The sequence below is a fragment of the Nomascus leucogenys genome, chromosome 5 (assembly GCF_006542625.1).
Source record: "Nomascus leucogenys isolate Asia chromosome 5, Asia_NLE_v1, whole genome shotgun sequence".
Classification (NCBI taxonomy): Eukaryota; Metazoa; Chordata; class Mammalia; order Primates; family Hylobatidae; genus Nomascus; species Nomascus leucogenys.
The window spans coordinates 40,102,639-40,390,996 of record NC_044385.1 but is presented as its reverse complement, the minus strand read 5'-3'; the positions used below and the strand labels follow the sequence as shown (position 1 = coordinate 40,390,996).

The following is a 288,358-nucleotide window of genomic DNA, read 5'->3' as shown; positions in this document are numbered from 1 at the left end:
CTCCAGATTCTTCTATCTTTGCACTTGATAAACTGCCCTGTAAGGTTTTACTAGTTTGTCTCTCACCCTTTACTGTAGGTTCCTTAGAAGGTAGGGACTGTGGTGTTTATTTCTGAACTATGGCACTCCCCCACAATGCCTGGTCTAATCCATGCTTGTGAAACAGATGAATGCATGCACGCATGAGTGAAACTAATGGAGCACAATTGAGGGCTATTCCCCCACTTGCATGTAAGCTCCAAGAAGGATGAGGTTTTTGACTGTTTCATTCTTTGCTTAGCCTCTGCACCAAGAATAGTGTATGTCACATAACTGGTACTCCATAAGCAGTTCATGAGAGAGTGAACTATGACTTTTTCTGTGTGGCTGCAAAACTGTGACTTTTTCTTGGTTATTCCAGGGAGACTGTCTGAGGCACCCATTCCTGCCCTCTGACTCACTACCAGGAAGCTCAGCCCTGTGCATGCCTCAAGCTCACCGATCAGGTCTGACAGCATGATTGACACTTTCTCTCTCCACTGGACAAGTAGTTTTCAAAATAGTGGTGTGTGAACCACCTGGGAAACAATTGCACCAGTCACCCAAGATGCATGTTAATATGACAGGTTCCCGGGTGCTACAGCACACTAGCTAAATCAGAATTTCTGGAGTGGCTCCAGGAATCTGCATTTTCGCCAACTTTCTACTTGTTTCCTATGGACACTAGGAAGATTCAACAGTGGCATGGCCTGCTCTAGAAGGGTAGTGAATACCCATCACTATAGAAGGTCTAGAAGAGGTTGGGCGGCCTAGGACTGATAACACTGGGCATGTGTTTCACTCTCCCGCTGCACCTCCTAAATAGTAAAAGAGTAGCATGGTCCCTGGCCCAACAGGCACTCAGTAAAACTTGCTGAAAAGAATGGATAGATTCCGAGATTTGTTCATACAAAATTATGTAAACACATGTAAGTGTTTATTCATTATCTACATGCTCAGTGATTTATATGAACCAATAATTAGTCTTTTCTTTTTGGACTTGAAATTCTTTTAATGTTCTCAAATAACACAGCTGATTTTAAGCCATTAAATTTCTTCTCTAACACTTTCATAAAAGTCACAATTTTCTGAGTATTACAAAATTCCCATAAAGAGGAATCTCTTAAAGTTAGCTGGTGTGAAGTTGACCTGGAAAAGGGAACATGGGTCTTGAAATTGAGGAACCACAGTTATAACTACCTTAACTAATTTACAAAACACTCTCCATGAAAGAGGATGTAAAAAAATGTAAATGTGGTGCACACAACATAAACGATTTCTTTCATTTGACAAAAGATACCTCTTGTTCCTCTCTATAGTCAGCATGTTTCATCTTTAGCATTTACAAAGCATTGGCATTTTCAAGAATATTATTCAGATCACCTTGATGCTTTCCCTCCTGGGATCTTCCTTCCCAATCAATAGAAGTGCCAGCAGCAGAAAGAATCAAGAAATCCTTGTCGAGCTGGGAATGCCTGTTCAGAACAAACTGGGAGGATTTCCTGACTCGTTTATCTTTGGGATTTTCAGCAGGTGACCACGAATTCCTCCAAAGATGTGTACTTTTTGATCTTTTGATATAGTACACAGGCAATCATTTTTACACCTCGGGATTTCACGAATTTCAACATCTGCATTTTCTATTGATTTAGATGTTTAAAGGAGATGATAAAAATGCTGTAACCCAGATAATGATCACCTTACTCTTCAAAAATATTGCCCAAGGTACTGCTGATTATCATTACCTCTCTGTATCTGGTCTCTTTCACTACATGGTAGGAAACTATGTATGGTGGGTTGAATGGCTGCCCCTCTCCTGACCCCCTGCACTCCCTCCATCCCCCGCCCTCCTACCCCCAACAAAATACGTGTCCATTTGGACCCTGAGAATGTGTTCGCCTTGAATCTGTGAATGTGAGGCAGGAGAATAGGGTCTGGAGGCTGGGAATATAAGGCCAATTCATGCTGACTTCCTAGAACTAAATCAAATGGAAACACTTCAGCTATGACAAGAAATATCCTCTCTATTTACATAGGGCGTACACTGAGTAAATGACTTTGTAACTTTACTTCATCCTCTTCATTTACACAGGGCGTACACCAAGTAACCGTGGAAACCTCTAGAGGGTATTTAAACTCCAGAAAATTCTGTAAGCGGGGGTTTGAGCCTCTATGCTTGGGCCTGCTCCCACCCTGTGGACCGTATTTTCATTTTCAATAAATCTCTGCTTTTGTTGCATCATTCTTTCCTTGCTTTGTGCGTTTTGTCCAATTCTTTGTTCAAGATGCTAAGAACCTGGATACCCTCCACTGGTAACAAATAGGACTTTATTTTTAGCAAGCAACTTTGCAGTGTAATTAAGTTAAGGATCTTGAGATGAGATCATCCTGGAATATCTGGGTGGGCCCTAAATCCAATGACAAGGGTCCTCATGGGAAGAGAAGATACACACAGAGGAGAAGGTGGTGTGAAGATGGAAGCCAAGACTGTTGATACCAGTTGGAGAGCACCAAGGACTACCCGCAGCCAGCGAAAGCTAGGAGAGAGGCATAGGACTGTTTCTCCTTCACACCCTCCAGAAAGACCAGACCTGCCCACGCCTTGATTTCAGACTTTTGGCCTCCCGCATTGTGAGAGAATAAAATTTTGTTTTTGAAGCCATCTGGTTTGTGGTAATTTGTTACGGCATTCCTGGGAAATGAATACACTGTACTTTGGACCCAGTATCTCCCAGTCACTACCATATCAGTCTCATCAGGCTAGAATTATCCTGAAGTTTATGCCTCCTGCTATAGTAAGAGGGGTTTTACTCCAGAGTCTATGCTGGGCGTCAGGGCCTTTGGGGACAACCGTGGTCATCTTCTGGTGGAGAAAACAAAAACTAGCTAATATTTGTTGGTCATTCGTTATTCGTCAGGTGTGCTAAGAGATTTACATGCATTACCTTAATCTTCACAGTAGATCTATGTTTGAAGTCAGGTCTGTTATTTTCTTCCATGTTCTAAATGAGGAAACAGAGCCTCAGGGGATTTCTCATGTATGAATTTAGGGAATCACACTGTCAAGTGTAGGGCTCACCTCCTAACCTGGATCAGCCTCATACCAGTCTTTTCTCTGTATCACAGGAATTATGGGGAAAACAAAGAGAGCCCCTTGAGGGCCAGGGCCATACTAAGCAGATCTTTCACATTCATGAATGCATTCTTAGAGATCTGTGTGACTTCCTAGGTTCTAGAAATCTTTCTACTTGAGAAGGGGACAGTAGGCTAACTCATGAAAAAACTCTCAGGATGAGTGACTTAAATCTGATTCTTATTTAATCCCCCAAACAGGATTATGTGGTCATCATTATTAACACTGCGACGAGGTATACAAGTCATGAGATGCGGAGGTTGCTCATGAATAGAAGAAACCACCAACATCACATTTCAGAATCTATTTGTTTTGCGAATCACTTTACATTTTAAAATGTATCTTTATCCCAGAAAAAAAATGTTGATGAATATCTCTCTAATCTCTGTGTAGAAAGGAATTTTTTAAATCCTTAAAATTAATGGAAGGAATCGCAAAATAAAATTTAGATAGGTTCGACTTCATAAAAATTAACTGCATGTCAGAAAGTATGTTAAGCAAAATTAAAGGGCAGACAAACATCTGGGGAAACACTTGCAGCAAATGTAAACAAAGATTTAGTAATAATATAGGCTGACTTTATACATATTGATAGGACAAACAACACTATTCTCCAATAGATAAATGAAGCAAGACGTTAACTATCTCAATGATTTTTACAAAGTGTATTCAGCAGCAGAAAGAAGCATCATAAAATGCTAAATCCACAAGGTAAGCTATAAAATCATGTTCAATATACTAATGAAAGGTAACATTTATTCGGGGCTCATCACATGCCAAGCACTGTATTGAGTGCTTCCCATGCCTTATCTCCTTGAGTCCCCAAGATAACCTAATGGGGTATGCACTGTTAGCATTTTCATTTTATATATGAGGAAACTGAGGCTCAGAGTGGTGGAGTGACTTACTTAATGTCATGCAACAAATCCCTAGCACAGCTGGGACTCAAACTCAGGTCTTTCTCTGAAGTCGTAATTCCTTGTTTCCAATGGCTTACTATATGTTAAGTGACCTGGTGCTCGGCCCCTGCCTTTTGCTCTTTTTTTTTTTTTTTTTTTTTGAGACGGAGTCTTGCTCTTTCGCCCAGGCTGGAGTGCAGTGGCGCAATCTCGGCTCACTGCAAGCTCCGCCTCCCGGGTTCACGCCATTCTCCTGCCTCAGCCTCTCCGAGTAGCTGGGACTACAGGCGCCCGCCACCACGCCCGGCTAATTTTTTGTATTTTTTAGTAGAGACGGGGTTTCACCGTGGACTCGATCTCCTGACCTTGTGATCCGCCCGCCTCGGCCTCCCAAAGTGCTGGGATTACAAGCGTGAGCCACCGCGCCCGGCCGCCTTTTGCTCTTTATACCTCTCATAGTACCTTGCAAATAATTCAGCCTTCTGAATTGTGGGAGGCAGAGTAATTTATTGCTTAAGATAATAGTTTTAGGATCAGAATGCTCTGGGTGGCCCTGGACAATGTAACTGCTCCCATCTTCAGTCTTTTTACCACAGTAAACTGTGGCAAGGATTAAGTGAATTTGCATGCTTGGAGGGCTTGGGACATTCCCTAGGACATAGAAGATGATCAGAAAATGGCAGGGAATACTGAATAGAATGGCATCATACTTCTTTGTGTGTAATAAGGCAAAATTATTTGTTACTTTAACAGTTGGCACTAACAATATCTGTGTGTGTGTGTGTGTGTGTGTGTGTGTGTGTAAGGGGAGGAAATTGTCTTTGTTTGAGGGAAAAAACCCTTGATGACTCACTAAAGGTATTTGAGATCTGAGGGTATGAGTGCTTTAAACCCAGCCTTCAGAAGTCATTATCACTCCTCTCCCTCCTCCCTTCCAAAAAAGAGAATTGTTTAAACAGTTGCATCTGAGAATATGAGTTATTTTTTTCTCATGAGAGGGAAGAGAAGAGTACAAAGGGGTAGAGAATTATGTGGGGTGAGGCTGAGCTGGTGGGAAGGAAAGATGTGAGTTAGGGAGGTCTGAGTGAAGTGTCACTTGCAATCTTCTGCTTTTAAGATGGTGCCTCCTTTTACATTTAGTGCTTAACATGATGTTGTGTTGCTGCATCATTACTCCCTCCTCGTCTCTCCATATCGCAGTGACATCTGCCAAAAACCTACTGAACTCACAAATGCTTTGCAAGAGCTTTTATATAAATAGAAATGACCTCTCTCATGGACAGGTGGACATGGGCCAAGGCAGAGATGGCACTTAGAAAGGACCTTGTAGAACTGGATGACCGTAAGAACACAAGCCTCTCCAAGAATCCTCAGAAATCTTAAAATGTCAGTGGAATAAGTGGGGATTCACACTGATTAGGAAGAGCTGGAGGACCTCTACTGATATTTGGTTCACCTTTGTTGCCTTCCTGTTCTTTGCATGTAATAATTGCTCAGCAAGAATTTCTTGAATAACTGAGGAGAACAATGAAAAGCATATCTATGTGGCTCAGACTCTAATTACATTGGAGTTCGCAGACAGGAGAGACCCATGTGCTAGCGGAAGCAGGGAAGCCTTTGTTCAGGTGTCACTCCTGACACCATGCAGAGCTGACCCAACAGCAAGTTTTTCTGTTGTCTCTGTGTTGATAGGAGCAGATGAATGGAGAGTATTGGTGAAGCCAGCCAGCTCTGTCCCTGGTTAGAATCTGGTATTGGCTATTTTGGACATCTCTGGAGGATACTTGGATATAGTGAGTGTGGTCAGAAGTGGGCGGTGCTGTTGTAATCACAAAGGAAAGAGGACCAATGAATTCATTTTGGATGGGGGCAGACAACTCCAGGATCCAGTGTAGGTGGTGTGGGCACAATGGAAGAGGAGGAGGATTGCCCTTGCACATAGACAGGACAGGATTTAGCCACAGAATGGTCACTTTGCCTGTTGCCTAGGAAAGGGCACTTAGGATGCCTCTGAGTTGGAAGATATTATCTCCAGATGGAGTCCTCTGCCTGTTGGCAAAGTCAACAGCATTATTTGGTAATATTTTGATGTGCTATTTATGTGGAAAGGGGGCTTATTGACATATCGTTCACATCATGCACAAACAGCTCTAACTTTTCTTTCTGAAAGGGGCTGTTGCAATGAAGATGACAAATCTCAGAAGGGCACTGGGGGCGGGGGGCAAAAATGGGCAGGGCATGGGCTTGTGCTTAACACCATGCGTCCTGGCTAGAGTGCCCAGGCCTGGGTTTGATTTGCATTCAGGCTGCATCTTTGGTTGGTGAAGCTGGACTCGCCTGTCATTCTGATGAATCTGGCAAAAGCTCCAGACAAGGGGTTTCAATGAAGGCAAAACACTTTGGAGGGCTGGAATGGGAGGGGAGGGCTTGGGAGAATTACCCGGGTGGTGGGGGTTTCATGTCATGTATTTGCATGTTCATTGTCTCCAATTGGGAAACAACAACTTCAGAAAAGCAAGCAAAGAGGTTCACATTATTTTAGTGACCCTGAAAAACTTGCACATTTCTGCTAGGAAATGTGTGCCTTCCCTCCGTGCAGCATTTGTTTTAAGTATTTAGCTTCCCTACACAGTCGTAAGTTCACTTGCCCGTTCTCTCTCCCTCCCTCCCTCTCTCTCTCTCTCTCCCTCTCTGTCTTTCTCTCAATTACTTTAGTCAGCACAAATTTGGAGGCAGAACCAAACCTAGTAATAGCATATCTCATGTTGCTATCAATTTTCCGCCAGAAGAACATTTCAGGACACAAAGTCCTTTGTCTATTTCCAGAAGCTCGATTCAATGACATTACATAAATGACTACAATACTATAGCATGTTCTGCACCGTTTCAAATTGTAACCTAAAAAAGGGAAGAACCTGGATCGCAGCCAGGGTGTAATGATTTCAGTTCTTAAGAAAATCCAGCAACCATTACACTACATTCAATATTTTCTTGCTGTGGAAATTTAAGATTCAACTCTAATCAAATAGCAACCCCCACCACCTCATCCTCCATTTTGCTATGGTTCCTGTTACTAACTGGCCTCCCACGTCTGTTTTGGCTTAAAAAAATAAATAAGTTTACAATATGTTTTTAAAAATTGGGCTGAATCAGACAATTGTATATTTTAGAAAATGAAGGCAAAATGTAAAACAGGCTAATCATGATTCCAAATTCAATCTTCAGGGCCTTAATTGATCCCATCCCAAAGGTAACATTCTATCTTAATTGACATGCTGAGATGGTTACAATTATGTAAAATAAAACTGGGCTGGTTGGAAACCCCATGTCTTCTTGTAGAACAGGAGATGGCCAGCTTTTATAATAGTTGATTGCAAAAGGATGCAACCACTTTGCTCATATTTCCTATTTTGGTTTGGCCCTTGTACATGTGCATTGAGGTTCCCCCATCCACCCTTTAAATAAAGTATGGACTGCAAGGGGAATTTGATGCCATTATATTTTCCTTGGGTTGGGGGAGGGCATCTTAGAAAGGGTCAACATTTTCAATACCTATTTTTTAAGTCAGGGGTGTGTGTGTGTGTGTGTGGTGTGTGTGACAGAGAGAGAGAGAGAGAGAGAGACAGAGAGAGAGAAAGAGAGAGAGAATGAAGCTGACATTTCCATATTTGTTGGCCGAGTGATTTTTCTGTGCAATTGTGACCACACGCACGAGCTTGTGTTCAGCCTTGATAGGAAACAGATGGCAGTGAGTGTGGAGATCACACGATGCTGGACCCACAGAATGGACTCACAGCCCTTCCAGGATGCCCATGAGGGGGCTTCACCCTTTTTCAGATCCCGCCAGACCTAGTGCCTCCCTGCTGAGAGCACCCTGAATGGGAGGCCAGGGCTCCCTGGGGTGATGCTGGATGCTGAGGAGGCAGGAAGGCGGGAGGCCTGTTTATGCAATCAAGAGAGGCAGAGGCCTCCTTCGATGGCAGGGAACACCTGTGCCTCTTGGCATCTTGCCTCCCTGGATGGGCAAACGAAGCAAGCCATGTGCATGGTGATTAGTATTATACACCCCCTCCTGCCGGCAACGCCAGCCATAGGAGTGTCGTGAACATCACATATCCATCTAGCTCATTTCTCTGTCTCTCAGGAATGTGGTCTGTGAGCATCCCCACTGACCCTGGCTTAATTCAGAGCCTCAACACGTCTCTCCCAGATTGTTGCAATGGATTTTCACGCGGCCTCCTATCTCAGCATCTCTAATTCATGTAGGAGCCAGAGTTGTACAAATCTGACAATGTGACTTCCCTGCCTAAGCCTTTCCACAGCTCCCCAAGTGACCACAAATAAAACACAACCGTTGTTACTTATTTGTGTAATTATTTGTTTAATGCCTATGTTGGCTGCTGATTTACTCCTATATTGATGGCATGGAACATTGTGTTGGGGGGCCTCAGTAAATGTTTGTTGACTGAATAAAAAATTCTTCCTTGAGAACCAAGGAAGACTGCACCTCTAGGGCATTATACAAGTGTGCTAATACATTTTTCCCTTAGCACCATATCAATACCTTAATCAACATTTATCACCTCCTCCAGGCCCAGATAGACAAACAACACAGTGACAGAAGCACCCTTTGGGCAACAGATCCAGTCTGGACATGCTTAGTTCTTCAGGAAGGAACTTGGACAGTAATTAGTAAGTGGAAAATATTCTATTTTGTGCTTACTTTTTCTAGACTTTAAGGACCTCATGACTGCGTGGGTCTTAGATCACCTTGTTCAAAAAACTAATTTTCTAGGAGAGGAATTTTCTGAGCCCTGGAAAGGTCATGACTTCCTAGGTGACCTGTACTCAGTTATCGGCAGGGCTGCACTGAGCACCAGGGATTTCTTGTACCATATTGGGCAGGGGCCCAGGTTAACTTGGGAATAAGCAAAATCTCTTCATGGTACCTCCGTTGATTCCATTTCACTTTTACACTCCTCCTCCATTCATTTCCTATTTTTATGTTACTTATGCTCAAGGCCCCCATGGGGCCTGTTCAGAAGTAGGCTGGGACAAAGGAAGGAGAGTGGACCCCTGCAGTCAGAAAGACCTGGGTTCAAATCCAAGCTCTACTACTTCCTCGCTTTATGAACTTACACAATTTACTGAGTTCTCTGAGCCTCAGTTTTCTCATGATAATAATCTCATGGAGTTGTATGAGGATTGAATGAGGAAACATATGAAAAGCCTCTGACATACCATAGAAGCTTAATGAATATTCAATGCCTTTTCCTTCCCACAATTCTTTACCCCATCAACACTCAGCCATCTTGAGTTTCTGTGCCATACTCTCTGCCAAGTTACTTATACTATTGCATTTCTTCCCTTCTTTGCTTCCTCTTTGCACGTATCCCAAGATAATATGCACATTTCAACAGGATCTTTCTGGAATAATTTATAATAATTTCAATTTTATAACAGATATAATTATATAATATGTTATATATTATATAGCAAATTTGTATATATTTACATATTTTTATTCTATAATAATAATTTTTTTTGTCAAAAAGATAAATAGAATCCTATGGTCAATAGGTGTTTAGAAAGGATGTGGCCTTTGGAATCAGACATGACTTTGAATCTCACGTCTCAAACTAATAGTGACATATCCTTGGGAGGGCTACTCTAACTTCTGAAAATTAGAACTTTCTCTCCTGTAAAATGGGGTTGATAGTTTCTACCTTCCAAGCCTGAAGTGAGGATTGAATGGAATGGTGTCCCCATGCCTGGTACCAAGGAAGTCCACAGGAAATATAGGGTCCTTTCTACCACCTGGCGCAGTCTGGGGCCCATAGGAATAAACCCAACAACTGATTGTTGAATTACATTGAATTTCTAAACCCTAAAGGATTGATTTTTTTTTTTTTTGAGACGGAGTCTCGCTCTGTCGCCCAGGCTGGAGTGCAGTGGTGCAATCTCGGCTCACTGCAAGCTCTGCCTCCCGGGTTCACGCCATTCTCCTGCCTCAGCCTCTCCGAGTAGCTGGGACTACAGGCGCCCGCCACCACGCCCGGCTAATTTTTTGTATTTTTAGTAGAGACAGGGTTTCACTGTGGTCTCGATCTCCTGACCTCGTGATCCGCCCGCCTCGGCCTCCCAAAGTGCTGGGATTACAAGTGTGAGCCACCGTGCCCGGCAAGGATGGATTTTAATGTAGGGGGTGGTGGAGGAAAAGAGGAGAGTTTCCCAACAAACATGTGCTAAGTTACATTATATGCTAGGAAGTGGAGATAATGAATGCACACAGTGGGTCACTCTGGTCCCTAGAGGAGTCACAACCACCCACTGAATACATCCAGCATCCCTTATGGGATTTTCAGCCTAGGTGTCAACAGAACATATATATTTTATAGTAAACAACATGACAAGGTGGCCTAGGCAAACAGCCACAAGAGTGCTCACAATTGACACATTCTCAAGGTGGAGTAGAAGGAGTTTTTCTTTCCTTTTTTTTTTTTTTTTGAGATGAGGTCTTGCTCTGTCACCCAGGCTGGAGGGCTGGAGTGCAGTGGTGCGATCTCGGCTCACTGCAAGCTCCACCTCCTGGGTTCACGCCATTCTCCTGCCTCAGCCTCCCGAGTAGCTGGGACTACAGGCGCCCACCACCACACCTGGTTAATTTTTTTTTTTTTTTTGTATTTTTACTAGAGACGGGGTTTCACCATGTTAGCCAGGATGGTCTCGATCTCCTGACCTTGTGATCTGCCCACCTCAGCCTCCCAAAGTGCTAGGATTACAGGCTTGAGCCACCGTGCCCGGCCAAGGAGTTTTTCTTTTAGTCAGGGCTCGTAGGACATTCTTTCCAGGTGACACTAGCGTGTGAGGTGGGCCTTGAAGAGAAGGCAACTGATCAGAGTTTGCAGAAGACTCTATTGGTGGGAATGCCGAAAGGATGAGCTCTCTTAGGGCCTCCTGAAACATGTCTTACAGTTTATCTGGAAGCAGAATTGTTAGTGGGGTCAGAAACTGGTGGAGTACAGCTAACTGGAAATCGTCCATAATTGACATGCACTGATGCTGTTATTCCTGATCCCTAATGTCTTGGATGTCACTTTTCTAATTCCACCATGTTGGTTATAATACTACAGGAGGAGGGGGTTGCTGCATAGCATCAAACTAGAAAAGCTGTTTGTGAGTGGACACACCAGCTCTGACACTTGCTTCATTCATTCAGTCATTCTTTCATTCACATTTTATGCTGATTATATGCCAGATATCTTCTTTGGCCAGTAGCATAGCAAGGGTAAATGGTATCCATTGCTAAGGTATTGTACCTGTTCTGTCTCCCTCTCCACCCACTTGGCCCATGTTGCCCAAGAATTTTTCTATTTTTGTTTTGAAATGGGGTCTTGCTTTGTTGCCCAGGCTGGTCTTGAACTCCTAGGCTCAAGCAATCCTCCTGCCCTAGCCTGCCAAATAGCTGGGACTACAGGCACATGCCATAGTGCCTGGCTTAAGTTCTGAAATTGTCAAGAGTAGCATCTTTGTGGTGGCTTTATATGCTGGTCCAGAGATGTGTGTCCCCCTACTACTCTCACCCCATGTGCCTCTATTTGGTACTGTGAATACCACAATGATGTACAAGACATAGTCATGCTCTCATGTTTTCTGACTAAGGAATCAGATGATTTGAGAGAAAATAGAGTCTTATCAATGCTATGATAGTTGTATGCATGATATGATCTGAGGGACCAGAAAAAGAGAATTGAAACCTGATTGTGATGTCAGGAGGACTTCTGGGAGGAAGTGATATCTGAGATGGGGCCTGGAGGAAAAGTCTGCGAGAGTAATTTAGGTAACATGAGGAACTACTGTGTGCTGGGCACTATTCTAGCTGTGAAGTTTACAGCGGTGATGAGCAAAATAAAGTCTCTACACTTAAGGAGCTTTCTTTCTAGTGGAGAGAGAATGAGAGACAGAGAGCACACCATGTGCAGAGAACTGGAGGCGTGATGAGGGAACAATGTACAATTCAGCAAGGCTAGAACCTGGAGTCCACAGAGGAGGAAGCAAGGAGTGGGTGATTCAAAGAAAGATAGGACTAAGAGGTAAACGTGTGTGCGTGTGTGTATGTGTGTGTGTAAGTGATCGTGAATGACCTTGTGTGTGTAAATGATCATGAATGGCCTTGCATACCAGGCTAAGGAGTATAAACTTTGCCCTGAGGACAGCAGGGAGCCATTGAAGAGTTTAAGCAATGAAGTGGCATGATCACAAGTCTCTCTTAGAAAAAGAAGTGGCCACAGAAAAAAAAAATCACTCTAGTTACAAGAATGAAAATAAATTGGAGGGAGAAAATTGTGCAACCTTGAAATAATTATTTAACCTCTCTGAGCCTCAGTTTCTTCATCGGTAAAAGGGAGGTACTGTCCACCTAACAGGGTTGCTGTGACATTAACTAAAGTCATAGCTCTGGCATCACTTGGTCCTGTGTACTCTTCATGTTTCAAGATGATTCCTTTTTTAAAAAGAATTAAAAATTTTAAATTTTTGTGGGTACACAGTATATTTATGGGGTACATGAGATATTTTGATACAGGCATACAATACATAACAATCACATTGGAGTAAATAGATGCATCCATCACCTCAAACATTTATCCTTTGTGTTGCAAACAATCCAATTATATACTTTTAGTGATTTTAAAATGTAGAGTTAAGTTATTTATTGACTATAGGTGCCCTTTTGTGCTATCAAATACTAGGCCTTATTCATTATATCTATTTTTTTTTTGTATCCATTAACCATCCCCACTTCCCCTGTGCATCCCCCGTTACCCTTTCCAGCCTCTGGTAACAATCATTTTACTCCAAGATGATTCCTTTTTAAGAAGCCCCAAATGCTGAATGGATTTTAGCCCACAACTTTGAGAAAGAAGCCAGGATGAGGCTGGACTGGGTTAGGGTTTCAGATTGACATCAGGAGCACAGACATTCAGCCCTGAATTCAGAAGAGAGTTAACGAAGGCTGCAGTGTGTCTAAGGATTAGTGATGGAATAGGAGGTGGAGTGGTGGGGGGAGGGAGAGAAATATTGCTACTCTGAGGCAAATGGCAGAATCCCTGTCAAAGAGAAAAACCTTTGTCTCCAAACACACCTGCAAGGGTGTGTCTGATCATAAAGAGGCTCTGTAGCTGCTGGGCACGGTGGCTCAAGCCTATAATCCCAGCACTTTGGGAAGCCGAGGCCGGCGGATCACCTGAGGTCAGGAGTTCAAGACCAGCCTGGCCAACATGGCAAAACCCCATCTCTACTAAAAGTACAAAGATTAACTGCGGGCCTGTAATCTTAGCTACTCAGGAGGCTGAAGCAGGAGAATCACTTGAACTTGGGAGGTGGAGGTTGCAGTGAGCCAAGATCTTGCCACTGCACTGCAGCCTGGGCGACAAGAGCAAGACTCTGTCTTAAAAAAAAAAAAAAAAAAAGAGGCTCTGTGGCACAGCCAGGAATAGCTGCCGGGAAGGGATGAAGAGAGATCCAAACAGATACAAAGTAGCTGGGAATTTGGGGAGTTGAGAGCAAGTCAGAAAAATCTAGAGGTAGGAGGAGGAGGGAGAGGGGGAGAGAGAGAGAGAGAGGGGGAGAGAGAGAGAGAGAGAGAGAGAGAGAGAGATAAAGAGCAGCAGAACACCAGGGATTCTGAGGAGAAGGTAAGCAAGTGAGAAATTCCAAGTGGCAGGTATGGTGCAGAGATTTTAAGAAGAGGAATGTCTAATTGCTTAACAGTGACTCAGGGTGTATGCTGTGCTATTCCATTTTGTAGTCCCCCTTCCCTATTCTCCTATAGTCTCAGTAAACTGTTCAGTAGTGATGTTTGGGGTAAATCCAAGGGAAAAGTGGAATTTTGTATTGGAATCTGCATGGAATAGAAAGAAGAGGACAGTGCCGGGAGCGGTGGCTCACGCCTGTAATCCCAGCACTTTGGGAGGCCGAGGAGGGTGGATCATGAGGTCAGGAGATCGAGACTATCCTGGCTAACACAGTGAAACCCCGTCTCTACTAAAAATACAAAAAAATTAGCTGGAAGTGGTGGCGGGCGCCTGTAGTCCCAGCTACATGGGAGACCGAGGCAGGAGAATGGCGTGAACCCGGGAAGCAGAGCTTGCAGTGAGCTGAAATCACACCACTGCACTCCAGCCTGGGTGAGACTCTGACTCAAAAAAAAAAAAAAAAAAAAAAAGAAAAGAAAGAAAGAAGAAGAGAGATACAAGAAGGAAAAGCAATAATGTTAACTAGATTTAGTAGGAACAAAAAATCTGAGTATCAAGAGATTGAGAATGTATAAACCCTGTAATCCACAGAAATCTTGGGGAAAAATATTAGATTTAACGTGGAGTGGGAGTGGGGGTAGTGTCTCAGCAATTTTGTCGGAACCTTAAAGAACAGAAGCGATGCCAGCTGACATTTGAGTTGCATACGGAATTTGCCGTGACCATTTGCAGAAGCACCAGGAAAAGTAGATGTGGCCTTCTGGGGAAAGCACCAAGCAAGCACCTGAGTTAGAGCCTTATCCACTTTATCTACATTTAAAAAATGTTATCCATCCACCCATTCAACCGTCTCTCTGTTCACCCATCCATTCATCCACCTACCCACTCACCCTTTCATCACTTCTATCTCTTTCTCTCATTGTTCTTTACAGCCCAAACTGATAAAGTGAAAAAGTACAGGAAATCCTCTCCTATTCCTTAGACTTTCCACTGAAAAATGTGAAACTTTAGACCTTTCTGGACTCTTCTTGTTTTATTGGAGTTTCTTGCTAGTTACCTGCACTGCCAACAGGATCATCCTAAACAAATGTGTATAGCTTTTTACTTCACAGTTTGTGACCTAGATATGGGTTGAGGACTTCAGGACTTAATTAGAATCCATTTCTCCCCGTTTTGGTGGTGATTGAATAATATAACCTATATTTCAAATCCTCTTAACTTGACCTGAATCTGTTATTTCTGTTATATTTTCCCCTTAACTATTCAAATTAGTTTATTTATTTATTTATTTATTTATTTATTTATTTTTAATAGAGATGGAGTCTGGCTATGTTGCCCGTGCTGGTCTCAAACCCCTGGCCTCAAGTAATCTTCCTGCCTCAGCCTCCCAAAGGGCTGGGATTACAGGCATGAGATACCTTGCCCAGGCCAGATTGGCTTAGAATAGATGTTTGGGAGATTGTGTCTTCAGGCATTAAAAGAAAATGAACATTTTTTTCTTGAAAGACTTCCATTCATATTTATTATCCACCTTCATTTTATCCAAAACCATTTGGATGGATAGCCTGTATTTTATGAGCAAGTTATTGAGGCTCCCAACATGGGTTTAAACATGTTGTGGTGAACAGGTCTTTGCATTACAACTCCATGAATCTACTCCTGAATTTTAAACTCTCTAGGGCACAAATGATTTTCAAAATAGGTTGAAGCCAAGTTTCCAGACTGGGGTCCTGAATGTAGAAATGCATAGCGTGGGGGAGTCTGAGGTTATGTAATAAAGGCAGAGGCAAACTTTAGCAAGGCCATGTGGAGAGAAGCACCTGGAAGCTGTAATGATTGCTTGGCTTCCTGTCCTGTAGTCCTATAATCCTCCAGGTGCAGCCACTTACTCCGCACCTGTGGGCTCAGCCTTGCCCTAGAATATGGAGTCAGTCCTGCCTCTATTTAATGATTAGTACCCAATGACTCAGATTTGCATCCTGGTTTGCTTAGTTTGCCTAGAGTTTATTCTATTCTGACCTCCTGTTGTATCTGAAGTCCAGTTTCCTGGGAACTGGTTCTCTGCACCCCCTTCCCCCATCCCAGACCACCTGCATGTCTGGATATTGCCAATGCTGTTGAAATCAGGATGTCATTTACAACTAATGCTTCGAAATGCCAGCTGCTTCTCTGCCTACATTTTCCCTATTTCAAGCATTTTCTTCATGTGTTCCCTTTAATTGGGGTTTGTTTAATCTCTGGATCCTGCTTCATTTTCATCTCTTTCTTTGAAAACTTCTGTGCATCACTCACTGTATTACCCAATACAAAATGCCAGGGAAGAGCAAGGAGGGGTATCCTACTCCTGGGGGTGATTTGGGGGTGGCTCCACAGAGGAGAAAACTTGAGCCTTAGAAGATGAATAGGAATTGGCTGCGTAGATAAGTTGGATGAACATTTCAGTGAAACAGCAAGACAAAGCACACATTGAGTTTGGGGGCATTTCAAGCAGTTTGGGAAGGTTGAGGTATTGAATGGGTAGGAGGTGAGGCTAATGAACTCGGCAGGGGCCAGACCAGTGATGACCTTGTGTGAAATAATTATGACTTTGGCAGTGGTAAGAGTACAGAAGGATGTTGTCAATAACACCGAAGCCAATGTTTCTCTTTATAATATTAACATGAGTATGAATAACTTATACAATAAGAATAACTAATTTTTTTCCCAAATGACTTTCCTAGGATGTTCCTGAGCGTTTCTAACATCCATGGTCAGACATTTGGGAATTGCTGTGTTAAACTGTGCTAACCAGGTTTCTTGGATCCTTTGATGTGTTGATGTGCTTTGTGACTGGATGCGTCTAGAGGCGCTTTCCAAACATATTTGACTACTGCCTTCCCTCTCTTGCAGTATTGCAAGGGACTAGAGTTTTGAGCAGCGCACCTTGGGCATAGAACTAGGATGTTCTGCATAGTGTTGTCCAGTTGAGAGCACTTATGAACAGTGAATCCTGGCCTACAAGGAAGCACCAGCTGCAGCGGCCTTGCAAAAGTGTGATGCAGCTCATCTTCTACCCGCTTTGTTCTATCATCCGTATCTGCTAAGATGTTACTGCTAATCACTTAGGCATTGCACAAGGCTGCTCAGTGTTCACCATTTCTGAAAGTAAAGCACTGGAGAAAGAATCAAGTGGAAAGGGGGTGAACTGTAGTAAGAGAGAAATTCTAATAGTGGGAAGAAAAAAATGAGGGAGAAACTTTAGAATGGATAAAACATTCTCACTGAAATTGGACACGGAGCCCATTCTCAAGTTATATTTCTGGTTTAGAGACATTAGGCCAGTGTTCAAGACATCTGGGTAAAAATGACCAGTAAGTCAGTGTTTCCCAAGCCCTGGAAAGGCAAGATCTTACTACCTTTTGTAACTCCAAGGGAGTCCCTCATGTGAGGTAGGTACTCAATAATTGTGTTAAATAATTAAATTTCTTTTCTCTTGGGGGCTTAGCCTTCTGTTAGTAGGCTTGTTGGTTTCCATTGTTGTAAAAAGTTTTCAGTTTTCTTTGAAAACAGTGGTTATCTTTGGGAGGTGGGATTGTGACTGATTTATATTTTGTGCTTTCTTTTGATGTGCTTTAAACATTTATTACAATAAATGAATGACTTTTATAATCAGGAAACAACAATAATTCTTTAAAAGGTGCATCACTAGTTCTCCCTCAAGCAATTTTCATAGGTAGAAAAAATAGAAGGCTGAGGGAGTTTGCTTTCATGGTAACAAAAATGAATTCCACCCTCCTTCCGGCAGGGAAGGGTGGAGGGAAAGACTGGGGTTTCTAGACCCAACATTTCCAAGAATTGAGGCCAGCATAGTACCTGGTATGCAGTGAGTGTTCTACACATATCTGTTGAATGAATGAATATCAGGATGGTTGGTGAATTTATTATGCCGTTCATTCATTTCCCCTCCTAAAGATCTTTGCCGTTACAGAATTCCTCCTACAGCCTGTAGGAGAGGAATGGGCGAGACAGAAACGGCCCAGACAGCTCGAGTGACCTGCCCAGGTCACTCTGTAGGTTGGGAGGTCAGTTTAGCCCCAGGGCTAAATCCAGAGACCTGGGCTCCCCCTCCCAGCCAGGCGCAGCGGGTCTGGCAGGGTCTTCAGCCATCAGGGTGCCGCACAGCAGCGGATTGCATGCACAGTGCTGCATTCATTCCACCAACGGTGGTGGTGTTTTCAGCATGCAGCTGCCTCCTAACAGCCCTCCACTCCATGGAACATGGAACGAAAGTAACTTTGAAAAAAAAAAAAAAGATCCTCACACACTAGCACCCTTCCTGCCGGCCCTGTTGTGATTCTGCACCGAGGGTGCATTTTAATTGATGAAATGTGCTACACAGCCCAACCAAATTGAAAAGTAACAACCTTCACTTACCATTTGGAGATGTGACGGAAGTGCCAGGAGTTAAACTCCGAGGACTAAATGAAATAACAGAAGCTCCCTATCCTCTCTTGAAGAAGCTCATTAGTTTTTGCTTTCTCACATTCTGTTTGCTGTGGCCCGCAGCCAAAAAAATGGCGATGGCAGAGATAATAAGTGAGAGTTAAAAATACGAGGAGAGCGGTTGGGAGGTGCAGGACCTCAGGCAGCTGAGTGAGGGGGCGGGCGGGGCGGTGGCTCAGGTAGGGCGAGTCTGGGAGGGGGCAGGAGGGAAGGATGCAGAGACCAACTGAGGGAGGCCGAGGAACAAAGAGAGACAGCTGCGTGCAGGGACACAGGGAGATGGAGAGAGGGGCAAGGGAACAGAGAGAGAGGGAAGGGCAGAGAGACAGGACGGGACACAGAGGGTGAGAAGCAGCGCACACACAGAGACAGACATCCTTAGGAGGCGCAGAAAGGGTGGAGAGTGGAAGAGGCTGAGAGAAAGATGTGGGAGATTGAGTGTGCTCTTGGCAAAGGTCTACAATAATTGGGGCGGGTTCAACGGTCAAGGCCATGCTGTGGGGAAGGACAGGAACAGGGTCAATTACATCCTGCGGATCCCTCAACACACCACCCCATGGCAGCATTTAGACACGAGGGAAACTGGATTTAATGTGAATTTTGAAGGCAGCCATGGGAATGGCAAGTAGGACACATTGTCTTCAATGTGGCCAGTGGCCCACCGGGTAACCCAACCTGGCGCCTTCGTCTATGATGAAGGCTACAAAGCGTGATTCCTTGGTCCCAGCCCCTACTTTCCAGGTAAGCTGAGAGGCCCCTGAGGCTCACCTCCTCTTGTCACTAACTTCCTAGACTTCCAGGCCTAACACAACACAGACAAGCCAGGAGCTTGCTGGGTGCTGGTTGGCAGAGCACACAGGTGTGCCGCCTCTTCCCTTCCTGCTACTTCTTGATGATGTCATACAGATCACTCCAGTATTTAGGAAATGCCTAAGCATCTACTGTGTGTGCCAGGCACTGGTGAACTGGCTCAGCCTCTTTCCCCCAAGACCATCCATTTCACTGGGAAAGACAGACTAAAACATCAGCGCTTCTCCCTAAGGCAGAGCACAGGGGTCCCAGTGAACTGCGACTTGGGCCAAACTTTGCAGGAGTGTTGCATGTACACGTCTTCCACAAATGCCACAGTGTTCAGGCAGACTTGGGTCTGAAAGGAAATGTCAGGGAACAAAAAAGGAAAAGGAAAAGAAAGGAAAATGCTAGCATTTACTCTTGTGCCAGGCACTGCCACATATGTTATTTCATTGAATCCACACAGTAACCCTGGCACGTGGCTATTTTTATCCTCCTGTTTTTTTTTTTTTTTTTTTAAAGTAGATAAGCAAATAGAAGTTCCGGGAGGTGAAGAAACCAGTGCAAGTTCCCTCAGCTAGTCAGTGGCAGAGTTGCTAGCCTGGGTCTGTCTTTCTATTGTCCCCGATTCCTACCAAGGCCTCATGAAATTCATCATCCACAGGGCAGGCCCAGAACACAGCCAGGCTCTGGCTGCCATCCCCCCACACCCCCATAAATGTATTTTTCAACAATGAGGTTTTCTCTGCAAGTTAGTGATTTTATGGCTCTCAGCAAAAATCTGTGACACCAGATGTTAAATGCAGCAGGAGAAAGTTATTTTCATCATTGGTGAAATCTTGCACAGTGCACCGAGTCTGGTCATATCTGACTTCAGGCAACATGTGATCTGATTTCTGTTCACAGAAAGAGGCCCTGCACGGGATGATAGAGAGACATGCATGTCTATTTGGGCTTCTGGGTGTTGGGAAAAGGGACAGCTCAGCATGAGACTGCCTGAGACTTGTGGCCTTACTGGGAAGCAACACCTGGCTTTGTCTGTGGGCTCAGACCTCCAAGCCAGAAACCCCACAGTTCCTTGCAGGGGCTTGACAATAGTGCTCTTGGGACCTGCCCACCCTGCGGCCATCACTCCTGCAAGTCCTAGCTGGTGTGACAGATTGACCCCTCCTCTATTTCACTTCTGTCTTCTCTGTTCCCTCCCACCAGCATATTTAATTCTATCTGGGTTCCTGGCCAACTGTCATGGAGACAGGAACTATGGGGTTGAACCACATGAAATTGTCATTTTTTTGTGTGTAGGTAAACAACACCCACATGTTGGTGACTGCATTTCATTCATGCTAATATATTGACAATTTCAGTATCGTATCCAGGGTGGTTTCCTTATTGTAAATTGGAAGGCTGTGGTAGTTGGATCATAGGGTTGTTGAAAGGTTAAATTAGATAATGTTTATAAAGACACTAAGGTCATTGCTTAGAACAGAGTCAGTGCTCTGTAAATGGAAGACAATATTAGGATATCATAACTATTGTCCCAAGTTCCTTACCCTATCTAGAGTTTCTTGCCCCCAAGAGGAGCCTTGCCTCAGACTCCTGCTGAAGGCTTACTTGTCCCCCTCTACAACTTGAGCCTTCTGGTACTCTGGCTTAGATGCCAGGTTCCTACCACCAAAGACAGTGGCTCCAGGCCCTGTTGAACAGCCCTGAGTTTCTGCCTCCGTGGCCATTGACTGAGTCAACGTCGTTCTCTCATTGTCTGATTGCCCCAGCATTGCCAACATCTGAGCCAGTGGGTTTTCTCAGCCCCTGTGTTCACTGAGTTATGCAAGTCTTTGGTTTGCTTCCCATTGTATCTAGAAGAAATGAGTATCTTCCGGGGGGTGGGGGACAGTGATCGCTCAAGCTGGGCCTTACGAGGCAATGTACTTTGCTGAGTCCAAAGGCCTGGTTCTCAGTTCTGTAAATTTAGAAACATGATATTTGTTCTTAAAGTCAGAATAGAGCAGGGTTTCAGGACAGATTCCTACTAGCCTGGTGCGTGAGCTGGGCCAATTTATTCACTTTCAATGAGAAACAGAGCTGCCGAAGGGTTAGGAATGCTTGGGTCAGCACATGGTCTCCCTGTAGGAAAATCTGCAGGGGAAGTTTATGGGATGCTTGGTGAGCAGTGAATCTGAGAAAAGGAGGCCAGCATTTTGAAGGAGGCGTGAGGCCTGATGAATGTCCCCTGCCTGCAGCAGGGCACCTGTTTCCAGTGGCCAGCTAGTGTCACTGACAGACTCACTGGCTTTCCCTTCTGCAGGGCCAGGCAAAAACAGCCATTTCTTCCCTTTAGAATTTTTTTTTTTTTTGGCCTGTTCTATGAAGACCCATTTTCTCTGGTGAACACCATCTTTTATACTATTTACCAGTGATTAGTTTCCTTAAATACAATTAAACCTCAGGTTTGCATTCTTGAGATTATCCAAGTTATAATTCAATTCAATTCCAAATGACAAATATTTCTTGTGCACCTACTATATGCCAGGCTTGCCTAAGATTTTCTACATCATATTAAATTCACTCTCTTCAATTAGGTTTAAATTGAAAAATATTTATTGAGCTAGGCCCTGCCTGAGACCCTGGGGAAACAATGGTGGACAGTTTATATGTGGTCCTCATCCGGTGGTCTGGTTAGGGGAATGAGGCAGGCAAATAAGCAATTACAAAGCACTGTAGAAGGGTTAAGAGGAGCTGTACGAAGTGCTATGGGAGCTCACCAGAAAGGCATCTAATCTAAGTTTAAGGTTTCTGGGAGGGCTTCCTGGAAGAAGTGACATCTGATCTGTGGCCTGAAGGATCAGTAGGGGTAGGGGAAAAGTGTGTTCGTGTGTTTGCGTGTGTACATGTGCTTGCATGTGTGTGTGTATATGTGTGTGAGTTTGTATATGTGTGTGCGAGTGAGTGGGTGTACATGGCACGGTGAATTGGAATCGGAGAATTAGCTGAGGTGAGGCTAGGAAAGCAGGCAGGCGCCAGAGACGGCGAGGTCTTGCTGCCTCTGTTACGGAGTTAGGACTTTGTCCTGACAACAGTGGGAAGGTATTCAGAAGCCGGAAGCGGGTCAGGAAGTAATCCTATTAGTGGTTTAAGATGATCACTCTGGCTATGGTGGGCTTTGGGGGGGATTTCTAGTATCCTCTACTGATACTTTTACAGCTATGCCTTGAATTCTGCTATATGTGATTAAAATTTCCCCATGATTGATGGATTGTTTATTTTATGCATTATTTTCAAGTTTTTGATGAGGAGGGGCTGGGGGGATGGGAAACACTCTTTGTTCACCTCGTGAATGGAGGATGTCCTTACCCCCTCTCCCTTCCTGCCTGGACTTGCTAGAAATGCATCACACCTGAGACTAGTAATAAATGATAGCAACGATGCTCACACAGAAAAACAGTTCTTCCCGTTAGCATTCAAACACTTTTTTTTTTTTGGTAGGAGCAAAATGGCCATAAAAATGACTTTAAAAATAAGAATTACTAACTCTGCGTTCGGTTGTTTAGGTTACTACATGATTTCTGAGTTAAGGAGGAATCCAGCGTGTCAGTGACAGAGACATCTCCAAATGATAGGTCATTGATTACTTCCTTAATGGAACAGGCTCTGGGGAAGGGCAAAGATAATCCTGTTAGAGAAATCAGCATGTTCTAATTGACTTACGTGTAGTGAAAGCAGAGGGCTCCATTCCTTCTCCTTCATTTGCCACCAGCAGGTTGAGAGGGAGCAAAGCTTGGCAGCTCCTGCCTGGAACTAGGTTTTCCTTCCCCAGGCAGAGGAAGAGGGACCTGACCCTGCCCTGTCATGCACCATTACCTGCCTATTTAGGGCTTCCACAGTGGGGCAGGGTAAGGGAACAAAAGGAAACTTCCTGACATGTACAGAGTTACTCCTCACTGTGGTCCTGGCTTTAACACTCGGGGGAGTGATTTGCTAAACTGCCCTTCTTTTACCACTGTTAGCTGTTAAAAAGCATATGTGTGTTGGCTGGGTGTAGTGGCTCACGCCTGTAATCCCAGCACTTCGGGATGCTGAGGCGGGCGGATCACCTGAGGTCAGGAGTTCGAGACCACTCTGGCCAAGATGGTGAAACCCCAACTCTACTAAAAATACAAACATTAGCTGGGCATGGTGGTGAGTGTCTGTAATCCCAGCTACTCGGGAGGCTGAGGCAGAGAATTGCTTGAACCCAGGAGGCGGAGGTTGCAGTGAGCTGAGATGGTGCCACTGCACTCCAGCCTGGGTGACAGAGCAAGACTCCATCTCAAAAAAAAAAAAAAGAAAGAAAGTATATGTGTGTTGGTGCGCTTGATGTATGCAGCAGATAACAAGGGAATACAGCTCTTGACGGGACCAGTTCTGGACAATTCTGGAAAACAGGAACTTGTGCTTGTGATTTCTCAACCCCCTTGGCTGTGTGGGTCTCCAGCTGCTGGCTTCTCTTCCTCCCACCCATTGCATTCATAGGGTTTCCTTTCTTTTTTCCTTCTTCCTTTCTTTTCTTTCTCTCTTCCTCCCTCCCTCCCTCCTTCCCTCCCTTCCTTCCTTCCTTCCTTCCTTCCTTCCTTCCTTCCTTCCTTCTTTCCCTCCTTCCTTCCACCTCCTTTCATGAAGGATTAACTTGCACTTTACACTATTCCGTAAGCATTTATAGAGAGCCAACTATGAGTTATTCCTATGCGGGCAACAAAAATGAGTAGGACATAGGCCATACCTTCAAAGTCAAGACACAAGTAATTATTCTATAAGGCAGAATGCTTTGAGGGTCATAAAAGGATAGGAGAAGGCACCAACATTTATTAATAATAAGCACTTACTATTGGTCAGCTATTTTCCACACATTATTTCTTTTAATCCATATAAAAACCACATGAGGTAGGCATTTCAATACCTATTGAGAAGATGAGATTCAGGGAAGGTAAATAGCTTGTCTGAAGTCACAAAGCTGGCATACGAGCACAGATCCATTTGACTCCACAACACACGTCTATTTTTCTCGAGTTTTAATGTCTAAAGAGAATAAATACAACTTCTGTGAGAGAAAGGGGCTATCAGTGAAGGCTTCATAAAAGAATAATACTGGAGATGGACATTGAGTAGGATACTGTGTTAATATTTAAACATTGGGGCTATAGTGGGATAATATTTTTAATCAGAGAGTGAGGAAACATATAAGAAAACTTTCAGATGGGTAGTAAATGACAGAAGGTACCAAACAGAATTTTGACATGTAAATTGAGTTTCTGAGCTGCAGCAACGTGTAGGGGGAGGGGGGCTTTGGGTTTAAGCCCCACCTCCACCATTCATTAGCTTGCTTATGTGATCTTTGGCAAAAGTAACCACTCTGAGGCTCAGTTTCTGCATATGTAAAACGGGAACAGTACTATCTACAGTAATATCTGTGAAGATTAAATGAGCACGTGTTTACAGCATGCTTGGCACATGAGAGGCCCTCAGTCAGTGTTAGCCATCCTTAAGATACAAAGCTACGCACTGGGGTCCAAGCCCCCATACTAGCTCAGGAGAAAGAAGTGAGCAAATTCTCATTGTCACAGTGGGCGTGGGTGATGGCTGTCACAGGCAAACATCGTTTCCTCTAATGACACATCACTGGGTCACGTCTGGGAATGTAACTGTTTCCACCCTTTTACTGTACAGTTGTAAATGCCTTTACAGGTTTCTGTTTCCTAAGAAGGCAATTTTAGAAGCATTTATTATCTTTGGTGCTTGCTAGAGGCTTTCTTCCCTCCTTTTTTGCATTAGTGGTAGGATACGCAAATGAGTGGCCAAGAAGAGCCTGGTGTTGGGGAGCGTTAAAATGCTTTCGTCCATTGTGGCCAGTTTGGTCTGTGCCGCAGAAGCCCTGTGATGTTCACGGCCCAAGAAGTCTGACGAAATAGGTCTGCAGAACACAGAAAGATGCAGCCTCATAAAAATCCTGCTTAGAGCACCAGGATACAGGGCCTTGGGCCAGAGTCAATGCAGTGAAAGATGGTCAGGCACTGTGCGTGCTGCAGAAAGGGAATGTAATACCTCAAAGGCCCATCTATTTACCCCAAGGCCAAAATTTACAAGAGAAAAATTTTTTACACTTCAGTAACCAGATCATGTCCCTCTCAAAACCCTCCAGCCACTTTGGTTCATACTGTGGCTGAAGTACAGGACTTGCCTCCTCTCTGCTCATCTGTCTGACCTCAGCTCCTACTACTCTCCCCTTTGCCCATCCTACTACAGCCACTTTAGTCTCCCAGCTTTCCTAGAATGTTCCAGGCCTGCTTCCAACTTAGGGCTTTTCCTTCCATCTGGATGCTCTTTCCTGACCACACTGTTTAGTAGCACGCCCTCATGTCCTGGTACTCCTGTCTCTCTTACTGCATCATTTTTTCCGTAGCACTCTTACCTTCTAACATTGTGATGGGTTGAACTGTGTCCCTCCCCAAATTCCTGTGTTGAATTCCTAACTCCCAGGTCCTCAGAATGTGACCTAATTTGGAAATAGGGTCTTTACAGAGGTAATCAAGTTAAAATGAGGTCATTAGGGTGGGCCCCAATCCAATCTGACTGGTGTCCTTATAAAAAGGGGAAATGTGGACACAAATCCACATAGAGGGAAGGCAGTGTGAAGAGACACAGGGAAAAGACAGCCATCTGCAAGCCAAGGAGAGCACCCTGGGGCAGATCCTTCCCTCACAGCCCTCAGAAGGAACCAACCCTGCTGACACCTTGATTTCAGACTTTTAGCTTTCAGGTGAAACAAAATATTTCTGTTGTCTAAGCCACCCAATTTATGGTACAATTTAATGGCAGCCCCAGCCAACGGATACGCAGTCCCTGTAACTGACTTTCTCAAAATTAAATTTATTCTCTGCCTCCCTCAGGAGAGCATGAGCTGCTCTAGACAGAGATTGTTTTTCTGTGCTGTTCACTACTGTAACCCCAGTACAACAACGATGCCGGGCATATCATTTCTGTTCAATAGATATTTTTAAAGTGAATTTATCAGAAGACAGAGAATTCATAAGTCTATTAGCAAAGTGCCCATCTTAAGAACAAGAGCAGGAGGAATAGGTCTCTGCCACTGTTTGCTATGTTTGTCTACATAAGAGTGAGGAGCCTCAGATGGTGGATGCTGTCTTCGCTTTGAGCAGGTTTGGGAAACTTGAGCCATTCTTTAGAAGACTTTTAAGGATAAGGAGGGTGCAGCCCTCCTCCAGGTTCCGAGAGCGTAGCTCCAGATGGAGCATTTAGCACAGGGCTCCAGATCCAGTTACACTCGACCGCGCTGCCACAAGCACTAATAAGGCCCGACGGCCTAATAGGCTGTCCTGTGGTGAGGTTGTGTTGGGAAGAGGTTACCAATAATAAGATTATTCTTTTGACGGTTAGCTTGGCAGGGGTGGGTAGTGTTAGAAGTAGACTTGGGTCAAGGTGTGCTAGGCACGTGGAAATTCTGGCCTCCCAAGCCTGTTTCAAAAGCAGCACCACCTTCCCTTTTTGCTGGCTGTAGCATCAGACAGTTTCTCAGAGACACATAGAACCTTCTTTCTTTTCTTTGGCTCTTCTCTCATACTAGCCCAAATGAAGAGCCGAAGGTTATTATTGTCATGGTATAACATGACATACAATTATCATGGTATAACAGCTTTTATTGAGCACCTACCTTGTGCCAGGAGGCTATTCTAGATCCATAAAGTGTGGGGAGAGACAGGGGTTAGGCATATACATTAGAGAGGTGTCATGGGGATGGAGTGAAATGTAGTGAAATGAAATGATGAGGAATGAAACTGCCCAGTATCGCCTATGAGTGTTGAGGAATACGTTGCCTTTCTTTTTTCTCTTTCTTTGGCTTTCAATGTGGGTAACAGCTTGGGGCAGAAGGCGGGGCATGTTGAAAAAAAAAGGCAAGCAGTGTTCCTTCCTTATCTTTTCACTCCTAGTGCCAAACTGTGGTGTTTTGCCAAGAGATTATGGTCTGAGTGTTTACGTCCCTCCCAAAATTCATATGTGGAAACCTGATCACCAGTGTGATGGTGTTAGGGGGTGGGGTCATTGGGAGGTGATTGGGTCCTGAGGGCAGAGTATGAATGGGATTAGTGTCCTTATAAAAGAGATCCCAGAGAGCTGCTTCACCCCTCCTGCCATGTGAAGACACAGCACGGAGGTGCCATTTGTGAAGCAGAAAGTGGGCTCAAATCTGCTGGTGCCTTGACCTTGGACTTTGCAGCTTCCAGAACTATGAAAAATAAATTCCTGTTGTTTATAAGCCAAAAAAAAAGAAAGAAAAGAAAAAAAAGGCAAGCTGGTCTTATGGTGGGAAAGGCAATTTTGTGTTATAGGGTTTCAGAGCAGGGACACCATGAGGGCTGGAATGGTCAAGGGGACAGGAGTAGGTGCTGGAGGGTGAGAGGAATTCTGGTAAGGGGAGGTGGATGAAGGCATTTCTGCTGAGACTGAAGCTTGCATATGTTGTAGAGAGCTGTGGGTTTGGGAGGAGGCCCCAGACGCAAAGCTTGGGTCCCGGTAGGTCGGGGGCCAGGCTCTGTGCTATGTATGGGCTTTGTGTTTCATAGTTCTTTTAAAAGTTACTTGCTTCTGTAAGGTAAGTTCAGTTACTATCTCCACTTTATAGCTGAAAATATGACGGCCCAGAGAGGGAAATAACTCAACCCAGTTCACACAGGTGGTAGGAGGCAGAGCAGGGTTTAATTTTGGCCTGTTTGATTCTATAGCTTATACCTTCACCCATGAACCTGGTAAGTGGCAATCAGGAGCTAGTGAGCTGTAAAACAGTTCCTTGTAAAACAGTTTCCTTAGCTCGAAGCCGCCTTACTCCAGTCTCTGCCTCCGTCTTCACAAGGTGGTCTCTCTGCATGTCTGCCTTCACGTGGTGTTTTCTTCTTATAAGGACACCAGTCATATTGGATTAAGGCCCACTCTAAGAACATCATCTTCTAACTCGATTACATGAAACTGTTTCCTCCGTTCTTTCTCACTGTCAGTTGCTACCTCCTTTATTCCCACTGTTCTCCCAGGGTGTGGAAATACAATTCCTTTATCTGGCAATGTAATTCCTTCTGGGGAGCATAAAGCACTTTTCTAGGTGTTATTTCACTCCCCCTCACCGTCTCTGTGATGGATAATTGCACCTCCACTGAGGCTAAATGAACGCCTGTGAGTATGTATGGGGTTCCTAGGGCTGCTGTAACAAGTACTGCAAACTGGGTGGCTTAAAGCAAACAGAAATTTATCGTCTCACAGTTCTGGAGGCTAGAAGTCCAAAATCAAGGTATTGGCAAGGTCATGCTCCCTCTGAAACCTGTAGGGGAGAATCCTTCCTTGACTCTTGCCAGCTCTGGTGCATTCCTCGCAATGCTTGGCTTTCCTTGGCTCGCAGCTGCATTACTCCAGTCTCTGCCTCTGTCTTCCCAAGGTGGTCTCTCTGCGTGTCTTTGTCTTCATGTGGTGTTTTCTTCTTCTTACAAGGACATCAGTCATGTTGGATTAGTTCCCACTACTGCTCTCTGGGACCCCCAAATCAGATAAAAATTTGAGTTTGTAAACTTCCAGCACTTTTTAGTAGTGGCTCCTTGCATTCCTCTAAATTCTCTACACTCTGTCTTACCTCCTCACTTTCACTAACTAAAAATTGGGATTATCCTCTTTCTTCCTTGGTGCTGGAGTGACTCTTTCTTTAAGGCCTTTTACCTCTGCAAATTGTCCTCTTCAACCCCAGCCTGCACTGGCTACTTGTTTCTCCAAACTCTGTAACAATTAGGGTCATCTTGTAGGTGGGTTGACTGTTTTACAGTTCACCAGTTCCTGATTGCCACTTTAAAAAATTTGCCTTATTTTTGACAAAGGTGCCAAGAACATACACTGGGGAAAAGACAGTCTCTTCAATAAACGGTGCTGGGAAAACTCGATATCCATATTCAGGAGAATGAAACTAGACCCCACTTTCTTCTCATATACAAAAATCAAATCAAAATGGATTAAAGATTTAGGCTGGGTGCAGTGGCTTATTCCTGTAATCCGAACACTTTGGGAGGATGAAGAGGGAGAATCACTTGAGTCCCCGAGTTCAAGACCAGCCTGGGCAACATAGTGAGAACTTGCCTCTACAAAAAGTAAACAAAATTAGCTGGGCATGATGGTCACATGCCTGTAGTCCCAGCTACTCAGGAGGCTGAGATGGGAGGATTGCTTGAGGCCAGGAGATCAAGGCTGCAGTGAGCTGAGATCAAGCCACTGCACTCCAACCTGGACAACAGAGTGAGACCTTAACCCCCCTCTACCCCGCCCCACAAAAAAAAGGATTACAGAATTAAATCTAAGACCTCAGACTATGAAACTACTACAAGAAAACATTGGGGAAAATTTCCAGGATGTTAGTCTGGGCAAAAATTTTTTGAGTAATACCCCCCAGCACAGGCAACCAAAGGAAAAATGAACAAATGGGATGACATCATGTTAAAAAACTTCTGCACAGCAAAGGAAACAATCAACAATGTGAAGAGACAACCCACAGAATGGGAGAAAATATTTGCAAACTACTCATCTGACAAGGGATTAGTAACCAGAATATATAAGGAGTTCAAACAACTCTATAGGAAAAAAATCTAATAATCTGATCAAAAAACAGGCAAAATATTCAAATAGACATTTCTCAAAAGAAGACATACAAATAGTAAATAGGCATATGCAAAAGTGCCCAACATTACTGATCATCAGAGAAATGCAAATCAAAACTACAGTGAGATATCTTACCCCAGTTAAAATGGCTTATACCCAAAAGACAGGCAATAACAAATTCTGGCAAGGATGTGGAGAAAAAGGAACCCTCATACACTGTTGATGGGAATGTAAATTAGTACAAATACTATGGAAAACAGTTTGAAGGTTCCTCAAAAAACTAAAAATAGAGCCTACTTTACCATCTGGCAATCCCGCTGCTGGGTGTACACCCGAAAGAAAGGAAATCAGTATATTTTTTTTTTTGAGACGGAGTCTCGCTCTGTCGCCCAGGCTGGAGTGCAGTGGCGCGATCTCGGCTCACTGCAAGCTCTGCCTCCTGGGTTCACGCCATTCTCCTGCCTCAGCCTCTCCAAGTAGCTGGGACTACAGGCGCCCGCCACCACGCCCGGCTAATTTTTTGTATTTTTAGTAGAGACAGGGTTTCACCGTGGTCTCGATCTCCTGACCTCGTGATCCACCCGCCTCGGCCTCCCAAAGTGCTGGGATTACAAGCGTGAGCCACCGCGCCCGGCCGGAAATCAGTATATTAAGGAGATAGCTACACTCCTATATTTGTTGTAGCACTGTTTACAATAGCCAAGACTTGGAAGCAACCTAAGTGTCCATCAACAGATAAACGGTTAAAGAATGTGTTACATATGAACAATGGAGTACTATTCAGCCATGAAAAAGAATGAGATCCTGTCATTTGCCACCACCTGGATGGAACTGGAGATGATTATGCTACATGAAATATGCCAGGCACAGAAAGACAAACATTGCCTGTTCTCACTTCTTTGCGGGATTGAAAAATCAAAACAATTGAACTCATGGACATAGAGAGTAGAAGGATGGTTATCAGAGGCTGGGAAGAATAGTGGGAGTGAGTGGGGAAAAGGTGGGGATGGTTAATGGGTACAAAAAAATAGTTAGAAATGCTGAATAAGACCTACTATTTGATAGCACACCAGGGTGACTACAGTCAATAATAACTTAATTGTACATTTAAAAATAATGGCAAGAGTATAATTGGATCGTTTGTAACACAAAGGATAAATACTTGAGGAGATGGATAGCCCATTCTCCACAATGTGATTATTATATATTGCATGCCTGTATCAAAACATCTCATGTATCCCATAAATATATACATCTATTATGTACCCACAAAAATTAAAAATTAAAAAGAAAGAAAATTTGCCTAACCAGGTATAAGCTCCTGATTCTCAGAGATAGAGACTAATCATGTCTTTGTTTGCTGCTTTAGGGTTTAGCGTAGGCTTAGCACGTTGTAACTCTCATTAAAGCCTTGCTGGATGAATGATATTTGTTTGTTTCTGATTGTAACTGCATGGCAGAGTCCTCTGGAATAATGTGACCACCCAGCCTACGACGTGGAGAGCTAAGCAGTGAGCTCGTAAGGCTAATGCTTGCAAGAAGCCAAACTGTGCATTCAAGCCCTGCACTCAGTATACTTAATTTTTTTTTGTCAATTTGATTCATCTGGTTAATTACCTTAACTTTCCACCAGACTTAGCCTGTACCGACACAGCCAAAACTGCAAGAGGTTTGGCCAATCTAAGGACTAGTAGGTCGGAAGCTAAACTGATCAGAGAACAGAGCAGGCCCAAGAGGATAATCTAAGTGTCGCTTGGTTCCAGGTGTCCTCAGAGAGGCTCTGCCCCAGGGGATCACATTGCACCTCCACTCCTGGGGAGCAGAATGCTTCTCTTCCCTCCCCAAAAGCTGGCAGGGGCCCTGAATACTGTCATTCTGTCCTCGCCAGCTGTTTCCCTTGCTGACAGCACATCCTTTGTGAGGCCCTGGCGTTTCCTCCTCCTTCCTAAGCACTTCCCCTGAGACTTTCCAGGGATGGCAGTGGGGCAGGAATGAGCAGAGCAGATGCTCAGCCCTTCTCTTTGTTAGTGGAGGTGACTGTCCCAGTGTTTATGACACCATGGAAGTTGGCAAGAATGTGAAATTTGGAATGTGAGAATTTTAGGCTGGATGATATCTTTGGGATAGTTTTGCCCAAATGAACCTTGTTTTGTCAGAGGGAAACTTAGAAGTCAAACAATGAAGCTACAAGCTAAAGAGGCACTTTATGAGGATAAGATGGTAAATCTGAGATTAGGACACAGATCTTCCACCATTTAGACCAGCATTGTCTGCTCTCCTAGGTCATTTTGGGAGTCAGCAAGACAGGAGCAGGCAGGGATTCTGCCCCATAAAGGAAGTATGGGGAAAGGCTTCCCCCTGCATGTAGGATTAAATCCACGTGAGCTGGTCTCTGCTCACCTGTCCAGTCTCATTTTGCACCTCTCTTCCCCTTGTTAACAAAACTCTAGCCATCTTGACGTTCATTTCCAAGCTCCTTCAAACTTCTGAGCCTTCACACATCCTGTTCCCACAATCTGGAGTACTCTTTTGCCCACATTTCACCTGGATAATGCCAACTCATCCTCTAAGCCTCAGCTTAAATATCACTTCCTTAGAGCAGCCTTCCTTGAGCTCTGTCATCTAAATAACACACACCATTCATCGTGTTCACAGGACTATGCATTTTTCTTCACAGCATTGTCTATTTATTTGAAGTCTGCTGCTATGCTAGCTCACCTTGACTGCAAGGCTCCTGACAGCAGGGATTACTGTGTCATCTGGGCCAGGCACATGGTAGGCACTCAATACATATTTGCTAAAAAAATGAATGAATGAATGAAATAAGAGACTGACTTTTTGGATAAGGTAGGGCCGATCTATTCATCTATTGTAGTTTTGTTATTGCTGCCATATTATAGAGAACTCATTATTCAAGCAGGTCTGGGATATGGGTATTATAATACTCGAATTTTCATACACATCAGCTGAGGGTCGGTGAGGAGGAGTACTTGCCCAAAGTCACCCAGATTATAAGTGATTCTATTAGTCTGTTCTCATGCTGCTAATAAAGACATACCCCAGACTGGGTAATTTATAAAGGAAAGAGGTTTAATTGACTCACAGTTCCACATGGCTGGGGAGGCCTCACAATCATGGTAGAAGGCAAGGAGCAGCAAAGTCACGTCTTACATGGCAGAAGGCAAGGGGGCAGGTACAGGGCAACTCTGCCTTATAAGACCATCAAATCTCACAAGAAGAGCATGGGAAAGACCTGCCCTTATGATTCAGTTATATCCTACTGGGTCCCTCTGATGACACGTGGGAATTATGGGAGCTATAATTCAAGATGAGATTTGGGTGGTGATACAGCCAAACCATATTAGTGAAAGCCTGGGCTGGAATGCAGGTTTGCCTGGCTCCAAAGCTGAATTTTTAAAACTATTTTATGATGCCTCCACTGTATGTCAGGTATCTTTTCGGTGTGCCCTTTGTGCATCAGATATTTCAGGGTCTGGTTTCCCTAAGATTGCACACCTAATTAGGGAAAGAGCCAAGTTTCAACAAAACTTTGCTGACTCTCAAATTAGAGTTTTGTATGCTGGCTCCATCCTCAGGGCACACCTTGAGTATACACTCTTTGGGGTCTAAGTTTCTCCAGGGCACACACTAGCAGAGCCCTAGGTAGCATGGGTTAAAAAAGAAGCCATTACCACATCCATTGACCATGAATCCTTTTTTTTTTTTTTTTTTTTTTTAATTTTACTCTGAGTAACTGAGAACAAAGCTCACTTCACCAAAATATTCTGCTGCTAGGGGTCCCAGTGAAACTCCCATTTTCAACCACTTGCACGTAGTTAAGTGGAGACAGTTAAAACCCTCATTACTAAGCTGGCGGGGCCCACTGACACCTGTAAGACATTTGGTACAGTGCAGGAAGTAATGCTTCCTTTCCAGTTTACATCACTATTTAATCTAATTATTCCTTCCAGTTTGGCTTTCACATATTCCATCAAAGAAGAGATTGCTCATTTCCTTGGGAAACTGTATACGTCCACCGTAATGCTATTTTTCACCTCTCGTAAGTAATCTGAGATTTCCTAACCTTCTGCCCCTACTGTATTCTCTGGCTAATGTACAAACTTGGAAGAAGTTTCTTGACAGAGAAGTCAAGAGGGTCTCACCTGCGGGACAAGCATTTCCATTTCAGAGAATTGGAGAGCTCAAAGGGGCCTTTTACTTCATCTGCATCAAAAGTCCATCCTTTTCTAATTGAGGACACTGAGGCCTAGACAGCAAACTCTTCCTGAGCTCCTGCCATGTGCAGGCTCTAGGAAAAAGGAGCGGATGAGGCCAAACAAAGCCCCTGCCCTCAAGGAGCTTGTGTCCAGAGAAGCAGAGAGAAATGAATGTAATTGAAAATAATCAATGAATTCCAAATGCTCAAATCAACGTGTAAAAGAAGTACAGGTTTTTAATGAGAGGTTCCCTGAGTAAGTCATGCTTAAAATACATCATAAAAATGAAAAAAGATTGCACCAGGTGAAGAGTGAAGAAAGAACACTGCAGGTTAAGGGAACAGGCATGCAACTGGGGTGATGGAGAGATGTCCGGAACAGTGGGAGTGGCCAGAGTAAGAGAGAACACAGTCGAAGAAGCAGCTGAAGCAGTGGGCAGGGACCAGTCCGTGAAGCTTTGGAATACCTGTTAAGCTCTCTCCTTGAGGTCAGGAATGGATACTCCGTTTTCCCCGGTAAATCTCTCTCCACCCTTTTGCACTCTGTGCCCTAGGAGACTGACCTCTGGGGGTCACCTTGAGACAACTCGGTTGCCCTCTGCTTTCTGTTTGGGTTTGGCCACTAAGAGGCACCAGGGGAGACTGGAGAGCCGGAAGAGCCACCTCAGGGTATTCATTCTCTGGGCTTTTCCCCTGCTGGGTTGCGGGTTGGCGAGACACTGCACTAGGGAAGGCCCCCGCTCCTTTTAGAAGATCATCTCCTATGGGCTTCCCTTTGCTTGTTCCCTTAGGCTTAAGGGTGGTGATAGCTCTCTGCCTGGCCAGTGTCTGGTCACGTCACCTCTCTTGTTGGTGTCACCGTACCCTGCCCACTCCACCTGTAACCAGTCCTTCGTGAAACTCCCTTCAGTTGCTCTGAGTCTTCCGTCTTTCTCCTGCAGGGTCCTTTACAAAAGGACTCTGGCATCAAAGGGCAGCCGGCGGTGGAGACGGCCCTCAAAGCAAGGACGTCAGTGATGTGGATCAGCGGTTGCAGCTGAGGAGAGCGGACTCAGTGTCAGTCCGCTGAAGGAGGGACATGAAGTCAAGGGAGACACAGCTGGCAGACCTAGCAGGGGACCCTCCAAAGTCCCATGAAAGTACACATGACCAAAAAAGGGCAGCTGTCAACTCCTGCCAGGCCCAGAGATCTCAAAGCCATCTAATGAAAATGCCTATTAAGTAAGAACTTTCCTACAGCCCTTTCTAGCCCCTATCCGTGACCCTGTGCCCCAACCATGAAGGGGCCAGACATCAGGATAAGCAAGCTGGAGGTAGAGATGGAGAGGGACATTGTGAGAAGCAGAGCAAGCAAGCTCCACGCACTCCCAATGTGTGAAGGCATGCCTCCTGCCCACAGCAACCAGCTCAGGAGACAGGAAACATCCATGGATAGATTCTAATCTCTATGTTGAGTCATTGTCCAAGAGATGTCAGAAAAGTCACAAGATTGCCAGAATTTTCATCCAGGTGCAAGGGAATGACTACTACTCCCACCAAACAGATTTATAGAAATCAGGAGAAACAAAACGCCCACACTTGCCTTCAGGATTACCCTTCATGAGACCCTTCCTTCTTGTTCAATTGACCAGTGATTTTAGGGAATGCTGCAAACTAAAACTATTGTGTTTACAAGTTGCCTATTTCACTGTTGAGCTTATTTGACCATGCAACACTTTTTGGGACTAAAACCCCAATGGAATTCTTTTCTTGCCATGTACTTTGGAAAATGTTGCTTTTGATACCAAACGCACAAGTAAACAAATAAATAAAACAAATAAACATTTTCTTCCTAGGGAGGATATTATAATGATGGCTTGTTAGGGCTAGTATGATCCAGTAGGCAATGGAACTATTGTTTTCAGTGTAAATGTGCCCCAAAGCGCAGTTTTAATCTAACAATATAGTTGTGTAATAAATAAAATGTCCATGTTCAAGACCAGGAAGTATAAAAAATCATCAGAGAATACCTTGCGTATGTCACATGTTATATAAATGGTAACTCATGCTAATAACGTGAACACTTTGTATTCCTTTAATGATCTCTGGGACCCCACAGCTCAAACAGAGTCAGGGGAGGGGCCTATTGGGCATTAAAGAGAGAGCGTTAATAGAATCATGAGTATTTGTTTATCATCTGTTGGCCATCAAAATGAAATGTGGTGGACTTTTCCTGTATAAAGTGATGCCATAATTTTATAACGAATTTAAAAGACTTGCTAGAATTACAGAAATAAAGTAATAAATGAAAGCTAGTGGCCAGGCTCTGTGGCTTACGCCTGTAATCCCAGTACTTTGGGAGGCTGAGGTAGGCGGATCACTTGAGGTCAGGAGTTCGAGACCAGGATGGAAAACATGGTGAAACCCCATCTCTACTAAAAAATACAAAAATTAGCAGGGCGTGGTGGCGCATGCGTGTAATCCGAGCCACGTGGGAGGCTGAGGTATGAGAATTGCTTGAACTCGGGAGGGGGAAGTTGTTGTGAGCCAAGATCATGCCACTGCACTCCAGCCTGGGTGACAAAGCGAGACACCATCTCAAAAATAAATAAATAAAGAAAAGCTAGGAAGAGAAAAACACCAGATGGAAACTTGCCCTAGAGAGGCTTTGGAATTCACCTTTGTCCCAGTGAGAGAGAATAGACCCAGCAGGCAGTCTTAAAGCCATGGTGTATCTCAGACACCCATCCTTTACATTTTCCCAGAGAGGAAAAAAATATTGAGGCTTGTGGGTGCTAGTGTAACAACTGTCACTTGGAAGGTGTTCACAAAATATGTGCTGAATGAATGACTCTGCCAACTCTGTTGTTTCCTAGGTGAGAAGGACACAGGTCCTACTGTGTCACTGTCTCCTTTCCTCTCTGCTTTGCTTTCTGCCAGTTTTTTTTTTTTTTTTCTAGATTGTGTCTAAATGTCACAATATCACTACTAGGTAAGAACTGTGATTCTTATTTAATGGATGAGAAGACAGAAACCTAGCAAGATCACACAGCTGGTGAATGATAGATAAGGTCTTATTGCCCCAGTGTGAAAGTAAAACTCAGTAAAATGTGCCTCTTCTTGGATCTATTGGACTGTTGCACACTTAGCCTATTAGATAATAATAAGAAAGCATAGAGGAGACCCTCGGTATCTTTCTAAAGAGCTTTAAGTGTGAGAGTTTGGGGCCCTGTAGCTCTGAACATTTTATGAAACCAAGTATAATAATACTTGATGGGCATTTCCATGGGTATGAGTTTGAGACATCAGAAAGGAGGCCTAAGAATTTCGAGAACAGAGTTAAGAGGATGACGCATATTCTGATTTTTGACAGCATCTTGAAATGGGTGCAGTTTGTATTTGGTGCCCTCTCGCCTCCATTTAGTGCCTTCAGAAGCCAAAGGGCTGGGTATTTAAAGGTGGAATTCCGGGCACTGCAGTAGGCAATGGAACTATTGTTTTGGGTGTTAAATCATAAAGGAGACTCCTTCTTTCTCCTTGTGAGCATCTCCTTTGGCATTCCTATGAAGTTGCCACGTCTTCCTGCTCAGTAGAAAGCCTTGATTCCTATGGCTAGTCTTACTTTACAAAAGGAAATCCTGAGGCATGGAGAGCCAAACCAACTCAAGGAAGGGGCCGACTGCACTCTCCTTTGACCTCCAGACTTGTTAGTTCCTTGACTTTTGGATAATTTTGTTCCTTTACCCGAGTACACTAGGAACAGCTCATTAAACCACCTTTATTTAAACAGATCACGATTACAGTCTTTGCTACCTCCATTAGCACTCTGAGCTCATCTCTCACTATTCTTCCCCACCCACTCTGTTTTCAGCACATTCAGCCTCCCTGATGTTCCTTGAGTAGATCAGGTGTGCTTCACCTTTGCAATTTGCTTTTGCATTTGACCTTTGCACTTTGCCTTTGCACTTCACCTTTGCAATTTGCTTTTGCATTTGACCTTTGCACTTTGCCTTTGCACTTCACCTTTGCACTTGCTGTTCTCTTTCTTCCTTTGGGTACCCTCATGGCTCTTCACTTACCTCCCTCAGCATCTTATTCAAATGCCAACTTTTCAGACTCAAACTCATCTGACCACCCCATTTAAAATTGAGAACCTTCCCTTACCTGGAACTCCTTATCCCTTTTCCTTATTGCTGTATTTGTAGCATCCAGAACCAGAACAATGTCCAATACAGAGAAGATATCCAATAAATATTTTGAATGAATTAATACATTTAAGTAGCCTCTGCTTTAACTGGATTTCCTGCAGCCACTAAAAATTCTGAAATGCCTGTGCCCAGGTGGGGCTTCCTGTTCAAATACCTCTCATTTTTATTAAGCTCCTTCCTGGTCACCAGTCTGAGGTCAAACTCGCTGCCTAACAGGGGCAAAGAAGGAACACTGGCTTCAGTAAGCACAGTGAAAATGCTAGGAATGGCTACATACTTGGAATCAATCCTATATTCTACCTTTAACACCCCTCTTAAATCCCCTTTCATTTCAAATAAGGATGACAAATAAGAACCAACAACTCAGAGTTGTCTGGTTTTCAATGTTGAGTTAAATCTTAAGTCAGCCTTCATTTTTATCAATCTTTATTTTAGGGTCAAGAAGATGGGTTCTGGGGGTGGAGCATTTGGTTTGAGGTCCTTTTTCCATGCCATAGTAGCTAGATGACCTTGGGTAAGTTACTGCCTCTCTCAGTGCTCTGGTTTCCTCATCAGTAAAGAGAATATGATTATAGCTACTTCATGGGGTTGTGGTGAGAATTAGCTGGGGAAATATGTTCAATGCACTTCGAACAGTATAGAGGAAATGTTAGAAATTTCCCTTATCACATGGTGGGAATACTGCTATCTTTCATTGACCTTAAGTGGAAGAAATGCACCCCAGTTACCTACGTCAGCTCCAGACTCCTGCTCTGGGGGTGGGGGTGAGGTTTAGTGATTCTTTGGGTCTTATATCAGTGTGGCTTAATCAGACAAGGAGTGCCCAGTGATGCTGGTTACTTAAAAACACCACACTCTAGCCAGCCTGGCTGGGTCCTGGTGATTACTCCTGCCCCCTGGCATCCTCTGGTAGCCACTGCCTCTGCCTGTTGGCTGGAGGAAAGACCACATTCGGCAGTCTTGCCAAGTCATGAGTGAGAGGCAGGCTGGTGCCTTGCCCAGCCCCATGACACAGGAGCCTGTTGCCCCAACTGAGATAATTTTCTTGTCACCGGGCCTGAAATCCTCACTCGAAGTCATCTTCAAACTGGTGTTCTGAAACAGGGCCAAGTCCCCAGGCCTGAGTTTGCAGGTTGGGGAGCTGGTCTTCCCTAAAATGCACCTTTCTAAGAGAAGGAAAAAACTTAATATAGCTTGCCAGGGGGAATTAAGTGTCAGTGTCTGTTTTTTTGAATGGCTATTTGCATGTAGACAGGAAGCTTCACAGTCTTTTGCGAAAGCAGGGGGGAAGAATGAAAAAAGAAATCCCTCACCTCCCCGGGGAGACATTTGAGGAATAGTCAAGCCTGAGGGAAGTTTGGATGCCAAGAAAGCCGTGTTCTGCACTAGTCAGAATGTGGACATGGTGGGCGAGATTTGGGCAGCTGCACAGCTACTGGGCAGCTTTCTATTCAAACCCACTCTGGCAGAGGGGAAATGCTCTTTCTTTCATTCTTTCATCACTTGTTTTTTCTTTTTTTAAAGGAAAGTTAAAAAAAAAATTACAAAAGATCCAGAGACACACTGATGTCACTGAGAGGGGAGACCCAGGTCATCATCCAAAGTTGGTTTTAGGGGACCCCCCTCCACCCCACAAAAAAAGCTGAGCTCTAAAAGGCAGCCTAGACAATGGATCAGATGCCAAACCATGTGAAGTGCCCAGAGGCAACTCCAAAACACCCGGCCCACCAGTGGGTGGAGGCTGCCAAGGAGCCAGATGCTGTAGCTTTAAAAATATCTTCCGCTGCTTGGCATCTGCAATTGCAGGCTGCTGTCTCCAAGAAGGAGCGGGCGAGGGCTGGGACAGCTGGCCAGGCCGCAGCAACCGGCGTATATGTAACGAGAGCGCCTCTAACCACGGGGCTGCCCATTTGGCCTTGTTAAATCACCCTCAGCATATGGTGAGAGACATCTGCCCAGGATCTGGATCTCACAGCCTGGAAGAGGAGGGCTCAACACAAGCATTCTGAGGCCTGGGAGGGCTAGAGGCAGCTGGGAAGTCGGGCCCAGGGCCTCCTTTGACAGAGGAGACCTGGTTCTGAGAAAGTAAGGGACTGACTCAAGGTCATGCAACAGTGTGCTGTCAGTGTGCTGGGGAAAAAGTCACTGAGATTCCTTCAGCCCCTGTTTACTTATCTGTGAAATGGGGTAAAGTGTATACCTCATGGGCTTGACGCGAGGTTTAGATAAAATAATTTAAGTGAATGCACCTTGCTTAATACATTTCAGTTGACGATGATTCTCAGTCTTCAATTACAAACGTTGAAAGCAGCCACTGACATGTTATGTTTTCAAGAGGCTTTGGGAAAGATCCAGAACTCTCCCCAATCCGTCTCTACCTGCTTACTGCTGGATGAAATTCACTCACCCAGGAATTGCACCCATTTTTGGTTGCTATTAAAATGCAGCCTTACTTCCGAGAGTAAAACTTTGAACTGTGAAGAGTTTGCCCTCAAGGCAGGTTTTTGAGGGATAGCAGGGAGTCCTAAAAAAAAAAAAAGGCAAACTAGGATGGGAGGCAACACCTTCATTGGAAAACAGCTCTTTGCCTCTTAGAGCCATTTAACTTTCCTCTACCTTAAATCTCGACTCCAAATAGCAAAACTATGGTTTTATTTATTTATTTACTTATTTTTTGGCTTCCAGATAACATTCTGTTGGATTATTTTTATACCACTACCCTCTCATTTTAAAAAGCCACTAGTAAGTAAATTCTTAAGTAGGGCAATGACCCAGCCTTGAAGGTAGTGGGGATATATACTCCCAAAGTGGTATTAAATAAGAAGAAATTCATACAGATATCCTGGTGGACATTGGCCATGCATAGCTGTGGTAGCTAGAGACACACAACTTTTTTTCTCTATATAAGAGTACTTCATAAATATCTCTGAAGACTATGACAAACCCTTGGAAGTATCCAATATCTTTCCAAGATCAAATCTGAGACTTTTCATTACAGTGACATTACTATTCTTTCCTCATATTTGTGGTTTCATTGCCAGCCTTTATTCTCACCTGTCTCCAATCCCAACAACCTCTAATTGCCTTTTAGAGCTTATGGGTTCCAGGTTCCATTCCAGGTGTGGACACATGACTGTGTTAATTCAAGCAGTGTCTCCTACCCTCTGGCCACAGTTTTGGTTTGAGAATGGGTCATAGGATGGACATGGATTCAAACAGATTGACTTGGGTTTTTTTTTTTTTTTTCCTGGGAATGCTGAGACTCTTTCTTATTAGATGTAAGTAGGGAAGTGACTAGGGAGATTCTTGCCTTAAAACTCCAAGGAAGGCAGAATGGAGAAACTGGGTGACTGAGTTGCTAGATCAAGCCATGACTGAAGGCCATGCTACATTTGGACTTTTCAATGACAGGAACCAATGTAGTCTTTTATATTTTAAGCCTGTTTGTGTATCCTGTTTTCCATATTGAGCAACTGAAAATATCCAGATATGCTCAGGGAAGCCCAAGGAAGTTGTACTTACAGATATTTGGTCTTGGCTTATTTTTAGATTGTCAGTTGAGACGTAAAAGTCTTTTTTGATTTGGTACATATGTTACTTGACACCATTAGAGCTTGGGGCTGAGCATGCTGACCTCTTGTAGCATGAAAAAGATACCACCCCTAGATTAGGAATGAGGATAAATGGGGGCAAGTCCTCACTTACCACCAAAGAATACCATGTTTGTCCTCCAGTTCCCCACTTGAATTGACAAGTGGGACATATTAAATTAAGGTTTACTAAACTTTAGCCATTTATCTATTACCCTCATATTTTTTTCTATATTCACCTGTGCTGTTAGTTGCTTTAAATTAATTCACTTTCAGCATGCTTATACATTGTTGGTGGAAATGTAAATTAGTTTAGCCACTGTGGAAAGCAGCTTGGAAATTTCTCAAAGAACTTAAAACGGAGCTAACATTCCATCCAGTAATTCCATTACTGGATGTACATACAAAAGGAAATAGATCATTATACCAAAAACGACACATGCACTTTGTATGTTCATTGCTGTGTTTTCATAATAGCAAAGACATGGAATCAACCTAGGTGCCCATCAATGGTGGATTGGATAAAGAAAACGTGGCACATATACACCATAGAATACCATGCATTCATAAAAAAGAATGAAATCATATTCTTTGCAGCAACATGGATGGAGCTGGAGGCCATAATCCTAAGCGAATTAATGTAGAAACAGAAACCAAAATACTGTATGTTTTCACTTATAAGTGGGAGCTAAACATGGAGCACACATGAACATAAACACGGAAACAACAGACCCTAGAGGGGAGAGGGAGGGATGGGGACAAAGGTCAAAAAACTACCTATTGGGTACTGGGTTCATTATCTGAGGCAATATATCCATGTAACAAACCTGTGCGTATACCCCCTGTATCTGAAAATAAAAGTTCAAAAAAATTAACTCACTTTTCTTAATTTTATAAATCATTTAATAGTAAAAGAAAATGTATATCATGATAGCAAATGTGAAAGTCAATATTTAATACACATTTATATTTAAATAAATATACCATTATTAACAAAAAAAATGTATACCACCTAAAATTACCTTGCATATGATCCATTGGGAAAGTCTAGGAGTCAGCCAATGGTTTTCAAGCTGTGTTTTTATGGAACTAAATTGTATTGTTGTGGCAGTGTTAGATGCAAATTTCATTTCATAACATATTTTAACTACAGTCATCCATTGCTTAACGACAGGGATACGTTCTGAGAAAGGTGTCCTTAGGCACCTTTGTTGTGCCAACATCATAGAGTGTACTTATACAAACCTAGATGGTATAGCCTACTACACACCTAGGCCATACGACATAGCCTATTGTTCCTAGGCTACAGATCTGTATGGCATATTACTCTACTGAGTTCTGTAGTCAGTTGTTACACAGTGGTAAGTATTCATGTATCTGAGCATATCCAAACATAGAAAAGGTACAGTAAACATACTGTATTATAATTTTATGGGACTACTGTCATATATGTGGTATGTCATTGATCAAAATGTCATTAAGGAGCACATGACTGCATTTTGAAAATTGAAATAAAAATCTATGTTTAGTGTTAGTGTCAGTTTTGGGTTCCTTGTGTCTGTTTTTCATATTTATATAAAAGAATATACTTGTCTCTCTCTCTGTCTCTCTGTATATACACAGAGAGAGAGACTTAAGTATATTCTTTAACATAAATATAAAATATTTATTAATATTTATAATAAATATTTACTTACAAATAATATTTATATTGGAGACTGAAAACGTAATTATTTGAGCTGCTTGGCAACTAATTTTTATATGTGCTCAGAAGAAAACATCAACAATCTCTGTGGAAATATTTTACAAATATTTTTCATCAAATTTTTTTTTTTTTGAAACGGAGTCTCACTGCTGCCCAGGCTGGAGTGCAGTGGCGCGATCTCGGCTCACTGTAGGCTCTGCCCCCTGGAGTTCACGCCATTCTCCTGCCTCGGCCTCCCGAGTAGCTGGGACTACAGTCGCCCGCCACCTCGCCCGGCTAATTTTTTGTATTTTTAGTAGAGACAGGGTTTCACCGTGTTAACCAGGATGGTCTCGATCTCCTGACCTCCTGATCCGCCCGCCTCGGCCTCCCAAAATGCTGGGATTACAGGCGTGAGCCACCGCGGCTGGCCTCATCAAATTTTTATTACAGAAAAAGACTAATACCACAAATGGTCAAAAATTCCACTGCCCATGGAATCCCTTGGGTGTTTAAAAAAATAATAATGCCTATCTGCATGTACATTCTAATTTCTTATAAGTATGTCATTGATTAGGAAGATTGTAGCTCTGCAATGGTCTTTCTGGAATTCAGACTTTTAATCTAAAATTGCACAAGTGAGTCACAGGTACTCCAAACAAGTGGCAGGCAAATATCTCATTTACTTGGCCAGTCCTGTTGTCAAGCTGTAATAATCTAATTCAGTTATGTGTGAACTTGCGACATGCTGATCCCCGTGAATCATGTTATAGACAAATTTAATGTTAGTGCAAGTTTTGGGCTCCTTGTGTCTGATTGTCATATATATGTCAAAGAATATCGAGGACTATCATCGGTATTGTTACTAGTTCAACTTTGAAACAGAAGTGTCTCACTATCTTGCCTTCAAGCTTCTGGCTCAGATTAAATGAAGAGTATCTTGAGATTGTGAGTCAAGCTGTTAATAAAAAACAAACAAACAAGAAGCCCACAGATGTTACCACTTTCACTACTTATCAGTGCAATCAGAATTTCCGTGAGGCCAGGCATTCAAATCAAAATGCCAAAATACAGACAATAACTGAGGCTGATGTGTTTGCCAATATCATCCATAATTCCAATATCACATGTTAGCATTCATCAGAATAACTTCATTGCTCTTTGTGGCTGAACTTGAAGAAGTAAATACTATTAATTTTAAATTATCAAATAACATTTTATGAATAAAGTAGCGATACACACACACACACACACACACACACACACACACACACACACATATTCACCTGCAACATCTGAAAACCAGTGGCCCGTATGATTTTTAAGGTATTCTTCCACCTCTAAAAATAAAGTCAACCTCTTAGGCTGACTCAACTTCAAAGTTGTGGTTGTGAAAAATAATAGGAAAATGACAGGTAACATTCATACAGTGCTTTGCAGATTCATAAAGTGCTTTGAAGAGTTTGAATTTCAATCCCTAACTCTAACCTCAATTTTTCTGTGCTGCTTTCTCTCATTGCCCCAGGCCACATTAAGCACATCACTGTCTAGGCCCCCAGGGTTCCTGCTTCATAATTTTGTACTGCCCTACCACAGCACTTTAGAATTATTTCTTTATCTGCTTGCCTCTGCCCCTGGATTGTAATCTCCTCAAAGGAACAGACCGTATCTTGTTCATCTTTGTATTTTCAGTGCCTAGTGTAGTGCAGAGCATTTACTTAACGAGTGTTTGGCTGCTTAAGTGAATGAATGGTTCCTTGGGAGTGAACAGAAAAACTGAGCACTGAGTGATTACGTTTTTTGTTGTTTTTTTTTCATCAGCTCAGCACATGTCTTCCTCATCAGGAATATTTATTAAGTAACAGCATATGTTGTCCTCATCAAGGAATATTTATTAAGCAACAAATTTGCACATAAAATTTGGCAAGGTACCATTGTCCTGGATGCCCATTCTCTCCTCTCAGTCCTGACACTGTCCAAGTTCATGTCCTCATTAACTTGGGTCTGTTGCAAGAGCCATGAACTCTTATCAGCACACACCTGACCGATTCCTATCTACGAGCCTCTGCTCATATGTTTCTCTCCACCTGGAACACCTTTCCTCATCATTTCTGCACATTTGTTAATCCTCCTACTTCAAACCCTTTCTGATAGTCTCTTCTGGCCCAGTCCTAGGTGGAGTTCAGAAACGCCATCTCCTGAAATGCTCTAATGCAGCCTGTTACCCTTTCACTGTCCTTATTCTTCTTAAGGGGAGAGTTTATGTTGAATCATTTGTGTGTCTATCAGAGCATCAAAAGCATATAGTACATGCTAAAAAATTGGTGAAAGAATACTTTTTATGGTCCCTATGGCTGAAACAAGCTAGCCACTGTCAGTATCAGAATAGAATCCTGGAATTTTGAATCAGGTTCATCTGTCCAACTAAGAACACAAAAGGAAATGATTCCTGTTCTTCATTGGTTCACACGTATCACAGCTGTGTATTCCCAGGACAGTTACTTGGTGTGTCCAGTTCCCCAGCTTTTCTTTTGTTAATCATGATTGGTAGCATATATCTGAAGAGCAAAATAGGTAATAGATGCAGATGTATCATTATAGGGCCTGGCACATGGGAAAGGTCAGGTCAGTGGTCACTACTATTACAGTTGTTGTTATTGTTATTGCCAAATAATGCTGTAAGAAATCTTATAAAAATTGGAAATTAAAAAGCATGTGAGTAGCGGAAGAAAGCTACAGAGATTTTTTAGTTGATGAATTTGTCTCTCAATGGAGAACTCCCTGAGGGCAGGTTCTGCATCTTATCTATCTGCATCCTTAGCATAACACGATACTTGGTACTGAAAAGGGATGCATTAAAAGGCTCTCTGATGTAACTGGATGCATTTGTTGATTATGTTAAGATCAATTGTAGTATTCTGAGTGCTCACTAGGTGACTGCTAGTGTCCTAGATCCTCTCCTGTTTCATGTAGTCCATGCAACATTCCTGCTAGAAATGAGCTATTCTCCTATTTCCTGGCAGAGGCCACAATGAGGAGGTAGCCTAGCCATGATTAAGATGCAGGTCTATTGGATTCTAAAGCCCCTGCTCCTCACCACTGCTATACACACTACAGTATTGCCCTACAAAGTTAGAAGGTTAATGCAATATTCCAGTCCCTGAACTAAGGAGGGGGCATAGATGATGGTGAGGCAGAGAAGAAAGCAGCAGTCAATTGACTTTGGAGACCGATTCCTTGGGGAAGGGAATTAAGAGTTGGATGGAGGAAAAGAAGAAAACTAATGATCACAAAGAGAATTCACGAGAGAGGCAAGCTAGTGAGCCAGACTGCCCAGGATCTAGAGCGATACACTTCCCACCACCCCAGGCTCGTGGTGGCTTTCCTCGTAGGTTTCCTAACAGGCCATGACCGCAGTTGGCACTGGCCGGCTGCAAAGCAGGCCCGATCTGTAACAGCAGTGCTAATGGGAAGTTGGCCCTGCCCCAAGCGGGTATGGAAAGCGGCTGTTGGCTCTTGTAAAAATCCTTGGTCCCGGCCACTTTTCCACAAAGAGAAATTCACCATCCCAAAGAAACGCCATCGCCTGTTCCTGGTGCCAAACTTGAGGAAAATCAAGTCGTGAGACTCTCTCTCATTTGCCTGGGTGAAATGACAGATAGCAAAAGAGCTTTCAGTTTCCTCTACCCCCAAAAAGTCTGCCAGAGATATAAATATTTAAAAACAGGAGCTAGACTGAGAGGGTTAGCTTTCACTGTGTCTTCTTTGGCAAGCTTTCGATCCACCCACCAGATATCATTTTATTCTGTGTAATGGAATGGCAGTTCTGGGTCGCACATCCCAACTTCTGACACACTGAGTAGAAAAAAATGACTGTGACCCTTGTAAACTATTTTTGTAGTTTCAAACTGATACAGGCTCAGGTTGTGAATGCCAGATTGAGTATAGCTATGAGAGGTTTAAATGCTTTTTTTTTTTTTCCTGCTGTTTCCTTATTTTTATCTCCTGCTAAGAAGTCCTCTTTCTGATTTCTGTCCAGTCACTTAACTCTTTTTCCTTGGTACACAGGATGCAAAAAACAACAACAACAAAAAAAAAATAAAAAAAACTGCTTTCATTTCAAATTGGTTAAACAAAGTACATAAAAGTGTACAGTCTGCATTTCTTTGTTTCTCTCCCATGACAGTCCCCAAAATTGTTGATAGAGAAGACCATTCAAAATTATTAATTCTCTTTTTCATATAGAGAAGTGGGTGCAAACCCCCATGAAATTAAATAGGGTTGAATCGTCACAGATGACCTTCACAATCCAGGCCTTCATAATTTTAGGTGGATTAGAGAAAACTAATGAGGATTTTGAAACAGGCTTTGGACTAAAACTCTCATCATGCAAATCCACTGAAAGACCCCATAACTTTAAAGCACAATTAACCTGATCCCCAGTCTCCACCCTCCTGTATGGGACTCATTTTACTTCCTCTTATTCTACTGTCTTCACAAAACAATGACGACAACAATGCAGCAGATATTTTTCTCTATTTTTCATTAGATTCCGCTGTTCTTTTTCTTTCTTTTTCTTCTTTTCTTTTCTTTTTGTTCTCCATTGCTCTGTCCTCAGAGTCCTTTTTAATTTGGCTTAGGACTCACAAGAGTTAATAGGCGAAGGGGGTGGGGGGGGGGAGGAACCCACTTGTTTTAAGCCTGGAGCCTGTCACCTTTTCTTGGCAATTACACTGCTAATGGCTGGGTCCCAAGCAAAGTGGCAAAGAATATCTCTTCTCACGTTCCCAACTCACAGTGCATTCCCAAATACCAGATGGTGTTTTTGGAATCCATTTCACTATGTTTGATATGACAATACTTTTGTATAATGTTAAATTATATATAACTATTGCAAATAGCTGAGATCAGAACAACCAAGAAGCGGAAAATTAGACACAAGAAGGAAAGATAGAAACTAAAGACTGTGGACTTTCATCTGCCCCCATTGTGCCCTGTTTCCCTTGGATTTCCTTTTAATCTGAAGAGGATTGGCAGGAGGGGTTGTGGTGTGGGGGTGGAGGGGGGGGTGTAGTGTGGAGAAGCATGGGGGGATGGGGAAGAGTGAAAAGTGGTGCTGCTGTGTTGTTGCAATGAAATTACATCAAATCGGGATCCTCTCCCTGTTAGAGTTTGGTACATATCATGAAAAACTTGCCAGACATTTCGAGAGCAGCGTCATCTCATTTCAATGGCCAAAAACCTCAAACTAAGCCAAAGAAGACTGATAAAGCCCCACGACCAACCCTTTTTGAAAGCTGTGTGTGTTTTTATTTTTTGTTGAGGGACAAGCCAGTGAATCACCAGACCTGAAAACCTCAGTCACCGCCTTAGGAGCCATGAGAGGGACAGGAAGAGAGAAAACAAATTCCCACCCAAAACAGTACAAAGGAATTCAACAGAAATAGTCCAGAGGTTTCTTCCTTGTTTGAGGGCATATGGATATATTGATTTGATTTCTAAAACAGTGGATGAAACTGGACCCTTGAAATAAAAATATCTCCAAGAATCCACCCTTGAAAAATGCGACCAGCACCAATAAAGCTGTATTTCTACCCTAGATGGCCAAATGGAGTAAACACACCATTTTAATTTTAATTTTCTGGCTATTTGACAATAGGCAACCTCTGGTCCTCCTTCCCCAACCTTCAAACAGGCCTTATCTCCACATTGCAGGACTTACTGATTTCAGCCCAGAGCGAATGCATTACAGCCAAGTGATAAATTGCTTAAAATTATTCTTAAATGAAAATGCTGGAAAAATGCAGCTTTTTGAATGGAGGGAGGGCAGGACAATTTCCAAACTGCATATATGAGAGATTCTTTCAGCTGATTGATTTCTTCTTCATCAGTCACATTACCAACCTTCAGAGGTGATCGTCAGAACCAAGGCCCTACCCTATTCATGCCACTCGGATTGTACGTGGCGAATGAGTTTTTTCCCCTATCACCAGTCTTTGCTCCCTGCTACCCCTTCTCTCAACAATTAACCCCTCCCCTACTTCCTTCTTCTCCCAGCATATAGCTGAACAGTTCTCCCCGGAAAGCTCCTACAGCTCCAGTGACTACTACATAATTAACAATAACTTGTAGTAATGCAATTTAAGAGTCCTTTTAATGGGCAGCAATGGTAGAATGTATAGCCCATCTTTCTTTGTCATCTGAGAAAAGCGGCCTCATGCAGAGCTGCTGGTTGCTGAGTGACGCTTTGTTGTTTGCACCAGACTCAGTACCAGCTGCACTGGCAGGTAGCCGAAGTGCAAGGAGATAGCTGCCAAACTATGCTATACAAAGGGAGCTGTGCCAGAGAGAAAGAGACCTTTGCATGTGATGACCTTTGACCCCCAAGCCAGCGTGGATCCCATATTCATCCCTTCCAGACAATTGCATCTTTCATTCCACCACAAACTATGATTAGAAAGGGACCATTTGTGATCAGGGTTGGTTAGCTTGTAAGTTCCCACCAATGGAGTTACTGGATTTTTCTTCCGTTTTAACTGTGACAATATTTTCCTTAATCTGGAAGAGATAAGCAATTAAAAAAGGGAAAATTATAAAAGCAAAACAGTAATCCAGCCATTGGTGAGGGGCAGGGATTCAGGGAAAGTGAAAAGGGTTTAGATAATGGCCATATGGCATTTAAAAAGTCAAATGGAAATTGAACTCTACCTGATCATGGGGACCTTCCCATAAGGAGACCAATAGAATTGTGCATTTTTAAGGAAATTACTAACTTTCTCAATACTAGTATATAATACTTCCTTTATTCCACCAGCAAAGCTTTTGTTTGGGCAACTTAGATTAATGAGAAACTAACAGCTTGCATTTGAATGTGTTCTAGCAAGTTCACTTTTGTTCTTCTTTGAAAAACATCAGTGATCTTTGGAAAACGGCTTTTATTTTGTGTTTTAAAGCCATTCTCCATCAGGACCTGTGAAAAGAAGCCTCAAGCTCAAGAAAAGACCACCTCAAAGTCACAGCAGCCTTTCTGAATCTAACTCTTCACCATCTTGTCTAGCGGGCAGGGGAATCAGTTGTCAGCATCACATACCTACCACAGCTGCATACCAGAGTGCACCTAGGAAACGTTCCCACAGCGACCAGAATATAATGATCCGAAGTTTCAAATTCTACATCTTTCCAGAAAAAAAAAAAAGCCTGTGGTGCACGTGGGGGTAGACTTTGAGAGCTTTTCCAGTAGCAGAGGCGTTTCTGGAACAGCCCTTCTTTGATCTGCCTCCCTATCAAAGGCACCGTTCCTTTGAGGTAGGAGAAAAAACTGATACCTGCAGGCCAGCCTGGAGGAGCCGCACCTGACTTCAAGCTCCCATGTGAAGCCGTCTGTTCTTTATTTTCACTCCGTATGAAGTTAATGGAATTTGCAGTTGATTAACCTCAAATCTGGAGAAGTGATCCAGTTTGGGATTGCAGCTGGCAGGGCTAGGGCTACTTGTACTTCTTAACTGAGTCAGACAGCAACAAGTGTTTTTCCTCAAAAAGTAAAGACCCAGAGAAATGGGCATGAGAGGGAGAGTCCCACAGCTCCAAGAACAGCCAGCAGGCATGGAGACAGACTGTTTAGCGTCTGAGCTGCAAAAATAAGATGATGGTGTCTAGCTGACAAATTAAGCCAGGAACCTGAGATCCTCTAAAAAAAAAATTCACAAATAAATACATGGAGGCTCTGCTCTGTGGAGAGCCAGCAGTGTTGTGGTTAAAGCACAGATGTTGGAGACAAGAACTCCCTGGCTTTGAAACCTGGCTCCCCTACCTATTGCTGTGTGACTCTGAACAAAATACGGAACTTCTCTGTGCTGCACTCTCTTCATCTGTCAATTGGAAGTAATCAAGGAATTTTAATGAGGACTAAATGAATTAATGATGGTAAAGTGCTTAAGAATAGTGCCCATCATAAGCTTATAGGTATTTCCTTAAAAATACATGGATTTGTTTTTAGGAAAATATGCGAATACATATTTTTCTATTAAAGTCATTACTCTTAACTCATAATGCATAAAGAAAAATTAGAAAATTCTTCATCAGCTTCTAAAAGATAATAGTACAGGGATAATAATATTACGTTTGGCTAAATTTTTTACAAAACTAACTCTCATATTAAAATCGGTTGAATAAGCAAGTAAAAGGCATTGGGTTGTTTCTTATTGTTCCGCATCAGACAGCAAAGGTTGCTGCTGAATTTTCTGAGGGGAAGCTTCCACATATGGTATATTTAGTGCATGAAATGTGGCATTTGGATTCCTGTGTTTTTTTTTTAAATTGTCATATAAACAAATAATTCCAAACATATTTCTTCTTCATGGATTTGTTTCTATTTTGCAAATTGTTTCAGGCATCAATAAACAGGATTACACAAATGTGCATACAACTGCAAAACTCATTTAGTTTAGCAAGTGCTTCTCACATATTCATTTACTCAACAATGCTACTTTCAAGTCATGTCAACATTACTCCATTTCTGCCTCATGACTAATACAGTGTTACTTAAACCCATTTCACATCTTATATCCAAGGAATACCACCAACCTTTTTGGTTTGTACCACCTGGTTTCTAATTAAAATTAAATTGAGAAAGAAGCCTTCTGCAGAAGTGTAGATTCTTCCATAGCACACTTATGGGGCCGGCGTCCTCAGCAAGGATTTAAAATATAAGACCACTAATGTGAAAGCTCATTATAGGAAGAAAGCAAAAAGTGAAAAGCACATTAGACCAATTAAGAGGCTGTGAGTGAGAGGCATATGGGTATCCAAGAGCGTGATGCTTTCATTGTCCCTTCTTTCTATCAAGGAGAGTGAAAAGAATTTTTCACTTGTAACATAATACTGTGCCAATTTCAAAAATAGGTCCATAGTATATGTGGATGATAGAACAGGGGGAAACACAAACTGAAGCCCCTCACCCTTAGCATAATAATAAGAGAATCTACTATTTTGTGTGTGGAGTCAGAGATTTCCAAACGCTCAACCACTCTAACCACCGTAAACAGGGAAACAATACCCGTTATTCACTCAATTTTCTTGAGCTAAAAAAGGCAAATGATAACAACATATGCTCCAAATGTGACCCATGCAGTTTAGCTTAAAGGCAAAATAAGATAAAAGTCAGCATTGCACACAGAGTTTAAACAGAAACATACGTATCTATACACTTTCTTTCCCTCTCCATATGTTACCCTGTGGTGGGAATTATAATACTGTGCATCACACCTTTCACTCAAGGATCTCAAGCCCCTCTCAGAAATGAACACAAACCCTTACACCAGCTCTGAGAAGCAGGTGGTGAGTATTATTATTACCATTTTACAAATGGAGACAGTTAGTGTTCCCAACTTATTGAACTCAAGGCACTGCCACTCTTTATTTGAGGAGGGGGGAGTGTTCCTTCTCTTCTTTCTCTCTCTCTCTCTGTCTCTCTCTCTCTCTCTCCCTCTCTCTTTAATTTTAGTGACAACACAAATGCATGGTATCACTTAAAGGTGGACTTATTCAATGATAGCGTAAAAGAGTTTGCTTCCCTTTCATTTACTTTCCTTCACCCCTGAAACTGCCAAATACAACTCTTGATTCTAAGAATGATCTCAAACTTTCTTCTATGTTTCTCTTTTGGATAGAGCTTGGAACACTAACAAGTGAAAGTCACAATCCAGGAAAATGAGTTCCTGAATTTGATGTTTTCATTACCAAGAGTAAAACGTGGGCAGCTTAGAACTGAAACTGACAAGTAGCACCCTCTGTGATGCAAACTTTTGTGCTGCAGCTGGGGAAGTTGACTTAGACAGCTTTCCAAAGCAGCCCAAACTCTAAATCCAACAAAGAGGGGTATGTTTCATAGCAGCGTTACCCAGGACAGAGCTTCAGTTGAGGTTCTCAGTTACTAAATTTTAACCCAAGCACAACTGCTTAGGAACCTGAGGTCCAAGTGAGCACACACACAGGATGGTTTTGAGAGCAGGCTTCCCAGGGAAAACCAACCTCTGAAGTCAGCAAGTTGGAGCTTATGAATTATGAGCTTCCTGCCAGTTTCATGTCCTCTGAAGTTGGGCTTCGATGTGCTATAAAACTGGTCTTGTGTAGGTGACGTACTTTCTGACTTTGACACAATAGATTATTGGGAAAAAGAGTTTTTAAAAATTATAAAAGTCAGTTTGCTTTTCAGGTCCATGTATCTAATTGAGAAGAGCTCACTTTGCTGACACCACATTCGTAAAAATTTGTGTTTATGGGAAACACTATTATACTCCTCATGAGATCCAGCACAGGGTGAAATACATAGAGATGTGGGCTTGGGAAGTCCTTGATTTTTTATTTTTAGGAGGATCACATATAGCCATAAGAGGGAAAAAAACACGAATCAGAGATCCCTCTTCCTCCCTTCCCCTGCTAAAAACAAAAAAACAATAAAACTACAAAGGAACAAAAAGATGTATTTGTCTAATAATAATAATAGCTAACATTTTTGAGTGTTTATTATGCACCAGGCACTGCGCTAGACACTTTGTAAGCTCACACCCTTTAAAAATTATGAGAAAACTGAGGCTAAGAGGGTTTAAGTAACTTTCTCATGGTCACACAGGAGGTGCTTTTGGACTCTAGGTCTGTTTGCTTTCAGAGTTCATACTCTTAATCACTTCTTATATTGCCTAAGGTCAATTCTTATATTGCCTAAGTTGTTTACATGAGTTACTATGATGTAATTAAAATAGGAAGCGAGTGAGGTGACAAATAGAAGTTACATGTAAAATAATTTCTTTATGAAGACCTGCCTTTCCTCCTCTGGATGGATCTCATCTGAATCAACTTTTACAAGCCTCCTAGAAGGCTAAGGGGCTGTATCATAATTGTCTTTGCCTTCTGAGTAACTAAGCCAGTGCTAGTCGCAAGTACAGGTTCAATAGAAGTTTATTTAATAAATCAATAAATGAAATGGCTCTTGGTTCTTTGAAAACACTTTGACCCATCAATGGATTATTGGTGACAACTTTTAAAACAGTGGCTAGCTTTTCCAGGTGTTGAGCCAGGCTCCCCTTTCCTTTAGTCCGTGTGTGTCCATGGCATGTAAAAGGATGGAGCCATTGTGAAAGACAGCATGGTGGTTCTTCAAAAAGCTAAACATAGAATTACCATATGATACAGCAATTGTACTTCTAGTATATACCCCGAAGAATTGAAAGCAGAGATTTGGACAGATCTCTGCATGCACATGTTCATAGTGGCATCATGCACAATAGCCAAAAGGGGCAAACAACCCAAATATCCATCAATGGATGAATGAACTAAAAAAAGTGGTGTATATATACAATGGGATATTATTCCTCCTTAATCAGATAGGAAATTCTGACATATGCTACAACATAGATAAACTTTGAACATTATGCTAAGTGAAAGAAGACACAAAAGGACAAATATTGTGTGATTCCACTTATATAAGATGCCTGGAGTAGCCAAATTCATAGAGACAGAAAGTAGAATGGTGATTGTCATGGGGTGGTGCTGGGGGTGGGAAGGGGAATGCGGAGTTGTTGTTTAATGGGTACAGAGTTTTAGATGAAACAGTTTTGGTGATGGATGGTGATAATTGTTGCAGAACAATTAAATGCACTTAATGCCACTGAATTGTACACTCAGAAAAGGTTACAATGGTAAATTTTATGTTATGTATATCCGACACAATTAAAACAAAAACCTATCCTCAAAGTCAGTGGGCAGTGGGCTGGATGTGTGAAATTGACGGGAAGCTTGGGACAGGCCTAATCTCTCACAATACTGTAATGCAGGGGTCCCCAACCCCTGGGCCATGGATTGGTATCCATCAGGTCTGTGGGCTGGTAGGAACTGGGCCGCACAGCAGGAGGTGAACAGTGGGCAAATGAGCATTACCACCTTAGCTCCACCTCCTGTCAAATCAGCGGTGGCACTAGATTCTCATGCCAACACTGTTGTGAACTGTGCATGCGAGGGATCTAGGTTGCGAGCTCCTTGTGAGAATCTAACTAATGCCTGATGATCTGAGGTGGAACAGTTTCATCCTGAAACTGCTGCCCCCACCTCTACCGTCTGTGGAAATATTGTCTTCTGTGAAACTGGGTCCTGGTGCTGAAAAGGTTGGGGATTGTTGCTAATGGATTCCCAGTGCCCACCATCGTAGGAAGAGTGTGTTTGGCGAGGGTGCTGATGGCCTCTTGGCAAGCTCTCAGGGATGGGGAAGTGGATGGCAGATGCACAGCCCCAAGGGCTTGGTGTTTCCTGAGCCTGTTGGTAGGGCCCACCATCTGGCACATAGGGCCGAGAGTTCCCAATCTCTGCTTTGAACACCTTTTGAATTTGAGTGGGTCTAGGGATACCGAGCATAAAATCTCTGGGCTAACGAGTTGGTTCCCATTTATCATTGCCTTTGGCTTTTAACATGATTTCTGTGCCACAAAAAGCAATACCTTTTATCCAAGGTTGACTTACAGGACATCTCTCTTAGGCAAGGTCTCCCTAAGTACAATGAGGGCACTAATAAAGCCAACTGAATCAGATGCCTAATGATTTTTTGAAGATGCAGAATAGCTCCTTTCACGGGAAGTGGTATGATTGTTTAGGAATCTAGAAAACTTTTGTAAAGATGAAGAGCAAAGTCACAAAACTGAATTCTGATCACTTCAGAAGTAAAGTGTCAGGACTTAAAGCTGCATAGGTAATGATACTCATCTCTTCCTATTTGTATTATTTTCAATATTTTACAGCTTTGCTTTGACATCTACTATTGCCACTAAGCCTTTGAGGGAGACAAGGCAGAAATTTTTTCTAGTCTACACCTGAGGACACTGCTACGAGTTCCTTCAGATCACAGCCTATGCCTTGTTTCCCATTGTATCTTCAGTACTTGGCCTTTCTACCCCAGCTCTGAACATAACAGGTTTTCCAGAAGTTCTTGTTGAATGACTCTGAATATACAAAAAACTTTCAGTTGATTGGTTAAGGTAGTTTAGTAATGAGAGCAAGGGCTGAAATTCCTTCAGCTTTCTTTTTCTGTAACAACATCTTGATATAGGCCGGGCGCGGTGGCTCAAGCCTGTAATCCCAGCACTTTGGGAGGCCGAGGCAGGCGGATCACGAGGTCAGGAGATCGAGACCATCCTGGCTAACACGGTGAAACCCCGTCTCTACTAAAAATACAAAAAAATTAGCCGGGCCTGGTGGCGGGCGCCTGTAGTCCCAGCTACTCGGGAGGCTGAGGCAGGAGAATGGCGTGAACCTGGGAGGCGGAGCTTGCAGTGAGCCGAGATCGCGCCACTGCACTCCAGCCTGGGGAACAGAGCAAGACTCCGTCTCAAAAAAAAAAAAAATCTTGATATAAACAGTAGTTTTTCCTGCCAAACTCCTTCTGGAGACTCTGTCCACCTGTGAGGTTAAATACATCTTAGCTAACTGGCCACTAGCTTGGTGGGCTGAATGCCCTATGGTTTCCCCATAAGGAAAAACTGTACATCTTGATCGAAAGCTGGCAAGGTAATGGTGTTCCTCTAAGATCCCTCCATGCCACCCTGCACCTCACTGCGCTTCCTCTTGTGCTGAGCTCTCTGATTGGCCAGCTTCCGTCACCCCTTGCTGTCTGCGTCAGGTGATTCCCTGCCTGCCTCTAGACTAGCTGCTGCTGGCCAGACTTCCTTTATCTCTTGGTTTTCTATCTCTGTCTTATCAGGCAACCCCACTCCTGTTGCATCCTTCCAGGCCTCCCTGCCGGGTGCTGGGCCTTTGGTAGCAAGGCACTCCTCCTCCCTCCCCTGCCCCCATTTGCAGTGAGCTGCTTCTCTCCTTCCCTTCTCTCTGTCACAGTCTGCTCTGTTTCCTATTAGGGGAGAGTGCATTTTAAATGTCTCAGCAGCGTCTGTCTCCACAGTTCCTCTACTCCCACCATCCCCCTCCCAGCCCCTTTCTCAAGTCAGACACTAGAGCGGGTAGCATCAATTTACAGTTTCTGGCCAGATACCAGATGTTCTGGATGGAAGCAAATTGTCATAGAAATGTTTGTAATTTCAGATAAAGATCAATGCTGAAACTGGTAAGGATGGAAAAAAACAAAGGGGAGTACAGTTTTTATTGTTGTTATCACAATTAATAATAGTCCCAAGCAGTCCTTCTTTCTCTCTTTCTTTTTCTCATCCGGTTGGAAATGATTATAAAGTTTCTTTCTGAAGTTTCCCCAGTAGACAGTCTTCATCCTGTCCTGATGTCCACAGTAACATAGCTGAGAAAGGATTTTTGTTAGATAGCAGAGAAAAGTGATAGGTAGTATCTCCAGGAGAAACCTTTGTTTTAATGAAAAGTTGTCATAGACTCTTAGGGATGGTACACGGAAGGTAATGCTGAAACAATCCAGTCTAAACACTTAATTTTGAAGATGAGGAGACTGAAATTGAAGCTCATAAAAAATAAAGTAACGGGACCAAAGTTACACAAGATTGAGAAATGTCGCTTATTATAAAATTGTTCTTAGAGAGTCACAAAGTGTAATAATAGCATGTTAAACACACTGAAATTCAGCAGTCAATAAATAAGTTTAACTTTAGCTGGTTTAGCACATTCCTAACCTATTTCACCATGGAAACTTTATTTTCTCCAGGTGATTAGGAATTAGGTTCTGCAGAAAATACTTTTGGAAAATCTGGCTTAACATAACAAAGACCAGCACCGTCTCTAGTCATAGAGGTTTTTAAATGGTATATTTGCATCCAAACAAAGATGCTTCATAAATAACTGGAATTATTCTGGAAATGATTCAGGGGACTTATAGAAAATACCGTGCCATTTCTCTGTGTTCTTTAGAGATAGTTGCTGGAGATAACAAAACTCTCACGTTGGTTTGGGGATATGTGATTAATGTTGATGTTAACTCCAAAGGGAGAAAACAGCTCTTCCTGTGGCACATCCAATAAGCGCTGTCTTACAAAGTTGCAGGGTGAAGCCCAGGAGGAAAAATTCAAGTGAAGATTAGGTGAAATAAAAGTCACCAGAATTAGTATGCTCCAGATTTGAAAAATGATAGCTGCTTATCTGTGCACATTTACCAGGGACTGAGGACAAGAACAAATATTCTGTGATATTTCAAGTTTTTAGAGGTGAGATAGTAGAATCAATAGTGAGTTTTTGAAAGCAGAAGTGGATGATATTTGTCTTTAGACCTTTATGCCTCTGATTTTCAATTGCTTCTGCTTCTTTCTTTTGGCCTTCTCTCTCCTTCCTTGGTGGGTGCAGGGTGGGCGAACCAACCCAAACATTCACATTTGCTCAGGCTATCCTGACACTCCACTGGGATCTAAGAACTGATCTAGTAAACTGATTCATTCATAAGGGAAAGGACATGCTGTGCCCACAGGTGGCATTTTAGCCATGTGACAGCTTGTTATAGAAAGAATTGAGAGTCTGCACCTATTTAGAGCATAGGTAACTACCTACCCCACCTATGTGGGATCATTGAGAAAATAATGTGACCAAGGCAAAATGGTGGACTAAAGGGAAAGAGGTAGGCAAGCAATAGGTCAAATAAGTCATTGCCCTCATTTTCAAGAGCAGAGCTTTGGGGCAACTTCAGTTCCTCAGAACCCTGATCCACAAGAGAAGTATGACACCATTCTTATGCTCTTGCAGATGACGGCAAAGGGAGAGAACAGACAGCATTCAAAAAAGAAAGTGATGTGGCAGTAACCAGATCTGTAGCCCTCACTAATACCAAAGTCACAGGCACTCACACACTCACACATGAAGGATCACTCAGTCCACCACTGTAGTACAGCACAGAAGGTATAGCACAATGAGGGTAGAGAGGAGTTTGATCAACAATTTGAGTAGATGAGAGATTATGAATCTCTTAATGAGCTTGTATAGATATTGTTGTAAGCTTAAATTCATATTGGTGAATTTCATTTTGTCTCATGGGAGACCTCATTTAATCCACACAGCCTCTAGTACTAAAAGAATTCATTCGAAAGCAAAATAAAAAAAAAACACCTTGATTATTCTGAACTAATTTTTTTGTTTTTCTATTTTACTTTTTTAGAGACAGGGTCTCACTCTGTCACTCAAGCTAGAATGCGGTGGCACAATCATAGCTCACTGTAACCTTAAACTCCTGGACTCAAGTGATCTTCCCACCTCAGCCTCCCAAGTAGCCAAGACTACAGGCGCATGCCACCATGCTCAGCTAATTTTTGTTTTAGTTTGGAGAAATGAGGTCTTGCTATTTGCCCAGGCTGGTCTCAAACTCCTGGGCTCAAGTGATCCTCCTGCTTCAACTTCTCAAAGTGCTGAGATTACAGGCATAAGCCCCCGTCCCTGGCCTCTGAATGAAATTAAGTAGGAATGTGTATATTTCCCTTGCTTTCTAATTACTGTAATAGGAAAATAGGCAACTATAAGTATAGAAAATGAAATCCGTTTTTCTCAAAAATGTTACTTGGTGTATCAAAATTAACTGGGAAGACACTTCAAAGCATATCTGCTTGCCACCCCACCCCATCTCGGATGGCATATCAGAGTCTGTGGGCTATGGGCATGTGTAGAGGGGAATCCCCAACTCCTAGGTGTGCTTATAATGCCCTGTTCTAGAACCACTTTTAGGAGATTTGTCTCTAGCTTAGTTTCAAAGAAAGACCATGGGATTTGGGACCACCTTGGAGTAGTTTTATGATATGGGGAGATTTATTAACTCTTTCAATCTCAGTTCTTTTGTCTGGAAAATGGAGATAACAATATTTAACACTTGAAAGGGTGCAGATCAGTGTGTTTGAAAACGTCAAGCAAGTGCCTGACACACAGTGTAGTGTTCAATAACTGTGAATTTCCTCCTATTTCTAAATTGAACATTATATATAGTCACAAATTGATGCTCAGAAACATGACTCTGAACTCTGCAAATCTTTACGCATTAAATAAAGATTCAAACTTAATTCTTTGTTGAGGCAGAAAAGTATGCTGTTGTTTTTGGGTTAACTTTCAGTTAACTAGAAAATAAAATCAAGTAGAGTAGCTCTTGCCTAGAAATGCTAATTGGTTGAGATATTTTTGTAGCTATTGACAAGTGCCCAGAGGATAAATCTAAGGCAGCAATTCGGCTCAGGAAAGGCAAAAGGTCTATAAATAATATTAAAGTTATTCAGAATTAACCCTTTCCAAGCACAGAGTGTGCCCTTCTTTTGAGAACTTTAAGAGTTGTTTCTTACATTTATATATAATTTTGAGCTTAAAATGTTTATTTTCTGCTATGTAAATTCCAGTAAGCTCCAGCAAAGCAACAAACAGACAAACCTAATACTTCAGGATTTTGACATGAATGTCATTGGAAGTATAAGGCAATTTGAGGGAAAATTGTTACATTTGAAACATTTAGGATATAGTATGTTATATCCCCACACTGGGGATATGTTTAATCAACTCTTCTTAGTAATGACTTATAGTTTATTCATTTAAGTTGCACATATTTCTTCTTGGGGTTACTTCTAGGTATTTTATAATTTTGTTTTTGTTACTACTGGGAATGGAGTCATTTTTCCATATGTCTTTTAACTGCCATTGTTTTCTATAATTAGCTTGTGGCTATCATTTTAGTACCCTATCTTACTAATTTCAACTGGTGCTTTTGAATTTTCTAAGTATTTAATCTGGTCATCTGAAAATAGTAATTCTTTAGTCTTCCTTGATAATTACACCTTGTATTTCTGTTTCATATCATTGGAGGTGGTCAGAATTTCTTCAACATTAAATAATAATGGTGACTGTGGCCAGGTGTGGTGGCTCACGCCTGTAATCCCAGTGCTTTGGGAGGCCAAGGCAGGCAGATCACTTGAGGTCAGGAGTTTGAGACCAGCCTGGCCAATATGGCGAAACTCCATCTCTACTAAAAATACAAAAATTATCTGGGCATGGTGGTGCATGGCTGTAGTCCCAGCTACTTGGGAGGCTGAGGCAGGAGAATTGCTTGAACCTGGGAGGCAGAGGTTGCTGTGAACTGAGATTGTGCCTCTGCAGTCCAGCCTGGGCAACAGAGTGAGACTCCATCTCAACAAAAAAAAAAAAAAAAAGGAAAAAAAAAGAAAAAGAAAAAGAAAAAATAGTAATGGTGATTGTGGTGATTGTTACTGCTTTTAATGGCAATAATTCTTGTTTTGCCATTAAGTATGATGTTGACAGTTCTCTGTTACTTCCTAGCTTTAGTGCATATGACTAGACAGGAAAGCCTGGGCAATTTTCACTTTTGGAATATATTGGGTGTGTGTGTGTGTGTGTGTGTGTGTGTGTGTGTGTGTGTGCATGTCCACACATCTGCATAACACAGTAAATTTTTGGTCAAGGTTTTAAAAATACTTTTAAAGATGCCATATTCTCTGTTTATAGAGGGCCAACATTGTCTAGGAGCCTTAATAGTATTAATTATATTTACTCAAATTGTCCATGTCATTATTTCTTGCCTAATGAAAACTATCAAAATTAAATAAATCTGTGTTAAAATCACATGCAAACCAGTTGTGGTCTTGTCAGTTTCTCTCTGCTTTTCTACTAGTTTTAAATTTATATCATTTGATATTAGGTTAGTTGGCGCATGAAGAGACTAATTACTACTGTAACTTCATTATCTCATTTTCCAATTTATCAACATAAATAATATAAATAATAGATGATATACATATAATCTATTTGTTCTTATTTAATTGCTTTTGCTTTGAAGCCTACTTTGCCAGAAATTAATATTATCACTTCTACTTTTCATTTTATTGTTTTCAATACCTCTTTGCCATTCTTTTTATTTTTAATGTGAACGCTTTTGTTTTAGATATGCCTATTTGACGCAGCAGATATTTGGATTTAATTTTTTACTCCAGTTTGAGAACTTTTGTTTCCTAATAAAGGGGATTTAAGGCATCTATATTTACTGTCAAATGGGTTGCTTTGCTAACTTCTGTTGTTCTGTTCTACATGATTTTTTCTCTCTTTCTTTCTTTCTTTCTTTCTTTCTTTCTTTCTTTCTTTCTTCTTTCTTTCTTTCTTTCTTTTTTTCTGTTTTGCTTTAGGAGTTTGCATACATGGAAACATGGAATGTCCTGTGTGTTTTTAACTTCCTTAGTAATTGGGAAGGTGTATATCCTCTTTTCAACTTCACTTTAGTTTTCCAGAAGTCAGTTTTTGATCTTAGTTTTTCTAATTATCAAAGTCAACAATTAAATATAATTTTAGAATCTCTTCTATGTGAGATAAGACAGTGAAATTTTACTCCTCTTCCTACTCTATTTTGTAAGCAATTCTTTTTTCTGTTTCTGGAAAGCAGGCTGAGTTCAGGAGTGGATTGCTCATTTATTTTGGCCTGGAATAAAGTAAACTTGGCTAAGTCTATTAATGTTTTGCATGTGCATCCTTTTTTACCCTCTTCTAGTTCAGAAAGTTTTTTTTCCTCCTGTTATGTCTTTGATTGTTGTTTCCTATTCAATTGTTCTGGTTTTCTTTGGAAACACCCTTGTAATTATTGAGTTGGATCTTCACTTTCTGGGATAGGTGTCATTCTCTTTCATGTGTGTTTTATGCTTTGGGTAATTTGTCTGTGTCTGGGAAAGTTATTGGAAGTATGACTTTCAAATTACTGATCAATTTTCACAGGGTTAATTCTGCTCCATAGCAGTCTTAACACTGCTAATGCATTATTAGTTTTCTTGCATTGCTAGTTTGTCACTCTCATTTAAAATTCTACCCTCTAGTTTTTATTTCTTATTTTCTTCTAATGGCTTTTGACTCTTGTTTTAAAGAACAGAAATTTTAAATCTGTTTCTTACAGTTTTTATACTTTATGATTTTCAGATATTTTCATTCTGAGTCACCCTTTGCTTTTCTTCAGCAGCATGTAACACTTTTCATTTTTGCAGTGGAAAAATACAAAATTTTTATCCATTTTCAGATGTGGAGAGAATTATCTGGATTTAGTATTTACTTACATTTGGGTATGTAGATTGTTCCTGGTAATCCATCCACTCTCCATTTGGGGTCTGGTGAATCCTCTTCCCAGATTTATAGCTGTACATAAGATTGATCTTCTGGTCTGATTTCCAGTGTAGTAGGACCTTTCTGCTATTCTGCTTGTCTGTGATAAGAACTTTTTTGTAACCCAATGCTTGACTCCCTAACAGTCAGAACAGATGGACTATATACAATTTAATTCCCAGCATGCATGCATACTAGGACTTTCTCCAGTTCTTGACTGTCTTTTGGGTTTTACTAGTGGGACCACACTTCAGATGATGCAGCATGTCACTGCTGGCTTCCCTGCCACCCCTACTTAATTGTTTTGTGGTAGTTACAAGTTATCTGAATGAGTGCAGAAATGTTAGTGGCAAAACAGGAATGACTATCTCTATGTGTTTTAGAATCTGTGTTTTTGAATTAGAAGACAGACAGTGTAGATATGACCAAAAATCTTCTATCTATTTCTTTGAGCACATGGGCCTTTTATTTTATTTTTGCAGCATAGCAGTCATGGGCCACTAATTGTATGTTTCTATTCAATATTATAGACATGTAGTTAGTGAAAATTCCTACCAGAATTGTCAGTGCGTCAATTTTTGATACCAGTTGTCAGTATTTTAAAGATGTCTTGTCTTCTTTCGTGCCTTAAGTATTACAAGGTTGGAAAGGTTCCATTAGGGCCTCCTAGCTAGAAGCCCTTTCTTTTTTTTTTTGAGACGGAGTCTGGCTCTGTCGCCCAGGCTGGAGTGCAGTGGCACAATCTCGGCTCACTGCAAGCTCCGCCTCCCGGGTTCATGCCATTCTCCTGCCTCAGCCTCTCCGAGTAGCTGGGACTACAGGCGCCCGCCACGACGCCTGGCTAATTTTTTGTATTTTTAGTAGAGACGGGGTTTCACCGTGGTCTCGATCTCCTGACCTCGTGATCCGCCCGCCTCGGCCTCCCAAAGTGCTGGGATTACAAGCGTGAGCCACTGCGCCCGGCCGCTAGAAGCCCTTTCAAACCAGAGGTCTCCAATTCTTTTAACTGACTTAGCATTGAGAGGGGCTAAAGGGGCTTAATTATTACACTTTCCAGGTCTTTAGTTCTGCAACCTTAAGTCCTGGATCCCCATGACAACTCTGTGGTTATTATTCTCCATGGGCAAAAATATTAATGATATGATTAATACCTAATGTAAATTTTAAACAGCAAACATTAATATAACAACATATTAAATTAGTTAGTATACCCAGGTGGTTCAGGCTATAAATTTTAGAGTATGAGTTTTGGGCCAAGGTTCAAGTCCTATACCAGTCACCTACTAGCTTTTTGAATCAACCTTAGGTAGGGTTACTTAAGTTCTTGGCTGCTAATCTATAAAATGTGAATACTTCATAGGGCTATTGTGGGAGAAAAATGATGTAAGACAAGTGAAATAGTCAGTAGAGGGCCTAGCCCATGGATGTGTTCAATATATGCAATCTATTACTATTATTTTTAATATTATTATTGAAAACATTCTTAAAGTTTCCTAATATAGTTTTCTTGAATAATGAAATAAAATAAACTCAAGATTAATACGTGTGTTATGGTTCTATCTCCCGAGGGAACAAAAGGTCATGGATATTCCAAAAAAACTACTGACTAAAGGTTGTTGAGCTGAACCTGTGACAATTCCAAGTAGCAAAAGCATGCTTGTAGTTCTGCAAGAATTTCAGTGACACAGGAAGTTTTCTATAGGCCTCTCTCACTGAGTAATCGTCTTGGGAAGTAGAATTGTACCTTGAGAAGGGAACACATCTGCTTGGATGAAGTTTTTATCATAAAATGCAGAATTTCTACAGTGTGGGATAAGTCTATTGTTAGTTGGATGTTTTTCATAAATTTTCTGTTACAGAGAAGATGTCTTAGACACATGGCACTTGTGTTAGGCAAATTCAGTTGTTGGGGCCGATTAATCTAACACAGTGGGAAAGTGATTTCTTTGATTCAAAATCCAAATATACCCTCTTGAGTAAAAAAGTTTGTTAGATATTATTTAACCACCTTGCTAACTTTTTTTTTTTTTTGAGACAGTGTCTTGCTCTGTTGCCCAAGTTGGAGTGCAATGGCGTGATCTCGGCTCACTGCAACCTCTGCCTCTGGGGTTCAAGCGATTGTCCTGCCTCAGCCTCCCAAGTAGCTGGGATTACAGGTGCCCACCACCACACCTGGCTAATTTTTTTTTTTGTATTTTTAGTAGAGACGGGGTTTCACCACGTTAGTCAGGCTGGTCTTGAACTCCTGACCTCAGGTGATCTGCCCGCCTTGGCATCCCAAAGTGCTGGGATTACAGGTGTGAGCCACCACGCCCGGCCCCAGCTTGCTAACTTTCTAGGCCCCTGAATATTAATCTCTTAAAACACTATAGTTACCAAAATAATAATGATGATAACGATGAAAATGATTACAATCTTAATAGCTGATCTTTATCAAGAGTATGACATGTGTTAGGCAATATTCTCAGTGACTTATACAGATAATTTAATCCTTACAACAACCCATGAGGCAGGTACTAGCATTTGTCCAACTTACAGATGAGTAGATGAAGCAATTTGCCTGAGGTCACATTGCCTGTGAGTTGTGGAGAAGGAATTCAAAATGTGCATTCTCATTCCAGAGTGTGTGCTCTTAAACGAAACTCTCTTTATTAATTTCTCACTCTTCTTCCCCTTACAAACTCATGCACATCCCTTCAATGATCAATACTTGAAGTCACTATTGACTAGGTGTGTTGAACTACTTCTCCTTTCCCCCATATGGCCCATCGTGAAGAGAAGATAAAGAAAAGGCCATGAGGGCTGGATGCGGTGGTTCACGCCTGTAATCCCAGCACTTTGGGAGGCCAAGGCGGGTGGATCACGAGGTCAGGAGATCGAGACCATCCTGGCTAACATGGTGAAACCCCATCTCTACTAAAAATACAATAAATTAGCTGGGTGTGGTGGCGGGCGCCTGTAGTCCCAGCTACTCAGGAAGCTGAGGCAGGAGAATGGCGTGAACCTGGGAGGTGGAGCTTGCTGTGAGCAGAGATCGCGCCACTACACTCCAGCCAGGGAGATAGAGCGAGACTCTATCTAAAAAAAAAAAAAAAAAAAAAAAAATAGAAAAAGAAAAGGCCGTGAGGATTTTGGTAGAATGTGTCTATTTGCAGCCTGTGTTTTTAGGCTTAGTAATAGTAGCCTCTTCTATTCGGATCCCACTTTTTTAATTTTCAGAGAGGCTTTTTCTCCCTGCTGATTCATTTGATCTTTGAAACAGCCTCATGAACCATAGGAAAAATGACACTATTATTTTAAAGATGACAAAACTGACAACCAGAAAGGTTAAGGGGCTTTTTAAAGGCCATACAGATTACTGGAAGAAGATTTGAGACCATTTATCATATTGAAAGTAATAATAAAGCATTTATTAAATGTTTACCGTGTGCCAAGTACCATGCTAATCACATCAGTGGCATTAACTCAGTGCTCCACAGTGATAGACGTCAAATCACATAGCTGAAGTCCACTCCTAGCCCATGACAGAGCCAGGTCCCAAACCCGGGGTGGGGCTCTCAGCTCTTTAGTCTCTAATTCCTGTTTTACTAGAGAGAAATGGATTTTCTTTAGAGACATAAAAGGGGACTTTATGCACATTAAAACACCTTTCTGTTTGTGGCAAATATTAATTATGACAACAATGGTTAATAATATCTCAGTGTTCACCATGGCAGCCACTCTACTGTCTATGTGCCCACTGAATCAATAAACATTTACTTACCACCCAGGTTCTGTCCCGGATGCAAGAAAACATGTATGAGTAAGACATTGTCTTTCGTGGAGCTTATATTATTTTGGGAGAAACATAAAGTAATCCAATAGTCACACATGTTTATAAGAACAACAGCTCTATTTGTTTATATAAAGGAACATCTGGAGTGTTCTGAGAGTTTATCAGTAGTGTTCTTTGATAAAGTCTGAGGATAGGGAAGTTTTCATGAAAAGGCCACATTCATATTGGGAATGGTGTAGAAGTGTTAACTACAAAGAGAGGAATGTTTCTAGGGAAAGCAGATTAATATGGGTAAGATTTGAGATTTTTGGGGTTTTGAGGAACTCACAGAAGATTAACTGGCTAGAGTATGTTTAGGGAGAAGAAGAATGACTCAAGACAGGCTTGGAAAGGCAAAACTATGCAGGTCTCATTAAGGATTTTGCTCTTTATCTAGGAGCAAGAGTAATCCCTTGAAATGATGATTACGTGTGTCTGAAAAGATCCTTTAGCCTTAAGTGTAAAGAATAAATTGTGGAGGGCAAGGATGCCATGAGACCAGTTAGGAAGCTACTACGGTAATGTGGGCTAGACAGAGAGTAGCTTAGATGGGGGAGAGTGGAGGAGATGGGGAGAGTGGATGGATTTAGGAATTATCTAAGAGGTAAATTTATCAGGATTTATTTGGGATTAGATGTGGAGTAAGCAAGAGGAAGGTGTGAGAATTCTTCCCAGATTTCTGGACTATGCAATATGCATTGTTTTATCTAATCCTCCTAATGCACTATGATTATTTTATTTCCAATTTGAAGACATAAACAGATTCAGAATGTCACTGTCCATCCCATGGTTATATACAGCACATCCACGGCAGAGCCAGGATTTGACCAGTGTGCTTAATCAGAAATCGGTGCTTCTGACAGCTGCTACACTGGGAAATGGGAAATAGGAAGAACTATCTGACCCACTACAGAAAGAGGAGTCTTGGCCAGATGCGGTGGCTCATGCTTGTAGTGTCAGCACTTTGGGAGGCTCAAGGAGGGGGACTGCTGGAGCACCGGAGTTCAAGACCAGCCTGGGCAACATGGCGAAACTCCATGTCTACAAAACATACAAAAAATTAGCTGGGGGTGGTGGTGCGTACCTGTAGTCCCAGCTACTCAGAAAGGCTGAGGTGGGAGGATCTCCTGAGCCTGGGAAGTAGAGGTTGCAGTGAGCTGAGATTGTGCCACTGCATTCCCACCCACGCTGGTGACAGAGTGAAACCCTGTCTCAAAATAAATAAATAAATAAATAAATAAATAAATAAATAGTCTTAAAAACAACAGTTGAGCAGTTGAGTATGGACTTTAGTGAAAAAAATGGGCATCACTCTACTTTGAATATATGTACATCCTCAAAGCCCAGTCTTATGACATCTGCTACTGCCATTTTTATGAGATCAATGAGAAGAGGACTAATAACTTTAGTGAATATGATTTTGTTAAATGTTATTTTATAAGTAAAAAATACATGTTCATTGAAGAAGAATTAAAAGATACAGAAAAGCCAAAAGAAAAAAAAATGACAATGTCATGTTAACCTATAACTGAAGAGAAGGAGAAAATGCTTGCTTGGTTTTAATTAAATAATACCATACACTATGATTCTCTACCATGGGTATTTAGCAGAAAGCTCACTAGAGGCCTCAATTCCAGACCCAAACTTTGTCAATACTTCAACTTTGGAAGAATTTTAGCCTTTAGGGCTCCAGTCTTCTCCTTTACAAAATGACATGAAATATTGCCCGCATATAATTATCACAGTCTTTTTTTGAGCCTTAGAGCATGACAGTGCTGGACCTATTAGCATCATCACAGCATAGGAGAACACAGCTTTGGGGTTTCTCAGACTATTTACTGGCTTCTTCAGTCCTATGACTCAGTTTCCTCATTGGTGCAGTGGAAACAATGATATTGATCTCAAAGGGATGTTTTGAGAAATGGCTCCCATGTGTGCAGAGCGCTTGCTGGGCTCAGTGCCTATACAGAGCAAGCAGTCAACAAACATCACAAATCCCCATCAACACATGGCAGGCAGCAGTTTGCTAGATAATCTACCTCTTGCAGTCTTGAGGCTTCTGCTCTGGGAGAAGCAGAGTCCTGGAAGACCCACTAGCCCTCCTTGCCCTCACTTCCCCAACTTCACCTCCTACTGAACCGCACTGTTTTTTTTTTTTTTTTTTTTTGGGGGGGGGATGTGGGCGGGTAGGGAGGTGATACTTGCGAAAGGCTAGGCACTGGAGATGTGAAGTGTAGGACCCTAGACTTTATTCTTAAGCAACAAGCAATGTAGTGGGGTTGGATAGTAAACAGAAAAACTCCAACACAATTTAATCAGTGTCATAATACTATGAGCAAGCGGCTGTGAGGCCAGAGGGAAGGGGCAGGGAAGTGACTCATTTTGCCTGAAGGGACCTGAGAAGGCTTCAGGGAGAAGCCTTCATTTGTACGTAGCCTGGCAGGAAGGGTACAGTTTGTTGGGTGGAGAAAATGGGCATGAGCATCAGCCTGAGTGCTATGGAAGAATCTTTTCCTGGAACTCGTAGTCCATGAGACCCTACGGATTCCAAATCCATGGATGAAAAATGTGGGGCCAGAGTGGAGGGAAATGAAGTGGGCAGGTAAGGCTCTGCTGGTCTCTATCATCACCAGCCTTCTTTTTCTGCATCTCCTGTGAATCCTCCAACATCTCCCAACATCTCTAGTCTGCCAAGTGTCTTTCCTGTGCTAGGGCCCCTTTTCCTATTTTAGATACTGAAATGGTCCTCTGCCTCTCTTCTCCCACCCACAAAAGTCTGCCAGGAAGAAAAGATCAGACGTGAATGGCTTAACCTGTAGTATAGTAATTTATGTGGGTTACATTGCTGTAATCCCTTTCCCATGTAACGTTTAAGTTTATTTCTTTTTGTAGAATAAAACACTCTGATGCCAGAACCTCATTCTATCTTCTGATCCATGGTGTATGCACAATAGCTTTAGGCCCCAGGCAGCAGATGCATTCTGTTTGGTTAGTACAGTGTTGTATTCACTGTTGTTGTTTGTGGTAAATAGATATGACTTTCCAGTTTGTCACAGACCCCACCGCGCCCCACACACCCCTGTGTATACTTACCACAGCCCCACTGCCTCTTCCACTTAGCTGACCTGCCTGGTCTGAAGACGTGTGCATTTGTGCCCCCCCACTTTTAGCTTTGTTATTTCTTGACTTTTCACTGAGAAATTATATCAACCCCTCCTATAGTTATTCCCCCTCACCTCAATTATTTATCTTTTTTTTTCTTATGCAATTCTACCAACAATACTGTATTGATGTGGACCTCAGTATTGGGCAATGTATTACGAGCATTCAAAGATTCCTTACTGTTCACTAGGACGGAGTTCAGGCTATGACACCTGTTAACAGGGTGTTTCTCACATACTTACAAAAACGAGAACTGAGGTTGCCATTTTTCTTTTTTTCTTTTTTTTTTTTGAGATGGAGTTTCGCTCTTTCTCCCAGGCTGGGGTGCGGTGGCACTATCTCGGCTCACTGCAACCTCCGCCTTCTGGTTTCAAGCGATTCTCCTGCCTCAGCCTTCCGAGTAGCTGGGATTACAGGCGCCCGCCACCACGCTGGGCTAATTTTTGTGTTTTTAGTAGAGACGGAGTTTCACCATGTTGCTCAGGCTGTCTCTAACTCCTGACCTCGTGATCCGCCCGCCTCGGCCTCCCACAGTGCTGGGATTACAGGCGTGAGCCACCGAGCCCGGCCGCCATTTTTCTTAAAGTAAGACACAACGAAACAATATGTGCTAATTTTACAGGAGTCCACCGTCATATGTGGTTTCACTTTCTGCAGCTTCAGTTACCTGAGGTCAATCTCAGTCTGCAAATAGGTGAGTCCAGTCCAATAAGATATTCTGAGACAGCGAGCAAGTAAGCATGTTCACATACCCTTTTTTTATAGTATAGTGTTACAATTGTTCTATTATTAGTTATTGTTAATCCCTTACTAGCCCTAATTTCTAAATTAAACTTTATCATAGGTATGTATGTGTAGAAAAAAATAGTATACATAGGATTCTGTACTATCTGTGATTTCAGGCATCCGCGAGGGGTCTTGGAATGTATCCTCCCTGGATAAGGTGGGATGACTGTAATTGATTCTTAAATGAATAGATGAAATCAATTATTTAGCCGACACTGTTTGTCTTTTCAACATTTGAAGAGGGCTTATCAAACCCAGCCGCTAAGGCATTTCCTCTGCAGGACTGAAAAGCACACATCTGTGAAGGAGAGGGTAGTTGAAGGATATTTGGGAGTGGGGGAGGCAGATGGGATCATTCCCGGAACAAAAATGTTCTCATCTCCTAGATGAGTTTAGACTTTGTCTACACCGAGGTCACGTGGGGGAGATGGGATGTGTAATGTGATATTTATTTGGCAATGTATGTGGCCAGCCACATACACTGTGTGCTCAATTCAGCTTACAAGTGCCGGCTCCCGGCTCTGAGGGCCCCATGTGCTTTGACTTGGTGGAAGGCTGCTCTGCCAGGGTTTACGCATCCCTACCTCTGACCCGGTCATTATTCCCAATTATCATCCATTTAAAATAGTCAGCAGGGCAATAGCATGTGCACATCAAGGATCACAAAAGGAACTTGGATTAGGAGGCATAAAAAATCTGTCCCACATGTGGCACTATTAAAAAGCTCTGGCTGAGACACACTGTTTATAGTCAGCAGTTGTCTGGAAAATAGATGTTTACTTGTAATGCGTGTATTAAGATCTTTGCCATTAGGCAATATATATCCTGCATTGTGTCTTCTCCTACAGAAAACTCTACATTGGGACAAACCTTTAATTAGCAATTCTGTGGCAACAAAAAGTATTCAACACCAATACTGTTATATGTTGGCATTTCTGCTTATTATAAAAAAGAGAGACAGAGAGCCAAAACCTGGAACTTTTCTTTGGAAGGACGGCCTCTTTTTTTTTTTTTTCTTTAATGGAATGCTCCATTTAAAACTGTAAGTGAAGTATTTGCTAAATAAAGATTAAATTACTAACAGAAAAAAATGTTCTCAATATTTGGCAAGAACTTAGACACACTGGGTTTCCCTGACCCGTGCATGCATCTTCTGATGAAAAGGTGCATTTTAATATGCCTAGGTGCATTCTTTGCATCAGACTCTCTCATCTATCTAATGAATTTCTTTTGTTAGTGATGAGACTAGCTTTTCTGCTTCAGAACAGAAACATGGACAGTGCTTCTGGAACAGGGACCAGGCACCACAAGACTTGTGCCCTATTCTTGCTTTTGACACAATATACGTTTTTTTCTGCCTCTATTATCTTAGCAAACAGACTTGTGTCCCCCGAATACCATCCTACGAAGGGATGATCCTACTTCTGTGAAGTTCTGAATAACATTACATTCTAGTGCTAAAATAATGAATTAACTTCAGACAAATTTGGTCTAAGATTAAGCAAGAGGACTCTACAGTCTGGGTGGCCCATCCTCGGCCTGGGCACATCCTTGGGCAGTGGGCAATGTTTTCTTAGTCTTGGTTCTTGTATATATAAAGCGGGACAATAATGCTTACTTCATAGCTTTGTGGTGAAGATTAAATGAAAAATTAAAACAAATGTAAAGCCCCTAGCACAGATTCTCACAGATAGTTATCAATGTTATTCATTAGGTGCAAAGGGATTCCCTAGTGCTTTTAAAACTTGAAAGATGGCAGCTGGCAGAAGCAGCCACTGATTTTCGCCCCCTCTGGCCCTTAGTAGGGGCCCAATACATATTTGGTGAATAGGTGAAGGAATAAAGGGCTACCAGAACAAGCCCCTAAATGTTAACTCCCAGCTCTACCAGTCTAAGCAACCAACTCATTTTGCCAGATCACACACTCCTCTTCATCTTCTGTATCTCTCAGTAGAACCCACCATTGCAATTAGAAGCAGGAAAAATGGTCACATATTCATCTAGAACTCTCTTAAGCCAAATCAACAAATACTTATTGAGGGCAACAGAGGTGAGCAGAGTGAGGTCAGGAATGATAATTCTCAGCATGGTTTCCAGAGCATGGCTCTGCAAAGATATACGACACAGTAAAAATCTAGAACAGTGTTTTGTTTTCGTTATTTATTATTAATTTTAAATGATCTGATGGCATAAGATGAATCCTTACCCTCTTGTCCTGATCTGCTATTTCATTCCCTGCTAAGCACCCATTTCATCATATATGCTCACCTGGAACATTCAGACCTGCTGCCACAGTTAGAAAGATTCCTTTCTCGGTGCCCAAGGGATCTCAAAATGGTTTCGAATGCCTGTTAGATTAACACCCTCACTCCTTATGGGTCCCCTTCTCTATTCATTCACTAATATGGGTGTTTGGAATTTGAGGAAAATGGACTACATTAGGGCTAGTGCAATCTATTTTTCATTTTCAAAATAGTGCGTCTTGCTTTCTCCCTTATAGTATTTCATTGTTTGCTTGGTTTCACAGAACTGTTTTGGTAAGAAAGTTTTGAGAATATCCTGGGATTACAGTCTTTGAATGAACTTTCATACCCATAGTATAAGCCCCTTTGGTTTAAAACTATCCCACTTAAAAGCATCTACTTATAACTACCAGCTGCTGGTTCTTTTCTGTTCCTACTCATGAATGCACACGCAGACACATACAGATACATGTGCATGCCTGGTTGTGCGCGTACACACACACACACGCACACCCTCACGTGCACTGTATATATGTAAACATCCAGAAGAAACAATGCATTGTAAAAATTGTCCTGTTAGTTTGTAATCTAGAGTGAGTTACTGAGTGCTGATAAGTAAAGGAAGTGCAACCAGACAGTTTAATCCTCCAATTTCCTGTCTTCTAATCAGCCCCTGACTCTTTTGGCTTTAAATTAGAAACATTCCTGTCAATATTCAGTACAGGTGAAGGAAAATCAACTAGAAAATAAGTAAGGACAAAGCATTTATTTCACTGTCTAAAGTTCACAGGGGAAATATGAGTATAACAACAGGAAATCAAGATTTTTAAAAAGATAGTAGAAGTACATAGGCTTGCTTAAGTAACCAATCCCAAGTCTGAATGAAATACATTTGGATCATAATTTGATTTAAAGAAAAAAAAAATAGGAACATAGTTCAGTGTATTTACTTCTCCCTAAAAATAGTAAATGGTACTTTAAAAGACGTTGTACAAGGCTAACCTAAAAGAAAATGATAAGGATAACTTCTTAATATATGTGAGAGGGAAAAAAAACCTGTCCCATTCAGATTTTGCTTGCAATCTGCTTATACTGTTAGAAAATAATGTTGGAGTGTACAGAAATCTTGTAAGTTAATGCATATTCTTAGAGATTAATATACTTACATATATTTATAATGGTCAATAAAAATAAAATTGTGCATTTAAAAATAAGCTCAGGTAGAGCCACTGCACTGCAAATATCTGCAAAATATCTGTGAAAATACTTAAAAATAGAGTTTGCAAATGCATTAAATAGAAAGTGTATAAATATGTTTACCATGGACTCTTTAAAAATATGCTGAGTGCTGGAATATGATATGCTTTATAATTTATTGAATCTCCTCATTTTGAGTCTTTTTATTTATAGATATTGTAGCAATTTCCTAGTTTATCATAAAAGCATAAATGCAAATTTATAGATAAATCTCCATTAGGCAATATCTTCAAATAATTATAACAAACCATCATTAAGAAGAGTTGTTCAGCTGAGAATTTTGAAAATTGAAATGGTAAATACAACGTAATATGTGAATCCAACACATCTTAACAACAACAAAAGTTTTCCATGAAATATGAGTTCTTAATTTTGTGTCTGCAGTGGTTAAAGCTGCCAATCATTTGGGAAGTAGGCTGGAGTTGAGTTTTTTTTTTTTTTTGAATTGTTGAACATAGTAAGGCAGTATTTCATAGAAGTATCTTGCTATTTTTTACATGTGTACTTTAAAAAGTAGGCATTTATACTACAAGGCACAGCATATTCTTTTTGCCCAAGTGTTTTCCTGGTATGCAAAGTTTGAGTTGTACAAGTTTGAGTAAGTGACAGACAGTTCTTGATTTTAAAAGTGTATGTCAAATTTTTGAAAGAGAATGCTCCCAAAATAAGTGCTTCAGGACCTAGCATGGGGTGAGGGGGCTGTAGGATAATTTAGTTGCCTTCATTTCACAGTCACTATGAGTTTTTAAATTGGAGGGCAGAAGCAAGACAAGTGCATTTTGTAATTCACATAAAAATAGTTCCATAACACATTGTTATCATTATGAAGAGGAGAATGTTCATTCTGCCTTCATTTCATGCCATATGGGTAGAATGGAGATAATTCTGCTGGACAGAATTATATTTTGAAGCAAATACATGCTTCTAGGGTGCCTCCATTTCATTTGGAGCTGAGGAAAATTTCATGAGGGTTTTCTTTAGTTTTCTATGGGAGAGTTTCTACTAGCGATGTCACAACACAGCTAGATTAAGTTGATATGTAATATCTATTTCTTGATTTGCATGATTAAAGCATTAGAGAAGTGGCTCAGATATCAAAAGGTTTCTCATAAGTGGCAGCGCCAAAGGTAATTACTGTTAAAATGTACATGCTTGAACCTTGGTTGCTTGTTAACTTCTAAGTTGTTTACAACCCTGTGGGTTTGAATAAACTTTTTTATTTGACTTTTCAATATCAAGACCCCTTTCTTGCTTCATTTTGATATAAAAAATGTATTTATCATTCTTATATCCGTGTCCCACAAGGCAACATTAGCTTCAACCAAAAAAGTAATGGAGGACAGAGATGGCCCTTCTCTGTATTACATATTTTAAAATAACTGTTTCTTAAACAAAAGTAGTCTTTTAAAGACAAAGTTAAAATTTATACCTAAAAAAATTAAAAATTAATAGAGTCAACCGATTATTTCCAGTTAGTTATCAAAAAGTGTAGCTAAAGCCCTACTGTAAGCCTGAGTGAGTTATGAGAGGGGGTGGGGATAGAGAGGAAAAGAAGGGAGAGAGGGAAGGAGAAGAGAGGTTGTTATTCTCAGTCTTTTATTAACCAGTTTCTTTCATCCTAGTGTGTCTTTATTATTTAGAAAAATAAAAATGATCCAGAGCTCTACCCATTCTCACCTAAAATTCTGGAGTAGGTAATGACCGTCTACAACCTGGTACAACATATGCCCCCAAACTAAAACAAACAAACTCATTTGCCATACAAATTGTTTACGATTCATTAAAAAGCAAAATTGCATATCCCGTCGCTGGCAGCTGAGGCCGCATCTCCATGGGCGGAGGGGGCATTCACTGAGTTGCCTTTGTATGCTGGGAGGACCAAGCCGGAGGTTCCCACTATGAGCCCGGAGTCTGTGCAGCCAGATGACGCATGAGGTAATTTTAAAGCTTTATTTGCCTTTAGTGTGAAACTCCGATCTTGTACTGTCCTTTGGTTAAATAACTATATCAGCCAGAGGGAAGTTTAAATTTTTCTTTCAGCTGGGGAAATTGTTTGGGATAGCGAGGTGGGTGAATGGAGGGAGAGGGAGAGCATGTTATTCAAGGAAAGAGATCTAAGAGAAAATGTGAAATTTGTATTATTTTAATTAGTTCCCTCCTCCTTCATCAAAGTCCTCAATTTCTCATCAATAATGGGAAATTTACATTAGAATTATTGGTAACTGACAGATCTGAAATGCCATGGTATTTGGTCACCTTTGAGGGAAAGAAACAAATTGATTTATTCCCTATGATAACTTGTATAACTTCTTTAGAGAGCGCTCTGATTTCTCACTCCTTTTCAAAGCAAAGATCTAGAAGCACTGAAGTTGAGAGAAACTTCCCTGTAGTATGCAGCCTAAACAGCAGCATGTGAGCTTTCCACATTGTTTATTTTTAGGCAACTGCATTGCTAAATGTTTCCACCACTTTTATATGTTATATTCCCGGCGGTAAAACATCTGTAAAATAATTTTAAATGAAAAGCAACTTCCAAGTAAACTTTACAAAAAAGAAATTACAGTTTTCCAAGTTAAAAAAAGAGAAGCATTTGGTGATCTTTGCAAGAAAAAAAAAAAGAGAGAGAGATGACACAATTTGCCATAAAAAGTAACAGTCTATAAAATCTATGAGCTCTTGAAATACAAGGAAGTAAAATGTTTCACCCAGAATATGACATCAGCACGCAGTTTTTTTTTTAAAAAGCTTACAACTTAGAAAATAATTGCGAAACCAATCAGTATATTCATTTCTAATGTTTAACAAGCTGTATAAAGTGAAGCAATAGGCAACATCATAGCATACACAAGTAAACCTTGTTCTTGCTGGCAAAAACTCTAATGGGAAAATAAGTGCCCTGAACAAAAGTTCAGGGTCAAAGTGGATAGTCTACTGTTAGTCTAATTAGCCAAAAGCTGCATGTAACATTGTCCTGAAATTACCGGTAAAGTTTCTAATGTCTAGTTAAGAAATTACAAGTTAAAACACACATGTACACACATACCCACAACCACTTTAACTCAAGAGTCCTTAGGATGGACATACTGCATCCCAAGAAGCAGCCGGGTAGAATCCTGCGGTAGCTCACTTTTAACAGTCTCTCAGTCCTCCGAATTCCTAAAACTTGCCAAAATGATACCACCATTGGTCCAGGAAGGGGAAAAGAGAACTCTTTCTGCAGATCATACAGTGAAACCGACCATGCCCTGTTTTGTAATTCCATTTGCCAGTCTCCCCCTTCAACATCTCTCTCTCTCTCTCTCTGTTTTTTTCTTAAACTGATATCTATGTGAAATGAGCTGAAGTTCACGGTCCAGTTAGGAACGGATAATACATTCATTGTCCTGGCAGCAAACTTTTTTTTCACTCCCTGGAAGAATTCACGCTTGCCGCAAGAATAATAATTACGGAAAACTAGAAATGCACTGCTAACAAATTAATCCTTAACGGACACCACCCTAACGAGGGCAGTAATGATTTGAGGACTCTCTTCCTCACGGGACTTGCATCTCCTATGACAATGAGCTATTGTGCATCCTCCCAACTCACTCTACCTCTTATAGATCCAAGATGTCAAAGGTTGTCTGTCCTGGTTGACCATGACATGTGAGTTAACTCATTCTGCTGCTGCATGGCAGAACTTTATTCAAACTTTATTTATATCCAGAGTAACTAAAAGATAGAGTGTGCGGGTCTTTTCCACTCAGAGCTAGAATGAGAGAGACGGAAAACCTGCTCTGACATAAACGGAGAAAAGTTAGATGAGAGCTGATGGAAAATACGGAGTGGGGACCCGGAGTTCTCTCACAGGTGACTTTAGGCAATCCAGTTAATTGGCCAGGACTAGAATTCACTCAGAGGTTGCTTCTCCCTAGTGCCCAACACGCATCCTCAGAAAATACCACAGCCAGAGAAAACCATACACCCCATAGTCCCTGAAAACAAAAGTAAGGGGGATGTGAAACTGGAGAGAGGGGGCAAAACCTGAGGGCCGGGACGAATGTTTCACTTTTTCCCCCAATACTGACTTGGCTAAAATATCCACCTCCACCTTACAACTGATACTCTTTAAAAAAGAATTAAAAAAAAAATAGAAAACTCCAAATACTGTCCCATGGAAAATGAGGGCAAGCATTCCTGGAAACTCAAGTCGCAGAGTGGCAGAGAGAGGATGGCAAGAGGCAGCAGTGTGAGGCTGCCTCACTGAATAGTGTGAAAAAAATCAAATGTGAGTTTGATGAATGTGAGGTCTGGGACATTTTGTCAAAGAGGGAGGGAAAGTAGAAAAGGAAAAAAAAAAAAAAAAAAAAAAAGCAGCCCCGGCTGCCAACTCACCATCCACCAAGTTCTGGCCGAGATGTCGTAGCAGAGCTGCCATTTGATGGAGCCGTCGGAAGCTTTCCCTGCCATTACGCTGTCAGCAAGCTTCATCTGATGCTAACTCACGGGAGATAAGACACCTAATTGAGAAAACATTTGCAGTGGCATGTGGGGCAACATGTAGTCCGGTCCATACCATATGGAATCATGGGTAAAAAAAAAAATCTCCTTGACAATGAACCAATCTCTCACAGACCCAGTGGCAAGGTGAAGTGGAGATGAAAAGTCTTCTGCTCCTAGCACTGTCTTCTCCTCTCTCCTTTTTAAAAAACAAGAGCCCACTGCTACACATCAAAGGGAGGTGGTTAAAATTAGGGCTTCATCACTCAGATGATTTTGGTCTGCGGGGTTTTTCCTTTCCTTCCAACAACCAATCCCCCCCTCTTTTTTTTTTTTTTTTTTTTTTTTTTTTTAAGGAGAATAAAGAGATTTAATAGGACAAAGGCAGGTAGTGGACTGCGGAGGGAGATCGCCACAGGCTATTAGCCTAAAATTTCTGCTTGACAGATGGAACTGCTTAGAGACTATCATGCAATGTTTTGGGCTTTTTCCCCCCTATTCACCCCCCCTTCTTCGACTTTAAGTCTGATTCAGTATCTGTTTTTCACAGCCACTTTTCTCAAGAACGTGAGCTGTGCATTTAAAAAAATGTTTAGTTCAGTTTTGCTGTCTTACACATCTCTGTTGGAAAAGTCTCAAACTAAATCTGGGAACAACTGAACAGGTTTTCCAAGGAGTTAAAAAAAATTTCCAGGAAAAAATATTTCTCTTTCCTTACTTTATTTTTTTAAAATTAACTCATTAGTTAATTTAGTCATGAAGGAAGATAAACAAGAGATGGCAGCATTCAAGTCTCTTGATTTTTGGTTTGGCTGGCATTGTGTTTAGATATATGTTTTTATGTGAGTAAATAAATACATTACTGATATTTTACAAGTTCTAACCTATGCTGGGCTAGGCACCACCGATGTTTTTTGGTGTCTTTTTAAATAAATTAATTTTGGACTTTTCCATTCTTTGTAAACAAAGCAATCAGTCATTATCAATTCGGTTTAGCACAATTCAGGCTAAACTTGACATGAACTCTTCCTTAATCAGAGGAAGTCACTTCTGATTTCCTTACTGTAACCTAGCCATCTTCTTCATAGGGGTTTTTAACCACACATCCTCTCTTTAGTGTGGAAAAGTAAACCACAACATGGACCTACCAATAAGAATGGCTGTAAAAATAATTTTTTTTAAAGTGAGAAAAAGTCCAGACAATTGCTTCATTTCAAGTCATTTTACTTAGGACTAAGAGGGAGAAAGAAGCAGAGAGAATGACTTGTATTCATTATATTCTTTCAAATTGTGTGACACTAGGAACTGTAGAAATACCTTTATCAGGGTACCAAACACGTCCTAATTTTTGTGGATGTGCACCAAACACATCCTAATTTTTTCTGAATATAAGGGATCCTTTGAGCTCCAAGAACCTACAGTTTTCTCTGCTATGGGCCTTCAAAATATGTACTCCAGAATATGGGAGAATTGTCCGTCACTATTTCTCAGGGCTGTTGAACTGTGATTATTTAAAAAGTTGTGCATTTACTGCCTAATTATCCAGTGGATTTTTGGTTCTGGTCATATTTTTGACTGAATAACTTATTCAGAGCATATTTTAAGTTCCAAAGAGGTAAATTTGGTGCATTTTGCTTTCCTATTTCTGATCTCTTCCTTAGTAGGTATTATTTTAACCATTTAGCATGCTGTTTTGACAAAAATAACTGTATTAAAGCAAATTTTATCATGTTGCACCAAAAATATTTCTAACTTAAAGCATGATGCACAGACTGCTTCTAGGAATGAACTACAAATACAACAAATATGGCATTTTTTTTTCTTTCTCATTCCTTATTGTAATGGGATTTCTTCTAATAAAATTGGGGTGAGAGGCGATAGGCAGAATTATTACCAAATGTAAATATTGTCATCACTCTTAGGAAGTATCTTTGTATACTTTATTACCTTGGTGTCACCTGTCTTTTCAGAAGAAGAGTCTGCAGTAGCACAGGAAATGTTATTAGCTTTTGTCCAATGAATACAATGGACATACTACCAGAAACTTGCCCTGAGCTTGCCAATGAAAACATTTATTGCCATGTATAACTGCAGCATCATTAAAATTACTTCGTTTTTCTTAAGTTTATCATTTAGAGAAAGATAAGGAAAAAAGTTGGAAATTCTATATAAAATGTAAAATATCACCAACCAAACAAAAAAAGGAGGAAAAAAAAAGAAGAAAAGAAATGAAGTAGGATTCTGTCTTTGAATCAACCAACCTCTGATTCTACTTCATCCATTCCTACTTGCCTCTGACAAGCAGACAAATCAAAATTTCCCTGTTTTAGGGTCTCCTCCGCTTTCTCCCAGGGCATACAGGCACATGGACATCTTGGACTTGTGGGTCCACAGCTTTACAGTTTCTGAGTTTATCCTGCAGCAACCTCTGAAGTTGGAGCTGTTTCTTGTCTGAGTCGCTGCATTTTTGAGACTCAGAACACCCTATGCATGCCCATTATTTATGAATGAATGGAGCACAAGGTAAACTGGAGTCCAGATTTCACTCTGTGAGTGATAGAATAGCCGGGAAGATTTTGCAGGAGAGGGCACATAGTTTGAACAAAAAAATGATAAATATTATTGGATAATAGTATTTTAAATCCAGAACAATTAGGTGCATTTAACTTTATCATTGTTCTCTAAGAGGCTGGTGGAAGCTGTCCTTCCCATGCAGCAATCAATCTTTTCACAGTGTGGCCCTTTGTTAATAGCCTTAAAACAAGATTAAATAAAACATGTTAAATATTGCAATTATTGTGGGAAATAAAATTATTTGGTGAGCATAATGGGGAGCAATTCAAGCATTTAACATGATCCAGGAAATGCTACTCCAAACAATTGCATTTGCTTTATGCATTTTTCCCCTTTGATTGCTGACAGATGCCTTTTTGGAAACAAACATCTAAATGGTTTGCCTTCAGTTAGAAAAAAAATATAACAGAAAGCGGCTACATGTTTTGAATTTAACTCTTGTCATTTGAATACTTCTTCCCACTGCACATGAATGAATCCAAGGCAAAAACAGCGCTCTCATAAAGAAATAAGCCCATCAAAATTTGGCCTTTCATATTTCCTTTCAGTGTATTTTATAAGAAGTGGGAATCCCCCTAGATAGGGAGTCAGGTGATGAGGACTATTTCGAGTGACAATGGGGAAGCATTAGAAAGGGAATTGTCTCCTTATAACATGAAGCCTCAGGCAAAGTGCAAGTCACTTTCCAGCCTCATTCAGGTCATCATGGCCAGTGCTCCCCTAATAAGCTGTCCCCTTTTGCTGAATGGGAAGAACCCAGGAAAACTCAGAGGATGGTGAATTTCCACCTGTGTCATTGCTGCAGTGCATTCGGATAAAGGCCTTGAAGACTCTGCTGTCAACAGGTGTACAATAGCAACGCCAAGGAGAGGTTTTGGTTTCTGTTATATATTGCTAAAAGGAGATATGATATGGAATATTCATGATTTTCAGAGGTTGGGTCGTAGAGAGATTGAGAGCACTGCTTCTGCAATCTAGTTGTCCATATCCAGGCTCTCTTGGTTACTGTGTGACCTCTCCCAGGTTACTTAACCACTCTGATTCTGTGTCCTATCATAATCAGGAAAATGAAGATAATAATAGTTAAGTGTGCGTGTGTGTGTGTATGTGTGTGTGTAGTGTAGTTAGAAGCAAAGAAATGCATAGGGTACATAGTCCCTGATATGTAATGAGTGCTTAACTGAAGTTATTGTGCTGTTATTGATGTCTTGTTACTATTATTCCTCTATTGAGGGAAGCCCTCTTTCTTCCCCCTTCTGGTCCTGTGTTTTGAGGGTCAGTTGGATCCCTTCCCTCTGTTCTTTCATAATAACCTGTGCCTTGCTCCATTGCAGCTATTAGCACCCTCTTCTGGAATCATCTGCCTCCTAGTCTGTTTTCCCTCCTGGACCTTGAGATCCTTTTTTTTTTTTTGAGACAGAGTCTCGCTCTGTTGCCCAGGCTGGAGTGCAGTGGCCCAATCTCAGCTCACTGCAAGCTTTGCCTCCTGGGTTCACGCCATTTTCCTGCCTCAGTCTCCTGAGTAGCTGGGACTACAGGCACCCGCCACCATGCCCGGCTAATTTATTTTATTTTATTTTTTATTTTTAGTAGAGACAGGGTTTCACCGTGTTAGCCAGGATGGTCTCGATCTCCTGACCTCATGATCCGCCCACCTCAGCCTCCCAAAGGACCTTGAGATTCTTAAGGGCAGGGACTGTATCTTGCCCATCTGAGTAGTTATAAGGCCAAGCACAGTGCTGGGCAGAGTAGGGGCTCCCTACGTAGTTAGAGAATGAGAATAAAAAGGCGCAGGACATTAGCCACTTTGAAATTTGCATTCTTCTATTTACACAGCCTTGTCTTTTACCTTGGCTCAAGCTATTGCTGTCCTTGGACATGATCTCCCTTTCCAAGGTAACACCCTCCTCAGGATGCGAGCTCACAGTGACCCCTAACACCTTTGGTGCCCTGCTGCATTCCTTATATGCACCATCCATTAGTACTACTTTGCATCAACTGACTGTATTATTATTTGTCTTTGATGAAAATGTGTCTTTCATTCATTTATTCACCCATTTAATAGCAACATATGTGATGCAGGCACTAAAACTTATTTTCTCTTTCTTTTCAAGCTCTGTTTCTAGGACCATTGGAAATTTGAAAGTCTAGGAGAAGAGCAATTTGATTTCGTATGTAATAGCTCACGTTTACTGAGTGTTTCCTTTTAGCCAGGCACTAAGATCTTTATGTGTGTGCGTGTGTGTGTGTGTGTGTGTGTGTGTTTTTTCCGTGTGAGTCCTTATGAGGTAGGACCTATTATTAACTCCATTTTACAAACAGGATAACAGACTCCAAGAGGTAAAGTGACTTGCTTAGAGCTCCAGAGTTAGTGATGGAAGGAGGATTCAAGCCTTGGAATGATGACTTCAGAGCTTCACCACTCTGGTGTTGCCTCTTGAACCAAAAAAGGAGAGAAGTAACAGGATTTAGCACCTACTACATGTCATACAGTTTTTAAACACACTTTTGGGTATGATATGTCGTTTAACCTTCACAACAACCATAGGAGGTTGTTATTAATGATTTTTAACATGCAGATCAGGGTCAAAAAGGTAAGAGTCTTGACTAAAGACACACGTTAAAGAACAAGAGGCAAGATTCAACCCTATGTCTGTATAATGAAAAGCCCATGCTTTTGCTATTCCAACCAGCTTGTTCTCAGAAGATAATTTTTATTTTTTATTCATTTTTTTGGAGATAAGATTTATCTGTCACCCAGGCTGGAGTACAGTGGCCTCGAACTCCTAGGCTCAACTCAGCCTCCCAAGTAGCTGGGACCACAGTTGTGCACCACCACACCTGGCTAATTGATTTTTTTTTTTTTTTTAAGAGAGACGGGGGCTTGCTTTGTTACCGAGGCTGATCTTGAACCCCTGGTCTCAAGTGATCTTCCTGCCTTGGATATTTTTTATTTCTTATGTAGAGTTGAATGTTGAGCTTAACAGATATGTATGGCCTTGAATCACCAGGCTCATGGAAAACATGAAATTAGAAATGTACCCTGTTGCTGAAGCTGCAGAAATGTTCAGTTTAGAGCAATAGGTATCCACGACTAAAAAGAAAGAAAAGAATAGAACAGAAAATAAAAGCTGTATTACGAGGCATTAACTACTATTAACACCTAGATCTTTCCTCTAACCTTAATCAGGTGGAAAATCCTAAGATGGTGTTCAGGCCATCACCGTCTAAACCTTCGAGTTAAGATGTATTCACACGTTAAGTGTTGGGATAAAAAGAAGAATCAACACAAAAGGATAGAAAGTCTAGTTCCTCCAAAGCTCAGAAAAGTGTGACGGTCTTTGGTGGGAGATTTATGCTTTTTTGATGAAGGCAGCAAAATCCTCTGCCCAGGTACACGTCATTACTGGGTGTGAGTGTGGTGACTTAAAGAAACCAGCATTCCAAGTCACCTGGCATGGTTTACTCACTGTATGGCGGAAGTGAATGCTGCAAAGCTGAAAAGGGCAGAATTGAAGAAATTGCCAGAGGGTCCAGACAGCCCCATCTATTTTATTAATTGGCCCAGAGATTGCTCAGATTTTTGATCTGGTATATATACATATACGTGGATATGGATATAGATTTATTGCTCAATCAATCTATCCGTATTTTGCAAGGAAAATATTGATAATTTATTTTTGGCAGAAACTCACCCACAATGTCCTGCAAAGCATCGGTTTTCTTCTTGGCGGCAGATCTTGTGCCTCATTTCCATTTAGAAATTCTTTGACTTTTACTTTCTCTGCATTTTCTGTTAACCGGCTGCCACCCAAGATTGGACTAAACCCTCTGCCCCCTGTTAAAAAAGAAAGAAAAGGGGGAAAAAAAAAACCACATACAACATAACCCTCTAATAAGTATATGCACAACTTCTATGCAAGGCGCTTAAGAAAACTAAAGGTTAATATATTCTAACTAGATGTTGGGTATAGAATGTCAGATCTGTCAGATTTCATTATAACTTGCTGCTCATTGGAAAAGATTTGATTTCTTTTGCCACTGTCCTACTATGTTCAAGTCACAGACTGCCAGCAGCAGCCCACAGAAGACCACAGGCTGGCAGTGAGCGGGCTCGAGTGGGAAACCAGCCGCAAGGACCATCTGTTTCCGATTTCTAGCTGAGCCAAGATGTGCAGTGAAGTGCATTCCATTCACCAGGCCAGCTTCTCCCCTGCTCAAGTTATTAGTGTTACAAGTGAAATTGTCTTTTCCAAACAGCAGGGGAGCTATAATCCTTATGGAACAGGACACTTTAAAACACACACACACACACACACACACACACACGCACACACACACACACACACACACCATTCAGACATCTTTTGTTAAAGTTGTGGGGAAGGCTGTTTGTAAATTTAATTACAGCCTTCATGGGGTTTATAAAGTGTGTTTTATTAAGCATGATAACCTCTGAGGCAGCAGCATATACATTGGCCTCATTTAGTGTAATTGAATGATCAAATATCTTTAGGATGCTTTTTGTGGGCATGCTTAAAAATGATAAGAAGGATGTATTTAAACCATCTTAAAATGAAATGGCTTTCAAAAGCATAATGGGTTTTTAGGAATAATCAATGGAAACCCTTACCCAGCTGGCCCAAGTGAGCCAATCTCATGCACATTGACAGTGCTGAGGCTTGTCAGCCAGCTATTAAATCCCAACGGGGCCAAACGACTCATATCACCATGTAAGTTGGGAGACCGTAATAAGCTGCATGTTTGTTGTTTGAGATTGATCTTCTGCCTGTCTCAAGATGAATAAGTTTTAGAAAAATTTGGGGGGAGGCGAAGTAGCAAGGCCGATTGCATGATAGTGTGATAGAAATAGCAACAGGAAAAGTCAAGAGACCTTAATTAAGTAATGTTATAAACATGTATTTAGTAGCAGGTACTTGCCATCACACTAGGTGTTCAGGATATGAAGAAGAAAGCAATAGAGGCTACCCTCAAGGAGCTCCCAACTCTCACTGAGGAGACAGATAGAGGAGCAGGCAAGTACATTACGGTGTGACAGAACCACGCTGGGCTTCTAGCCTTGGTTCTTCCACATGCTCGCGGCTTGACTCCAGGTTGTCACACCCTCTCTGCAGGCTTCATCTGAAATGGGGATGGTGATGGCAGACTTTCAGGGACTGTTGTCAGAAGTAAATGAACTATAATCCACATAAGAGGACAAAAGTCTGTGAAAGGCACTTAGCCAGTGCTCAATGTATGTTAGTTTCTATTTCCTTTTAGTTATTCTTTGAATATGTGATAACCTTTTAAATGATAGCAGGTTTCTCCTTTGTGGATGAGTGGCACATTGATCTAGAGAATATGCCTCATTCATGACTCCCAGTACAGGTCAACCAGCCTTAGGCCACACATTCCCTAAGGGCAAGGACTGAAGAGGGTGCTGTGCAGGGTCATGAATAATGAAATGCTTAATGTGAGATTTGGTTCATGGTGAATGACAAAATGATTTTTCCAAAAATGAACTTTTTTTCTTTTCAAAGCAGAAATCATATAAATTCATCTAAAATGAAGAGAGGGGGAGAAATATGATAAAGCCTCTTATTTTGTATTTAAGAAAATGAAGCCCAGTAGAGAGAATTACCTGGGGTCACTGAGCAAGTTAGTGACAGAGATAGGGTTCCAACCTAGAGACCCCAATTTTTGGTGTCTCTGCCACTTCACTGATTGTTTCACAGTGTTTGAAAGGTGTTCTGAATCAGGTAATTCAATTGCATTCAGATGCATGTGAGTCCCTGCTGCTGCTGCTTCTGCTTCTGCTGATTGTGTTATAGACCTGGCAGTTGGATCATTGTACTTCACTTATGTTTACAGACAGAAATGGAGGTCATCTGGTAGAGTCCTCTTATTACATAGATGGGGAAGCTATGGGTCAGGGTCCCAGGTAGGTTCTCTGAAAGCAGACTTTGAGACTTGTATGAGAACTGTGAAGACCTGTGTGTGAGAACTTTATTGGGATGACCGTCAGGATCAACACCTGCAGGTAAGTAAAGGAAGGAAAATTGGGCAGAGGGAGGAGATGGCTAGACGAAGTTCCAGCTAATCCTACAGGAAATGTGGAAACTGGGATGGCATTGCAGAACGGTCCCGAATTAGGGCAAGGGGATGAGGATATTGTACTCCTATAATGGATCACCAGCAATTGAATGAGAGCTATTTTCAGGGAAAAGGAAGAGACTCCAGGCTGGACAATTCTTTCCAAGCAATCAAAAAATGCAAAGGAGTTTCAGCTGAGAGCTGTCAGCTACTAATATTCCCAATAGGTAGGAGGGAATCTCCGTGGTATGTCACAGGATCCACCTGTACCCAGAGAAATCAAACGGCCTACTTAAAGTTAGTGGCAAATTTGGGCTTAGAATTTATGGTCCATAGCTCAACTCTTTTCTCCAATGACGGTGAGTAGGCTTCGTGCCCTATTTGAACCTGGTAGATCCAGGAATACCCCTTCTCCTTCAGAAACAACAGGGGTTGGGGAAAGGAAGATAAGGCAATGAGGGCAATGTTGGGCATTTCTTGGATTCTTCTTCAGTTGTCTAGTGATTGTCACCTTTCTTGGCAGATGCAAGAGTTCAGTGAATGAATAAAAGAGATGTTTGGAGTGTGACTCTGAACACATCCTGTCAAATCTTTGTTTGAGCCTTGAAAGAGTCTCGTGGTAGAAGCAGGTGTTGGCATCTCTCTGAGGCCTTGTACCTGTGAGGAAGAGAATTTGGGAGAGGGGAGAGGAAGTACAAGGCAGCAGTGGAGTGAACCACTGGTGTTTCTTATTCCACATGTTTTCATCTCAAAGAAACTCTCCCTTAGAGCACCCAGTCAAGAAAAGAAAAAAAAAGAGAAACCCCCAAATCTGAAACATTAACGGTGTGTGATTATTAAACTCTTTGCTTCAAAGAAGTTCTTTGGAGAACAAACCCAAGCTTCCATAATCTCCTAAAAAGAGCAAATCTGTTTGATATGGAGCCGAAAGAAGGCTTTTAGAGTCGCTACCCCTTCATACCTCCACCTCCTGGCTCTTTAATTTCTTTTTTCCTTTGTGTTCTCAGTGGGATTCTTTTATTTGTTATAACATTTTAAAAAGAAGCCCTCTTAATTTTTGAGCCATTGCCATCTCTGCATTTCACTGGCAGTGAACATGATGTAAATTACTCAGGAATCCATGGGCACTCAGATTCTCTAGTTAGTATCTCTTCTCTGGTCCTTGCTGGGACAAGTCTAGGAGACTAGTTTTTGCTTTATTCTTCATTGTCCCAACATAATGAACACACCCTTTTACAGGGGATCATGGACTGCCCCTCATGAGAAGTAGAAAAAGGGTTTCCACATCCATGTTTGGCAATTTTCCACCTTTTCCCTAACGGCCAGGTGTAGCTTCCTCTCCTACTCTCTCCAGCTCTCCTTATCCTATTCAGAGCTTGTATTTACAGTTAAGAACTTTCATTTGTCTCTTCCCTCTCCCCCACTTTCCTTTCACCCACTTGTTCTTCATTCCTACATTTATTAAACTTCTCTTATATTCCATACACTGTGCTAATGACTAAGTGGGTACATTTATCATCAAGACAGAAGCTTGCCTTTATGGCACTGGACCTTGGAGCAGACAGTCTTGTACCCAAGTTGTCCCAATTCTTTCTGATAGATCCTATGATGGGAACATATAGGGTGCTAAGAGAGAGCAGAAAAGGGGTACCTCGCTTAGTATGGAGGTGGCGGTAAGGGTGGGTTTGTTGCATTTCCTGCAAGAAGTAACAGTGAAGCTACTTTGGTTTGAAGGATGACAAGGCATATGGCAGATAAAGGCAGATGCTGGGGAGCAGGGGTAGCAGAAGTGTTGCAGGCTAAAAGAATAACAGAAAAGACCTGAGGGAGAGTCTAGTAGCATCACACCCCTGAAAACTGTCCACTGTGGCTAGAGATCACCACATTTCCTGATCATTGTATTCTCCCTGTAGATGCATCTATAGTCCACCTACTATTTTTTATATGGCTCATGAACTAAGAATGATTTTTACATTTTTTAAATGGTTGGATAGAAAATGAAAAGAAGAGTCATATACTGTGACACATATAAATAATATAAAACTCAAATTTCAGTGCCCATAATAAAGTTTATTGGACATAGTCATGTCCTTCATTTCTGTATCGTTCATAGCTGCTTTTGTGCTATAATGGTAGAGTCGAGTAGTTATGATGGAGACCGTAAGGCCTGAAAAGCCTAAAATATTTACTCTCTGGTCCTTTATAGAAAAAGGTTTGCTGATCCCTGGCCCAGTGGATGGGGCTTAGGGCTTGGATTAAAACAAGCTTGGACTCAAATACTGGCTCTTCAACTTCTACCGGTGTGACTTTTAGCAAATTTCTTAAAGTGTCCATGTCAGTTTGCTCATTTGCAAAACGGTAATAATAATACTTCACAGCCTTGTGAAGACTGAGGAAAATATTGTCATATAAAGCTCCTGAGAATATTAAGTGCTGAAATATACTTATTTATTAAAAATAGTTAATGCCAATTTCAACTGCTTTGAGCTATTAATAACATTTGTGATAAGATAAATATGATAACATTTTGAACTGCTGTATTCATTGCCATAATGACTGCTTTGGGAATTATCAGTCAAAAAATATTTTCTGTTAATAGATCAATGAGGAAAGAGAAAGTCATATTTGTGAGAGCGAGAGTCGAAAGCTGCTGCCAGAACTCCTCGAAATAATAATTACAGTTAAAATTAAGTGCCTGCAATGACACGGTGCTGAGTACTTTACATTCATTGTCTCATCTGATCATCACTTCAAACCTATGAGGCAGCTACTGTCATTCATTTTTATAGATGGAGAGACTGAGGCTTAGAGGGGTAAATTTAATTCAAGTTACACAGACAATAGGAGGTACAGTTATGGCTGGAACCCAGGAGAGTCTAATGCCAAAGTTTCTGTCATAACCACTCTGCTTTTGGAAACATCTGATGAAAAGCAGAGATTCATATTTCAGGGCCCAAAACTGTTCCTGGTGGCTGGCACAGTGGCATATCATTCTGAGTTGAGCTCTGTAGAAGTTTCCAGTTAGAAAAATGCTATTGCAACTGCCTGTATTCACTCTTGAGTCATTTTCTCAGAAGAAAGCCAGTGAGAACTACAACCAAGATTGTGTCTTGAGAGTTGTCTTATTAGGAGTGGTCTTGTATGTAATCTCTCTGTTACTTGGGTATCAGCATGTGGATGTGGCTGTACTAGGGGTGGAAAAATGGGAGTGTGTTTGGCTGTGCGATTGGGATAATATGTTGTGATTAATAAATAAAATCTGGTCTCTAAGTATTATTTATTGACATGGTAATAAAAAATCAAACTATTACACACTCATACACAATAGTTTCAATTTGGTAACTATGTGCACATATGTATTTATTTTCAAAAAGATGGGGAAGGACTATATCAAGATATTCAATAGGTATCTGCCTCTAGGTCAGAGAAATAATGGCAAATATTATTTTATCTATATTTCTATTTCCAGAATTTTAAACAATGTTCACGTAATTATGCATAAATAAAATATATGTGATTTGATGCTGCATACCAAAAGACTTAAAAATTTTCAAATTCTTCTTTTTTTTGAGACGAAGTCTTGCTCTGTCACCCAGCCCATGGTGTGAGCTTGGCTCACTGCAACCTCCACCTCCCGGGTTCGAGCGATTCTCCTGTCTCAGCCTCCCGAGTAGCTGGGATTACAGGCACGCGCCACCACGCCTGGCTAATTTTTTGTATTTTTTAGTAGAGACATGGTTTCACTGTGTTAGCCAGGATGGTCTCGATCTCCTGACCTCGTGATCCACCCATCTCGGCCTCCCAAAGTGCTGGGATTACAGGCGTGAGCCACTGCGCCCAGCCAAAAATCTTCAAATTCTTAAACTCAATTCTACCTCTAGTATACTACCATACACATTGTTCAACCATTCTATACACGGATATATGTTCATTTTAGTATTATTTGAAGTGGTGAACAAATTTAGAAAAAAATCTTCTACATGGCATGACTACTTCAGAGCTTATTATGTAGCCATGAAAGAAAATGTTATTTACAAATGGAAAATGCTTATCCTATAATATTGTGAAAAAAGCATGAGACAAAATTGAACATACAGAATGAGCACAATTTGGTGAAAACCCAACAATCTGTTCTTTAAGAGATAGAAGACACATTTGAGTCTTAAGAGTTGTTTATATAATTAGTATGATTATAAATTTTTTCTCGTTTTTTGTTTCTGTGCAATTTCAAAAGTTCATTTAATAAATGTTAATAAATAATAAATAATGTTAACAAAAGTTCGTTAATAAATAATGAAAACAACTTTGATATTAAAAAACCATTGAACCTGGAAATCTATTGGCTGGCGATTAGGCTTAAAAACTCCCTCTCCTTCCATAGCTCAATTGCGGGTACCTTCATCTGTTTCCTTTTATGGTTATCTGGGTGTTTTCCAGATTAGGCACAAGAACTTTAATGAAAATGCAAAGAACACTGAGCTGGGAACCAGGAGATGTGGATTGTAGCCAGGGCCATGCCATTAACTCACTGTGTGCTTCAGGGTGAATCCATTTTCCTCCCAGGGCCTCAGTTTCTGTGTCTATAAAATGATGAGCTCTGATTCCCTCCCACCCAACACAACTCAACACACACAGTTCTACTTTTATGGTTTTGTTATTGGGTTTACTGGAAAATTTTAAGTGAAAAATGATTCCTCTGTTAGTTAAAGTTTTAAAAACCGTTGAAATGGATGATCCAGATTAGTATAGATAACTAACTGCTTTTAGATTGTAGGTATTGTTTATATCTCTCATTAAAAATTTATTTTTTATTGTGTTGAAAAACATAAAATCTACCTTATTAACCATTTTTAAGTGTACAGCACAGTATTGTGAACTATACACACATTGTTGTACAGCAGATCTCTAGAACTTTTTCATCTTGCATGACTGAAACTATGACCATTGATCAGCAACTCCCCATTTTTTCCTAACCCCATTCACTTTGAGGTTTTTAATTACTGATTCAATTTTCTTACTAGTTATAGGTTTGTTCTTACTAGTTTAGGTTTGTTCTTTTTATTTCTTCAGCATTCAGACTTGGTAGGTTATATGTTTCAGGAATGTCCATTTCTTCCAGGCATATAATTTGTTGGCATATAATTTTTGTTAGTTATATCTTATAATTAATTTTATTGATGTAGCATCAATTGTAATATTTCCTCTTTCATTTTTGATTTTATTTAGGTCTCCCTTTTTTTTTCTTAGTATAGCTAAACGTTTGTCATTTTTGTTGATCTCTTAAAAAAGCCAACTCTCAGTTTAATTGATTTCTTTCTGTTGTTTACTATTTTCTGTTTCAGTTATTTCTGTTATAATCTTTGTTTTTTTCTTCATTTCTCCTAACTTTGGATTTAGTTTGCTTTTATTGTTCCTTATAGTTCTTATAGTTCCTTAAGATATAAAGTTAGGTTATTTATTTGAGATCTTTCTTCTTTTTTAATGTAGGCATTTATCACCATAAACTTTCTTCTTAGTATGACTTTTGCTTATTTGCATAAGTTTTGGTATGTTGTGGTTTTGTTTTTATTTGTCTTAAGATATGTTCTAATTTTCCTTTTAATTGCTTCTTTGGTCCCTTGGTTGTCCAGAAGTATATGATTAACTTCATGTATTTGTGAATTTCCCAGTTTTCCTTCTGTTATTGATCTCTAGTTTTCATTCCATTGTGGTTGGAAATTGGTATGATTTCAGTCTTTTCCAATTTGCTAATACTTGTTTGGTAGCCTAATATGTGATCTATACTGGAGAATGTCCATGTGAACATGAGAAGCATGTGATTCTGCTGCTATTGGGTGGAATGTTCTTTATCTGTCCATTAGAGCTATCTGATTTATAGGGTTGTTCAAGTTTGCTATTTCCTTACTGATTTTCAATCTGGATGTTCTAGCCATAATTGAAAGTGAGGTGTTCAAATCTTCTACTATGATTGCATTGCTGTCTGTTTCTCCTTCAGTTCTGTTAATATTTGCTTCATGTATTTGGGTGCTCTGATGTTGGGTGCATATACATTTATGGTTGATTTATCTTTCTGGTGAATTGGCCCCTTTTATAATTATGTGATGTCCTCTTTTGTCTATTGTGTCAGTTTTTGACTTAAAGCTTATTTTTTCTGATATGTATAGCCACCTCTGCTATCTTTTGGTTACCATTTTCATGGAATATATTTTTTCTATCCTTTTCTTTCAGCCTGCATATGTCTTTAAATCTAAAGTGAGTCTCCCATAGGCAGCATATGGTGAGATCTTGATTTTTAAAAATCCATTCAGCCACTTGATGTCTTATGATCGGAAATTTAATCCATTTACATTTAAAGCAATTACTTACAGAAAAGGACTTAAGATTGACATTTTATTGTTTTCTGTCTTGTAGCTTTTTGTTCTTTTTCTTTCTCTCTTTGTGTTGTCATTTTGGTAGTGACATGTTTTGAATCATTTCTTAATTTCCTTTATGTATCTTCTATGTGTATTTTCTTTGTAGTTAACATGATGTTTACATAAAACACTTATAACAATCTACTTTAAGCTGATAACAACTGCAATCACATACAACTCTACTCTTTAACTTCTTTCTCCTTCACACTTTGTGTTAACTCTTATACTATAATTAAAAGTGATTTATGGACCACCATTACAATATTCTGTATCTGTTTATACATTTACCTTTATCAGCAAGCTTTATACTTTCACATGTTTTTGTGTTGCTGTCTAGCATCCTTTTGTTTCAACTTGAAGGACACTCTATAGCATTTCCTGCAAGTCTAATGGTGAGGAACTCCTTCAGCTTTTATCTGGGAAATTCAGTGTTTCTGCTTTATTTTTGAATGTCAGTTTTGCCATATATAGTATTCTTTTTTTTTACTTTTAGCACTTTGAATATATTCTCCTATTTCCTGCTGGCCTGCAAGGTTGCTGCTGAGAAACCCATTGATATTCTTATGTAGAATCCTTCTCATGTGATGAGTAGCTTTCCTCTTGCTGCTTTCAAAATTCTCTCTTTGTCTTTGACTTTTGGCAATTTGATTGTAATGTAGACTTTTACAAGTTTATCCTAATTGGGATCCTTTAGGCTTCTTTTATCTGTATGTCCATTTCCTTCCCCAAATTTGGGAAAATTTCAGCCATTATATCTTCAAATAATCTTTACGCCATTCTCAATCTCTCTCTCTCTCTTTCTCTCGTTTCCTTCTGGAATAGCATAATGTGTAATTAGTCTGCTTGACAGCGTTCCATAAGTCCCTTAGACTTTCATCATTCATTTTCATTTTTTTTTCCTTTTGTTCTTCTGACTGGGTAATCTGAAATGATCTGTTTTTGAGTTTGTTGATTCTTTTTTTCTGCTTCATCACTTTTATTGTTGAACCCCTCTAGTGAAATTTTCAATTCAGCTGTTGTGTTCTTAAGCTCCAAAATTGCTGTTGGTTATTTAAAATTTTTTCTCTTTGTTGATATTCTCATTTTGTTCATTTATCATTTTTCTAACATCTTTGTGATGGTTATTTTGACTTCTTTGTCAGGTACGTCATATACCTCTATTTCTTTAGGGTTGGTTACTAGAGATTTATTTTGTTCCTTTGATTGACGTATGTTTCCCTATTTCTTTATGTGTCTTGTAACTATGTTGGTATTCATGCATTTGAAAAACAGCCCTGTCTCCTAGTCTTTACTCACTGACTTCATACAGGGAAATAACTTCACCAGTTATTTCAGCTAGAGATTGTGAGGGCCTCTCACATCTTTTCTGGGGATGTGTTTACTCTGGTTTCTCCCAATTAGAGAGGTTTGCAAGTTGTTTTTTTTTCAGAGCTTGTAATCTCTTGCTCCCTCTGGTGTCTATCTGTAGTATTATAAGTTTTCTGGTGCAACCACAAGCAACTGAGTTTTTAGGTTTTTTTTTTTTTTTGGTCCCTGTGGCCCTAAGCAAATGAGGTGTGTTGGTTTCCCATTAGGACTCTGAATCAGATGAGGCAAAAACTTGTCCCTCAGGAAGCCCCCTGAAAAGGCAGAATGCTGGACACACATACCACCCTCCTGTTTTTTCCTAGGGAAAAAGCCACAGCTAGGTGCTTACTCCTGATTACGACAAGCCCTGCTAATTTCTATCTGTGATATTACAAGATCTCTGGCACTGCCACAAGCCCCTGACTCTCTTTTGCTCTCTGTGGTTCCCAGGCATCCAATGTATGTCAGTTCCCATGAATCTTCCGAGTCAAGTGAGACAGAAACCAGTTCCTTGGGCAGCCCCCCAAAAGCTGAAACTTTGAACATACGTTTCATTCTTTTCTGTACCTGTCACAAAAGAAGCTGTATGTTGGGCTTTTCCTCCCAGAGATGTGCTGGCTTGGGGGAGGGGCTGACATAGTTAATGAAATGAATTTCTTATCCATTTCAATGCAGCTGCTCTTGGCTTTAAGATTGCCTGGGGGTATTGTGACTTCCTAACTGATTTCTAGGTTCTCATAAAAACTTTTTGTCTGTGTATTGTTGTTTAGTTAATGTTTCTGTGGGGGAATGGGGTCTGGGGTTTCCTATTCCCCCATCTTGATGATGTAATTCTTCTATATCTCTTAAATAATGAGAAATTAAAACTTGCTCACGCCACGCTCATATGTGCAAAGACACACACACCTTATTATCCTACCTATGGCCTCCTTTTTATTTATGCAATTCTCCCCCTAACGTATCCTCTCTCTCAACATTGCCCAGCAAGTATGCCCCAAGGTCCCATGAATAGGTTTATTAACATCTTTAGACCTAAGCCATAGGAATCCCTGCTGTAGACCTTGTATTGAAAGATAATACATACCACAAATACAAAAAGACAGATTTATTTAAGAGCACATGGGCACCTCTGTCACTCAGGATCTGGTGTTGCGGGCTGACATATGCAGCCATAAACATTTGTTCTTATGACTAACATCTTCTGGACCTCAAGGAAAAACTTTTTTTTTTTTAATATCTCTTAATATATGTCCCTGAAACATGCTTTAAAGGTTTGTGGTTTGTGTCATTGCCAGTGTTGAAGCTAGTCCCTATTTTAGAATGTGGGAAATATTTGAACAACTGAAGCATTTAGGTAAAAGAAGAGGCGAATTAGTCAATTTGTCAAATCTTTCTTTTCAAAAAGCTTTAATATGGAGATTCCTGCTCAATAAAGAATCATTTCTCAGTGACATGGAGGGTACTTTTTCTTGCTTCTCTGTCTTCTGGTTCTGGAGATACACCAATTGGTATGGTATTTATAGCAGTTATAGGTGGCAGATGAAGAACTATTAACTTTGTAATAGTTAAAATTTATATTACTCTGAAATTTATATATAGGAAGAACGAACATGTACAATGTCTGATACTGATTCTTTATCTTTCTATTAAATCTGGTTACTGTTTTTAAAATGGTGAAAATCATGAGAAAAGTGATAATTTATACAACGAAATTATAATAGTTTGTAAAGCTTTCTATGACAGTGATAATTTATCATATGTAATCCCACTATAATGTTTGCATATTCTATCTAAAATTTACAGATCTTTCTAAACCTAAGATAATAATCTAATTACTTTAATAATTTTATTGATAATTCCAGTTTCTCCTGCCTCTGAGGAGTGAGTTTTCTCTAAACTGAAATTAGTATCAACTTACCTAAGAGCTACAGTGACTCAGGAATAATTGTGTAATTTGGTGTTACTATTAAAGGAACAAAAATTATGTGACAATCTTGATTATAATAGCATAAAAATTTTTTTGCCAAAATGAAGGAAAGAAAATTTTGTGGAATTAGTGTATAGCAATTTATAGATTATGTATTCCTTTATTTTAGTAGTCAACAAACATCAACCACTGATTAGAACAGTGGTTGATGTAGATCAGTGGAACAGCCAGACACGTACGATAATAGTTAAATTGTTATGTTTGATATCTTGTTTATTTTCAGTGACATAAAAATCATAGCTTCACACATATTTTTAGATTTTTGTTTCTATTAAAGTATATTTGTCAATGTAGGGATGTAGAAGGCAGTTTATGTAACAGTTTACTAGTTTGATTATGAATTTTGAATTTAGACATCCAGTATAGGGGCCTCTAGCTATACTCTTGTCCTGAACCCATAAAGTGTTTGAACCTGGTCTGAATAGGTTATGGCATGACAGCCCACATTTGTGACTACTGTAACACTGAAAGTATCTGAAAACATGGAGCTGTACTTCAACAACCTGCTGATCATATCTGTGGAGCTGTTTGAGGGTGCTCTAGAAGTGCAGTGCTCAGCCCAAGGAACGTGGGTGAGGGGAATAGGATATGGTTGAGGGTCCTGGTATGGCATCTTCTTTTTGTCCCCTTTGAGTGGCCTCAAGCAAGCTGCAGAATTACTACTCTAATCATGCGAGCATATTTATAGCTTCAGCACTGTTTAAAATACTGGGTTTGAGAAAATTTGACTTATATCCATACCAATTCACATTTTCTTTTTTTTTTTTTTTTTAAGTTCTGGGGTACATGTGCAAGATATGCAGGTTTGTTACATAGGTAAACGTGTACCATGGTGGTTTACTGCACCTATCAACCCATCACCTAGGTATTAAGCCGAGCATACATTAATTATTTTACCTAATGCTCTCCCTCCCCCAACCTCACCCCCAACAGGCTCCAGTGTGTGTTGTTCCCTTCCCGGTGTCCACGCTTTCCTATTGTTCAGCTCCCACTTACAAGTGAGAACATGTGGTGTTTGGTTTTCTGTTCCTGTGTTAGCTTGCTAAGGATAATGGCTTCTAGCTCCATCCGTGTCCCTGCAAAAGACATGATTTTGTTCCTTTTTATGTCTGCATTGTATTCCATAGTGTATATGTACCACATTTTCTTTATCCAGTCTATCATGGATGGGCATTTGGGTTAATTCCATGTCTTTGCTATGGTGAATAGTGCTGCAGTGAACATATGTGTGCATGTGTCTTTGTAATAGAATGATTTATATTCCTTTGGGTATATACCCAGTAATGAGATTGCTGGGTCAAATGGTATTTCTGATTCTAGGTCTTTGAGGAATCACCACACCAACTTCCACAATGGTTGAACTAATTTACGTTCCCACCAACAGTGTAAAAATGTCCCTATTTATTCACAACCTTGTCAGCATCTGTTGTTTCTTGACTTTTTAATAATCACCATTCTGACTGGCGTGAGATGGTATCACACCGTGGTTTTGATTGCATTTCTCTAATGATCAGTGATGTTGAGTTTTTTCATGTTTGTTGGCTACATAAATGTCTTCTTTTGAGAAGTGTCTGTTCATGTCCTTTGACCCTTTTTTATTTATTTAGTTTTTTTCTTGTAAATTTGTTTAAGTTCCTTGTGGATTCTGGATATTAGAACATTGTCAGATGGATAGGTTCCAGAAATTTTCTCCCACTCTGTAGGTTGCCTGTTTGCTCTGATGATAGTTTATTTTGCTGTGCAGAAGCTCTTTAGTTTAATTAAATCCAATTTGTCAATTTTTGCTTTGTTGCAATTGTTTTTGGTGATTTTGTCATGAAATCTTTGCCTGTGCCTATGTTCCGAATGGTATGGCCTAGAGTTTCTTCTAGGGTTTTTAATAGTTTGGGGTTTTACATGTAAGTCTTTAATCCATCTTGAGTTAATTTTTCTATAAGGTATAATGAAGAGATCCAGTTTCAATTTTCTGCATACGGCTAGCCAGTTTCCCCAGCACCATTTATTAAATAGGGAATCCTTTCTCCATTACTTGTTTTTGTTAGATTTGTGGAATATCAGATGGTTGTAGATGTACAGTCTTATTTCTGAGTTTCCTATTCTGTTCCATTGGTGTATGTATCTGTTTCTGTACCAGTACCATGCTGTTTTGGTTACTGTAGCCTTGTAGTATAGTTTGAAGTCCAGTAGTGTGATGCCTCCAGCTTTATTCTTTTTGCTTAGGATTGTCTTGGCTTTATGAGCTCTTTTTCGATTCCATATGAATTTTAAAATAGTTTCTTCTAATTCCATGAAGAATGTCAATGGTAGTTTAATGGGAATATCATTGAATCTATAAATTACTTTGGGCAGTATGACCAGTTTCATGATGCTGATTCTTCCTATCCATCAGCATGAAATGTTTTTCCATGTTTGTGTCCTCTCTGATTTCCTTGAGCAGTGGTTTGTAGTTCTCCTTGAAGAGGTCCTTCAGTTCCCTTGTTAGCTGTATTCCAGGTATTTTATTTTCTTTGTAGCAATTGCCAATTCACGTTTTCAAAATAAATTTCATTATCTTTGTCAATGAAAGAAAAGAAGGCCCTTAAAATCTTACTAAAATTTTTATTTTTAATCAACAAATAATAATTGTAATTTTTATTACTTTAACTATTTCACATTTTTAACAGTTGTAAAAGTGGTTTGATTTTTTTTATCAACTACTTATAGAAGAGAGTCTTTTTCATAGTGATTATTAAGAATTTGAAGAGACTTAAAAAAAAGTCTTGATAAAGACTGTGTGTAGGATGGGTGCGGTGGCTCACGCCTGTAATCCCAGCACTTTGGGAGGCCCAGGTGGGTGGATCATTTGAGGTCAAGAGTTTGAAACTGGCCTGGCCAACATGGTGAAACGCCATCTTTACTAAAAATACAAAAATTAGCCAGGTGTGGTGGCACAGGCCTGTAGTCCCAGCTATTCAGGAGGCTGAGGCAGGAGAATCACTTGAACCTGGAAGGTGGAGGTTGCAGTGAGCCCAGATTGCGCCATTGCACTCCAGCCTGGGTGACAGAGCAGACTCCATCTCGGGGGTGGGGTAGGGGGACAGGGAAAGACTGTGTGTAACTATTTCAGGCACAAAAACATCTGATAATGAAGTTCTAGTCACAGACACAAGCTCCAGTCTTGCATTACAATATGTGAAAATATTTTTTAAAAATATAATTTCAATTTTTATTTTAGACTCAGATAGTATATGTGCAGGTTTGTTACATGGTCATATTGTGTGATGCTGAGGTTTTGGGTACGAATGATCCCATCACCCAGGTAATGAGCATAGTACTCAATAGGGAGTTCGTGAAAATATTTTTGAAAGTTATTTATAAATTCTAAATTTATAATCATTGCTAATGTTTTAAAATCATAATTATATTATAATGAAAATTTACTTTCTAAAACCAAGCCCCATATTTTCGTATACCAAGCCCCTAAATTTCTTCTAATTTACCCCAGTGTGCCTTATGAAATAGAGTAATTTTCTACGTGTGCCATAACATACAAAACACTGGAATCCCCACTTTATCTGATAAACAATCTTGGCAGCACTCTGTAGTCACCATGGGAGGTTTACAAAACACTCAGGCCTGGTCCACCCCAAGAATCTGATTTAGTTGGTCTGGTTTGGGGTGGGGGTTGGAAACTCAGTATCCTCTCTGTTCTGAGAGTGGATCTGAATGTTAGAATGGCCAGGAGAGCTTGGGAAACACAGATGCCTGAGCTTCACCTCTGACCACAGAGTCAGAATATCTGGATCATGGGTTTTGAGCCCCATACCACTGTTTAAGGTGATATCCTGCCTCTCCTTCAATGTGGCGGTAAGCCTCGTTGCTCAGCCTTCCAGGTAGAAGACTACTAACTGAGGAATTAAAACACGGACATTGGTTTGAGGTTTACAAAATACTAACTCCATTACATCCAAGGATTTGGGACTTGGGTTGCAAAACATTTAGTATTGGAAGCTGTCTTTTACGTGATGCCAGTTGCATAACACTGGTGGATTCTGATGGCCTAGACAATGATTTTCAACCCTGGCTCATGTTAGAATTGCCTAGAGAGCAAGAAACAAACAAACTAACAAAAACCCGAACATGCTTGGGCCTCATCCCAGACCAATTAAATGAGAATCTCCAGGAATGGGATCCATATACGGTCTGTTTTTCAGAAAGCTTCTCAGGTGATTTTAATGAATAACCAAAACTGAGAATAATTGGCATAAGGTAAACGTGCAGGACTCGATTTCCAATTGTTTCCCTGCCCCTGTTTGTCCAGTCACATTGGTCTACTCAGTGTCCAGTGTCCAAACCTGTTCCTATCTCAAATTTTGTGGTTCTCATGGACTACACTATCTAACATGGCCCTGCTGTTCTTGCCCCCTGTATCTTTTATTGCCCAGTTAATGACTTACTTTGTCTGCAAAGCCTCCCTTTATTGCCCCAGCTCTCAGTGACTGCTTCTCCTGTAGTTTCCTCTGATTATAACACATATTCTCATCTGTGAGAGAACAAACAATGCTGTCTCCATCATTATGTCCCACCGTGAGGAAAGTCTACCCATGGCAGGTTTTTAGGAAATGCTTGCTGCTGCTTTTGCTGGCTGTGCTTTCCTTAGGGAAGTGAGTAGATTCCACTTTGTGGAGATGGCGAAGAACTGGAGAAACCCAAACTCTTATTCGTCTGTATTTTTTCTCCTACTATTTGAGGCATTTTTAGAGGGAAGGTGAGAGTCCAGGATGTTGCAGAGGTATCCTACAGTGGTGGGATTTTCTGTTTTACCATGCTTACTTTATGCCCATGCCATGTGTGAGTAGGTGCTAGATGAGGAGCAATGTTCGTTACGATGAAAAATAGCTTATGTCCAAAATCACTGCCTTGGTAGGGGCCTGGAACAGTCCATAACTTGGATATGCACCTCTAGTTTCTAGCTCTCCGTTGGCATCTTCTAAATATCGCTCAATGTTCCCTTATTTGGAAAACGGATCTTAACTCTAGCCCAAAGCTCATGTGAACCACTTTTATATTCATTCATTCATCAATCCACCACTCATTGGTTGAGCACTTTGTGTGCCAAGGACCCTGTTAGTCTCTGTGAAGCTCCTGTTAGGCCTGTCTGCTAACTAAGTGCTTACAACTTTCAGAGCTAGGATTTACAGAGTAACAGAATACTAGCTTCTTACAAAGTTTTTTCCTTCATTTTATTTTAAACTCATTTAAATTTTATTAATGAAACACTTTAGCTAAATTGTGCAGGCTAAACACATTTAGAAAAACAAAACTTTTACCTAAAAAAAGATGTAATCTTTGTGAATGTTTACAGCAGTGAGGTAAATACATCCATATTCATGCAGACACAGACTTATAAATACAATGCAAATGCACATATGATATGTGTTGCTAATGCATATGCAGACCCTTGTAACATGTCCATTTCAACACTAAATATTTAAAGTCTTCTTAAAGATGCCAACAAGTTGCTAATTCATGGTAATTTCATTCTTCTCTAAAACCTTATAACAGTTCCAAATATAACTGGTACATAATTTTCAGTGTGGATATTGAAGCCTCAAGTTAGAAATTGCATAATTACTGTGTAATTATGTGGCTTTTGGTATGTATACACACTGAGCGGCTGAAGAAGGGCTTAGTTCATTTTGTACACTTATAAACTATTCACCTGCTTCGCTGGCTTTCTTGAATTTGCATTCGTATATTCAAATAATACCTCATTTTATGAGCATTCGCCCATAGCCAAAAAAAAAAAAAAAAAAAAAAATGGAGTCTAATGAAAACACAATCGAGTCATTGGTCTGTTTTACAACGTTCCCGAAACATGAATCTCATTTCTAACCTCTAGATCTTTTGGTGACGTAATCATTTCACTTGAATTTTGGAAGCAGAGCCTGTTTTTTGTTTTGTTTTTTTTTTCTTTCCGACTTTTATTTTAGGTTCAAGGGGTAGATGAGCAGATTTGTTACATCAGCAAATTGCACGTTGTGGGTGCTTGGTGCACAGATAATGTTGTCACCCAGGTGATCAGCATAATACCGACAGGTAGTTTTTCAACCGCCCCCCCCCCACCGCATCCCGCCCTCCACCACCATGTAGACCCTGGTGTCTATTGTTCATTCCCTTCTTTATGTGCATGTATACTGAATAATTGGCTCCCACTTATAAGTGAGAACATGCAGCATTTGGTTTTCTGTTCCTGCTTTAATTTGCTTAGGATTATGGCCTCCAGCTCCATCTGTGTTGCTTCCAAGGACATGATCTCATTATTTTTTATGGCTGTATAGTATTCCATGGTGTATATGTATCACATTTTCTTTATCCAGTCCACTGTTGATGGGCACCTGGGTTGATTTCACGCCTTTTCTATTGTTAATAATGTTGCGATGAACATATGCATGCATGTGTCTTTATGGTAGAATAATTAATATTCCTTTGGGTATATACCCAGTAATAGTATTGCTGGGTCGAATGGTAGTTCTATTTTAAGTTCTTTGAGAAATCTCCAGACTGCTTTCCACAGTGGCTGAACTACTTTCCATTCCCACCAGCAATGTATAAGCATTCCCTTTTGTCTGCAACCTTGCCAGCATTTGTCATTTTTTTTTCTGACTTTTTAATAGTAGCAATTCTGACTGATATGCAATGGTATCCCATTTTGGTTTTGATATGCATTTCCCTAATGATTAATGATACTGAGCATTTTTTATATGCTTGTTGGCTATGTGTATGTCTTCTTTTGAGAAATGTCTATGCATGTCCTTTGCCCATATTTTAATTGGATTGTTTATTTTTTGCTTGTCGATTTAAGTTCCTTATAGATTCTGGATATTAGACTTTCATCAGATGCAAAGTTTGCAAACATCTTCTCCCATTCTGTAGGTTGTCTGTTTACTCTGTTGATGGTTTCCTTTGCTGTGCAGAAGCTCTTTAGTTTAATTAGGTCCCACTTGTCAATTTTTGTTTTTGTTGCAATTGTTTTTGGAGTCTTCATCATGAAGTCTTTGCCAGGGCCATTGTCCAGAATGATATTTTCTAGGTTTTCTTCTAGGGTTTTAATAGTTTTACATTTAAGTCTTTAATCCATCTTGAGTTGCTTTTTGTATATGGTAAAAGGTAGAGTTCTAGTTTTCATCTTCTGCATATGGATAGCCAGTTATGATGGCATCATTATTAAATAGGGAGTCCTTTCCCCATTGTTTGCTATTGTTGGCTTTGTCAAAGATCAGGTGGTTTTAGGTATGTGGCTTCATTTCTGGGTTCTATAACCTATTCCATTGGTCCATGTGTCTGTTTTTGTACTAGTACCATGCTGTTTTAGTTACCGTAGCCTTGGATTATAGCCCTTCATATAATTTGCGTCAACTCTCAAGTTCTTGTTTGTGTATTCTTTCCTCAGCAAAGTAACCTCATTTCCAGCCATGTTCTTGATATCATGTGTTTCAGTTCCTTTACCATGCTTTTTTCTAAAAGCATCATGGATGAAGTGTTGTTTCTACTGCCAAAGGATCCTCAGAAGAATTGAGTTTGGTCAAGGTCCTCAACTTCACTGGAATCTGCCCACATGGACCATCCTTTTTCAACGGTCTCACCCTTTCCCATTTAATACCTTAACAGTAATACAAGAGATCCAATCAGCTTATGATACATTTTGTGTTGTAGTTCAGATACCTTTAGGATTAGATTTTTGGTTTAGTTTTCTGAAATCTCTAACTGTCGTTACAAGAGATAGGGTTTCTTTTAGTTTAGAAGCATTCTGGCTCTTTAACCAGACATATAACTGGATATTTAAAGCCCTAAGTTCATCATTTCTGCTCCCTCACCAAGTTCTCCATCACTCTTAGGAGCAACATACCAACTCTTTGTTTTTACTAGAATATTCTAAGGCAGCAGCTAGTTGGTCACCCAAAGACCTTCTCTTCCATAGGCACTTGATTCCAGGTGGTACAGATGATAATTTAGGGAATAATTTTCCACTTCATGCTGTGGATTAGCAGTGTCCCTTTTACCACTGACAATTTGGTCATTAGTGCCTTTTAATCGAGTCAGATTAGAAAACCAGGGGCTAGATTTAGGGAAGAGACTACAAATATCTAGGGTATAAAACATAAGGAGCACTTGCACCACCCTGAGAGTAAGTGTTTCCTTAATGTTTGCATCTAAGTAACTCACTTGTCTTACCCTAGTCCCTAGTCCAGACAGTCTATTCCAGATTTCCAGTTGTAAAGTTTTGTGTTGCTGAAACCACCTCAGTTTTCCATTGCTACACAACAAACCACCTAAAAATTAGTGGTTTTTCAAACAGCCATTTATTTATTCATGATCCTGTGGGTTGGCAATTTGGACTGGGCTCACTCATGCAGTTTCAGATAATTGGTGGGTTTTCTAGGAAGTGGCTGGTCCAGATGGCCCCTTCATGTATCTGGGGCACAACTGGGACTCATCTAGGGTGGCTGCAGCAGTTGGGAATGCTGCTTTTCTCTATCTCTACTTATCTTTCTTACCATGTAATGTTTTATCCCCAAGGAGGCTAGCCTGGGGTCTATTCATAGAGTGGCAGTGTTCTAAGAGGGTACGAGGTAAGAATGAAAACTGTACATTGCAATGATGAGAGTAGAAGCACTAAGAAGCTAAAAAAGACAGAAAATGAAAAACAAATTTCTCTTGCTCTTCACCTTGGAAGTTGTAAGGTCGTCCCAGATGAAAGAGGTGTAGAAATAGACTTTCTGCCTTGGTGGTAGGAACTTCAAAGGATTTGTAGCCATTTTTACACCCTTCCTCCTGAGTATATCCTCTGGCCACACTTATTTACATTCCTCCCATACACGAAATATATCCATTCTCTCCAAAGAGTTCCACAGCCTCATCCCATTTTGGCATAAGCTTGAAGTCTGTTATCTCACTGTCTGCATTAGGTCTAGTTGGAGAAGAGATTCTTCTAATGTGGCTTCTTATGGGTGGTTGCTCTTGATCCAGAGTCCTATGAACTAAAAAGACAAAGACTCTTTCCCTCATACACCCCACATACAATAGTGATATTAGGAAAGGATAACTGCAAAAGTCATGCACATTCTAAAAGGAGGGGTTTGGAAGGTAAATAGCATTAGCTGATCCATAGAAATTCTGGAATCCAGCAGGGTACATGTCAGAGCACCCTACTCCAGTAGTAAAATATGTTTCTTGACTAGGGTTCAGTTCTGCTCCCTGAGTGTGTTTCTCTAACTCACTGTTCTCCTTTGCTCTTCATTTCTTTTTTTTTTTTTTCAATAGAGCTCTCTGAGGTCTTTCTTTTTTTTGATAAATGATGGCCTGTGTATGCAGATGAGCATATTATCAGTCTATTTCTGCTAGAAAGTTTCAGAGCCAGCCATTATCCTTAACTAATGCAGGAGCAGAAAACCAAATAGTGTATGTTCTCACTTATACGTGGGAGCTAAATGATGAGAATACATGAACACATAGAAGGGGACAACACATGCTGGGGCCTATTGGAGGGTGAAGGATGGGAGGAGAAGAGGATCAGGAAACATAATTAATGGGGACTAGGCTTAATATCTGAGTGATAAAATAATCTGTACATTGAACCCCAACGACACAAGTTTACCTATGTAACAAACCTGCACATGTACCCCTGAACTTAAAAGTAAAGTTTTAAAAAAAGAAAGTTTTGGAAACAGAGGGCTCTTTTCATTTTGAATGGTTTCCCTTTTTATTCAGTTCATTTTTGCAGTGCTTTACTTAGTACAAGTCTGTTACAATTTTTTTTTTTTTTTTTTTTTTTTTTTTTGAGACGGAGTCTCGCTCTGTCACCCAGGCTGGAGTGCAGTGGTGCGATCTCGGCTCACTGCAAGCTCTGCCTCCCGGGTTCACGCCATTCTCCTGCCTCAGCCTCTCCGAGTAGCTGGGACTACAGGCGCTCGCCACCAGGCCCGGCTAATTTTTTGTATTTTTAGTAGAGACGGGGTTTCACCGTGGTCTCGATCTCCTGACCTCGTGATCCGCCCGCCTCGGCCTCCCAAAGTGCTGGGATTACAAGCGTGAGCCACCGCGCCCGGCCAAACAATTTTTTTGAGTTTCCTATGTACCTTATTAGTCCATGTCCCAAAGCCATATCAATATGTCTTTTTGAGAAATACTTTTATCTTATGGTGCAAATATGAGTTTTATTGGTCGATATCCTTAAGATATTTAACTCTCATTTTGCTAACTGAGAAAACCTATTAGTCACTAACTTAAATTTTCCTGAGGTCTTAATAAAGTGTCTTATAACCACGTGCTTAGTTTGATTATTACCCTGAGGCCAGTTCTTAATTTTAGAATGTTTTACTGGTTCAAAAGACTAGGGGAATGTGAAACAGTTTTATTTTACAATTCAGTAAATCCTGAGATGTGCATACATGCACACATACACGTGCACATGCATACACACAAAGTGTTTGCTCATAGCAGTACTGTTTGCATATAGATGAAAAAGCTTCTGCTTGAAGATTGGTCATTTTTCTCTTTAGTTCTTTTCCCTGTTAATGCACCTTATTGTATGTAGATAAAAAGATGCCAAGTGAGGCTTTCAAAAGTCTGTTTGGAGGCTGGGCATGGTGGCTCACGCCGGTAATCCAAGCACTTTGGGAGGCCAAAATGGGAAGATCACTTGAGTCCAGGAGTTTGAAACCAACCTAGGCAACAAAGTGAGACATTGCTTCTACAAAAAAATAGGAAAAAATTAACCAGGTGTGGTGTTGTGTGCCTGTGGTCTCAGCTACTTGAGTGGCTGGGCTGGGAGGATCACTTTAGCCTGGAGGGTTGAGGCTGCAGTGAGCTGTGATTGTGCCACTGCACTCCAGCCTGGGTGATAGAGCAAGACCCTGTCTTAATTAAAAAAAAAAAAGAGTCTGCTTGGAAATCTTTTTAGGCAGGTCCACTAGATTATTGGGTATATAGTCTGTCTTTCAAATTAACACAAGTGACAGCTTTGCCAGTTGTTTCACTATTACATGATATGTTTTGCTCCTTATCTGCCCTCCAAGAACAATTTGATCACTGCTCTTTTAGTCCCTGAAAACAATGTCCTAATTGCTCTTCCAACCTCTGCTTGCTTGCCAGTCTCAAAGGCAATGCCACATATTTTATGTTTTATGTTATGGCAGCTTTTGACTTTTATGCAAAATTTTCTTTATTGGCCAGGGACAAGTCAGGGAAGCAGAGCTCCTGTGAGTGTTTGGATAAGGGATTGGTTATAGGAATTAGACTTTATACAATCGTGGAAGGAGCTGATGAAATGAAGCTCCAAAAAGAGGGCTGACGTATCAGAGAAATGTGTCACTAACCGATCTTTTTGAAGCATTGGTGCAACCGGACAAGCTAGAGCTTGCAGGGGTACTCAAGAAGGCAAGCATGACCAGCCACTGAGGTAGGACTATGAGGAAGCAGCTCACAGTGAAATCAGCGAGAAGTTGTTGCCTCTGTGTAGCTACTGCATGTGTGACTCTCCCAGCAGTGTCTTGACAGTAAGCCTGGGGCTGCTGCTGTTCAACAAAGCCTGGGGTATGGAAGAAGAATTGGACATGAATAGAAGAGTAAGGATAAACTGGAAACCACTGGATCTCTGTGTCTGTCTGTGTGTCTGACCACAATATGACCTTCAAAGAGTAATGCTCATTATTCCACCTCTACTACTCAAATCTCACACAAATTCCTCTTTTAACTGACCTGAACTCAGAATCATATTAAGAAGGAATTCTAGGACACAAAGTTTCCAGTTTAACTAGTTGACAATAGAACAATCCAGCATAAATACATTCATATCTTATGCCATTAATACTTACTACATGAACACAGAATTAGAAATTTTGATGCTGTCTTGTTATTTTTTCCCAACTGCACAGTCTTTTCCCTCTTTTTGATTATCTAAACATCAATTTTATATAGCTCATTTTTCCCACTGGAGAAAAATTAATGTCCCTTACAAGAGCACTGTTTAAATAGCCCATAAATTTTAATAGCACCAACAGTGGCTTTCTGTGTATCATGTACTGTCTGCTGGTACCCACTTAATTTTAGGAATGTCAGAAAGAGCCTCTTGCTGTACATTAATGGAAAATTAAATCATCTTACAGGGAGTTTCCTTCTTTTCTGATTATTTTTCTGGGAGAAAGCTGTACTTATTTTATTGTAACCAATTCTTCCTTTGATCTAAAGTATTCCAAAGCATTTGATGCTTTTCCTACTATCTTTTTTTGTGGTGAAAGTTCAGCCTGCACTGAAGAACTTCCTTATACTCTAGTAGCAATTTCAGAAAAACTACTTTAGTGCTTGTAAGGACCTCAGAGAACATCTAATATAATTCATGAATTTTTTAGATGAGGAAACTCCAGACCAAGGCGGCAAACTAATCCCAGAAAGTAGATATTACCATTCCATTTTACAAATGGAGAAAGATAGGATAACAAAAGTTAAACAAGTTGCCCCAAATCACACACCTAGTGGGTGGTGGGGCTGGGATAAAGCCCAGATGTGTTTGCTTCAAGTGTTATTTAACTAAACCATTTCACTTGAACCACGGGGCCATCATTTAAGCTCCTGATACAACACAGTTGTATTTTGTGCAGTGCAAAGGATCAGCCCATGAACCCTTAACTTAGGGATGGCAAGAGTAAAGGTAAGCATTTTGGAAGTGTTTACTTTTCTCCCTTCTAGAGCCCTTCCTCTTTTTAGCTCCTTCTAAATAGGTAATGTATGATGGCTGATTTGAACACTATGCTGGACACTAAATTATTGTCACCTAGGGTTGCTCTTGTTCTAGCTATCCTTTGACTATCTCTTATAGTGTCCTGTATTCCTTCTTTAGTCTTCTACAATCAGAATAGATTGCTTATTTAAGGTCTGAAGCTACTTTTATGCTATAGTTAGCTCAACAGTTCTCCCAGAAAGCATTTTGGTATCCACGGTTCAAAATAACTACCCCTTCTCTGAACATAACACCTTTCATCTTTTATTGTAATAATTAAATTAGTTTCCTGTCTGTAGCTCAGACTGTGAACTTCTTCAGGGCAGGCATTTTGTTTTCCATTTTTGCCTCCCCAAGATTAAGATGATGCCTGACTCCAAGTGTATGTTAATAAATATCTATCAATGTGAATGTGTGTGGAGGATCCTCTAAGTTGGAATCAGTCTGATAAGTGTTATAAGCATAGTGCAGTGTTCACACTTAAAAGTTTTATGCTGTCAGAACCTCCTCATTCTATTGATGAAGAGGCTAAGATCAGGGTTGAAATGAATGACTCAAAATTACACATCTATATTTTAAGAAAATTGAGGATAGAATTCTGGATGATTCTTATCCTATAGGATCTTCCTATGGCATCTGTGTTTTTCAAACACTTTTTTCACTGTGAAAGTCTTTGAATGAAACAGTATCAGCCCACTACATTGCATGGTTAGAAGTAGAACTGCTCTAAAGGTTGTAGTTAGTGTAGGGGGTGAGGGAGACAGAAGGCCCTGGACAGCACCTGCTGCTGTCACCACTCCATCCTCTGCCTCTACCCCTGGGGTCTGCAACCCGCAAAAGGGTTCCATGGAATACACTTTGAAAAACACTGTGCTACATTGTGCTCCTTTGCTTTCTCCTTTAGCTCTATAAATAGCTAAACAAATTCACAAAGAAACAAAACAAAACCACGCACTCCCCCTCCTGTCTATGACCCTTCCTCTAAGCAGGAAGTTTTGCCCACTTGGTAACCCCAGTGGGGATCAGAGGAGTGAGTGTCATTTTCAGTCCAGCAGTACAAAGTGCCCATTCTTGCACTTTTATGGAAGGCAGTGCAGCCGGGCGGGTCTCCCATGACACATCTGCAGGGCTATATCTCACAGGAAGTAGTGCAGCTCTTCAGAGATAAGTTTCACTGGGGAACAAAGAGGGATTTTGTTCACTGCTTCAAGAATGATGCATTGAACCTGGGCCTGGCTTTTCAATTCATGGAGCTAGAAACAAGGCAAAAATGACCCAACGTGCTTCTTCCTTCTTCTCAAGTAAGGCAGAGTCATCTCCAAATCACCCTCCTCCTGCTGTCCAAAGACACTGAGAAAGCATTCTCTTTCCATTTCTGTACCAATCACCTCAGCTACCCCCACTGTACTCCCTGAAATCAATCTTGAACATTTAAAAAGTTGTGTTTATTTCACACATTTTTCCTCTTTTGGGTATCTAGGCTGTTCAGTCTGTTGAGATTAAGATGTCTCAAATTGTGGAAGCCATTGTTAAGGATTTCCGAACCTATTACTTGTAGCAAACTACCACAGAGCCATGGTGTTAGAGCTTTTTTATTTTTGGAAAAGCATGCTTGTGAGTCAAGACAGACTTGGGTTTGATGTCCAGATTCCCTTTGACTAGATATTTGACTATGACCTTGAGCAATTTGCAAACTTCTCTGACTTTCCTCATTTAAAAATGGGAATAATGATATCCCAGCTCCCATTTTGAAGTAGAAAATGGAATCTCAGAGAGGTAGAGTGTTTTGCCCAATGTCCACAACAAGTTAGTGCCAAGGATAGCTGGGCAAGGCTTGTTATGTGCACTTAGGAAGCTGTACTGGCTGGTGAAGCAAACGTATGACTCTCTGCTTTGTGTCTCTATCTCAGCTTTGGAGGCACAGATCTGACCACATTTGAATTTCAAGAAGCCATACATTTCCTGTGAGATAATGAGGTGTGGTATTGAGGCAGGCAGGATTTATATGGCAGTTAAATGTAGTTTGGTATCAAAAATATGATTGCATTATTCACTGTGGCATAGCAAAGATCACCTCTGCCCCCTTGCTTTTGGCTGGATCAGCAGATGTAGACCACGATTAAAGCAACACTGTCAAATATTTCTTTATAGTTTAATTTTCCTCTTACTCTCCATTGCTTGCAATGCCCTTGCCTCTGGGAAGAGTGGCAGAGTAAACATGGCTTTTCTTACTGGTTTTGTCCTTGCTTTTAGAGAGTGATTTAAGAATTCAGATTGGCCCTGGATTATCACCTTTGGTGTGTTGCACATGAGAATGGGTTAACTAAATAGGGACTGAGAATCTCCATTTGAAACTAACCAAAGGCCTTTGGGCAGCTGAGGTAGTGCTGGGATGGGGAGACCACCACTCCCCTGAAGCAGCCCATTTTATTTCCAGAATGCCTTCATTGTTAGACGCCAACAGTTTCAAAGAATCAGAGAAGTTCCATGATGGGTTGGGTCAAATGTGGAGCTTTCAGTCCCAGGAGGTAGTTAAACATAAACTGAATGTTCCCTTTTCAAGGAAGCTATCAAAGGGATTCCTGCTGGAGACTAGGCTGTCCTGAGTTTAAATATTAATTCTGCCACTTCTAAACTCTGTAAGTCTTAGTTTCTCATATGTAAAATGGGGCTAATAATGCTTACCCTACTGTGTTGTTCTGGGGGATAAAGTGAGACAGTCTGTATTAAATGCCTAGCAATAAATGTAGTTCTCTATTTACTACTTTTTTTTTTTTTTTGAAACAGGGTCTCTATTCTGTTGCCCAGGCTGGAGTGCAGTGGTGCAGTCACGGCTCACTACAGCTCGATCTTCCAGGCTCAAGCAGTTCTCAGTTCTCCCACCTCAGCCTCCTGAGTAGCTGGGACTACAGGTGCACACCACCATATCTGGCTAATTTTTGTATCTTTTGTAGAGATAGTTTCACCATGTTGCCCAAGCTGGCTTAGAACTCCTGAGCTCAAGAAATCTGCCCATCTTGGCCTCCCAAAGTCCTGGGATTACAGGTGCTTGCCACCTCTACTTACTTCTTTACAGTCATAGATATTTGATCTTTGAGTAAATTCCTTTATCAATGGAAAGATTTATAATGGAAAAGGTTCAGGAACTGTGGGAAATGGATGAAAAACTCATTTTGGGAATGCTAATATGATCATGTATGTGTGATGTCAAGACCCTATTGAATGATCCTTCTCAGTGTTCTAGGTCAATGTAGAGTTATTTGATGCTCAGGAAAGCATCAGTGGTCCAGAGAGTTGAAGTTTTTGTTGAAGGAGGGGAGTATTTATATTAGCAGTGATACCATGGACTTGGGTTAGTTTGGATGGTGAGGGTGGGATGGGGCAGCGTGGTGAGAGGCAAGGGTCTATGTTTTGGTGAAATTAGTAGAGTTTGATTCTTATAGTTCCTTATAATCTATACTTGGTATAATTAGAAAGAAGGAAAATAAATGGTTGGAGAAAGAAAAAGAAATATAAAAATGTGAAAAGTAGAGTTTCTTTTGCTATAGCTAGGATACCCTGGGCAAGAAAGGGGAATGGGAGGTTAAGTTACACCTAGGGCTTGAAATCAAACTATTTGAAGGAGGGATCTGGGTCTTAGGTAAGAGGGACTGATATTTTATAGTTCAATCAATGTAAGCAGTAATAATAAGAGCAGGGACAGAGTATACTGATCTATTCTTATAGAAGGTTTTCATGGGCTTAATAAGGGAAAGAAGGAAGAGCAAGGGGAGAAGGAGGTAAGAGTAGGAAAAATTTGAATTTTCTCTTCCATACATGACATTTACACAATACTTGATACATATTTATAGATTTAATTGAAAAAATTTGTTAGGTAGGTATGACTATCCCACTTACAGATAAGGACATTAAAGTTTAGAAGTAGGATATTGTTTAATGTCACAAAGCTAGAGGGTGGAAAAAATTGGCTTTGAAATTTGGTTTGCATAACCCCAGACCCTGTGTGCTTTCTATGGTTCCATGCTGCGCCTGAGCTGTATAAATTCCTAGATTGGCTAAGAAGGCAGGACTAACTGTCTGTGGATTTGTGGGTGGTCCCCTGACTGAAGAAAAACACCACTTTGTTTGCACCCTAGGTGACAAAGTTGCAGATGAGGTAGAGAGAGTGAAATCTACCCCCTTTTTGAGAAGACTTTTTCTCCTAGATCTGGGCTCCTCAAAGAGTGGTCCCTGGACCCTGTCAGTTTATAAGCTATTACTGGTCTGCGATGAGAAAAAGACCTTGAGCCAAACTAAAAATCAACTTTGTAATTAAGCACACTGCTTGATTCTACTTATATACTTTTTGTAGCAAGACTTTTTGGATGAAAGAAGCAACGCGTGGATTTACATTGTGATGTAATCGCCTCATCACATCTTGGAAAAGTACAAGCCTTTGACAGATTGGCTACTTAGCAAAGCACTATCCTAGAACCATCCCCTCACCAGGTCATGGCTAACATTTTAGCTGATAGTCCCTCAGGGGCTCTGCACCTCGCTCTCTGTTTAACAACTTTACCCGAGAAGAGTACAGCTCACATATGAGTTGAGCCAGCAGCTGAGGGACTTCCAGAGAAACGCAATTCAAGACTCTGGGAAATGGGAGATTTCAAAGGACACAGGCCTCTGTTATCCCTCAGAGGTCTTCACTTAGCCTCTCAAGTGAGCTGCTATTCTGAACAAATTTGACATACTATAACCTAGCCTGTGATTTTCCTACAATATCTTTCATTATTTTAGGAACAGGAAGAATCCAGGATTTAGAAGAGAGCAATTTTTTCCCCAAGGAATTTATTCTGAGCTGATTAAAATTGAGAGCTGGTGGTGATCCTTCAAAATTTAAAAAGAAAGTGTTTTCCTTAAGAAAACCAAAGCATCTCAAGACTGGTGTACTTTTGGTCAGAATAGACGCTTAGATGACCACATGAAAGGCAAAAGTATCTTATTTTCAGGGAATACGAAGGTGGAATGAAAGCAAATATATATCAGAGAAGTTCAGAGTTCAAAAGGATTTTGTATACAGGATTAAGAAACTGACTTCATCAAGATGACATTATTGGAGGAAAATATGTAAGGTCATTAACTGATATTGTCAAAACATATTTGTATCTTATAGGATTGGTTTACAATAGGTCATGCCTCCACTGCTCTTCCCTCTTATGCTCTAGCAAATTCCTGTTTGTGCTTCAAGATCTATCCTGAAGTTCACCTTTCCTGTGACGTCTTCTACTTTCCTAGGGAAAACATCTATCATTGGTATTCCTGCATTGCAACACCCGCCACAGGCAAACTTTATATTGACTATGTTTTTCCTCTGCTAATTTGTGAACTCCATGATCCAGGGGTAGTGACCTATTTACCTTTGCACTTCTTGCCCTTAGCACAGTGCTTGACCCGGAATGTACACAATGAATCGGCTCTACTGCTCTGTAGGTTAAGAGCATGAACTGGAATACCGAAATAATGCCTGGGTTTGCATCCTGGATCTGCCACTTATTGTGTAACTTATTATGTGAGTGGGTTGGTCATTTAACCTCTCTATGCCACAGTTTCTTCACCTCTTCATAGAGGGTAATAATTGTACCTATAGTGTTTGAAGACACAATGTGATAAACAATACATATAGAACACCTACGACATACCTGGAAAACAATAAGAGCTTTAGAAAGGTTAGTGATCATGTTGTTGTTGATAATGAGACTCTACAGGGCAGAATTAGGATCAGTGATTAGTGCTATCAGGGTAAGAAATAACTTTCTAACGAGGGGTAGGGATAGAAGGCTGAGTAGTTTGCCTTAAAAAGTAGTGGGCTATAGTTTTAAAATCAGTGTGGTGGCTGGGCATGGTGGCTCATGCCTGTAATCCCAGCACTTTGGGAGGCCGAGGCAGGTGGATCATGAGGTCAAGAGATTGAGACCATCCTGGCCAACATGGTGAAACCCCGACTTTACTAAAAATAAAAAAATTAGCTGGATGTGGTAGCGCGTGCCTATATTCCCAGCTACTCGGGAGGCTGAGGCAGGAGAATCGCTTGAACACCAGAGGCGGGGGTTGCAGTGAGCCAAGATCGTGCCATTGCACTCCAGCCTGGTGACAGAGGGAGAATCCTTCAATAAATAAATAATTAATTAATAAAACCAGTGTGGTAATACCATAGAGATAGACATATAGATCAGTGGTACAGAATTAAGAGTATAGGAATAAGCCCATATGCATATGGTCAATTGATTGTTAGCAAGGGTGCCATGAATACTTAATAGTATAGAAAATAACAGTCTTTTCAACAAATGGTGTTGGGACAACTGCGTATCCGTGTGAAAAAAAGTGAAATTAAATTCTTACCTAGCACTATATACCAAAATTAAGTCAAAATGGATCAGAGACTTAAATGTAGGAGCTGAAACTATACAACTCTTAGAAGAAAACATGGAGTTATCTACCTGACCTTGGCTTTGGCACTGATTTCTTAGACATGACACCAAAAGTATAAGCCATACAAGAAAAAATAGATAAATCTGACCTCGTCAAAATTAAAAACTTTATTGAATCAAAGGATAATATCAAGACAGTGAGAAGACAGAATGGAGGAAAATATTTCCAAATAGTATACCGGTTACAGGTCAAATATCAGCCGGGCGTGGTGGCTCAGGTGTGTAATCCCAGCACTTTGGGAGGCCAAGGCTGGTGGATCATGAGGTCAGGAGATTGAGACCATCCTGGCTAACACAGTGAAACCCCGTCTCTAGTAAAAAAATACAAAAAAGTAGCTGGGCGTGGTGGCGGGCACCTGTAGTCCCAGCTACCTCAGGAGGCTGAGGCAGGAGAATGGCGTGAACCCGGGAGGCAGAGCTTGCAGTGAGCCGACATCATGCCACTGCACTCCAGCCTGGGCAACAGAGCGAGACTCTGTCTCAAAAAAAAAGAAAAAGGAGAAATATCCATAATATATAAAGAATTATAACTCAACAACAAAAGCAAATGTCCCAGTTAAGAAAATGGAGAAAAGGCTTGAATATACATTTCTCCAAAGGAGATGTATCAATGGCCATGAGCACATGAAAAGATGCTTGATGTCATTAGTCATTAGGGAAATGCAAATCAAAACCACAATGAGATACTCCTTCACACACACTGGGATGGCTATAATTAAAAAAACAAAACAAAACGGAAAACATCAAGTGTTGGTGAGGATGTGGAGAAATTGGAACCTTCATCCATTGCTGGTGGGAATGTAAAATGGCACAGCTATGGTGGAAAACATTTGGTGGTTCCTCAGTAAGTTAACCATAGAATTCCCATATAAACCAATAATCCTGCTCCTAGTTACTCACCTAAAATTATTGAAAACAAGTGTTTAAAAATGTGGTATATCCATAAATTGGACTATTATTCAGCCTTAGAAGGAATGAAGTACTGATACATGCTACAACACGGGTGAACCTTGAAAGCATTATATGGAGTTAAAGAAGTCAGATACGAAGGCCACATATTGTATGATTCCATTTATAGGAGCCATCCAGAATAAGCAAATCGTAAAGACAGAAAGCAAATTATTGGCTGAGGGAATGGAGAATGGAGAGTGGCAGCTTAATGGGTATGGAGTTTCCTTTTGGGATGATGATAATTTTCTGCAACTAAATAGTGGTAATGGTTGTAAAAACTTATGAATGTACTAAATGCCACTGAATTGTTTGTTTTAAAATGGTTACCTTTGAACCTTTGTACATAGTTGGTGGGAATGTAAATTACTATAAGCACTATAAAGAACAGTTTGGAGGTTCCTCAACAAACTAAAAATAGAGCTACCATATGATCCAGCAATCTCGCTGCTAGGAATATACCCAAAAGAAAGGAAATCAATATATTGAAGAGATATCTTCACTCCCATGTTTATTACAGCTCTATTCAAAATACCCAAGATTTGGAAGCAACCTAAGTGTACATCAGCAGACAAATGGATAAAGAAAATGTGGTACATATACAGAATGGAGTACTATTCAGCTGTAAAAAAGAATGAGATCCCGTCATTTGCAGCAACATGCATGGAACTGGAGGTCATTATGGTCAGTGAAATAAGCCAGGCACAGAAAGACAAACATTGCATATTCTTACTTATTTGTGGGAGCTAAAAATTAAAATAATTGAGCTCATGGAGATAGAGAACAGAAGGACTGTTACCAGAGGCTGGGAAAGGTAGTGGGACAGTGGGGAGTGGGACAGTGGGGAGTGGGAAGTGGGGATGGTTAGTGGGTACAAAAAACCAGAAAGAATGAATAAGACCTAGTATTTGCTAGCACAACACGGTGACTGTAGTCAAACATAACTTAATTGTACATTTTGAAATGATTAGAAGGGTATATAATTGGATTGCTTGAAACACAAAGGATAAATGCTTGAGGTGACAGATACCCCATTGACCCTGATGTGATTATTATGTATTGCATGCCTCCTATCAAAACAACTCATGGAACCCATAAATATATACATCTACTGTGTACCCACATACAAAAATAAATTGGTTATCTTTATGTGTATTTTACTGCAATAAAAAGAAGTAGTGAGCTTCTTTTTGTAGCAATTATTCAAACTGAAACTGAAAAGCCACCCTTTGGGGGTGCTGTTCAGGGCACTTGCACAGGGTGCTGAAGCTTGGACAAAATGACTTCAAAGGAAGTCAGTGACTGTGAGTGAGCGAGGCCTCTGCCTGTGATGTCAGGCAGGCTGGGAGCCAGGGTCCTGCATCCTGGCTCTGTGACCCTGGGTGGGGCTTAACCCTCTCTGAGCCTCCTCTGTAATGCAAGGACAATAATTACAGGGTTGTTGGGAGATTTATGGTGGGATCGCAATGCCTGACACATGGTAAGTGCTCCATAAAGGCCAATCCCTCTTACAGTTTTCAGATTCTATAATTCCTTAAAAGAACCTTCCTCATAATCCAAACTACATTTTCAAAATAATTAAGAAGTGTTTGGGAGCTGTGAGAGGATCCCAGAAATCAGGGAAAATCCTTTTTTTCCCATCTTGTTCCTATGGAAAGCCACTGCCACGAGATCTGTTTTCCAGGCCTTGAATGCTTTTGTTCCTCATATCTGGGTTTTCTCTTTTCTCCAGCCTCTGCCTCTGAATGTGAAGGAAAACTGGACCAGCTCGGCGTCAAGCCTGTGAGTAGAACACCCTCTTAGTTCTTTCACAGTTGGTTTCTGGAAAACATCTCTATGTCCAGATTACTTTGTGGGTCTCAGCCCTCCCAGTGTTTTGGCTTCATGGTTTCTGTAATACTTCATTTCATTATGATGTGACTGTAAATGGTCAGTCACCTTCACTTTCTCTAGCTAATTACACCCACAAGGATTTCCACAGGCCTGTGGCATTTTCAAAGAGCTCACACTCATGGATTTGCCAGAAATCTACAACGGAAATTTTAAAAACAGGCATTCTTTGACTTCTGAATGCCTAATTTACAAAGGTCAAATATCTATGGAAGCATGGCCCTTGCTAGGCACGGAGCTGGGGCAGGCTTCTCCTTCTGTGGGTCCTGGAAAGGGAGAAAGAGTTTTGATTGCCATCTGTCTTTCCTTCTTCCTGTGGGGTCAATGGCTAAGGAATTAGTGAAGGGGATTGGGAGGCAGGGGAAGAGATGTGTTTTTGAGAACCCTGCATCTTCACAGGCATTGCATGATGGCCATATGTGATAGAACCTGGAGTTTGGGTATCAGAACTGGATCAGAAATCTGGCTCTATCTTTAAACAGTTATCTTTTATGACTGTGTTTCCCTGGAAAATTATGTAACTTCTCTAGGCCTCAGTTTCTTCATCTATGACATGGAAGATAAATATATTTATCTTGAAGGATAATGGCAAAGATTAAATTAGATAAAATATGTACGACAGTACCAATAATAATGGACTTTTCTTTCTTTCTTTTTTTTTGAGACAGTGCTTGCTCTGTCACCCAGGCTGGAGTGCGGTAGCATGATCTTGGCTCACTACAACCCTTGCCTTTTAGATTCAAGTGATTCTCGTGCCTCAGCTTCCCGAGTAGCTAGGACTATGGACTACCACCATGGCTGGCTAATTTGTGTATTTTTAGTAGAGATTGGGTTTCACCATGTTGTCCAGGCTGGTCTTGAACTCTTGGCCTCAAGTGATTTGCCCACCACAGCCTCCCAAAGTGCTGGGATTAAAGCCATGAGGCATTGTGCCCAGGCAATAGCATTCTTTTATTGAGTACTCACTATGTGCCTGGAATTATTCTCTGTGTTTTAAAGTATAACTTACTTCCAACAACACTAAGGGTCCTACTTTAATCCCTGTTGTATGGATGTGGGAGCCGAGGCCCACATAAGGGAAGGGCCTTGTCTCATGTTCAGAGCTGGGAAGTGTTTAGTGACAGGAGTCAAACCTAAGTAATCCAGTCCTAGTGCTCATACTATGCTAAGCTATACTGCCTTCTCTTTTCTTCATACAAAAGCTAAATCCTCACTATTACATGGCTTTCAAAATAGTTGTTGACAGGAGAAAGAGAGGGAGTTGAGATGTAAATCTGATGTTGCTGAGATTTCTAGATATTGCCTCAATGCTGATCTGTGTCAACACCGTGACTGGCTTGGCTTTTGTGGGCCTTACTGGGGATCCAACTTTGGTTCATAAAATTCTTTTTATGGGAAAATGCCTTTGACATTCTAGAGAACAGTTTCACATGGGATACTTTTCACTAGTATTTACAGTAGTACTAGTGGTATAGTAATAATTGTCCTTACTCTTAGTGAAGGACAATATACTTAACATCTTTTTTTTTTTTTTTCCTTTGCTTTCTTAAAATGTTTAGTATGAGAGGAAGGGGGAATCGGAAAACTGGTTTTGGTTTTCTTTTCTAAAAGCAGAAAACAATGTAATTAGTGGGAAATTTACTCATAATCTTGATCTTTAAAATCTTCCGCCCTTTCATTCCATTAAGATTGCCTTTTTTTTTTTTTTTTTTTTTTTTTTTTTTTTAAAGAAGGAAGAAAAGAGGCATAAATAGCCAGGCTACTAAATTCTCTTTAATGACTAAAGCTAATAAGAAGTGGCTCTGGTATTTCATCCAGCCTCTCAAATAATGGCTCTGTTGTTTTGATCTCAGAAGTGTAAGGGAAGCTTTATATTCAGGGATGGGCGTCCCTGTCTCAGGCACCTGAGAGACTGCATTATATATTTGAAAACCATTTTACAATGTCCCTTCCCAGAGTGTGAGGCCATTGATGCTTTGATGTGGTTAAGTAATTTAGTACAATCATGTAATAGATTAAATTAGATTTCAGCTTCCTTGAAAGTTTTGAAGAGTACACATGAAATGAGTGTATCCACAATCTTGGAGCACTGGGAGCATTTTCCATTTTTTATGTTTTATTTTTTCACAGGCTTCCTTCCCTTAATCTTGAATAGAAGCAGAGGAGAAATTGCTGAATTTCATTCTGTAGTGTCCCTGCTTGAGTGGGAGAAAAGAAATGCATGTAGGGAAGAAAAGAGGGAGATATTTTATAAGATAGAGTGGAAGAAGCTGTTTCATTTTCCATAAAATAAGTGTTATGTGGTGGTGGAGGGAACAGAGGCAAGAACAAAGACTTCAGAAGGATTTGTAGAGGCAGACATGAGTTTTAGTCTTGAGTCTACAGTTTTTTTGTTGTTGTATTATTACATTTCCCTGAGCCTGTTCCTAATTCTGTAAAATTGAAATCATAATATTAAAGTTGAAAATGAGATGATGTAGATAAAGTGGTGGACATAATGCCGGTCAGAGTCAACACTTAATACATGGTTGTTTGCTTTCCTGTGATTTCAATTTAGTCAGTTACATATGGAATATTTATTGATAAATCATATCAATATGTATTGAATATTTATTTTGAAACATACACTTGAGTGCTGTATAATGCATTGAGTTAGACACATCAGACTATGCACCTGACATTTTTGGGGAATTAGAGTAGCCGAAACTTAAAATATTCCCAAATGAACTCATGGTCCCCACTTTTGCTAGTATTGGTTAGCTCAGCAAATGGTACTATCTTCACCTGACTGCTTTGCCGTCTTTTCCTAGGAAAACTAGGTGTCACCCATTAATCACTGCCTGCTCCTCACCCCTTATAACCAATTCATCATCATATACTGTCAGTTTCTTCCAAAATATTCTCAGATCCATTAATTTCAGAGCAATGTCTCCAATTTCACTCTTAGTAGCTGCATCCAAGCAATATTTATCTTTTTCCTGAGTCACAGCAATAGGCTCATACCTCTTCTTCCTGTGTATTTTCTCATCTTTCTCCACCTATTCTTTAAAGAGAGAGCTTTCATAAATGTAAATCTTATCGTGTTACTCCTCTGCTCAAAAGCTTTTACTAATTTTTTATTGCTTTAATGAACAAGACAAAATCTGTTTTGTTTATCACTGTGTACTAGGCACCTAATATTAATGCATTGCATATAAATTAATTCAATAAATATTTGTTAAATAAGTGATCTCTTTTTTCAGCATCCATCTGGCTGCTTTTAATGGCAAAACCCACACTTAACCTTTGCACCAACCTGACAGATTCATCTCATCCACTGCTACTCGATATGCTATGTTTTTCACATATATAAACCTGCAAGGATGATAGTATAATTTTTGCTTTAAATCTTCACATATAAAACAATTAAGAGGAAAAACAATCTTTGATATTTACCCAGGCATTTAATACTTCCAACGGTCTTCATTCCTTCCTGAAGATCTGAGTTTTCATGTTATTGATAGCCCTCAGTCTAAAGGGCTTTTTGAGAATTTCTTTTAAAATGACAAATTATCTTAGTTTTCTATCTAAAAATGTCTTTATTCTGCCCTCATTCTTGAAGGATATTCTTGCTAGATTAGGATTCTGGGTTGGCATTTATTTTTTTTCAGCACTTTAAAGACGCTGATACACTCTCTACTGGCTTCCATTATTTCTAGTGAGAAGTTAGCAAACATCTGAATCAGTTTCGCTTATATGCTATGTGTCCTTTTTCTCTAGCTGCTTTCAAGATTGTCTTGCCTTTGGTTATTAGTTTAACTATGATATGCTTAGGTGAGATTTTCTTCATATTTACTCTGCTTTGAGGTGATTGAGCTCTTGAATCTGTAAATTTATGTCTTTCAGGAAATCTGGAGAAATTTCAGTCATTATTTTCTCACATCTTTTGCTGTGTTGGTTGTCTTCTCTTGCAACTCTAATTACATGTATGTTAGATAATTTGATACTTGTCTATAGGTTTCTAGGATTTGTTTGCTTTTCTTTTTTGTCTTTCTTCTTCAGATTGGATATTTTCTGTTTATCTTCAAGTTGGCTGACTCTACTGTATTCTCCACTCTGCTTTAAGTCCATACTGTAAATTTTTAAATTTCAGATATTGTGTTTTCCGTTCTATGACTTCCTTTTTTTAACAGTTTATGTTAATTTTCTGATATTTTCTATTTTTATTTATTATGAACATATTTTTCCTTATATGATTGGGCACAAATTATGATAGGTTTTTAAAATAATTGCTTTCTAATTCCAACTTCTGGGTCATCTTGGGGGTTGGTCTCTGCTGATTATGTTGTATCTTGAGAACAGATCACATTTTCCTGTTTTTTTATATGTAGAATAATTTTGGAATATATCTTGGACATTCTCACTGTTGTATTGTGCAGACTATTCTATATATTCTTCCTAAGAGTGTTAAATTTTTGTTCTGAGAGAATGTTAACTTAATTGGGTTCAAATTGAAAAATGTGTCCCTTTGGAATCTATGCAAATTTTAATTCAGTTCTATTATTCTTATTTTAGCTTTTAATAGCTTGCCACAAGTGTGCATAATTCAGAAGTCAGCCAGACTTGGATGGAGTTTATATACAGAATTTGGGGCTTCCCACACTTGTTCTCTCCTTTTTGAGAGCTCCCCCACTGACTTTACAGCAGTTATGGTTACAGTGAACTCTGTTCTCTAATTTTTCAGGACAGAAAGATGCTAGGTTTTCTTCTGGGATTTCTATCAGAGTTTTAGCTATGTAGTGGTGCCAACTGTGGCCTGCCCTCAGGGTCGATCTATTTTAAAAGTGATACTTATTCTGCTGCTTCCTTCTCTGCAGAACTTTTTTCTTTTGCTCACTCTCTGGTAACATGAGGTAGCTGTTTCTTCATATATTGTCTAAAGTATATAGTTATATGCAGAAGGCTTGGTGCAGTTGGAGCTTCTTCATCCATAAGAGAAAAAGAACCCTATATGGCACATTTTGAACGGCTCAAATTTGTGGGCAACACCAATCGTCACGATATATTTAAAAAATTGTTGTGGTGTATACATCCATGTTATCAGTGAAGTATTAAAAAATTGTTGTGGTGTATACATCCATGTTATCAGTGAAGTATGTATAATTCATATTTGAACTGTCATATATGCATGTCAAAGCTTAGTGTTAGACCATTTAGAAAAAAATGCATATATTCATTATTATATACTGCATGGTAAACCAAACAACACACAATAGATTAAATTGATGTTGCTGTTAAATTAACAATAAATGATAATTACAAAGTGAGAATGGCAGAAATAAAACCATGATCAACCCAACGCAATGCTAGGAATTCGATGATGACAAAATTTCCTTTGTGTATCTGTAAATTTCAGTAATTATGAATTATCTGAGCTAGAGTAGGGTGTAACATAGCCAAACATTTTGAGGAAATCAGCCTTCTTAGTAGAAAATGGAATTCATATCTTTGGGAGACTCTAATGATATGCTAATTTTAGTTTATCAATATTAACATTTAAAACCTTTAACATCTTAGTAGATAACTTACTAGTAAGTTGGAGATATATCAAGTTTTCACCCTTAAGAACTGCAGAAAAGACATGCACTTAAGGACTTTTTATAGGAGGTAGTCATTGGCCACTCATCTCTATCTTGAGAAACTCTAGGCACCGAGGTATTTGCTCATTTTGGCACATTTTCCTTGCTCTTGGCTATGGAGATGAGCTAGGTCAAGGGGCCACTTTCACTGCACAGGCCTGAGAAGAACTGAGGTGGGTGGGGTCAGGCAAACTATGTTCTAGACAATAAAGCCTAATCTCTTTTGCTTTGGCTTTCATCTTAAGCTTAATTCTTATTGAATGCTCTCTGTAAGCCTTTCATTGACTTTGGAAAGAACTGAGAGTTGAGTGTTAACTTGCAGTAAAAGCAGGCAAAGTAGGACAAAAATTGACAAAGAAGAGAAACTTCATACTGGCTCTGGAGTCAATTGCATATTTAAATATTTTAATACAACCTCACCACGTGGTCATGTGAAATTAACAAGTTACCTCACTTTGCATAGCCTCATTTTCTCATCTACAACGTGGGAACAGTTCTAGCAGGAGCCATCTAAAGATTTACTGGTAGAATTGAATCATATAATGCATGTAAGGCATGGTTCCACTAGGCTGTGAAGACAGAGGCCACTTTAGTCTTGCTCACCGTCATCCAGGTCTGTTTGGCACCATGTGCGGCACATGGTAGGTGTTCAGTAAGTATTTGATAATTAAGTCAGTGAATAAAGAGTACAGTGCCTGAAACATAAAATTAATAATCAATGGAAGTTTATTCCTTCTCCAACCAACTTGTGTGGTAGTAGGAGGGATAGGGTTTGGGCAGAACCCAGTAGGACTCACTTGTCAGATATGAGAAGAATCTGGCTATCATTCAAAATTCAGGGCAGGAAGCAGCTGGCAATTGGCATCAGGAGTGAAGAAGACAGATCGAGACCTATGAGGCTGGCCCCAGGCAAATTTGTGATAAATGTTAATCATTATTATTTTTATAGCACCTTGCATGGGTCTGTTTTACACCTTTCAAAGCACTTTTTACGGCTATGATTTTGCTTGTTTCTTAGGAAACATCTGAAAGGAAAGCTGCTGGCTGTTACATGAGCACATGTGTTGGTGTTGTGTGTGCATGTGCACAAAACTTATTTTTATGTGGCAGAAAATCCTATAAATTATGTATAGGATTGAAGTCAGAGAATCTAGAGTTGTTTTGGCTCTAATGACGTTGACCACCTCACTTGAAGTTTAGGAGAATCACTTTCCCTATCCTGAATCTTAGTTCTTACTACTGAGTGTAAAATCTTGGAAATTAAGCATAACTGCTCTGTGCCTCTGTTTATTTATCTGCAAAATGTACATAGAAATATATACTGCCCAGTATATATTTCATAAAGTTGTTTATTCACATAGCACATATTTATTTTGTCCACTGTCTATCAGTCCATGTTATAGGAGCTTGGGACACATGAGTGAACAAATGAGATGGAGATTGTTGTAAGGTAGAAAGGAGTGAATACATGCAAAACACTTATATCAATCAGTGCTTGTCATAATAGAGCAATCAATGGAGGTATTATCTTGAAAATGAACAAATTGGCAGGGCATGATGGCTCACACCTGTAATTCCAGCACTTTGGGAGGCCGAGGAGGGGGAATCACGAGGTCAGGAGATCAAGATCATCCTGGCTAACATGGTGAAACACCATCTCTACTAAAAATACAAAAAAATTAGCTGGGCTTGGTGGCGGGTGCCTGTAGTCCCAGCTACTCGGGAGGCTGAGGCAGGAGAATGGCGTGAACCCGGGAGGCGGAGCTTGCAGTGAGCCAAGATTGCGCCACTGCACTCCAGGCTGGGTGACAGAGCGAGACTCTGTCTCAAAAAAAAAAAAAAAAAAGAACAAATAATATTTTCCATGGTCTAGATCAGCCTGTATTTTAACATGTGTAAAGGGAGCTATTACAATTCAGAAAAACTATTTTGTTTTCACAAATCCTGGCTTTTAAAACTATTTACTTAGATTTGCTAAGGACTCAAGAGAGTCAGCTTTGAGTTGACAAAAGATCAATTTGTTGTAGTTTGTGCTTTATTTCCTGGGTTGATTTTTCTTACTTAGCACGAATGGTAGGAGACTGTTAGAGCATGTGATTTTCAAGGCAAAGAGATTTGCAGGGGAATGGAAAATATGCTGATTTAATATCATCTCTATTATGTAAAACACATAGTAAATGCTCAAGAACTGACTATTGGCAATTATTTCTTTTAAAAATTTGTAAAAATAATATAACAAAGAAGCTTAGGACAAACGAATGACTTGCCAGTGGCAGGACCCTTTGGCAATGCAGCTTATTGTAGGTGGAGATTATTGAGGGTAGTGAATATTCATAGAAAACCATAAAACATATACTATGAAAGCCAATAGTCTAAATAAAATCAAGCTGTCTTTGAGAATGGTCATTTTTCTCAATTAAGAATCCAGTGGATTAACTAGGAGTGTGTTGGAGAGATCGAAATTTCACGTTATTTGGTGATATCCTTCAGCAAATGGATTTACCCTCTTATTTCTCAAGGCATTCCTGTAAAGCAGAGTTGAAGTCAATGTTTAGACTTCTGGTTCAATACAAACAAGAAGTTTCTGAACAATGTAATATCCAAATGCAGAAAAAAGCTTTTGATTGTTTTCTACAACAATGGAAATTAAGGGGTGTAACCTAAAATGCAGTGATGATGAATTTCAGTGTGTTTGTGGAATACACAGCTGGTTATCTGCACAGCGGATGCCTTGTGATCTGTGCATTCTATTGGAATGCCATCAAATGGTCTAAATGCCCCTATCTTACCTAAAGGATTAGAGTTGATCTGGTTGGTAGGCCTGGTATTATAGGGAGTTTCTCACACAAAGTTGGACATCTTGGCAGCTTATTGCATGTAGATGAGATTTGAGCAGGAAGTTGAGTAGAATAAGTGAAAGAAGTCTCTTCATACATATATACTTGGGAAATTGAATATGGTTCCAAGATTGGGAGAACTGTAGAGATCAATGAAGATCAGCAGGATGAAAATATGTGAAGGGTAGTAATAGACATTTTGGTGAAACACACATTATAGTTTTGTTTGCCTTTATGTCAACTTGGTATATTAACTTGGTACCTGGGAAGGCGGGCTGCAATTACTGATCTAGGTGTGAAACGGACACAATAGCTGTTATGCTTATTTAAAAATTGCCCATTCAGCTATTCCTCATCATCTCTAAAAACCAAGTTGGAATCTGTGAGCCCCATGGTACCTCTTTTTTATCTTCCTCCACAACGAAATGAGTGTTTGCATGAGATGTTCTTGCATAAGAACTTTGTTATCACCTGGGCAGTGTGTGTGTGTGTGGGTGTGCATGTGTTTTAAACAAACAAAAAAGTGAAGACTGGCCCTAAATCCTAGCTGGCTATGGAAAGTAAAGTCATTATGAACACCTGTGAGTAATGACTTATTCATGAAAGTCTCTATTAGAATTCTTAATTGTAAAATCTTTCCATTCTTGTAGAGAAATAATGTCCAGTGCAGAATGGTTTTGGGTGATTTAGTTCAAATTAGCCATTGAAATCACAATGGGTGGGACCATACTACTGTGAGACAAAGCAGTGGTTTCCAAACCTGGCTAAGCATCAGAATTGCCCGTGAACTTATTAAAATACATACACTAGACCCTACTCACTGAATTAGTGTCTCTTGGGGTAAGGGACTTCTGAATTTTTTGTTTGAATTTTCATCATATTTGATTCTGAAGCACAGGATGGTTTAGGAGTTATTGAGATAGTACATTGAAGCCATTTCTCTCTATTAGGATTTTTCCAAGTGCGGTCTGTAGTCCAGTTGCGTCTGAGTCTTGGAGTGGAAGTGTGAGAGTGGAAAGTGAGGAAGAAGTGCAGATTAAAATACAGATTCCTGGGCTTCACTTTAATCCTGCTGAAGCTGCATTGCTAACAAGTGCCTCAGATGATTCTTACGTCAAAAGAGTTTGAGAATTATTATTGTGTATTCCCCTATGAATGGACTGTGGATGGAGGAGATTTGAGCTAGTTGAATTGACCCTGAATAATGGGAAATATTTCATCCAGAGAAATGGGGAAGAGAGCTGACTATCCTGGAAACATATTCAATCCTAGGCAAGGAAATTTATCAACATAATCTAGTTCTTTACTTAATAACCATGTTATGAAGTAGGTAGTAAGTTACTCATTGCAGAGGGCCTTATTTGAGGTCCCAGAGTTAGAAGAAATGGAAGCAAGATAAAAATTTGGGTCTAATTGACACCAAAGCTTTAAACCTGTCTACACTCTACTAAATTACCAGCAAATCTATATTAACTGGTATATAAATCAGGAGAACTAAACTTTAATCCCCACTCTGAGTGTGTCTATTTCTGTGGTGTTAGCTATGTCTTTGGTCCTCAGTTTCCTCACTCTTCAGAGCATAAGTGTTATATAAGAATATGGCTCTATTGCCTATAGTGATATTTCTTCTTAAATATTGAATGAAAGACAATGGACCACAGAAAGAGTATCCTTGGGAAACGAGCCTGACATCTGAAGGTCACAATATTCTTCTCTCTTCTGAGTAATTGTCTGAAGCCAATTTTGAAGTGTTTAAAAAAGAATTCTATTTTCCTCATTTGTGCAGGTAGGCTGAGACAAAAATTCAGTGCGTTGAAGATGTATTGGGACTATTTATTTATTTTTATATCTTACAATGCTCCCAGTCACCTGCCCTCGAAGTGGGGCCATATATATTAACACCAACACAATCTCAAGAGACTATTCAGCAAAACTAGAAAAATAAAAAATGGTCTCACATTTGCTATGGCTATTTGCACTCTACGTTCCTGGATAAATGATGTCCAACCCCTGGGAACCTCTGTGTACCAGTAAAGGTTAAGGGCCTTTTTTTCCAGAATGCCTGCTCTATTTATAATAGAGACTGCCCCATCCTAGAACTAAAAGCCTGTGAGAAACATTAGCAGTGGCATCCAGGCAGGCAGGAGTTTTTCTGACAGCCCCTTAAGTCATCCCTACCAATGCCCACATGATCCTCAAAGGTCAGCAGGGGACTGAAGTCGTGACTTTGAATGCATATTGCATGCTCTTCAATCTGACTAGACTTTTCTGAACGATATCTTCAGGTCCCCAGTCATTGCTCAGTTATAAGGCCCTTCCAGACTTAGCACTTGTACCCCAGGTCTTCTTCAGGTCCTTGGCTTAACTCTTTCATCTCCTTGCATCCCAATTTCCTTATGACTGGCCCCATGGGACGCTGTCCATGGCCAGTGTTTGGCACTCAACACTCAGTTGGTGACTGGCTTTGTTAGTCCCCCCACCATTCCACAGCTTCCTGAGCACTGGAGGATAAGATAGGCAAGGGCCTTAATGAAGATGACCGTGACCATATGTGGGTTTGCCAGAAATACTGCTTGTTTATTTCCTTCTCCCTGTTAATAATGTTCCCTTTCACTTTCAAATGGTTCTGGTTTGAGTGATTAAATTATATTGTCACTCCATATAGAATGGTCTTGGTCTCATAGAAATGGTCCTGTAGTATCACACTACCCCCAGTGTCCAAAATATACAGAATTTCACAACAAAACCTTTCTCTGATTAATTTTCATGGATTGTGGAGCTTTTAAAAACTTAACTGCTTCTAGCACTGTCCCTGGTGCACTGCAAGCCTAAATCAATGGAAGTTAACCATATTAGTAAATCTGGTCACTCGAAATGTTGCCAGGGTTAATGTGAATAGTGAACCCACAGCCAGTTAGCCCAGCACAGCTTCTGTAAATGGTCCTGCTCACTCCCTATAAGCACATGCCAAGCTCTTTGTTACAGGAGGTTCCAGTACATACTTTCCATTTTCAAACTAAGTCTGAAACTTCTTTGACCAGTTTCTACTTTCTACCTTCTATTGCATTATGCTTTGTTCACCAATTCTGTAATTCATTTTTAGATAAAGAGAAGTGTTAAAATGACAGAAGATGCTATTGCAGAGGAGAAAGAACTGAGAGATCTGGATGTAATACAAGTTTAGTAGCTGAAGCAATCCAAAGTAAAGGAGGAGAGATAGCACATGAAAAGAGTATCTGGTGGAATTTTACAAGTGATGATAATTCTTTCAAAAAGAAGGGGGATTCAGGGTGAAGGGAATGGGAAAGATTGGGGAGAGGTCTAAAAGTCCTTTTTTGTTGTCATTTGTTTTGAAATGTTTTGGTTCCAGTGAAGGCTCTGTTTCAGATGCTACAGGAAAAGTACTTTCCCGTCTTGGGCCCAAAGGAAGTGTGTACTCCCCCAGGCTGCCAGATTCCAGGTCTTGGAATGAATGGTGAATCTTGGAGTAATCACATGTCCTCTGCTAGGAATGCATTCCTAGAGATTTGTGGTCTCCCCATCTGGGCTGCAGGTGATGGATTAGATCAGAGAGGAGGAAAAGGCCCGAGAGGGGATTCATGACCCTGGGCTCAGCAGGGGATCTAGCTGGATTAACACGAAGGATTCAGTCATGGCCAGGCAGAGAAGCTTGCCACTCTCAAGTGCGGCATGCTTGGGTCCAGTGCTGGGAGCAAGCGGTGGCAGTCTAAACGACAGTAGAGGAACACTGGTGTCTGGAAACAAAGTAGATCAGAAAACTTCCTAAGCAGCAGAGGTCACAGGAGCCATGCACAAATACATAGGCAAGCACAAGGATGAAGGACAAGGAGCTGATCATAAAGAGACATCTTTTGGCATGAAATTAGCTGTGAATTACTTGGGGAAAGATCAGAGTCTGTGACCCTTGAAATACGTGAAGTGCCTTGGAAAGGAAGGTCCAAGTTTCTAAACAAAGTAGCATGTTCTCTATCCTAACTCAGAAATGGCTTATTTAGAGAAGGCTGCACTTAAAAAGATTGGGTTCGAGTCCTAGGTTTACCCTTAACTTCTTAAATGTATTTGGACCTGCTCCATTTAGGCTCAATGTCTTCAGTTAAAAAAGTTGAACTCTGTGTCTGTGCTAATATGGTAGACACTTACAACTATTGAAATGTAATTAAATGAACAAAAATTCAGTTCCTCAGTCACACTGGTCACATGTCCAGTGGTCAATAGCTACATGTGGTTACTGGCTACCACATTGGACAGATATAGAACATTTCCATCATCATAGAAAGTTCTTTTGAGCAATGCTGCCTAGATTATCTCTGAGTTCATGTACGAATCATGAAGCAAATTACCATGTGTCAGGGATGAAGCCAGAAGCCATTTCTGCCCACCTTAAGATCTCTCTGTGGCAATCTTTGCAATGAAGCTCCTATTTGAGCTGGTGGAAACTTTCTTGAGCTGAACCATAGTCTGAGGCTCTTCTACTCAATCCTCCTGCCTCCCTATCTTCTTTCACAAGTAGATCTTCATTGTAATATAAAGACTTTCCCTGCCTACTGTTTCTCCCTCTCCTTTCCCTTATACAGACATTGTCCTCAATAAATCTCTTACACTTCCACCTCCAAATTGGCCTATGGTTTTTGGAGGACCTGAATGAACACATGAAGAAATGTTCTTCACGACAGACAATTAGGATCACCAGAGAATATGACCATAAGTCATGGTTTGAGCAGGCAGCCAGGCCTATATGATTTATGAGCCCTCCATGGCTTTCTTCCCACTGTGTACTTCCTAGAGATGCCCCGTTAATGATTTCTTGCCTCTCAGTTTTCTAGCCTCTGCCTTCTGCTTCCCCTAACTTTGTCCTGCCTACTCTCTTGGAGCAGATTCTATAGTCCCGAGCTGATATTTGATTTCTAACCACTGTCTTGAGCTTGATAATTTTGGCCATACTTTTTTCAAGGCCTATCTTTGCTCAGGTTAGAGACCTTGATTCTCCTTTCCTCTGTACTCCATGATCATGACCACTGGTTCATTTCTAGCCTTGGGTTTTGGAATCCCAGCTTGGGCAAATCAGTAGGCACCTTCTTGTCCAGAAGGGAAGGTGGGCAAGACTGCAAATGAAGCTCTATGTAAGAAAGTGAGATATTCCAACAGGTGGATGGGAATCAGATATGCCATGCCTGAGGATCCAGTTCACTTGCAGAAGCATACCCAGAAAGGTGCAGGCCAGTCAACAGGATTTCTTGAGTCCTCTTAGTTTTTGGAGTAGAGGCTAGGAAAATAGGAAAGGCTCCTTAGAAGGCAGTGGTGGTATATATCATACCATTCATTCACTTAAAAAACAACATTTGATGTGTGCTTGTATCATGCTAGGTTCTGTGCTGGCTGGAGATGAAAATATGAATTACCAGAGTCACTGCCTGGTGTTCATGGTCTAAACTTTAGACCTGAAACAGGAGCTCAGGAACCACATCAGAGGCAGAAAACTAGGAATGAAACTGTTAAACAAAAAATTCTAGTTAAACTATCAGCAAGAGGGAATTGATCCTGTGGCAGTGTAGGTGAAAATTAAAAAAAAAAAAAGGGCGGGGAAATTGAGATTGAGAACTAGGAGGTGGTTACTCTAGCTCTCCTACTTAAGACAGCTTTGGAGTTTGGACTCAAGCAGCTGTTGCTGGGAGGAGAGAAGAGGAGCAGAAGCTGAGATCCGGGGAGCATCCACCACTATGCTCCATGATAGAGACTTTGCAAATCTCAGGATGCTACAATCCCTGAATGACAAGCAAACTATTTGTGGGCTCATAGAGGAGCTCAACTGGGCTTCTGATTATAATTCATCATTCCATAACAGCTAGCATTTGGAGATTTCTGCTGTTTGTAATATTTGTCAGTTAATTTGCAGAAACACACAGCGTTCATCCAGTTAAATAACTTGTACTATAGACAGGAGTAAAGGAACTCAGATATTACTGCATGTAATGGAAACCCAAGATATTAGAGGTAAATGTAAGATAGAGGTTCAGTTCTCTGTTATATAAATGTCCTTGTGTTTATGGAGGCTCTGTTTGAATTCATGAAAGAAGGATCCAGGCTTCTTTTCTTGTTGTCCTGCAATTCCTCAGTGCTGTTGTCAACCACATGGTCCAAGATTCTTCACTACCATGCCTGGATTCCATCTACAAAGAAAGTGGGAAGGGGAGGTGATGAGCATGCCTTTTCCTCAGTGGTAGAGCTTGGATGTTACATACACATGATCAGCTATGCTCAGATTTCACTGGCCGTGATTTACTTTCAGGGTTCCTGGAAGAGGTCACATGTCACGGCAAAGACAATGAATACTATGGGGTAATTGTCTTCAGTCATGGGCTTGTGTGCACTCTTAATTTACAGAGTGTTGCCCACTTCCAGCACTGGCCCTGAGGAGGGGGTACTAAACCTTCTTTTTGCCACCACTATCCCTTAGACTTACCTCTATCAAGAAATTTTTCACCCTGGGTTGGAACTCTGCATTTATTTGCATCTGTGAGCCTCTTGGCAAGCAGAAGCTATTGCACCAAGTCTGGCACAAAACAGATGCTCAAAACACAGGATATCTGGCTCAGTAAATGGCTAGTGAATGAAAGAAATCCTTTAGGAATAAAATGTTACAAAATCTCTGCATGAAAAAGAGACATTCCCCTAAACACCCCCTCTCCTGCCCCTTTTTACCTGCTAGGACAGGCTGGGCTCATACATTCTTTTTTGCAATTGTTGGGGATGATTAAAAATAATTTATTTACATTATGTACGATCGACTGAAGGAATGACTAAATAGGTGTGGAAGTTAGAGATTTGGCATTCTTAGATACCAAGGGCACTGTGAATTTCGTCCTCAGGCCTCTCTGAGCCAGTGACTTCACTCCACTTCTCTGTGGGCAGAAACTGGGTAGCCTTTCTGACTTGGTTATGCCAAGCGGAAGTAACATCCTTTCCCACCCCCTGCCACATCAAAGGGGTCCTGGGAGCAAGGAGGAGTGTTATTGTGGCTTTTCACTTCAGGAAGCAAACATAATGATCCTATTCATGGCATTAACTGCAAAAAACTATCATTAAGTCGTTGAGTGTCTTATAATCACGGGGAAGGGAACTCCAAATATGCACTTTGCGACCTCCGTCTCTTTTAATCTTCTCAATAGTCTGTGAGAACGGTAATTCGAGTCCCCATTTTACAGATGGGAATCATGTCAGAGAGATAAAATAATGTGCTCAAAGTGGTGCTGCTACTGAGGTCAAAACTGGGATCTGCCTGCCCGAAAGCCTGCATGCTTACCATGATGTCAAGTGGCTGTTGCTTACATTGCCAGTGGATTCTGTAATGCATAGCTTTCATAACACTAACTCTCTTGGCCTTGACAATTAGCCTGTGAGGTGAGGGAAGCAGGAGTTTTCATCCCCATTTTGCAGATAATCAGAGGTTCACAGAGATTAATTGACTTGCTACATATCGCACTGCTGTTAAATGACAGCCAGAACCAGATCTGCAAGTCTAGGGTTCTTTTGTCCTATCCATGCCCACCTTATGTAGAGGTTATGTAGTTGACAGGAACAAAGAAAAGAAGTTGATTCCTTAAAGACGTCAAACATTTTCATAATGGAGTATAGGTAAGATTACCAGCTATTCTGATTTTCCTAGACTTTCCTGGGTTAGTACTGAAAGTCCTGTGTCCTGGGGTTACCCTCAACTATGGGAAAACTAGACCATTGTTTCACCTAGTCAGGTAAATTTCTTGAATCTCATAGAAATCAATAATTTTCCTTGATGATGTCATGTCAACAAAACAGCATTATAATGACATTAGGTTTACACTATTCTGAATAATAATGTGATCATTGTTGGCCCAATGTTGTTTATTAAAAGCAGTTAATTTCAGTGGGGAATTCCAGTATCTCAGAGTCGCCCTTGGCTCAGTTTTATCTTGTGATTGTGCTTTTATTCCATCAGTCCTTGTCTTAGAGCCAAGGCCACCTTGCCCCACCTGTGGATTTAGCCATCAGTGGTTCTCAAAGTTCATTGTCCATAGAATTATGTGAAGAGCTTATTAAACCACTCATTGCCCAAACCCCAGAAATCGTGATTCATTAGATCTGGGGCAGCGCCAAGAACTTGTACCTCTAACAAGATCCCACATGATGCTGATGCCACTGGTTTGTGAACCATACTATGAACAGCACTTGGCCAGTCCAAAGGTCTCAAAACTGTGGATGCAAGACAATCAATTGGGGTGTGGGAAGAAAATAGAACTTCTATGTATATTTTTAAAAAGCTAAATACTTTCATCATTTAAAATAATGTACTAGAGTGAGGGGCTCAAGAGGGCTGAATAGAGGCATCTGGCACCTCCCTCTTACACAAAAAACCAAAACAGTGAGTAGATAATCACACTTTGAATAGATCATCTAAGAGAGAACACTGGAATTCAACAGAAAAGTGACAGAAAACACCTAAGGCAAGGAAGAAGAGGAAAGTGAGGCAGTTTGCTACACAAGGATTGGCAGGAAGCTTGGAAAGGCTCCCAATGTGGGGCAAAAGTAACTAGAGATCCCCAGCAGTCCACATTCCTACTGAAGACTCCTGTAATCCCAGCCATGGAAGGGCTCCTCAACCCTTATGGGCCCTGAAACTAACATAAGGAACTGCTTAGAACCTTGTGATAGTATTGCTTTGGAGAGGGAGCTTACACTGAGCCCCACACAACTTTGAGTCCTAAGCAGCTATAACACGATGCTATTTTGAAAGCCCAGCTCCCACCATACTGCATCCTGCCATGGAGCCCAACAGCCCCTGCATCTCCACAGCCCTGGAGCCCCCATTGATATTCCCTGCCTGCAGCTGCTGCTGCTACTAGCTTCCACTGCTGGGCCGAAGTGTACCCCATTGGTAGTGACCCTATCATTCACAGCCATGGATGCATTTATAAGTGCCCTGAGGATAGGCTTCTCAGTCCTCCTCAGCAGCAGGGCTGTGGTGCAGCCGCTGCTGTCCCACTCTGCTGGTGGTCTGGGATCACCCCACCCTTGCCCATCACAGCCAGTACTTGTATGCATCAGTGGCGGTCCTGAGGACAGGTCTATTTGGCCTGGCTTTCTGCCTAACCCCACTCAGTGCCTGAGCATGCTATCTGGGGACCTGGAGATTGGCCTGCCCCACCCACTATCATTGGCACTTGAGCACCCCTCCCAGAGGCCTAAGGATGGGCCTACCTAGTCTGACACTATCACTACAGCTGGCATCCTCCAATCATGTGCCATTTGTGGGCCTGGAGACTGGCCCATCCAGCCTGTGGTAGCCACTGCCAACACCAACATGGAGCACTTGGGAGGCAGAGGGTTGTCCCACTACTACTATGATTGCCTATGCCATACCTACTTTCCAGGATCCCAGTGATCAGAGCACCTGCCTGGCCCATCACTGCCACTGTTGACACTTAAGCAAGCTGCCTGGAGGCCCAAGAATCAGTCAGTCTTTCTGGAGCCACTAACACTGTTGTTAGTGTATGCTCCCTGGAACTGAAGAACAGGCATTCTCAGCCTGCTGCTACCACTACTGAGGCTTAAGGACAGGTCCACCTGGGATCCCTGTCCCCAGCAAAACATAACAATGGCCTTCACTAAAAACCACACCCTAAGCCACTGAGGAAACCAAAGACATGACTGACACCATTTAAAGCTGAAGAAGTTATATGGAGACTACACTACTGCACATACCCAGAATGAAAGCCAAAGTGTGCTACTCAACCAACATCATAGACATTTTCAGGAAAAAGTCCTCTTCTACAAAAGCAAATCCAAAAATTAGAAGAAGTAACTATTATACCAGATGTGCAGACATCAATGCAAGGATACAAGAAATATAAAAAAGTGAGGAAATATGACACCTCCAAAAGAATACAACAATTCTCTAACAAGAGATCTCAAGGAAAAAGAAATGTATAAAATGCCAGGAAAATAATTCAAAATAATGATATTAAAGAAACTTAGTGAGATACAACGGAACTAAAAAAAAATTAAAAGGAAATCAGGAAATCAATTAATGATATAAATGAACATTTACCAAAGAGATAGAACAAAGGGATAGAAAATTTATTTAACAAAATAATAGCTGACAACTTCCCAAGTCTAGCAAGAGATTTAGATATCCACATGCAGGAAGCTCAGAATCATCAAATAGATAGATACAGAGAAAATCAAAAGTTCTTCATGAGACATTATAATCAAACTGTCAAAAGTAAAAAACAGAACTATAAAAAGAGCAAGAGAAAAGCATTGAGTCACTTATAAGAGAACCCCCATCAAATTAACAGTGAATTTCTCAGCAAGAACCTTATAGGACAGAAGAGAATGGGATAACACATTCAAAGTGCTGAAAGAAAAAATTGTCAACCCAGAACACTATATGTAGCAAAGTTGTCCTTCAAGTCTCCTTCATGAAGGAGAAATAAAGTCTTTCCTAGATCATCAAAAGCTGAGGAAATTCATCACCAGTAGGCTGGTCCTACAAGAAATGTTTAAGGAGTCCTAAACCTGGAAGGGAAAGAGTGATGTCTATCATGATGAAAACACATGAAATTGTAGAACCCATTGGTAGAAGAAACACACAAATGAAAAAGAGAAAGAACTCAAATGTTACCACTACAGAAAACCACCAATTTTTCACCACAATGGTGAACAATAAGAGAGAAAGAAACAAAGGTTATACCAAACAATGAGAAATCAATTAATAAAATGACAGGAATAAGCCCTCACATATCAATAATAACTTTGAAAATAAATTGATTAAACTTTCCACTTAAACTATATAGACTGGCCGAATGGATAAAAGAAAAAAACTGGATGAATGGATAAAAATATGCTGCCTACAAGAAAGTCATTTCACCTGTAAAGACAAATATAGATTGAAAGTAAAGGGATGGGAAAAGATATTCTATGCAAATGGAAACAAAAAATGAGCAGGAGTAGCTAGCTATACTTCTATCAGATAAAACAGACTTTAAGTCAAAAACAGTAAAAAGAGATAAAGAAGGTCATTACATAATGATAAAAGGATTGATTTGGTAAGAACATATGACAATTCTAAACATATACGCACCCAACAGAGCACCCAGATACATAAAGTAAATATTATTAGAATTAAAGCAGGGGTCCCCACCTTTCAGGCTGCGGACCAGTACTGGTCCATGGTCTGTTAGGAAATGGGCCTCATGGCAGGAGGTGAGTGGTGAGTGAGTGAGCATTACTGCCTGAGCTCTACCTCCTGTCAGATCAGCTGCAGCATTAGATTCTTATAGAAGCCCAAAGCCTGTTGTGAACTGCGTATGCAGGGTGTCTAGGTTGCATGCTCCTTAAGAGAATCTAACTCATGTCTAATGATCTGAGGTGGGACCGTTTCATTCCGAAACCATGCCCCCTCCCCACCCTTGGTCCATGAAAAAATAGCTTTCCACAAAATTGGTCCCTGATGCCATAAAGGTTGGGGACTGCTGATCTAAAGGCAGAGGTAGACTCTAATACAGTAACAGCTGAGGACTTCAACACCACACTCTCAGCATTAGACAAATCATCTAGACAGAAAATTAACACAGAAATATCGGATTTAAACTGCACATTAGACCAAATGTACCTAACAGACATTAAAGGACATTTTATACAACAGCTGCAGAATGCACATCCTTCTCATTAGCATATGGAACATTTTCCAGGATATGTTATTATATGTTATGTTATGTTAATGTTAGGACATAAAACAAGTCTCAACAAATTTTTAAACTTTGAAATAATCTCAAGTATCTTCTCTGACCCCAGTGGAATAAAACTAGAAATTAATAACAAGATGAACTTTGGAAACTGTAAAAAGATATGGAAAGTAAACAACATATTCCTGAATGACTGTAGGATCAAGGAAGAAATTAAGGAGAAAATGAAAAAAATTCTGGAAACAAATGAAAATGGAAACACAACATGCCCAAACCTATGGGCTACAGCAAAATCAGTGCTAAGAGGAACATTTATAGCAATAAATGACTACATCAAAAAAGTAGAGCTGGGTGTGGTGGCTCACACCTGTAATTCCAGCACTTTAGGAGGCTGAGGCAGGTGGATTGTTTGAGCCCAGGATTTCGGGACCAGCCTGGGAAACATGGTGAAAACCCATATCTACAAAAAAAGACAAAAATTAGCCAGGCATGGTGGCATGCACCTGTAGTCCCAGCTGCTTGGGAGGCTGAGGTGGGAGGATTGTTTTAGCCTGGGAAGTCAAAGCCACCGTGAGCCACGATTGCGCCACTGCACTACAGCCTGAGTGACAGAGTGAGACCCTCATTCAAAAAAAAAAAAAAAGTAGAAAGATTTCAAATAAACCATAAAAAGTAGAAAGATTTCAAATAAACCATGTAACAATGCACCTCAGAAATTGGTTTCATGAAAAGATGAACAAAATTGATAAGCTGCTACCTGGACTCAGAAAAAGAGAGAAGACTCAAATAAATAAAATCAGAAATGAAAAAGGAGACATTACAAATGATACCACAGAAATAGAAAATATTATCAGAGACTATTATGAACAATTATATATTAAAAAAACGGAAAACTTAGAGAAAATGGACAAATTCCTGACACATACAATCAGAACTAGAACAAGACAAGGACACTCACTTCCACCACTCCTATTCAACGTAATACTGGAAGTCCTAGCCAGAAAGGACATCCACACCAAAACCCCATCTATATGTCACCATCATCAAAGACCAAAGGTAGATAAAACCACAAAGATGGGGAAAAAACAGAGCAGAAAAGCTGAAAAATTATAAAAATCAGAGCACCTCTCCCCTTCCAAGGGAACACAGCTCCCTGCCAGTAATGGAACAAAGCTGGATGGAGAATGACTTTGAAGAGTTGAGAGAAGAAGGCTTCAGACAATCAAACTTCTCTGACCTAAAGGAGGAAGTTTGAACCCATTGCAAAGAAAAAAGATTAGACAAGTGGCTAACTAGAATAACCAGTGTAGAGAAGTCCTTAAATGACCTGATGGAGCTGAAAACCATGGCATGAGAACTACGTGACGAATGCACAAGCTTCAGTAGCTGATTCAATCAACTGGAAGAAAGGATATCAGTGATTGAAGATCAAATGAATGAAATGAAGCAAAAAGAGAAGTTTAGAGAAAAAAGAGTAAAAAGAAACGAACAAAGCCTCCAAGAAATATGGGACTATGTGAAAAGACCAAATCTACATCTGATTGGTGTACCTGAAAGTGATGGGGAGAATGGAACCAAGTTGGAAAACACTCTTCAAGATATTATCCAGGAGAACTTCCCCAACCTAGCAAGGCAGGCCAACATTCAAATTCAGGAAATACAGAGAAAGCCACAAAGATACTCCTCGAGAAGAGCAACTCCAAGACATGTAATTGTCAGATTCACCAAAGTGAAATGAAGGAAAAAATGTTAAGGGCAGTCAGAGAGAAAGATCGGGTTACCCGCAAAGGAAAGCCCATCAGACTAACAGCTGATCTCTCTGCAGAAACTCTACAGACCAGAAGAGAGTGGGGGCCAATATTCAACATTCTTAAAGAAAAGAATTTTCAACCCAGAATTTCATATCCAGCCAAACTAAGTTTCATAAGTGAAGGAGAAATAAAATCTTTTATGGACAGGCAAATGCCGGGAGATTTTGTCACCACCAGGCCTGCCCTACAAGGGCTCCTGAAGGAAGCACTAAACATGGAAAGGAACAACCGGTACTAGTCACTGCAAAAACATGCCAAACTGTAAAGACCATCGATGCTAGGAAGAAACTGCATCAACTAATGAGCAAAATAACCAGCTAACAGCTAATGACAGGATCAAATTCACACATAACAATATTAACCTTAAATGTAAATGGGCTAAATGCTGCAATTAAAAGACACAGACTGGCAAATTGGATAAAAAGTCAAGACCCATCAGTGTGCTGTATTCAGGAGACCCATCTCACGTGCAGAGACACACATAGGCTCAAAATAAACGGATGGAGGAAGATCTACCAAGCAAATGGAAAACAAAAAAAGGCAGGGGTTGCAATCCTAGTCTCTGCTAAAACAGACTTTAAACCAACAAAGATCAAAAGAGACAAAGAAGACCGTTACATAATGGTAAAGGGATCAATTCAACGAGAAGAGCTAGCTATCCTAAATATATATGCACCCAATACAGGAGCACCCAGATTCATACAGCAAGTCCTTAGAGACCTATAAAGAGACTTAGACTCCCACACAATAATAATGAGAGACTTTAACACCCCACTGTCAACATTAGACAGATCAACGAGACAGAAATTTAACAAGGATATCCAGGAATTGAATTCAGCTCTGCACCAAGCGGACCTAATAGACATCTACAGAACTCTCCACCCCAAATCAATAGAATATACATTCTTCTCAGCACCACATCACACTTATTCCAAAATTGACCACATAGTTGGAAATAAAGCACTCCTCAGCAAATGTAAAAGAACAAAAATTATAACAAACTGTCTCTCAGACCACAGTGCAATCAAACTAGAACTCAGGATTAAGAAACTCACTCAAAACCACTCAACTGCATGGAAACTGAACAGCCTGCTCCTGAATGACTACTGGGTACATAACGAAATGAAGGCAGAAATAAAGATGTTCTTTGAAACCAATGAGAACAAAGACACAACATACCAGAATCTCTGGGACACATTTAAAGCAGTGTGTAGAGGGAATTTATAGCATAAATGCCCACAAGAGAAAGCAGGAAAGATCTAAAATTGACACCCTAACGTCATGATTAAAAGAACTAGAGAAGCAAGAGCAAACACGTTCAAAAGCTAGCAGAAGGCAACCAATAACTAAGATCAAAGCAGAACTGAAGGAGATAGAGACACAAAAAACCCTTCAAAAAATCAATGAATCCTGGAGCTGGATCAACAAAATTGATAGACCGCTAGCAAGACTAATAAAGAAGAAAGGAGAGAAGAATCAAATAGACGCAATAAAAAATGATAAAGGGGATATCACCACCGATTCCACAGAAATACAAACTGTCATCAGAGGATACTATAAACACCTCTACACAAATAAACTAGAAAATCTAGAAGAGATGGATAAATTCCTCGACACCTACACCCTCCCAGGACTACACCAGGAAGAAGTTGAGTCCCTGAATAGACCAATAACAGGTTCTGAAATTGAGGCAATAATTAATAGCCTACCAACCAAAAAAAGACCAGGACCAGATGGATTCACAGCCAAATTCTACCAGAGGTACAAGGAGGAGCTGGTACCATTCCTTCTGAAACGATTCCAATCGATAGAAAAAGAGGGAATCCTCCCTAACTCATTTTATGAGGCCAGCATCATCCTGATACCAAAGCCTGGCAGAGACACAACAAAAAAAAGAGAATTTTAGACCAATATCCCTGATGAACATCGATGCAAAAATCCTCAATAAAATACTGGCAAACCGAATCCAGCAGCACATCAAAAACCTTATCCACCATGATCAAGTGGGCTTCGTCCCTGGGATGCAAGGCTGGTTCAATATACGCAAATCAATAAATGTAATCCAGCATATAAACAGAACCAAAGACAAAAACCACATGATTATCTCAGTAGATGCAGAAAAGGCCTTTGACAAAATTCAAGAACCTTCATGCTAAAAACTCTCAATAAATTAGGTGTTGATGGGATGTCTCTCAAAATAATAAGAGGTATTTATGACAAACCCACAGCCAATATCATACTAAATGGGCAAAAACTGCAAGCATTCCCTTTGAAAACTGGCACAAGACAGGGATGCCCTCTCTCACTACTCCTATTCAACATAGTGTTGGAAGTTCCGGCCAGGGCAATCAGGCAGGAGAAAGAAATAAAGGGTGTTCAATTAGGAAAAGAGGAAGTCAAATTATCCCTGTTTGCAGATGACATGATTGTATATTTAGAAAACCCCATCATCTCAGCCCAAAATCTCCTTAAGCTGATAAGCAACTTCAGCAAAGTCTCAGGATACAAAATCAATGTGCAGAAATCACAAGCATTCTTATACACCAATAATAGACAAACAGCCAAATCATGAGTGAACTCCCATTCACAATTGCTTCAAAGAGAATAAAATACCTGGGAATCCAACCTACAAGGGATGTGAAAGACCTCCTCAAGGAGAACTACAAACCACTGCTCAACAAAATAAAAGAGGACACAAACAAATGGAAGAACACTCCATGCTCATGGATAGGAAGAATCAATATCATGAAAATGGCCATACTGCCCAAGGTAATTTATAGATTCAATGCCATCCCCATCAAGCCACCAATGACTTTCTTCAGAGAATTGAAAAAACTACTTTAAAATTCATATGGAACCAAAAAAGAGCCCAGAATGCCAAGTCAATCCGAAGCCAAAAGAACAAAGCTGGAGGCATCACGCTACCTGACTTCAAACTATACTACAAGGCTACAGTAACCAAAACAGCATCATGCTGGTACAAAAACAGAGCTACAGACCAATGGAACAGAACAGAGCCCTCAGAAATAATAACAAACATCTACAACCATCTGATTTTTGACAAACCTGACAAAAACAAATGGGGAAAGGATTCCCTATTTAATAAATGATGCTGGGAAAACTGGCTAGTCATAGGTAGAAAGCTGAAACTGGATCCCTTCCTTACACCTTATACAAAAAATTCAAGATGGATCAAAGACTTAAATGTTAGACCTAAAACCATAAAAACCCTAGAAGAAAACCCAGGCAATACCATTCAGGACATAGGCATTGGCAAGGACTTCGTGTCTAAAACACTGAAAGCAATGGCAATAAAAGCCAAAATTGACAAATGGGATCTAATTAAACTGAAGAGCTTCTGCACAGCATAAAAACTACCATTAAAGTGAACAGGCAACCTATAGAATGGGAGAAAATTTTTGCAATCTACTCATCTCACAAAGGGCTAACATCCAGAATCTACAAAGAACTCAAACAAATTTTTACGAAAAAAATCAAACAACACCATCAAAAAGTGGGTGAAGGATATGAACAGACACTTCTCAAAAGAAGACATTTATGCAGCCAACAGACACATGAAAAAATGCTCACTATCACTGGCCATCAGAGAAATGCAATCAAAACCACAATGAGATACCATCTCACACCAGTTAGAATGGCAATCATTAAAAAGTCAGGAAACAACGTGCTGAGGAGGATGTGGAGAAATAGGAACACTTTTGCACTGTTGGTGGCAGTGTAAACTAGCTCAACCATTGTGGAAGACAGTGTGGCAATTCCTCAAGGATCTAGAACTAAGTACCATTTGACCCAGCCATCCTGTTACTGGGTATATACCCAAAGGATTATAAATCATGCTGCTATAAAGACACATGCACATGTATGTTTATTGTGGCACTATTCACAATAGCCAAGACTTGGAACCAACCCAAATGTCCATCAATGATAGACTGGATTAAGAAAATGTGGCACATATACACCATGGAATACAATGCAGCCATAAAAAATGATGAGTTCATGTCCTTTGTAGGGACATGGATGAGGCTGGAAGCCATCATTCTCAGCAAACTATCGCAAGGACAAAAAACCAAACACTGCATGTTCTCACTCATAGATGGGAATTGAACGTTGATAACACTTGGACACAGGAAGGGGAACATCACACACTGGGGCCTGTCATGGGGTGAGGGGCAGGGGTAGGGATAGCATTAGGAGATATACCTAATGTAAATGATGAGTTAATGGATGCAGCACACCAACATGGCACATGGATACATATGTAACAAACCTGCACATTGTGCACATGTACCCTAGAACGTAAAGTATGATAATAATAATAAAAAGAAACCAAATAATGCCATTAAAAAAGACATGGGCAAAGGATATAAATAGACATTTCTCAAAAGATAGACAATTGGCCAACAGGTATTTGAATACTTGCTCAATATCATTAATCATCACGGAAATGCAAATCAAAACCATAATGAGATATCATCTTATCCCAGTTAGAATGGCTATTACTAAAAAGCTAAAAAATAACAAATGCTGGGGAGGACATGGTGAAAATTAGTACAACCATTATGGAAAACAGTATGGAAAATTTGCAACAAACTAAAAACAGAACTACCACACAACCCAGCAATCTCACTACTGCGTATTTATACAAAGAAAAGTAAATCAGTTTATCAAATCGATACCTGCATCCCCATGTTTATTGTAGTACTACTCACAACAGAAGAGGTACGGAATCAACCAACTGTCCATCAACAGACAAATGGATAAAGGAAATGTCGTATATATACAAAATGGAATATTATTTTCCATAAAAAATGAAGTTATGTCATTTGTAGCAACAAGGATGGAACAGAAGGTCATTATGTTAGTTGAAATAAGCCAGGCACAGAAAGATAAATATTGCATGTTCTTACTCATATGTAGGAGCTAAAAAAGTTGATTTATGAAGGTAGAGAGTAGATTGATATAATACTAGAAGCTTGGAATGGTGTGTGGGTTGGTGAGGGAGACATGAAGAGAGGTTGGTTAATGGGTACAGATATACAGTTAGAAAGAGTAAGTGCTAATGTTCTATAGCAGAGTAAGGTGACTATAATTAACAACTATGTATTGCATATTTCCAAATAGCTAGAAGAGAGGACCTGAAGTATTCCCAATACATAGAAATGATCAATACTCCAGGCAATAGATACTCTAAATACCCTGACTTGACCATTATACATTCTGTGCATGTAACAAAGTATCCCACAAATTTGTACAAATATCACGTATCAAGAAAAAATAATGTATTAGTACAATAGTATAGGCAAATACTTTATATGTAAATAAATATGCATAATTAAGTAAAAAAGAGCTTGATAGAATTGAGCAATCATTTTTTCTCCAGCAGAGCAGTGTGTATCTCCTACATCAGAGTCATCTGTATGCATCTGAACCTCCATCATAGGGAAGAGGCAGGGATTTCATATTTAGCTGATTACCCACATGATTCTCATGCATACCAACACTGGAAAGAGCCCGATATAAACTCTGGGATTCATGGCCCAGTGTTTTTCAAAGTATGGCCCCGTTAGCATTAGCCACTCCAGAAATGTGTTAAGATTCAAATTATCAAGTGCCAGCCCAGTTATACTGAATCTAAAGTTCCGGGTGTTAGGCCCAGCAACTTGTGGTTTAACAACCTCCCCACCCCTGCCCGGATATTCTGATGTGAGAAAAAGTTCGAGAAACATTTCTCTGGACAGGAGACCTTTAGAGAGAGACTTAGATATAGTGATTTGATAACAGGTTGGTCTTCTAGTTCCACTGTTTCTAGCTTTTTAATCTGCAGCCAAGTCTCTCTTGAAGCCTGAATTCCCTGAGAAAATGAATTCCCACTTTTTTCTGTCATGATGTTTGGCTACTTTCTTTTGTCTCCAAACTTGTAGCACTGAGAAACTATTAGTTTACTGAATGTAAATATTTTCTCTTGCCTCTGGCTTAGAGTTGTACAGTTAAATCTGAATTTTCAATTATCAACAAATGAATTTTTGTCGATTGTACACATGCTATGCAGTATTCGGGATATACTTATGTGAAAAAGCATTTGTTGTTTATCTGAATTTCCAATTTAAAACCTACTCTGGTTGCTCTTCCTTCTGCCGCAAATACTCCTCTCCCTGGCTATATTCTTCTGTCCTTTAAGACTTGTCATCTCCTTTGGGAGGTCTTCAAAGACACTCATGCCAAGATTGACCCCCTATTCTGTTCTCTCATGGTTTGCACTTTATTGAAATTGTTTAATTACTTGGTAGCCTTTTCTGCTAGACCGAAGCTCTTTAAGGATAGGGACTAAATCTATCTTGTTGGTTGTGGCATCCCCAGTGCCTAGAGCCAATTTGTGGGCATTCCAACTTTGCTTAGTAGACAAATGAATGGTTCTTTGTGAACCCTGTGATTTCTAGAACCAAGAGCAGATGCTGCCAGCACCCCTGATGCTGCCTGGCTGCCCCTTCGCTGCTGACCTTCTGCTGTGATCCTGACTGACCTGTGCAGTGCCTGGGCATGGAAAGAAGCAGTGTGCTGTGGCAGGGAGAGCTGATGGCAGAGACAGGAACATCAGCTCTGTCCTCTATGTGTGTGTGATCTGGCTGGAATCTCAGCTAAATCTCTCTCTTTTGATCTGTAAAATGAGGGAGTCCTAATAATACCTTGGTTTTGAAGATCCAGTGAGACAATTGGTGATAATGGAATTTTATACATTATAAAGAACTATGAAAATAGTATTTGATTTTCATTTTGAGCTTGGAATTTCTGGCTCAAAACAAACCCTTTCAGGGTGAGTACATTATCCTCATTCTGTTCATCTCGGATCCATTTCTACTTGTATTTTTTTCTAGTATTAATAATATATACCACTTACTATTGCTTGCCAGGCACTTTGTTATTGCTTTGCACACATTATTTTAAGTCTTGACTAGCCAAGTAGGCATCCCCATTTTACAAATAAGGAAATTGAGACCCAAAGAGTTTATGTGCTTAAATAGTAAGCAAATAGTAAATAGCAGAGCTTAAATTTAAACTCAAGGCTGTCTGACTGTGGAAGCCACACCCCTTGAATCACAGCACTTTAAATCTTGACTCATGATTAGAGTTGACCTTTGCTAGCTCCTTCAGGGGTCCAAACTGCCTTAGGGTGGCCTGTCTCCCCTGGCTCTCAGCCCTGGTTTGGACACTGCTGCAAGGGGCTAGCAATATCCTGCTAGAGTCAGCTGATTGCCAGAGGCACATGAGAGTCTGTTAATATCACTGCATCACCCCAAAGCAGTCACATTTCTGGTTCTGCCTTTAATTCCATCTGAAAGTTCAACTTTTACAAACTATATATTTCTATTTCCAGCACAGCTCACACATGCTGCCTTGGGAGCCTGTCCTGTGTATCTTGGGCTTCCTTCTGATATATTCCTTAAATTGGTGAATTCTGTGCTGTAGGCCAGAAACTATTGCCCATCCAACAGCCCTTCCCCTCCTTGCCTTGCTGGTAGAGCCTGAGTTTATTCATCTGTCTACCTTTTCCACATGTGACTCAAGAGAAGTGACCCCATCCCAGCTCTAGGAGTAAGTCATGATGATCTGTTCATGACAGCATCATTCCTCTTTCCAGTCATTGGTTTAAGGATGGGCACATAACATAGTTATGGCCAATGGGCTAAGAGCAGACGTCTCCTGAGGGCTTTTGGGAAAAGTTGCTTTACCGATAAAGAGGTGTACAGGAAGATGCCATTGTTGCCTCTACTTCCTCTTCCTCCTCTGTTGCTCTACCTGTGTATTCTAGCACTAAGGCAGCCATATTCTGTCTAGCAGAAGTGCTAGTATACTGGAATACCAATATGCTGGGAATGTAAAGAAACTAAGTTTTTATAACATCATTGAACCGTTGCATAAACCTTTCTTGAAGGAGTCCTATCTTGGATTTATATAAGATCATAAAAGCTACATAGATGTCAAATCATGTTTTCAATTAAGAGTTTGTATTCCCATTATTTGCAACTGACAGCTTGGTCACTGATACCCTGTAACTCTATTTTCTTCTTTGTCTCCACTCAGGACTATGACCTAATAGAAAGCAGAAATTTTTTCTTGTTTAAAGTTGTATCCTCAGCATCTATTATTATATTTGACATGCAGTAGTTACTAATCAAGCACTTCTTGACTGAATGAGTGAAAGCTCTGCTGGGGAAACTCACTAAACATGAAAATGCAATGCTCTTGTGTTTGATTTCATCCTGAGACAGGTTAAAATAAAAGCATGAAGGGTGCTATGCTTGATCTGTAGTATTTACAGTAGACCAGTAAGGGTTTCTGCTGGATAATTCTCATGTAGAGTTGAAGCAGAATCCTTGAAGATAAGAGCAGAAGGGGACTTGGACATGGCTATCCTGAACTGCCTTTAAAAAAAAAAAAAGACAAGGAAGTGAGTCTCAAAGAGGCAAGTAACTTGTCCAAGGCACCTATATATTTCTTGACTCTGTTCCTTTAAGCCATCCCAACTGTTAACTTGCTGTGCAACTGGGGCACATAACATACACTCTCTAAGCCTTTTTAAGATATAGGTAACAAAAGGGTAACAATTCCTGTTTGCTCAGTTCCAGATGCATGGTAAAGAGAGATGCTGTGATAGAAGTGGAAGAGTTTTGTAAGTTACACAATTCTAGGCAAATTTGTTTTGCTATTACAGTAGATATTAAATTTATGTATATTGAAGTGAGATGAGGGAAGAAGCTATAACCAGGGTGCTAACAGGTCTTGGTATGAATTTGTAGAGAACATAAAAAGAAGTGATTCAAATAGAAAAGGAGGGTGAAGAGGCCAGGCGTGGTGGCTCGCGCCTGTAATCCCAGCACTTTGGGAGATCGAGGCAAGTGGATCATGAGGTCAAGAGCTTGAGACCAGCCTGGCCAACATAGTGAAACCCTATCTCTACTAAGAATATAAAAATTAGCCAGGCACAGTGGCAGGCACCTGTAATCCCAGCTACTCGGGAGGCTGAGGCAGGAGAATCACTTGAACCCGGGAGACAGAGGTTGCAGTGAGCCGAGATCACGCCACTGCACTCCAGCCTGGGTGACAGAGCGAGACTCCGTCTCAAAAAAAAAGGAGGGTGAAGAAAGGATGTTGGGATGCAAAATCCTGAGTTTTTGAGAGCTTGTTTGTAGCAGACACTATGCTAGACAGAATGCATCCATCAATATTTAGTATGATCATTGTACCATAGGTTTGGTTTTTACTAGTGAAGAAGCTGAAGCTGAAGCTCCAAGAGGTTCGGTAGGTTGTTGAGGTAGTGGATGGTTTTCATGGCCTGGCTTGACATTCATACTCTTTCTGCCATACCATAGGTCACTCCAGAAACTTGAGGACATCTATCTCGATGACACAATCTGAGGTCCTCCTGCCTCTGGCACACCAGGGCTTCCCATTCCCCACAGGTCTTCCCTGACTGGCAGTGGGAATATGCCAGGCAAGATGACTTGGAAACTGATGGTTGAGAGATCATCATGTAGATGATCACAGTGACCAGCAACATCAGTCTCCTCTCTGCCTCACCATTGCTTAGTCCTTAAAAGTCTAGGCATGGACAATTCTTCCTTTTTTGTTTTGGTGCCTAGGTCATGTAATTTATCTTCCTTTCAGTTGTGTTTGGTGTCTAAATACAAGTTCTGGGACAAGGGCAACAGGAGCTAGTATGTGTGACTCTAAGTCACACAGCACTGGGTTCAAATTCTAGTTCTACCATTACTCATTTGGTGGCCTTATACAAGTTTCTTTTGGGTCTCAGTTTGTTCACCTGTAACATAGAGGTAATATCTTACTTATAGGGTTATGTATTGTTATTTCCACATATGGTCGATACTAAAAAAATGAGAGCTATTCTTTAAATTTATTTGCAAAAAAAAAAAAGAAAAAAAACAATTTGGCTTTTCTTCTCTATTAGTTTTTTAGGTCTTTTTTTTTCTAATTTTTTTTTAAATTTTTTTTTATTTTTTGAGACAGGGTCTCACTCTGTTGCCCAGGTTGGAGTGCAGTGTTGTGATCTCAGCTCCTTGTAACCTCCGCCTCCCGGGTTGAAGCGATTCTCCTGCCTCAGCCTCCCCATTAGCTGGGATTACAGGCATGCACCACCACACTTGGCTAATTTTTGTATTTTTAATAGACAGGGTTTCACCATGTTGGCCAGGCTGGTCTTGAACTCCTGGCTTCAAGAGATCCACCTGCCTTGGCCTCCCAAAGTGCTGGGATTACAGGCGTGAGCCACCACGCCCGGCCCCGTTTTTTAGATCTTTTAAGTCTAATTACTATCATTTTTTTATGTCTCTATATACTTCTCTTTTGTTCCCAAATCAGCTTGTATTTTCTAGAATTAGGTTTCTGATAGGTCTTTCTCCATATTTTCTCTGCTTTCCTCCCCCATCTCTATTTATCCCCCAAGTGGATTATTTTGTACGTAGCCTCCGTCTCTCCACTCTGTAACAGGGGGCTTTTCACTCCAAATCTCTTAGATGTGGTCATATAAACAGTTGTGTTTGCCCTGAGTTTGTTTCCAGCTCCATTCAACATCCATTCTGCTTCAGGAATTTCTGAGGCCAAAACATTTGGCTGCGGAAGGGACTCCCACGGCATTTGCTGAGGTGCATCTGGATTCTGCAGTCAGCAGCCTTTGAAGCCATATAGTGCATCTGGTTGCAAATGTTTCTGGCCAACAAGGAGCTCAATTATCTATGCACTTTTTTTCCAATCTCTCTTTCAATCTGTTAAAAACATCCAGATTTCTTGGGTTCCATTTAGAATGGAAAACTATAACCACTTTGGAATTCTCTGATAGTAAAAACCTTTGCTGGCTCTGCATTGCCTATGGAATAAATGCTAAAGCACTCTGCAGGCAATCAAGGCCCCCAGAGTCCAGCCTCAAATCAAGCCTTTAATCAGGGGTTCTTAATCTGAGGTTTGGGAATCCCTTGAAGTTCCAAGCAAAATTGTTTGTGTACACTTTTTATTTTTCTGGATAGAAAGTCCAAAGCTTTCATCATTTTCTCAAAGGGGTCTAAAAATCAAAATGATTAAGAAGCGATCAGTCCATTAGGCTTGCCCTTGAATTGAGTAATGGGCACATCAAGCTGTCGTCTTCACAGCTCTTGTTCTGAAGCTCTTGTCCGGCTGTGCTCCCCCAGCTGCCTTCCTAGCTCACATTTGCCACTTTCTCTCACTTCCCTACCTGCTGGCATCTCTCTTCTGTTTCCCCTTTATAGCATTATCTTGGTCATCAAAACTGACCTTTCGCTGCATTTCCTGATAATCACTTACTTCGTTATTAATGATAACTTCCTGATAATGTCTTAGTTTGGCTTCCCCACAGAAGCAGACCCTAAGATTCTAAGTCATCTGCAAATAATAGCTTTCTGGAGTGAACCTAGAAAACATAAGAAAGGGAGTGGAGAAGGGATACCAGGTAGAGAAAGAAGCTGAGAGAGGATCATTATAAAGCAAATGAACAATGTGGGCACCTGGAGCCTAATCCTGCTGGGAAATATATGACTCAGGTTTCCCTCAGGGATGTTTATTCACCATTCATCATTGCTTGGGGAAAGTGGAAAGGAGAAAGAAATCCTTAGCACTCTGCCTGCCCAGCATGCAGGCTGAGTGGGCTCCAGCATCCAGATAATGCCGCTGGTTGAAGAGTTGGAAGTTGGGCTGGCTTGTAGCAAAAAGGCACTTTCTGAGGGCATCCAGGTGTGGCCCAACAGTGCCTGCTACATGACCTGCCTCTAGATAAATACGCTTCATAGTCAAGGTCTACCTCTGAGCTCCCCCTCTGATATAGTTTGGCTCTGTGTTCCCACCCAAATCTCATCTTGAATTGCATTCCCATAATTCCCAGGTGTTGCGGGAGGGACCCTGTGGGAGATAATTTGAATCATGGGGGCAGTTTCCCCCATACTGTTCTTATGGTAGTGAATAAGTCTCAGGAGATCTGATGGTTTTATTGGGGTTTCCACTTTTGCATCTTCCTCATTTTCTCATGCTGCCACCATGTAAGAAGTGCCTTTCTCCTTCCACCGTGATTCCGAGGCCTCCACAGCCATGTGGAACTGTAAATCCAGTGAAACCTCTTTTTCTTCCCAGTTTCAGGTATGTCTTTATCAGCAGCGTGAAAATGGACTAATACACACCCTCCCTCTTGAGTTTGCAGCACTGGACTTCTCAGCAATTCCCAGACGTGAACAATATTGTCTTGTCTCTGTCTGATTTCTCATTTTGTTCCCTTCACCTAGGTTGTCCCTCTCTCTTCATGCTGAAGACTTAGTCATAATTCAAGGCCAAGCTCAAATGCCCTCATTTCCATGAAGACTTCATAGATCCACCAAAATTACAATAAAACCCATTCTGCTCATGTGGACCCCTAACACTGCACATTTGCTTATGAAATGAGCTGAGCCTGAGGGGTGGATGTACTGTCTTCTGCCCTAGAAATTGAAGTCCTGAGGTCAGGTATTGGTTTATTAATCTTTATATTCTAGAGATGAAGCAAATGTTTGGCACACAGTAGGCATTTTAAAAAGATTTCCTGAGACGAAGTTCATAGTAGCCAAGAATATAATTCTTGATTAAACTACATCATACCCCTGGAAATGAACTGTGTTGTTTGGCCTCTGAAATGTGACTCCATATGTGGTTCATCCCAGGGACAAAGTCTTTTTTTTTTTGCATTGATCTATTAAAATATCTTCTTTAGTTGCTTCTCTGGAAATTAATGCTTTAGAATTGGCTTAAATATCCTTCAGAGCAAGATGCTAATTAATGCAACAAATATGTACTGAGCACTAACTACATTCTGAGCACTAGAAACATGTACTTGAATGTGTCAGAACCACACTGTCTAGCCTGGGTTTATAATCTTGTGGTGGTCCTTATAATTGTTCTGTGTGTATGTAGAAGTCTTCTCTATGGCAACATTGTGAACTCATTACAAAGGTGTCTTAGTCTCCATGCATGCACTGGACTGGGTTAGTATAAGATAATGAGGAACTAATGAAAATCTTTTGGGTGGTTTCAGGCCAATCCCAATAATTCTTAGTCAGCCTTCAAGGCTTGGTTCAGATGTGTCCTTTGGGAAGCCTTTGAGTATTTGGGTTGGGTTAGGTGACCATGCAGTGGGCTTCTAGCATCTGGTGCTTACCACATTGTATTAAAATTATTAGCTGTATTTCCACCTATTCAACCATCAGCTCCTCAAGATCAAGGGGTGAATTTTGTTTGGCTTCTCATATGGAGTGTCTGATATAAGGCAGAGTCTCAGTTGCTATTTGTGAATGGCATTGGACTCATGTATGTGTTTTCCCATTTAGGAAGAAGAATCCATGGTAATTCCAGAGGTGGGTGATTTTCTCAGCAGACCTTCCACTCACATCCCCACTTCCCCTTTGTCTATTCAGGCTTTCACTCCCTTCCTTGACGGATTTGTAGAATAGGTTACACAGAACTCTAATGAAGCAAACAAAAAAAAGCTACAGTACTTTGGGGATTGCTGTACTTTGCTTCTAGAGATAATTTTTCACTCAGGCCTTCACTTCACCTTTTATTCTTTTATTCAGAGAAGGAAATGCTTTATGCTTTCTGGAGAATGAGAGAGACCACAAGTTATTTAATTGAAAGTATGTTGGTCAACATAAACATTTGGCAAAGATGGCAGGTATGGATATGCATATCTGTTTTCTGGTGAGTATTAGTAATTTTAGAAGAACGTTAGATAGATTTTTAACTCTTCACATGTATTGAATCATTTTTATAGCCTTTTCCAGACATTTATTTGATTTTAATTTATTTTCCATTCATTTCTCCTGCCCCTAAACATTTTGATATATTATGAGAATGCAGTTTCAAGGGCTCAATGATGTCTTCCGGGCTTGCATGTACCAAAGGGTTTGGTAGGGGTCCTCTCCAGAATGGTAGCACAGATGTCCAGGCCTGGGGAGAGGAGACTGGTTACCCAGGGCAATCATAAACAAGGTGGCCAGTGGGGAGAAACAGAGCTACTCTACTCACATTCTGAATAGCTAGGGTTCTCACTTGCAAAATGCCAGTGTAAGTAGAATTGGGAGGAGAGAGAAGAATGCAAAATGAAAAGTTAAGCCACGAGCTAGAACACTGTAGCTCAGAACAGTCTGAGATGTGCACCACAGAGAATAAGCAGTGGTTAAACAATGAAGTTGTGAGTGGAAGATGCCATTCACACCATCCGTTTAGCTAATGCCTCGTTTATGATGTACAGATAGGTACAGTACCTTAAAGAAACCCCAGTAGTCTGGACAGAAGATATGGACAAAGGTCCCTGCTAATAGGGTTTTGTTTTCACCTCATAACACTTTCCAGCCCTTGAAAACTGTTCTGAGTAGGATTGTACTATCCTTGGAGGGAGTAAATATCTTGGGCAGTCATGCCTTTTATGATTTTCCTCTAACATTGATTTCCCATTCGTTTGAATTTTACTTAAAAAAAGTGAGCCCACAGACCTACCACGCCTGTACTTCTGTGTGGTACGTGAGCCTGTGGGATAGCTATGAAAAGTCAAATAAATACAAAACAGGTGCCCAAGTACTGGAAACAAGGGGAGAGCAAGACCAAATTGATTCCAGTACCATGCAAGAGACACCCTTTATCCCAATTTAACCCCAAATTCTGCCTCTGCAGCCACCATTTCTCTTGTTGTGGCTTTGATCCTCTCACACATATGCAGCATATTCTGAGATTGCAGTGGCACCGGGAAAGGGAAGGTTTCCATGCAGTTCAGCCCACAGGTCCCCTCTCTCCTCTCCTATTAATGCTGGTGTGTTCACCCTAAGAATGGGTGCACTCTCCCAACCTGCATGGACCACAATGCCACATTACATTTTAAGATTTAAACTCTTTACTCACAAAATGGTTGTCAAAAGGCCAATAACCCCTACACTCATTCACTACAAGCTTGAAGTATCCACCAACATAAACTCTAATTTGCTATTTAATAAAAATCATAAATTGAAATCTATTGAAAACCATAGACTGAAATTGAAGACCCTTAATTCAATAAGTATATCCTGATTTTATAAGGGAAGTGAAATAAATGCAAAATTCATATCTGTCCACAGGAAGCTTAGTGTCTCCAGTGATTCAATATACATCTTCTCAACTAACAGTGTTAGTTAGACTCTGTAAGGACAACAGACATGGTTTAGATAGACATTGTGCCTGGCCTCAAGGAGCTTACAGTCTAGTAAAAGAGGTATTCAAGTGTACTATCTATGAATACAACATTATTAGTTCTACCCCTTATGGAGGTACAAATTAAATATTTCTGAATTCCAGTCTCATTTATTACAATGAGGACTTTATTTTCTACTCGGAGTCACCTGTGTGACTGAGTAAAGGATTCTAAGGAATTTGCTTATCTCACGGGGTCAGTCTCGATTACTGTTGCCCTCCGGAGAAAAAATAAGAAGCTCTGAGTCATGACCTGTATGGTCCTGTTCTCTTCTGCAGTTGTTCTTATAGAGTATTATTGCTCAAGCAGGCCCTCCATTTGACCTAACCATTGCAGTGAATGCTGCGGGGTTCTAGACACGGTCATGGACATCCAGTGTACCTGTCTGCTGGAAGGTCAAGTGGTCAGGTGCAAGGAGCACTACAGATACGTACTTGCCCCCCCCACCCCCCACCATTGGTGGTTAATGAACATAAAGCTGCCATTGGCTTGGAGTTCATGGGAGTGAGAAAGTGGTGTATTTGATGTGTCTTCCATATTAATGTTTAAGAGCCCTAGTTTGATGGAACTACTGGGATAGAATTGCTGTGAACTTTTTACAAAGAAACACCAGAGAAGGTACAGAACTGAGGGAGACAGTCATGAGTTCAACTTTTTGATTATGTTGATGTGGGAGCTCCCATGAAACATCTGAGAGCGAATTTTGAGTAGATTTTATTTATTTATTTATTTTTAAAATTTTTGAGACAGAGTTTCACTCTGTTGCCCAGGCTGGAGTGCAAAGGCCTGGTCTCAGCTCACTGTAACCTCTGCCTCAGGTTCAAGTGATTCTCATGCCTCAGCCTCCCGAGTAGCTGAGATTACAGGCAGGCGCCACCATGCCCTGCTTATTTTTGTATTTTTAGTAGAGACAAGGTTTCACCATGTTGGCCAGACTAGTCTTGAACTCCTGACGTCAGGTGATCTGCCGGCCTTGGCCTCCCAAAGTGCTGGGATTACAGGTGTGAGCCACAACACGCGGCCTTGAGTAGACATTTGGATCAAAGACCTATAGTTACAAGAGTGGCTGGGCTGGAGATATAAACTTGTGTACCATCATCATATTATTAATCCTACATTATAGATGAGGTTATATAATTTTCTCAGAGTCATACAGTGCTGGAGTCTCTCCTCTACCTTATATAATCTCTCTTTCTCTCTCTCTCTCTCTCTGTCTTTCTGTCTCTGTCTCTCTCATATCCCTCTGTGCCTAGAGTAGTGTCTTCCTCACAGGAGATGCTCAATAAATATTTTCTTACATCCCAAAGACTCCCTAGATAGACATGTCAGACCTATTTAAAATCTGCTGGCGACTCTGGTCATTTGGAAGAGCATGTTTTGAAAAGATGAGCTTTTTGATGGCTGTATTCGGGTAGATAACAGACAAGGAAACACGCAGCAAGACTGCTAATTGCATTTACTGGACCACACTCCTTCCTTTATTCTCAGAGGAATACATGTTTCCGAGAAATAAGGGGTTTGTCTGAGGTCCAAGGGCACTTAGACAATGGAGAAAACAGGTCTCTCAAGCTGTGGTTAACGTCTCTGTCTGAAGACCTCGCCCACTATTGCTTCATTTATATCTGAACAACTAGCACTTCAGGATCCTTGTGTTTGGATTTTAGGTATACAAAGTTGTTTTCTTTTTCCTTAGTTCTGGTAAATGACTCCTTTTCAACATTTTCAGTTGAAAACATTTTCAGTCTTCATGTAAATTGAATGTGGGGTTCTGGATTTGGAGACTGAACACCAGGCTTTGTATGTTGCTTCTAATCCCTAGAAGCACGTGACCTTGGGCAAGTAACTAATTGAGCTGTTTTTAGACCCTTAACGGGGGATTTACATTACCTGCCTCCTAGATTGGTGGTGAGGTTCAGTGAAATGGCCAGGGTGAAACCATGTACTACATGTTTATTTAAAAAATTTGGCAGGTTTTAGCACTCCTCGAAAGCACTCTTTTCCAAGTCTCAGAGAGTTTATGGCTTTTTGCTCATCTTCAGTTGGGGAGGGCCTTCACCTGTCATATTCTATCTTACCTATGGACGAATGGAGCTACTCTGCTTCAGAAATTACCACCGAAATAAGATTTTAACTGCTATAATTGTTGCAAATTGCTTTGTATCTCCAGAATAGCTGTTTCTTTTGGGGTAAATTTCTCTTGCACTCTTACCATGTATCTTGCTGTTGGCTAGGGGAATTGGCCACTGGCTTAGTCCATTCATAGACTTCCAGTCCTCTAAGCAGTCATTAATCCAGGAATGTGCACAAGATCCAACTGGGCCAATGTCTTCCTCTGAAAGTTTAAATGAATACCGACCCCCGGGAGAGACAGGCTTTCTTTCCTACTGATGTGAGGAGAGAAGTAGAGGTAACAGGCAGAGAGTTCTGATAACAAAATGAGTTCCTGGACTATTGTGCTTGAGACCAACTTAGCCCCTTACACACTCATGAAACAAGATTCCTCTTTTTACTTATGCCAGTTTGGTTGGAGTTTTGAACTTGCAGCCATTGTAAATATCCTAGTTATCTATTGTTGCAGGACACACTACCTCCAAATTTAATAGCATAGGGCCATCACTGTGGATTCTGCCGTGAATTCTGTGGGTCAGTAATTCAGACAGAGTACCATAGGAATGATAACTCCAAGTTCCACAATGTCTAATGCGTCAGCTAATGAGACTTGAACAGCTGCCACAGCTGAAATAGCTCAAATGGTAGGACTAGAACAATGGGGCTGAAGATGTCTCCTTCAGCAACTTCTCTGACATCTGGGCTGGGATATCTCATAGGCTGGGCTCACCCAGGACTGCTGCTTGGAGCAACAGTGTGTCGCTTCTCTACATGTAGCTGGAGTTTCTCACAACCTGGTGGCTGGATTTAAGAGCAGCCATCCCAAGGAGAAGTATTAGGAGAGCAAGGGTTCTAAGACAGCCATGTGAAGCTGAATGACCATTTATGGTCTAGGCTCTGAGGTCACAGAGCACCACTTCTAATGTACTCTGTTAGTAGGGCCATTAAGGGGAGGGGACATGGACCCCTCCACTTGATAGACGAAATCTTGAGAAACTTGTTGCCATTAAAAAAATGACAAGCACAACAATCTTAATACATGTCTTCCCTTTTTTGTATCCAGGCTCACCATTCCATCCCCTCCTCCCTGTCCATGCTTACTCTGATGTCTTTAAAACTCATCTCCTCCAGAAAGCTCTCCCTGACTTTCATTATTTTACTCAGAGGTCCATTTTAATCCTTTAATAAAAGGCAAAAGATGTATTCAAACTGGAGAGAAACCAGAATATCTTTACTAATCCTTGTCTCCTTGATGCCAGTGATAAGCATTTCTAGTATAATCTTAGGTAAATCTATGCATTACAGAGCCATAGATGTTGAAAGCTAAAAGAAATGTGAGAAGTGATCTGGTTGATACCCTTAATTTTGCAGATTCAGTTCAAAAGACCTTTGTTAAACTCAACTCTATGCCAGCCATTATGCAAGTACAGAGGATGCAAGGCTGAACTACATGCACAGAATAGCCAATAAGTATAGGCCGGGTGCAGAGGCTCATGCCTGTAATCCCAGCGCTTTCAAAGGTCAAAGCAGGAAGATCACTTGAAGACAGGAGTCCAAGACCAGCCTGGGCAACAAAGCGAGACCCCATCTAGAAAAAAAAATTAGCTGGGCATGGTGGTATGCGTCTGTAGTCCTAGCTCCTTGGGAGGCTAAGGTGGGAGGATTGCTTGAGCCCAGGAGGTTGAGGTTACAGTAACTTATGATTGTGCCCCTGCACTCTAGCCTGGGTAGCAGAGCAAGACCCTGTCCCAAAAAAATAAAAACCAAAAAACCAAAAAACAAACAAACAAAAAAACCCCAGGGAAGCATATCCTAAAGTATCTTTTGAAAACTCTCTCTCTCTCTCTCTCTCTCTCTCTCTCTCTCTCTATATATATATATATATATATATATATATATATATAAAACCCAGGGAAGCATACCCTAAAGTATCTTTTGAAAAATTGGGTTCCACAGAATGTTAGTTTTATGAAGAAAAAAGTTACTGTTATCAATATATTTGTGAGATGCTAGGTTCAATAAAATTAAACAATTAAATATGCTCTTTATTGTAAGACTTTTTAGGGCCTTTACTGTGTATATATTAGCCTGAACAAATGTTTGTCAAATGAAGGTTCTTGGATGAAAGTGTACTGTACATCCCTCTCAGGTAGTGAGGTGAGGGTGGGACAAAGTATGCTACATTTCTCAAACTTCTCTGTACACATAGCTCTTTTTCTTGAAATACATGCCTTAAATATTGCACTTTGGACACATTTGGGGAGTGAGAACAGAAGGGGGAATGCAAGCATTCCTTTTTCATTCCTTCCTTTCCTTTGGACTTCTGCCTAGTGTCTTTTGCACTTCTGTTTCTTCATGAAATGCAGATACAACCCGGAACCCCAGTGTGCTGGTTGGGAAACTCAGACAATCTAGCTTCACTCTTACTAGAATCCTGTTCTGGGTGCTGTGTCCTGTGCCGGACACCTCAGGATAGACATTCGGCTTCAAATGGACTGAAGTTCCAAGCCATGATGTCGATGTTCACCAGAATTTGAGAATTACCCATCTGTTAGATTGAACCTTAAATGCTGTCTGTCGAAATTAGCCACCTTCTTCTTGGCTATTGAATTACCCTTGGCGAGGAATTACCCTGGTTCAGGTTCTGAATTACAGTAGCCTCAATACTTGACATTTGGGTTGAGCCACATGCAATTACTGTTTTTGGGGAATTAAAAACAGTTAAGTATTGGCACTTGCATAGTTTTACCTAATATCACTTCATCTTTACAATGTTTCTATGAGTTAAGCCTGAGCTGGGCCAGACCAAGGCACGTGGGTATTGTGGCAGTCCCATAATTTGTACCTTTTCAAATTGATCCTTTAAAATCCCTAGTACTTATAGAGAGCCTGAATGTAGTGTGGCTAAGTGGATAAAGGGGATCCCTGTTGGCCATGGCAGCAATTCTTCTATTTTACAGAACAATTAAGCTCTGGCCCAGGAATTCATAAAGCACTCTGCCAAACAAAAACCCTACTGTTAACCAGACCCACCTGTCCTTAGAAGGTGGTTTGGCAGCTATTACTATTTATTGTTACTTAATACTGTTCTTCTCCCTCAGCAATTGAATAAAATATTTCTTCCAGCCAGATATTTCTTCTCTGTGAAAGAAATTCTGAGAAATAGTTTTTTCTTCTCCTATCTCATTTTATTTTCAATGATATTTTGAGGCATCATAAATAACTGCCTGGAAGACATGATAGATTTCATCTGGCTCTGGATATTTTATCCCCATTTTGCAGATGAGGAATTCAGAGTTCAGACAGGTCAACGGGCTTGTTAAAGGCCACACTGCCAATATGTGCTGGAGCTGGGATTGGAACTCAGGTCTCAAGGACTCCCAATCTGGTTGTCTTTTTTTTTTTTTTTTCTTTTTTTTTTATTTTTTATTATACTTTAGGTTTTAGGGTACATGTGCACAATGTGCAGGTTTGTTACATATGTATCCATGTGCCATGTTGATTTCCTGCACCCATTAACTCGTCATTTACCATTAGGTATATCTCCTAATGTTGTCCCTCACCCCTCCCCCCACCCCACAACAGTCCCTGGAATGTGATGTTCCCCTTCCTGTGTCCATGAGTTCTCATTGTTCAATTCCCACCTATGAGTGAGAACATGCGGTGTTTGGTTTTTTGTCCTTGCGATAGTTTACTGAGAATGATGTTTTCCAGTTTCATCCATGTCCCTACAAAGGACACGAACTCATCATTTTTTATGGCTGCATAGTATTCCATGGTGTATATGTGCCACATTTTCTTAATCCAGTCTATCGTTGTTGGACATTTGGGTTGGTTCCAAGTCTTTGCTATTGTGAATAGTGCCGCAATAAACATACGTGTGCATGTGTCTTTATAGCAGCATGATTTATAGTCGTTTGGGTGTATACCCAGTAATGGGATGGCTGGGTCAAATGGTATTTCTAGTTCTAGATCCCTGAGGAATGCCACACTGACTTCCACAATGGTTGAACTAGTTTACAGTCCCACCAACAGTGTAAAAGTGTTCCTATTTCTCCACATCCTCTCCAGCACCTGTTGTTTCCTGTTTTTTTAATGATGGCCATTCTAACTGGTGTGAGATGGTATCTCACTGTGGCTTTGATTTGCATTTCTCTGATGGCCAGTGATGATGAGCATTTCTTCATGTGTTTTTTGGCTGCATAAATGTCTTCTTTTGAGAAGTGTCTGTTCATGTCCTTTGCCCACCTTTTGATGGGGTTGTTTGTTTTTTTCTTGTAAATTTGTTTGAGTTCATTGTAGATTCTGGATATTAGCCCTTTGTCAGATGAGTAGGTTGCAAAAATTTTCTCCCATTCTGTAGGTTGCCTGTTCACTCTGATGGTAGTTTCTTTTGCTGTGCAGAAGCTCTTTAGTTTAATTGGATCCCATTTGTCGATTTTGGCTTTTGTTGCCATTGCTTTTGGTGTTTTAGACATGAAGTCCTTGCCCACGCCTATGTCCTGAATGGTTGTCTTACCCATGGCAGGATCTTGCTTTGTCTGCCCTCAGGGATGGTTTCCCTTGTTACATTAGCTAAAAACATAGCGCTTAAGAGCTTGTTACTCTGTCACTTACTAGTTGTACATCTTGGGTAAGTTACTTAACCTCTCTGGGTCAGTTTCCTCATCTGTAAAGTAGAAATAATAAAGATTAATCTTTAAAAGTGTTATTGTGAAGACTCAATGGCTTAAAAATAATAGTTAATGCTATTATTGTTATTCTGTATCTCCTCCCACTTATTTCTATTTTCCCTACGTTTCCAGTGGCCTGTGTTGTTGAAGACCCAGTCTGTATATCTTGGGCTATAATTTACTTAATCTGGAGCCAGCCTATTTGAGAGGCCAGAGAAGCTGCATCCTTATTCTGCTCTCCACTTGGAACTGATTCCCAGGAATTCTAAATGGCCAACATTAGGAGTTTAGATGATAGAAATTAAATAGCCATCAATAATACCCTAGTGTTCAACATTTAAGTTGTGCCAAATGTTTGTAATTATACATACAAAGAGCAGGGACAATTAGTGGAAAATGAACTAGAAAATTAAAAGATTGAGAAACTGAAAATATAAACAATGACCTGATCATATGTGACAATAGATTTCTTACCTACAAACTCTACAGCAAGCAACCTGGGAAGCCAAACTACTAACTCTGGAGCAAACTACTAACTCTGGAGCAATCCACCCAGGACTTGGTCAGTGACTGCCAACTTCCGTGTTTTTTTCCTCCACTGCTAACTCAGGACCAACTAGGGAGAGCCAAATGTACTCCCCAAACCAATGACATAAGATGCCCTTCCACTATTTATCCTGCCTCCAGCTTCCCAATCCCAACAACCTCCTATCAAAGCACACTTGAAGCTTTGTCTCTTTTTTTTCACTATAAAGATTTCCCACTTCCCTACCTGACTTGAGCATGGTGGTGGTGGCAAGCATGACTCCCTTGCTGTCATAAGCTCTGAATAAGTAGCCTCTGCTTGTTCTCAGTTGGGTGGTCGTTGTTTATTTCTAGAGATTGTCTGGGGCTTCCTCTGACATATGGTCTATACTGCCCAGCACCGTGGATCCCAGCCTTCAGCCAGGTGCAGCAGCCACAGAAAGCCCTTGTGCCTTACTGTTCACAGTTTGTCGAGTCAATGCTTATGCGGAAAGTTAGCACTGAGTCTGAACTCCATACTCTTGTGTTGGGTTCCTTGGCTATCTATTCTCAATTTAGCACGTGGGTTTTATTTTATTTTATTTTATTTATTTTTCAGACAGGTTCTCACTCTTGTTGCCCAGGCTGGAGTACAGTGGCACGGTCTCGGCTCACTGCAACCTCCGCCTCCCAGGTTCAAGCAATTCTCCTGCCTCAGCCTCCTGTGTAGTTGGGATTACAGGTGCCCACCACCACGCCCAGCTAATTTTTGTATTTTTTGTAGAGACAGGGTTTTGCCATGTTGGCCAGGATGACCTTGAACTCCTGACTTCAGGTGATCTGCCTGCCTCGGCCTCCCAAAGTGTTGGGATTACAGGCGTGGGCCACCATGCCCAGCTGCACCTGGGTTTTATTATTGGTTCCCATTTGTTTGGAATTCTTGGTGGAATAAGGCCATTCCTTTTTATCCCTTTCTTCTCTTTTTTGTGTTTTTACATAGGACTCGTAGGCCTGTTGTTTGAGCCAGCCTTGTAGATGGGTGAGTTTGTGGTTCTCACTGGACTAGCATCTATACAGACAAACTTTGCTTGGGTCACCAATAAAACTGGATAAGTTTCTTCTTCTGTCCAGGCTGTTTTGTCTTGAGAGCTAGGCTTTGATCCAGAGAGTCTTTTCTCTGGTTTTATGACTGCTGGGGGTGCTGCCTGCTTTTGGAGGCAGCCAACTGTCAGGTAGGGGTCCTGGGACACGAAGTGCAAAAGCATCACTTTTGACTGACTGTTGCCAGCTCTCGTGGGTTGTTTAAATAGAAATCCTCCCCAACTGCTGGAAAAAACTTCTATGTCTCATCTGTATTCCCATAACAATAAGATTTTTTTGTGCTTATCTCTTTAAATAGTAGAATTTTGCCACAGATGATTCGGGCATTCAGTGGCCACTCTGGGGAATGTTTGAACTTGAACAAAATTGTTCATTTGAGAGATGCTTTAGAAAATAAAATGAATTAAGATTTCTCAGGCCCAGTTGGTAGCATTTCAAAAATTTAATTAGTATTCAGAGGCCTAAAAACAAAATTCTGAGAAAACATTGCTTTACTAAGAGATTTTTTTTTTTTTTGGCCAAAGCAACTGAACAATTTGATATACTTAGGTAACAATATACTATATTTATTTTCCCTAGTAAATTATCTTCCTCCTTGTCCTCTAGGTACCTCCCTCTGTCCAGCTCTACTTTTTTTTCCCTATTTTTCAAATCTCTCCTCTTCTGCATATCCATGGACTCATCTTACCTACTCACCTTGTCCAGATGCCCTACCTTTTCCTAAAGACTCATTTAAAGGCCTCAAAATGTCAATTGCCTCTAAACATCTATTGTCTTGCCCATGAGCCAGTTGAAAGCTACAGGAGAATTAAAACCTTGGAGCCAAGCTGAATTAAGAACTATAATTATGAAGTTTCCTAAATCCAGACATGACCAGCAGCTATTCATAGAAGAATTTGGAATTGTTTTGAGTGCATATACCTCATACGTACTCAGTAGAGTTAACTGATTTATATCCACTTGTACTCATGTTGGTTGGAACCTTAGATACTAAATTCTTGGTGGCAAAAGAAATGAGACTGATCCAAAAAGGGGTCTATAGGATCCCCCTTTCCATAATAAATCTCAGAGTCAAAAAATAGGGCTGGAAAGTAGGACAAAGTTTCCCAAAAGCCATACCTGAAACATATGCAATAAAAATTAATTGGACTGCAATTAAATCATGCAAACAGAGAAAAGATGAAACTGTAGAGGATTTTAGGATAGGCTAGAAAATACCATCTGACAACATCTGGTAGTTAAAGAAGATGTTGACATAACAGTAGCCCTTTCATTGGGGACCTAATAAGAAAACAGAAATTAGAACGGAAAGTAAGCCTTTTATCTGAACTACAACACCAGGTAGAATGTCTTGAAAGGGCTCTAGAACAAAATGAGACAGGAACCAAATAAACTTACACCTCTCCAGACCAAACAGCTGGGTGGCTAACTTCCTAACAGACTATTAACAAAGATACCTGTAGAAATTGTAAACAGAAGGAACAAGGGAAAAAAGATGGTTTCATCTTGGAAAAGAAAAGCCATGATAAAGAAAAATTTCTCAATTCAGATCAACAAGAGCTCTCTAAGGAAGAAAACAGTGCCCAACATTTTGCCTTGGTCTTAAACAAACAAGAGAATTAACTATAAATATAAATGTTCAAAACTCACCAGATTCTGGTAGATATATGTACTACTCTTTCTACATTAAACTCTGCCTCCTTTATTCAACTTCTTCCTTGGAGTAAACATACGACACAGGTGGTAGGTATTTCAAATATTGCATAGATTCCCTGTCTCCTAGGCTTTAACTGTAACCTTGACCCTGATTGTAAAGCATTTCTTTCTGCTCTGTGATACCACTGTTGTAAATATAATGAGAGACTTACTTTGCAAATGGAATTGTAATATTAAAAGAACACCAGAGGAACAACTTCTTTAGGACTTTGAGGTCTGCTCTGGGTATACCTTTGCTTGTTTATAATCAAGTTGTGCCTGCTCTGGGTATACCTTTTCTTCTCTCATTATTGTTGATGTATATACACCATGTAGAGATCTTGACGCTCTGTGAATGAAAAATGCCACTGACATTGGGAAAATAATTGGACAGACCTATTAAAGTTCTAGCAAACTGTTACCCAAACTTCCCTAACATTCCTTGAAGCAAGGGAGAGAGAGAGTGAGAGAGAGAGAGAGAGAGAAACAAATAAAGACACAAACCTATAGTTAAAGGCTTTTTAGCCAAAGGCCTTCTCATACCCCATAGTAGGCCTAGTAACGATCCTATTCTTCCAGTAAAACAAAACAAAACAAAACAAACAAACAAAAAACCCCCAAACGACCAACCAAATGGATAAAGATGTTGATTAGCTGAAGATCTCAGAGCCATCAACAGAATTGTAATTCCTCCATTTCTGGTAATATCTAACCTAAATATCATCCTTAGGCCACTTGCTTCACTGTAATAGACATTTGTTCTGCCTTTTTAAGTCTGTCTTTAGTCGAAGACAAAAAAAAATTTTTGCCCTGCTCTGGGGAGGATGACAAAATATTTGAATAGTGATGCCCCAAATATTCACTGAAATCACCTATTTTTCCCAGGTCCCCAATTAAGACTTAAAAGATCTAAATTTTCCTTATGAGTCTGATACAATATGCAGCTGATCTACTTTGCTCAGAGAACAAGAAAGCCTGTAAAAAGGATACCATTTACTTCCTCATATATATATATATATCTAGATCTTTTTTTTATTATACTTTAAGTTCTAGGGTACATGTGCACAACGTGCAGGTTTGTTACATATGTATACATGTGCCATGTTGGTGTGCTGCACCCATTTACCCATCATTTACATTAGGTATATCTCCTAATGCTATCCCTCCCCTCTCCCCCGACCCCACGACAGGCCCCAGTGTGTGATGTTCCCCTTCCTGTGTCCAGTGTTCTCATTGTTCAATTCCCACCTATGAGTGAGAACATGTGGTATTTGGTTTTTTGTCCTTACGTGTTTGCTGAGAATCATGGTTTCCAGCTTCATCCATGTCCCTACAAAGGACATAAACACTTCCTTTCTTATGGCTGCATAGCATTCCATGGTGTATATGTGCCACATTTTCTTAATCCAGTCTATCATTGATGGAAATTTGGGTTGGTTCCAAGTCTTTGCTATTGTGAATAGTGCCTCAGTGAACATCCATATGCATGTGTCTTTATAGCAGCATGATTTATAATCCTTTGGGTGTATACCCAGTAAAGGGATGGCTGGCTCAAATGGTATTTCTAGTTCTAAATCCTTGAGGAATCGCCACACTGTCTTCCACAATGGTTGAACTAGTTTACAGTCCCACCAACAGTGCAAAAGTGTTCCTATTTCTCCACATCCTCTCCAGCACCTGTCGTGTCCTGACTTTTTAATGATCGCCATTCTAACTGGTGTGAGATGGTATCTCATTGTGGTTTTGATTTGCATTTCTCTGATGGCCAGTAATGATGAGCATTTTTTCATGTGTATGTTGGCTGCATAAATGTTGTCTTTTGAGAAGTGTCTGTTCATAGCCTTCATCCACTTTTTGATGGGGTTGTTTGTTTTTTTTCTTGTAAATTTGTTTGAGTTCTTTGTAGATTTTGAATATTAGCCCTTTGTCAGATGAGAAGATTCCAAAAATTTTCTCCCATTTTGTAGGTTGCCTGTTCACTCTGACGGTAGTTTCTTTTGCTGTGCAGAAGCTCTTTAGTTTAATTAGATCCCATTTGTCAATTTTGGCTTTTGTTGCCATTGCTTTTGGTGTTTTAGACATGAAGTCCTTGCCCATGCCTATGTCCTGAATGGTATTGCCTGGGTTTTCTTCTAGGGTTTTATGGTTTTAGGTCTAACATTTAAGTCTTTAATCCATCTTGAATTAATTTTTATATAAGGTATAAGGAAGGGCTCCAGTTTCAGCTCTCTACGTATGGGTAGCTAGTTTTCCCAGTACCATTTATTAAATAGGGAATCCTTTCCCCATTTCTTGTTTTTGTCAGGTTTGTCAAAGATCAGATGGTTGTAGATGTGTGGTATTATTTCTGAGGGCTCTGTTCTGTTCCATTGGTCTACATCTCTGTTTTGGTACCAGTACCATGCTGTTTTGGTTACTGTAGCCTTGTAGTATAGTTTGAAGTCAGGTAGCGTGATGCCTCCAGCTTTGTTCTTTTGGCTTAGGACTTTTGTGGCAATGCGGGCTCTTTTTTGGTTCCATGTGAACTTTAGTTTTTTCCAATTCTGTGAAGAAAGTCATTGGTAGCTTGATGGGGGTGGCATCGAATCTATAAATTACCTTGGGCAGTATGGCCATTTTTACAATATTGATTCTTTCTATCCATGAGCATGGAGTGTTCTTCCATTTGTTTGTGTCCTCTTTTATTTTGTTAAGCAGTGGTTTGTAGTCCTCCTTGAAGAGGTGCTTCACATCCCTTGTAAGTAGGATTCCTAGGTATTTGATTCTCTTTGAAGCAATTGTGAATGGGAGTTCACTCATGATTTGGCTCTCTGTTTGTCTGTTATTGGTGTATAAGAATGCTTGTGATTTTTGCACATTGATTTTGTATCCTGAGACTGCTGAAGTTGCTTAGGAGATTTTGGGCTGAGATGATGGGGTTTTCTAAATATACAATCATGTTATCTGTAAACAGGGACAATTTGACTTCCTCTTTTCCTAATTGAATACCCTTTATTTCCTTCTCCTGCCTGATTGCCCTGGCCAGAACTTCCAACACTATGTTGAATAGGAGTGGTGAGAGAGGGCATCCCTGTCTCATGCCAGTTTTCAAAGGGAATGCTTCCAGTTTTTGTCCATTCAGTATGATATTGGCTGTGGGTTTGTCATAGATAGCTCTTATTATTTTGAGATACGTCCCATCAATACCAAATTTATTGAGAGTTTTTAGCATGAAGGGCTGTTGAATTTTGTCAAAGGTCTTTTCTGCATCTGTTGAGATAATCATGTGGTTTTTGTCTTTAGTTCTGTTTATATGCTGGATTACATTTATTGATTTGCGTATGTTGAACCAGCCTTGCATCCCAGGGATGAAGCCCACTTGATCATGGTGGACAAGCTTTTTGATGTGCTGCTGGATTTGGTTTGCCAGTATTTTATTGAGGATTTTTGCATTGATGTTCATCAAGGATATTGGTCTAAAATTCTCTTTTTTTGTTGTTTCTCTGCCAGGCTTTGGTATCAGGATGATGCTGGCCTCATAAAATAAATTAGGGAGGATTCCATCTTTTTCTATTGATTGGAGTAGTTTCAGAAGGAATGGTACCAGCTCCTCCTTGTACCTCTGGTAGAATTTGGCTGTGAATCCATCTGGTCCTGGAGTTTTTTTGGTTGGTAAGCTATTAATTATTGCCTCAATTTCAGAGCCTGTTATTGGTCTATTCAGGGATTCAGCTTCTTCCTGGTTTAGTCTTGGGTTGGTGTATGTGTCCAGGAATTTATCCACTTCTTCTAGATTTTCTAGTTTATTTGCACAGAGGTGTTTATAGTATTCTCTGATGGTAATTTGTATTTCTGTGGGATCAGTGGTGATATCCCCTTTATCATTTTTTATTGCATCTATTTGATTCTTCTCTCTTTTCTTCTTTATTAGTCTTTCTAGCAGTCTATCCATTTTGTTGATCTTTTCAAAAAACCAGCTCCTGGATTCATTGATTTTTTTGAAGGGTTTTTTTTGTCTCTATCTCCTTCAGTTCTGCTCTGATCTTAGTTATTGGTTGCCTTCTGCTAGCTTTTGAATGTGTTTGCTCTTGCTTCTCTAGTTCTTTTAATCATGATGTTAGGGTGTCAATTTTAGATCTTTCCTCCTTTCTCTTGTGGGCATTTAGTGGTATAAATTTCCCTTTATACACTACTTTAAATGTGTCCCAGAGATTCTGGTATGTTGTGTCTTTGTTCTCACTGGTTTCAAAGAACATCTTTATTTCTACCTTCATTTCATTATGTACCCAGTAGTCATTCAGGAGCAGGTTGTTCAGTTTCCATGTAGTTGGACGGTTTTGAGTGGGTTTCTTAATCCTGAGTTCTAGTTTGATTGCACTGTGGTCTGAGAGACAGTTTGTTATGATTTTTGTTCTTTTACATTTGCTGAGGAGTGCTTTACTTCCAACTATGTGGTCAATTTTGGAATAAGTGTGATATGGTGCTGAGAAGAATGTATATTCTGTTGATTTGGGGTGGAGAGTTCTGTAGATGTCTATTAGGTCAGCTTGGTGCAGAGCTGAATTCAATTCCTGGATATCCTTGTTAAATTTCTGTCTCGTTGATCTGTCTAATGTTGACATTGGGGTGTTAAAGTCTCCCATTATTATTGTGTGGGAGTCTAAGTCTCTTTATAGGTCTCTAAGGACTTGCTGTATGAATCTGGGTGCTCCTGTATTGGGTGCATATATATTTAGGGTAGTTAGCTCTTCTTGTTGAATTGATCCATTTACCATTATGTAATGGCCTTCTTTGTCTCTTTTGATCTTTGTTGGTTTAAAGTCTGTTTTAACAGAGACTAGGATTGCAACCCCTGCCTTTTTTTGTTTTCCATTTGCTTGGTAGATCTTCCTCCATCCGTTTATTTTGAGCCTATGTGTGTCTCTGCACATGAGATGGGTCTCCTGAATACAGCACACTGATGGGTCTTAACTCTTTATCCAATTTGCCAGTTCGTGTCTTTTAATTGGAGCATTTAGCCCATTTACATTTAAGGTTAATATTGTTATGTGTGAATTTGATCCTGTCATTAACATGTTAGCTGGTTATTTTGCTCGTTAGTTGATTCAGTTTCTTCCTAGCATCGATGATCTTTACAATTTGGCATGTTTTTGCAGTGGCTGGTCCTGGTTTTTCCTTTCCAAGTTTAGTGCTTCCTTGAGGAGCTCTTGTAGGGCAGGCCTGGTGGTGACAAAATCTCTTGGCATTTTCTTGTCTGTAAAAGATTTTATTTCTCCTTCACATATGAAGCTTAGTTTGGCTGGATATGAAATTCTGGGTTGAAAATTCTTTTCTTTAAGAATGTTGAATATTGATCCCCACTCTCTTCTGTCTTATAGAGATTCTGCAGAGAGATCAGCTGTTAGTCTGATGGGCTTCTCTTTGTAGGTAACCTGACCTTTCTCTCTGGCTGCCCTTAACATTTTTTCCTTCATTTCAACTTTGGTGAATCTGACAATTATATGTCTTGGAGTTGCTCCTCTCAAGGAGTACCTTTGTGGCTTTCTCTGTATTTCCTGAATTTGAATGTTGGCCTGCCTTGCTAGGTTGGGGAAGTTCTCTTGGATAATATCCTGCAGAGTGTTTTCCAGCTTGGTTCCATTCTCCCCATCACTTTCAGGTACACCAGTCAGATGTAGATTTGATCTTTTCACATAGTCCCATATTTCTTGGAGGCTTTGTTTGTTTCTTTTTACTCTTTTTTCTCTAAACTTCTCTTCTTGCTTCATTTCATTCATTTGATCTTCAGTCACTGATACCCTTTCTTCCAGTTGATCGAATCGGCTACTGAAGCTTGTGCATTCATCACGTAGTTCTCATGCCATGGTTTTCAGCTCCATCAGGTCATTTAAGGACTTCTCTACACTGGTTATTCTAGTTTGCCATTCGTCTAATCTTTTTGCAAGGATTTTAGCTTCTTTGTGGTGGGTTCAGACTTGCTCCTTTAGCTCAGAGAAGTTTGATCGTCTGAAGCCTTCTTCTCTCAACTTGTCAAAGTCATTCTCCGTCCAGCTTTGTTCCGTTGCTGGTGAGGAGCTATGTTCCTTTGGTGGGGGAGAGGCGCTCTGATTTTTAGAATTTTCAGCTTTTCTGCTGTTTTTCCCCATCTTTGTGGTTTTATCTACCTTTGGTCTTTGATGATGTTGATGTACAGATGGTGTTTTGATGTGGATGTCCTTTCTGTTCGTTAGTTTTCTTTTTAGCATTCAGCATCCTCAGCTGTGCATCTGTCGGAGTTTGCTGGAGGTCCACTCCAGACTCTGTTTGCCTGGGTATCAGCAGCAGAGGCTGCAGAACAGTGAATATTGCTGAACAGCAAATGTTGCTGCCTGATCGTTCCTCTGGAAGCTTCGTCTCAGAGGGGTACCTGGCCACGTGTGGTGTCAGTCTGCCTCTACTGGAGTGTGTCTCCCAGTTAGGCTACTCGGGGGTCAGGGACCCACTTCAGGAGGCAGTCTGACTGTTCTCAGATCTTAAACTCCGTGCTGGGAAAAGCACTACTCTCTTCAAAGCTGTCAGACAGGGACATTTAAGTCTGCAGAGGTTTCTGCTGCCTTTTGTTCAGCCATGCCCTGCCCCTAGAGATGGAGTCTACGGAGGCAGGCAGGCCTCCTTGAGCTGCGGTGGGCTCCACCTTGTTCAAGCTTCCCGGCCGCTTTGCTTACCTACTCAAGCCTCAGTGATGGTGGGCACCCCTCCCCCAGCCTCGCTGCCACCTTGCAGTTCTATCTCAGACTGCTGTGCTAGCAATGAGTGAGGCTCCATGGGCGTGGGACTCTCAGAGCCAGGTGTGGGATGTAATCTCCTTGTGTGCTGTTTGCTAAGACCATTGGAAAAGTGCAGTATTAGGGTAGGAGTGACCTGCTTTTCCAGGTGCCATCTGTCACAGCTTCCCTTGGCTAGGAAAGGGAATTCCCTGACCCCTTGTGCTTCCCAGGTGAGGCGACGCCTTGCCCTGCTTCAGCTCATGCTCGGTGGGCTGCACCCACTGTCCTGCACCCACTGTCCGACAAGCCCCAGTGAGATGAATCCGGTACCTCAGTTGGAAATGCAGAAATCACCCGTCTTCTGTGTCACTCATGCTGGGAGCTGTAGACTGGAGCTGTTCCTATTCGGCCATCTTGGAACCTTCCCTCTACTTCCTCATATTTTAAATTGAAAAGGACATAAAGTCCTAGGAGACAAAATTACAATTTTTGCCAAAACATTGTTTAGGACAATTAATTATTTAGGACCATTTTTTAGGACCAGACCCATATATGGAGGGAAAAATGCAATCTCCTGATAGACTAAAGATCATCAAACTTATTCTAGACCCCTTTGCTGAATGACATTTAAGAGAATTTCTAAGTTAAACTTGATATTGCAGAAGAAGACCAAATTTTTTCTTAGATTTTCCCACTTAATTATGAACTAAGTCCTCAGTAACAGGTAGGTAATAGGTAATATAAATTTGAATTCAGCAACCTTCTTAAGGTGATTGGCCAAATTCTTTCCACTTGAAAGAGACTAATAAAGATAAAAATGTGTGACCCAGCTCACGTTCTATAGCGCTTATAAACACTTACCTTCTCATATTCCATAGAGCTCCTCTGGGAATGCAAATATGAAAAGGCCTTCTAAAATTTGAAGATGGTTCTTCAACAGCCTCCTTTCTTAGGCATCCCTAACTACAAATATCCCTTTGGTCTACTTGTGCATGAACAATCTGGACGAGCACTGAGATTTTAACTCAACTTTATAAGAGTCATCACAAACTCACCAGTTACTATAGGCTCACCCTTGGTCCTATTACAAGAGCTTAAGCCTTTGTATATCTTAGGGCAATGGCTGCTGCAACCAAACTCATTCATGCCTCTGATGAACTAGTTTTAAGCTCCTTGCTTGACCCCACAGTTTCTCACCCAGCACAGAATTACTACTGATTGAGAACACATTATGTTTCCAAGCCATCTGATTAACTACTTAAGAGATTCTGTCACTTTCTTCCTCTCCTATTGCTATTTACCACCAAAACACTCTCAGTCCTGCCATTCTCCTGCCCCTAAAGGAAGCAAGGGAAATCTTATCATTCTCTAACCTCAATTAGGGAGCTGTCTTTATTTTACTGATGTGTAGAAGAGACTCCCATCAAGAACTTGGTCCAAATATTATTTGTTGATGGATCATACTTAAATCAGAAGGTAGTAGTTATCAAACAGGATATGCTATCACTAATTTAAGCTCTTCTTTAGAATACAGTTCTCTACTTCAGGTAAAATAAACCTGTATGGCAGAACTTACTGTATTTACTAGAGCATGTAAACTGGCCAAAGACCAGAATGTAAATATATGTACAATAACATGTATGCTTTTGGAGTAATACTTGACTTTAAGATGCTTTGGAAGCAGAAGGTTTCTCATCTCCTCTGACATCCTCGTTAAAAATAGACAAGTTAAGGAACTTTTAGATACTACTTCTACTTCCTAGTGAGGTAGCTATTATATAGGTTGTGGCCCATAGAAAAAGAGCTGGATTTCATCCAGCTTCCTCTCTCCATGGAGTTTATGTTTTAGTTATTATATGTCTATTTTCAGTATGTGTTGATGTTGAAGTATTTCCTTGCCAAAAAGCTACATAACTTATAGTTACTACAAAGCTGCCTGATTTTTTGTTTCCAATCTGGGGTATTCCAATTTTTATATATTAAGTAACTGAGACACACACTTTACAGGAACCATTATAAAAGAACACTGTAAGGCATTATCAAAGCTGAAAACTACACTGCTTTTTTCCATCCAAATCTTTTGGAAAGGTAGAAAGAATCAATAGCACCCTTAAATTAAAAGTAGCATAATTATAAAAGCTTTTAATAATCCTTTTTCTCTCTTGACCAAAGGTATTTCTACTAGCCATTATGGCCGTATGATCCACTCCCTTGGAAACAATCAGTTGTTCCCTCATTAACTGGTAACTGGAAGCATCATGAATTAATAGATTTCATCTTTAATACTAGATTCTGCCCTGTCACATGAAGACATGGCAGAATACTACAAGGGACTCAAGTACTATGTCCGTTTCTACCACCAATATTTTAAGGCCATTCTCTCACACATCTAACTAAGCAAAGTTTTCATGACTTGTAATGAGAAGATTTCATCTGCTGGAAGAGACATAATAGAAACACTGCCCTCAAACCTCATTGGAAGGTACTTTAACAACAAATGCAGGAGTGGAACTCCTGGAAATTAATCCTTGGGTTTCTGTTTTACAATGAAAAAAAAAAATACAGAATTCCATACAATTGGAAGGCTATTATATGTTAATATGGAAACTCAAACAAGATTTTCAGAGATTCTCTAGAAGCAGGTGATCTTTGGAAGTAGTCATCTGACCTGAGACCATGAGAACAATCTTATGACCTCAGATAATGGACAGCTTCCCCTCCAGACCAAGACCCCTGTATAATTCCTGTTTTGTTTTTCATCTGCTTGCTTATAAACACTTACCTTCTTACGTTCTATAGAGCCCTGACTGTTGTCTACCCATAATGGCTTCTTTTTTATTTTCATTCATCTTTATGATAACTATTAGGTTGGAACATTCTCATTCAAACTCATTCTTTGATTATTCCAAACCATAGCCCTGCCTTCAACTTTACCAACTTTTGGATATGCCATTAATCAATGGACCCCCATGATATCTTAGGGCAATTTCAGTCTCACCAAATAAAGCCATGAGGAACTACTGATTGCATTTCCATTTGCACCTACAAGGACAAATGTGCTAATATGAACCAACCTGTAACTTTGCCAGTGTCCTTCTTTCCCCCAGAAAAGGAATACATTGTTACAATCTATTGATTGGAATTTAGGTAATATAAATTTGAATTCAGCAACTTTCTTAAGGTGATTGGCCAAATTCTTGCCACTTGGAAGAAACTAGTAAAGATAAAAATGTGTGACACAGCTAAAGTAAAGCATTGATTCTGACCTCATGCCATAAACAACTAAATTTTTTCCTAAGTGTCCATGTGCCACTATCATATACTTCTAGGACTTCCTGGTCATCTTTTCTTAAGACTAATATCTTCTGCACTTTAGAAATAATATTCTGAGACCTGTCAGTATACAGAGATTCTAATTCTGTAAATCACCAAGGCTGGAAATTCTAACTCAGTTGATAGCTCCATCATAAGTCCTCAATTTGGGAGAATTACTTACTCATTGTTTATGTGAACAATGAAAGGAATGTTCCCAGTGATGAGACTCAAACAAGTAGAAAATATTGAAAGAAACTTAGAATTAACTCAGCAGAAGTTATTAATTAATATACTCCTCCTGCCTTAGATAGAGTACAGATCAGTCTCAACTTGTTGGCAGGAGTAATGATGGACAATGTCATTACTCTAAATTTCTTGTTGGCTAGTCAGTGTGGTGTTTGTATCATTGTTAATATTTCTTATTTACTTAGATCTATGAAGCAGGCATAGTCAAGTAGGCTACACTTCACCTTAAAGAAAAAGTGACTTGATGCTCTAAGATTCATCCTCTTAGTCACTGGGATTCATTCTGTTTACCTGAGTTAGGCAATTGGGCTTCCTGGGCCTAGCTGTCTTAGTGGGACTATTACTTATCTTTGTTTTGGTCATAGTGGTTGTAATGCTTGTTCGTTATATTCTATCCAGAGTCTTAAATGCTTTTGTGTAGGAGCTCTCTCATCAAATGATTGTCATGATGATACAGCAGTAAAAAGATCAAGAAGATCTTGTGATACAGTTGACTATGGGGACAAGCAGACAACCTTCCATCAGTGAAGATCTGCATTTCTGGTCTTCCTTGAATTGACCAACCTCTTGCAAGTGAGAGAATGACTGAAAGGGGGGACTGAGGGACATTGTCTGGACAGTGACCAGATCATATATGGCAGTAGAACACTGACCCACAACCTCTCTGGCTATTGATCCTGGAAAGCAAATTATGACCTTTGCATCAGTTGAACCCAAACAGTCAGAACTTCGTCAATGACTGCCAGCTTTCCTATTTGTGGCTTTCACTTCTAATTCCGGACCAAGCAGAGAAAACCAAATATGCTCCCTGTATTAGTTTGTTTTCACACTGCTGATAAAGACATACGTAAGACTGGGTAATTTATATTAAAAAAAAAAGAGGTTTAATGGACTCACAGTTCCATGTGGCTGGGGAGGCCTCACAATCATGGTGGAAGGAGAAAGGTGAAAGGCACATCTTACATGGCAGCAGGCAAGAAAGAACTTCTGTAGGGGAACTCCTCTTTATAAAACCATCAGATCTCGTGAAACTTATTCACTATCATGAGAACATCACAGGAAAGACCTGCCCCCATAATTCAGTTACCTCCCACTGGGTCCCTCCCACAACACATGAGAATTATGAAAGCTACAATTCAAGATTAGATTTGGGTGGGGACACAGCCAAACCATACCACTCCCTAAAAAAAAAAACAAAAAAACCGCCTAATATATCCCATTTTTATAGCCTGTCTCCAGCTTCTCCATGCCAACAACTTCTAATTAGAGCATACCTGAACACTCCCCCTTTTCTCTCTCTGTCTCTTTCTCTCTTTTTTTTTTTTTTAACTATAAAGCTTTCCTTGCTTCTTCTGCCTGACTTTGAGTCTCTGCCAAATGGAAGTGACGGTGGCTGATTCCTTTGCTATAGTAAGCTTTGAATAAATAGCCTCTATTTTTCTCATTTTGGTGGTCTTTTTTTCTACAAGAAAAAAGTAAAATCCTCTTGAAATTGTATACAATGATTAAAAAGGCTTAAAACTCAGAAAGCCTCTACAACTATTCCATAGAAAAACTGAGTTATTATTAATATTCACTGAATGATTTTGCTTCATGGTGATACGTTAACACTAAGGTCAGATTATTTCTTTTTAGCAGGGCTTTGTGAAAGAAGGGCCCTGGGGATCTGAAGGCAGAGATGTTTCTCTCTGAAATGTATCAAAATTAATAAAAGAAATCTGGAAAGAGAGGGGAGTGGTTGCAGTGTATACATGACTTATATGATATATATCATATATAACAATATATCATATCATATATATATCATATATAACAAGTACCCTTGTGACCTTAGGCAAATTATTAAATTGTCTTAATTTTATGTTTTGGAAGCTGTAAGTGTGTAGATTGGACTGGAGTAGCTTAGGTCAGGGGTCAGAAAACTTTTTTTATAAAAAACCTGGTAGTAAATATTTTAGGCTTTGCAGACTATGTGATCTCTGTAACAACTAAAGTGGTCATAGAAAATAGTAAACAAATGAGCAAGTCTGTGTTCAATAAAACTTTGCTGACCAGGTGCAGTGGCTCGTGCCTGTAATCCCAGCATTTTAGGAAGCTGAGGCGGGTGGATCACAGGGTCAGGAGTTCGAGACCAGCCTAGCCGATATGGTGAAACCCTGTCTCTACTAAAAATACAAAAATTAACTGGGTGTGGTGGTGGGTGCCTGTAGTCCCAGCTATTTGGGAGGCTGAGGTAGGAGAATCACTTGAACCCGGGAGGCGGAGGTTGCAACAGTAAGCTGAGATTGTGCCACTGCACTCCAGCCTGGGTGACAGAGCAAGACTCCATCTCAAAAACAAAACAAAACAAAACAAAAAACAAAAAAACTTTGCTTATACAAACAGGTGGTGGGCGCATTTAGCTTGCTGACTGTATTTGCCAACTCTTGGTTTACTTCTCTGTAAGTAAGCCTCTCTCTTCTTTGATAAGCAGGGAACAATGGAAGGAAATTAACATTGACTGAGCATGTACTGTGAACTAAGCATTGTACTCAAGACTTTTATAGTTATTTCATTTAATCCTCACAATTTAATCTCTATGCTATAGAAAAAGAAAGTGGGGTTTCAGGAAGTTGAAATAGATTGTCCGCAATCACACAGCTGGTGGGAAGCACAACCTTCTGACTCCAAAGTCTCTTTCTTCTCATCATAGCAGCTTCTCTTCTTTGCCATCCATATATATGCCTTTCCCAGCATCTCTGGCCATCCTTGCTTCTGACTTTATGTTAAGAATGTTGAGAAAGAAATAACGATAACAGCAATTAAACTTTATGGATGGATATTATTCAGTCCTCATGAGAATATATATATATATATATGGTTATATCTCCATGAGAATCTCATAAAGCATATTTTCTCCATTTCATGGAGAGGGAACATCAGGGTCACAAAATGGAAACTGGCAACTCTAGGAAAAGAACTCCCATTTCCTAACTCCTGATTCCCTTACTAGGACTTTATTTCTAGTCAACATTGTTTAATTAACACAGGAGAATATTTTCCTTTCTCTGAACCTCTCTAAGTACAGCTGCCAAGTCAATTCCAACCAACAGAAGTAGCTGAGACTAGATTAATGGTTTTGGGGAGAATATCAAATTCAATGCAACAAAATTCTGTTAAAGCAATATGGATTGGTGTCCAGGAAATATCAGAAACTCTTGTGCTTTGTCAACAACTTGGCTATTAGGCTGACAGCCACCTGGATTTCTCTTTAAGGAGTTCCCCACATGAAAAATGGCTCCTCAGAACATCTGACTCTTAGATTGACCAAAGTTCTGGTCAGGAAGAAACCTCTGTCTTTGCTGACAGTTTCCAAAATATAAATACAGAGGCTTGAGGGTAGGAAATCTTTTCATTTTTTAAAGCTGTGTATTGAAAGAGAAAACCTGGGACTCTTCCTTGGTGACGCTACTGGAAACTTCTCAGTGCTTTTTTTTTTTTGCGGCCCTGTTGGAGCCAGTTTTCAGCTTGGATTTCAGGAGAGCTTCTGAGGAAGAATAAGCATGCCTATCTCCCAGTCTTCCCATTTGTGTCCTGGGCCTCTTATGGCTTCGGTCTGTAAGCAGCAGAGACTGGCTCAGGCTGATAAAGGAGAGAAGAAATTTATTAGATGGTATCAGGCAGCTCACAGAACGGTTGGAAAGCTGCAGAGCAGGTGTGAGGTGAGGGCTGGAGAGGAAAGATCTGATGAGCAAAGTGCTCCCTGATCCCCCAGCATTGCTTGAGTGTGTCAGGGTCTGACACTGCAACCTCAGACATTGAGGTGGGGAGAAAGGGACGATAGGAGAGGAGAAGGGAGGAGACAGAAGGGGAGGGTAAGAGAGGGAAAGGGAGAAGAGAGCAGAGAGGCAACACAAGGAGAGACATGTTTCCTTGTGTCCCTAAGATCTTGATTTAGTCCTGTGCCTTAGATGCAAATGAAACCAGGAAAGCAAGTATCTAGCATTCCTGCCTCTTTAAGGAGAAGCAATTTTATCCTACAACAAGACTAATACTGGGCAGCAACAAAAATGACTAATGTCCACGACAGTTTTCTGCCTCAAAGCCTTGGCCTTCACCAACCCTTGGTCTCCAAGGAACCCTCTAACGACATCCTCTCCAGATACTGAGTGCTGAACCCTTCTTTCTTGTCTTCTAAACCTCAGAGCCTTCTCTTTTACCAGGGCTTAATGGATCATCTACAGAATCTGGGCATCTCTGTTGCAGAAGCACTTGAATGTTCATCTAGGGCAATGTTTTGAATATGCTCCGGGGAGCCACAGGGCTTCCTCAGACACCCCACCGGAGTGAAGGCCCTTTCCTCCCTCCTCCCACCACACACAGCCTGCTGTGATTTGGAGCAGGTAAGTTTTGAACTGTTTTGCATATTGGGCTTTTGTTTTTTTGAAGACCGATTCGAAGGCTAAAAAAGTCTTATAGGTGTAGCCCAAGCCCCTCTGTCATGTCTTGATCATCTTTGTAACCCTGCATCTACCACAGGACCTGATGCAACAGAGGTGCTTCAGAAGTATTTATGAATGGAAACAAATAAATATTTTATTCATTCATCCATTCATCTACTCACTAGAGAATCACTTGTTCAATTCCTATTAGGTCGCAAGGACCATTTACCCATCACTTTCATTGACTGCCAGTCTTGGGTTAGCCAGTGTATATGACTAGAAACATCCCATTCCTCTCCCACTGCACTGTCTCTGTGCAACCCATGCTGAATCTCAGGCTGTGTCAGCCTGAGGGTTAAAAGTTAGGTCTTATTAATAGTAACAGGCATTATTATTATTCTTGGCTTTACTCCCAACCTGCTATTGCACAGTTTCTCTAGTTTGGTGACGTCATTTCTCTTTGAGGCATGCTCTACTGTAAACTTTGTCTCTTACTAACACACAAGATAGAAGTGGTGGGAAGAGGCTTTTGCTGCAAAGATTATGGAGCTTTAATAGAATATATATCTGAAAGTGCTTTGAGCAAAGGAAACTGCTCTTCGAGGGTCAGAGGTTGTTATTAAGTAGGGCTGCCTGCCAGAGAGCTGGATACTTGTAAAAAATTTGGGATGCTAAGGAGAAGATACTCACCAGAATAATTTGTGCTGTTAATAAAAAAGCACTTTGCATTCAAGTCTCAGTCAAACCTTAGTCTTCCCCATGGGGAAACCATCAGCTTGTTGGTAGTAACTTTATTTGGTACTACTGTCATTGTGCCAGCTATGGGAGCTAGATTATGGCCCTTTGCTTCATTCAGCTAGCATTTAATTAGTACCTTTTAATGTTTCACTTGCCCATCCATCCATCCATCCATCCATCCATCTATCCATCCATTCACTAACTCATTCAACAAATACTCATTCAACAAATACTTACTAAGTCCCCATATGTGCTAAGGATTAGAAATACATGAAAAGTCAAGAATCCTTGCTTTTTTGGAGTTTCCATTATAGTTCTGGCAACACACAAATGGGAAGAGAGATATAGATATAGAAATATGTGAAGTGTCAGATAGTGGTAAATGCAAAGGAGAAAAGTAAAGGTAAGGATGAGAGATAGGGAGTGTTTGAAGGTGGGACTATAATTTTAGCTAATATGGCCTATTAGCTAAAAGGTCATGTAAAACAAAAAACTCCACAAAGATGATAGCAACTCTGTGAGCTAAGTGTTAGTTCTATTTGATAGATGAAGCACTTTGACTCAGAGACGCCAAGGAACTTGGCCGAGGTCACGCAGAGAGTTTGTGACTGAGTAGGTATATGGACCCAGATATGTGTGATCTTGAAGCCAGGCTCTTTCTACGGTGCTACCCTGATCACATTTTTTTTTTATCTGCATAACTTTAGGTGGGGCTAAGTCAAGACACAAAGAGTTTTCCTTTCTGGCTTTAACATGCCTTGAACCAGTGGTCTTTTCTGAGGGCTACAGAACATTCTTAGCTGCTTTCAGCAATATCAGAGATGACTGACATATTACCCCATCTCCTGCTCACTTTGATGTGATTATTTCTGGCTAGAGATTTGGTCTGAAAGTTAAGCCCTTAACACGCATACATAATACTGCAAAGTGGAGTGGAGGAAACTCCCTGATGCTGCAGATTGCTGTTCAGATTTTGCCAGTGAGGGAAGCATCACTGTTATTTATGGTAAAAAAATTATCTAGAATTTAAAAATCTTCATAAAGATTCTAGAAAAACAAAATGGAAGAAATCTAAATACATGAGATGCTAAGGAATTCCAGGAGGGGGGCCCATACAATCAGGCTATGGGTGGGGAGTGAGAATGCAGGGGGCCAGGGGATCCCTTGAGGTCTGATGGAGGAGACATGCTGCTGGCTTGAAGTGCCTTCAAGGTAGAGCCTCCAGAAGCACAAGCTGGATCTTGTAGCTAAATTTTAACCATGAAGGCAGGGATTGCCTTTCCATTCCCCTGCATCTGTGAGGCCAGGTGCTATGCCTGGCACTTAAGATTTTGATAAATGTTAGATGAATGAATGAATGCATGATGACAGGGAGATCTGAAACCATATAATACAAGAGATGGAAGATAGAACTGGGAATATACATTCCTTTTTCCACATTCCTCCATCTACTCCCAAACCTCACTCTTGCTCCCTGTATTACCTCCTAAACAAATTATTACGAGTCCTTTTCTCAGTTCTGCTTTTCAAGGGAATGCAGCTAAGCTAAGCCACGATCTCTCTCCTAGCTACTTATCTATTTATCTATGTATCTATCTATCATCTATGTATCTATCTATGATCTGTATATCTATGTATCTATCATCTATGTATTTATCTGTGTATCTATCTATCTATATGTATCTATCTAGTTTGTGTGTGTGTGACATAAAAATTGCATTCAAATAGTAGATCTGGTCATCTCCTCAAGACATTCCATTAGAAAAATTATAATAGTGTCCGAGAAGGAGTAGACATTTTTTTCACGCATGATATTTAAGCAGCTTTAATTGTCTAGTAGCTTTTACAATGTTCTGCTGATTCCTGAGTTGTCATATGCTGTGTAAGCCTCATTAAAGGCTATATAAACCGCTTTTGAGCTTTCTTACAGCTGAGTAATTATGCCTTGATTGATGGAAAAGTAAGCACACCTTGATTGCTTATGTAATTTTGAATTAATTACATTACTTCCAGATTCGTGTGTTATTGAGAAAGATGCTTATAGACTGATTCTAATTAATGTATAACTTTATGATATTCAGAGAAGCTTTAAACACTTAAGATATTACAGCTCCCCAGGTTCAATTCATTCATTCATTCATTCATTCAACAAATATTTATGGAAGTTTTAATATGTAGAAGGTGCTTTGGGAGTTGGTGTGGTAATGTAGTAAGTGCATAACACTTGGTGCGTCCTTCCTAAGTTGGCAATGAAAGGCATACAAATAACCACAAGGTGAAATGGTGATATATCTGCTCTGGCTTTCTATTGTCATCTTCACATGTATCAGTCCATGTGATACTTTTTAAGAAAATAGAAAACCACTTTGAGGAAGTTTCATGTAGGGAATTGGTTACATGGATGATGGAAAAGAGGAGAAGTCAGCGACGGCTGGTAAGGCCACAGCAGGAAGTCCCTGCTTCCTGTAGTCAAGACTAGAAGGAGATAGTGTTTCTGAAGCCCTGGGGCAGAGGTCACCAGAGAAGGCTGGACCATGGCAGGCCTGGCAGATGGGAGCTGGAGCCATGGCAGTGATGCAGTGATGCGGCTCTTCAGCATAGAGCCCAGATGAGGGATGCTTTGGCCTCCCCCTTCCTTTTGCCATCTAGTCTCCTCCAGCCCCTGTGGTAGAGAGAGGAGAAAGGCAATGAATGGGTGTGAAGGCAAACTGGCCCGAGACTTGCAGAGAACTCTAAGACTGATCATGACCTCATACACATTACACTTGAATGTAGAGAAAATATTTATATTATACAGAAGCCACATACAAAGCCTGCTGTTGCCTAAGGGAACCCTCAGTCTGTGTGTACCTGTGTGTGTGTGTCTGGCGTGCACACTGGGGGCTGGGGTGGAAACAAGATGGGGTAGACCACATGATGGGAAGAAAAGGGAGATTCCTCCCAAGCAATAGACCAAATGGAGATGCTCAGTAGTAAGCTGTTGGACATCAAGGTAAGATATTTGGAAAGAGAGAAAAAGGATTAAATCTCACTTTGTGATTGAGCTGAGGTGAGGATCCAATGATTTAGAGAGTGTAAAAATATACCCTTACTGGGAAGTATTTAGGAGCTGTTTAATTTATTAACCAATTAATTCAACAAACATCTATTAAAAACTATGAACTGCAGACCAGGTGCAGGGTTAGGTGCTAGTGAAAACATGATGAGCAAAAACAGACTTGCATCTGGCCTTATAGATTTTACAGCCTAGTGGGTGAAAAAAATATTTATTTTCAAATGATCACCAATGTGAATAAGTACTAACTGATAACTACAATAAAGGAAGAGTGCAGGGAGCTAAAATGGTATATTGCAGGGGATCCTGGTTTAGCCTGGGCTCAGGGAAAGCTTCCCAGAGGAAGAGGCAAATCACCTGCAATTTTTAAATATCACAGGAGTAGGACTAAAAAATAGGAAGAAAGGAAGTGGGGAAGAGTGTTTCAGGCATAGAGAAGAGCCACGCAAAGGCCCTGGGGTGGGAGTGAATATTCCGGTGGGACAGGCTCTGGTGGGAAGGAGAATCTTTCAGTGGAGTTTTTTCAACAGTTTAAGCAACTGTAGTTGAGGGGACTCACATATTACACTTTTCAGTAACCTTCCAACCCTAAAATTATATGATTTACAGCATTTAATTGCTTGCTGATGCTGAGTTCAAGCCAATGAAAGAAGCTTTGAGAGAGAAAAGGACAGCATGAGATAGGGTGCTTAGGTGAGTAGAACAGAACACGCCAACAAGTCGAGTAACCACATATGACAGCATATGATTAAGTGCTACAATGACGGGCCCATATGACTGGGAAGATTGGAGGTCAGGGAAGAAAGTGGAGTAGGATGGGGCTTCCCGTTGTCACGTCTCCTGACCAGACAGCTGGAATTCTCCACTCTGTGGGAGGAGATCTGACCGAAGAGAATTCTCGGCAGCCAGTGGCAATCTGTATATCAGCTGTCAGCTGTGCAACTATCAGGAAGGAGCAGGGACACTGGGGGTACCATGGCTGCTTTGGGCTAGGTGCTTTATATGTATTATCTCAGTCTTCAAACCAACTGTGTGAAATAGTAAGTAATATTCCCATTTTACATAAAAGGAAACCAAGATTTAGATGACATGTGATTTAGATGACATGCCCACAGTCATACAGTAAGATACTGGCTGACCTGGGGTCGGAACCTGGTTCTGTCTGGCTCTGGACTCCATGCTTCACCACAGCCCTAGGCCGTATTAAACTGTAGTTTGTGTGACTTCGTGTTTGTGTGCATTCTTGCTTTATTTCATTATCATTATCATCATTAAAAACATATGCATGTACTGTAGCATGTGTTCTTAAGGATGGAGGGAGAGTATAAATGAGACAGGAAAGTAAAGTTTTTAAAAAATCTGTTATACATCAAGCAATATGCCTGCCAATTACATAGACTATTTCACTCAATGTTCACCACCAACTTCATGCTATATATTATTCTTTCCATTTTACAGATGAGGAAAATGTGTCAAGTATCAAGTGTGAAATCTTTCATCAATCAGGGGAACAGAGCTGAGGTTAGATTCTAGGTATAATTGAGTCCAAATTCCATGTTCTTTCCTAGTTCATCACATTAGTCTCTGGAACCCTTTAATTAGTGTTTGTATCCTGCACAGTGTTGTGGGCCTCCCAGTGTCTAGTAAATATTTGTTCATTTATTACTCATTCAATAAATATTGTTTGTGCACTTATTTTATGCTGGACACTGTAGAAAGCACAGAGAATGGAAAGGAATTCTTTTAATTACTTTTTTAACTTATGAAAACAGTGTGGCCTTTAATTGTTCTCATACTGTCTTGGATTTTACTCAATGAATATTAGAACTTAAAGAGACCTTAAAGACCATGTAGTCAATGTTTCCACACTAAAAAAAAAGTTCTTGTAATCAAGATGTGAAAGTTCCCAGTAAAATACTAGCTTACAGAATCTGGCAGCATATTAGCGAATACTATGCCATGAGGAAGATGAGTTATTTCAGGAATATAAGGATGAATCAATATAGGGACATATATTAATAAAAATCTGCATATTAATAGATCTGATGACAAAATCTCTATAATCATTCTCCAGGGATAATGGAAGTTAACTAATGCAACATCACAAATGTCTCATGTACATACAAACTATATATATTACATGTACATATAGGTGCAATCACATACACAGAGTCTTGCACTGCGTAACAGTGTTTTGGTCAACAATGGACTGCATATATGACAGTCCACATATAAGATAGTGGTCACATAAGAATATAATACAATATTTTAGCTGTACCCTTTCTATGCTTAGATATGGGATTTTTAAAATTTTTAATTTTTTAATTTTTATTTTTGTAGAGATAGTGTCTTGCCATGTTGCCCATGCTGGTCTTGAACTCCTAGACTAAAGTAATCCACCTGCCTCAGCCTCCAAAAGTGCTGGGATTGTAGCTGTGTGCCACCATGTCCAGCCTAGATATGTTTAGATATACAAATACTCACCGTTGTGCCACAATTGCCTATAGTATTTCATACAGCAATATGCCACACCAGTATGTAGCTTATGAACAATAGCTATAGGTGTGTAGTAGGCTACACTAAGTTTGTGTAAGTACACTCTATGATGTTCTCATAATGATGAAATTGCCTAAGGATGCATCTCAGAACACATCTTTGTCATTGACACCTACATGAATGTATGTGTGCATATCTATACGTGTTTAACACATACACAACATATTTGTGAAATTGCACAAAAGAAGAGCTGAACAAATAGAAAGCATATACAGAGTTGTTGGATAGGAAGACTCAACCAAATAAAGATATAATTTTCCCTTGCATTAATTTATAAATTGAATATAATTTTAATAAAAATACACAAAAGCTTTATACAATTTTTCTTATGGAAAAAGAAATAGATAAGAATAGCCAGAAAACACAAAAATAGAAGGGCAATAAGGTAGCACTTGTTTTAGGGAATATTAAAACATGTAATAAACCTTTACTAAAACAATGAGATATTGGCTGATAAGTAAAACCAATGGAACAGAATAAAAAATCTAAATATATATGGAATTCAAATATATAGGGAAATGGGTGTATAATAAAATTGGCAGCTCAAATGAGTGGTGTGTTGAAATTGGGGGGCAGACTAGTCTGTAATAGTAATAGATGGGTAACTATTTGGAAAAAAAATTGGATTCACAGTCACACTGTGCACCAAGATGAGTTCCAAATGCATCAACTATTTAAAAGTAAAAAATTAAATCATAAAGGTAGTAGAAGAAAATATGTGAGGATTATTTTATTGTCCAGGAATGAGAAACATCTTTTCAATATTATACAAAATGCAATAACTGGACAAGAAAAATCTGATAAATCCAACTTTATGTATTTAAAGTATTTGCATGCAAAAGTACTATAAATGAGTAAAAAGACAAATGATCTGAGGCAAAATATGTCCAACTTGTCACAGACAATATCTTTAATATATAAATAGCTTCTATAAGTCAATATGGAAAAGATAACCAACCCACTGGAAAAATGGGCAAAGGATATGCATAGATAGGCCAGATAAAAAGATACAACTAGAGATTCTTATAAAAGTGAAAGCAAAAAATTCAAACATTTGATGCTTGATGTTGCCAAGACTGTGTGGAAACACTCATATGCTGCTGGTGGGAGGTAAATTAGTACAATTTAAACAGTATCAAACAAAATTACAAATGCATCTATTCTTTGATCCTACAATTCCAATTCTAGGAAATTACACTATCAGTACATTTTCCTGTGTGAAAAATGACACATGTAACATTATTCTTCACAGCAAAAGATTACCTAAGTATTCACCAACAGAGGACTGGTTAAATGGAATTATGCAGCTGAAGTTTTTTAGGAACTGTTATAGGAAGATCTCCAAGTTGCATTTTTAAGTGGAAAATCAAGATGTAAAACAGTGTATATGGTATGGAAGGAAAATGGAAAAAAATACTTATATTTATTAAAAACATCTTTGAAAGGGCATCTGAAGAATTAATAAGAGCAGTGACTTTTTTTTTTTTTTTTTTTTTTTTTTTTTTTGCTTTTTCCTTTCAGGAGAGCTATACTGGGTGGCTGGGGGACTTAAATGGGAGAAATATTTTTCATTTGATGCATTTTTTTCTACTTTTTGAATTTTGAACCAATATATAAATTATTTTTTAAAACCCTATATCTAAAATATGTGAATGAGAAAACACCACAATTCCCATTTCTCTTTCTGAGCGAAGTTTGGGGTGTGGACCCAGAGGCTCATCCAGTTAACCCTTTCCGCTTTGCAACAACCTCTATAGCAACACTATGGAATCCTGTTACTACAATGACAGTTTGAAAACCAACTTTAAAAATTCAAAAGTTAGTACATAGAGAGCATCTATAAAAGGCCTGGCATGTTGTAATTATCTTGGCAAATGTTAGCTATTTTTTTAAAGTTGTTATACTTTGTAAGTGGGCAAATTGAGTCACATGGATAGAAATAGTGAAATTTTAAGATCCCCTTTTATAATCATCATATGGTGTGTATCGATGTCTTGACACATATCAGATACCCAACAAGCACATGGTAATTGATTACCTCATTCTATGGTATTGTCAGTGATTAGTAAAGGTAATATTGTTGGTGAAGACCTACAGGCATGAAGGTAATGTCAAAATATGCTAGCTTGTCCTGTTGTGGGGCTGAGGGTCTTCATCTTCTGAGAGAATAGTGTTAAGCAGGCAGAATTTAATTTCAAATTACAACCTATGGAGGCACCATGGCATGATGAAAAGCACATGGAAGTCAAAGGATGTAATTTAGATTCTTGATGCATTAACAGAATAGCTTAGCAGACCCTGGGCAGGTCTTTTTACCTGTATCAATCCTCAATTACATCCTTTGCAATATGATTCTTTTCTCCTCACAAATGTATATAAAGCCCAAAAGACCTAACTGGATTTGAAAGCATTTTGAAATTTTCAAGTATTATAGACACGTGTAGAAGATACATGACAATTTCATAATAATGTCAGGCCTGTTCACACTCTGTACATCAGTGATGGAGCATTTGTTGCTGGTGAGGACAGCGTTAAATTTACAGAGCAACCCAAGGAGAGACTCGCTTGCCATAAGGGGAGACCCAGGACTGATGGTAGGCACTTAACAGCATGTTCCAATTACAGCATTTAAATCTAATTGCATACTCTGTTAATCTCTGTCAGTGCAGCATCATTTAATATCATCACGGCAGCCTCTAATATCGTGAGCAACGTGAGCTGAGCTGAGACTATTGAAAAAGTTCAGTCCCAGGTCTTCATATCCCCTTTAATTCTCTCTGTCAATTATGCTGCAGCCAAGAGTTCAAATAAAGGTCTTGAGATCCGGGGTTGGAGCTACCTTTTTGAAGCGAAGCCTCCTATAAATATACAGATTATATCAGGAGCCTCCAATTCCTTGCTGTGGTTATTTTTGACGGGTTAGTTGCAGTGACTAGTCTCTGGGGATATAACTTACTAAAGGCTTATTTTAAACAAATATTACAAATGCAATCTGTTCCATAGTTTATAGTTCTGGAAATAAAGTGATGTGATACTTGCACATGTATTTTCCTCCCTCTGCAATCCCCTTGGCTCGAATAAGGTTGGTGAGGAAAAAACCAGACACATGCTTAGCCCAGTTCTTTGCAAAAAGTAATCTTTTTATCTTTGTTTACTCTTATTATAAATGACAGTTGATAAGCATGAAAGATACAGTCAAATACTTAGATTTTAAAATGTAATTATTAAATCATAAAAAACAAATTTAGGAACATCATTGACTCTATTTAAATCCTATATAGGATTCCATGAATTACTGGCTCATTTGCTGTTCCTGGCAGCCCTGTAGTTAGATACCATTATTACCCTGATTTTATAGTTGAGGAGATTGAAGCACACAAAAATCAAGTGTTTTGTCCACAGTCTTACAGCTGATAAATAGAGAGCAGAAATTTAAACCCAGGCAAAAGGAATCCAGAGGTGTGTTCTCTTAAGACTAACTCCATGCCCTCAAGGACTTTTTCTCAAATCTTGCTGGGACCATGAGACTTACCAAAAGGAGAAATTGGTTAGCCAAATCCAGCCATGTGTGATGCCCAAGAGATTGGTAACAATACACAGTGTTAGAGAAGCCCAGAAAAATCAAGGTTTACCAGGTGCTGGAATTGGAAAGATGAGATGGGATATAAACCAAGGATGGAGGGACAGGTAGAATTTAGATGAGTAAAACACACACAGAGAGAAGGAGCAAGTCATGGGGAGGGCATTTTATAAATAAATAGGCTGGGCATGCTTTCTTGGAAGGCTGTGAGACAAGGTGTGTTAGAGAACAGGCTGAGCTGCTCTGATGAAGGGCCCTTGAATCCTATGATGTATGTGAGATATAAATGTGTTTCTCAAGAAGTTGTTCAGCGATACCTGGTCCTAGGCTCCCTGGTTTCATCTGCCATCCTCAGATGAGGGTTGGGTTCCAGGCTTAAGTTCTTCCCACCTGCATAACATAATGGGCCAATGTAGTGGTCAAGCCTCTGACACTTTGTGCCTATGGGACCTTGGGCAGGATAGCTACTCTCACTGCTAAAGTTTTCTCATCTGAAAAATAAGTATAATTAGGAGATCAGTGGTATAATTGAAAAATGTTGAGAATGGTGCTTGGCACAGTGATTGATATTATGTGCGTCATTATTATATGCATACAGGTGGCTCTCAGTTTTTGCCCATCAGTTGGCTCCTTGAGATGGAGGCAACCTTGGTGTTCTCCTTTTGGGAGACGTCTAAGGTGAAGTTACTTACCAGAAATAAATAAAGCTTGTAATTTCCTCTACCTGGAATTATTATAATGAATAGAGATTCCCAGATGAAGACTAGAGAAGATAGAGACAAGAGATTAGCCCACAATGTGAAGAGCTTAGGGCAGGCCTGAGGGTCTGCAGGGGGAGGGGATGGGAGGCAGTATGGAATACATGATGGGACACCCTGCAACCCTTGGTAAAGGTGAAGGCTTATTGCATTTTCCCCTTCCTTTCTTTGCTCCTGAAGAGGAGATGAACTCACAATTTGTTCAAGGACACACCGTGGTCCACAGAGCTAAGCAGAGATGCTTTAGCATCCTAGGCAGCCTTTGTTTTGGAGGATCTACCCAAGATCATTTCAAATGTCTTAAAATGCAACCACATGTCCTATTTCATGAAATTATGAATAACCATATGAGTTGAGTTGTAGTCTAATAGCTGACAAAATGTTAAATTTGTGTAGATATTTAATTCAACATTCATTCATTTTGATCTGCAGTTTTTGTTTCTTATTTTGGAGCCTATAAATATATCTTTATGCATGCAAGTCTTAGGCCCTGAGCTCATAGTGCCAAATGCATTAAGTGGCCTTGGCAGTGGTGGTTTGGAGCAGATGATTTGGTCAAAACAAAAAAAAATTTGTTGAAATGATGATTTTACTTTTGACTGATTTTGTTTTTTGTTTTTTGTTTTTTTTTGAGATTTTACCCGGAACCTTTGTGGTTGGAATGTCTTATGAATGAGAGGAGAAAGAGCTTATAAGCTTTTGCCTTTCTACTTATTTTGGGATTGTTCTTCACTCTTTGATGATGAGATAAGACAGTCTCAGGCTTTCTCTTACTGAAGAGGTGGAATCTGACCTTCAAAGTCATTGTAGAGTCTGGATGGGACTCAGTCAAATAAATCTGGAAATAGATGATTAGGCCTGAATTGAGTGAGGCAAGAAAGATTCTGGAAGTAACTCATGTGGCTTATTCTGGATAGTTGGAAGAGAGGGAACTGCTCTAATAATGGTGTGACCTTTAGTAGGGGTTAGTGAGGGTCATGGATGGGTGCAGCGTTGGAAGCTGTGAGACCAAGGATCCCAGCTGGAAGTGCAACAAACGCCAGTGCCTCTCAATGATATGACCAGTAGAAGGTTTTGCAAAGATATTTCTCTTTGTTCAGTGGGGGCCCAGAACCTTCTGGGAGGTCAGTGTGAGGCACTTAAATATATTGTGGAAGCCAAGACCTTTCTTGGGATCAGGGTTGGGAGGATCTTCATGAGCTGGTCACTTTTCTTAACTAGACTGTGGCAAGCCCTGCAGGAGATTGGTGAATTACTTAATTTTAATTTTAATTTTAATTTATTTATTTTTTGAGACGGAGTCTTGCTCTGTCGTCAGGCTGGAGTGCAGTGGCGCAATCTCGGCTCACTGCAACGTCTGCCTCCCGGGTTCAAGCGATTATCCTGCCTCAGCCTCCCCAGTAGCTGGGACTACAGGCATGCACCACCATATCCAGCTATTTTTTTTTTTTTTTTGTATTTTTAGTGGAGACAGGGTTTCACCATGTTGGCCAGGATGGTCTCAATCTCTTGATCTCATGATCTGCCCACCCCGGCCTCCCAAAGTGCTGGGTTTACAGGTGTGAGCCACCGCGCCCGGCTGAATTACTTAAAATTTTAAACTTTCTCCTGTTTGCTATTTTGATGACCCCCTTGTCTGGTTCTTGGTAGTGATGAGCAAAAAAACACCTTACAATAAAAAGAGCTAATGAGCTTGTCTTCCAGGCAGCAACATATATTTAAAATGATACTTAACAATGTAACCTAAGTGAGAGGTACTTTTGGAGAGGCAGAGGTGGTTCCACAAATCAGGACAGATTTGGGATGGCAGATTTGAGATGGTGGAAGAGAGTAGTGGTAAAGAACCTAGGCTTTTTATTTAAACAAACTTGTGTTTGAATTTTACTTTGGAACTTATTATTGGTGTGATGCTGAGCAAATGATGTAACCTTTGTGAAATTCAATGTCCCTATCCGTAATAAAGAGTCTAATTATTGTTGTGACATAATTCCTATAAAATGCTTATCATAGTACTTGGTACACACAGAAATATAAGAAGTAAACTAGTGAAGAGATGGCTCACAGCTGGGAACAAAGATGCTATGGCTTCACCTTCCAAAGTCAAAGAAACAGCCTGGCCACACATGCTTTTTGCAGAGCATGAAATTCTAAAAGCAACTATATGGCAACCTCCCATCCCCATGTCTAAACAAATGAAGCTGGGGGTGGCTGGGTGGGGAAGTTACTTTGGTGAAGAACTTCAATGGAAGATGTCAAAGTTAGCCTCCTTTCCCCTCGCTAATTAAATTGTTGCAGTTTCTGCAAGAAGGGGAAAAAAAAAAAACTTGTGTCTCATTCTCCAGATGGATGTTTGCTAGATTTCAGACATACCCCTAGGATCCTGGAGTTTGGAGACAGAAGAAGGGGCAAAGACCATCCTACTCAAGGAACAGTGGAAAATCCCATCTGCTTCCATCGGCCTTGTGTACAGGGACAGATTGATGAAGGCGAGGAGATTGGAGGTCTAAAAGTTTGCTAGAGACTACTGCAGATATTGAAGATTATGGGCTGGAGTCAGACTGAAGATGTTTCAAAGTGTCTTGGGCATCACTGCATAAGCCCTGGTCCATGCTGGCTAAAACAATTAGTGCCTACTTGTCACAGGTAAATATAGAGACCAAGAGTAGATGGGCAGTGAGAAAAAAATGATAAAAGTCACCAGAACTCATAAATATGCCCCACACATTCTCCTGGGAAACAGACTGCCCTCTTACCACCTCAGCGCCCATGTTAGCACACAACACGGAGGAGAAAGAACAAGCACAAGATGATGAAAACGAATGGTCTGGGGTGAGCAAGTCACCCTTCTCTTCTGTCTCAGTGGCCCTTGCAGCAGCTTAATGCAGGATGCAGGGAAGGAAGATGCTAATCTCTATATGGGATTGAATGCTTATCTGAAATTAATTCGAGGCTATAACTGGATCAGTCCACAGACTGCTGGACCAGGTTGAATTATTGGAAGGACTAAGATATTGTGAAATGGTTATTTGGCAACTTTAAGGTACCACCAAACCATTCCCTCAACTCTACCCTTCCGCTAGGATATGGTGGTGGGGGTTGTTGAAAAAGCAATCGCAGTTACTAGAAAAAAATAAAACAACCTCACTCTGTATATCCTTGAGTCATACTCTACTTCTTAGTTATGAGTATTTGGTAAGTAAGTGTGAATTAAATTTTAGCTGTATTTTTATGATTATTATTATGGCTATTTTCATTTGTCCTTTCCATATTTACTGAAAATCTAGTGCTAGGAACTTTGTTATATGCTAGGCATAGAGAAAGAGAGAAAGAGTTTCTGCCTTTAGTGGGCACCTAGCAAGTGTGGATAACCAGCATATAAATAAAAGATTCAAAGACAATGAGAAAATAGTGTGGTAGAGGTAAGTAGCGGGGGCACTATTGGTATACAAGTCAAGAGTGAGGAACTAAGCCATGGGGTGTGTGGTATAAATATTTAATAATGGCTTTCTGGAAGGAAAAACCCTGAATTGTAGCATTTGCCAATTTCTGTGGTGTAAATACTCCTACCATAGTTATCAACAGGGTGTTACAAATGAGGAGACAAAATATGCACAAGCATCTCTAGCGAGCTACTTCCAGCCGGGGTGTGTGTGTGTGTGTGTGTGTGTGTGTCAGAGAAGGCTTTCTGAGAGAAGAAACCCCTGACCTGAGTCTGAAAGGACAAGCAGGAATTAATCAGGGCAAGAAAGGCAGGAAGGACATCCAAGGCAGGAGGACAGTCTGAGCAAAGCAAAGAGGCCTATCACAGCAGGATTTGGTAAGGGCAGGAGGAGAGAACCATTCAGTACACTTGATGTTGGTTACTGACCGTCAACATATGTTCTTTTTTTTGTTATAAATGACATGTACGTTAACTCAAATAAAATTGTCATACTGAAATTTATTCATTTTATCAATTCATCATTCATTGGTCAAATACAACAACCATTTATGGGTGCCTACTTTGTGTTTATCAGGAACTAAAGATTTAAAGACCACTAAAGACCATGAGTGGAACATGGTCCGTGTCCTGAAACCAGTTGCAGTATAATTGTGAGGAGAACATAGACATATATGTATACACATACGTAACATGGCATGGTGACTGTACTAGTTAAAATACACATACTTTATTAGGGGCTGTGGTAGGTGGAGTAAGGGACCCCTCATGTCTTTGGAATATGTGAATATGTTACCTTACGTGGCAAAAGGGTCTTCGCAAATGTGATTAAGACCTTGAAATGGCTAGGTTATCCTTAATGATCCAGGCGGGCCTTAAATGTAGTCACAGGGGTCCTTATAAGAGACAGTGAAGATAGAAGGTTGGAACTAGAGAGGGAGAAGGTGCTACACTGCTGGCTTTGAAGATGGAGGAAGGAGGTCATGAGCCAAAGAATGTTGACAGCTGTTAGAATTTGCAAAACACAATAAAACAGATTCTCCCCTAAAGTCTCCAGAAGAAACATCTTGATTTTAGCTCAGTGAAACTGATTTTGGACTTCTGACCTCCATACTGTAAGATAACATAGCTGCATTGTTTTAAGGCATCACATTTGTGGTAATCCATTATAGCAGCCTTAGGAAACCAATATCGGGGTATTAAAGGAAGCAGTGTAACATAGTGATTAAGACTCTTGATTTGTGAATTAGATTGCCTCTCTTACAATAACGTCCCTGCCTCTTTGTAATTCTGTAACTTTGGGCAAGTTACTGCCTCAGTTTCCTCATATGTAAAATGAGGTAATTACCTACTTCATAGCTTGAGGGTGTGGATTGTGATGTTGTATACATAATGTGCTGAGTATACAGCAAGCAATCTATAAATTTTCACATTAAAAAATATTGTTTCCTCCTCTCTGTTCTCTGATCTAGGTTCTCATCTCTCAGGTTGGTGAGTATAACTAAATACATGGATGATTAAATAGGCTTTTGTTGTCTTGCCTGGAGAAATAGGTACCATTTCCATTGTTAATTTTATGGGCAAATATGATCTCGGTTGGAAAAATCTAATCCTTAAAATGTTGGAACTGCAAAACAATTTGAATTCCGGCTCTTCTCTTTTGAAAACAGTCACATTTGATCAAGCCAATAAAAGGGTTAAGAGTTTTGTATATTTCCCATCTCCCTGACACCATCCCCCTGCCCCGTCCCCACCAATGAAATCCTTTTTTGTGCACCATTTCTTTGGCCAGAGTGTTCTTTTCTTTTCTTTTTTTTTTTTGAGATGGCGACAGAGTGTTATTTTCTACTCCATGATTTGGAGTCGGCCTGTCTGTCCCCTCACTGAGCAGGAGCGGTTGAACAGCTGTGAAAACAATGGAGAAGCCGAGGATGGCTGTGATTAGTGGGGGGCGCTGGGGCAATCTGGGACCCACCAGGCCTGTTTCCCATGTCACACAGCCTGCAGAGTCTGGGTGTCACATGCCCGGGCTCAGCCTGGGGAGGCCTGCTCCAGGCTGGGGCTGCCTGATAGTCACCCTGGCAGCCCCTCTCCAGAAACAGATTTTTGTATTTTTGCTCTTCTCTCCATGTTCTCGGACCATTGTATAAACATAGTGTTGCTAGGCAGCCCTAAAACCTCCTTTCATCCTGGATCCCAGGAAATTTGGTCCAGGAAAATTCACCGGAGTGTGCTTACAGCTGGTGTTGTCCACCGAGCCAGCTCTTCTCTCTGGCCCCAGGTTTCCCTGCCAGAAATTCCCAGCATCTGTGTTGTACATTTGATTTTCTAGATGTGGACAACATTGAGGTGAGTTTCGAGATCCCCCTACCCTCCATTAAATGTCCCTTACTCTGCTACCTGTGAATACAAAATGTTTAACTTAATCATAGCCTTTTGCGAGTCAGTCCTAGAGAACAAGTAATTTTACTTACTGCTCCACTGAAACACCCAGTGACCGCCTGATAGCAGTTTCAATTTCACCTCATTTTTTTCCTTTCAGATGCAGAGCTTACCAGTCATGTGTTATTATTATTTTTAAAATCATCTCAAAATTTTAGTATGTTTTCAGTTATGGAACCATAATTGTAATCTAAATTTATTTATTTAAAAAAATGTAAATGCATTTTTAGTAGACAAATAATAATTTTGTACATTTATGTAGGAGGCAGTGTGGTGTTTTGATCTATGTATGCGTGGTGTAAAGATCCAGTCAAGCCAATGAACACATTTGTCACCTCACCAACTTATCACTTTTTGGTGGCCACTTTTTAAAACTCCTTCCTGCCACAGCTCTCTCCTGGTTTTCCTTTCAACTATGTGACAGTGACAGTTTTCTTAGGTTCTGTTTCCCTTCCTAGCCAGAGCCGTGTTGCATTTATCTCCATGCTTCCAGCAACCAGCACAGAACCTGGTCTGCATTTGCTTCAGTAAGCATTTGTAGGGTGACAAGATGATGAAATCATTTAAATGTACTCATTCTTTACTTGTGTGTGCTTTTTTCCCCTTTGAAACATAATTTTAAAAAATCTTGGTGCCATCCAGAATTAAGTTTAATATTCTCTCTTCTGGATTGAGTTATCACTCTAATTATTCTTAGTTACCATCTGATAGAAAAACTATATACATTATAACTGTTGACAAATAATTATTAAACATAAACTTAGAATTTTATTGAAAAGGCCTCTCTCAAGGAGATGTATGGACTTTTTTTCCACATAATTATTAAACATAAACTTAGAATTTTATTGAAAAGGCCTCTCTCAAGGAGATGTATGGACTTTTTTTTCCACATAGTTTATCTATCTATGGATGAAAACTACTTATTCTTAGAATGACAGAGGGTTCTACATTAATTCTGTTGTAACTTTCTGTTTTTTAACTATTTTGTATTATAGCAATTTTATATATTTGCTAATAGAGAGATTAGTATAATACAATCATCATTTTTCCTCTTTTTATGGTTGCCTATAAATTGTACTGTCTAGATGTATATAAACTATCTAGCCTATGTAAGTCTTGGATTAGTCAACTTTTATTGAGTGAATGATGTATACAGCTGTCCTCACTTGACTTCTTTGTTATACACAAAATTTCAGTCTTATTTTTATTAGACTGTTGGAATGTTGACTATATGACTGTATGTATGACCACGGGCTCTACATATAGGCTGTATGACCTCACTCCTTCTCGGCGGCCATGGCAGATTTACTGATCTATCAGATAATTGTTTTCTGTGGAGCTCAGAATCCATTTTAACATGGTGTTCCAGACAACTGTCACGAACCAACCAGAGTAGGTATGAGAGCCAAAATCAATTTTATTTTTTTAAAATTGTATGAAAATCTTTTTAAAAAGAATGTCATCTTTGTTATTTTTTTTCCAAATATGGTACATGCTAAGAATAAAAATCAAGGAACCAGCACAGAATCTGGTTCTAGTGAAAAGTTCACAGAAGAAAGTAAAATCTCATCTAAAGTTCTTCCTCCCGGCCTGTGCAGTGGCTCACGCCTGTAATCCTAGCACTTTGGGAGGCTGAGGCAGGTGGATCACCTGAGGTCAGGAGTTCGAGACCAGCCAGACCAACATGGGAAAACCCCGACACTACTAAAAATACAAAATTAGCCAGGCATGGTGGCAGTTGCCTATAATCCCAACTACTCGGGAGGCTGAGGCAGGAGAATTGCTTGAACCCAGGAGGTGGAGGTTGCAGTGAGCCGAGATCGCGCCATTGCACTCTAGCCTGGGCAACAAGAGTGAAACTCTGTTTCAAAACAAAAAAAAATTATTCCTCCAAGATATTAGCATTGTGATTTTTAGAGAGTATTGTTTTGTACACCTGTCTTTGAAAACACAAATTAAGCTGAGTACAAATAATTTTATAAAGATGGGATTTTTTATATGCATATCATTTAAAATAAAACATTTTTTCTTGAATTGAATGGAAGGAAGAAACATAATGAATTGCTGAACCTCAGATTGTGTCTTTACAAGGGAACTTCATTCTTTAAAGTACCTCAAAGGCTAAGAAAAACAATATAAAACACATGAAGGGGATGAGAAAAAAATATTTTTAAATGAATGTTTCAAATTGGTTATTATCTATTAACTGTAGAATTTTTTTGAAATATGAGAACACTAGTTTATGCCTCCCCATGCCCTGCTTGCATCACCTGGGTTTTTCTAGTAAAATTATTTTACATTGTTGGAATTTATAACATTTGTATTCTATCTTGTAACCGTAATTCTCACAGTTGTTTAACCTTTGTTCAACACTTGAATTCATTTAGTGCTCACTACCAGCCATTTTACCATGGCTTTTCTATTGAGTTCTTTTATTTTGAAGCATCATTGGTTTGCTGTATTTCGTTATTAGGTACCTTCTTCAGGAAAGGCTCATAAATGTTGTGGTTTTAGTTTTGAATGTGCTTGAGGGCATTCTCATCTTTATACCTGAAGAAATGGTAATTAAATTATCCTTACAATTCTGTGATCCAGGCAACAAAATGATGCTAGTATTTCTTTCTTTCTTTTTTTTTTATATATTTTTATTATACTTTAAGTTCTAGGGCACATGTGCACAACGTGCAGGTTTGTTACGTATGTATACATGTGCCATGTTGGTGTGCTGCACCCATTAACTCATCATTTACAGTAGGTATATCTCCTAATGCTATCCCTCCCCCCTCCCCCACCCCACAACAGTCCCCAGTGTGTGATGTTCCCCTTCCTGTGTCCCAGTGTTCTCATTGTTCAATTCCCACCTATGAGTGAGAACATGTGGTGTTTGGTTTTTTGTCCTTGTCATAGTTTGCTGAGAATGATGGTTTCCAGCTTCATCCATGTCCCTACAAAGGACGTGAACTCATCCTTTCTTATGGCTGCATTGTATTCCATGGTGTATATGTGCCACATTTTCTTAATCCAGTCTATCATTGTTCGACATTTGGGTTGGTTCCAAGGCGATCATTAAAAAGTCAGGAAACAACAGGTGCTGGAGAGGATGTGGAGAAACAGGAACACTTTTACACTGTTGGTGGGACTGTAAACTAGTTCAACCATTGTGGAAGACAGTGTGGCAATTCCTCAGGGATCTAGAACTAGAAATACCATTAGACCCAGCCATCCCATTACTGGGTATATAACCAAAGGATTATAAATCATGCTGCTATAAAGACACAGGCACACGTATGTTTATTGCAGCACTATTCACAATAGATGCTAGTATTTCTCTGTGGAGTAACTGAAGGATGGCCCACATCTCCAGTGTGTAGGTGTTCCTTGGAATGCTGTCTGAGGTCTGAAGGGGATAAGCCTTTGTTTAAATGAGCACAGGTTACACCAGGAGGTTCCCTTGGTATCCCCCGTGTTACTCCATCTCTCTTCAATCCCTTTCTGCTCTTGGCCCAGACACATACCTTTTCCTTCTTTACCATGTGGATTATAATGCTGGCCTTGGTCCATCCTCTGTGAGCTTTAATTTCTTTAGCACCTGCTTTGGAAAGATTTTGTTTCTCACAAAATTTCCTCTTCCTTACTCATCAGGAAAATGCATTCTGTGCTTGGCACCTCTGAAAATTGAAGTAAATGATTTCTCTAAGCCTTTCTGCAGGTTTTGCTATTTATTCCATTAAGATTTTCCTTGCCCTCTTTCTCTCATTTTTTTCATGGCCAGTGTTTCCTCAGTTTCAAATATGGTTGTTTGCTTCCAGCTGTTCTTTATTATATCTAAAAACGAGGTGTTTATCAGAAATCTGTTCACCTATAGCTCTGACAGTCTCCATAGTTCAAAGTCTCATAACTACTTAGTGAAATCTAACTTGGTTTCTACTTTGGTTTCTTGCCTATTACTAAACAGCAGAGGCCACTATAATAAGCTTTTTTTATTAGCAAGATGCGAATTCAAGATATTTTCACCATAATCTAACTAATTTGGGGTGATGACTGCTTTGTGATTTTATGGGAAAGACAGAGCAACAAATATAAGATGAGTATTACTTTAATTGGGAGAGAAGAGGGAAGGTGGAAATGATCTAAACCTGCTTAGGGGCTTCAGAGAAGACAGTACAAAGTTTTGACATTTGAAGGGAGACTTGAAGATCAAGTCAGAGTTTGTCAGAAAGTCAAGCCCTTGGGAAAAATAAAACAGAACACAAGATGCACCATGACATGGCAGCAGGGAAAAGCATGGTGGGCCATGGAAGCTAAAGTTGCTTAGTGTGGTCTGGAAGGAGCTGAAGTCGCTTAGTGTGGCCTGGAAGGAGGAGAGTTAGAATCTGTGGCTGATGAGGTAGGCAGAGTCAACCATACCATGTTTTGATTTTATCGTGTAGGTAAAGGAAAGACGGGGGATAATGTTGAAAGGGGAATTTGATATAACCCACATGCCATGGGGGTCCCTCTGGCAGGAGTGGGGCCGTTGTCAAAGGGTGATCCTGCAGGCAGGGAGACAAAAGGCTACTGTAAGTATGCAGGTGAGAGATGACAGCCATGATGTGGGCTGACTGACTGCAAAGGCAACAGATGTGGGGTGATGAGGGGGCCACCGTGAGAGAGATGTCTTAGATGATTTCGAAGACAGTGAGTCTTTAGAGGAGAGATCAACAGCTCTGGACGTAATTGACCAGTGTGCAATACTAGCTCTGTCCCTTATTGTTTATACTATCATGAGAAATTCACTAACCAACCTTTTCAAATCAATGTCTTCATCAGTACACAGGGATGAAAGTGCTCAACCCAAGACTGTTGTGAATAATATATGTAAAGCCCCTGGGAGAATGCCAGCCCAGTGACCCTTCAAAATGAGCTAGCCCTACCTGTCTCTACCCTTCTGGCCATCTAAGGTTCTTTGCCTCTAGAAACAGTCATGTTGTTAACTCTCTGAAGAGTGGAATGAAAATTCTGAATTCTGGGGCCACCCTAGCACCCACCTTGTACGGTATTACTAAATATTTCAGACTGCAAGTCAGGAATATAAAATCAATCGAACTCTGGCTGCGTAATTTTGGCATAACACATCTTATTAGTCACAGGATGAACAGCGATTTCAAACAAACTTTGCTTGCCATTTCTCAGAGCTGGAATCAATGTGGAAGGAATGGTGTGGAGGAAGTATTGCTACTTATACTATCACTATTATTACCACTGTTTGTTCACTACTTGAGTTTTATAAGGCATTATAATTTTACTGTTTCTACTATCACTATTACCATTAGTTATTTGCTACTTGAATTTCGTAGGTCACTATAATTTTAACAGACATTTTAAATGTCTTTTAAATATATGCTACACACTGTGTGCCAAATATTTTAATAATGTTGTATCACTTGGTTCTTACAATAAACTTATGAGGTAGGAATTTTTCGTCTATTTTACAGGTAAGGATATTGAAGCTAAAACACTATAAATAACTTGATCAAGGACACTTGGCTAGGACTTTGAAATATATAAACTCTAGAAAGAAAATGTATCAGTTAGTTTTTGCAGAATAATGAACCACCCCTAAGGTGCAGTGGCTTCAAATAACTACCATTTATTATTACTCATGAGTTTAAGGGCCAGTTGGGTGTTTCTGATGATCTGGGTCAGGCTTGGTTGATATTAACTGGGCTTGCTCCTGCATCTGTGTTCAGATGGAGGCCTGCCTGAGACTGGCTGGTCTTAAATGGCCTTTCTGGTTTTTGGCTGGCTCTTGACTGGAGCAATGGGAGTGAGTGGGCCTCATCAACTAGCAGGCCAGCCTGAGCTCATTCACATAGAAGACAGGGAGTGTTCCAAGACCAACAACAAATGTGAGCAGACACTTGAGGCTCAGGTTCAGAATGTTGCTTCTGCTACATCCTTTTGCAAAAGCAGCACAAGTTCAACACAGATATAAAGGATGGAGAAGTAAATTACACCTCTTGGTGGAAGAAGTGTAAAGAATTGTGGCCATTTTTGTTACCTACCACACATGCTTATATGTGTTGGGCTCCAAAGCCAGTGATCTTGCAGTGCTGCATTTTAATTTTATTCTTATTTTAAGGATAAAAAAACTGAGGTTCAAAGATCTTAACTTGCTCAGTCTCTTGACTGGTAAGCAGCTGGCCCTGATGTGAAGCCAGGCATGCATGACTCCAACCAGTGAATTTTTACTGGGCCTGGTTGCTGGAACTCGGTTTTCAGAGTCTGTGAGATGTAGAGTCATTCACTCTTGTGGGTAGAAGGAACCTCAGAGGTTATCTGGTGCATTAGCTGATACACTTTTGAATCTCATAGGTCACTATAATTTTAAAAGACATTTTGGAAACCAACACAGAGTAGTTAAACTATTTTTTTTCCTCCAAGTCAAGGCATTTGCTTGTCATTCTCATTTCATTATGAAAAAGAAATGTGATGCCAAAAAGCATAATTTTTAAATAAAGGACAGTTGTTTAAATTGAATTAATACAGTATTGTGAAAAACGTGCTACTTTTGTTTATATTTTGTTGTGGTAGCTTTACATCAGTCCAAAGAGCAGAATTTAGGAGCCCCTAACCTAGACTACTATTCTGTTTAAGAATCCCCTCTAAAACTTTCCTAACATGTGGTCTTCCGTTCATTGCCTGTGTAATTCTAATGACAGACAGCTCACTATTACCTGAAGCAGCTTATTCCATCTTTGGAGATAGGTACAAAAGAATATATATTTTTTTTATTTTATTGAAAGAAAATCCTTCCTGGTGACATCTATACATTAGCTGAAGTTCATCTGTTGGTGCTCAGCTAGAGAAGTTGAATGCACTAAGGTGTTTGAAAATAGCCATCATGACTCCCTAAGTTGTCATTACCCCTAGTCCCTTTGATCTCCAGTTATACAGCATTGGCATTGAGCACCATCTACTTTCATACTGCTCTCAGGCTCTACCCAGTCTGCCGACATTTGCCTTCATGTGGATGTAGACCTCAGTTTAAGTCTTTGGGCCTGGCCTGATTAGCTGTAGTGGATTAGGTCATCCATTTTCTCTTTCTTTTTTTAATATTATTAATTATTCTTTATTTATTTATTTTTATTATTATACTTCAAGTTCTAGGGTACATGTGCACAACGTGCAGGTTTGTTACATATGTATACATGTGCCATGTTGGTGTGCTGCACCCATTAACTCGTCATTTACATTAGGTATATCTCCCAATGCTATCCCTCCCCTCTCCCCCCACCCCACAACAGGCCTTGGTGTGTGATGTTCCCCTTCCTGTGTCCAAGTGTTCTCATTGTTCAATTCCCACCTACGAGTGAGAACATGCGGTGTTTGGTTTTTTGTCCTTGCGATAGTTTGCTGAGAATGATGGTTTCCAGCTTCATCCATGTCCCTACAAAGGACATGAACTCATCCTTTCTTATGGCTGCATAGTATTCCATGGTGTATATGTGCCACATTTTATTAATCCAGTCTATCATTGTTGGACATTTGGGTTGGTTCCAGGTCTTTGCTATTGTGAACAGTGCTGTGATAAACATACGTGTGCATGTGTCTTTATAGCAGCATGATTTATAATCCTTTGGGTATATACCCAGTAATGAGATGGCTGGGTCAAATGATATTTCTAGTTCTAGATCCCTGAGGAATCGCCACACTGACTTCCACAATGGTTGAACCAGTTTACAGTCCCACCGACAGTGTAAAAGTGTTCCTATTTCTCCACATCCTCTCCAGCACCTGTTGTTTCCTGACTTTTTAATGATCGCCATTCTAACTGGTGTGAGATGGTATCTCATTGTGGTTTTGATTTGCATTTCTCTGGGAGAAAATTTTTGCAATCTACTCATCTGACAACGGGCTAATATCTAGAATCTACAAAGAACTCGAACAAATTTACAAGAAGAAAACAAACAACCCCATCAACAAGTGGGCAAAGGATATGAACAGACACTCCTCAAAAGAAGACATTTATGCAGCCAACAGACACATGAAAAAATGCTCATCATCATTTTCTCTTTCTACATACGATTTTTCTATTAATGAGGTGTAAGATCATATTAGCCTTTGCACAAAATCTTATCAAGCTGTTGACTTGAGGCTCAAGTTAAGTCTCAATTTCTGTATGAATGAAATGAGAGCACTGCACAGCTGTTTTAAAGGCTCAATAAATACTTATTAAAATCCAATATGACTTCAATAGCATTTATAGAATATATTTTATGAACTAGTCCCTATGATAGTCACTAGGAATCTAGAGAAGAAAAGCTAATTTCTATTCTCAAAGAAATCAAAGTGCAGAAAGTAAAACAAACATGCAAAAACAATAAAGCAACAAGATTATCATTTTTTTTTTTTGGTGGTATGTGCAAAGTGAGATGGGAGAATAAGAAAAGCAGCATCAATGCCTTCCTGGGGTTCAAGGAAGACTTTGTAGAGGCCGTAGCATCTGAACTAAGAGCTAGAGATTGTGTAAGATTGGCCAGTTGGCCCTGGTTTCTCTACCTCTCGGGGAGGTAATACACCATACAGATGAAAGAGCACAAGCTTTGGAACCAGAAAATCTGGATTCTAGTCTTGGCTCTGCCACTTCTCACAGGTCAAACTCACTATATCTTGACTTCCTTTCCAAGGACATTATTGCCCCATCTCAGTATTGTGAAGATTAAATGAGATAATATGCATAAAGTTCTTGGTATAATTCTGGTGCACGATGTGGTAGGTATCATTGTTCCAAGTAACTTAAGATGACCCAAGTACCAAGGACTGCTAGCCTGACTGAGGAAACACTTTATCTTCATTCACCTTACCCTCTGTGCTCTGCAATGAAGTGTGCACCCGGAATGTGTCCCTTACATGTCAGAATCTTCAGATAATGGCTTTAGGAAGAACACGTGAAAGGGCCAAGAGCTGCTGCAGTGAAAAGTGCTGACATTTACCAGAGCGTAGTCTGAGGCAATAAGGTTCACATTGCTCTTTTGAAACGTAATCACCAGAAACTCAAAATTAAGAAAAAAAAAGTTTTAAAAAAATTTTTAAGAAGAAAAATACAGTCATTTATTTAATAATGAAAGATTCTATAAATCTACTGAATGTTTTATTGTTTAACTTTTAAAAATTGTACTTCTGAAGCATTTAAACCATTATGTAGTTCTCAAAATTGTATTGGTTATTTTCTCTCTGTGACATTTGTAAATATGTTTGACCAAATAATTCCAATTTAACTATACTTGCAGGTAAAAATTAAGCAAGTGTTTTCCATTGTTCTTCCTTTTGACTATTTAAATTTTGATTTTTATTTTATTAATGTGATTTTGGTTTCAGCCAATTGAGTTTTTAATCACTGTAGTGTTTGAAATCACTGGAAGCTTCTCAAAGGAGAAAAATATAATGGGAAAATTAACTCCTAAATAATTTCTGTGCAAGTCTATGGGAATTTTCTTCTATCAAAGAATTACTTCCACTTTTTATGGCAGCTGAAAAAAAAATCCACATTTTTTCCTTTTGTTAAATCTTCAGAGTGCCAGAACTCAAAAATATTTTTTAAAAAATGAAAATAAATTTGAAGAAAAATCACAGAGTAAAAACAGTGCAAAAGACAGCCATATGTCCTTTATCCATATTTTACTGTTGTTAACATTTTGCCCCATTTCCTTTACCATTTCTTCTCTTTTTTCCACACACACATGAGCATGCATGTGCGCACACACACACACACACACACACGCAGCTTTGGAGAGCCATTTGAGCGTAAGTTGCATATATTATAGCTTTTATCCTAAATATTACAGTGTGTACTTGCTAGAAATAATGGTGTTTTCTTACATAACTGCAAGGTGGTTATTAATTTCAGTAGATGCTGATGTAATACCTTGATATAATCTGCTGTCCCCATTCCAGTTTTGTCACTTGACTCAATAATATCGTTTATAGCATTTTTTTTACCTCCATTATGGGATCAGTCAAAGGCTAAGTATTGGCTTTAGTTGCCATGTATCTTTAGTCTCCTTCAATCTGAAACATTTCTATAGGCTTTCTTTTTCTTTTATGATACTGACATTAAAAACAAATACAGCCTCCTCCCTGCTTAAAATAGAGTGTATCTAATTTGCAGGATGGCAATCTCATATTTCCTCATAATTTGCTTCAGTTTATGCATTCTAGGCCACTTAAGTGACGTCCTTCTCAGGGCATGGCATTTGGAAGTACATGGTGTCCATCTGCCCCTCATTGGTGATGTTAACGTTGATCACCCAGTCAAGGTCATTTTTCATTTCTCTACCGTTTAGTTACTATTTCTCTCTTTCTCTTACCAATCAGCAAAATGTAGGGAGACATTTTAAGGTCATGCAAGTACATATCATTCTCCTTATCAAAATTTCCCCATAGATTTAACATCTATGGATGATTCCTTTGTCTGAACCAGTTTTATACTATGATGGTTACAAAATGATGATTTTTTTCCAACTTCAGAACTTCTGTATTTACTAGCACTTCTAATTTACCATTTTTACTTATATCTATCTATCTATCTATCTATCTATCTATCTATCTATCTATCTATATCTATCTATCATCTATCTACCTAATCTATTATCTATCATCTATCTATCTAGATTTATCATAAAAATGGACCCAAGGATTCCTATTTTTAAAGTTCTATAATTAATCACCACTTTTAATTAATTGGTGGTCAAATCATGTCATATTCAGTCAGTGGTAGCCCCTTCAAGCTGGCACCTATGTACTTGTGATATGCTCTCAACCACTTTTTGAGTATTTCTTTACTTTCTGGCACAACTCATTTTTCCAGACTCATGTTATACACAACTTGCCCCAGCTTTGAAATCAGCCATCTCTCTGTGGTGCCCTGGTTCCTTTTGGTGGGGAATGGCATTAGAGACAAAAATCTGGGAGCTAAGTATGCTCATTGCTACTGGAGTGTCTTTGCTTCTAGACCCTTTCAGCAGACAGAGCTAGGAAAGAGCCAGGAAAGGTATACACAAACACATATACATTAGAAAACCTGAATCCCTAGCAATAGCCTCCAATTTCAATCCACCATCATAGAATTCTTTATTTCCTTCTTCTACTCCATATTTACACATCCTTTCTTCCACAATGAAAATTCTGGATCCCATCAATATCAAAACATTTCTTTATTTGCTTACTTCCATAATATACGTAAAATAGTTTTTGAATTGCTTCACTTAAACCACTACAAAAAACAAACTCATTAAAAAGAGTTCAGAATGTATGGTTTCCCACCCTCTACCCTGAGCATATATATAGTTGAATGCAGTGTTCATGTGACTTTTGTTAAACTTTTCTACCTGTTTCTCTGGTCAGTGAGGTTATGCAATTCATTTGAAATACACTTGGGTTCAATTTTATGGTTTGCTTTCAGAATTTTTTTTGCCCTTCCCATATTTATTGGATACATTTTATTTTCTTTAACGTGTAAAACATTAACAGCTTTTTAAGCCAAAGCCCTGTGAGCAGCTGTATTTAGAGGAGTGTCACTCTTTCCCATATCTCTTTCTCCCTGTTTCCTCATCTCTGTAGGTAACCAATTTAATTGCTTTCTGTTTTTCCTTTCCTTGTTTCTTTTCTTTCTTTTGTAGGGGGTAAGGTTAAGCAGAAACTTGTATGTTTTCTTATTTTCTCTTATATTTTACACAAAAGATAGCATACTATATACGCTACTTTGCATTTTGCTTTTGCACTTAACGGTATCTCCTGGAAATTGCTCCAAATTAGTGTGTAGAGATCATCATTTTTTTTAACAGCAGCATAGTACTCTATTGTGTATATATACTATGGTATATTCGACCAGTCTCTTATTCTTGGATATGTTTAGGTACTTTCCAATATTTTACATATAAAAATAGTGTTGCACTGGGTAACACTATGTATATGTAATAATAAACATATATTAAAGGTGTATATTCAGGGTTAAATCTTAGAAGTAATATTGCTAGGGTTAAGGGTAAACACATATGTAGTTTTTAAATACGTTGTCAAATTATCCTCGATAGGTGTTATGGCAGTTGGCATTTCCACTAGCAGGAGAGTGCCTGGGAAACTCAACATTTTGATCTTTATGCTCACATAATGATAACTCAGAAGGGATTCAGGAGCCAGGACAGAATGAAGATCAAATGTTAGGTGTAAAGTTCAGTGGGAAAATGGATGCCCATACAAAATCAATTTACAAAATGCTTTTTCAAACCCTTGGACACTATCTGCTTGAGGGCAGGGTGGTCTTAACACATGGTAGGTGTTCTGTAGACATTGACTGTTTAAATGAATTAAAGAATAAACTGGCAAAAATCTGGCATTGCCCATGGGAATAAATAAACCTGGCCAGGAGATTATTTTGAAGTGACAAATCTCACCTCCTCTCTCCTCATCTCTCCTAGACAGACATTTCCTTGTTCCTGGGGACTGAGCAGTTTGAAGTTTCCAAAGATGAAAACATGTAAGTCGTCCTTGCATAAGAAGATGGGGCTGCACAGAGGCCTATTGTCTGCAGGGACATTGAGAGCTCTGTGGTGAAAGAGGATTGTCCTCAACTGCAGCCTGGTCTTTTTTCAGCCTGAGCATTGCCTTTTCTCTCTGGAATGTAATATTCTACCCATGCTCTCTGAGTGGCATTGTGCAGTAGCAGGGTCAGGAATGGGAGGGTGCAGGTGGGGAAATGATCTTTGTATAGGCAACCCAGTAAGTCAGAGGCAGTATCAGAGGGCATGGCTAGGCCTGGGTCTCTGAATAAGTGCTTTGTGCAGGTCTTGGTGGCAGTGGCTGGAGAAGCACCTTCCTCTTGCAGCTTACCTGGTGGCTGAACAAAGCAGCCTTTCAGGCCTCGGGCCCCACAGCAAACATTGCGCAGGTGATTGACCTGCTCTCTTGCCCTGCAGTGGCCCAAGGATCGCATTTCTGCCTGGCATTTCTTGTGGGTCACCACTAGGGCCTGTTCTTCTTCCAGGACTGTAGGGGAAATGGTGACAACAGCCAATGAGGAGATGGGGCACTGGTTCCAAGGTCAGACAGGTTACTAGAACTCTGAGGACGTTTTCTCAGAATCACAGGGAGCAGGCACAGCCAATCTAGATGTCTGTTGGCTCTTGGCATGGTCCACACTACACTAGCAAGCACTCTTTCCCTGGCTTCCAGCATTTATAAAATTTCTTTTCTCATATGATCTCCATGATAGTCTTGGGAGATCCCTAGGACAAAATTTACATGGAGACAGTGGAACCATACTGTGCTGAAGTGCATCCAGGATGGTGGAGTCTTCTGACTCTCAATTCAATTTTTTTGGACACAATTATGCACAGTATCATGGGGATTAGTGTGATGATGGGGCAAAATTATATGCTGTAACCTTATTTTGGGTTTTGTTCTGGCTACTCTGAAGAGACCTGAATGGGCAAGAGATGTTTTCCTCTTCCTTACCATAATAGAAGAGGTGAATCTTTGTGTTCTGAGTTTGAGTTCCTTGTCTAAGGGATTATTAATAGTTTCTATGCATCAGGATTAAGAACAAAAATTGTAAAGCACCTGGAGAAAAACACACATAATTCTATTTGGGCTTATAAACTCATGGTTTATAAGGTGCTATGGGCCCAGGAAATAGAACGGGATTCACTCAAAGGTGAAAGGAGATGTTTTCCTTTTCTCTGGTGGAGACAGGGGTAGGTAGTGCTTTTAGTGTTTCCATGAGTGGCAGAGATCTGTGACCTATGTGTCTGATGCATCAAAGATGGGGAGGTGTCTGTGAGAGGATTGTGGAGGCTGCCACTGAGGTTTTACGAGCAGGCATTGGTTCTGCGGTCAGGCCTCTGTTGAGTGAAAAGGACTATTGTGAAAGTACATCTGAGCCCACCTGAAGCATCCTCACCTGCTAGATGGGGCAGGACAAGTTCGTCCAGTAGCCTCATGCACAAAACAGACAATTGGAAGATGAGGATATGATGGAGTAATCTCTTACTTTTTGGACACCACGTCAACCTCCTTGATTGTCTTTAAAACCCTAGGAAGAGAAGGAATTCCCCTTCAAAAGTGACTGAAATGGAATCCTTCTTGTCTGTAGCAAGCTGAGACTCAGAGTCAAATTTAATTCACTTAAAGAAAGTGAAATGATTTGTTCATTTATTCATTCGACAAAATTTATTGAGTGGTTACTATGAGTCAATATGATCTCAAAGAATGTCAGTATGTCCTTCTCTGGACACCTTAACAAAGTTTGATTAAAATGAATTCATTAGATATTTGGCCTCTGTCATGATTCTGTTTTCTCTGTCATGTTCCCTCTTCATGAATCGTTGCCCCCCAGTGTTTGCATAAATCTGACTCTTTCTTCAAAATGTGGTTCAAATACTTCCTTTTTTTGGCAGATACTCATGTTCTCCCATCCAACCCATAAATCAAGGTGTAGCTCGGTTTCAGTTTGAGCATGGGCCAGGTCTGCTTACAGGTCCAGGCATGCTTGAGGCTATTGGGAAAACTTCAGGTTTGTATCTGATGGAACTATTTTGGGGAATATTGAGGATCCTCCTGTGAAAGAAGTCATAATGTTTCCACTTGTGGGATCCAGACAGACACATTTGGGCATGTCTGGAGAAGCAGTTGAGAGGCCTTAGGTTTTAGGAAGTGGGTAGCTGACTCCCAAGAAAAAACCTATGCTCTGGCCACCATTTGGGTTTGTCTCCTAACCTGCCTTAGGCTTTTTTAAAGGATGGATCTTAAGCGGCACAGAGTTGCCATACATAGAAATGAAAATAACTGCTTTGTTTAAATATCTACAAACTTTGGGATAAGAGGCATACAGTTTGGTACTGCTTTCTCTGTTCTTGGAGGTTTATACAAAAGGGATAGAAATGTTCTTCTCCAATTGTCAGAATATTACCAAAATTTTTGATGCTTTAGCACATCAAAGCCTTTGGGTCATTGAACATCAGGCTTCGCAGAGCAGAGGTAAAAGGGATAAACCAAAAAATATGTGAGACAAGTCTCAATCAGTTTAGAAGTTTATAGCTTGATTTTATGCATCTTAGTGGGACAGAAGTTACAGGCAGATGTCAATACATGTAAGGTAGGCATTGGTTCAGTCTCAAAAGGCAGGACAACTTGAAGTGGAGGGTGAAGTGGGGGTGTCCTTCCAGGCCAAAGATTTTCTGGTTGGCAATTGGTTTAAATATTTAAGCTATTATCTAAAGTCCCGGAATCAATAGAAAGGAATATATGCATTAAGATAAGAAGTTGTGGAGACCAAGGTTCTTATTATGTAGATGAAGCCTCCAGGTAGTAGGCTTCAGAGAGAGTAGATGGTAAATGTTTCTTGTCAGAGTTAAAAACATTCCAGACTCTAAGTTAATCTTTCTTGGATCAGGAAGAGACCTGGAAAGGTAAGGGGAATCTCTCCAGAATGTAGATTTCCTTGACAAGAGACAGATTTGCAGGGCCATTTCAAAATATGTCACCTAAGTATATTTTGGGGGTAAAATACTTCGATTTCTTTCAAGACCTGCTATCTGTCATGTAATGTTATATTGGAGTCACATTGAAATTTGATATTTCATTGTTACAAAGAGTCTTTTGTCAGTCTTAAGATTTCTATTTTCATGTTAATGGTGATCAGTTATGCCTGAATTCCAAAGGGAGAAGGATATAATGAGGCAAGTCTGACTCCCCCTTTCCCATCATGGCTTGAACTAGTTTTCCAGGTTGACTTTGGAATGCCCTTGGCTGAGAGGAAGGTCCATTCAATTGGTTGGGGGGCTTAGAATTTTACTTTTGGTTTACAAGGGCTTGGTTGAGTACTATAGAGGAGCAGTGGGCACCTTGACGCCTAGTGCCCAGGTGCAGAGGCCTGCATGAGTAGAATTGTTCAGGAATAAGGAGTAAGATTCTGCCTGTGGAAGTCCAGAAATTATTTGGTGGAGAGATCTTGAAGATGATGGAGGGTCCTGTTTTAGTCCAGTGGGAACAGAATGCTACAACATTTGTGGTGTTTTGGGTTAATGTAATCCAGAAGCAGAGAGAGTGGGGGAAGGAATGATGGACACTGGGGAAATCTGATGGACAACACTGTGGCAAGTCCAAGGCAGCTTGAAATGATCACTGGGAGAGAGTTGTGTTTTAAAAAGATAATTCTGGAGGCAGGCAGATTGGAGATAGGTAAAACTGAAGAAGGAAAAACTGAAAACCTGTGACATTTCTTAATATTTCTAGGACTGCTCCTGACCACAGGATATGCCTGGTCCAGGAAATGGCCACATTTCCCCCCTCAGGACCTCTACTTGGATGGGCTGTCTTGGAAATAAGGTGAACAATTAGTCTTTATTCTGAATTCTCTTTTGATGACTCTGTTTTCTAGTTATTAAAGAGCACTTTAACTTAGAGGTATTTGTTTATAATCCTTCATTTTGTGAGTTTTTTTTTTTCGATAATCAAAGCTTTGCCTCAAGAACTAATTTTTGCCTACATTATAGGTTTCTAGAAACCATTCTGGGACAGTAATGAAATATGAATAAATGAAATATAATCCCTCCAGTTCGATTCTCAACCCTCCCATGTTTTCTCCATTTTATCCTGAAGTTATAAGGATACTCCTATCCTTAAAATTTCTGTTTGCTTTTTAAGGCACCCAATAATGTTGATTGACCTTCACCTCTTCCTTGAGTCAAACATACACACTCACACACACCCATGCACACTCACACACCACATGTCTCTCACCCCATCCCTGAGGTGCTTGACCTCCTCTCACCAGAAACAGTGGCTCTCTAAAGCAGAAGATCAGGGACTTACTTTGAAGAGATGATGAACCATGCAGTTTGAAAAATTACAGCTAGGGCTGGGCAAGGTGGCTCAGTGGCTCATGCCTGCAATTGTAGCACTTTGGGAGGCCAAGATGGATTAATTGCTTGAGCCCAGGAGTTCAAGACCAGCCTTGGCAACATGGAGAAACCCTGTCTTTACAAAAAAATACAACAATTAGCTGGGTGTGATTGCATGCACCTGTAGCCCCAGCTACTTGGAAGGCTGAGGTGGGAGAGTTGTTTGAGCCTGGGAGGCAGAAGTTGCAGTGAGCTGAGATTGCACCACTGCACTTTAGCCTGGGTGATAGAGCCAGACCCTGTCTCAAAAAAATAAAAAGAGAGAGACAGAGAAGTTCCAACTGGAAATATTGCTGTTTCCAGAAGGTCAGGGAATCCCCACCTTTTCAGGATGGAAGCCTATTGACCCTTATGCCACTTGCAACTACTTTCAGGCTTACACTAGCCTTTTAAAAAAGTCAAGTATTATTTGATTACATTTTCTGTACTGGGAATGAATGTAGGAATTTTGCATATGTGGCAATGGAAAGCAATTTACTTTGGAGTCCAAATACAGGAATCAACCAAAATAATTATTGTAAACAAATTTATAATTGTTGTTATATTGCCATCCATGCCATTGGGATAATAAGAGGATCTTCTCCTATGGTGTGTGTGCATGGTGAAGATCCACAGGGCTATGAAGACGGGCTGAGGAGTCACATGGACAGGGCAGGAGGGCAGATTTTCATGGGTACTTGTAATGACATTGTGCACATATTTCTGGAAACTGATTAATATAGTTCTTAGCAATTTGCATATTTTTGAGTGACAATGATTTTAAGATATTAAATTGAAATTGGTCCATTATATTATTATATTTTAAAACAATAATTAAGCTCTTTAACAGTTTGGATAACTAAACTTTAAGAGTATCATTAATCCGGACATGATCAGAGCTGGAACATTGCAGTTAAAGGAATGCATTTGTTCTTTTTTAATACGTCTTATCTAGAAAGCACATAAAATGGAACTTAAAGTTAACTTACTGTCTTTGTTTGTGTTGCTATAAAGGTACACTTGAGGCTGGGTAGTTTATAAAATTAAAAAAAATGTATTTGGCTGTTGGCTCTTTGGGCTGTACAAGATACATGGCAACGGCATCTGCTCAGCTCCTGGTGAGAAGCTCAGGCTGCTTCCATTCATGGCAGAAGGCTAAGGGGTGCTGGTGTGTGCAGTGATCCCATGGTGAGAGAGGAAGCAAAGGTGAGAAGGGGAAGGTGCCAGGCTCTTTTTAACAACCAGCTCTTATGGGAACTAACAGAGCAAGAACTCACTCACTACTGTGAGGATGGCACCAAGCCATCCATGAGGAATTTGCCCTCAGGACCTAAATACCTCCATTAGGCCCTACCTTCCAACATCACTACTCTGGGGATTAAATTTCAATGTGAGGTTGGAGGGGACAAACATCCAAACTACAGCACTTACTTTATCAATTTTCTCAACAAAACTATAAAATATGCAACCCTATTTTCAATATTAGAATTTGCCAAAATGGCTAGCCTTCTTTTCCCTTTAAAACGACCTTAAAGAGTAAAATATTAAATAAATAGAAGGGAGAAACCTAAAAATCAAGTCAGCTGATTTATGGTCATGTGATTTTCAAAAATCTGTTCTCTAACCAGGCCTGCATATGTAAAGGAAGGCGCAAACCTTCCATAGAGTTTCAAATCCTCTTGTACCCAAACATCATATTTCCTCAGAACTGGCTTAACGTTTCTTGGTCAAGCCATATAACCTGTTCTAGAAAGGAACCCCCTCTGTCTCATTTTTATGTGTACAAAAAATGGTTAAAATGAGACAATGTCACTTTTTTCTTTTTATCCTGAATGGTGGCTGCCAGCTATTAAAATGCTAATTACCCCAAAAATACAAAAACACCAAATACAGGAGCCAAAGACAGCCAGAAAACAAGAGGAATGAAGTCTACTGAGTGATTAATCATTTGATTAACCAGGTAAGTCTCTGGCACATTACTAATTAGCTCACTTACAAAGCCCTGCACTGAGCAGCCCCGGTTTGATTAAAGAGGTGCCGAGCCATTCAAACTCTGATGCTTGAGCTGCTTTTATAAAACAAAATGTGACTTTCATGCTAAGCTCATCTCTGTAATCCAGAGATGACTTTTCAGGCCTCTGACACTCAGACCTAGGCAAATAAATCAAAGAGCCAGAAAATAGTCCTGTGAAAACAGCTCCGAGAATATAATCTGTCTTCTAGGACTCTTTATTCTAATTTGTAAAAGGGATTGTCTAAGTTCTGAGGTTGCAGTAGCTACTTGTTGGTGGCCTATTGAGTTATCTGCAAGTATTGGTAGAAGATTCTGCCTTTGTAGAAAGGCATAAATCTGCTCTCACTCCACTCTATTCCTGTGGTAGGATTTATGAGATTTAAAAGAAGATATTTGACATCGTTATTACAGATCTTCTCAACTTTACTATGGAGTTTGCCTTTAAAATATACTCACAGTTTATTTCTTCTTGGCCAAGTATTTCTATTCTTAGTCATTTTAATGGATTCTTTTTTTCCCCAGATGGAAATATCCATCTTCTCTGTGGTACTAATTTAGAGTGATCCTGACTGCCTACAAAATTAAGGAGGTATAATAGACTCTTTCTGCTCCATGATTCTACTTTGGATTCTCATACAGAGTATTTACTTCTTTATTTTTTCAGCTTGCTTAAAATAACTGAATAATTTTTCATGCTGTACACTGTACCAATGAGTTTAGCAACAATTCTATTGTAGTTTCCTTTGTAACTATTGCAGGAATTAAAAAAAAAAACTAATAGAAATGTTGGTTGTGTTAGCGGAAGTACAGTGTTAAGGTCAAAGCCAAATTCTTATCTTATGACATTTCAGGTTGATCACATCATGGCTGGATATCATCTCCACTCTGGGTGCCATATTCCAAAGGGTTATTTACAAAAAAGAGCTTGTCTAACAATGGCCAGGAAAGAGAGGGTCATGTTGGGACATCTTGTCATGGGGGAATAGCTAAGGAAGAAGAGACCAGAGTGGATATGGACATAGCACCTGTCTTTAAATATCTGAAAGATGGAATGAAATCTACTCTTGTTCACTGTTGTAACTCCAACATGTAGCAAAGTGCCTGGAAAGAGCAAGCATAAGCAACAGTGATCATGACTTTTTGAATACATAGTATGTGCCAGTCATTGTAATGGTGTTTTGCTTACCCTATCTTACTTAGAAATTATTATTATCTCCAATATATAGTTGAGGAAGCTCTGGCTCAGAAAGATTAAGAAGCTTGTTCTAAATTGCATGGTACACATCTAATCTAGGAGTCAATACAGGTCTGTGTCTGGGGCCTGAGTACGTCTCTCCATGGCAACCTGACTCTCATGACACCTGTCTTGATGCCACAATGAGCTTGATGTTCACTGGGGGTCCGAGTTGGAACTTTGGTGATCAAATCTTAGGACTTTTATTTTTTTGCTTATGGATGAGGAATTGAGGGTTGGGGAACTGAGGTTATGTAACTGGTATATTCCAGAATCAGGACTAAAATCCGAGACTTTCTACAAAACCCAGTCTCTTGATCACTATGTTCCATCTCCTCTCCGCTATGAACAACTCAATACGTGCTTGATTTTAGCTTGATCTGGACAAAATACTGCTGCTTTAAGTGAGAATCTCCATTATATCTACCTTCTTCTGCTTAACTTTTGAAAACTGGGAACTCCCTTGTCTTCTGTACCTGAATTCTTGGTTTGCCCTTAACTGGTATTCAGTTTTTCTCTGGATTCTTTATCTGCCCTGCTCCAGCTGACCTTCCTGTTGGAAATGTGGATAATTATTATCTAAGTTTACTAAGTGTTTTGTGTAGTGTCAACGTATCAGATCTAGTACGGCACTAAGTGCTTATCCTCCCAACATTTAAATATTACTTTTAACAATCTTATGAATAGAATTATTGTTGTCTATATTTCATAGATTAGCAATCAGAGTCTCAGAGAGGTTGAGCATATTCTCAAGGTCACATAGCTAGTTAATTTAGCCAGGGAAATCAGGCAAGAGAAAAAAATAAAGGACACTCAAATAGGAAGAGAGGAAGTCAAACTATCTCTGTTTGCAGATGACATGATCTTATATCTAAAAAACCCCGTAGTCTCAGCCCAAAAGGTCCTTCAGCTGATGAACAACTTTAGCAAAGTCTCAGGATAGAAAATCAGTGTGCAAAAATTACTAACATTCCAATACACCAACAACAGTCAAGTCAAGAACCAAATCAGGAACACAATTCCATTCACAATTGCCATAAAAAGAATAAAATACCTAGGGATACAGGTAACCAGGAAGGAGAATGATCTCTACAAGGAGAACTACAAAACATTGCTCAAAGAAAACAGAGATGACACAAACAAATGGAAAAACATTCCATGCTCATGAATAGGAATAATCAATATCATTGAAGTGGCCATACTGCCCAAAGCAATGTATAGATTAAATGGTATTCCTATTAAACTACCATTGACATTAATCACAGAACTAGAAATATCTATTTTAAAATTCATATGGAACAACAACAAAAAGAACCCAAGTAGCCAAGGCAATCCTAAGCAAAAAGAACAAAGCTGGAGGCATCATACTACCTGACTTCAAACTATACTACAGGGCTACAGTAACTAAAATGGCATGGTACTGGTACAAAAACAGACACATATGCCAATTAAACACAATAAAGAACTCAGAAATAAGGGTGCCCACCTACAACTATCTGATCTTTGACAAACTTGACAAAAACAATCAATGACAAAAACAAACTTGACAAAAACCGAAGGATTGCCTATTCAATAAATGGTGATAGGATAACTGACTAGCCATATGCAGAAGATTGAAACTGGACCCCTTCCTTATACCATATACAAAAATCAACTCAAGATGGATTAAAAACTTAAATGTAATACTCAAAACTATAAAAAACTCTGAAGGACAACCTAGGCAATAACATTTTGGACATAGGAACAGGAAAACATTTCATGATGAAGACGACAAAAGCAATTGCAACAAAAGCAAAAATTGACAAATGGTATCTAAGTAAACTAAAGAGCTTCTGCACAGTAAAGGAAACTATCAACAAAGTAAACAGATAACCTATAGAATGGTAGAAAATTTTTGCAAACTATGCATTGGACAAAGGTCTAATATCCAGCATCTATAAGGAACTTAAACAAATTTACAAGAAAAAAGATTAAAAAGTGGGCAAAAAATAACAAACACTTCTCAAAAGAAGACAAGCATATGGCTAGCAATCACATGAAAAAAAGCTCAACATCACTGATCATTAGATAATTGCAAATCAAAACTGCAGTGAGATAACATCTCACACAGTCAGAAGAGCTATTACTAAAATGTCAAAAAATAACAGATGCTGAAATGATTGTAGAGAAAAAGGAATGCTTACACACGGTTTGTGGCCGCATAAATTAGTTTAACCATTGTGGAAGACAGTGTGGTGATTCCTCAAAGACCTAAAGACAGAACTACCATTCAATCCAGCAATCTCGTTACTGAGCACAGATCCAAAGGAATATAAATTCTATTATAAAGACACATGCATGTATATGTTTATTGCAGCATTATTCACAATAACAAAGACATGGAATCAGCATAAGTGTCCATCGATGATAGACTGGATAAAGAAACTGTGGTACATATACATCATGAAATAGTATGCAGCCATAAAAAGAATGAGATCATGTCCTTTGCAGGAACATGGATGGAGCTGGAGGCCATTATCCTTAGCAAACTAATGCAGGAACAGAAAACCAGATACTTCATGTTCTCACTTATAAGTGGGAGCTAAGTGATGAGAACACATGGACACATAGAGGGGAACAACACATACTGGGGCCTACTGGAGGATGGAGGGTGAGAGGAGAGAGAAGATCAGGAAAAATAACGGGTACTAGACTTAATACCTGGGTGATGAAATTGTCTGTATAACAAATCCCCACAAGACAAGTTTACCTGTAAAACAAACTTGCACATGTACCTCTGAACTTAAAAGTTGAATAAAATATTTATTGATGAGCTTTAGAAAAGTTTTTTATATTTTACTATTACTCAATGTATACTTTTACAAATATTGGTACTTGATGGAAACAAGCACAATGTCTTATAAAATATTGGCATCTGTTAAAAAATGAATGGACAATTCAGGTTAATAGTAATAATAACAACAATAATACATATATTATTTCTACTATGTGCATGCTACTGTGTTCCCTTCATGCTTCCCTTCACTTGCCAATGTTTCCTTCATTCCTTGCAAAGAACATAAAAAGCCTCTTATTAATCAGTTATCACTACGTAAGTATCATTATATCAGTTTGTTCTCACACTGCTCTAAAAAACTGCCTGAGACTGGGTAATTTATAAAGAAAAGAGGTTTAATTAACTCATAGTTCTGCAGGCTGTACAAAAGGCATGGTTAGGGAGGCTTCAGGAAACGTACAATCATTGTGGAAGGTGAAGGGGAAGGAAGGAAGTCTCCACTTGGCCAAAAGGGGAGAAAGACAGAGAAGTAAAAGACACACTTTTAAACAAACAGATCTTGGGAGAACTCTATCACAAGAACAACAAGGGGGAAGTCTACCTCCATGGTTCAATCGCCTCCCACCAGGCCCCTCCTCCAACACTGGGAATTACAATTTGACATGAGATTTGGTTGAGGACACAGAGCCAAACCATAGTATTCCACCCCTGGCACCTCCCGAATCTCATGTTCTCACATTTCAAAAGACAATCATGCCTTCCCGAGTCCCCCGAAGTTTTAACTCATTCCAGTATTAACCGAAAAGACCAAGTCCAAAGTCTCATCTGAGACAAGGCAAGTCCCTTCTGCCTATGAGCCTGTAAAACCAAAAACAAGTTAGTTACTTCAAAGATACAATGGGTGTATTGGCATTGGGTAAATGGTCCTGTTATAAAAGGGAGAAATCAGCCAAAACAAAGGGGCTATAGGCCCTATGCAAGTTTAAAACCTAGCAGGGCAGTCGTTAAATGTTAAAGCTCCAAACAATCTCCTTTGACTCCATGTCTCACATCTAGGCCACACTGATGCAAAGGGTGGACTCCTAAGGTCTTGGGCAGCTCCATCCCTGTGACTTGGCAGGGTACAGCACCCTAAGCTGGTTTCACAGGCTGGCATTGAGTGCCTGTGGCTTTTCCAGGTGCATGGTGCAAACTGTTGGTGGAGCTACCATTTAGGGTCCTGGAGGATGATGGCCCTTTTCTCACAGCTCCCCTAGGCAGTGCCCCAGTTGGGACCCTTTGTGGGGCCTCCAGCCCCGTATTTCCTTTCCATGCTGCCCTAGTAGAGGCTCTCTATGAGGGCTCCACCCCTGCAGTTCAGGCCAACTTCTGCCTGGACATCCAGGCATTTCCATACATCCTCTGAAATCTAGCAGAGGCTCCCAAGCCTCAACTCTTGCCCTCTGTGCACCCATAGGCTTAACACCAAGTGGAAACCTTGGCAGCTTCTGGCCTGCACCCTCTGGAGCAGTGGCCTGAGATGTATCTGGGGCTTTTTTAGCCATGGCTGGAGCTGGACCAGTTGGGATGCAGGGAACAATGTTCTGAGGTTGTGCAGGGCAGTGGGGACCTGGGCCCAGCCCACAAAACCATTTTTCCCCTCCTAGGCCTTCGGGCCTGTGATGGGAGGAGCTGCTGTGAAGGTATCTGAAATGCCTTGGAGGCATTTTCCCCATTGTCTTGATTATTAACATTTGGCTTCTCTGTACTTACGCACATTTATGCAGCAGGCTTGAATTCCACTCCAGAAAAATGATTTTTCTTTTCTACTACATGGTCAGCCTGCACATTTTTCAAACTTTTATGCTCTGCTTTCCTTTTAAATATAAGTTCCAGTTTCAGGTCATTTCTTTGTTTATGCAAATGAACGTAGGCTTTTAGAAGCAGTCATGCCACATATTGAACACTTAGCTGCTTAGAAATTTCTTCTGCCAGCCACCCTAAATTGTCTCTCTGAAGTTCAAATTCCACAGATCTCTACAACAGGGGCACAATGCCGCCAGTCTCTTTGCTAAAGCATAACAAGAGTGCCCTTTACTTCAGTTTCCAATAAGTTCTTCATCTCCATCTGAGACCTCCTCAGCCTGGACTTCACTGTCCATATCACTATCAGCATTTTGGTTACAACCATTCAACAACAGTCTCTAGGAAGTTCCAAACTTTCTCCCTTCTTCCTGTTTTCTTCTGAGCCCTTCAGAGTGTTTCAACCTCTGCCCAGTTCCAAAGTCACTTCCACATTTTCAGGTGTCTTTATAGTAATGCTCCACTTCTTTGGTACCAATTTTATATATTAGTTCATTCTCACACTGCTATAAAGATCTACCTGAGACTGGGTAATTTATGAAGAAAAGAGGTTTAACTGACTCATAGTTTCTGCAGGCTGTATAGGAAGCATGGCTGGGGAGGCCTCAGGAAACTTACAATTATGGTGGAAAATGAAGAGGAAGCAAGCACATCTTCACATGGATGACAGCAGAGAGAGAGAGAGAGAGAGAGTAGGGGAGTTAATACACACTTAAACAAACAGATCTTGGAGGAACTCTATCACAAGAACAGCAAGGGGGAAGTCTGCCCCCATGATTCAGTCACCTCCCGCCAAGCCCCTCCTCCAACACTGGGAATTACAATTCGACATGAGATTTTGGTGGAGACACAGAGGCATTATCATCAATTTAGGTAAAAAAAAATATAGAAAGGTATAAACAAAAATATAAGTCACTCACGTCTTGAAGACAATAATGAAGTATCAAATAAGGAGACTTAGGCTTACAGAAATGAAGTGACTTTCTCATAGTCATTCAGCTGATAAACAAGCCTTGTGCCTTGATTTCCGTTCCATAAAGGTTGAATGGCATATATATTTTAAAGAGGAGCAAATGGATAATTTAGATGTTAGTTAAGGAGAAATAGACAATGATGGAAAAATGTTCAAAAGACTTACAAAAGTTGGTGAAAACTTATAGAAATGTCATGAAAGCCTTAGTAAGGCATAAATAAAAACTTTAAGTGACATTAACCTGTCTGTAAAGCTATGTTTCAGTGGACAAATGAGCCCTTTTTAGTTCAGAGGAGATTTAGTTAAGTAGGCCCTCCTGGTTAAGGAAATAAAAAAAACAACTGAATATGCATCTATGATTCTAGAAGAAGAGTGTAGCTGGATTTGTGTACATTGGGCACATGTGTGTGATTTTTCAAAGGCTGTGCTCCTTAGTCTTTGATATATGGAGTGGTGGTGATAGAGGAGTTTGCCTTCTGAGATAGAGAAATAGATATCCAAACATCTACTTCCTATGATGTGAAGTTAGGAAACCTCGCTGAGTGGATTGGATTGGAGCAAGATGTGCTGGCAAGAAAAGGCCCCCAAGAAACCCAATGACCCCAAAGAGTAATTCATTTGGAGGGAAGAGAAATCTGATGACTTCTAGGTTTATATCTCCAGCCTGTATCTCTTTCCTAACGCCCAGACTTGTATATCCCACCTAATATCTCCATTAACTAGGTCCAAAAAATAATCTCTTGATTCTCCCTGCTGAAATATTCCACTGGTTTCACATCTTTCCCAGAGTAAATATCTAAGTCTTTATGTGGCTTCCAAGGCGCTTTGTGATCTTAGCCTCTGCTTATCTCTCACTCCTTATCTCTCCTGTTCTCTACTTAGTTCTCTCTACTTCGTCCACACTGGCATCCTAGCTGTTTCTCAGCCATGGCAGGCATACTCTGACCTCAGGGCTTTTACATCTGCTGTCTTCTCTGCCTCAACTGCTCTATCTCCAGATATTCACAATGCTTGTCTCCTTGCTACATTCAGATGTCAGATGATACCTCATCAGCAAGGCCTTCCATAAACCGCCCACCTAGAATAGCCAGGACTCCCTTATTCTCCCACTCACTCCCTTGCTTAATACTTTACCTCTGTTTTATTTTATTTTTTTTTTCTTGTGCCTATAACTATCTGACGTATTTTATATATGTAATTTATTGGGCTGGTGGTGGACCAGTATCTGTCAGATCTTACAGACCCAGCCTTCCATAGTGACACCTTGTGGCATGAGAGGCAACACTAGCAGAGAGCTGACTTTAGACCCTCCAATTTCCTGTGGGGCTGGCATTTGTAATCAGGACTGAGTAAGCCCCAGAGGTCTCGGACAATTCTAGGTGGTGTGTTTTTTTAGTCATTGCATGTTTTGCAATAAGGTAATATATTCACATGGTCTAAAATGCAAAAGTAGCAAAAGATATCTGGTAAGGAGTCTCTCACTCACCCCTGCCCCTACTCACCCAGAATCCCTCCTCTGACATGATCAATTTCTTGTGTAGCCTTCTAGAGATATTCTATGCATGTATAAACACATACATATACAGATATATATATTTTTTCTTTTTTTGCACAAAGTATAGAGTATTATATGTATAGTACAGTGTCTTGCTTGTGGATTTGTTTTATAAATAAGAGGCCATGTAAAGTGCAGAATTTGTGTATGGTGTGATGACTTTTTACTCAAGTATATACCCATGTGATCACCACCTGGATTAAGATATGTATTTCCTGCACCCCCATGTCTCCCTTGTGCCTCTTCCTATTCTCTCCAGAGATAATTGCTATTCTCACTTTTATCACCATCTTTTAGTTTCTCCTGGTCTTGAATGCCATATAAGTGGAGTCATATATTATGTGCCATTGTGTTTCTGTTTCGATCAAAGCTATGTACTTTTTACAGAAAATTATATCTTGATGATTGTACCTCATAAGGATAAAGGACATACAGAACTTTGTCCTCCTCTTTTATGATAAAGAATGCACCATGCTTTATTTAACCACTCCCTCCTGATGTAGATGGGACTTGCAAGAAAACATGCACAAGCACACGTGCAAGTATATCTGTTGACGGAATACAAGAAAGTGGAATTGGTAGGTCATAGGCTATGTACCTGTATAATTTTGATAGGTGTTTCATTTAGTGCTTGTAGCAATGTACTATCAACAATATACAAGAATGCCTTTTTCCCACACCTTTGCCATCTGAGTATGTTTTCAAACTTTGGATCGTTGCCAGTTTTTTTTTTTTTTTTTTGAGACGGAGCCTGGTTCTGTCGCTCAGGCTGGAGTGCAGTGGCGCGCATTCTCGGCTCACTGCAAGCTCCGAGTAGCTGGCACTACAGGGGCCCGCCACTGTGCCTGGCTAATTTTTTGTATTTTTAGTAGAGACGGGGTTTCACCGTGTTAGCCAGGATGGTCTCGATCTCCTGACCTCGTGATCTGCCCGCCTCGGCCTCCCAAAGTGCTGGGATTACAGGCTTGGTGAGCCACCGCGCCCGGCCCCATTGCCAGTTTTTAAAAGCAAAATGGCATCTCAGTATATTTTCTCATTATGAGTGAGACCTAACATCGTTTCTTATTTTAAAGACCCATTTGTATTTTTCTGTAAACTATGTACATATAACTTAACTTTTTTCAAATTGGTTAGTGATATTTTCTCTCACTGGTTTCTAAGCACAATTTATGTATTAGGAAAATTATCCCTTTGATGTGATATGAATTACAAACATATCTTTCAAATATTTTGTCTTTGGACTATTTTTTGGCCATTTATGAATGGCTAAAATGTTTTATTTTTATGTGGTCATGCATCAACTTACTTAAAGTTTTAGGGTTTTGTGTTATTCTTTGAAAGCCCTTCCCTACTCATAGATTGTTTAAATAAATCACATTGTTTTCTTCTAGTCTTTTTATAGTTTCCTTTTAAATTATTAATAGTTTCAATAATTCTCTAATTCATTTTGGTGTAAGGTATGAAGTAGTGATCCCTATTTTTTCCCCAAATTGAATCTATCAACACTAACTCTGTTTATTCATGAATCCATTTTTTTCCCAACTGAAATGCCACTTATCATAATAAATTCCTCATGCATTTTGGTTTATTTCATAATTTGGCATTGTTCTATTTATATGTGTACCAGTTTAAATTACTATAGATTTAACATATTTTAATATTGGCTTTTAAGTAGAAATGTGTTAATATGGAACTACTGTTTTTCCTTGTAATAATGGTAGCAGACTTCATAGCAATTAATTATGATAATAAAAGGGATGTGGCTATATTTGGAGCTCAAATGTAGGGAGCAGAATACAGTGGCTAGAGAAGAATAAAATGTAGCAACAAGAGGGATTTTAAACTAAGATCCCAAAGTACATTCTTATCATCCACCTCCTCTCTTCTCCCTCCCCGCCAACCCCCACGTCTCCACTCAGCAGATTTACCGCTTGGAGCAGACTGAACAGTTTGCCCAGTGGCATGGTGGATGGTGACATGAAAGTGATAGGTTAGAGCTTGAATATGGAAGGTCTCCCTTTACCTCCAGTCTTTAAAAAGTGACAATGCAAATAATAGATTTTATAATTGTACTTTCCTAATGATTTCAATTTTTATTTCATTTTAATTTATGATAAAAAATTAATTTATTTTTATTTTTATTTTTATTTAATTTTATTTATTTATTTTTTTTGAGACGGAGTCTCGCTCTGTCTCCCAGGCTGGAGTGCAGTGGCGCAATCTCGGCTCACTGCAAGCTCCACCTCCCGGGTTCACGCCATTCTCCTGCCTCAGCCTTTCCGAGTAGCTGGGACTACAGGCGCCCGCCACCACGCCTGGCTAATTTTTTGTATTTTTAGTAGAGACAGGGTTTCGCTGTGGTCTCGATCTCCTGACCTCATGATCCGCCCGCCTCGGCCTCCCAAAGTGCTGTGATTACAAGCGTGAGCCACCGCGCCCGGCCAAAAATTAATTTATTGAATAAATATTTATTGATTACACACCATTTAGAATGATGAAAATCCAAAACACTGACAAACTGAATGCTATGAAGATGTGGAGCAACAGGAACTCTTATTCAATGCAAAATGGTACAGCCACTTTGGAAGACAGCTTGGCAATTTCTTACAAAACTAAACAGACTCTTACCATACGTTCCAGCAATTGTATTCCTTGGTATTTATCCAAAGGAGATGAAAACTTATGTCCACACAAAAACCTGCATGTGGATGTTTATGGCAGTTTTATTCATATTGCCAAGACTTGGAGGGAACAAAGTTGTCCTTCAGTGGGTGAATGAATAAATAAACTGTGGTACATCTTGACAATGGGATATTATTCAGCACTAAAAGGAAATGAGCTATCAAGCCATGAAAAGACATGAAGGAAACTTAAATGCATATTACTAAATGAAAGTAGCCCAGTCTGAAAAAACTACTTACTGTGTGATTCCAAATATATGGCAGTCTGGAAAAAGCAAAACTATGAAGACAGTAAAAGGATCAGTGGTTGCTAGGGGTTGTGGGGAGGGAGGGATGAATCTGCAGAGCAGAGAGGATTTTCAGGGCAGTGAAAATACTCTGATACTATAAAGGTGGCGACATGTCATTACACATTTGTCCAAACACATAGAATATACAACACCAAGAGTGAACCCTAATGTAAGCTATGGTCTTTGGATGATGAGGTGTTAGTGTAAGTTCATTGATTGGAACAAGTGTGCCTTTCTGATACGGTATACTGATAGTGGGAGAGGCTATACACTTGTCGGGGAAGGGGATACATAAGAACTCTCTGCACTTTCCACTCAATTTTGTTGTGATGAACCTAAAACGATTCTAGAAAATAAAGTATATTAAAAGTTCAAAAAAAAATTGAGCATCCAAATATTGTCCTGTCAATGGTAGCTGGTATTAAATGATTAACAAGACTGGTGTAGTCCCTGCCCTCATGGAGCTTGTGAATGCCAACCTAAAGGTTATGTGATGTCTGATGAGAGTACTAAAAATACTCAGAGGGTTAGCAAGTGAGAGTGGAAAGGACTTCAGTGGCAGTCAGGTGTGGATTCAAATTCTGACTACATGCTTACAAGCCTGACTCTGGGCATATTTCTGAGACTCATTTGCTCAATTGTAGAAAGAGATAAAAGTCTTTTCCTCCTAATGTTACTGAAAGGCTTAAAGCACCTGAGGTAGCACCAGGCTCCTATTGGGTGCTTACTAGAGAGTGGGTTCTTTCTGGGGATTTTGAGTACCCTGCTTGGGCAAACCAAAGGGCAGCCACACTCAAGAGAGTGCTGGCCGATGCTTTCTAAATTTATAACATGTATACCTCCATTGAGAGCTTGTTTATGTTGGCAATTTCCCCTAGAATCTCTTCAGATTGCACATGTTCTTTGCAGAGTACCAGACACAGACTAAACATTCATCCTCCGCCTCCGTTCATCTTTGCTTGGGCTTCTGATGTTTACTCTTGCCTCTTTCCTTCAGCTGAAACCTTGGCTTTGTGAGAAATTTCCCCAATGAAATGCTCTTCTTTTTAACTAAGAAAGTATATCCTTTCTTCTTCTTTGTCAGCTTCCCTAAACCTGACTGGCTAATAATATTGCAGGCTGACACAAAATGGACTGTATTGCTTTGATGCACAGCTCTGTTTTGTGGGGAGGCACTGAAGGTCAGATCTGAGTATCTACTTTTGTATTAGCATGAATGGAGACTGAAATATGTAACCTAGACAGGAAATGTGTGCCGTTCTCTGAAACCTGGGATGGATTCTATTCCCTCCTATTTTGTTCGCATAGTGCCTGGTGTTTGCTCCTGGAGAGGAAGTGATTACATGCTGTGGGCTCTAGAATCTCAATTCTTATTTCATAGCCAAGGACCACCATAAAGGTGCTCTGGGTCTGTTAAGTTGCTTATCTGCCCTGTGCCCCTGTATTCTCATCTGTAAAATGGGTTTAATAATAGAACTTACAGTACTTCATATGGCTGACGTGAGGATTGAATGAATTAATGCATAAGATATTAAGGTTGTTTCTGTACTTTGACTATTGTAAATAATGCTGCAATGAACATGGGAGTGCAGGTCTTTCTTCAAGGTACTGATTTTGATTCACTTGGAAAAACATCCAGAAGTGGAAACACTGGATCATATGGTAATTTGATTTTTAATTTATTGAGGAACCTCTATATTGTTTTTCATAATGGATGTACTAATTTACATTTTTATCCACAGTGTACAAGGGTTCCCTTTTCTTCACATCCTTGACAACTCTTATTGATAAGAGACATCCTAACAGATGTGAGGTAATATCTCAACATGGTTTTGATTTGCATTTCCCTGATGATTAGCGATGTTGAGTACCTTTTCTTATATCTATTGGCCATTTGTATTGATGTATATTGGCCATCATCTATTGGCCAATAGGTATTATATGTATTTCTTCTTTGGAAAAATGTCTATTGAAGTCCTTTCCCTATTTTGAAATTGGGTTATTTGTGTTTTTGTTATGATTTGTATGAGTTCCTTATATATTTTGGGTATTAACCTTTTATCAGATATATGGTTTGCAAACATTTTCTCCCATTCTGTAGGTTGCCTCTTCATTTTTTTAAAAATTATTTTTAGTTACTATGGGTACTTAATAGGTATATATATTTATGGTGTACATGTGTTTTGATATAGGCATGCAATTTATAATAATCACATCAGAGTAATTGGGGTATCCATCACCTCAAGCATGTATCATTAATTTCTTTGTGTTAGAAACATTCCAATTCCATGCTTTTAGTTATTTTGAAATAGGCAAGAAAGTATTATTGACTATAGTCCCCCTTTGTGTTATCAAATATTAACTTATTAATCCCATCTAACTATATTTTTGCACCCATTGACTATCCCCACTTTTCCACCCTTCCCTGGTACTCTTCTCTGCCTCTGGTAACCATCATTATACTCTCTATCTCCATGAATCCAATTGTTTTATTTTTTAGCTTCCATATGTAAGTGAGAACATGCAAAACTTATCTTTCTCTGTCTGGCTTATTTCACTTAATGTCTTCCAGTTCCATCCATGTTGTTGTAAATGACAGGATTTCATTCTTTTTATTGCTAAATAATATTCCATTGTGTATATGTACCACATTATTGTAATCCATTTATCTGTTGATGGACACTTACATTAATTCCAAGTCTTGGCTATTGTGAGTAATGCAGCAATAAAGAAGAAAGTGCAGATAATTTTTCAACACAATGATTTCCATTCTTTTGGATATATACCTAGCAGTGGGATTGCTGGATCATGTGGTAGTTCTATTGTTAGTTTTTGAGGAACCTCCATACTGTTCTTCATAGTGGTTGCCCTAATTTGCATTCCCACCAACCGTGTACAAGGGTTCCCCTCATATCCTCTCCAGCATTCACTATTGGCTGACTTTTGGGTAAAAGCCATTTTAACTGGGGTGAGATGATAGTTCATTGTGGTTTTGATTTGCATTTCTCTGGTTATTAATGATATTGAGCCTTTTTCATATACCTGTTAACCATTTGAAAGTCTTCTTTTATAAAGTATCTGTTCAGATTTTTTGCCTATTTTAAAATCAGATTATTTGATTTTTTTCCTATTGAGTTATTTGAGCTCCTTGTATATTCTGGTTATTAATCCCTTGGCAGATGAGTAGTTTGCAAATATTTTCTCACATACTGTGGGTTTTCTCTTCATTTTGTTGATTGTTTCCTTTGCTGTGCAGAAGCTTTTTAACTTGATGTGACCCCATTTGTCCCTTTTTGCTTTGGTTGCCTGTGCCTGTGGGGTATTACTCAAGATGATTTTGCCCACTCCAAGTCCTAGAGAGTTTCCCTGATATTTTCTTTTAGTAGTTTTCGATTTAAGTCTTTAATCCATTTTGATTTTATTTTTATATGTGCGAGAGATAGGGGTCAAGTTTCATTCTTCTGCATAAGGATATCCAGCTTTCTCAGCACCATTTATTGAAGAGACTGTACCTTTCCCAATGTATTATAGTTTCTTGGTACCTTTGTTGAAAATGAGTTCACTGTAGATGTGTGGATTTATTTCTGGGTTCTCTATTCTGTTCCATTGATCTATGTGTCTGCTTTTATGCCAGTACCATACTATTTTGGTTGCCATGGCTTTGTAATATAATTTGAAGTCAGGTAATGTAATTCCTCCAGTTTTGTTCTTTTTGCTAAGGTTAGCTTTGGCTGTTCTAGGTCTTTTGTGGTTCCACATAAATCTTAGGGTTTTTTTTTTCTATTTCTGTGAAGAATGTCATTGGCATTTTGACAGGAATTGCATCTAACCTATGGACTGCTTTGAATAGTATGAACATTTTAACAATATTGATTCTTCTAATCCATGTAAATGGAATACCTTTTTATGTTTTTGTGTCCTCTTAAATTTCTTGCATCAATGTTTTATAGTTTTCGTTATCAATATCTTTCACTTCTTTGGTCAAGTTAGTTCCTAGATATTTTATTTTATTTGTATCTATTTAGCTATTGTAAATGGGATTATTTCATGATTTCTTTTTCAAATTGTTTGCTGTTGGCATATAGTAATGCTACTGATTTTTGTATGTTGATTTTGTATCCTACAACTTTAGTGAATTTGTTCGTCAGTTCTAATAAATTTTTGATAGAATCTTTAGGTTTCTATAAATATAAGATTATATTGTCTGCAAACAAGGATAATTTGACTTCTTCTATTCCAACTTGTATGCCCTTTCTTTATTTTTCTTGTCTAATAGCTCTAGCTAGGACTTCCAGTACTATGTTGAATAACAGTGGTCAAAATGGGCATCCTTGTCTTGTTTCAGGTCTTAGAGGAAAGGTTTTCAGTTTTTCCCCATTCAGTAGGATACTAGCTGTGAGTCTGTTGTATACAGTTGTTTTCATGTTGAGGTATGTTCCTTCTATATCCAGTTTTTGTTTTATTCCTCATAGAGGAATGTTGAATTTTGTTGAATGCTTTTTCATCATCAACTAAAATGATCATATGATTTTTGCTCTTCATTCTGTTCCTATGAGATATCAAGGTATCACATTGGTTAATTTGCATATGTTAAACCACCCTTATGCCCTGAAAAAATTTCACTTCATCATGCTGAATAATCATTTCAATGTGTTTTTGAATTGAGTTTGCTAGTACTTTGTTAAGGTTTTTTGCATCTAAGTTAATCAGAGATATTGGCCTGGAGTTTTTTGGTTGTTGTTGTGTCTGTCTGATTTTGCTATCAGGGTAATACTTGCCTCTTCGAATGAATTTGGGAGTATTCCCTCCTCCTCAATTTTTTGATATTGTTTGAATAGAATTGGATTAATTCTTTAAATGTTTGGTAAATTTCAGTAGTGAAGTCATTGGGTCCTGAGCTTTACTTTGATGGGAGATTTTTTATTATAGCATCTATCTTGTTACTTGTTACTGGGCTTTTTAAGTTTTGGATTTCTTCATGGTTAAATCTTGGTAGGTGATATGTGTCTAGGAATTTATGTGTTTCTTCTAGGTTTTCCAACTTATTGGCATATAGTTGTTCATAGTAGTCTCTAATGATCCTCTGAATTTCTGTGATATCAGTTGCTTCCTTTTTCACCCCTGATTTTATTTATTTAAATCTTCTCTTTTTCTCTAGTCTGGCTAAAGGTTTGTCAATTTTGTTTACCTTTTTTTAAAAACAACTTTTCATTTCATTGATCTTTTGTATTTTTGGGGGGGCTTAATCACATTTATCTCTCTCTGATTTTATTATGTCTTTTCTTCTATGAATTTTGGGTTTGGTTTGCTCTTGCTTTTCTAGTTCTCTAAGATGTATCCTTAGGTTATTTATTTGAAGCTTTTCTTCTTTTTTGGCATAGGCACTTATAGCTGTAAATTTCCCTCTTAGTGCTGCTTTCACTATATCCTGTAGGTTTTGGTATGTTGTGTTTCCATTATCATTTATTTTAATACATTTTCTGTTTCCTTCTTAATTTCTTCATTGGTCCACTGGTCATTCAGGAGCATGTTGTTTAATTTCCATGTGTTTGTATAGTTTCCAAAATTCCTCTTGTTATTGATTTCCAGTTTTGTTCCATTGTAGTCACAGAAGATACTTGATGTTATTTCTTTTTTTTTTTTTTAATTTAAGACTTGTTTTGTGGCCTAACATATGGTCTGTGCTTGAAAATGATCAATGTGCTGAGCAGAAGAATATGTGTTCTGCAGATGTTGGATGTTCTGAAAATATCTATTATGTCCATTAGGGCTATGGCACAGATTAAGTCTGATGTTTCTTTGTTGATTTTCTGTATGGATGATTTGTCCAATGATGAAAGGAGGGTATTGAGGTCTCCAACTATTATTATATTGGGGCCTATCTCTTTCTTTAACTCTGATAATATTTGCTTTATATATCTGGGTGCTCCAATGTTGGGTACACTTATACTAACAATTGTTATATCCTCTTTCTGAATTGACCCTTTTATTATTATGTAATAATGTTTTCTGTCTTTTCATACTTTTTGTCTTGAAGTCCATTTTATTTGATATAAGTGCACTCTTTTGGTTTCCCTTCATATGGAATATCTTTTCCCATTACTTTATTTTCAGTCTGTGTGTGTTTTTATAGGTAAAATGAATTTCTTGTAGGTAGCATATAGTTGGGTCTTATTTTTTTAATCCATTTAGCCACACTTTGTCTTTTGATTAAAGAGTTTAGTCCATTTACATTCAATTTTATTATTGATAGGCAAGAATTTATTACTACCATTTTGTTATTTTTTTCTGATTGTCCTCCCCTCCCCTCCCCTCCCCTCCCCCTCTCCTCTCCCCTCCCCTTCCCTTCCCTTCCCTTCCATCTTTCCTTCCTTCCTTCCTTTCTCTTTCCTTTCATCTTTCTTTGGGTAGAAGTGTCTTTCTCTGTTAGTATGTTTTAATTTCTTGCTTTTTATTTTTTGTTTATCTGCTGTAGGCTTTTTGCTTTGAGATTACCATGAGGCTTGCAAATAATATGTTGTAACAAATTATTTTAAACTGAGGAAAACTTAACTCTGATCATAAAAACAAGGAAAGAGAAAACTATTTAAAAACCTCTACACTTTGACCCCATTCCCTCACTTTAAACTTTTTGTTGTTTCTATTTGTATCTTTTTATACTATCTATCTCTTAAAAGTTGTTGTAGTTATTTTTGATAGGGTTGTCTTTCAGTCTTCCTAATCAGGATATGAGTGGTTAGCATACCACAATTACAGTGTTAGCATATTCTGAATTTGTCTGTGTACTTCCTGTTACCAGTGAGTTTTTTAACTTAAGATGATTTATTTTTTTTGAGAGGGAGTCTCACTCCGTCTCGCCCAGGCTGGAGTGCAGTGGCGCGGTCTCTGCTCACTGCAAGCTCCGCCTCCTGGGTTCACTCCGTTCTCCTGCCTCAGCCTCCAGAGTAGCTGGGACTGCTGGGACTACAGGTGCCACCACCACGCCCAGCTAATTTTTTTTTTTTTGTATTTTTAGTAGAGACGGGGTTTCACCATGTTAGCTAGGATGGTCTCCATCTCCTGACCTCGTGATCCACCCCCCTCGGCCTCCCAAAGTGCTGGGATTACAGGCGTGAGCCACCATGCCCAGCCACCTTCAGATGATTTTTTATTGCCCATTAATGTCCTTTTTCTTTCAGACTGAAGAACTTCCTTTAACATTTCCTGTAAGACAGTTCTAGAGTTGATGAAATCGCTTAGCTTTTGTTTGTCTGGGAAAGCCTTTATTTCTCCTTCATGTTTGAAGAATATTTTTTCTGGATATAGTATTCTAGGATAAAAGTTTTTTCCTTCAGCAATTTGAATATGTCATGCAACTCTCTTCTAGCCTGTAAAGTTCCCACTGAGAAGTCTGCTGCCAGATGTGTTGGAGCTTCTTTATATGTTACATGTTTCTTTCTTCTTTTAGAATGCTTTTAGAATCCTTTCTTTATCTTTGATCTTTGGGAGTTCAGTTAAGTACCTTGAGGCAGTCTTATTTCACTTAAATCTGCTTGATGTTCTGTGACTGACCTTCTTATAGCAGAATGTTGATTATCTTTCTCTAGGTTTGGAAAGTTCTCTGTTGTTACTTCCTTGAATAAACTTTCTACCCTGATCTCTCTACCTCTTCTTTAAGGCCAATAACTCTTAGATCTGCCCTTTTGAAGCTGTTTTCTAGATCTCGTAGGTAGGTGCTTTGTGCTTACAATGCAAGCACAAAGGTGTGCTTCATCCTTTTTTATTCTTTTTTCATCTCTGACTGTGTGTTTTCACAGAGACTGTCTTCAAGCTCACTAATTATTTCTTTCACTTGATCAGTTCTGCTGTTGAGAGACTGATGCAGTTTTTCAGTTTGTCAGTTGTTTTCAGTTCCAGAATTTCTTTTTGATTTAAAACAATTTTAATCTCGTTGTTAAATTTCTCTGATAGGTTTCTGAGCTCTTTTTCTACGTTATCTCGAAGTTCATTGAGCTACCTCAGAACAGCTGTTTTAAATTCTCTGTCTGGAAGTTCATATATTTTTGTCACTTGCGATTGGTCACTGGTGCCTTATTTAGTTTGTTTGATGAGATCATGTTTTCCTGGACATTCTTGGTGCTTGTGGATGTTTTCCAATGTCTGGACATTGAAGAGTTAGGCATTCATTCTAATCTTCACATTCTGTGCTTGTTTGTACCCATCCTTCTGGAGAAGGCGTTTCAGGTATTCAAAGGGAATTCAATGTTACAGTCTATTGTAACTCTTTGGTCACTACAGTCATATCTACACACGGAAGTGCCACAATCCTAGTAAAGCCACAACTCTCGCAGACTTGCAGAAGTACTGCTGTGGTTGACTTGGGTAAGATGTGGGAGAATTCCCTGGATTACCGGGCAGAGTGTCTCATTTTTTTCCCTCACTTTGCCCCAAACAGAAGGAGTCTCTCTTTGCAGAAGACTGCTTGGAAATGGGGGAGGGGTGGTGAAAGCACTCTGCGGCCACCACAGCTGGGACTGGACTGGTTCACATCTGAAGCCTGCACATTATTGGGCCTTGCCCAAGGCTTATGGTGGCTACTGCCTGGCTACCATGAATGATTATTCAAGGATGAAGAGATCTTTAGTCAGCAGATGGGGAATCCTGCCAAGACTGGGTCCTTCCCTTCAGGACAGTGGGTTCCCTTCTGACCCAGGGTGAGTATACAAATGCCATCCAGGAGCTAGGGCCTGGATGCAGAGGCTTCATGAATCTGCTTGACACTTTATTTTACTATGGCTGAGCTGGTACTCAACTTTCATGACAAAGTCCTCTGTACTCTTCCCTTCCCTTTCCCCAAGTGGAAAGAGTCTCTCCCTGAGAAGCACTGCTTGGAGTTGGCGGAGGGGTGATACAGGCACTCCCTTGGCCACCACAGCTGGTGTCTCACACGCACCCGAAGTCCACTGTCTCCAAGCCCAGCATAGCACCAGGATTTGTCCAAGGCCGTTTTGCCGTTCAAATTCATTCAGGACCCCAGGGCACTTTAGTCGGAGGAGCCCTGGGTTCTTGAACAAAGTGGTGGAGCTAGCTGGAACTGAGATTCCTACTGCTGCAATGGAGGATTTCCCTCTGCCTAGGGCTAGTCTGGCTGTTCCCTCCAAGGGCACTGGTCAAGTACTGCCCTGTGTTGTGTTCCGCTGTGACAGGGCAGCACTGAATTCCTACACAAAGTCCCACAGTCACTTCACTTTCCCTCCCCCACGTATACAGATTCTCTCTCCAAGCACTGCTGGGGGATTGGCGAAGGTGGTGATTGCAATGCAAGAATGTCTTTCCTACCCTCGTCAGTGCCTCTTTCCCTAATATGATGTTAAAACTAGGTACTGTGATTGCTCATTTGATTTTTGGTTCTTATGAAAGTGCTTTCTTGCACGGGTAGTTATTCAATTTGGTGTTCCTGTGGGGGAGGGGTGATCACTGGAGCATTCTATTAAGCCATGTTGCTCTCCCCACTCCCTGCCTTTTAATTTTTTTGACTGTTTCCCTTGCCGTGCAGAACCTTTTTAGTTTGGCGTCGTCCTACTTATTTAGTACAGAAATAGAGAAAGCAATGCTAAAATTTGTGGGGAATCACAAAACACTCTGAATAGCCAAAGCCAACTTGAGAAAGAAAAACAAAGCTAGAGGCATCACATTTCCTGATTTCCAACTATATTATCAAGGTATAGTAATCAAAACAGTAGAATACTTGCTAAAAACAGACACATAGGCCAATGGAACAGAAATAAGCCTATGCATATACCATCAATTAATCTTTGACAAAGGCACCAAGAATATATAATGGGAAAAGGATGGTCTCTTCCATAAATGGTGATCAGAAAACTGAATATCCACATGCAAAAAAAAAAAAAATTTGGCCCTTATCTTACATTATACACAAAAATCAACTCAAAACGGATTAAAGACTTACATGTAAGACCTGAAATTATGAAACTCCTAAAATAAAATATAGAAAATAAGCTTATTAACATTGGTCTTGGCAATGATTTTTTTTTGGCTTGACACCAAAAGCACAGGCAAACTATGAAGTTTTGATGGCAGAAAATGTGTCTTGTTTGTTGTTGCATTCCCAGAACCTAGCATTGGGCTTGCGCATAGTATATGTTCAATATTTGTTTTAAAATAATGGATAATATATTACTCTGTGGTTCATTGACTCAATGATTATGCAGGGATTGAGGTACTATGGTATGACTAGGCAGATGAATGTGACTATAGATGTTATGCAGGTTGTTACAGGGGTAGCATTTATATAAACTGTACAAAGTTGTTCTGAGAAAGGCATTCTTGGAAACTATGAATAAATAGTTTTTTCACCTGAATACTTATTTATTCTTAAGAGTTGATTTCAATGACTAAAACCATTGAAATATTTATAAATTTATTTCTTAAAGTTATATTTTCGATAGGACTCAGATATGTGACCTGTATAATGTTTCCTTTCTTCTTCTTTTTAAAAATAATCTAAGATTTTGAAATAGGACTTAGGGGAAATGCTGGAATGGTGGGATGTGTCTAAGTGGTCTAACCAAACTGTAATCATGACACTCCTCTCTGCCTGACCTTTTCACTCCCTACACTCAGTGGTGAGATAAGATTTGTCCTTGTGACTTCAGAAGGATGAAGTTATTAGGGAGGCTGGCTGGGTAATTTACTAGATATCTGATTTTGGGAAAGTCACTTAACCTCTTTGTGCCTTGGTTTTGTCCTCAAGGGCTGTTGTGAAGTTCAAGTGAAATAATAAATATTACAATGCTTAGGGAACTGCAGAAGCTATTTGAATGTATGGTTTTATACTTATTGTTTGTGTGTGTGTTGGGGGGAGGTGAAGTCAGGGGTTCCTTGCCTCTTCTCCCGTGTTTCTGATCTTGCCTTCAGGTGAAATTGTGCCTCAGACTGCCTTCCCTGACTTCCAGGATTCCTCTATGTTGATAAGGGAGAAAGATTTTCTGCTCAGATGTGTCCACAATTCTGGTGGGCAGGATTACAGTTCCTTCGAGGCAAAGGACTCAGTTCTTCTTGCTGCTCCATCACGTCCTCGCAGCACCTGATCTAAACAGGTAGGCTCGTGGTCTTTTCTCTCAGTATCTTGATGGACATGTCAGATTGAGTCTGCTTTGCAATTTGACCATCTTAGATAGAGTCAGAAGAAGTGGGAAGCCCATCTTACATCTATCAGCCTAAGGCATGTGCGTCATCCCAGCATATTAAAGAAACTCTGAATTGGACAATCACTTCCTTGGTTTCTTTTCTCTATTTTTTCTTTATGTGAACAGCTTCCTTAGGATGCTAGAGGGGAGGAGGGCCAAGTGTTAAGTTTAAGAAACACAATCCTTTATCATCCTTAAAGTGTTACCAGAGGGTAAATTCTATGAAGGCTGAAGGTGTGGATTCTAGAATAGAGAAAGACCTGCACTGAATCCTGGCTTAACTACTCTGACTTGGAAATATGTCTTAATGTTTCAGGCCCGAGTTTCTTCACTGTGGAAAGGGAAGCACATTTATACCTACCACATAGGGTTCTTGTGTAGATCCTCTGTGAAAATGTATTCAAAGCGCTTACTACTAGGCATGCCTGTAGAAGTGGATAATAAATGCTAAATAAAGTCATTTTAGTTAATTCCAAGCTTTGAAAATCATCAAAGGTTTGTGGGCAGCCATGCAGCATATTTTGATGATAGTTAAGTTCAATTAAAGACAGCTTTCTCTTAAAGCAGAACATTGAGTTGAACGTGGATTTTTAATGCTATCTTTTCCTTTTCAAAATGCGGACCACCTCTACATGTCTAACTTTATTTCCTACTGCTTTTCACCACACGTATTTCTGACCTTTCCCAGGAATACGTATACATACTCATGGCCCTAGTGCCTTAATAAAGCAGTTATAATGTTTGGTTTCCTCTTCTTTTTTCCTCCATTTTACTTTCTTGAAATTTTTCAGGAAGCTTTCTGAACTCCATTTCTTCTTGATTCTTTCAGTATCTATTCCTAGTATTGCAAAATTCATTATATATAGTATCTGACATAATTTGACAATTGCAGGCATGTTCAGTTGTTAACTTAGTGAGTATAGGAATCACAATTATTTCTTTTTCATTATCTGAAGGAAGACAGTGCAATGTATTGGAAATAGCCTAGGATTTGGAAATAGAAAATAGGGATTCTTTTGATGACTTATCATTGATAATAATTAGTGTATAGCCACATTTTCTTTAGATTATATTAGGGCTTCATCTCTCTGTGTGCTACTATGTGGTGCCTTAGAGATAAACTATCTTTTCTCTGTTAGTTTACAGATTTATAGAAATCTGTTACCTAGTATGTGTTCATTGGAGTCTTGTTTATAAAACTTGTTAAAGCTTAACTCTGAAACTCAAGATTTTTCATTGTTAAAAAGATGTCTTCTTAATGTGTAACCAGGTTTTATTTAGTAGAATTACTTCTCATGACGTAAGGAAGCTTAGCTAGGAGTTAACAGTGAAAACTAAAGAAAGCAAAGGACAGTGAATGACTTTTTTGTAGTATGTGTACCAAAACATTCAGTACTGTGCTTTGTGGCTGGAGAGTTGTGTTACAGAGAGAAAGATTGACATTTATGATTTGGTCTAGTGGCAAAACCTATGCACTTAAGTAGATCCATTAGTGAACTAGCCTGAAGGACTTTCCTAAGATGAGAAACCGCTGTAGAACACTCAGAAAAAACAAATGCAAGAAGCAGATCAAAATCAACTTTGCACTTACACAGGCCTCTTTGAAAGTATGTGCCATTTCATTTCACATTGATTGACCCTCTACTGCTTTGTGAACATGAACAGGGTTCCAGAGGTTCTTTGTGAATTGGTGTATCAAAAATGGTGAGTTGTATCTTAAGCATAACTGGTTCAAGATCAAGACTATGCTTGATCCCCCTAAATTTTAACTCTAGTTAGGAGACAATTCTAGAGTTACTACTGTGAGCTTTTGGGAAATTGGAGATCAGACAGGGATGATCTTGCACTGCTGAATCTTCCCTCATTCAAAAGTAGCCGGTACTAGGCACCAATGTTTAAAGATATGATCAAAGGTCAGTATGATTTCTGCCTTCATTGAATTAACACTTTAAGGCTATGTTGGTATACCTAGGAGGGCTTTCAGGGTCAGGAAAAGTTACTGGAGGAAATCGCATTTAAAATGAGGTGCAAAGGGCAAGTGAGAATTAGCCAAGTTTGGGGGTGGAGGATCTTGGCCAGCATATACACCACTCAGAGAAGAGAGAAAGTTAGAGTGCTGGGGGATTTTCAAGTCATTTGTTATCATTGGGGTCGAGTGAGATAAAGGGGTGTCCCTAGATGAGTAGTTATTAGCAGGGGTTAGGTCATAGAGGATCTTGCTAGCAATTATGAGAGTGGGCTTTCTAATAAGGGTAATGGAGAGTCACTGGGGAGTTTTAAATAAGGGTAGTGATAGGAGAAAATGTTTTCTTTAGAACCACCTTTCTGATTACAGTGTGAAGAATGGGTAAAGAATACAAGACAAGAGGGACTGAGACCACTTTGGAAGTTATTGCTATAAAGCTGGCAAGAAATGGAGATGGCTCCATAAACACAGTGGTATTAGGGATAGAGAAAAGTAGATGGATTCTAGATATGTTTTAGAGATTTAATGCATACAAAGCCCTATGGCCTATTGAATGTAAGGCATGAGAAAGAGGTAAGACATCCAGGGTTATGCAATTGAATGATGTGGGTGTCATTAATTAAAGTAAGAGGAAATGAGCATGTTTTGCAGGAAATAAAATAAATTCAGTTTTAACATGGTCTATCCAAGCAACCTGAAACCTGGGAGATAACCACACAGAAGCAAAGGGAAGAAAGTCTTTTTAAAGGGAGGGAATAAGCAATAGTATAAATGCTACTGGGAAGTTAAGTAAAAAAGAAATAGAAGTCTACCAGAGAGATCCAGGTTTCAGTTAGAAAAAAAGGTGGAATTATCAAACAGGTTAAAGATGTGAGAAGGTGAGATCTCCATGGAAAAGGATTTCTAGTGTGGAGGTTTGTGGGGTCGGGGAAAGCAGTAAAAAGTGGGTCTGTGAGAAGTCAAGCAGCAACATTCTTATTTACGGAGTGCTTGTTATGCACATTGGAAAGTGCTTGAAAGGTATTACGCTTTGATATTTACATTATCCTATGAAATTGGTGCTCTTATAGGCTCTCCTTTTCAGGTGAGAAAACAGGTTCTGAGAGATTAAGTCAGTTTACCTAAAATCATACACGGCAGATTTGAACACAGACCTATATGGCTCAGACTCCTGCTTGTAACCACTGGTGATGCTGCTATGAAGAGCACAGTGAAAAGCACAATATAGAAAGTGTAAACCTGTCAGGTGCAGTGGCTCACGCCTGTAATCCTAGCACTTTGGGAGACGAGGGGGTGGATCACGAGGTCGGGGGATTGAGACCATCCTGGCTAACATGATGAAACCCCATCTCTACTAAAATACAAAAATTAGCTGGGCATCGTGGTGGGCACCTGTAGTCGCAGCTATTCAGGAGGCTGAAGCAGGAGAATGGCATAAACCGGGGAGGCGGAGCTTGCGGTGAGCCGAGACAGTGCCACTGCACTCCAGCCTGGGTGACAGAGCGAGATTCTGTCTCAAAAAAAAAAAAAAAAAAAAAAAAAGAACGTGTAAACCAAAAATAAAATGCTAAGACCCCCAACCATCTGAATGGACCCCTCCTCTCGACCAAGGGCATTCCAAAGTTAACCTGAAAAAGTAGTTTAGGCCGTGATGGGAAGGGGGAGCCTCATTATACCCTCAGTCCTTTTGGAATTACTGATAGAACAGATTCTTTAAGTCAGATAAGAAACATTTACAGGCTATTCTCTCTGAAGTCTGTTACCTGGAGCTTCATCTGCATTATAAAACCTTGGTCTCCACAATCTGTTATTGTAACCCAGACATTCTTTGATAATGAGTCTTTCAATCAATTTCCAATCAGAAAATCTTTAAATCTAGAAATCACCGTTAAAGAACTTATCCTTGTAACCAAACACCACCTGTTCTCCAGAAAGTATTGAAATAATAATAAAGAAAATCTTTAAATCTACCTATGACTTGCATGCCCCCACTTCAAGTTGTCCTGTCTTTCTGGACCAAACTAATGCACATCTTACTTGTGTTGATTGACATCTCATGTCTCCCTAAAATGTATAAAATCAAGCTATACCCCAATCCCTTTGGGCACATGTCATCAGGACCTCTTGAGGTTGTGTCACAGGCACATCCTTAACCTTGGCAAAATAAGCCTTCTAAATTGATTGAGACTTGGCTTAGATATTTTTTGTTTATAATTGGCAATGATGGGATTCTGAATGGAGGTGCTTCTGACCTTGACAAATCTCCTATTGGTGCTTGGAACCAGCTTGAGCAATCTTTATTGCTCAAACCAATAGGACAATTTGCTGAGGCCTGGGAGCTCCCCCATCCAGAGAATCCCTGATGTCCCCCAATTTGGTTGTGATCTAAGGTTTATTTTGCTGTACAACTCTTTTTCTGGAGTTTTACTCTAACAAAGGACCCTAAAGGTTTGTGTCTTTGAGAATTGGATCTTGTGGAATATATCATTGGAATCCCTTGTGAGTTGCCTTCTGATTGGGTTCAACCAAGGGGAGATTAGTGGGCAGGAAAGAGATGTCTCCTGTGTAGCAGTGTCCCACATCTGGTAATAGCTGCATCCCTCTGGGTAGCCCGTTCTCCTTCAGGGTGCTTGTCTTCACAGAGCTCTGGTAGAAGCTTTTTCTTCCTTTGTCCCTTTAGCCATAGGGGGTAGTAATCCTTCCAGCTGTTGCTGGTCTTTTGGTTTTTCACCTGCACCTCTCTAAGTAGAGGCTTCATTCAAGTCTCCCCATTTGAACCATCTGGGAATGAATTGTGTCTCCTGCTGTGCTCCTGAGTAATAGAGACAGTAGCCAAGGGGCAATAGGGACATGAGGACTGAAAGATTTAACGGACAGCAAAGCCTATACACTACATCACCATAAATAATCATGATGAGAGTTATAACACTCACAATTGTTGGCACTTTAGATTTATAAAGTGCTTTCACATAAGTTATATCATTTGGGTCCAGAAGTAACCCCAAATAGTAGATTCCATTATTTACATTTTAGACAAGTAGACTGAGTCTCAGAAAAGCTAATATGTCCAAGGTCTCCCAGGTGACAGGGCTGAGCTTCCAAATTCAGGCCTCCTGAGATCAAAACCAGAATTCTTTCTACCACTCATCTGCTTCCCATTAGTTACTGAGATGACAGAATGCCTTTTCTGTAAAGCCTCCTGCAGTAGGCAGGCAAAGAACGTCTAAATCATGTCAGGAATCCCCAAGAACTCAATGCATTTCATATCATAGCTAGATTCACATGAAACAAAACTTCCTCCAACCTCTTGGGATTTGTCTCCCTGTGTGTAGATTGAAGAAGACCAGTAAAGCATGCCAACTTCATGAACAATATCAGCATAAAATGGGACCTGATAGTAAGTCTCCAGTGGCTGAAAATAACTGAACAAAGTACAAAGAAACTCTTACAATCCCCGGAGATTATGTTGATGATTTCATTGAGCTTATTCTCGGATCTGCAGCCTTTTTCCAATGTATTGGACATTTCCTGTATGTACTTTGTTGATTTCTCAAGATCAATACTAGCTGACTATAGACTGAGATTCAATAGCATCTTTTGAAGGCCTACTCTGTGCCAGATATTTTCATAGGCATCATCTCATTTTAGTCTTTATTCAAGGCCATGGGGCTGGTGAGTGAGAGGGTAGAATAAAATCCAGGTGTCCTGGTTCCTTTTGCAAACCAAGTCTCTTGATTCTGCTACCCAGGGTTAGGAAGCAGTTTCCACACTTTCTTCCCCTTTCTTTTGATTTCCTTAGATATGCCTGGTGAAAAGCTAAAGAGGAATCAAGTTCATGGAGTTGAATCTGCTGATTCAGTTCAGGGGTTTGTGGAAAGGGCTGCACTTAATAATTAGGGACAGGGCTGATGGCATGGACATTTATGTTATCCAAAACCCCTCTTCCTCTTGTCTCTCCTTATATGCTTAGAGGGAAAGGAGAAGACCTTTCTCCTTTGTTGGATTATGAGGCAATAGGTCTGCCAACCTCCCCAATAAAAGTAGCCCTGCAGAGGTTGCAGTGCTCCAGCCTGAGCCAAATGTCTTTCTAGGAGTGACCCTGACAATGGTGATCAACATAGATTGACCATTGTTCTTTTCATTATTGTTGCCTAAATGATCAGAATAGCACACCAGCCTCAGAGTTTATATCCCCCTTGATAAATAATAGTTCATCCAGACCATCGTTTTTGCTGGGAGCCTTCAGTCTCCCAGTGTGACAATAATTGCCTGAATGGAGATGCAGAGAAGGGAACTATTGAATAAACTCCTAGACATTTAGCATGGGGTTGAAGCCTTCTCAGTTTGATGCAAACTTACTCTTTTGCCATAAAATCTGCTGCTGATTCTCTTTCTTTTACCCTGAGCTACAGTTGTACCAAATTGCTCAAGCTCTTTAAACACACCATGCCTTCATGCCTCTGTGGGTTATTCCTGTAGTGAACCTCCATGCTTCTTCATGTGAGGAATGTCTACGATTATTTTAGGACCCAATTCAAAAACCATCTTCTCTCTGAAGCCTTCCCCGATCCCCTCCCTTCATTCCCACTTCTCTAGAACTGTTTTTTTCTGTGCTCTGTAAGACTGTTTTTTTCTGTGCTCTGTAAGAAATGACTTTTTACCTTTAGTGCAGGGGTTATCAATTTGTAGAACAAGCCATGTGCATTCCTGAAATCCTGATAAATTCTCCTCAAGGGCAGTGGCTGTTCCACAATGGACACTCAGTGGAAGTTACTATCTCAGTAAGAAATTGAATTCTCCTTCTATGAGTTGAGGGTTCTATGATTTGATCATTCTCTGATCCTCACAAAGCATTCCAGTCTGTGGTTACACAATGGCAATTTATATCTTTGCTCTCAGACAGAACCAAGCTTTGGCTGGATGCCTAACAATATAGTGGACATAAATTAACAGGGAGCAATTTACAGTCTGTCATGTCTTATTGCTTAATGAATTTGTCAAAAATCATATTACTCTGAAAATTATGGCAACCAGGGTCCATGGGGCTTATGTCTTTAAGAGGGCGATTGTTTCAGCCTCACCCAACAAAGCTGCTGCACTGCTTTCCTCTTTTTAATGCAGACACTAGAATCTCTGAGCACTTCTGTTTATTTATCAAATCTCTGTTGACCTTCACTTTGCATTAGGACTACCAGGGATGACCTTGGCCAGTTTGCAAATCCCCAACAACAGTCCACCTGCTGTCAGAGCCAAATAGGATTTAGGAGTCTATCTTAAACTCCTGATTCTATGCTAATATGATGTCATACATTTCTGGCTTATGCTCACCCCAGACTTTATTACTCGCTTTTCAAACAAAGCCAAAGCCTTGTCCTCTGTTATAAAGGCACCAAGGAGAACCCCCTTTTTAGCTCTGTCCCAATTTTTACTCCACTTTTTTTTCTCTCATTCTCTTCTTCTTCTGAATCTATTTGCTCCCTAAACCTCTCCCAACCTTGTTCTCTGTTTCTCAGGATATGAGTCTTCTTTGAGTGATGCTATTTTACAGGATAAAGAGTCAAGGCTTGAGTTTCTCTAGGCATTAATTTTTTCATTTGTAAATGGGATCAATAACAGCTAACTCACTGGCCTAGTATGAAGATTGGCAAGCTTGGCATTTATTCATTTCTTTGTTTATTCATTCAGCCATCCACCCATCCATTCATTGATCCATCCATCCATTCATGCAAAACTCATTCATTCATTTTGTAAATATTGTTGGAGTACTTAAAATGGGTCAGGCTCAATGCTTGGGCATTTAGGATATGCAGGTGAACTCTACATCCTGCTGTCAACGACCTTGGAGTCCATTAGGAGGATGAACAGATGAAAAGGTAACTACAAATGAATGTAGGAAGTTTAGTGATTGAGACATGCTCAGGCCAGAAGATGAGTTCACAGCCATCTTCACAGGGCTCCTAGGAGTGTGTGGAGGGATGCCAGGTATCTGTTCTGCCAGGGCTGCATTCTCTGTTCATACTCTTTGGGTTTGAGGCCACAGTTGACACTCAAAAATAATGATGAAACTGTTGGTTGGAGTGGCAGCACTGGCAATAGTAGTTCTGGTTATTATTATCTCTGTCAATTTCTCTCTCTTCTTTCTCTCTGCTTCTCCTTTATTTTCTTTCTGCACATCTCTCTCTGTTTTTCACTTTAGATCCCTTTATTTCTTCTTTTACACCATATCTTATCATTCTTTTGGGGACATGTAACTATGGATTAACTGATGGCTGATTAAAACACAATTGCATCTTTTTCTTGCATGCTTTTCCTAAGGAAAAACTGCCCTGATGACACCTAAACATATGGAAGAGGCATGGCTGGGTTGCAAACCAGTGGGAGCTGCCCCATGGAGGTAGCAGATGCCCCTGGGCAGCTCCCTGGCCCATCCTGTGATCTGTCTGGTTGGCCAAATGGAAGCAGGCCAGCCACCTAACAGTTAACTGTGATTCTTTTTTTCTCCCATTTCATTTCAATCTCTTTGTTCCATGCAACCAAAGAGCTAATGGCTGGCGAATTTATTATGACCCATTGTTTGGCTTGTGGAATAAAGTGATTCTTCCCCTTTCTATGTTCTGACTCCCCCCTTTGTCTGCATTTTTATTTTACGGTTCTTTTTGTACACATCCAACACATGCTGAGGTTATTGAAAAGCACAAATTACACAGAATTCAATTTGCATATCTATTGAGGGTCCAATCGCAGAGTCCTCAGTCAGGCAAAATGCCCACTGACTCTTACCTCCTTTACTCTGCTCCTCCTTGGCACCAAAACCGGCAGGCTGCCCCTCCGCCACTCCTAGCGGACCTGGCGAATGGCCTTCGCGAGAGGTTTAAGCAGAGTCACACCATGGAGGACAGCGCGCCAGGAGTTAGCAAAGTTCCCACAAAGTCACTCAGAGTGTCTGAGTAGGCAAGGTTCAGAAAAAGGCCAGATAGCAGCAACACAATGCCAATTTAGCACTGGGGTGACTGAGAATGTACAGGCATTGGAATCAGACAGGGTTATGTGTGAATCCTTGCTCTGCCAATGGCTTCCTCTAAAAAAAAAATTAAACCTTTTATTTTGAGATGGTTGTTTCTTCACAAGCAGGTGTAAGAAATAATACAGAGGGATCTCAAGAAACCTTCACTCAGTTTCTCTCATCATTTACTTGTTGACCATGGGCTAGTTACTTAATCTAGCTAAATCTCAGTTTCCTCATCTGTAAAATGAGAGTACTAAGAGTTCATAACATATAAGAAAGACTGTTTTGAAGGTCATCTGAAATAACATCTATGTACCAACCTATGAGCACAGTAGTTGTGCCCACTCTGCCCTCAATAAGCAGATATACTCCTCAGAACTGGTTAAAAATGGTGGTTGATATGGTTTGGTTGTGTTCCTACCCAAATCTCATCTTGAATTATAGTTTCTAGTAGACCTCACAAATGGCCCTCATGAGTGGTTAAAGCAGAGTCACACCATGATCCCCGCGTGTAGTGGGAGGGATCCAGTGGGAGGTAATTTAATCATGGAGGCGGTTACCCTCATGCTGTTCTCCTAATAGTGAGTGAGTCCTCATGAGACCTGATGGTTTTATAAGGGGCTTTCCCGCCTTTGCTCTGCACTTCTTTCTTGTGCCACCATGTGAAAGAGGATGTGTTTGTTTCCCCTTCTGCCATGATTTTAAGTTTCCTGAGGCCTCCCCAGCCATGCTGAATTGAGTCAATTAAACCTCTTTCTTTTGTAAATTACCCAGTCTTGGGTATGTCTTTATTGGCAGCGTGAGAACAGAGTAATACAATGGTCAAATAATTCTGATGAATGAAGAAATATTAACCTGAAGAGACTCTAACAGTATATTCAGTTTTGATCTAAATCTTATCATGAAAAATAGAATATTTTTAAGATTTTGATATAAAAGTCATGCTTTCTGTAGAAAATTTTAAAAATAGAGAAATTACTGGCACACTTTAGAGATATTGTGGGCTTGATTCCAGACTACCACAATAAGGCAATTATCTCAATAAAATGAGTCACATGAATTTTTTAGTGCTCAGTGGACATGAAAGTTATGTTAACACTATACTGTAGTCTATTAAGCATGCAATGGCATTATGTCTAAAAAATACATACCTTAATTTAAAAATATTTTACTGATAAAAAATTCTAACAATTGGCCGGGCGCGGTGGCTCACGCTTGTAATCCCAGCACTTTGGGAGGCCGAGGTGGGTGGATCACGAGGTCAGGAGATCGAGACCACAGTGAAACTCCGTCTCTACTAAAAATACAAAAAAAATTAGCTGGGCATGGTGGCGGGCACCTGTAGTCCCAGCTACTCGGAGAGGCTGAGGCAGGAGAATGGCGTGAACCCAGGAGGCGGAGCTTGCTGTGAGCCGAGATTGCACCACTGCACTCCAGTCTGGGTGACAGAGCGAGACTCCGTCTCAAAAAAAAAAAAAAAAAAAAAAAAAAAAAAAAAAAAAAATTCTAACAATCACCTGAGCCTTCGGTGAGTCATGCTGGTGGAGGGTCTTGCCTTGATGTTGATGGCTGCTGACTGATCAGGGTTTGAGGTGGCTGTGGCGATTTCTTAAAATAAGACAACAATGAAGTTTGCTGCATTGATTGACTCTTCCTTTCACAAAAGATGTTTCAATGCTTTTTGATAGCATCTTTCTCACAGTAGAACACCTTTCAGAATTAGAGTCAATCCTCTCAAACCCTGACACTGCTTTATCAACTAAGTTCATATAATGTTCTAAAATTCAGGGGTGTCCAATCTTTTGGCTTCCTTGGGCCACATTGGAAGAAGAGGAATTGTCTTGGGCCACACATAAAATACACTAACACTAACAATAGCTAATGAGCTAAAAAAAAATTAGTAAAAGAACCTCATAATGTTTTAAGAAAGTTTACGAATTTGTGTTGGGCCACAATCAAAACCATCCTTGGCTGCATGAGGATCATGTGCTGGGGGTTGGACAAGCTTGTTCTAAATCCTCTATTGTCACTTTAACAATGTTTACAGCATCTTCATTAGGAGTAGATTCCATCCCAAGAAACCACTTCCTTTGCTCATCCATGAGAAACAACTCCTCATCCATTGAAGTTTTATCGTGAGATTGCAGCAATTCAGTGCCATCTTTAGGCTCCACTTCTAATTCCAGTTCTCTTGCTATTTACACCACATCCACAGTTACTTCCTTCACTGAAGTCTTGAACTCCTCAAAGTCATCCATGAAAGTTGGAATCAACTTCTTCTAAACACCTATTAGTGTTGATATTTTGAACTCCGCTCATGAATCATGAATGTTCTTAATGACATCTAAAATGGTAAATCCTTTACAGAAGGTTTTAAATTTACTTTGCCCAAATCCATCAAAGGTATCACTATCTGTGACAGTAATAGCCTTACAAAATGTACTTCTTAAATAGTAAGACTTGAAAGTTAAAATTATTCCTTGACCCATGGGCTGCAGAATGGATATTGTGTTAGCAAGCATGAAAACAACATTCATCTCCTTGTACATATCTCCTGGAGCTCTTGGGTGATTACGTGCGTTGTCAATGAACAATAATATTTTGAAAGGAATCTTTTTTTCTGAGCAGTAGATCTCAACAGCAGGCTTAAAATATTCAGTAAACCATGCTGTAAACAGATGTGCTGTCATCTAGGCTTTGTTGTTTTATTTCCAGAGCATAGGCAGAATCGATTTAACATATCTCTTTTTTTTTGAGACGGAGTCTCGCTCTGTCACCCAGGCTGGAGTGCAGTGGCACGATCTCGGCTCACTGCAAGCTCCGCCTCCTGGGTTCACGCCATTCTCCTGCCTCAGCCTCTCCGAGTAGCTGGGACTACAGGCGCCCGCCACCACGCCTGGCTAATTTTTTGTATTTTTAGTAGAGACGGGGTTTCACCGTGGTCTTGATCTCCTGACCTCGTGATCCGCCCACCTCGGCCTCCCAAAGTGCTGGGATTACAAGCGTAAGCCACCGCACCCGGCCAGATTTAACATAATTCTTAAAGGCCCTAGGATCTTTGAAATGGTAAATGAGCATTGGCTTCAACTTAAAGTCACCTGCTACATTAGTCCCTAACAAGAGAGATAGCCTGCCCTTCGAAGCTGTGAAGCCAGGCATTGACTTCTCTTCTCTAGCTGGTAAAGTCTTAGATGGCATCATTTTCCAGTATTAGGCTGTTTTGTCTACAGTGAAAATCTGCAGGCACCTTCATCAATGATCTTAGCTAGATCTTCTGGATAACATACTGCAGCTTCCCCATCAGCAGTTGCCATTCACCTTGCATTTTTATGTTATAGAAATGGCTTCTATCCTTAAAGCTTATGAACCAACTGCTAGCTTTAAACTTCTCTTCAGCAGTTTCCTCATCTCTCTCAGCTTTCACAAATTGAAGAAAAAGCCTTGCTCTAGATTAATTAGCCTTTGCTTTAAGGGAATGTTGTGGCTGGTTTCATCTATCCAAACCATTAACACTTTCTCCAGGCCAATCATGTTAGCTCGTGCAAATCCCAGCCCTTTGGAAGGCCAAGGCAGGAGGATCACTCGAGCCCAGAAAGTTGAGACAAGCCAGGGCAACATAGTGAGACCCCATTTCTACAAAAAGATTAAAAAATTAGTTGACTAGCTTGGTGTGGTGGTACGCACCTAGAATCCTAGCTACGCAGGAGGCTGAGGCAGGAAGATCACATGAGCCCAGGAGTTTGAGGCTGCAGTGAGCTTTGATTGCACCACTGCACTCCAGCATGGATAACAGAGTGAGACTCTGTCTTAAAATAAAACAAAGAAAAACACAAAACAAAACGAAACAAAAACAAACTTTCTCCTTCTCAGCAATAAGCTGTTTCATTTTCTTACTACTTATGTATTCACTGGAGCAGCCCTTTTAATTTCCTTGAAGACTATTTTCTTTTCATTCATAACTGGAGTAACTGGTACAAGATGCCTAGCTTTGGGCCTGATTTGGCTTTTGACATGCCTTCCTTACTAAGCTTAATCACTTCTAGCTTTTGATTAAATGTGAAAGATGGGTGACTCTTTCTTTCACTTGAACACTTAGAGGCCATTGTGTGGTTATTAATTGACGTAATTTCAATATTCTTGTGCCTCAAGGAACAGGGAGGCCAGAGGAAGAGGGAGAGAGATGGGGAATGGCCAGTTGGTAGAGCAGTCAGAACACACACAGCATTGATTGATAAAGTTTCCCATCTTTGATCATGGTTTGTGGTGCCCCAAAACAATTACGATAGTAAGATCAAATATCCCTGATCGCAGATCAGCATAACAGATATAATAATCATGAAGAAGTTTAAAATATTGCAGGAATTACCAAAATGTGACACAAAGACCCAAAGTGATCACATGTTGTTGGAAAAATGGTGCCAATGGACTTGCTTGTTTCAGGGTTGCCACAGACCTTCAATTTGTCAAAAACGTGTATCTACAAGGCATACTAAAGCGAAGCACAGTAAAAGGAGGTGTGACTATGAATTAAAATAACTTGTAACCTCAACACCCAGTTAATTGCTAATAATTTGTTGTATGTCTCTCATAATTATATTTTTAAACAACAAAAATGTGATTATGGCTTTTATCCTCTTCTGTAACCATTAAAAAATGTAGCAGTTTATTTTAGGGCTGCAGGATGGTGTGCAGTAAGGAGTACCACATTTTGTTTTTTATGTTTTGTAGTTTCCAATATTTTGCTGCTGGGCAATCAGTTTCTTTCCTTTCTTCACCTTCTCCTCACTCTCCTCCAACTCCTCCTCCAACTTATTCTCCTTCTCCTCCTTTTTTTACTTCTAAAGAGATATGTACTAAATGAACAGTCTTGTAAACAAATCTTTGCACTCATCCGTGATTATTTGCCCAGAACCAGTTTCTAGGAGTGAATATGTATGGCTTAAAGCGTCTGTGAATTTTATGTTTTTTGATACATAGTAAATCACATTATTACCAATTACTTAGACTGGTGAGTCTTTAATCAGAGTGTACATCAGAATCATCTGGGGAGCTTTTTAAAGCCTATGCTTCTCCACTCTTGATCTCTGAAGATTTTTATTTCAAGGATCTGGCACAAGCCCTCAGTACCTGTGCTTTTAAGATGTTCCCCAGAGGAATCCCATATGCTCATATGGTTGAGAACCACTGGCTGAGAAGACAGAGGTAAAATGCCAGCAAAATTTTCAAATGACATGAGGCTAGAAAGAAGAATTAATTAATTGGGTGTTAGTATCAGGTTCCCCCAAAATGTCCTTATGCTGGGATAATGGAGGTATGAGCCATTAATATATATATTAATATATATTGAGCATCTTCTATAAGACAGACAATGTGTTGCCTCAGAATATACATGGTCTTAATGGTAACTGCAACCCAGGCAGGAATGTGGTCTCTTTTACAGGTGATGAAATAAAAATTCAGGGAGCTAACTTATTTGCCTGAGGCCAGGTTTTGAACACAAGTCTTCCTATCTCCAAAGTCCATTTTGTTTTTTCACCACATACTACTAATTTTTACTGGTGCATTTAAGAGGAATCAATACAATGTTATGAATTTGAGCTCTCAAATCTGAGTACACAAAGAACACCACTAGGCTATGTACTTTATCTAAAGCATCTGGGAGAAAGATTCAAATCAGTGTTCACAAAGTGCACTACAAATATCACCAACAGTAAAATTACTTGCAAGGGGGAGAGAATGTTATGAAATGCAGATCCTTGAGTCTCACCATAGATCTACTGAATTAGGATCCAGATTTTTTTTTCTTTGTCTAGTTCACCATTGATGGTCACCTGGGTTGATTCTATGTTTGTGCTATTGTAAATAGTGCTTCAATGAATGTATGTGTGCATGTGTCCTTTGGTAGAACAATTTATTTATTTATTTTTTTGATATATACCTAGTAATGGGATTGTTGGGTCAAATGGTAGTTCAATTCTTAGTTTTTTTTTCTTCAAGTTTTATTTTAAGTTCCATGGTACATGTGCAGGATGTGCAGGTTTGTTACATAGGTAAACATGCGCCATGGTAGTTTGCTGTACAGATCAACCTGTCACCTAGATATTAAGCCCAGCATCCATTAGCTATTCCTTCTGATGCTCTCCATCCCCCTGCACCCCTCCAACAGGCCCCAGTATGTGTTGCTCCCCCCATCTGTCTATATATTCTCATGGTTCAGCCGCCACTTATAAGTGAGAATGTGGGGTGTTTGTTTTTCTATTCCTGCCTTAGTTTGCTGAAGATAAGGGCTTCCAGCTCCATCCATGTCCCTGCAAAGGACATGATCTCATTCCTTTTTATGGCTGAATAGTATTCCATGGTGTATATGTACCACATTTTCTTTATCCAGTTTATCACTGATGGGCATTTGGGTTGATTCCATGTCTTTGCTATTGTGAATAGTGCTGCAATGAACATATGCATGCATGTATCTTTATAATAGAATGATGTATATTCCTTTGGATATATACCCTGTAATGGGATTGCTGGGTCAAATTGTATTTCTGCCTGTAAGTTTTTGAAGAATTGCCACACTGTTTTCCACAATGATTGAACTAATTTACACTCCCACCAACAGTGTAAAAGTGTTCCCAGTTCTCTGCAGCCTTGCCAGCATCTTGACTGTTTCTTGACTTTTCAGTAATTGCTATACTGACTGGCATGAGATGGTGTTTCATTGTGGTTTTGAATTGCATTTCTCTAATGGTCAGTGATGTTGAGCCTTTTTTTTTTTCCATGTTTGTTAGCTGCATGAAGGCCTTCTTTTGAGAAGTGTCTGTTCATGTCCTTTGCCCACTTTTTAATGGGATTTGTTTCTTTTTCTTGTAAATTTGTTTAAGTTCCTTGTAGACTCTGGGTATTAGACCTTTGTCAGGTGGGTAGATAGCAAACATTTTCTCCCACTCTGTAGGTTGTCTCTTCACTCTGTTGATAGTTTCTTTTGGTGTGCAGATGCTCTTTAGTTTAATTAGATCCCATTTGTTAATTTTTGCTTTTGTTGCTGTTGCTTTCAGCGTTTTTGTCATGAAATCTTTGCCCTTGCCTATGTTCTGAATGGTATTGCCTAGATTTTCTTCTAGGGCTTTTATAGTTTTGGGTTTTACATTTATGTCTGTAATTCATCTTGAGTTAATTTTTGTATACCGTGTAAGAAAGGGGTCCTGTTTCAATTTTCTGCATATGAATAACCATTTCTCCCTGCACTATTTATTAAATAGGGAATCCTTTCCCCATTGTTTGTTTTCATCAGGTTTGTTGAAGATCGGATGGTTGCAGGTGTGTGGTCTTATTTCTGAGTTCTCTATTCTGTTCAATTGGTGTATGTGTCTGTTTTTGTGACAGTACCATACTGTTTTAGTTACTGTAGTCTTGTAGTATAGTTTGAAGTCAGGTAGTGTGATGCTTCCAGCTTTGTTCTTTTTGCTTAGGATTGTCTTGGCTATGTGAGCTCTTTTTTGGTTCCATATGAATTTTAAAATAGGTTCTTCTAATTCTGTGAAGAATGTCAATGGTAGTTTAATGGGAATAGCATTGAACCTATAAATTACTTTGGGCAGTATGGCCATTTTCATGATATTGATTCTTCCTATCCATGAGTGTAGAATGTTTTTCCATTTGTATGTGTCCACTCTGACTTCTTGGAACAGTGGTTTGTAGTTCTCCTTGAAGGGGTCCTTCACTTCCCTTGTTAGCTGTATTCCTACGTATTTTATTCTCTTTGTAACAATTGTGGATGGGAGTTCATTCATGATTTGGCTCTCTGTTGTTAGTGTACAGAAATGCTAGCAATTTTTGCACATTGATTTTGTATCCTGAGAATTTCCTGAAGTTGCTTATCAGCTTAAGAAGCTTTTGGCCTGACACGATGGGGTTTTCTAGACATAGGGTCATGTCATCTGCAAACAAAGATTATTTAACTTCCTCTCTTCCTATTTGAATATGCTTTATTTCTTTCTCTTGCCTGATTGACCTGGTCAGAACACAGTTGAATAGGAATGGGAGAGAGGGCATCCTTGTCTTGTGCTAGTTTTTAAGGGGAATGCTTCCAGCTTTTGTCCATTCAGTATAATATTGGACGTGTGTTTGTCATATATGGCTCTTATTATTTTGAGGTATGTTCCTTCACTACCTGTTTACTGAGATTTTTAACATGAAGCGATGTTCAATTATATTGAAGGTCCTTTCTGTGTGTATTGAGATAATCACGTGGTTTTTGTCTTTAGTTCTGTTTACATGATGAATTATATTTATTGATTTGTGTATGTTGAACCAACCTTGCATCTCAGGGATGAAGCCAACTTGATCGTGATGGATAAGCTTTTTGGTGTGCTGCTGGATTTGGTTTTCCAGTAAGAAATCCAGATTTCTAACAAACACCAGGCACTTCTCATGCACACCACAGTTTGAGAATTAGTGGTTAAGGGTGTTAATTAAACTTGAGTTTAATGTAAATCAACAGAGTAAAAATTCTGAAAAGACAAAAAAATGTGAACTGGAGTTACGCCGATAAAGGGCAAACCGCCGGCTCACGCTTGTACCCAGCACTTGGAGGCAAGGCGGCGGATCACGAGGTCAGGAGATCGAGACCACGTGAAACCCGTCTACTAAAATAAAAAATTAGCCGGGGGTGGGGGCGGAGTCAGCTACGGAGAGGTGAGGGAGAAGGGTGAACCGGAGGCGGAGCTGCAGTGAGGAGATGGCCACTGCACTCCACCTGGTGACAGAGGAACGTCAAAAAAAAAAAAAAAAAAAAAAAAAAAGGGGCAAACACACCCACACTGTGGAAGTCACATTTGAGCACTCATATTTAAGGATATTTGAAATTTGCAGTGCACAGAGTGAAAAGTAACCAGCATGGCGGGCATACTTGATGTAGTTGAAGGAACTAAGGCTACTCAGCCTGGAATAGAGAAGACTTTAAGGAGATAAAACAGGTGCTAAGATTGGGGTGTGAGGGCTTCCTTCTTATTTTCCCTTGCAGACCCTGGCAATACAGCTGGAAACTCTAGGACTGGGGAGCTCATATTCTATTTAGCAGAGTAGTAGAGAATTTCATCTTTGAGACATCTGTGGAAGTCTTTCTCTAGCAGGAGGATGGGCTGTCCCTAGAACATGGGACCCATGGCAACTCCCCTCTACTGTCCACTGGAAGCTGAAGATTTCAACCACCAGGCTGTCCTCATTCTGTGCTTTTCTTAATTAAATAATTTTATGGTACCAGAGAATGGCTGCTTATATGGACGTTTTCTGGGGGCTACTGCCATATTTACCAGCTTCTTTCTCATTTGTGGCAATAAGGGGTAAGAGATAAGACCTGGGCTTCAGTGATAGGAGAGCTAGCTTTTGTCCCAGGTTTGCAATTAATGAGACAGTTAAGGCAAGATCCCCAATCTCTATAAAGTGTTTGTTCATCTGAAAGACAATGATCATTTTGGCTGTTCTTTTTCATCATGGTATTGCTGAGAGGGCCAAATGAACAAAAGGCAATGAAAATGATACAGCCAGAGCTGTATGATCCAGCAATCCCACTGCTGGGTATATACCCCCCAAAAAAGGAAATCAGTATATTGAAGAGTGTATTAGTCTGTTCTTATGCTGCTAATAAAGACATACCTGAGATTGGGTAACTTAGAAAGGAAAGAGGTTTAATTGACTCACAATTCTACATGGCTAGGGAGGCCTTATAATCATGACGGAAGGCAAATGAGGAGCAAAGTCATGTTTTATATAGTGGCAGGCAAGAGAGCTTGTGTAGGAGAACTTCCCTTCATAAAACCATCAGATCTTGTGAAACTTATTCACTATCACAAGAACAGTATGGGAAAAACCTGCCCCATGATTTAATTACCTTCCACCGGGTCCCTCCCATGACACACAGGAATTGTGGGAGCCACAGTTCAAGAAGAGATTTGGATAGGGACACAGCCAAAGCATATCATTCTGTCCCTGGCCCCTTCCAAATCTCATGTCCTCACATTTCAAACCCAAGCATGCCTTCCCAATAGTTCCCCAAAGTCTTAACTCATTTCAGCATTAACTCAAAAGTCCACAGTCCAAAGTCTCATCTGAGACAAGGTAAGTCCCTTCCACCTATGAGCCTGTAAAATAAAAAGCAAGTTAGCTACTTCCTAGATACAATGGGGACATGGACATTGGATAAATGCACCCCTTCCAAATGAGATAAATTGGCCAAAAGGAAGGGGTTCAATGCCCCCATGCAAGTCCAAAATCCAACAGGGCAGTCAAATCTTAAAGTTCCAAAATGATCTTCTTTGACTCCATGTCTCACATCCAGGTCACACTGATGTAAGAGGTGGGTTCCCATGGTCTTGAGCAGCTCTACCTTTGTGGCTTTGCAGGGTACAGCCCCCCTCCCAGCTTCCTTCATGGGCTGGTGTTGAGTGTCTGTGGCTTTTCCAAGGGCACGGTGCAACCTGTCAGTGGATCTACCATTCTGGGATCTGGAGGACAGTGGCCCTTTTCTCACAGCTCCACCAGACAGTGCCCCAATGGGGATTCTGTGCAGGGGCTAACCCACATTCCCCTTCCACACTGCCCTAGCAGAGGTTCTCCATGAGGGCTCCTCCTCTGCAACACCCCTCTTCCTAATATCCAGGCATTTCCATACATCCTCTGAAATCTAGGTGGAGGTTTCCAAACCTTAATTCTTGACTTCTGTGCACCTGCAGGCACAACACCATGTGGAAGCTGCCAAGGCTTGGGGCTTGCACTCTCTGAAGCCACAGCCTGAGCTCGGCCCCTTTTAGTCATGGCTAGAGTGGCCGGGATGCAGGGCACCAAGTCCCTAGGCTGCACACAGCAGGGGGGCCTGGACACGGCCCAGGAAACCATTTTTCCCTTCTAGTTCTCCTGACCTGTGATGGCAGGGGCTTCCATGAAGGTCTCTGACATGCCCTGGAGACATTTTCCCCATTGTTTGGCTCCTCATTACTTATGCAAATTTCTGCAGCAAGCTTGAATTTCTCCTCAGAAAAATGGGGTTTTCATTTCTATTGCATCATCAGGCTGCAAATTTCCAAACTTTTATGCTCTGCTTCCTCTCGAACACTTTTCAGGTTAGAAATTTCTTTAGCCAGATACCCTAAATCATATCTCTCAAGTTCAAAGTTCCACAGATCTTTAGGGCAGGGGCACAATGATGCCAATCTCTTTGCATAGCAAGAGTGACCTTTACTCCAGTTCTCAACAAGTTCCTCATCTCCATCTGAGACCACCTCAGCCTGGACTTCATTGTTCATATCACTATCAGCATTTTGGTCAAAGCTATTCAGTGAGTCTCTGGGAAGTTCCAAACTTTCCCACATCTTCCTGTCTTTTGAGCCCTCCAAACTCTTCCAATCTCTGCCTGTTACCCAGCTCCAAAGTAGCTTCCACATTTTCAGGTATCTTTACAGCAATGCCCCACTATCCAGTACCAGTTTACTGTATTAGTCTGTCCTGAGGTTGCTAATAAAGACATAATCTAAAACTGTGTAATTTATAGAGAAAGAGGTTTAATTGACTTACAATTCCACATGTCTGGGAGGCCTCATAATTGTGGCTGAAGGCAGATGAGGAGCCAAGGCACATCTTACATGGCAGCAGGCAGGAGAGCTTGTGTAGTAGAACTCTCCTTTATAAAACTATCAGATCTCGTGGGACGTATTCACTATCATGAGAACAGCATGGGAAAGACCCACCCCCATGTTTCAATGACCTCCCTCCAGATCTGTCCCATGATACCTGGGGATTATGGGAACTGCAATTCAAGATGAGATTTGGGTGGGAACACAGCCAAATCATATCAAAGAGATAACTGCACTCCCATATTTGTTGCAGCACTGTTCACAAAGGCTAAGATATAGAAGCAACCAAATGCCCATCAATGGATGAATGGCTAAAGAAAATGTGGTACATATACAAAACAGAGTACTCTTCAGCCACAAAAAAGAATGAGATCCTGCAAGCACATGGATGGAATTGGAGATAATTATGTTAAGTGAAATAAGCCCAGCACAGAAAGACTAACATTACATGTTCTCACTTATTTGTGGGGCCTAAAAATCAAAACAATGGAACTCATGGACATACAGAGTAGAAGGATGGTTACCAGAGGCTGGGAAAGGGTATTGGGAAGTGAGGTGGGGGGAGGTGGTCATGTTTAATGGGTACAAAAATAAATAGTGAAAAAGACTGGATAAGACCTACTATTTGATACCGCAACAGGGAGACTATAGTCAATAACTTAATTGTACATTTGAAAATAACTGAAAGAGTGTAATTGGATTGTTTGTAACACAAAGGATGAATGCTTGAGGAGATGTAGACCCCATTCTCCATGATATGATTATTACACATTGCATGCCTGTATCAAAACATCTCGTGTATTCCATAAAGACATACACAGACTATGTACCCACAAAAACTAAAAAAAAATTTAAATTAAAAAAACCCAAAATGGTATAGCCATAAAACACCGCAAAGTCAGATATTAATACAATTTCTACATCAAATTAGAAAAAATATATTTAAACACCTATAGGGTTTATAAATCGAGAAAAAATATTGTGCATTATTAACCTAAACTCCACTACAACAGAACAAATTATAATAAAGTAGAAAGAATTGGAACACATTAACCACAGTAAAACAATATGAGCTTGTCACTTTACACAGAAGCTTACTCCTACATTACAGGAAAGAAGAAGAATGAGTGTGAAGTGTGCAGAATGAGGGACTGCGTGTATAAGGGAGGTCCTTGAATCTGCTGAACATGGCTTACATGGGAAAGTTGTTATATTCCTGCCACACTCCTTGAGGAGCTGCCATGGGAAGCCCTGTATTTTACAGTTGAGGAAACTGAAGACAGAAGACTTTGAGTATTCTTCCCACAGCAGTCACTGGCAGATCCACATGAAGGGGGTTGTTGACATCAGGCAGTGGTGATGGAGGAGGGAATTGAGTTCCTCTGTGACATCACCTTCTTCGTGGTGGAAAAAAGGTGCCATAATTTAGGTCAGATGGAGAGTCAAGTAATAAATAGCACAGGTCTAGGATGACTTTGCGGCAATATTTGTCTCATCACATGTCTCACATGCAATTCTGGAGTTCTGCTCTGAGTACATACTCATCTAATCACAGGAGATACAGTGGTTCCTGCTATTGCAATGCCGTCAGTGCTCGCATAAACAGCTTACATATATGCCTTCTTGCTGTAGCTTCTACTTCCTTCCTCCTTCCTCTCCCTTTTCTTCACTCAGTTCTTAGCCAGTGAAAACACTGCCAAGGTAGAGATTGGATGGTCCTTCCTCTTCTCCATTCTCTCTTGCCCTTTGCCTTCCTCTTAGTAATACTTTCTAACACATTTACTATGTGCCAGAATTTGTGCTATGCACTTTAAATAGACCATTCAATTTAGTCCTCATGACAGTATCATGGGCTAAGTTTTATTATCCCACTAAAAAATAGATATGAGATGTTAAGTAATTTCTTCAAAATAGCCTGTCATGGCCAGTGAATGTCTGAACTGCCTTTCAAGCCTGGGTTTTTGGACTCCAAGTACATACCACTTACCATGATGTAATGACAGCCACCATTCCACATGCATGTATGTTTGCTGTTGACATTGATCATCACTTTAGTAGAAGTTAAGAATCAAAGGTTAACAGCTTTTGTGAACCATATTTTACAAGAGTCAATGTGCTATATACATGAGCATTATAAGTAAATGCTATATGACTTGGAATTATTTATCTTGTAGGCAAAAATGGGAATGGCTACTTATGTGCTGTCATCACTAAGAGCTTATAGAGGTAGAAAAATTGAATTTGAGTTTTGATTGTGCCGTTTAGTTCATGTGAGACCTTGGAAATGTTATTTAATTTTGGTTATTCTTATCTGTGTAATGGGAGTACTAATAGTGTCAAATATGGAAGTTATAAGGAATCAAAACAGTCTAATTCCTAGTGTATAGTAAGTGCTCAGTATATTTTTGTTACAATTAGAATTATGATTATAATGATTGAGCCTTTAATATTTTTCAGGTACTCTCAGAAGTTTTATAGAGGATACTGTTATTTTTCATTCATATACACTCAATAAATGTAGAATAGAATGAAAAATTGGTGAACTACCCAACCCTTTGTTCTAGAAGGGCCCACTTTTCCCCTTTACCTTACCCTATGCACAATCTTAGTCCCCTTTCATATGGAATTGCTGTGTCCCAGGAGAGGTGGCAAGACTTGATGAAAAAATGAGGCAAGAATAACTGGGGATGATCTGGTTTTTTTTTTTCCACTCTCCTGCAGCTAATTTCCACTCTGTTAAGTCATGCTGTGTGTGCTATCTGACCAGGCCCCTCACTCCCGCCCGGCTATAACTGAGCCTAAATTCTTGATTTTGGTGTTTGCATTTTCTCATGCTGGTGTCCTCCTCCAATCTATCAGTACAGGCACTAAAGTTGATTTTTTTGACCTTTATCTGCTTCTCTTTTGCTTATTTCCCAATTTGTTCAGGACTCAAGACAACAAGATGGGTGCTGTGTATGGCGGGCTCCATCAGAGACTCTCAGCAATCTCTTTTCAGTTAATTTGGCAATATTTATTAAATAACTTGAGTGAGACCTACATTTCAAGGGGTTTATAAGAGTAGATTGAAAAAGGCTTACAATGTTGCAAAGAAGGCAGCACTTACCCATAGGAAGTCCACAGCCTCAAATGGCCAGTGTGGGTGGTGCAGCCAAGCCAGGAAAGGGCAAAAAATGATGTCAGTCTGGGCTGGAGGTGGTGGGGAGGTGAGACCTTGAGATGTTGTCAAGAAGGGTGGATAAAATTGAGCAGTGGAAGAACACTTGGGAGGCCTTCCAGAGAGCAAGGGAAATAGTATTGGCATTAACGAGACGGCTGGGCTCTGGAGTTCTGGATACTTTGATTACTGCCCAAACTGAGTGTGGACTTGGTACAGTGGTGGGGTTCTCAGTTTTGTCATTTATTCACTGAATGAGTTTAAGCAGGTGAATTCCCCTCTCTGAACTGTGGCTTTCTCATTCTTAAAATGAAGGCAATAATTTTGCCCTTGCTTGGCAGTTGTGAGATTTAAATGAGTCAATGGATAGAACGCATACAGCCCAATGCCTAGCGCATAATAAAAACTTAACAAGTTTATTGGTTTTGACCAAAGAGTAACTGAGCTGCATGTGAATGAGGTGGCTTGCCTGCAGCCAGTGAGCCTTATCTTTGCTTTCCATGAAATCCTGTCAGATGTTTTTGAGCTCCAAAAATAAAACAAAACACCATAGTTTTTAAATGGTTGTAGTCATTATTCAGTAGACCAGTTTCCAATCTTTAACTCATAGTTGCAAAAGTTTTTAAGCTCCTCTCTTTCTTCAATTATTCATTTTGACTAAATTTTTAATGAAAGAAATGTAAATACAGAACCAGCATGACCAAATTATAGTTCCAATGTTTTGTACCAATTATTACCTTTAGGTTCTAAAATATTAAAAAGTAGGATTACTAAGCAGGACTGTATGAAATCAAGGCTTGGTAGAGGTTTTATCTGCCTTAGTTCCTTTCTATAGTTTCTCTATCAAAGTCTTATTTCCTGTCAGCAGCTCAATTGCTTATTATTTTTGTGTATTTCAAAGTATTTCTATAATATTTCAAACATGGTGACTGAATGGAAATAGCCACATTCTTTGACAAGAGCTAGTTCACAACTAACACAACGACACACATACCCTAGGAGCAGCTCCTGACACGCAATCAGAACCAGGGGTGAAACATGAAGAATACCATCCTGCCATTTCACAGGGACTACACCAGGGACAGCGGTGGGCAGTCTAGGCACCCCCTTGGTGACAATTGCTATCTGTACACTGATGACTTCCAAATCGAGATCTCCAGCCCAAAACTATTTCCTCTGCTCCATACTCAATTGACCAATTCCTGCTGGGCTTTTCCACCGTGATGTCACAGGTGCCTTGATTTACAGCTCCCAGAGAAACTTGACTCTTTCCTTTCAAGAAGTAAATGACATGTCCATCTATACAACAGGCAACTCTGCAAGAAATTTGGGACTCACTCTTGGCTGCATAGTGTTAGTGGTTAATAGCATAGACCCGAGGTGGAGACTACGTGTTCACTGGCTATGGCACTTAACCTCTCTGTGTGTCATTTATCTCATCCATCATATGGGGATTATAGAAGTTCCAACTTCATAGGTGTAGTGTGGTGATTAAATGAGTTAATATTTCTAAGTGCTTAGAACAGTGCCTGGCACATAGTGAAAAAACATGTAAATGGTTGCTGAATAAATAAATCACACGTAGCAGTTCCTGAAAAGCTACTAAATTTACACATTCCTCCTCTTCTACATCTCCAGGCAACTAAGGATGCTGCCTTAGTTCAGCCTCTATCTCCCCTAGTATAATGCGGTGATTTTCATTTCCTTAGTGAGGTCCTGTCCCCTGTTTTTCCCTGCTCCAGTCTATACTCCCTATGGCAACCAGAGTGACATTTACTGAACGTAGAGCTGATCATGTGGCTCCCTTGTTTACAACATTGAGTGATTCTTCGTCATGTTAGCCGGGCTGACTTGGCTCTTCATGGTCTGGCTCCTGCTTGCATCTCTTGCTACCTCTACCCTTTCTCATCACTCTGCCTTCTAAGCATTACAAATTCATTCTTTTTCCCTAAGCCTATCTTCATTTGCTCTCCTTCCTGTTGATGGAATGCCTCCCTCTGCCTTATTCACCTTTAGATCCAGCTTAAGCATCACTCAGTCTCTAAAGATTCCCTGATTCTTTCACCAGGAAGCATTCTTTGCTTTGTGCTTTCTTTGTATCGGTGATTATCATTGCACAAAAGGACTTTTTACTGCCTTTATTTCTTCGCAGCATCTAGCTTGCTAACCAAAATGTGAGCTCTGAGGGCATGGAGTGGTCTCTGTCTGAAGTGTGCTCATGCACACATACATGTGCATATGCACACCCCCCACACACACAGTTAATTTTAATTAACTTTTTTTTGTTCCGTATCAGTGCCTTTCACAATGTCTGTTACAAGGTAGATTATTAGTTAATGTGCACTGAATAAATGAAGAAATAATAAATGGAAAGGTATTTCATTGGTTGTTTAATCGAGTCCCTAATTTTATAGATAAGAAAACAGACCCAGAGAAGTTAGTTAACTTGTTCTAGATCTCTCTGTTGGGCAGCATCAGATATACACTAATAGTAACTTTCCAGCATCTCCCATGATGATATAGTCTCACTTATTAAGTCCCATTCGGATTAATTATACAATCTTAAACTCTAGATTGAGGAAGCTAAGTGCTCCCTGATCCCATTCTCCTCATCTATCCCTATTAGAAATCCCTTTCTTAATACCCAGGATTTAGACTCTGTGGTAAGGAATGTTATTGAATTCCCAAACCACTCAGGGCTTCCAGGGAAGGGGTTTGACTTGCCTACCCTCCAGGCACTGGAAGTGACCTTGACTGTTTTAACATTTTAATTAGGGTTGGGGTGGGGGAAGGGCAGCAGGACACTTTTTGAAATTTAAATATAAGAACTCTTTTAAAAACAAATTATTTTGTCCTAAAGAAACTCTGTGTGTGTGTATGTGTGTGTCTGTGTGTGTTGTGTGTTGTGTGTGTGTATGCGTGTGTGTGTCTGTGTGTGTGTTGTTTGTGTGTGTGTGTCTGTGTGTACTGAGAAAAGGGGGTGCTAGGTTACTTGAAGGGTTGGTTCAGAGGCAAAAACATGGGGATGCCCTGAGTTTTGCATTTGTGTTGAAAAGTCATCAGAAGAGAGTAAGGTCAACTCTGAATTCCGCCAAGTTTGCCTTCAGTGCTGCAGAATGAAATGAGGTAATGTACTTTATGAGCTGTGAAGAGCTGCAGAAATGTGAGGCATTTTTAGAATGGTTGATTTACGGAACAGGAAGGCCTTTAGAAACGAGATAGCTCCTCCCATCTTTCTCATTTCAGAGAGTGGTAAAGTGACTTGCCCAAGGTCATAGCACCAAGGCAGTGGCAGAGTTGGCTCTGCTTCCTCCAGCCCATGGCTTACCTCTTCCTGCAGGCCCTTCACAATCTCACCTACAATTGTGGCACCTGAATAAGCTGGAGTCTTTCCCCTCCTCTGGGCTTCTGCACATGCGGTTCCTTATTTCCAGATACCTTCTTTTTTCATGGTGGCCATGGGAGGACCTCCTCCTTCTGTGAGGTTCTGCCTCATCTGACACTCTTCTAGTCTCTCAGCTCTTTACTCCCAATGTCTGGTCATAAAATAAAACGCATGGAAGACACAGTTCTTCCCTTAGAGAAATTTACAAGGAGCTATGTCTGTTTCTAAGGGGCCTCCCTAAGTGCAAGTCTGCACCCTTAGCTGTGATTAAAACTGAAGTCTTCACAGGTGGTGGGAGATGGGATTGAGGCACAGAGAAGGTCCTCTCAGACACACGATCCTCCTGGTCCTCTCCAAATCACACCTCTTAGGCCATGGCTTACTCTACCAATATTTAAAGTCAGGAAGTTTGTTCAAAGCAGTTATCTTGGGGCCCTGCAGTATCAGTCAAGAGAATGTTTGCTTCTTAGAGAGAGAAGTTACAGGGAGGCAGATTTTGAATTAGCTCGAGGGAGCCCATCCCATCAGTGAGGGCTGAACAACCATAGAGGGCTCTGCAGCCCAAGGAAGAGGATCTCCTGCCCTTGACAGTGTCCAGAAGAGCAGCCAGTAGCTTTCAGGACTGAGCCATGCGCAAGGCCTCCAAGCTTCCATCTGGCACTGAGGCCCTTGATTTAATAACAGGGTTTCCATCCCATCTCCAGTACTGGGTAGTTTTGGGTCCTGATCCCACAAGGTGAAGACGAATTTCTTCCTGTGGACTGCCAGAGGTATGTTATTTTAATCAAGATTGGAATGACCGAGTAAATGAATTTTGGAATGTTTTATAAAAAGTCATAATTATGGTGTTAGTGTGTATGCATGTGTGTGAGTGTGGAGAGGGCAGCAAATACAGATGTGCCTTTAAATTTATATTTCCCTCATCTTTTCCAGTATACTGAATTGGAAACCCATTCAATCTGATGTCTGCTGAGGAATGAAGAAGGACCACTGGTGATTCCTCCATCCTCACTCCTGTGTCCCTCCTTGCATTGCAAGTGCTTTACAAGTCTTCCCGATAGACCATGAGCATCCTGAGGGCTGGTATCAAATTTAACTCATCTCCTATCCTCAGTGCCTCGTACAAGATGCTGGATGTAGGAGGAGTTCAGTAAGTATATGCTATATAAATGACAAATGAATGAGTGAATGAATAAGTAAGGGAATGACTTGATTCTTCCTCTACCACCAATTCAGAAGACTTGGCTGAAAGGGTGGGAGAGGGAGTTAGGACTCTGTAAAGAAGACCATGATTGAGTTTTGAGAAAAAAAGAAAAACTTCAAACAAAGAACCTTTTGTTCTTCTCCTGGTGCTATCCCCTTTCTGACTGACAGCCTCTTGTTCTTTTTGTGATTGACACCCCTCACTGTACTATACACATCCTATCTGGTTCCATGTTATATTCTCAAATGCTTTGCACAATGCTTGGCAAGTAGCTGTAGCTCAATGAGTGGAAACCCAGTCAACACACACATATTGAACACATATTCTGTATCCCAGTTTTTGAGCTAGATGTTGAGGGTACAGATTGAAAGATAAATAAAATTTGGGCACTGTTCTCAATTTGCTCAGCTTAATGGGAAGAGGACATAGGAAGGAGAGCCTCCTCCTCAGCTGGTTTAACTTCTCAGTATGCTCCTAACAATGTAAATGCCAGCCTAGAGGAAATACATTCATTCACCCCTTTAATAATTCCAGTGTCCATAGATTTATTTGGAATCTCTTTGCAGGGCTTACAGAATATGCGTCTGTTAAAATTCCAGAAGCAGTGCAGACTCAAACTGGGCGATTAAAGAAAAATTGAAGGATTCATTTATAAAGGTATAGCGATGTTGTATGGAAACCTCAAGGATAGTGCAATGCCCTTGGGCCAACAACAGCTCACTATTTTTAACCTTGTATGTAAGACACAATGGGAGGGAACAGTTAACAGAATCTAGAGACAGAACATGTTATGGAGAAGACCATCTGGCAGGAGATGCGCCCTTATGCCAAGGATGCAGCAGCCTGAGATGAATGCAAACGAGCAAGGTTGACCTCACTTTCCTTCTCTCTGGTCTCCTACAGTGCCCTCCATTGCTTGACTCAACTGGAAATCAGAGAGGGAGCCCTTTGGTAAAGTTCAAACAGGTCAGGCTCCAAGGACACAGAGCTGGTGATGAGGGGTTGAGAATGGATCTGGGAGAACAAATGGGAGATAGATACTTCATTATATTAGGTAAGGTAAGTCCTACGAAGATATGCCCAAGGCTTTCCTCTCCCATCCACACACTTCACCTGCCCTTGTGCATCCTCCCCTTACCCCCAGCATCATTTATGAGAACAGACTGATGCCAGAGACTGTAGGGAGCACATCATCCACTTTATTTTCCCATTTCAACTTTACAATCATGCCTGAGTAGGTGAAGACTCAGACCAAAAAAGGAGCATAAAATCTCTCTGACTCACAAGTCCATGTGGCATGTTGAATTCCTGAACATTATTAGCACATCTAATTTGGATAGTTCATTGGGGCAGTATCTTCAGGAGGAAAAACTGCCCAAACTCCCGTCTGCCTGGACACCTTTCCAACCTCCATTTACTTGACTAGCCATGAATCTTTACTCCTGACTCAGATAAGCTTTCTTTCCTAGCAAGCTTTTATAGAACCTCCCATCTGGTGGTATGGTCCTGTCTTGGAATTCTCATTGTCACTACTCTTGCTTCTAATATAGCACTGATCACGTTGAACTTAATCATCTTTGCTGTTTTTCTTATGAGGCTGTTAGGTCTTTGAGATCAGGGACCATTTCTTTTTTCATTTATGTGTCTGTAAAATACACAGCGGCTGGAATTCACTAGGGCTCAGCAAATATTTCTTCAAAATAAGGACGACTTTGTCTATAACTAAGAAAAGATCAGGTGGAGGACAGCAAAGGAAGATAAAGTACAGAATATCCTTTATTCTTCAATGTTTCAGGAAGATTCGATACTTAGGAAACCTAGAAATTTGTATAACCAGATAGGCTAAAATGATGTCGTGAAAATCCTACCGTTATCACCCACATGAACACCATCTCATTGCAGTTAATGGAAATAAATGTACCATTCAGTACTTTAAATCATGAAACAACATAACTGCCTTCTATTTGCAGTGACCTTCTGGTGCCCTTATTATTTCCTCACTGCAGATGTCTGTGCCTAATCTTGTTGATTCAGCAAAGGGAGTGCATCCAAAAGGCATAGGTGAGGTGCAGAGAAGTAGGGGAGGGGAAAAGGAATCTGACATCCCCTAAGGAATGGAGAAGGACCACTGGTGATTCCTCCACCCTCACTCCTGTGTCCCTCCTTGCATTGCAAGTGTTTTACAAGTCTTCATGATAGATCATGAGCATCCTGAGGGCTGGTGTCAAATTTAACCCATCTCCGATCCTCAGTGCCTGGTACAGGATGCTGGATGTAGGAGGAATTCACTAAATATATGTTATATAAATGACAAATGAATAAGTAATGAATAATGAAGGGAACTGATTCAGAAGACTTGGCTGAAAGAGTGGGAGAGGGAGTCAGGATTCTGTAATAGAGACCATGATTGAATTTTTTTTGGGAAAAGAAAAAAAACTTCAAACAAAGAACCTTTTGTTCTTCTCCTGGTGCTATCCTCTTTCTGACCGACAGCCTCTGGTTCTTGTGATTGACACCCCTCACTGTCAGATCCGGTACTGTATACATGCTGTCTGTTTGGTTCCATGTTTTATTCTCAAATGCTTTGTAGAATACTTGGCACATAGCTGTAGCTCAATGGGTACTTTCAATAAAGTTAAAACCTCTTCATCTGGGGTTTTACTCTTCCTCTCATAGTTAGTCACCTCCCACCTCCCCTGCCTCCACCTCCAATGCCGAATACATAACATACCCCTAGGCTGCCTTGCCCTGTGGATATAAGCTCTCCTGTTGTTTAACTTTCCATTTTACAGAAAGGAAACTGAAGTTTTAAAGAGAAATATTTGCTTAAAGTCATATGAGTTAGTATCAGACTTGGAATTAGAAAATGAATTTCTTGTCTCCTTTGCCATCACACTGTGACCTCGAAGTTCAGTTTTCTGGTTCATTGCCTTTCAAAAAAATCTTTTTAATTAGGAAACTTTGTGTTCAAAGAAATCTTATCCAGGAGTTCAATATGTAAAGTAGATAAAGTCAGTGCTACTCTAGTTAAACTAATGGTGAAACTCAAAACGCAAACACAGGCTGGGTGTGTTAGCTCACACCTGTAATCCCAGCACTTTGGGAGGCCAAGACGGGTAGATCATCTGAGCTCAGGAGTTCAATACTAGCCTGGGCAACATGGTGAAACCCTGTCTCTACCAAAAATACAAAAAAATTATCTGGGCGTGGTGGCACGTGCCTGTGGTTTCACCTACTTGGGAGGCTGAGGTGGGAGGATGACTTGAGCCTGGGAGGGGGGGTTGCAGTGAGCAGAGATCACACCACTGCACTCCAGTCTGGGTGACACAGTGAGACCCCCATCTCAAAAACAAACAAAAACAAACCAAAAACCAAAAATCCAAATCAATCAAACAAATAAACAAACAACTCAAACACAAATGGCTCCTAGGGAGTTGAGAGGAACACAGTGTGAAATTATTGATATAACAGGGTACATGAATCTCCACTCAAAGCCCTCTGGTGAAGGTAGAGAGAAGAATCAACTGAGACTGAGCCCGTACCCATAGCTTCATGTGAACCTATGTAGTGGCTGTGGCAGTTATGAGTACCCTGGCTGAGAAGAACTATGGAGAATGGGGAGGCATGTTAACTTGGAGTCAGAAATTGCAGGTTCAAGGCTATCTGCCAATTACTGAGGGCAAAGTTGTAAAATTTCCCCTAATTCAGCCTTGATTTCTTCAAGATGTTAATGAAGCTTGATAATATCAGTGGTGAGCAAGCTATTTTTCTTCTAATGCTAATGCAGGATATAAAAAATATTTAAGTGCCATTTATTTAAAAAAATCAAAGTGAAAATAACTTTATTGAGTTCTATGAGAAAAATTACATTTTTATAACCTACATTGCTTCATTTATTAAATAGGAGACTTTCAATGAGATACTTGAAAGCTTTCTAAGTCACTAAGATTATATCTTGACATACTTGAGAAATGGGAAGGCAGAGACAAGTTTCTAATATTCTACCCTGAAACTGTGAAGTATTATAATTTAGCATTCACATTCATTCACGTGCATTATCTCTATTCATTAGTGAAAAATCCTGCAATGTAGGTATAGTTAATGGGGAGACTCAGAGAAGTAAAGTAATTTTCTCCAAGTCATTCAGCAAGTTTGTCATAGAGCTGGAACTCAAAGTAGTTAATTCCAGTTAATGCAATGTTTACTAACTATATTAAGGAAGGCAGACCTAGCAGCTGTAGTAAATAAGCCTCTAAATCTTAATGCTTAACACTATAAAATTCTTTTTCTTGCTAGTATAAGAGCCTAGTGTGCATGCTTGTGGTTAGTGAGTCTCTTCTGTGCGGTGATTCAGAGAGTCAGCCTCCTTCCATCTGTGGTTCTGCAATCTTAAACACATGGCTCTTCTATGTTACCTGGGAGTTGTTCCATTCAGCTGGAAAGGGAGAAGCACATGGAAGAGAAGCACACTAAAATGGAACAGGTCTGGAAATGATTCACACATGCCATTGGTCACACATCAGTCACATGACCATTCCTAACCACATGTGGGCTGGGAAATAATACTCTACTGTTTGTCCAGTTAGGAAACGGGCATGAAGATTTGCCACATTGCTATTTTGAGCGTCTTGAGGACTAGGACCATGTCTTATTCATGTCTCTGTGTTGCACATTGTTTTTGCATGGGGTTAATACATGTTGTGAACCTTCCCTCCTTCCTCCATTCATATAGATATAGTTGGAGTTGCCATGTTGTTAAACATAGCCTTGCTCCTCTAGGTGCTAATGATTGGTGCAAGATAGGCACCACCCCAAGCTAAACCAAACAGAATCCTTCATAGATGCCTTCTCTGGGATTTTTCAAGCTGTAATAGAAGAAATAAACTTCGTCCTCTGGAGGTCGAATCTGCAATATGAAGCTCAGGAGTTGTTGGTAGCCACGTATGCCACCTTGCAGCAGAAGACAGTCTGCAGTGATGGCCAAGGAAACCATCAGAGAAGTGTAGAAAAGTGATAGGACTAGTCTTTATGATTCATGACCCAGATTTCAATTGCTCTGAGGCCCAGCTACAACCATCCTTTCCTGAAATTTGGTTGTTCAACGTTATCTTAATCTGTTCAGTCAACTAATGAAATATCTTAGACTGGGAGGCTCACAGACCACAGAAATTTATTTCTCACAGTTCTAGAGGCTGAGAAGTCCAAGATCAAGGTACTGGCAGATTTAGCATCTGATGAGGGCCCTCTTCTTGGTTCATAGATGGCAACTTTTCTCTGTGTCTTCACATGGTGGAAGGGGCAAGACCTTTTATTAAGGGTGCTCACCCCATTTGTAAAGGCCCTCATGATCTAATCATCTCCCAAAAGCCTCACCTCCCTAATAGTATCCCCTTGGAGGTTATGATTTCAACTGTGAATTTGAAGGGAATGGGGGACAACATTCAAACCACAGCAAACTCTCCTACCTGTGTGAGATAACACAGTACCCTTCCAATAAATTCCCCCTTTGCTTGACCTTGTCTGAGTTGGGTGTAGGTCTAAAGCAATCACAAGACACCCAGTCCTGCAGTTTAATGGCACAGAGTGACCAGCGATTGTCCCTGCTGCTCCCCAGCAAGGCTTTCTCACAAGGCCTGTTTCTCACGCCAGTGTGTGGTTGTGAGCTCATTCCCACCCTGCAGGCCTGCCCAACTCCAGTGGGGGAGGCCACAGTCCCTCCATGGGGCTCCCCTCAGAGGAGGTTGTGCCTGAGGATTCCCAAAAAAATGTTCTTTGTGGTTGCATGGTGGAATTTTTCCGTCCCCCTCATCTGCCTCAAGTAACCTGAATGATTGTGTTCTGATAAGGATGAAGGTTCATCTGGAGCTAGGTCCCAGTTCAGGGTTCATTCCTATCCACAACAGATGCTCTGTGAGTTTCCAACCCACCCTGAGCCTTGTACTAGTGTTACACGTGGTCTGAGGTTGGAAAAATAACTATTTTTGGAGTGCCTCTTTGACAAAGCTACTCCCCAATATGTTTCTGTGTGAGCCTAAAAAAAGGATAAATAACTCTGTCACACATAAGCTGGGTAGCCTAGTGACCTTTAGGATGTCTGTTTTTCTCGTTTGTAAGCTTATTTATTAGTGAGGATTACATTACATTAATATATGTGACACACCTAGCACAGTGACAGGAACTTGCTAGGTGTTAATTTCCCTCTACCTTCTCCTCCACATCAGCCTACCTTCTTGTCATAGCACTTCCTGTCTCACATGTGGAGGGGCCTTTATAGGTGCTCACCCATTCTAAGGCCTCATCTATCTCCCAAAGCCCCTCCTAGATCTGAGTAGATAACGTGAAGGGGGATTAAGATGCAAGGGATCTAATGGCTTTCTCCAAATTCTTTCAGAAACTGCCACCTCAGTCCCCTAACCCACTCCACTTGGCCCTTTTTCCTTCCTCCTTCCTTGACACCCCTATTTCTTCTTTACACTGAAGTGTCCTTGTTTTCTCTGATAGCCCCCTTTTTCCTCCCACTTTGCCTTTCTCCTCCCCCCAGCCCCAGCTGTTGATGTGGCTGCCTGGTCTGATGCTATTGATTTTTTTCTATAAAAGATTGCTCAATTCATTTTCTCCGCTGCAGCCCAGCGCCAGACCTCAGGGTAGGCCCCATGATGACTGAGTTGATTATGTATAACGCTTCCCCTGAAGGACTGCAACCACATTCCTTTTCCATTCCCAGGGAGGATTAGGCAGTAAAGGTGAACGTGATTCATAAACTCTAAAGAGCTAAACAGAGAGCAGTGGACCCTGTCTTCTCATCTCCATATTTACAAGGCTTAGCACAGGGCTTGGCAATGAGTGGGTCTTAATAATGTTTGCTGAAATTAAATGAGTATCTTTTCTTAGCTTCACAGCATTCTGGGCATATAAGTAGAATCTTCATTGATGTCTGATTGCCTACAGCAGTGGCTTGCAACCTTGACTGCACATTAGAATCACCTGGGGAGATTTAAAAACTACCCGTGGCTGGCCTTACCCTAGACAAGTTAAACTCAGACTCTTGGGCAGTGTAGCCTGAGCATTTGTGCCTTGTAAGAGCTTGACAGGTGACTCTGATATGCCACACTGGCCTACAGGATAAGACTGGATCCCCTAGCCTGGCACACAGAGTCCGCTATGTCTTGGCTCCTGCCATGTTCCAGCCTCCCCTCCTTCCTCTTTACTCCACACACTCCAGCCACTAAGACACTCTTGCTCTTCCCTGGAACATCCCTGTGCCTTTGCTCATGCTGTTCCCACTTCAAAAATTGCCCTTTCCTAAACTGCCTTCCTGGCAAGCTTCTAGTCCCTTCTGTGACTGAGATCAAACACCGCCTCCTCTGAGAAGAATTTTTTGTCTTCTCAAGTCTCTGTTTCTCCAAGTTTTCACCTCTGCTTGTATTCTCTTTTTGGAATTAATTTTGCCCAATATCTCCGATTTCTGTCATCACCCTGGATTTATTTTCTTCTTCTCTAATTGGCCCTTCCTGTCTGATAGTCCAGGCAGATTTTTTTTTTTTTAACTTGGTCTTGTACTCCAGCTTTACCCCTGGACACAGATGTTTGGTGCCTTCTTTGACTCTAAGCTCTGATGCCCACTAACTGACCTTATTTCTCCATCCTTTCTAGGCTTCTAGAACCCCTGCCTGGGTGCAATGGCTGACACTCTGCATCTCTCGGGGAGGCATCTGAATACAAATTGCACTTGTTAGTAGGCACCCACATATATTGAGTCTTTCCTATGTGCCGTGTTAAAGTACTTCATCGCGTTATCTCACATAGCCCTTTAATAATGGGTCAGTGGGACTTACAGACCTTAAGTAAATTGTCCAAGGTCAAACAGGTGGCAAGAGGCAAAGATGAGATTTCCACAGAGGCTAACTAAAAATCTCCAAAGCCCACATGTTTCATACCTGGGTGATACTTGGATGCTCCTTCTCTGTGCATTTTGTTTTTCACTCTGTTATTACACTCCGAGTGTTGTATCATAATTTATTGGTTGGTGTGTCTTGTCCACCCCAGTAAACAGTGACTTTCTCAAGGGCAGAGGATGAGGTCTATACTCCTAGCACTTAGCAAATTGCCTGGCACATAACAGAGGCTCAATAAATACTTATGGCCTGAATAAATAAATGCCCACTATAGCCTTGAGCAAGACTGGCGTAGAAAAGGAGACAGACCAATCTTGACCACAGTCTGGTCAAAACACCTACTCTCCTACAGCCCCCATGAGTGAGATCTCTGCTTGGCAGGGAAGGCAGATGGGTGGAAGAGTAGGGGCTGCCGGCCCGAGGGTGACTTTCCCTGGTTCTCTTGAAACCCAGCGTCTGTCCTGTCCTATAGCCCAGCAGTAAGAGAACATTTGTTCCCTGAAGGGCCGGCGCTGTGCCAGCAGCAGGTGGTGGCCTGTCCACTGGGAGGGAGGGAGGCAGCAGGCAGGAGCACTGATGTGTCCCTGAGACAAGATGCTGCAAGTCTGCTCACGGCACGGCAGTGACAGCAGCTGGGCCAGGGTTGCAAGTCACCATTCTGTAGCCATTAAAAACCAGTTGCTGTCCCTTTCATAATAATAAATTAAGATATCACTCCAAACTCTGCTGGGTTCAGAGAGAAAAAATAAAACAAACAAACAAAAAAACCCACAAAAACAAACAAACAAAAAACACTCAAAAGACAAAAACGAAAATAACCAAAAAATCAAACAAAAACACAAAAAAACAGCAAACAAACAGTGTTGGACCATATGTTATCAGTTGGATTGTCTATAAAATTGACTGGTTTCTTGGTAATTACAGAAAAGCTTTCTGGCTGCATTTCATTTATTTCATTTTCTTCCAGAAATAAAAAGTGGAACAACAACCTGCACCCATCTGACAACATACACATTTGGGAACAAGAAGACGAGAAGGAGAGTAGAGGCAGCATTATATTTCTGACTGCTTGTTTGGTTGCTGGGGCAGCTTAAGTGTTATTGCTAAACCAAGTCATCAGTATCTCCTCTTCACGACTGTCTGAAAACATGCAGCTTTGCTGTTAGCAGGATCGGACTTCACAGGGTGCCCATGAAGTTGACCTCAATGGCCTGTCATGCCTTGGTCTTCTATAGGCCACTTTTTAATTCCATCACCAGATAAAGTGGCTTGGAGCTCCTATCCTATCTACAGTGGGCAGTCCAGTGCCCTCTTGAAGACTTAAGGGGATTCATGGCACAGGTGACTATGATCTCCTATAGTTTCTTGTTATAAATTTTGGCTTCTTGATCAACCAGTTCACACTTAGGCCTCTTGGGACGTCCCCCCTGCCTCTCCCCACTCTGTCCCATTTATTGACAGGAGTTTTCTTCATTTAGAGCATCGCTGATGGAAGGCAGCTATGTATATGTAGTAGACTCTTACTAAAAATTTAGGGATGACTACAGGGATTATGGCAGAGAACAGGAACCAACCTAAAATGTAAACTAGGTTACTAGACGTCTCAAAAACTGCCAGCCCTACCCATGGGAAGTCCTCACTCACTGTATTTACATTCAGGTCCTACTTACAGACATGTTTTATTGGATCACAACTGCAAAATTCCTGTTACTTTGTGTGCAGAACTCTTTTTTTTTTTTTAAAGTCCTACCCATCCAGAACATTGTAGGAGGCCTTACTATAGACAAAGTTTCCATTTTTGTGAATAGTCAACAGTCTCTGAATTTTATTCTAAAAAAAGACCAATCTAGCATCATACTAAGAGTGGGAATCTGATTGGATAAGTTTGACATCAAATTATTACTATATTACTACTACAATTGCTATTAAAATTACTAATGTTATAAACATAAAACAATTGGGCAGTTTTATGCCATCTTAGCCTAGAGCCTATGAGCACATGCTCTGATCCCTGATCTGAAGCATTTTGGGGTGGGCAACAGAGTGGAACTGTGGATGTCACAGATATGTCACTCACATTAATCTACTTGGTGTGATTTCCTTAGAAGGGGCTGTGTGTATGGCATATATTCAAATTTTCAGTCTGTGCTCCAGTTGGGTATGCCTGGTCTTTAAGAGGATGAAACCGATATCCTGACTAAGGGCTCAATCATTTGCTTAATAAATGGATGGAGGAAAACCACTCAGTGGTATAATTGTCCTTTTCCACACTTGAAATCATCTCAAATATGTAAGATTATTTGTGAGTTTGTGTGCACTTGTTCCTGATGAATCAGAATAAATTCCACAAAGTATTCCCAGTAGACAGCAGGAGTTTGTGCTCTGCATTTTGGAATCTTCCATGGAGACTGGAAGAATACTTAGCACACTGTGGGCACCTAACTTGCTAGATGAATAAATGGAACAAATGATCCTGACATACCATATCACTGTACTTTGGAATGCTCACCTTAATGCTCAACTTAGTTAATTCTAACTTATTCCTATACATCTTAGCCCCTTATAATCTATGTCATAATACTCATCACATTTTCTTCTCGCACTCAATCTTCCCATCACATTTGCAATTGCACTGTTTGAATTGTATTGTTTGGATATGTATTTGTACGTGTTTTTGTGATTATTATTATTTTATTATTATTATTTTTTTTGTGAGCAATAAAGCTGTTTATTTCACCTGGGTGCAGGTGGGCTGAGTCCGAAAAGAGAGTCAGCGAAGGGAGATAAGGGTGGGGCCGTTTTATAGGATTTGGGTAGGTAAAGGAAAATTTCAGTCAAAGGGGGGTTGTTCTCTGGCGCTCAGAGTGGGGGTCGCAAGGTGCTCGGTGGGGGGGGGGGGTGTTTTTGAGCCAGGATGAGCCAGGAAAAGGACTTTCACAAGGTAATGTCATCACTTAAGGCAAGGACTGGCCATTTACACTTTTTTTGTGGTGGAATGTCATCAGTTAAGGTGGGGCAGGGCATATTCACTTCTTTTGTGATTCTTCAGTTACTTCAGGCCATCTGGGCATATACGTGCAAGTCACAGGGGATGTGATGGCTTGGCTTGGGTTCAGAGGCCTGACATTCCTGCCTTCTTATATTAGTAAGAAAAATAAAATAGTATTGAAGTCTTGGGGCGGTGAAAATTTTTCGGGGGTGGTATGGAGATAGGATGGGTGATGTTTCTCAGGGCTGCTTCAAGCGGGATAAGGGGCGGCATGGGAACCTAGAGTGGGAGAGATTACGCTGAAGGAAGATTTTGTGGTAAGGGGTGATATTGTGATTGTGGGGAAATTGGAAGAAACATTTGTCATATAGAATGATTGTTGATGGCCTGGATATGGTTTTGGATGAATTGAGAAACTAAATGGAATAAGAGAAGGAGAAAAACAGGTATTAAAGGTCTAAGAATTGGGAGGACCTAGGACATCTGATTAGAGAGTGCATAAGGAAATTCAGCATAGTCCTGTCAGCAAAGATTATTTATTTACTTCAAGAGCTAAGAGTGGCAGTTTGGGGATAGCACGAGGAGATATCAGCTGTGATGGCTTGGAGAAACAGTGTAAACCGGCAGTGTAAACAAGAGCAGGGCATGTGTGAGTAGTTGAGAACGGTGAATAGGAGTATGACTTGACAGAAAATAGTAGGGATGACAAGTTTTTTGGGGGCACATTCTAAGTTGGTCCGGTATCTGGAATGAGACTGGGGCCTAATAAAAAGGAGTGTCTATACAAGAGCTTAAATGGGCTGTGTCTTATAGCATTCTGAGGACAGGCCTGAATTCTGAGAAGCGAAAGTGGTAAAAGTATTGTCCAGTCCTTTTTAAGTTGGTGGCTGAGCTTGGTGAGGTGTGTTTTTAATAGACCATTAGTCTGTCACTGAATACTAAGAGCCTGAAAAAATGCTTGGCTGATTTGACTAATAAAGGCTGGTGTGTTATCAGACTGTATAGAGGTGGGAAGGCTAAACTGAGGAATTATGTCTGACAGAAGGGAAGAAATGACTGTGGTGGCCTTCTCAGACCCTGTAGGAAAGGACTCTACTTATCCAGTGAAAGTGTCTGCCTAGACTAAGAGGTATTTTAGTTATCTGACTCAGGGCATGTTGAGTAAAGCTAATTTGCCGGTCCTGGGTGGGGGCAAATTCTTGAGCTTGATGTGTAGGGAAGGGAGGGGGCCTGAATAATCCCTGAGGAGTAGTAGAATAGCAGATGGAACACTGAGAAGTTATTTCCTTGAGGATAGATTTCCACAATGGAAAGGAAATGAGAGGTTCTAAGAGGCGGGCTAGTGGCTTGTATTATAGCATAGCCTGACTTTGCTGGTGTGTGGTGATTAGGCCTGATGGAACTGCCATCAATAAACTAAGTGCGATCGGGGTGAGAAACAGGGATGAAGGAAATGTGGGGAAATGGGGTGAACGTCAGGTGGATCAGAGAGATGTAGTCATGAGGGTCAGGTGTGGTATCTGGAATAATGTGGGAGGCCAGATTGAAGTCCCGGGCAGGAACAATGGTAATTGTGGAGACTTAACAAAGAGTGAGTACAGCTGAAGGAGCCGGGGAGCAGAAAGTTTACGCATCAGGTGTGAGTAAGAAAATAGATTTTGGAAATTATGAGAGCTGTAGAGAGTGAGTTGAGCATAGTTTGTGATTTTTAGGGCCTCTAAAAGTATTAAAGCAGTGGCAGCCGCTGCACGCAGACATGAGGGCTAGGCTAAAACAGTAAGGTCAAGTTGTTTGGACAGAAAGGCTACAGGGTGCGGTCCTGGCTCTTGTGTAAGAATTCTGACCGCACTAACCATGCCTAGGAAGGAAAGGAGTTGTTTTGTAAGGGATTGAGGTTTGGGAGATTAATTGGACACGATCAGCAGGGAGAGCACGTGTGTTTTTGTGAGAATTATGCTGAGATAGGTAACAGATGAGGATGAAATTTGGGCTTGACTGAAGTAATGGGGGCTGTCTGTGAAACTTTGCAGCAGTACAGCCCAGGTAATCTGCTGAGCCTAATGGGTGTCAGGGTCAGTCTAAGTGAAAGCAAAGAGAGGCTGGGACGAGGGGTGCAGAGGAATAGTGAAAAAAGCATCTTTAAGATCGAGAACGGAATAGTGAGTTGTGGAGGAAGGTATTTAGGACAAAAGAGTGTACGGGTTGGGCACCACAGGATGGATAGGCAAAACAATTTGGTTGATAAGGCGCAGATCCTGAACTAATCTGTAAGACTTGTCCGGTTTTTGGACAGGTAAAATGGGGGAATTGTAAGGAGAGTTTACAGGTTTTAGAAGCCCATGCTGTAGCAGGTGAGTGATAACAGGCTTTAATCCTTTTAAAGCGTGCTGTGGGATGGGATATTGGCGTTGAGCGGGGTAAGGGTGATTAGATTTTAATGGGATGGTAACGGGCATGTGATCGGTTGCCAGGGAAGGAGTAGAGATGTCCTATACTTGTGGGTTAAGGTGGGGGGATACAAGAGGAAGACGTGAAGGAGGCTTTGGGTTGTGGAGAAGGGCGGCAATGAGATGCAGCTGTAGTCCAGGAATAGTCAGGGAAGCAGGTAATTTGGTTAAAATATCTCGGCCTAATAAGGGAACTGGGCAGGTGGGGATAACTAAAAAGGAGTGCATAAAAGATTGTTGTCTAAATTGGCACCAGACTGGGGGAGTTTTCAGGGGTTTAGAAGCCTGGCCGTCAATATCCACAACAGTTGTGGAGGCAAGGGAAACAGGCCCTTAAAAAGAAGGTAATGTGGAGTGGGTAGCCTCCATATTGACTAAGGGGACGGACTTACCTTCCACTGTGAGAGTTACCCGAAGCTCGGCGTCCGTGATGGTCTACGGGGCTTCCGAGGCGATCGGGCAGTGTCAGTCTTCAGCTGCTAAGCCGAGAAGGAGTCAGTCAGAGGGCCTTGGGCCAGAGTTCCAGGGGCTCTGGGAGTGGCTGCCAGGTGAGTTGAACAGTCCGATTTCCAGTGGGGTCCCGCACAGATGGGACACGGCTTAGGAGGAATCCTGGGCTGCAGGCATTCCTTGGCCCGATTTAAAATTGGTGAGATGTTCCTTGGGCTGGTCGGTCTGAGGACCTGAGGTCGTAGGTGGATCTTTCTCACGGAGCAAAGAACAGGAGGACAGGGGATTGATCTCCCAAAGGAGGTCCCCCGATCCGAGTCACGGCACCAAATTTCACGCGCGTCCATGTGAAGAGACCACCAAACAGGCTTTGTGTGAGCAGTAAAGCTGTTTATTTCACCTGGGTGCAGGTGGGCTGAGTCCGAAAAGAGAGTCCGTGTTTGTGATTATTGATTGAACTTCTTTATTCTTCTCTATACTTCAGGCTCCCTGAGGGGAGGCCATGTCTGTGTTAGCTGCTGTTTTTAAAGGAATGGTCTCGTGCTTGGAAAGGAGAAGGTATTTATGACAGAGATGGAATAATCTTCACCAAACCGATTTCCTCTTTATCACCACTATGAGCCAGGCTACACTTCCTAGTCTCACTTGCAGCTAAGTATGGCCATTTGATGGAGTTCCAGCCAATGGGATGTGAGGGGCAGTAACATGAGCCACCCCCAAGCCTTACTCTTTAAAACCTCCCACGGGTGATCTTCCATGCTCTTTCCTCCTGCCTCTGGCTTGTGGAAGCAAGTACAGTGACTTTGGAAGCCACATATTGAAGGTAGGGAAGCCATGAGATGGCAGGAACCTGGGCCCCTGAATGATCCTGTGGAAGAAAGCCATCACCAATCACAATTACCTGTTGAGAACTACACTTGAAGGAGAAATGTTTATGGGATTTGAGTTTTCATATATTTTAAGTTTGGATAGCATTACTTCGACTCATACAGTATTAATTTTTTGGGTTTGTAATTATTAGATATATACAGAGAAGCAAATATTCAGGATGCAGGTTGTGTCATTAGAAATGTTGAATCCTGATATACTATGGCAATCTTCAAGGCACTAGAAGAAAAATGGTTCCATAAGAACGAGGTGGTATCCCGGCTATCCAGCACTCTCTCCTCCACACTGCAGTTAATAGAGGCTTGTCGATCTTCGTACCCATACAAATATTCTCTTCTCTAACACACCTAATTTCCCTAGCGCTCTCTATCCCCAAATGGTCCCATATTCCTTCCTGTGCCATTGAAAAATCCAACATTTTACCAGACAGGAATGATCTTTTGAAACCAATTTGTATTAAGGAGTAAACTACTATTTTCTGCTTTACTTTCACAGGGAGGGTATGCATTTCTAGGGAGATTGGCAAAAATTAATCATTGCTGATATTTCAGGTGTAGTGTAAAATGAAGCAAGCATTACTAAGCAGTGACAGGCAGTTTTTACAGCCTAATCATCATGAAGTGTTTGCATTACTCCACTCAGAATAGCAGAAAAGAATGATGGAGGGAGCTTGAGTTCTTGATAAGACATAGAACAGCCTTGGCAGCCCTGGATGCCAACCTCTGAACTTCTTGGTTGAAGGAAAATCATTCCTAACTGAAATGGATGCCAGTGTTTTCCCCTGACAATGTACTTCCTCCAGAATCATGGATGTCAGGAGAATAAGAAGAGAGAGTGCGTCTCTACTAAAAGTACAAAAAAAAAAAAATTAGCTGGGCGTGGTGGTGGGCACCTGTAGTACCAGCTACGCAGGAGGCTGAGGCAGGAGAATGGCGTGAACCCAGGAGGTGGAGCTTGCAGTGAGCTGAGATCGTGCCACTGCACTCCACCCTGGGCAACAGAGCGAGACTCTGTCTCAAAACAAAACAAAACAACAACAACAATAAAAAAAAAAAGAAAAGAGAGTGCAAATTTAGAGGTTATGGGGCCAGGAGTACCATAGAAATACTTAGTAGTGGGTTAACTCTCATAAAGATATAAGGAATAAGGTGGTCTGGCAACTGCAAACTAATCTACTCACAAAGAACATGACTTTGCAGAGGAATGGAACGAGGAGGTCTGTATAAAGTGTATTATTTCCAAACCAAAGTTTAATTAAGACTTAGATGAGTTTAGCACCCAAGTTACTCTCGTAAGTCCCAGACTATGGCCTCCCTGCCTCATCCTCATCACCTGTGGCCTGACTAAGGGTTTTAGTTCTCAAGTACACTTAAATTTAGTGCTTAACCCTGCATTTCAAGAAGGTTAGTTGGGATCTGAGGCCATCAGATCCTGCCATCCCCTCTTCTTATGGAGCTAGATTCAGACAGACCTCTTTGAGCCACAGTGAGACCCTTACATGACAATGATGCATCCCTTCCTAAAAGGCCCTGAATCTGTTCTCCACTTTTGAGACTCTTCCCTAGCCCTGTTTGTTTACACAGCCCTTCATGGCACCCCTACTTCATGGCCTGCACATGCCTTACTCATTTCCACATCCCCAGTGCTCAGCGTGCAGCTTGGCACACATAAGGTGCTCAGTCTGTATAGATTGACCACATAAAATGACTTAGTAACTTGCTGAACTGGCTCCATCCTGGAGAAAAGACCAACTCCTGCTGCTCTGATTAATTTTCCTGCTTCTCATTGGCTTAAGTTTATGGCTACATAATCCAAGCCACCCAGGACTGGGATAAGAAATAGATGCAACTCTTCCTAACTGAGGGAATGAGAGAATGGGACATGTCAAACATAACAAGATGCAGAGGAAAAGAAACAAGAACCTGCTATTATTACCAAACATTTCGGGTATTGGATGTTTTTCCTAAAGGGAAATTGAGCTAGGAGAACTCTACATCGGGAAGATGAGATAGTTGTTTATATTGGAAATGACTGAAGAGAGTAAAATAGATTGCTTTAAATCTAACATTCTGACATATATTGATCAAAACGTGATAAAATAAATTCTAACAATAACATTTCAATGGTAATTATATCCATGATGATTACTACAACCATCATTACGTCACCACCTCCTTTGCTACCACTATCACCACCATTTCTTGGACATCTATTATCTGGGACTAAGCTTTGTGATTTTACCAACACTACCTCATTTGATCCTATAAACTTGAGAGAGAGACAAAGAGACAGAGAGAGAGAGATCTCTTTTGCCCCAGGATCTATTTTCAAGGGAATCCAGCCTAAGATGTCAAGCCTTATGTTAGGCTAAGGATATGTTAGCCTATCTAAATCAGGATATTTGAGCTACCTGACAAAAGCGAGTATAGTTATGGGGATAATGGGTTGAAAAAATTTTAATACAATTTATATTTTTCTTCAAATTATGAAGGTAATACATTTGTTATAGAAAAAAAGAACAAAATTTATTATTAAGAACTCATTTTCTCTCTTCCTCATTGCCTTTCCTCATTCACCCACTCACAAATCCAAGTACTCTTTTTTTTTAAAAAAAAATATTTTTACTTTAAGTTCTGGGGTACATGTGCAGGATGTGCAGGTTTATTACACAGGTAAACATGTGCCATGGTGGTTTGCTGTATCTATCAACCCATCACCTAGCTATTAAGCCCGGCATGCATCAGCTATTTAATCCAAGTACTTTTAATGAGCGAAAGGTTTGATAAATTCATTCCCAAAGAGTTACTAGGGAACTTCTGCATTGCCTTTTCCAGAGAGAAGTTTAGTCTCTTGTGGAAGTACTAAACCCCCAAGGCAGAGCTGGAACTAGAACTGATAGGAACTTGAGGTAGAAGAGGCTCCCTAGTGGAGAAGACAGCTTTGAGTGAAGGTCTCTGAGATGCCCCTCGGGCTGCATCGCCATGCCGGTGGCCCATTCTGCATGTGCTTCAGTCACATTCCAGATGTGAGCATATGTGTGTGCCCCTGTGAGTGTGTCTGTGCATTGGAGAGGAGTAGTGAGGGCCATACAGCAAGAGATAATAAGGTACTTTTGCTGAGTAGTCCTTTCCACATGACCCTCTCCCTTATTTTCCAGGAAGCTCCCACTGAGGCAGAATCACAGCGATTTGGAAAATGGTGAGTTGCCAGCACCAGGCTTTCTCATTTTGGCTGGTGTCACAGCCACACTGAATATTTTCTTCCAAATTGTGCACGGGAACCCTTTGTCAGGGGAATTGGGTCCAAATGTGCTCACATTCTTACCTTTGCCAAGTGAAGCTTTTCATGACTACAGGATCTTTGAGGGATATGATTTGAAAATAAGTGTAGAGGTTCAGTGGCAGGGGCGAAGTTGTCATGGTACTCCACCTGTTTCTAGTCCCTATGTCAACACAACAGCTCCTGCTCTGGGGCTTTGATGTTGCTGCTGAGGCAGGAAACACCATGGAGTCCTGAAATTCAGTGTGACACCTGCGAGTGGCTCGCTGCGATTGCCTGGCAGGGCTGCAGACTGCACACATACATGCAAAGAGAGCTGCAGGCTCAACCTCTGCAATGTGACTCATATCTTAGGTGCTGCCAGGGATCTCGCTTCAGGTATCTAGAGATCTGACTTCAGGTACCCCGGAATCTGGCTTCCCTGATGTTGCCAGGGGGCTGGGTAGTACCAGCTGCATACGTACTAGCTGGGAAGCAGCCAGCACCCAGGACTTCGCCGTTTAAATCTCATTAGTAATAGGTGGTGTGTGTGACTGCTGCACAAAATGGACTTGAAATATCCAGGAAAAGTAAATCAAGACACTCTTTTTTTCTTGTGGCTTGCTCTGAAAGCAGGATAAGAGGCCTTATGTGGAGAGGGGGGTTGAAGCTGAGTTGTATTTGTAATAGCAGTGAACAACAACAAAAATCCATTTCTGATCTGCAGAACTTAAATGTCTGGAGAGGTCAGATCAGATAAATGGCAGGAGTTCTAGACAGAGGGAAGATTTCCCATAGCCCAGTCACCCTGGGCTCCAAAGTGATTGAAATGAACTCTCAGGGGCAGGCAGAGGAGACCCCAAAGAGGGGATAGAGAGGGAGTGGGAGGAGATCTGGGTGGGTTGGCATCTGGGGTGGGGGCTTAGCTTAAGGACATTAGGCTTTGAATCTCATCATTTGACTTTTTCCCATCTTAGTCTTGGATTTAGAGACTCAAACGTTTTTAATAGGAAACCCTCAAGATTGAGCGGCAGGAGGAGGCTATTTGTTTTTTTAAGTTTTGCTCTTTGGGTGGTAAGAAACAATGTGTCACCTTCATTACCAGAGGAAAAAGGAGGTTTTCTTTAGGGAAATACTTGAATGGAAACTGAGCAGTTGTTGGGAAGTGAGGCAGCTCTAATGACTCCCCGCTTCTCCCTCCTGGGCCTCAGTGTCCCACTGCCCTCTCAGAATTTGCTTTAGCCATAAGCACATCCACTCTATTCTTCTTTTGCTACCACCTGGATTTTGCATCTTCTTTGTTTCTGCTTGAAGCATCTTTGGCTTGCCCTTGGCTCTTCCTGATTATTCTGAGCCAGGCTCTACCTTGGAAGCTGCCATTCCTAACATTATCTTAACTTCTTAGCATTCCTTATTTCAACATTCTGAGAAAGGATGTCTGATTGTCTGCTTTTAGGTCCAATCAGCTATAGTGGAAAAGCAGAATCACTGAATATAAAGCATGGTCATGTCAGCAGCAGGGGCTGTGGGCTGAAACAGCTTCACTGGGAAGAGGATATGGGTGAGAAGGTACAGCAATGGGTACCTCCATTAACAGATAAGCTGGATCCTCGATAGGAATAGGCACTAGCTGGTTTTGGATGAAGGTGTCATAAGATCAGATACATATTTGGGTGATCAGCATGATCTAGGTATGGACATGGCAGAGCAGGTGGAAGGGAAGGGACCAATATGTGTCAATAACCATCTATGATCTAGGCACTTACTGGGAAGTATAATGTCTTTGTAGTTAGACAGACCAGTAGTGTCTGCTGCTCTGGAGGAAGTTACTTAAACTCACCAAGACTCAGTTTTCTCTGTATCAAAACGATGACACCTACCTCACTATCTGGGTGTTGGGATTAAATATGAGAATATGTGTGAAAATTTGTGTCATATGGTAAGCACTCAGATGTTTCCTGGTGGAACAGCATGGTGTGGATTAGGAACATCCAAACTCTGACATCAAGCTGAACTTTTGAAATAGAGGCCTCCCTGCTCACTAGTTGGGCAACCTTGAACAAGCTAGTTAAACTATCTAGACCTCAGTTTTGTTATCTGGTGAGATTAATAGCACTGAATGGTGTAAAGCACATTCTCGGTAAATGCTAATTATTATGATTATAGTTATTAATGTTTATTTAACTTTGAAATAATAATGTGTGGGAGCTCCTCAGGTAGATAATGGAAATAAGAAATTTCTTAGGTCATGG

The 288,358-nt window shown here is 40.4% G+C and overlaps 1 long non-coding RNA gene across 3 annotated transcripts; it reads left to right on the top strand.

Moving 5' to 3' along the window:
- Positions 1 to 76,550: 76,550 nt before the first annotated feature.
- On the top strand, positions 76,551 to 278,316 carry LOC115835153. 3 transcript variants are annotated; one of them, XR_004030098.1, is made up of 7 exons: positions 76,551 to 76,691; positions 119,557 to 119,606; positions 210,823 to 210,881; positions 214,637 to 214,729; positions 267,909 to 268,125; positions 269,083 to 269,233; positions 277,042 to 278,316. It is a non-coding gene; the product is annotated as an uncharacterized LOC115835153 (long non-coding RNA). The 3 variants fall into 3 exon arrangements; XR_004030097.1 differs by having other exon boundaries at positions 269,083 to 269,238; XR_004030099.1 differs by lacking the exons at positions 76,551 to 76,691; positions 119,557 to 119,606; positions 210,823 to 210,881; positions 214,637 to 214,729 and adding an exon at positions 239,174 to 239,747 and having other exon boundaries at positions 269,083 to 269,238.
- Positions 278,317 to 288,358: the final 10,042 nt, after the last annotated feature.